The sequence below is a fragment of the Lepisosteus oculatus genome, chromosome 7 (genome assembly GCF_040954835.1).
Source record: "Lepisosteus oculatus isolate fLepOcu1 chromosome 7, fLepOcu1.hap2, whole genome shotgun sequence".
In the NCBI taxonomy this organism is placed as follows: domain Eukaryota; kingdom Metazoa; phylum Chordata; class Actinopteri; order Semionotiformes; family Lepisosteidae; genus Lepisosteus; species Lepisosteus oculatus.
This window is the reverse complement of record NC_090702.1, coordinates 40,174,509-40,462,866: the sequence shown is the minus strand read 5'-3', so window position 1 is coordinate 40,462,866 and position 288,358 is coordinate 40,174,509. Positions and strand designations below refer to the sequence as shown.

The 288,358-nt window shown below is 35.8% G+C and overlaps 2 protein-coding genes across 3 annotated transcripts; one reads left to right on the top strand and one right to left on the bottom strand.

Annotated features, from left to right (window-relative positions):
• Positions 1-100,489: 100,489 nt before the first annotated feature.
• On the top strand, positions 100,490-263,612 carry kcnd2 (potassium voltage-gated channel, Shal-related subfamily, member 2). Of its 2 annotated transcripts, XM_006633315.3 has the most exons (7): positions 100,490-101,026; positions 101,336-102,538; positions 255,433-255,595; positions 259,749-259,847; positions 260,700-260,795; positions 262,579-262,814; positions 263,400-263,612. In XM_006633315.3, the coding sequence occupies exons 2-7, from the start codon at positions 101,427-101,429 to the stop codon at positions 263,575-263,577; spliced, it is 1,884 nt and encodes a 627-aa protein (XP_006633378.1). In that variant the 5' UTR covers positions 100,490-101,026; positions 101,336-101,426; the 3' UTR covers positions 263,578-263,612. The 2 variants fall into 2 exon arrangements, with proteins under 2 accessions (XP_006633378.1, XP_015207757.1); XM_015352271.2 differs by lacking the exon at positions 259,749-259,847.
• Positions 263,613-272,941: 9,329 nt separating this feature from the next.
• On the bottom strand, positions 272,942-284,187 carry tspan12 (tetraspanin 12). Its single transcript, XM_006633316.3, has 8 exons — positions 283,344-284,187; positions 283,054-283,187; positions 282,580-282,662; positions 281,649-281,784; positions 278,168-278,242; positions 276,818-276,925; positions 275,959-276,102; positions 272,942-273,767 (listed from the first exon to the last, which is right to left on the bottom strand). Exons 2-8 carry the CDS (start codon positions 283,117-283,119, stop codon positions 273,462-273,464), a joined length of 918 nt encoding a protein of 305 aa, XP_006633379.2. The 5' UTR covers positions 283,120-283,187; positions 283,344-284,187; the 3' UTR covers positions 272,942-273,461.
• Positions 284,188-288,358: the final 4,171 nt, after the last annotated feature.

The following is a 288,358-nucleotide window of genomic DNA, read 5'->3' as shown; positions in this document are numbered from 1 at the left end:
TGCTTAAAATCGTTAGGGAGAAATGGAATACCAGTGTGTATTTTTCCTTTAAAGTACCGATTCCTGGAATCTGACTGGCTGACACCCTTCTGAAGTGGTTCCATAAAATCTGGTATACGGAAAAGAAAGCGTTGATAAAAAAGCCTGGATTCTCACGTATCTCATACAAGTATCTTTTAATACAGTCTTTGCTGTGCTCTTGAGGATCCTTGTGATATTTTGAGCTCTAGTTGAATGGTAAGTGTCGCATTTTAAATCATTTTCGTAGTTAGAAATTATGAAACGCCCTGTTAAAAGCAAGGGAGTTTTTATGCCCGTTGAAGTAAAACAAAATGCCTGACAAAGTATGGCCTGGACAGATTCCAAGTGCTTGTACAAATGTGCTAAAGAAATTATACAAGGTGACGCTACTGCGCTACTGATACTGCGTGATACCACGTGATACCGCGACACGCCCACCGGGGTATGCCACGAAATACCCCACCCATTTTGAATAGCTGCATCTGTATGTTCACCGAATGAAGAAGGCTCCACGGCCGAAACGTTGTGTTTTTTCTATCTTTTTTTTCAGCATGGAATAAACCTATTACGTGTTCCTATGTTCACTGAAGTTTACTGTTTTATAGAAACTAAACTAGACAATTGATTTAATTTCTATGGACCTAATTGCCAATTAAGAGAAAGTTTAAACATAAAACCAGCACATAGTAGTAGGGTCTAAGTGGCCATTCAGGTCCTAGGAATCAGACTTATTCTTTACTTCTGTTTAACAGTCACTAAATAAAAATGGTAGTACAATACTTTGAGCTGGCCTAATTGGACATATCTGAGTAAGGCTCTAAAAATCAGTATGGAAAGATCAATACCATCTGTTTTAATAAGCAATTTAACCTTTGTTTTATACATAAACTGTATAAAACACCTTCAAAATATTCTATTATGTTCAACACAGAGCAAGACAAGTTAACCCAGCCAGAATTAATTATTGTAAATGCCTTTATCTCAGGTTATTAGTATTTTAATAAGATTGACAAATCAAAAATTAAAACACAGAATTTTACATTTCATTAAGATATGACTCTTATATTGATCCTCCAAACTCAAAATTTACACTTTGTTTTTTATGTCTCCTTGTATTTTGGAGATGTGGCATATGATCATGATTAATGATACTCAGCATGACCATGAGCTCCCAGGAGGCCTTTTTAAATATTCTTTTTAAAAAAGGCACTGTAGGGATTTTTGGCAGTTTGTGGCTTTGTTAGAGCAGCCGTAAGAAGTTAATTTAATTTTCAAAATAGATAGATACTTTATTGATCCCGTGAGGGAAATTGCAGAAAAATTTGAACATATAAAGGTTTTAAACAATTACTTAGGTAACCACATGGAAATATTTAGAACTTTAAAACACAAAACTACTATGAAACATCTCTTTCCTTTCCAAAATACCAAAATTATATGTACCGTAGTATTTATATTCTTTTTATTTTTCACAGGTGCCACTAGGAATATAAATACACTTACAAATAATTTGTATTATGAACAATAACCGTGCCTGGTTTTGCATGCAGCTCCTTTTTCGGATAAAAATACATCAAGTTGTTTACAAACGTCTTCACTGCTGTTCACTTCATCTACTGGAAATGATTGTATTACAGCAGCACTTTCCAAAATATAATGACATTTATCTTATTTTAGGTCACAGATAGAAACTAGATCTTTAGTGTTCTGAATGTTAAGTGCTTGTCCCCTCTTCTCATATGCCTCAGTAAATGTTGCTGAGTAAATGTTGTTACTCAGTGAGGTAGTTTACAATGGATCCATATGTGAGGACTGCTGCATGAATATACTGTAATCTTGAAACAGGTGAAGAATGGTGATGAATTACAGAGTACATCCATACTTCAAGAGGATCATCTAGGGTGTCATACAATTCAGAAACACTTTTGTCAAGTGATGCTAGTGTTTCCTCTTGATGGTCTGAACCCGCAATGGGATTCTGGAACATTTTTCAGCAGAAGGAATGACACTTTTGTGACATGTGAAGATGTCTTGTAAGAGTCTAGTCATAGTCATATTTGTCCCTTCTCTCAAAGATTATCACAATCATGACATCCTAAAAATAGTTTGGTGTTACCTCTTTTGGGGAAGTTCAGATCTGTGTGATGAGAGTGTACATTATCTCCTATCTACTGATCTTAAAATGTCAGTGGAATATCCATCACTTGACCTTTTTCCTCCTGAAATCTACCACCAGTTCCTTTGTCTTTGTAACATTCAGTTCCAAGTGGTTCACCCCACACCACTCCACAAAGCTGCTGACCAGTCCTCTGTAATCCTCCTCCTGCTCACCCTTGATACATCCCACAATTGCAGAGTCATCTGAGAACTTTTGCAGGTGGCATGACTTTGAGTTGTACTTAAAGTCCGAAGTATAGAGGGTGAAGAGGAATGGAGAAAGAACTGTCCCTTGAGGTGCCCCTGTGTTACTCACTACCTGTTCAGACACACAGTTCTGAAGTCTCACAGACTGTGGTCTGCCCGTCAGGTAGTCAGTGATCCACGAGGTCGTGGAGGCATCGACTTGCATCTCCTCCAGCTTCCTCCTTAGAAGTTCTCTGTTGAACCTCTTCTAGGACGCAAGTAAATATTTGACAGTGTTGTTGACAGTGGATTCTTGAATGAATATATCTTCGAACTGCTACTGTTAAAAGGCATGGATTGTATCTGTTTCCTTGATTAGGTTTCTACTTCCTTGGGAAACCATAGATTTATGTCTGCAAGATGTTACATTTCCTGTGCCTTTTCTGTCCACCTCTTGATTCTCATTTCACAATTTCTCTGTTGAACCTCTGTCTTGTCTCCTTTGAACATCTGGCTTGTTAGTGGACTATTTCTTCCTTGTTTCTTCTATTTCTCACTTCGAATGTGATTCACTCCTCCGTGCACAGAAAGCCTTGCACTTAGGATGACCGAGATCATTGTAAACCTGGTCATAGTCATCAAACCCGACCCTTTGTAAAATACAAATTTCTGGATGACAACCTTTCATTACTCTGATAAAGGTACATGCACTTTTTCCTTAAGCTAAAAAATATTGTTACAACCTATATTTACATAATGGTGTTTGTGCAGGGAATCCATCTTTTCTAACAAAGTTTTTGCCAGATTAAGGTACCTAACTAAGTATATTTTTGGCCTCCCTCAAAAGCTTTTCTATTCCAGAAGACCAGTCCTAGGAATTCTGACATCAAATAGGGAACTAGAAGGTGGTGAAGAGAACAACGATGCCTTTATGTTTTCTATTCTTGTCTCCCAGATATGAAATTTGTTTCCCAAGCACAAAGAACCAGAGTAGTAGACAGCACCGTTTGTGCAACATCAATAAAGTCAAGGGCCCACTGATGCCAGGGAAGAGAATAAGGCAGCTGCCAGCAATGTGCAATCATCCTTTTGGTGGCAGTAATGCCAGTCAGCCTGACCTGTTCCTATAAGACAGTTAAGTTAATGGTTGTCATTAAGCAGTAATATCAAAAGGGAGGAAGGAATACTCTGCTTCTCTCAAAACTCTAAAACATCTGTACATTCACATACAGTACCATATTAACAAGATGGTGCCCATGGCTCCCTGGGAACACAGAGTACACATCAGAGAGTCAGTGATACAGTTTGTATTAAAAACCATCTCTGAAGGGTTATGTAGAAGGCTAAAATGGACTAGCTGGTGATCCGGATCAGTGCAAAATTCAGATTATTCCAAATAGTGTCCCATACAATATGTTGCAGTCATTGATGATTTTCAGACATTTATATGAAGTCTCAATAACAAAGAATGATAGCATGATATATGTGAAACATATATCTGATATATCCAAAGTTCAACCAAGTGTTTTAAAAATATTTTACACCAGTTGTAATATGTAGGTAGGTCCCTTTTCAGGCCCATAAAGGCCCATGGGGAATGGGGGGCAAGGGCCAACATTTTTCTTTGACCATCTGACACGGGAGGTGGAGGTGATGTCCAGTTGTAATCAATTATAACAATTAATTGTAGTTAATTAAATATTCCCCAAAGTCAGGAATGATTCTAATAGAGGTCACATGGTTTCTTTGTTTCTGTTCCAGTATGGCAGTGCAATAAACAGGAGACCACTTAAATAAAGATACTGGGAGGGATCCACTGACAGATATGTCTCCTTGGTCTCCCATGTGTTCATTCTGCCTTACAAACATCAATTACAATCACACCAACAAATCATGACCCGACCAGGGTACCTTCTTCCTTATACATGTCTCCAGACTAAAAGTCACTTAGTAGGTGGTCAATCTGTAATATCCATAGTTTTAAACTGTGCTCCTATTGTTTTACACATGCTTATAACTAGCATGTATTAGTTAAATGGTATCAGAATGTTAAATGGCTAATCCATATTGGAATATCTAGTGTACTCCTGACCTACAATAAATACAGTATACAGTATATTTATTTTAACAATTCTGCCTAATAACTGCTATTCATTATCTGGTGTTAGCTGGTGTTTGATTAAAATGACAACTCAGCGTTGTTTTTAGCTCAATTGCTCAGATTTTAAATATGAGATATTCCTAAATTTAATTAAATTAAATTAATTAGATTAAATATTTCCTACAGCTACTGCAATTAGCAGATAAATAATGTGCCCCATTACTGTCAGAGGCAGGTTGCAAAAGAAAAGTTTTGAAAAGTGAATTACAACATCATTTATTGATCTTTTTCTCTCTATAAAAAATATAAACTACCTTCACTGTCAACTACTACATAAATAAGCCCATTTCCTAAAGGCATATAATTATGCTCTCATGAGCCTCAAGAGAAACAAATATTATGCAAATAGCAGGAAAAACTGTGATACAGTATGTTTTTAATTCAATGTATTTTGTACTTATTCTAAAAGTTTGGAGACTTTAGATCTAAAATAAATAGAAGGTGGCAGTGTAAATAAGTAGGGGTCCAATGCTATTGCAAAAACCTAACCTAACCCCATGGCGCTTAGGCCCTTGAAGAGCCCTGGCCTCCTCCACGCATCTCGGTCTTCGCCATCTTCTCACTCTCAACTTTTTGAGCTCTTCTTCAACATCATCCAACCATCTCTTGCGGGAACACCCTTGAAAGAAGCCTTCCTTCCGGCTTTTGATGAAAGACTCTCCATACCCCTCTCTATCTGCTCTAGATGTCCAAGCCAGCATAGTCGTGCTACTCTTACCTACACGGTTACTGGGGGATCCTCTTACAGCTCGTAGAGCTCGATGTTGGTTCTTATTCTCCACTCTCCTCCTTCCTGAACTGGCCTATGGATCTTTCAGAGGGTCTTTCTCTCCCACGCATTAAGGAGTTCCACATCTCGCTTTGTCAGCACCCATGACTCCGCTGCGTAGGTAACCACAGGGCGGATAACGGACCCTGTTACCTTCAAGGAGGTAATCCTTGAAAGGCTAAGGGAGACAACCCTAACAGAAAAAAAAAGCTTGTGCGAAAGCGTTAAGGAGGCAGCCCCCCATCATTCTTGGGCATGGGGCTAACTACAGTACCTCATCCTGTAAAACGTAACAGTTATGAAACTGATGCTATTGCAAGCCACCAGAAAACTGACTTTACATGGAAATAATAAAAATAAACATAAAAAATGTACATTATATCAAAATACATCGGGATATGAAATGTAGTGTGAAATCTGCTTGTCATCAACTTTCAACCAAACTATAGCTATGACGCACCTTCCCCAATCTGTGTGCAAGTAGTGTCTTCCTAAACAACTTCTAGCTATACTCACAAATAATTAAAATGTAATATATTATCTGTGGCAATATCTGTGTAATAAGTATCTGTGGCATTTTCAGTGCTGAAAATTAAACAATATTTTAGACAGCAAAGTGTCTGATAATTCTGGTAGACTGTTTTTTTTTATCTGTCAGGCTTTTGAACACAAACCTTGTTAGCTTACTGGACATATCTGACTTGTTTCTGGCTTTCTTATCAGGACAGGCAGATGATGCAGTGAAAGAAAAGGGAGGACATTGTACTGCAGGTTTGGAACTTCCTCTGAGAACAACATTTTGGCGTTCAATGAAGGAGATTTTTCTTCACCTGCCACAAATGTCTGAGCAGTGTCCAAGTGTGCCCTGCAATTTATTCGATGTGGGGAGAGGTTTATTGGAGCATTGAGCAGTGCATTCTTAGCTGAGACACAGACTAAACAAAATAATCCTACCAGAACTAATAAAATTACATTGGAAAAAAATAAACTGAACTGCTTTAAAAAATATATTTTTACAGAACTGGGGCCCTTTGATAGGTTGCATTTTACCTCTGAGCTCAGTTTTTTTGTTTGTATGTGGTGATCTGGGATGTCATTTTGCTTTGTTTTCCAGAGAGCATAGAAATGCTAATGAGATCAGAAAACCTTGTAAACTACTGACCCCATGAGCTACCTGGTTCATTAGAAGGATCATTGATCTGCAATACATGAAGCACGCCAGCGACTTCAAAGCAATCTTATCGTAGATCTGCACAGCCTGTCAGTCCAGTGTCATAGTGGAGATATTACACATACATAACAGAAATATTAATCATAAAGCTGACAGTTACATAATGCACTGAGAAAGGCACCAGTGCCCAGTAGTGGACAGGGATGTGTCCACTACTCAGATAGGTCTGCAGGATTTTAGATTCTAATCCCAGAAGTTGTTGCTACTGTTGTTGTGCTCTTTAGCAAGGTATTTCACTCAACAGTGTACAGCAAATGCACACAGGATTCACACCTGAATGCACACCTAATTATTTCTCAGTCAAAATATGAACCGGCTCACAGAATACCATCCTTCAGCCGTTTTAATCAGTTATAACCACATTTAATTATGTTTATGTCCTCAATTTCATTACAATCAGACTCATAAATATATGATCAACCTTTTTTGGAACACTATTTGACAGTAGCTTGACAAGTACCACTCTGTAGTTATCTGACAACTCCATCATTTGTACTGTTTTAGAAAACTCTGAGATGTGTACCTCCTCCAAGTGTGAAAAATTCAATCACCTCTGTATTTTGTGTTTTGAGAAGAGTTGGACTGTGACATTCACACAACAAACCTATATTTTCCCTTGACAGTACATACTGTAGATTATGGAGTCAAATAATGAATCTCAAGGACAGGGAGACAAAACACATCACATCAGTCTCTGAGCTATGTAGACCAACTGAGCTCCAGAATAGAAGCTATTTTGATACTGCTTCTATTTGTGTACTGATACTGCTACAGCACTGTCACATGTGATGAACTGAAGGAATACAATGATAAAGTAAAATGATTTACTTAAGGAGAAAGACTCTTTACCATATCATAGCATGATAGCATGGTACATGTTAGACATGGAGACATGTAAATGAGCATTGACTTTGGTGTGGGGCTGCATAGGCAAAGCTATGACCAGACCTAGATTTAATTACTCAGAAAGATAAGAAGAATAATTTTTATTTTGCCTTAAATCCAGGAATGGGTCAACTCTTCTGAGCCAGCTATGTTTGTGAGTTAAAGCTCGAATAACCAAGATGTCCTGGTATTCTAATAGCCGAACTAGACCACTCTTGACCCCATTAGTGATATGATACCAAAATAGACATCTCTCAATCTGTAGTTCCAAAAGGAATATTCATGTGTACTCGCAGCGATAAATTTACCGACAGTACCACAATGACCCTGTTATGTCATTCGCGTCACACCCCCGGAGGACTCATCCCCCTCAATCAACTCCCTCACATTCCAATGCAGTCTCTAATTAAATCATCAGGCACACCCTCTCCCACCTGTCTACTTAAACCAGCCTGACACACCACTCCTTGCTCAGTATTAGGTTTTTCCTAGCCAGAACTTAATTGTTCCTGTGCTTTTCTGCAAGGCTCTTTGTTTAACGGATTCCGGCCTAGGCTTGTTTACTGACTACATCTCTTGGTTTTTGATTTGATTGTTGTGGGTTTTTCTGACTTTTGACCCTGGCCTGGACTTTGGGCTCACAAATTTGGATTTGCGTCTACAAGGAAAATTACGTTCAGAGGGTTTTGCATAGGGTCCTAAGACATCGTTAGACATCGTCCTAAGATCGTTACAGACCCACCACATTCTGTGCTTACTTTCCATGGTTTTTACTATCTTAAAACCAACTAATCACATGACTATGGTACAGTAATCACAATTCTTTTGTGAAGACAAAATAACTGAAAATAAACATTCTGGCCAAGAAAGGGAGAGACTGTATGTAAAACAGAATTCAGGAATTCATCAGAAACTAGATACAAATCAGTTTCACCTGATTATAAAAACTGTGGTACATACAGTATTTTGACATAACTGAATATCAAAGCATATTCAGCACAGCGGCTACTGACATAGTTTCTCTTTAACCAAGTTTATTTTAGCAGATGGTTCTCAATTTAAGAGACTACTTACATATTAAATTGTAGAACTGTGGACAACATCAAAACAGGCTTAAAAACAATTTGAGTTCCTCTTTCTTAGTGTACTTCAAGTAAGCCATATATAATGTACAGTACCATCCATCCATTTTCTAAATCGATTTGTCCTATGCATAGTCATGGGGAGCAGGAACCTATCCTGGAATGCATTGGGCACAAGGGAGAGCACCAGTCCATTGCAGGAAGCACAAACACCAGGACTAATTTTCCCAAAAGATAATTAACCTACCAGTATGTCTGTGGACTTTGGAAGGAAGCTGGACCACCTAGAAGTAGAATGCTCATATAAGGCAGTAATCAGCTGCTAGTGCAACAGCGATTCTTGTGACTTGCCAGATGCCTTTGGGCTGTCTGTGACACAACAGAGAGAAATGTTGCTACTCCATTCAGTGCTAACTCTCCTGTTAGGCACTGTGGAGCTTGCCTGGTCTTACATGATAAATGGCTCTGAAAGTGGGCATGTTAAAGGAGCACCTCAATGTGTCTCATTCCATCCGTTATAGCTTCAGGAGCCTTTGCTGGACATAAGAGGCTTAAAACAATAAGCAATTCCAAAAATTGTATAGGTTAATGATAAAACACTTTCTAGTAAACACATTCAACATTATAAATAAAGTAAGTTGTTGGACTAAAGTCAAATAACTTGTTTTAATAAATAGAGTTAGATACATTTTTTCTTTTTTTTTTCTTGCAAAGCACAAAAGAAAGCAGTTCTTAACTAAATTGGGGACCCACACAAACTACAAACATTATTAGATTTATTAGGGTGAATCCGCTGTGAAATACAGTACAAGAGGACTTAATAGAGATTCTCTTCATAGGTACCGTACAGGAATAAATATGTAGAGTATAACATATTACAGGTTTCGTATTAAACTGAAAATGTTTTACATTAACAATGCTGTTTCAAATATCTGTAACATACTGTATACAACCTTATGTTCTTATCTAGTCTGAATGAGGAGTGGAAATTACCCTAGAACTGAAAGGCCTCTTCGCTCAAAAAAGAAATTAAAACCTATATACAGTATAGAAAGAATAAATGCATTGAAAATACACATTATACCACAATTCTAAAATAAATTAAAAATGTAAGAATATAAAGATGTGCAATATATTAAGTCAAAGATTAGAAGAATATAAAAATCAGTTTAACTGGGAGCTTCAAATCCTAATATAATTGTATTTGTTTATTTTTCTTATAATAAAACCATGTTACTGAACACTGTTCTATTGTTGTTCCTACAGTACATACTATACTGTACCACTGCTCAGAACCTAGAGATGTTTTCAGTTTCCAGGATTGTACAAACTTTAAACTGACAATGCCATCTGTTGTTTTTTTTGCCTCTGGTGAAGTACCTTATTTAAAGAAAATCTCAAAGTATGAGATAAAGCTCTCTACCCCTACACTGTAACAGGGAGCTGATACTGAGTATGTTGAAACTACAGATGCATCACTACCCTTGCTGCTGAGAGGAGAAAAACAGACCGAATAAGTGATAAATTAAACTTATCAAAGCCCACAGAGGTTAACAGAGGAGATTGCTGGAAAAAGGTGCTTTGATTCAGTTTTACTTAAATGAAAGACTGATGAATAGAACATTTGACAAACAACAAGGAAAGCAGAAAACTATTTTTTTATGTATTGTTTATATGATTGTACCTGTTTAACAAACTGTTGCTATAATCCTGTTTATAAAAATATTAATAATACATGCTTTATTTAATAAAAACCCTAAATACCTATATTACTGACCATATTTACTCTCTTCCAAGTACGTTTCTCTACCGCTGAAATCAAAATAACAATTATTTTTTCCAGTACTTCAACTTGTGGAAATCATAATGATGAAGAGAAGAAGGATAGGGGCATGAGAAAGTAGTTTTTGCACTTTACTTACTCTGAAATTGTTAAATTAAAATTCAGAAATAAAGTGATTGTATGGTCATGAAATTTAAAAACATTTCACTTCAGTGGGCAAACGATCATACAGGAGTGCACATCAAGCCTCTTTGCCCACAAAAAATGGATACATGGCGTAATTCATTTTAAGACAGAAAATAGCATATACTGTATAAAGATACTTATCAGAGATAAAAGTCTATTGCCTATTTTCACTGACTATATCTATGTCATATACAACATGACAGATTGACAATAAAATAAGCTTAAGTGAGTTTACTCCAGCAGTTGCCTTATTATTTAGATTTCTTTGGAAAAGAAATAACTATTGAAATAAAAACACTAGAATGAGAATAAATATGTGGTTGTGTTGCAAAACAGTAGCCTTTTCCTGCAACTCAGATGTCAATCTAAAAATCTCTCAACCTGAGTTATGAAGTAGTTACACTTAATAGTAGTCAATTTGTACTGCCAAGAATCAAATGTTTAAGCTTTACACTCATACTTAATGCTTTGAGGTGACTTTTTAAAATTATTCTGCAAACAATAAAGTTGACAACAACACATAATTTACTTGATTGCATTGCATTTATGTCAGTGTTCTGACAGGAAAAATATAATAATGGAGTAATAAGAATGTTACATTCCATGTACTGTATTCTATAGCATTTACAGTATACAGTACATACTCTACTGTATATGAGATTTACACCATCCACAGTTGCAATAAAGCCCAATCCATCATACAGGATCCCAACTATCCCAGCCATAAACTCTTCTCCCCTCTGTGCTCTGGCAAGCAGTACCTCACTACCACTAGACTCAAGAACCCCTTCTACCCTACTACAGTACGCATCCACAACAGCTAACTGCCCAATGCCTCAGAGTTCAACACACCTCTGCACTCTTCACTTCAACTTTCTACCTTGTATTTATTGCTCTGTTTGTTTATTGTTTGTTCATGCTGTCGTTATTTTATTATGTACTGCTTTGTAATGTACTGTCTACATTGTGTGGTGTTGTCTGTGTTGTCTGCTGTAGTGTGCATGTCCTGAGAAAATGGTGCAAGTAAGAATTCCATTATACAGTACATGTACATTACACAATAAATTCATCTATCTAAGTATTATCAATAAAGTAGTTCAGGTGGGTAGTTGTGTCAGCATGCATAGGCTGCAAAGGAACAAGTTATAGGTTTATTCCATGCTGAAAAGAGAAGAAAGGAAACACAATGTTATGACCTTGGAGCCTTCTTCAGGTGTGTGTATACTTGCTTAGATTAAGTTTGTTTCTTATTCTTTGGGTGTAACATTATCACTAAAAATCTCTTTTCTTTGTTTTATAATAAATGACAGGTAAGATTTGCCTCATTAAAATGATTCTTTAATTAAGTTTCCCCTTCAGTAGAAATACAATGTTCACATTAACAATTTAAAAACATGGGAACATCTTAATTACTTTCAAAAATCAAGCTGCCAGATGTGTGATGTCAGATGATTAGACAAGTACTGTACAGTATAGCCTGAATAACAAGTAATAAAGTCCGCAAACAAGGGAATTAATGCATTTAATATACTCCAATAATTTTATATATATACAGTATACTATATACTGTATTTACAAGAGGATTTTCCAAGCTTTTTGCTCAAGACCTTATTTTGCAATGAATTTCCTGAAGGCTTTTGTAGAAACATGAAGATACTAATCAAGCTGTAGACATAACAAAAATTCTATCATAGAATTTAAATAATATTTTTATACAGTACAGACACTCTTTTGACATGCTTATCTGTCAGAGCAATGTGTATTTTAACATTCTGCAAGGTCCACAATGCTTTTACATGAGAGCTAGCACTGACAAACAGAGAGTATTTTCTACTGTTACTGTGGATATAACATGAAACACAGCAATTCCAAGGAGCTGCTGTCACATGGTAAAAGTGGCACCCAACCTGAGAAGGACTGGAGCAATTACAGTATGCCATAAGTGGTCATACTTTGAAAATAACAGCCTAGGTTTCATTTAGCTAACTGTAGACAATAGGTTTCATACTGCTCTCTGAGCCAATGCCTTTACTGGTTGATCCACTTGATAGCCATGGACAGGAGTATTTATTGAACTAATTGCCAAATGATTTAATTTCAAATCTACTATATTACCTTACCAAAATATTAGAGAACATACTTAACAACATGTCAATCCTCCACTTCCACCAGTTAACATATTGCAAGATCTAATATGGACTGGGACCTGGAGATCATTCCACAACCTTGAGGTAAGAAAAAATAAGGATTTTTCAAGGTTCAAAGTCTAGTTTTGGTAACTGCCAGGAAACTTACCAACTTTAGATGTTATCAATTTTAAATAAAAAAATGGATATAAGATACAAATATAAGAAACGATTATTTGTAATTCTAGTATTTCTTTCCATTTTTCATTATTCTAATAGCTTCCTGAAAAATGCAGAACTAACAGTAGTTATTGCATTACTGTAGGATTGTTAATGCTAGGGAAGATAGGATGAACCTATTGTTTCTTCTACATCTATGTTTAAACTCATGAGTTATGTCATACAATGTTACAACTGCAATGAAAATAAATAAAACTAGTATGCCTAGTCATCTGAAAATGAACCAATGTAATTGCTGTTCAACTCCTTATTGTAATAGATGTTGCACAGGGCCCCAGAGCATGTACAGTATTTGGGCCTGCAACCATCTTACTAAGAACAACATTAAGAAATTACATATATTTTACTTTGAAAACACAATACATTTGACTGATGTCTTAGAGACATTGCATACAGTAGTTAGAAAAAAAATTGTTCCAGTTCCAGCATCCTGCCACCAGAGGGCACCCCAACTTCTAATACCTACTTCATCTCTGCAGCAAAGGCGCAGATCAAGCAGATGGCAGTAGACAATCCCTGCTTGCCCAGTGTTCCTACCTCACCATGTCTCCCCTCCCCAAACCTATTTAAACCCTGCTCTTTGTTCTAGCTGTGTTCAGTATTGTTTTCAACACTTGGAACACTCTTGATCTAGCCTTTGCTGAATTCTTCCTGGACTCTTTGCCTGACCTTTGGATTTTGGCCTGTTTCCTGACCTTGGCTTTTGAATAGTGTTTCTGGTGCTTGGATACTACATTTGTCTTCTGGCGTTGGACTTTTGCTCGCCTCTTGACCCTGGCCTTCCCTTATTCACTGTCTAAGGATTTCTGGGACCTTGAAACCCGCATAGGGTCCATTCCTTGTTTTCTGAGCTGTGGACCAGCTTAACAATATGACTATAAATTTAAGAAGTACATGACTCCTATCAGCAGGAAGACACAAATTAACACAAATTAAGTACGCTGTGATTTTTTGAAAGCAGATGTGGTCTTTAGAGCCTAATCGCTTGCAAGGAATAGCAAAAGGTGAGGAGACAGGTTAGGGTGGTTAGTTGCACTTACTGTATATTGTGGTTAGCAGCAGAAAGCAGGACACATGGAATTCCCAGTCAACCACAGTTTAGCCACATAAGGCGGTGAGGAAAAATGTGATTTGAGCCAGAAGACTGCTGCAGTATCAGAATTACAAACAGTAATTGTAATACAAAGAGTCAGCAGCAGTGAGAAGACTAGAAGGCAAAATATTGTTTTAATCCTAGCAGACCAGATGTACCCACCCCAGACTTGCAGAAGTTAACATTGAATAAATACAATTGAAATGAACTGCAAAATAAAGCTGACTAAATGAACTGAAAAAATATCCTAGAACTAGGAATAAAAGAACACAATAAAGAGGGTAAAAAAGGTTTCCAGTTGATGAAGAACAGTCTTTTAAAAATAACAGTACTTTATAGATTACTATAAATTATAAAATTATTGATTAAAGTGACTTAAGAAGAGTATTTGTTTGGTAAATTGTGTTTAGAAATACACATACCTGTATATGCATATTTTTTGAATGACTAAGAAATGTTCATTGATACAATACTAGTTAACCAAATGAAAGTACAGTAAGTGGCTCAATCATTTTTGATGTGCTTGTGTGCAGAAATACTGTATTACATATGAGAGATGGTTTAAAAGAGACAGCACAATTTCTTCTTTTCCAATAAATCAGAGCTATTACAAGATCAAATATCACTTAACAGAAGGAATGCAGAAGGCTTTCAGTGGAAAAACAATGTAAATCTGCTTTTACGTCCAATATTAAGACAATACATCATTACATTAAGAAAAAATACATCACATACAGTATATGTGTGCTTACTAAGGAATAAACTAATAGAATACGTAATCGGGTGTCTGACTTAAACCCTGAATGAAGATTTAAGGCTTCAGATTTTTTAAATGAACTTTGGTTACTGCTTTTAACAGTGAAATAGGGAATTACGTTCATTTTAACATTGAATATTTAAATTTTAAAGAGAAAAAACAATTATTAAATTGTGAATAAAATATAATGAAAAGTTCTAGATGTCATTTTTCTAGTAAACATATAGACAGTTCACTGGAAAATAAGAGTGAGTTTAGGATCTTAAGAAAGAATATTAAATAAAAAAGGGAACAAACATGATTTGGCCTCTCTAGCCAGTTTGATAGAAACTAATTAATCCAAGGACTCATCCAAAAAACAGCACCCATGAAGTGTCTGGGTGACTTATTCCATATTCCTACAACCCTATAGTTAAGGAAATACCTCCTTTTCTTCCTTTACTGGTACTTCCATATTGTAATGGTACATATGGCCTCTAATTTGTGTTGCACTGTTTTCTTCTTTCTGAAGAAATCTGATAAATTGGCTTTGTCAATGCCTTTGAAGATTTACAGTAAATACTTGCATCAGGACACCTTGTAGACTTCTGAGTTCAAGGTCAAAACGGTTAATTTCCATCAGGCTATCAGTGTAAGGCGCTCCCCTCAGTCCCTGAATGTATCTTCTTGGATGGACTGCCTTAGCAGAATCCACATTGAGTGGCTCCGTTGTCACAAAACTAGGGCACAATTTAGTACCAGCATGTTGCAGACTGGTACAGTAAATATCAGTCTTGCCCAAATTGTAACTGCATGGCTGTTGTTGCTACCCAAGTGCTAGAACACCTTCTGCTACAGTAGGTAATTCTGTTCTTATACAGTAAGTGGCAAATACAGTACTTTAACACTCTTGCCTAGTCAATGGTCAGCACCCATTCCACTACCCAGCAGCCATATCACCCAGCAGCCATATCACCCTGCAACTCACAACTGGCAACCCACTGAAGCTAAGCAGGTGTGAGCCTGGTCAGTACCTGGATGGGAGACCTCCTGGGAAAAACAAAGGTTGCTGCTGGAAGAGGTGTTAGTGGGGCCAGCAGGGGGCGCCCACCCTGCGGTCCATGTGGCTCCTAATGCCCCAGTATAGTGACGGGGACACTATACTGTAAACAGGCGCCGTCCTTTGGATGAGACGTAAAACCGAGGTCCTGACTCTCTGTGGTCATTAAAAATCCCAGGGCGTTTCTCGAAAAGAGTAGGGGTGTAACCCCGGCGTCCTGGCCAAATTTCCCCATAGGCCTTTACCAATCATGGCCTCCTAATAATCCCCATCAATGAATTGGCTACATTACTCTGCTCTCCTCCCCACTGATAGCTGGTGTGTGGTGAGCGTTCTGGCGCACTATGGCTGCCGTCGCATCATCCAGGTGGATGCTGCACATTGGTGGTGGTGGAGAGTCCCCATTACCTGTAAAGCGCTTTGAGTGGAGTGTCCAGAAAAGCACTATATAAGTGTAAGCAATTATTATTATTATTACCCAACTGCAGTGATCCTGAAGTTTTTAAAGTCTCACTTGGATGAGGGATGGTCAGCCTCCATCTGGAATTTATAATTAGCCACTATTTTTGTATGCCATGTCAGAATTGATGGGAGACTCCTGGGAGACCCAGGTCCTTAAAGGCTATAAAGAAGGAATCTTTACCTTCTGAAGATATCTCCTCCTCCAGCATGTATCAAGCACTTCAATGTTGTGCTTCATAGCCTTGCTCCATTTCAGTTCCTGCAAAAAGACAGAACCATATGCTCAGTCAAGCGTTCATCTTACATATTTCACCTGAAAAACCTGTCAGCAATATCTGTGTCTACTCCATGCAGGATGGCTCCAGATTTGTGTAATACCCTAACCCAATACTTTTGTCCCAAAAGGCATTTGTCCTTTACATGAGAGTGAGGTTTCGTAGCTGATGGAATTCACATTCCTCCAATCAACTCAAAGTATTGATGTGATTTCAGCTGGTAACAAGAGCGCATGTCAACAAGCCCCAAAGAAGATAGTGGGACTGTCCACTAGAGTCATGATCATGTAAGGGGCCTTATTTCATTTCTTTTGGTTGCTTAGAAATCGTGATGCAGGGTTTTATTAAATTTTTACTGCAAGAGGACATGTAAGGAGATGATAGCCTTGCTCAGGAGATGGGGTGGAGAGTGTCATACTCTTAGTTATCCCATCAGTGATGTTGATATAAATTCTCTTCCAGGGGTGACAATATCCCATTAGCTGGTAGCTACTCTTTCAGTGAACCAGGAGTTCAAGAGTAACCTTTCAATCTCACACTGGAGTGGATACCTCCTATAAATATGCTATAATTATTTTTAAACCATGAATACTGCAGTTTATTACAATTAGATGACCGGGCAGTTGAATTTAAATATATTATAGTTTCTAGATGGGGCTGTACAGTTAAAAGATTCTAAATAAGCTACTGTATGTTTGGGTGCCGGTGCAGTAGTGTTACGACTTTTAACCAATCATTCAGTGATGCTCAAATTCAAGTGTTAAAGTACAACCTCCACCACCACAGAAGTGTTAGCAATATTCAAATTGAACCAGTTTAGTGCCAATGGATTTTATAAGAGACACTGAACTTCTAAAATTTCAAACTTTACTTTATTTTGAGGCAAAATGGCAATATTTGACCTTATAACAATTTTTGCTATAATATTATAATGTTGGGGAAAATAAAAAAAATGTTCACAAAACAAGTATTTGTGTGGGTTTTCTCAGAGGCATTACTTGAAAACTATTAAAATAAACAATAAAATCAATGATGCAAAGCATGAGTGATGATATAAATGAAAGAAGAAAATGTTATGTGGTGAGCATGAGATAATAAAGCTGTATTTTTCCATTGTCCCTATAGATGTTATGTAACGTAGAGATATACTTTAGAAAAAAAATATAGAATGAGATGAATGGCATTCTTGTTCTCAAATATTTGAACAAAATGTTTCAGTTTTCACAATACTTACAGTACAGACAGTATTCTTTCTTCATTGTGGTAAAGTGATTGCTTTTACTGTTTATGGTAAACACTATCTTTAGGGCTAAGGTTGCTTTGTTTACAGAACTTTGTTTAAACTCTTAAAACAGTAATGAAGCAGCCAGAAAATCTAGCCTCTCATTAGGCTATTTGGCAGAAGTCCTTGACCACTTATGAAGACAGATATTATTGTTATTCCAAACACACCCGCTCCATTGTTAACTGGTAAATCAAAAGAAAAAATAAGCGAACTCCAATTACAGCAATTCAGCAATGGCTATCATAGGTGATGACAAAGCCTTCAGTGCAGATCCATTTTACATGGCTGTTTCAGCAGCAATAAAAGCAATCAATGACACTTGGCTCCAGTTTTGGTTTATTTTAATTAAATAGTTTTAACTGCAAATGGAATGTTCTCTTTTTCATCCAATTTTGTCTGCTTTCGCTTGATTGAGTATTTATTGTGAAACATTAATTCCGACTAATTTGTAGATGAACTAACTTAATCACATTGTGATAAAATAAAGTAGTGTATTTCACTCATTTTTAATGTTTTTTTTTATCTTTAGCCATTTTTTCTCTAGTAGGCTTTTCAGAAAATGACAAATTGTTGTAATTTCTAAAGGATTTCTAAAACTTGCACAGGTGTGATTGTATGCTACATATTTTTCAGATGTACTGTATATGAACTAAATTGGAATGGACACCAGACTTTAGAACACCTAGTGAAAACTGTCTTATACCTCTAAAGTCAATACATTTCAGACTGCTAATTTTATTTCAAATGTCAGATGTATGAGAAAATTTGCATTTGTTGATTTATTTTGGCTAGAAATAGTTTTATTTTGGCATGGTTCACAAACAGTTTATGCACCACACATAGAGTCAGGTCAATATGTTGTTGGAATGAGGATTTAGAAAATAAATTCAATTTTCCCCAGAGAAGTCTATGCTGCAACATAGAATTAGGATTTTAATTCAACATGTATATTATAAGTCTGGACAGAGTGAATAAATCTTGCCAAGGTCACTTGCAAAAACAAAGGTATATGCCAGATGGATGTGATTAGGAGGGCAAACAAGTCTGAAATTACAAAACAGAGAATGGATATAAACCTCATTAGGTCTTTCTGAGACATGATGGATCTTTATGCATATAGTAATATTTGATCAAGGAGGTAACATATCAACAATAACCATAATTAGAACTTCTGTTACTGCAGGGAGACTGAGAAAGTTTATTTCTGCTGGCTTGTTAATTATAATAAAATTCTTGACTAGCAACTCATAATCAAAGTACTCAGAAGACACTTCTAGGATTGTTCTTCGTAAAGTTAACTTAGGCATTTTTGCCAACACCAGTGCTTTTTTCCACATTTATCTTTGGATGGAATGCCAAGAGGTTAGACTTCTCTTTTTATTATGCAACAAACAAGAAAACTATTAAAGAGATCAAACATTTCTCATAATAATGGCCCTGAACATACAGTAACTGCTTCGAAATTGATTGCAATGTAATTACCCCTACAGTATTTCAAATTTTATAGGGAATCTACTCTCTTGGTTCATCTCCATTTTCTTATTTTCTAAATCTGGCTAATTGTTTTGCAATTTGTAGTTGTCATTTATTTTTATTTTTTATATTCTTTCAATCAGGTAGTGTATAATAGACTGTGATAATTGTTCATGAACTTGACTTGCCCTTCTCTTGTATTGTACAGAAAGAATGGGGACATTGTGTTTGTATTTCTCTGACACTCTTGTCTGTCAGAGTAGTTTGTTATATGACAGGCTCTGAGCTCCATGGTGATTTACAGGCAACATTATATGATATCACTGCAAGCTCAGAGGTGCTCACTAATTCCAAGGGAACATTTTTGTTATACTTAATTTTTGTTGTGTAGCAAGCCGAGGAATCTGTCCAATTCATCCCCACTCAACAAATTGTACATTGCTGTTTGGAGTATCCTGTGCACAGTGAAAATGGCATTTAAACATGGCAGGAGCTACAAAGCTACAAAATTGCAATAAAGAAAAATTCCAAATGAATCTATAAGCAAATAGATTGGGGAATATACAGTAACAGAGCTGTCATTACATATATTTTTATTTTACATAAAGATTTAAATTTACTCAGATCATATAATTCCAAAAAATATTATATTTTATAAAAATATAAAAGAGCATAGACATGAAAATTTTTGATGATACAACTAACATCTACTTTGTTGTTGTTTTCAGTTCAAACCTCATCATATTATACTGTATATTACAAATGACCTCAATTTAAAACCCATTATATTAAAATCTCTCATCGTTCAGAATATAAGTAAAATTATAGATATTTAGGAAAAAGCAAATGGTAATGTTGATTTTCATTGTTTTTTTTTAGGATTTCTGTAAGTTGAAGGCTTCAGTTTATGTTTTAATGAAAAAATATGCAATTTACATGCTGGAGCTGCCAGCAGTAAAGCAATCATTTAACATGTACTTACAGTATGTTTGCAAGCTGGTTCATCAATTGTAAAACACCCAAGAGGAATTAAACTTCAAAATGGTTTCCAAGTGTGACAGGTTTATGTTGATCTAATACCAGCTGGGCTGGCATGAACAGGAATGATAGTTCATTACAAGAGGGGCATTTATTTTAAAAGACTTTATGTATGATAACAGCAATAATAAGCATCTCAATTTCAGATAGAAATTCAAAACTGTTTTTTTTTCTGAACAAATCAAAACTTCAAAATGTCCCTGAGCGATTGAGATCTTTTCCAGAGATAAGGATAACAAGGTAGGAATGAACTTGATGAGTTCATTAGCGTGCCTGTGCCTTATTCACGTTGGATAACATTTAGGTTAATTTAACATACAACCACAACTAAACCTAAAGTATACACATTGAAAACTGAACTTTCCATTGCCGTTCACATCAAGTGGGCTATGATTCTTGTTAGACTTTTCTGCCCACCCTCAGTTTGCTCAAAATAAATTTCAATGATCATTTAAAATGAGACCGTCAAAGTAATTTAACATACATTTGATAAAACATCGTTTTCCAAGTGGAAAAGAGCATTAGCCCTTGAGAAAATCAATTCTGAACATAACTTTCAAAACTCTTGTGATCGTTTTTGTTTAACATGGAAGAAATGTGCTTCCATGTCATGTCAAAATCCAAGATAGTTTTTTTTTGTATTAATTTAAATGCATATGTGTGTTTTGCATTCTGTATTAAAACTGTCATTGAACTAGAGGCCAGGAAAATTTATAGATTAATATCACTGTTCATTTTTAGCTTAATCTTTAAATTTTTAAACTTGAATCATATTAATTTGTGTCCTAAGGATATTCTAAATGAGATTTGAATATTTTACATCAGAAACATTCTTTAAACCCATTACTTCAGGAAGCCTTAAGATGTAAGCCTTAAGACTTAATTTAAAAATCTGATCCAATTTACAGAATGTGATACAATGTGATTTTGTTATATTTTGCATTTATTACTGTCTAGTTCAGAAGTTTGCATCCTAGCTTGACAAGTGGGCAAACTGAGCCTTCTTCCTCAAAAGAAAAACACCTTCATCGAATGCAATTGATAAAAGGTTATAAAGGGAATATATTTTGGACGAAGAACTTTGAGAAGTCTCTACAGTATCTGCTTAGGTTTGTTGTTTCCTGAGCCTTGTTCTAGATTCCAAACATTTCAGTTGGCAAACAGGATCATAGCTGGATTCCTGTGATGAAGCTCAGCTGTGAATAATTGACTTGGTATAAAAGGGTGTGGTAAGAACAGCATTTGGCTTTTTTTCAAGAAGGTTTCAGTCACAGACTGAATCTGCTTTTCTGGTTAATGAAAATGAGATGGCAATTGGTAACACATTTGAAAGTAAGTTAGAATTTTATAAAAGATGGAAGCTCATCCAATGCTGGAAGTATAAGGTGAAATAAAGTAATTAGTTTGAAGCATTTGTGAGGTTAGTTTATAGTAGCCGTGCTAGACTAGAAGACAACTGAAAGATCTGAGCGTTTGATGATATGGTGCTCCTGAAAAAGTTTTTTTTTTCCCCAGTGTGATAAGGTATTTAAAATATGAATGGTTTGAAAAGACCTACAGTACAGTATATACTGTATCTAGCACTATAAAATTGCAATTAAATATATTTTCCTTAAAAAACCCTTTTAATCTGAGTAATTGAGGCAAAGGGGTAGCTCTGCAAAGAAGGACAAGGTGTGAAAACTCTACAAGGTTAAAATGCTATATGCTGTAAGTGCAGTGCAATACAGTATAAGAACCCGAGTAAAATATCTGGTGAAGCTAGGCCTTCTGGGTCCGAGGACTCGGCTTATGTTTTAAATGAAAGGGTTCACTGTGTACTGAAGTGGCAAATTCTACTAGGTTTATTTCTTATAAAAAGTATAAGGTGTTGCATACAGGTAGAAAAAGACATTTTATATTTGTACACTATGAAACCCTGAGCTTGGAAAGGTTACTGATGAAAAAGATACAGTAGGTGTTTCGTAGGTACAGTATGTTGTCCTCTTGAGAGTATAAAAAATAGGGCAGTTTCCTATTCAGTGTTTGAAATAAGTTACCCCATTTTGTTGTTACATCACCAAGTATGAAATAGCCTCCAGGGCAAACCCCATCTGTAACTTTTTGATATTCTTTGAATCATCAATACTTATATCTCTCAATCATTTAGGTTCTATTTATATAGGACAACCCTCTGTGATTTATTTCTCTTCTCTGAACTTTTTTTTTCTGAGTCTGTAACATGTCCCTTTTGGGAAAAATTAAAAATTTTCCAAATGAGGCCTCACCATTGCATTGTAAATTTTTAGCATAACCTGGATTTAAATTCCGCACGGTCTGTTGTACACCCAAGCTTTTGGTTTATATACGTTTTTTTATGATTTCCCACATGGACTTGAATCTACAAAAAGCCCTGATCCCTTCTGTGTTTGCTACTCCCCCTATTTAATATCATATACAAGTTGTACTACTTTGCTAATTATATCAAATAAATCATAGTTATAGAGCCATCAGCCATATCACCCTGCAGCTCTCAATTGGCTACCCACTGAAGCTAAGCAGGGTTGGGCCTGGTCAGTACCTGGACGGGAGACCAGGGAAGCTCTGGTTGCTGCTGGAAGTGGTTTTAGTGGGACCAGCGGGGGGCGGTCTGTTTTGGTCCTAATGCCCCAGTATTGCGGTGGGCACACTATACTGTAGTGGGCGCAATCTTTTGGATGAGACTTTAAACCGAGGTCCTGGCTCTCAGGAGTCATTAAACATCCCCGGGCATTTCTCGATAAGAGTAGGGAGTTATCCCGGTGTCTGGACCAAATTTCCCCCTCTCGGCCTTCGCCGTGGCCTCTAAATTGTCCCCATGTATGATTGGCTTGCACTTGGCCTTCGATGGTCTGGCGCCCCATCCAGGGTGTACCCTGCCTTGCGCTCATTGCTTGCTGGGTAGGCTCCGGCTTCCCACGACACCCTATGGTAAATTGCAGTATAAAGCAGTTTAACAAATGACATGACATACTGTACTGTAGATACAGAACATGAAGAACATGAATCCTGTGGTTTACCCCTATTCATATCTGTCCATTTAGATGTCTTGCCCCTTCAAATTTTGTGCTACTTCCTGGTAACCTGTTCCATCATCTTTGTGCAGACATTACCCTGGATTCCTATGGCTTTTAAATTGAGAATCAACCTGTTACATGGAACATTATCAAAAGCTTAAAGAGGTTAAATATTACTTCATATCATATACTATATTTTTCTCTATTCATGTTGTAAAATATTGTTGTTTTCTAAGTATTCTTCTATGTAATTCTAATTCTGTAATTTTGACACAGGGCCAAAGTGGTTTTAGGCATTTTTCTGAATGTAGGTACTTCAGGAATCATTGGTTCAAGTCTCACCTTCCTTTCTGATACCATAAGTGGTCCAGTACTGTAGGTTAAATGGGCAGATTGGTTTCTTCACATTTGTAACTTCTGTAACAGTGTAACAGTGGAGCCCTATCCATAACACTGAGCATATTATTGATATCTCTTCTTCTAAAAACCTATTTGAAATATTTAACACATTTACTATATCTTTATCATCTTTCTTTAATCACAGGGACATTCCTGGGTTCAATGAAATGCAGTACATTGACAGGCATAAATACAAGAATACAAGTAGACCTGCTTCAACTATTCAAAGTCCACAAAGCTTTTGACAGTTTTAAAACTGACATTATTCTATACATTTAAGAGATTTTGTGTAAGTACATTTAAAATGGAGGACAGCAAGTAACTGGGTGGATGAAATCCTTTTATCTATTAGCTATTGCCACCATGAAGTCAACAGTGACTTTCAAAGACTTAGAGCTGGCTAAGAAGGAAGAAAGGGTCCAGAGGTCAACAATATCCTATTATTCCCAAAATGGGTCTTTAATGGAACTGGGGAAAAAAATATCTCAAATCCTGCCTGTGGTGTGTAAAAACTTCAAAGTAGCATTTACAAACCTGGGCAAGCAGGCTTTCTAAGCTTTTCTTTATTTTAGCCTCTAATTGAGGACATTCACAAGTTTTGAAATATCATTCACAATCCACTGGAAGGAGAAATAACACTAAGACAGAACTTTGTCCTTTCTATGCAAACAGAATTTGTTAATCTCTCCACAAAACACAGCCAGGTGTTCAACTTCAAATAGTTATACAGTCAACCCCACTTTAATAGACTTTGTTTTAATGGACAAAATCTGCTAAAAGAGATTTGTCTTTAAAATCAGAAGAGCATACATTCCCCACAACAAAGATGAAATGCACAAGTAATAAAAGAAGTAAAAATCATTCCTACTTAATTTTTAAATTCAAGGATATCGATGGTCCCCTATAGCGGTAATCAATTGCTTATGATGGGCCTTGTTTGTGTTTTTTTATAGGATTTTAGCAAATTTTAAACAGTGTATTTATAATGCATGAAATAAAGAGCTTGTGTATTTATGATAAAAGGTTCAGGAACAATTTTCATTTACTGTGATGATTGCAATTGTTAAAACTAATTTAAAAATACAGTATACATACAGTATATGTAAAAATTGTATACATATATAATGGTATGTTTTGGGGCTGAAATAGGTAATTCATGATTTAATGGACATTTGGCAATAATGGAAACCCCTTCCTACCTGTTAGTCCATCAAACTGAGGATTTACTGTAATTTCAGTGGTCACATTATGGCTCTTGAACACTAAATTACTATTGCCAAAAACATGTCTGATAAAGATTAAATAATTTATATTAGATAAAGATTAACAACAGCAATAATGTCATCTGTGTTTCGATTCCTAGTAGCCTCAATGTACTCTTGGATTTTACTTTTCCAGTTTCTAACCATCATCTCTGTATACCCTAATAACATTAATTACCACTACAGAATTTGTTTAAAGAATTTATTTTATAAGTGGTTTTTATTTTGTCAGTTCCTTCATTGTGCTTTTTTCTTTTCTTATTTACCTAAAGTGTATTATGTGTGTACTATTCTAAAGCACATTTATATTCAGTATAAGATTTATTAACTGCTTAGACCAATGCTATTAAATGTCAGTGTCATTTTTTTCAATTCACTTATAAAATATATTTATCTCTAATTCATTGCCTGCTCTTAACTTTAAAGTTCAGTTTAAGTTTATGAGTCTAAATATACCTGTGGCACTCAGTGCATCAGGGTCAATCATTTTATATGTAAAATATAATAGCTAAACATGTTTATCAGCAAGTTTTCTTCCTTGGTGGTAATCATTTTTGTAACACAAAGCCTGGTTTCATACTTCTCAGCAGCCTAGTCGCAATAATTACACTCTCCACTAACCGGAAATTCTGGACTGTGTAACAATAGTGTATTGGCTGTAAAAGACATTTGTCTATTTATGTAATTTTGAGAAATGTGCATTGCAGAATGCATTTAATTAATTGATGTTACTGCTTTGTTCACTTAGCAGTTATAGACTTCACTATATCTCCTATTTATTTTCTTTTTCTAGCACTGTAAATTACTTTACTGTAGATGACATTCTAAAGTTTTCATGACATTATAGATTCCAGAGAGATTTCACAATGTTATGATTTAAATCCACAGGGCCCTAAAACTTTCAGTTCCATTCAGTTTTTATATGGTGTATCACCATTTGTAAAGGCACTTTCAGACATCATTACTCAGTATAAGTACTGTACATCACAATGGACAGAACAACCATTAGGCATGGAGGAGAGAAAAAAACTTTAAGAGGAAAAAAATAAATTCCCGTAGGTTCAAAGTCTAATGGTACAGCTGCACTCCAGACAGTAAGAGCCAGAGGTGCTAAACTAGGATGGTGTTCATTTAGCGTGAATGGTGGTGTGCATCCTCAGATTTCAAGTGCAGGTTCCAAGCTGAGGTTTGAAGAGTTTGTCTACACACCTGGCAGCGTTCTGGTCTCCTGGATCCAGTATTCAAGGTCTGCCATCTAATGTCAAACAACGCCCTGGACCACCATCCTGGGTCCAGGTTCAGTTCCTGCCTCAGTTGGTACTGTAGGATTTCTCAATGGTAGTCAGAGAGGTTGAAGCAGGGTTTAAGGTATAATAGTGGAGATAGGAAAGAAAGGTGCATACTGTAGCTACAAGTAGGCTAGGATATATTGTGAACATTAAGCAGTGGTTGACATAGTTGCCTCACAGTGCTGGGGCCCTGGGTTCAATTACGGACTTGGGGTGCTATCTGCATGAAGTCTGTACAGTATGTTCTTCCCATGTTTGCATGGCTTTTCTCCAAGTGCTCCAGTTCCATTCAGAGTCCCAAAACATACTTGGTAGCTTAATTGGCTTCTGTGAAAATTGGCCCTAGTGTGCATTTGTGTCTGTGTGTCCTGTGATGGACTGGCATCCCATCCAGTGTGTATTCCTTGCACCCTTTGCTTGTCAAGATTCCATTCCATTCCAGCCCCCCTGTGACCTTGAATTGGATGAAGCATTTTTATTTATTTTATATATTTTATCATTTTATATTTTTCAAATCATTTTAGTAAGACATTGCTGCTGCTGTTTGTAGAAAGCTAAGTGGGTCACATGGTGATTTATTACCCTAGTACAGCACTTGTTGGAAATTTTGTTTTTCAAGGAGTAGGACATGTTAGAATACTCACTTTCTCATACACTAAAGGTCAAAACACCAAACATCAGCTTGTACAAATCAATTTTCTGTTCACAGTAGATCAGCCTCTAAAATAAATTAGTATAAAGTATACCAAAGCAAAACCTTGAAAGCAGATCTACCTTGAGGGTAATACCCATCACAAACGCAGTATTTGTCACAACTGCACAAAATAAAGTAATATTGCAAAAGACAGGGTTTGTTACAAATCCACAGATCAAGTGACAGTGGATTAATGTGCTTAATACCATTTATAACCATATTTATAAATATGTCCCTCCTTGACAGATTTTAAATTGCTCCTCCACTTTAATAGACTAGAGTAAGGGCTTTCTGACAGACAAGTCTAATGAATTTACCAGAAGTGGGTACACTACTGAAGGGACAATTGTCATTTCTTTTTGAGTTATTTTGTTTTCTTCTAGGATTATTAATATATTATTAATTGATCATAAATTAATAGTATTAATAATATATTTCCTCAACTATGTCATGTTGTTTGTTGCTGTGAATGTTTTGTTTGGCTGATTTAACTGCGATAATTATAACTATAGATCTGTGACACAAGTACAATAAGAAGACCAGGAAGTGTAAATGGTAGTATACAGTAGGTGAAAGTGGTGGACAAATATAACCTCTTCAATGTAGCTTTGAACAGGTTATGAAAAACAAACATCAAATTACTTGAAATACATTTTTAATAGGACTGGGGAGTGATATACATTTTAAAAGGAAGCAACTGCTCCACCTTGCTTATTTCATTGATTCTAATCGGACTGTAGCTCAAAAGTTAAAATTGAGCCACGTTTTTCTCTGTACCAAATATCATCTTAGAAATTTGAAAAAAACAATTCAGGTCAAAAACATAATATTCAATGGTAATAGAGATACAAAACAATAGACCCACAAGATCCAATGGATGAAGAGAGGGGCACAATGAATGAATCAATTATTAATGGTAATGAATAATCCCTTTTGTAAATTCTTCATGCAACCCAATAATTCTGTGCTATTCCATGCTATTCCACCTGTAATGAAATGAAAGTTTTCTTTATACAGTCCTTCTTGTTTGATTGTTTTTAACTTTTTTGGACATTTGTAAAGTTTCTGAACTTGTTTTTCAATTTGTAGATTTTAGTTGTGGAAATCAGAGTATGAGCATTGCAAGTTTTCAAAGATTGTTAGTCTTAGAATTCCAACACTTTGCTGTATTCTGGGCAAAGTTATAAATTGTGCCTGTAAGTAGGTTAAGGTTTTTATTGTTGCATTCTAATACCATTCTTTCTCCTTCAAATCTCTGAACTAGAATCTGCCTTTGGTCAAAAGTGAAATGAGTATGATGATCATAGCTAGGTCCCTTGTGAATTGCCTGCCTGCATAATTATTCCAAAGGAAAATATAGCACAGCTGACAGTCTTTACTCAGAAACAGTTCAGCACTGCTTAAGCAGGAATATTGGAATTGTCACTTACTAATTTATAGATTTACCAACACAAAGAAGGATAAGTCTTTTACTAGTAAATTCTTTCAGCACTATTTAAAAGCCAAAATGCAGTAGACTTCACAGCAAAGGAATTAATCTGAGGAATTCGGCTACTATTGTTCTTTGTGGGGTATCATTTTAGATAGTGTATGTTTAAACAACATTACCTTTAAAGAGGTTAACATATTTTTTTAAACGATTTCATTATTTTGTTTAATATGATGTATCTATGCCTAAGTGTCAGTGCCAGGATTGAAAAGATGCCTTTTTTAAGGAGGTTTTCCTTCACAGCATCCTCATAATAAGAATTGTTCAGTGGTGCTAAAAAGGAAGTTATCTCATGTACTGTACAGTATAAATAACTATTGTCATATCTGTCTTTATCTCTTTTACTCTAATCCATTTGAGAAGGTGATGTACCATTAGGTTACAGGGTAAACTCTTAAAACACTCACTGGTTGACCCTCTGCAGTCTGAGTTTGGCTCAGTACAAACTGAAACTTAGGTCATCTGTTACTGATTCACTTCAGTCACTTCATGATGTCAACCTTTCCTCTGCCCTAACCATTCTCAGTCTCTCTCATACCTTCATTCAGTTATGAACTACAGAAAACATGTGCAAATCAGATGACCATCATTTGACCATCTGCTAGTACTCATCTGTCCTAAAATACATTACACCGTTTGTCCTAGTACCTACTGTATACTTATACTGTAGCTCTCAAATTGGTAATGTGATTTGTTAGTCACTGCAAACATGGAATACAAACCATCTAGCTGTTTGCATGCACGCTCTGTACTGTCTGTACTGTTTAAATTCTCAATTAAATTTTGACTACCACAGCACTTGTACTGAACTTCCAGCTTCATGTTGTTGTGCCTACTGTACATGATTGTTCCTTGTATTCAAAGTTTACTCTAGGTAGAAACATACCCTTATCCAGGGAGAATATGTATAGTATCTAATATTGATGTATCTGCTAAGCAAGTAAATGACAGCAAATGGGCAGATGGAGTTATGTAATATTTTTCTTTCCTTTGTTTGCTGTTTTTTTCCTTTTTAAATTATACTACTACTGTTAAGAATGGTCATCTGTCTCCTTCCCCTCTACAGCGCCCAAGATGTTAGGCTGGAAGAGGAGAATTCCTAGGAATTCCCAGCAGTACTGTATAATCAGAATTTTCTCCTGGATCTTAAATACAGAGTCTCGTCATTTTCTCTTTTCATTCTGGGTGGGTTAGGTGATGTTCCTTCTCCCTAGTAAATATTTTTTTACAAGTAAATTACTCTAGTTTAACAAACCCCACTAGCTTTAATACTGCAGTAATAATGATGATGATAGTGGTGATCTCTGAAGTCTACCTCTAAATGTTAAAGAAGTTAAGATTAGAAATATATGTAGTATTTACATAGATACTGTACTCAGAATTTATCCAATTTCACTTTTAGAGTTTAGGAATTTAGTATTAGTACTTCTTAATGTATAATGTTTGTCCTGAATGAAGAGTAGTGTTCAGTTATCCAAAATGTCATGTGGAAATCACTGAAAAGGAACGTTTTTAGGTTGATCTCCCCAGTTGGGAAATTGCCTGTCTACTTCATTTATTACAGAGTGCAAAGTCTACACACAGGGAAAACATGGGTTCTTGACTGTTAACTCCATAAGAACATAGTTTGCAAAGAAGAGGAGGCCATTCAGCCCATCTAGCTCATTTCTCATCTACTGTAGCTCATCTGGCTCGAACTCATATGGTTTTTAGAAGATTCGTAATCCAAGGATCTCATCCAACCATTTCCAAAAGAAAGCAGGGTTTCGGTTCCTACCATATAACATGGCTATGTACGTAGGTTTTTCCACACTCTCATAACACTTTGTATAAAATATTGCTTTTACATGTTCTCCATTTTAAATGCTGAGTGGAATTAATTTTTCATACCCTTTGACCAAAGTTTTATGATTTACTTACTGTAAATATTGCAATATTACAATTATGCAAAGAGCAGTAAATCTGAGACCAGCACAGCTAAGGGTAGAGTTTTGTTCGGACCAAATCTTTAACAAGATTGTCCTTTCAGGTATCAAAATAAGTGAAACCTGAAAGGTGCAAGATCTAGGCTGTATGATGCACTACAGTATGTTGATATAGCTGAGGTTCAGTGTGTAATCCGTTTTAAGTGTCCATGTTTACTCAAGAACTATGTCATGCAGCAGCAGAACACACAACAAGATGACTGGTTTACATTTTTGGGGCTTCAGTCTAAAATAATATAGTTAATAACATTTTTTCTGGTACTCACTGTTGTTAATTTGCTCAGCAGGGCCACAACTGCACAATACCTTAATGCATACTGTAGATATGTATTTCAGAAACCTACAATTATTTATGTACGGAGAGATTTCCTGGTTTCTGTCCTATGTACAGAATATGAATCCCCTTTCAGTTTGCAAATAATGATATTATGATTCTCATGGTTCACAAATATAAACCTTGTTTCTCCACAGTCTGAAGTGTTCTCTTGGGTGTTGTCTCTACCTCTGTCTCTATCACTTAGAATTTTTACACATTTCAGTCAAATCTCTGCTTTCATTTGTTCAAGACTAGGGGGATTAGCTACTTTAAACTGCCCATATGTGACAGTCCCCTGAGATCAGGAATCATTCTTTTTTTATCTGCTTTGAACTTTAATACTGTATTCTAAATGAGGTTCTTCTGTATTGTAAAGCCCGAACATAACATCTCAATTTAAATTCCACAGATTGTCCTTAATTATTTTCTATTCTATGCATTATGAAGGATTCTATCTTTTATTGTTTCTATTGTTCTGTTGTTTTAGTTATACAGCATTGAATTCCTATGGCTTTTAAATGGAAAATTAACATTTTATAAAGGGAATTTTTGAAAGGTCAGGTTGTATGATGGGTTTTTTTCCACACATTAAACCCTGATTTCAATATTATTTTTATTTTTAGAAATACTATTTTATAAGCCAATGTATTACATTAGATTTTTTTATATGGTTTCCATATACTGTACTTCATATACTGTAAGAGACTGATAATAATTTAGAAGAGTATTACAACCTTTCAATATTTTAATGATTCTATGTTTTTTCCTTACCCAAAAGAAAGGCTATAACATAAAAATGACCTGAAATATCTTATACTGATGTTTACAGGAGACCACAATCGCCCCAGCACAACTGTCAAGTTTGATTCAGGATTAGAGTCTGTAAGGCAGGGGTTATCCATCATAGAGTCAGACATACAGTAAGCTCAGGGCAACATTTCTGATCTAAATCTGATAGTGTGTGAAATCGGAGGGTGGGAACAGTCACTCAAGGGAAACAAAATACATTTTCTATGGTGTCTATGTATAAATAGATTTGCTGATGGGCTTTGGCATGTAGGTGGAGCAGAACAAACATTTAACAGCATATAAAGATCTGTATTTGTTAGACAGGTGTATCAGAGGTTAAAGGTTGAACATGTATGACAGACTCATGGTTATACTGTATTCCTCTTTTTCAAATTCTTATAATATGTTTCTTATAATTTGCCATGGTCACACAGTGATTAGCATTGCTGCCTTGCGGTTCTGGAGTCTGGGTTTGGTGTGGGTTCAATTCTGGACCTGAGATGCTATGTGTGTGGAGTTTGTTCTCCCCATGTGAGTTTTCTCAGGGTGCTTTAGATTCCTCTCTCAGTCCAAAAACATACTGGCAGATTAATTGGCTTCAAGGAAAACTGGCCCTGAACTGGTGTGAATGTTTGTGTCTGTGTGTCTGCCCTCCGATGGACCGGTGTCCTGTCTAAGGTGTTTCACATGTTGAGCCTGTTGCTTGCTAGGATAGGCCCCTGCTCCCCTCTGACCCTAAATTGTGTGAATTGATTAGAAAACGGGAAAATATATTTCTTTATCTATGACAAAAACACTGTTTAAACTGGTCAATTTTTTAAAAAAACCCATATTTTTACTATATATATAGAAATAACATGGGTCTTTTCAATTAGGGAATTAGCAATAAGTCACCACACACGTCTGGTAAGTTTAGGCCAACCATGATCAAACCACCTTATTATAGATTCAATAATCTACCATCTGAGCCATCCATATAGCATGAAATTCCACATAGAAATATAGATGATCAATTACTGTGCAGAAATATGTGCTGTATAGAAACACCAAACAATTAAAATGTGGAAACATTTCATTACAGAACACACATTTGAATATGGTAATACTTTAAAAATGAAAAGAGGAAATAATATTTGTTACTAGTAGACAGCAACTTGGTGCAGTGGTTAGGACTCTGATTGAGCCACAGGGTTATTATTAGGTTGACCACAGATTAGAAGGCAAGGGATGGACTCTATGCAGGATACAAGGTAGCCAAAAACCAAAACCAGTAAAATAGGGAGGTCCAGGGTTGAAGCCTAAAGACTAGTGAGAGTCCAAAAAAAACAGGAGTTAGATTCAGTATAAAGCTCCAAAGACACTATCCAAAAATCAAGGTCAAGAGACAATAAGCAAGAAGTCCAGGGTGAATATAGCAGAAGACAAGAAGGTGTTGAAAACAATACTGAATAAAGTTTGGGCCAAGAGCGGGGTTTAAGTAGGTTTGGGGAGGGGAGACATAGTGATGTAAAGACACTAGGCAAACAGAGATTGGCCAATGCCGTCTGCTTGATCTACGCCTCTTCTGAATGCATAAAGTAAGCCAGCAGCCATATCACTCTGCAGGTCACAACTGGCAACCCACTGAAGCTCAGCAGGTGAGAGCCTGGTCAGTACCTGGATGGGAGACCTCCTGGGAAAAACTAAGGTTGCTCCTGGAAGAGGTGTTAGGGGGGCCAGCAGGGGGCACTCACCCTGTAGTCCATGTGTGTCCTAATGCCCCAGTATAGTGATGGGGACACTATATTAGCCGTAAAACCAAGGTCCTGACTCTCTGTGGTCATTAAAAATCCCAGAGCGTTTCTCGAAAAGTGTAGGGGTGTAATCCCTACACATCCTGGCCAAATTTCCCCATTGGCCCATACCAATCATGGCCTCCTAATAATCCCCATCTATGAATTCATTCATTACTCTGCTCTCCTCCCCACTATAAGCTGATGTGTGGTGAGCGTTCTGGTGCACTATGGCTGCTGTCGCATCATCTGCACATTGGTGGTGGTGGAAGGGAGTCCCCATTACTTGTAAAGCTCTTTGAGTGGAGTGTCCAGAAAAGCTCTATAAAAGTGTAAGCAATTAATTAATTAAGCACCAGAGGTTGAGAACTGGAACTGTGCTGGAACTGTAAGAGTCATGGTTTCCAGTACCAGGTGGCATGCTGCTATTGTACCATTAAGCAAAGTACTACACAAAACTGCTTTACTGCTGTATGAACTGGACTTTAGGTTGCCACTGGAAGACAGATTTTGTTAGATGATTTATCTGGTAAATCAATGTTGTACATCTCTGCATCATTCTGTTTCGCTAATTTTCAATTCACAAGCAATGTTTTGCCCATCTCACTTCTTACTACAGTACATTAATGGTGTTCAAATCTTCATCTAGTTATGTTTCTGTTGTTCTTGTTTTCAATTTCCCATTCTAGATTCAGCATGTAGACAAACACTATCCTACCATTTGTCCTTCATGCAGCAATTTCATCCACCAAAAGTTGCTAATATGGAGAAAGATAGTTATAAGTGTGCTTAGCTAGACTGTAAAAAAGCAAGCCAACGCCATGACTGCTATACCATGACAATAACGAGGTGTAATACAATATATTAAGTGGTAAGTGTAGCAGTAGTAAGAATCAGAACCTAATTAATAAGAATTAACATCAATTAATAAGAATAAGAACCAAAATTATTTATAGCTGCGGTCTTGAGATTACTTTGACAGCTTTCTGAGCAAGTCGACCAAGTTTATTTCCATCCATTCATCTAATTCAGCCTATATAATACAAACCATAGGTGCAAGGAGGGATATACCCCGGAAAATATGTCAGTCCATTGCGGGGCACACACAAATACAAACAAGCAGACACTCACAGCAGGGCCAATTTTCCCAGAAGCCAACTGACCTACTGTACCAATATGTTTTTAGGACTGTGGGAGGAAACCCAGAGCACCTGGCAAAAACCCACATGAACATGGGGAGAACATAAAAAACTCCAGAATTGGTCTAGAATAGAACACTGTGAGGAAGCAATGCTAACCTCTGTGCCACTGTGCTACTCTTATGATTTATTTTCCTACCTTCTTCTTCTACATACTTCTTACATACTATAATTTTGTATTTTGACTTTATATTTTTCTCTTGGTTTTCTCTTTCTCTTGGCTAAATATTTTATTTATTTAGCAATGGTCACTAGGTTGATTTTACAAGTATTTGTATATTATTTCCAATATTTTGCTTCAGAAGAACACATCGTATGTGTGTATGTTAATTAATATGGACAAAGACATTTGTCATAAAGGTACATTAATTGGTGGACTTGAATTGCACCATTTGGGATTTATAAACCCATCACTGTCTTAGAGAGAGACAGAAGACAATGCAAGACAAGACTGCATTAAGAGGGCATCAACTGCTAATCTTGTTGGAGACTCTTTGAGCATCTCTTCTGCTTTATGGGGGAAAAGGGTAGTATTTCTTGCTGTTGGCAACCAGGCCCTAAATGAGCTATTATAAGATCTTTTGTGTCATGTTGATTTTCCTATAGCCTCTAGGAATTAAAAGAAAATTGTATTTATTCTTAACCTTGTGATGGCTCTTCTTCTCCAAGACCAAATAGTTATTTTAAACATTGCTAACGTGAATATTTAACATCAAAGGCATCTCCAAGAAATGGTCTAATGTAATGGACGCACTGTAAACACACAAAAAAACACTCACAGATGTGTTTAATTGTAAAGGGTCTATTTCTCCTTTCAGTGTAATAGCAGTGAGCAGTGACCATTGTTTACTATTCAGCAATCTAAAATAGGCTTGATTATCCTCATACAAAAAATATTGTACAGCACCGCAGAACAGTTACAGTATACACTTCGCAATCATTACAGCAGTCTGTCAGGACTAGCAAGTCATGTAATGTTTCTCATTATAACAAGGAGCTTTTGCATCAACAAAAAGCTGCTATTAGATTTCAGCCCTTGATGTGCAGCAGTTCCTTTCTGTACATTGCTGTTTGCAATGTGTTTTGGGTGCTGCTTTTCATTTAGAAACTGTCTTTGCACCTGAAAGCTTGATAATACATACTTCTTAAAAATACTATATTGTGAAAAATGTTATGAGAAAGATAGCAATAATGTCATATTTTTGCTTTCTAAATATGCAAGCATCACTCTAACCATATTTGTAAAACATCTAGTTTCACATAGCAAATATATAGAGAATGTGAGAGCTTCTGAATTGTATATTATAGGAATCAGTTGTCTCTTCCTAAAGTGTATTTGTTGTCCCATGCTGTCTAAATATCCTTATTCTATTAAATTTACCCATAGAAAAAATTCAATGATAAATATCAGGGCTGATAAACAGTAATTGTGTAGTAAATGGTGTAACAGCAGTATTTTATTTTTAACATTTAAGACTTTCCTTTAAATGAAAGTCAGAATTTACATTGTAGGTCAGTAACAAGGTTGAAGTCTCTGCATTCCTAAATTAGAGTCAAATGACTGACACTGAGGTTTCCATATGTCTCAGAGGAGAGAGAACCTAAAAGCGATGAGGCTCCATGGTGAGACAGCAAATGCCATTAATTCACAGAGGGAGGAACAACAGAGATCTAGAAGGTGAAAGATGTGCCTTATTCTAAGATCAAACAGGGTTAAGTCAATTAAACCTGACAAATGAATTATTGCTTCTCTTCAAAATTCAGGATGCATCTCTAATTTAATATAAAAAAAGATTTTATTATTTTCGTATATTATTCCCTTTTCGTTTCCTGTTTCTGTTCCTTATCTCTTTAAGATTTAAACATAAATGAGATACTGTGCTTGAAGTCTTCATTTTAGTCACATAAATTCTGTAAGTAGTTGAACACTGTGTATTTATACAGACCAGTAAAGAAAATGAAAGATCTACAATAAATATAAAATCCAATGTATGCAACATAACTACAGTATCTAAATCTCTCTTATAAAATTGCTGTGAAATACTGAATTAAATTAAGTAGTTTGTTTATAAATAATGAAAAGTATTCTTCACAACACTTTAAATTGTGAAAAGTAAGCATTAAAATTAATCTAAAAATAAGTTATAGTTTATTTTTTAAGGAAAAAGATGATAGTTTAATAAGCATGTAGAATGTAGATTTAAAACCCTAATTGGCTGATAACATTATCCTTAGAAATCCTTCAACTCTTTTTTCTTGCCATGTAAAATCTTAATTTTGTTATTAGATCACTGTTTCTTTGAGCTCTACTAAAATGTGTGTTAAACCCTGGTTCTCCATTTGCTGTACAGTATGTACAGTACTTTACATACTTGTAACGAACAGTTCTTTCCGGACCCTATGCGGACGACACAGTTCGACGGAGTGGGGAACGTCATGCAGGAATACGGGGCAGAAGACAGGGGGGCGTGTCCAAGGTGCGCTGGTGCACGGGGGAGGCGTGGCCGAGGCGAACAATCCCAGAGAGTAATCCTTAGAGTATCCAAAAACACATGAGTAAGTCCAAAACCAGGAGATCCATCAAAAGAAGGGAATTAAAAACACGAAGACCGGACCGGAACCGGCAGACAAGGGACAGGGACAGGGACAGGGACAGGGACAGGGACAGGGACAGGGACAGGGACAGGGACAGGGACAGGGACAGGGACAGGGACAGGGACAGGGACAGGGGTTAAAACCTTAACGGGACCAGGCGCTTCCAGGTCCCGGACTCGCACGATATGGAAATCAGATGCAGAGCCCGGATGAGCGTCAGTGCCTGGCTTTTAAGGTGGGCTTGGAATAGGGAGCAGGTGCAGAGAATAAAGTCTTAAGTAAAAGGGCTGTAGCACCCTTAAGGAGGGGGAACTAATATCGTGACAATACTGTACCATATAAGTTCATTGTTGTAGTTTCTTTTTTCTTGTGCAAACAATTCTAGGTTTACAATACCATAACAATATAATATTTTAATTTAAATTGACTTTTTAAGGAGCATTATAGTGTCTTATAAAATGCAGCTGAGCAGATAACCACAGTACAACAGGCCTCATAAAAACCATGTTCCTCATGATTAAAACACTCAAGATAAATTTTACAAGACAAACTAAACACACAGCATTTCACAAATGATCACATACAAATATAATATTAATAACGAATATTGTTCATCTATTAGTCAGGGAATAAAAGGATTTCCTTGTGCTATATACTGTATTCTTATACACCATAACAGATGTTGAGCTGCACTTTATTATAAAATACCCAGCCCTTAACATCAATAAATTAAATACGTTTTGAAACAAAGATTTCCATGTTACTCTGTAAGAAACATCTTCAGATTTATGTTATTGCAAAAAATAGAAAGGAGTGCTAAATGAGACACATAATTAGAAATTAAACAAGTGATAATAAATATATATTGTTATATAATATTAATTATACTATATATTTTAAATAGATCGTATTTAGACTTAAAAGTATTTAAAACAGCCTTGAAGTGTGAATTACTTGAGGAATGAGAACTGAAAAAAAATTATTTCCCAATCTTACTCTGAACTGGGGATTATGGTGCACAATGTTTCTGAGCCATCATTTGCTTCATGGGGAAATTCCAGAGTGAATAATTAAGTCAAAATCGCAGACTCAAGAAAAGATCAACAGTAGACTTGCAAAGCAACTACAGTACACGGTTTTCTCTCCTTGGGATCCCCCTATGCCATCTCTTATTAGCATTTATCACTTTCATCTAGCATACTGAAATGGGTATTTTATCTAAATTAATCTCTACACATTAGAAAAAAAAAGTTCTTGGTGGTGTAAGAAATCTCCATTCTTTTATGTATATCTGGGAGAAGAGTTGATTTTAATTTGAATTACAGTAAATTAAAAATGTTAGAAAATAAGCAAGAAGAGAAAAATGGAAGATAATAAATAGTGATTGGGATTAAACAGTACTAGAAATTAATGTCAACACACGTTAGTATGGTCTAGGCAACAGATTTTATTTTTTTCATTAATATGTCCTGCTAAAGCCAACTGGATGATACTCTTTTAAAAGAACTAAGTTTCATTTTGGGATAAGCACGGTAGAGATTGGGCTGAGCCAGCAGTGCACACGGAAAGAAACTGGGTAGGGAGCAGTTCTCATAAATGGTGTGGTGTTGTAGCCAGCTCGTGACGCAGGAGGTCAGCGAAGGGATAATCCAGGAGTTGAAGTGAAGTTTCAATCCAGGTCCAAAGTTGGATAGGCACAAAGTGATAACGAGCCAAGGGGAATGTGGGAGAGTAGTTGAGGACACAAGCAAGGGTCAGAGCCAAGAAACACACTGTAGACAACAAAGCCAAGGAGTGATCCGAGAGACAAGGTACCAAGCAAGCAAAGGTCAATATGCTGAACAAAGCAGTGCCAGTGGGAAAAGCTAGGGAAATGCAAGATCAAGGCTTGAGGAGCTCCCAGTACTCCCAGCACTAAACTCGATGGCAGGTGCGAATATTTATTCTTGAAAACACCTCAACAGGCGTGGTTGTAAACTGTCTCCAGGTCCTACAAGTCTCTTGGTGATTGGTTTCTTCAATGGGTTGATGGGGAATAATTGGCTGCTTCTTCAAAACCTTCTCCCAAAACCAAAAACCAGCAGGGACAGGCAAAACAGAAGGACTGCAATGTTTTGACATCAAAAATGAAAAACCGTTTCTTTATTCTATTCTGTTTTGAATCTATTCAATTTTCATTTGTAACCCTGTGTCATTGTTATGCTACTCTATTTAAAATAGTGTGCTGGATTAACTTTATCAATACCTTTTTTATACATTCGGATCAAATCTCTGCTCAGTCTCTTTTGTTCTGAAATCTGAAAAGATTTATCTCCATTGACTTGTCCATACTGTATATCACAATACACTATGAACACTATTGTCTTTTTAGCCTTTACTGAACTCGTGTAAAGGTCATGCTATTCTTTTTATGATAAAACGGCAAAAACCAAACTACTTGTGCATTATGAAGCTTCAACACAAACTACCTTGGTTTTAAAACCAAGGCTTGTTTTAATTTTTTATTTAAAGATAACAAAGTATCTACTTAAGCCCAGATCCCTTTCATGAGTAACACACTGACCAGAATCACCTACAGTGGCTATCAAAAGTATTCTCCTCCTTTGAGATTTTCCACATTTAATTATGTTACAATATGGAATCAAAATGTATTTAATTGGCTTTTTTTTTACCTTGATTGATACAGCATACAAAATTCTATGGATTCTCCTATATTAATTATGAACATAAAACATACAGTATGTTATATACAGTACAGTGTTATATAAATATTCACGCCCCTAGACTCAATATTTTGTAGAGGCTTCTCTGGTAGAAATGATATCTATCACAGTTCTTGGATAAGACTCTGCTAGCTTTGCACAGCAATTCTAAACACAACAACTCTTGCCTATTCTTCTTTGCTCATACTCTCTCAAGTTGGATAGGAGCCATTGTTGAACAGAATTTTTCAACACCTGCCACAGATTCTTGATTAGAGAGGTCCAAGCTTTGACTGGGCCACTTCAGAAAATTAACTTGTTTTAAAGCCACTCCAATGTTGCTTAAACTGTATGTTTTGGGTTATTGTGTTGAAGATTAATCTTCCCCCAACTCCCAGGTCTCTTGCAGATTACAGTAGGGTTTCCTCTACTATTCCCCTGTACTTTGCTGCATTCTTTTTGCCTTCTATCTTCATAATTCTGCCAGATCCTGACACTGTGAAGCATCCCCAAAACATGATGTTGCCTCCACTATTCTTCTGGGTAGGTATGGCGTTCTCAGCTTGATGTGCAATGTTACTCTCGTGCCCAAGCCCAACAACACTTAGGATTTATAAAATGGTCAATTGTTAACTCATCAGACCATAGGATTTTCTTGCACTTGCTATCCAAGTTCCAACATGCCCTCTGGCTATCTCTAGTCAAAGATTTGGTGAGTGTTTTTTTAAACAATGTCTTTTTTGCCACTTTCCCATTAAGCCTAATGAATGATTGGTGCTTTCAATAACCTTATCCTGGATTTGCTTTGAATGTTCTTTTGTCTTTATGATAGAGGATTTTTTGAGAACTGTAGTATTCAACTTTGGGACCACCAAGAGATACAGTAGGTGTATTTATCCTAAGCTCATGTGGAATGCCTTAACTGCACACAGATAAACTCCATTCAACTAATGATGTGACCTCTAAAGGAAATTGGTTCCACTAGAGCTTATGTAGGTATTTTGCAATAAAGGGGGTGTTTTGTGTCTGTCAATGGCAAAAAAACAATTAAATACATTAGGGTTCCATATTCTCAAAATATAATGTCCAAGGGGACTGAATACTTTTGATAACCACTGTGTATGAAACCACACCGTATAGTTCTATTTCCTATGTAGTTCACTTTGCCCCAAGTGTCTTTTACTGTGCCGAACAACAGCACCTCTAGTTATTTTGTTGCCTTTTGTGTTTGACACGTCCTTCTATTTTGTGTCATCTGCAAATTTAACTGGTTTGCTAACTATATCAGAATCCAAATGTCAGTGAAATTTATCAGAAAGAGTAACAAAAGCAGAGCACCACTGCTTACTGTATATCTTCTCTTGTTAAGGTTATGTAGTTTAAGATGACACTCTGTTTCCTGTTTGTTAAGTGGTTCCTGATCCATGTTGTTCTGTTACTTGGCAGCTCCTGAAATGAAATCCTAAGTGAGTTGAAATATATTGGCTTGAAGCTCATGAATAAAATCTCTCACTTCCTTAAGTAGAGCTCAGAAAGTGCCATCAAGTACAAGTGATTTATTAAATTTAAGGTGTCCTAGCCCTTCTAGTACAAGATTCTTTAAAATGACCTTATACTGATGGTTCTCCTTCTGTCACAAAGGGCATGTTATTGACAACTTGTTTTGTAAAAAGCTTGTACTGTGTAAGTCATTTAGCATGTTTACTATTCCTTTTCATCTTCTGTTACTAATTGCCTATTATCATGCATGCAGTTATTTTACCATTGTAGTTCTGAGAAATTCCCTGAATTATGTTTTGCCTCTGTTTCAGTATTATTTTGTTTCTCTCCAGACAATTCTAATATCTATTCATAAGGACTCTTTATCCTTCTTGATGTGTTTTTCTTGATTTCTGGCTGGCTACATTTTCCTCGACATGGTTAGTGTTAAGAAAAAAATAATGATGAGCATTTTTACTACATTTTTTTAAGTGTACAGTACCTGTGTGCCCAACTACTGTTTGGAAGTGTAGCCTTATTCCTTCCTAGTCTTCTTTTCTAAAATTGTAAACCTGAAACAGATTGGAACTAGTTCCAATCAATCTGTCATGTGGGTTAGTTTCATTTTGGATTTGTCCAAAAGTAATTAAATGATTTTTTCTCTAAAATTTTCTGACCAGATCATTTTGTATGGATTCTGTCCTGAAGACTCTCAAATACAGATTCTCAGGTGGTGTCTTTCTGCGGAAGACCTCCTGTTTAACATCCACCAAATATTATCTTGGAGTTTTCAAAGGGTCCATCACTGTTTCCCAAGCTTTCTGTTCTGGTTAAAGATTTGGTCAGTTTTATTCTGTCATCTCTAGTACTGTTCCATGTATTTCTCTTTTAAGGTTTTATTCTTCTGCCTTTAACTTTAAATTAAAGAAACTAGGTTTGGCTCTCTTGGTGTACTATATCCGTTTATCCTTTTCTCCATCATCAGCAGTGCTGGATAAATGCCATAAGCTGACGGAGAGGCTCTGTACAATTGGAATACTTTATAAGGATCTTTTACTTCAGTGAGAAACATCTTAACAGTTCTTAACAGCTCTCTCCATTTCTTCATTACTATGAAGGTAGTGTGGAGTGCTTGTGCTGTGAACAAAGCCATAATCTGCTGTAAAGTCAGTAAATTCAAAAGGCAAACTGAGGTCCATTGTCTGTAATCAGTATTTCTAGCTAATCAAAAAACTTGAAGTGTCTTTTAAGCATTTCAGTTGAAATCCAAGGAAATTACTGTTTCTCTATTGACCAATATCAGCTGTAATTCATTGCAATGGCCTGATAGGTAATGCCGTCATCCTTAGAGTTGCAGGTCTGACTTGTGACTAAAGAATGCAGGTCTTGCACCTTTCTGCTAAACCTCACAGGTGCCATACAGAAGGATTCTATTACTCTTTATAAGTATTTGTTTGTTAGCTAATGCCTTTTTAAAGCTAATGAGTTTTAATGGTATCTCCTCCGAAGTTTTCAGAAATTTACAATTTTGTCTCCCTTTAACAGCAAATCAGCTGCAGTGTGTACATCTGCCCGCTCTGGATTACAGAGCCTTTTCTAGCCTTTGGATTACAATAACATCCTATGCAACTGGCCTTTTACCATTCCTTATACTGACCTGAAAATGTCCATATACTGTGCCTGCAGTGAGGTCTATTGTTTGAACCACTAAAGATTTTCAGTTGCACATAAATGATCCATTTCTTGGTTATATGGTATAGCTGTTATATGGTATATGGTATAGCTGTAACTGCCAGCTCTATATTCAATTGGAAGGATATTTGCTTTCTATTTATGATCATCTCCTGCTGCCAGACATCTGTCTCTGCTGTGATGTTTACAGTCCGAAGAAACACAGTTTATGTCTTTTGCTTGAACAATCATTTCTATTTTTGTCACAGATAAACACACTTCAGCAAAATTACCTACCTTATGGTTTTTCATTTAATGTACAGTATATCACAGGTTGTATTGGAACTTTTCCATGCTGTCTGCAACTGTCATCACAAGCTCAATGGTATTTTAAAATTATTTTTAACATGTGATGCCATGACATATGTTGATACATATGTGTTACTGGTCCTTTTTATTTTAATTTTTTGTTTGTAGCATCAACACATGATGAGAATCAAGTAAAGGACACAAAATGTTAGATGAAGATCAAGCTGTAATTATTTTAAAAAATGAGTCTTCAATGCCTGCTAAAGTTCTATCTCTAATAATGTGCTCCTGTAAAAACCAACACTTTTGCACAGACTTGCACAGACTACATCTGCACAGACTACATCACTGACAAAGCTTCACTGCTTTGTCCAGCTCCTGACAGTGTTTATTAAACTTGGCATATTCATATATAGCATTGTGTTTCAGAAAATGAATTCCAAAGTCGTTTAGCACATAATTGTTGTTTTTTCTTCAGTCAGTGTGACTCTGCTCTTGATATCATCAGCTTTTTCATGCATGATGTAAATGAATGAATTAACTTTATACACTTGCTCCCTGTCAAACAGGCCCAATGAGATTCTAAATCATTCAAAGGCTGTGAAACTTGGCTCTGTAAAAATTGGAAGCATTTTCTTTACTTTCCATTTATTTTCCATGTTATTGATCATAACATGGAAAACCTCATAACATAACATCATTCTCTAGTTTATTACAGTTATACTGAAATTCCATATGATTGTGTATGTTTTTTTTCCTTATTTACTTTAATATTTAGTATTTAAATTATTCAGCTTCAGTATCTCCATTTTCCAGGTTTTACTCAGCATTTTCTTCACTTCTCACACCATGATGTGTTTTTTGTTCCTGTAGTTATACTGACCACATTGAGTCTCTTTAAGGTAAAAACATATAACTACTGCTAAACTGTTAGTTTTTGTTTTGCCACATAACCCATGTACAGTAGATTACACACTGCTTGTACTGGACATTAGTCTTGTATTAGTTCCCTAGTGTAGAGTATTTTAAGCAAAGACAATTAATGGAAGTTGTAGAGGACCACTTTGTTTTCCAAGTTAGTTAAAAATGATAGTTTAAGCATAAACCAAGGAATTTTTAGATTTTGTGCCTCTGAACCATATAATTGGTGCAAGCATTTCTAAAACAATCTTTGACTGAGGTCCAGGCACTGATGGGATGAGAGCATTTTTCCTCCAGTTTAATCAAATCAGATCATGTAGAAAAGCCTGTTCATTAAAAATCTTAAAACATTTAAATTAAAAGGGAGAGGAAGGATTGTCTTTTAAGACACGTCTAACGCACTATAGAACAAAAATCAAAAGAAAGCATGAAATATTGGTCATTACATACATACCACTACATTTCTCTTTCCACAGAGACAAATACCTTTTTGAAATGTTTATTTATTTAATATTTTGACCTAATAGTGGAAGTCTTGAACTGTCAATTGCTATTAACATTTCAGCCCGCTGAATGTTACAGTATATTGATCTCAATGGACATGATCTGGAAAGGTGAAATAGTGCTATTGTACATATTGAATAGATCTGACATTGAAGTGGTATGTAGTAATAGAGCATAATACAGTATAAGACAAGACAATGTGATTCTGACGTATTACTCAACACAAAAAATAGCAATATTTTAATATGATGTTACACAAGATGAGTATACACAGGTGTGTGTGTATATATACAGTATATACTGTATACTGTATGTACTGTATATTTGACACCTGAAGAAGGCTCCACGGCTGAAACATTGTTTTCTTTCTTATTTTTTTCAGCATGGAATAAACCTATTACTTGTTCCTTTGCAGCCTACGCATGCTGACGCAGCTACCCACCTGAACTATATACTGTATATACAGTACCAGTCAAAAGTTTGAGTATACCTACATGAAACCAGGTTTTAAAAGAAGTTTAAAATTGTCTTTGTTAGATGTTCTCACAGTTAACTAGCATGTTACCTCATTTACCTTTTGTGTTAGATGTATCTTTTGTTACCAATTATCAAAGGTCAAAAAGTGTTTTTTGGCCCAGGCAAGGCTCTTCCTCTTATTTTGCACTCTTAACAATGGTTTCTTTGCAGCAATTCTTCCTCGTAGTATTCCAGCTTGTATTTCAAGGGAAGTTAGTCACCAGTTTCACAGACTTGTGACTGTAATGAAGGTATTCTCTGATTCTAATTTGGCTTGCCTGATCTTTTTCAGTCCTCATGAGTACCAGTTTCTTGATATCTATTGATAGTCTTGGCCACAGCAGTTACTGACACTTGCAAAGTTCTTGCACTTTGTCTTGAATTTGGTAATGTGCTTGTTAACTGTGAGAACATCTACCAAAGAATTTTAAACTTCTTTTGGTGTTCTAACACCATGCTATACATATTTCTGACTTTTAACTAACCTGGGCTTCAGACTGAAATCCTCTTGCTTTGGTTTTCATTTTATTGAAAATGAAAAATTAAATTTTTCAATGCAGTGCACTTAAGATGATAAGTACACATATCATTTAATTAGATATTAAGTGTTTATAGACAAGTTTATGCAGTTCAAAGCACAGATAATCATGAAAAACCTGGTTTCAAGGAGGTGTACTCAAACTTTTGACTGGTACTGTATATTATTATTATTATTATTATTATTATTATTATTATTATTATTATTATTATTTTATTTATTTATTTATTTATTTTTTTGTGGTGCTTCAGAGTTAAATAAACAGAAATTGCATACAGTAGTGCTTCTTTCAGGTTTATAACTATATTGAGATAATCTATATTGTGTCTTAATATAAATTTCAGCAATGAGTAATCGGGATAATTTAACTTTAAATTTCAATCATGAAAAATATTTCGCATACAGAAAGTAGATAATCCGGTATTCATTTTTCGTATAGAAATAGTGATGGAAAATGATAATTTAATTATGTATCTTATATATCAGTCATTGGTAGAAAAGAAGACAAAATACTTTGTTTTATGAGAGATCTTTTGTCCTCATTTGTAAAATATTATATATGTACACTGAGTTAATTGACTACTACTGTACTTTTACAGGTACAGTATGTTTTTATTATTACTACTACTACTCCTATTGTTGTATAGTGGTAGATGCAGTGCCATAGTTTTTTTTAATCTGAAAACATATCTAATTATAGATATTGCTATACCATTTATACAATATTCATAGAACCAAAATTGTAGTGATGTATGTATGTACTGTACATATAATGCAAGATCCCAGCATTTACAGTGCTAAGCTTTGTTAACTCAAAAAAACATTGATGTGGTGAAACACATTTGCTAAGTTCTCCATAACACAGCAACATCTCTGAACCATATTCATGTTTATCCATTTTAAAAGGGCATGAGATGTCTTACAGAAAGGATTAAAACTTGTTATCCAAAAGCTACTGAATTGGTATAGCTTGTCCTTGGCTGTCACAATGAGTACAATGAAGCTACTCTGGATCGTGACCTGACTCTCAAACTGGCAGCAACACATGGAATTCACATTTGTCTGGTCAGTCGTTTTAATTATCTGCATTGTCTAGAAACATAAAGTAATTAAAAACTTAATTCTATACATACAGTGCACAAATATCAAAGCAATGCAGTTTGTAAGAATTTATATATTTACAATAAATTTGTGTCAAAAATAGTGACACAAAAAAATCAAATTCAAATTTAAGGTTCACGGTAATGTATTATGTGAATATGTGGTGTCACCCTTAAGTAAATAAACAAACACAGTTTGTGTAGTCATAAAGTTTTGGATGGTCACTGGTGCCAAGGGAGTTGAGAAATGGCAGATGCTCATTGAAGAACAGAGACAGGCTTTATGCTGAGATACAGTTTACTTTTATTCAGGTCACTCTGTTAGTGTCTCATATACTGGCAAAAACATGTTCAAGGTTAGACATTGCTCAAGTACACAACTGCTCTGGATGTACTCACCATTTTCCTTTTTACTTGTCAAATGAGCTGGAAATGAATAGATCAAATTCAATATGTTGTCATCTTGCTCTAACTGATCAAATATTGTTTGATACATCAAGCTTGATGTTTCAGTACATTCATCAATATTTAACACATTTAATCAACATATTGTGGTTAGTGTTAGAATTTTCCAATCAATGTTAGACTGACAAGGTTTTATTTGCAAAATGTCAAAAATTACCATTTTTTCAAATGTCATTTAATCCACACAGTTAACTGTAGACTTTCTTTACAAACTGTCTGCTTTTGGGATGACTTTTCCTGCATGGTGAAATGGTGAAAGTTGACCTCATAGTTACATCATTCTTTAAGAAAACTGTTGCAAGGTGTTTCTACAGTACATTAGGATTTCCAAACATTTGCAGAATCAGATCATGTTGACCTTATGACCATAGACATACAGTAATAAATTGTTGTAAACAAGCAGAACTTTTTGATTCTATAATGAATGTGTGCAATTTGGTTGAATAAACAGCTGAATTAAGTCTGTGGTACTGCAACATTGGCACGAGCCTTAGACACATCCCCTTAGAGGTTCAGCTCTTTGTTGATGGAGGAACTAGATCTGTACTGCATTTCACCTCCAGGAAGACGTTTCTTGATCAGGAACAAAATCATATTTTTATCACAAATAAATTCATGTTTTCCCAGGCAACTTAGAAAGTGGTGTATTGACATCTGAAAGATCAAGCACGGATCTGACATGTATTCAGTAGCTAAATATTGCAATTAACCATATCAAGCATGACTTCTGGTTCTACACAGATTTGTGACCTTGATGACCATTTTCTTAGTCTCTCAAACTTTACCCAATCCACATAGCTGACCATGGCTTTCAATTGGGCTTGCGCAGATTCAGGAAGTTTTACTGTACGCATCTATAATCTGTATTTACCTAAACTCTGTACCTTTGCTTAAATGCTTTTCAAATCCACTTGGTGAGTTAATTGCAAGGACAAACTGGTCCCTGACAACCTGATGACTGATGCAGTCCTTAACCAGAAATATAAACTCAGTTGCAATTTTTAACTTCTGTTTTGAAATTTATATCCTACAAAAAATGAATTAACCAGAGGCACAACATGTAGTATGAATGTTTACATTTTTAGTACTTTGCAACCTCATTATTTTATATTAATTATTTTAATAGCACTTGTTTGCGCCAAGTTTGCAGATGCTTCTGTCATTTCATCAGCATAGGAGATGTTAATTTCAGATAAGATGTAGATAGACTCCATATTTCAACTTTTTTAATTGTAAATTATACAGTTTAGACACTCAGTAATGCAAGAATGTATTTTAATTTCTCCAATCTCTTCACACAACCTTTCTCCAGCATACTGTAGGCAACTGTAATAAATGCAACTACAGCTCAATCTGGGTTAAGACATACAGTACTTTGGGGCATGACAAAGTGTAAATCTCCTGGTATCGATGGTATTCCTACTAAATTTTAAAGAAGTGTTTTGTGATGTTTTGAGAGAAGAACAACCAGGTCCCTAGTGTTGCTTTGAATTCAGCCTTGCTGCATTTGTCCTTCACTGCTCACCACAAGATGGCTTACTCTAGACCTCTACTAGGATAGCTGCTCTTCTTAATGTAGATAAGTGATCCAGATTATGGTTTAGTTAATGAATGCTTGCAGATGATATCATATTAGGAGAATTAGCAAATACTTTAGAAGAAACAAATTAACAAATATTTAGGTAAATCAAGAGTAAAATAAGACAGAATTCCATTTACTGTATGTGTATTAGCCAGCTATCACTTTCTTGCTCTGTTTTCCTGCTTAGTGTTTTCATGATTTTACATGCAATATACATTAGTGCATATAACTAGTTTAAGTAAATACTAGTCAATATCACACAGAATGATCTCCATTTATGGGATCCTTATTGCTATTTAGATCAAACTTTGTGTTGTGATGCATACAATTTAAATATACAGATGTTCCCACTGTTTAGACTGTTGTAAATAATCACCCTATTTGTTGGATTTTGAGAGCTTATTTCACATTTCTAATTTATTCTAACTACAGTAGCTCTTTTATTTATAGATTGTGTTAGATTTTAAACAATGACTAACAAACATAAAAACTAAATGTATATCTTTGCATTGATTATTTAATTTAAATTCTGCTCGCCATTTAATTAGTCTGTTCAGATGTTTTGGTTATTTTTGTTGCTTTCTGGATGTAGGTCTGTACATATACAGTGTATATACTGTATATAGAACTACAGTAGGATCTTTTTTCTATGAAAAGTTAATCTGAGGAAGGCTGTAAGCAGATCTTAAATTAATATACTTAATATAAATTAATATAATACACATAAGGTTTAATATGTTTTTTCTGTCCAGAAGACATTTCCTTTTTCTAACAACTTATTGTAATGAGCGTCTTTCTAAAAATAGGAAGACTCTGAACCACAAATATCAGTTTTAGGACAGATTCTTCAGTTTTTCTCTTTAAAGGGTTTACCATTGCGGAGACTGTGATAAATACAATGCTGAATGTATTTTATCCAAGCATTATGTATTGTGTAGTTTGTGTCATTTTAAACCAAACTAACTGAATGTAAACAGTAATATTTCTGTGTTGATTGATAGTCCATCATCTTCACCATGATATATACTGATGGGAACAAAGAGGTCATTAAAAGCATATTATACAGCATATCATTTGGAAAAAAAGTGTTCAGAAGAACCAAATAAACAAGTACCAAGTTAATTTGTCAGGAAACCCATACAGTACACACCCTCCAACTGTACAGGTTTCTCATAAATAGAAGGTCATGTTAGGCTTGTATGCATGAAAACTGAAAAATGTTTCTTGTAAGTTTTATAGCATTTTAAAAAGGACACATAACCTCTTTCTGGGATGCTGATTTTAAATTGGAGGACAAATTAGCAATGAGTCATACAGGATGTCATTTTAAATACTATACTTTACAGAGGTTGGAAAAGTAACTTAAATTCTTTAAAGAGAGAAACCTAGAAGGCCACACAATAATGTAATAAAATATTTCATTCCCTTTTCATCTAAGAGCAGCTTGTCTTGGATCAGCTCAATCAATTGAGTATGCGCAGGTTGAAATTCAAAATCTCTAGTTGACATTTATCTGGTTCTTTTATGTAATACTGTACATTAATAAGACTATGTTATGGAGATAAAATAATGTATTATTAAACCCTCTTTGTTCACATGCATCACCTGGCACCTCAACATGAGGTATATGTGTTCTGGTCCTGCTCATGTTGTGATGGAAGACACTAATTTATCAGTCTGTGCATGACTACCATTTGGCAGCTTCTTAGTCTCAGAATGAGGGGTTGTGAATCAGATTGATGGCCATCAAAGGAGAAATCTATCTCTCTATAAAGGTACAGCTATTAAATCACAGGACATTTTGATAAGACTATACATCAGTGTAGGTATCTGACAGCGTGTGGATATTTGTAAACCGTATAGGGCTCACTTTCCTTATTTTCTAGAAGGTACAAAAATGCTCTTAATATTTGTATTGCCAGTGTTAAAGTAATACAAGATTTTTGGGGCTATCTTGTGTAAGTGGGTTTACAATAGCTTCACATAAAAATAAAAGTCTCCTGCATAGTAGTGCCCTGTAAACTGGTTGTATGAAATTCAGGCTTAAGCTGTCTTGAAAATAACCACTTTTAGTTTTGTTTCATGCTGAAAAGTGGACTAACAGGACAGAAACTAATGCTTACAACTAAATTCTGATATTTACAGAAAAACTTTAACATTTTGCTATCTTAGTCCTGACTAAACTGGAATGTTATTTCACTAAATGAGTCAGTTGTAAAAAGAAAATGAAACATGTAAGTAAACATTAATCATATATTGCCTGTAAATGTAGCTATGATAAAATATTTTGAACAGTGCAGAAAATAAAACAGTGTCATTTCAGGAACTGAAATAAATGTTTGAAAATTATCTTGCATCATCTTGAGTGTGCAACATTTGAGTCAGTAATTCATACAAGGTTTACATATAATGCTATGTGAATTAAAACATCTATTTTCCTTAATATAAACTGGAATATTTGATAACCAAACGTGCTTGATATTTATTGTAAATATCAGTACTTTTGGGTGAAGCCCATACTGTGTACAGTTTTTTTAATGTTCAGGCCATGTAGCAGATTAAGCCCAGGTGCAGGTCAATTGGGAATGAGGAAAATAATCCAGGAACAGTGTCACGATCGCTAACCCCTCCTCTTAAGGGAGCTCCAGCCCTTCCTCGTTCCTTCCCATTCTCTGCACCTGTTCCCTATTCCCGTTCCCCTTTAAAAGCCAGACGCTGACCTCACTCCTGGCTTCTCATTGATTTCCGTGTCGTGAGAGCCCGGGGGTCCTGCTGCGTCTGGCTCCGTTATGGTTTTAGTTTCATGTTCCTGATTCCTTGTCCCGCCGGTCCCGACCCGGTTCTGGTTTTTAACTACGGATGGATCCCCTGGTCTTGGACTAAACCTCCCGTCTTGGATTCCCCCTCTGGATTTAACCTTGGATTGTTCGCCCTGGATTCACTCCCCCCGGACACTAGCACTGCATGGACACGCCCCCCTGTCTCCTGACCGACTCCTGCATGATATTTTTCCCCTGGTGTCTTCACTATTCTGGATCGCGTCGTCCGCATAGGGCCCGGAAAGAACTGTTCGTGACAAACAGTCCAATAGCCAAACTTTCTGAATATTACTCAGTTCCATTTACAAAACCAAAACTTACATTTCTCTTTGTTCTTTTCCATATCCCTTCAAAATGAAGCAATAAGGAAAACTACAAACTTATTTAAGTTGAAATGTCCCACCATGATTCTCAGAAACTAAACCCTGAAGAAAAATGTAATGTGAACAAGTGTTCTCAACACAAGCTACTGTAGCACAGCTTTATTGTATACTGTTCCTGAAGTAGTATAGTACAAATATACAGTACACCTCTGTGTTTTTAAAGTTAAAAGAAAAAAAAATCTAGTACCTTAATAAGGTTGGATTTCTGTTATCCAAATTGTGTTTTGGTTATGATTTATAGTTTTATGGGTTTTTATTGTTTATCCTATTTGAGAGTAGGATTATTACACTCAGATACCTGGAAAACATAAATAAAGGAAAGAAGAATGTGTGAATGTGTGTTTTTGTAGAACTAAGTCAGCATTCACATTTGCCTATACTTTGTAAAAAAATATGTAATTTTGAAAGAGCTTTCTTAATGCTAATCTTAATGTGGAGACTAAGCTTTATTTCATCAAAGGGAAAGGTGCGTGGGCCTAATGAAAAGAAGGATTAAGTGTCCAGAATGTGTATCTCAGCGAGCAGAAGCTCTTTGGGGAAAAACTGCAGATTGTTTTAAGAAATGGGAGGAAGAAGGGAAAAAAAGTCATTTGTACTAGTATGAACTGTGATTGCCATTATTTTCAATTTGTTCAGTATGGCATGTCCTTTGAAAACATCTCTAGGTTTAATATTTCTTCTTTATGTGACTTGACACGTCAATAAAATATAAAAAGTGGTATGCATGTTATTCAAGAGGTGAAACCTGCGAATAAAAATGTTTATAATCCTTCAGAGTACAGAGAACTGAGTAATAAAATACTGAAGCATAATTCTGTGTTTATTTTGAGCTTGCTTAATCAAATTGAGGGGGAAATAATGTGTATGTAAAATAAAAAAGGTTTGAACAAAGTAATGCAATGTGCAGTCCTTCATATGGAACTTAAGTATTTGATTCCATCTAATTTTTAAATAGAAACAATTTTTATAATATAGCTCCCATACTGAGTTTAATTACTTTCTTATGGTTATGCATTCAATTATCTTGAAGTATTTAAGGATATCTGCCAATAAGTCTTGTATTTAAATATATGTGGTAATACAGTATGTGATCATTTGATATTTACAAACAAACTGCAAAATGTGTCAGTCATGTGTTGTTCCTAAAGATTTATGTGTAAAAAGTTTTAAGATAAATCTTAACTGAACAAGATCTGTCAATGAGAACAGGACCAGCATCTACAGTACAAATCTGATGCACTATACATTAATTGGTTTGACATGATGCCCTTCGTACAAGTCACAGTATGATAAGCAGTTACAGTAAATTTCCCAAACTTTCCTTCACATACAGTAATAAATGTTAATATTTGACTCTGTGATGGACTTTGTTCCAGTTGAATATAGAATTATTTGTCTTCATTGGAAAATGCCTCATGTGGATTTCTAGTAAAAATGTATACACAACACTAGAGTTTTTGTGAAATTAATTTTCCTTGAAGTACAGGAAATAAGGATACACATTTGTATTAGTTTCTATTTGGAAATATTTCTGAATCATTTAAACCATTTTACTTTTAATTGACATTTAGTACTTATTAACAGCTCATTCTGTTGTAAATACTTGACATGAACATTTTAATTGGCGAAATATATTAAACAGATTGATCTCGTGATCTTTGTGTCTGTGTGTGCTGTAAGGCACACATTCAAACCAGGGCTGTAGTTCCTATAGGCTAATTAGCCTACCAGTGTACCTGTATGTTTGCAGTGTGGGAGGGAACTGGAGAACCAGGAGAAAACCACCAAACACAAGAACAGATAGATGTCCCCATTCAAAATGTGTGCTGTGTCCATGGTAAGCTAGGTGTGCAGTACAGCAGTATGATTTGGCTTGCCAAATAAAAAACAGGGAACACAACGGTACTCCACCTTCTGTATAAACGGTTTTTGCATCAAATTCTTTAACTCAGTTATTTGTTGTAATTATTTTGGAAATGTTTTACCTGCTCATTTGAACTGCATTTCCCATGAAAATTTGCTGTCATTATTGTTGTAATGGAAAATGAAATGCGTCTAGAAAATAGAAAAGACAATGCCCGTAGTTTATAATTTAGCTTACCCAATGAGACTGAGACATTGGCCATTTAGTTGTAGCATTCTCCCCTGCAATGCAGGAGGCCAGTAATCGTTTCTCATGTTCTCATTTCAATATCATATCCAGGTGGATGCTGCACATTGGTGGTGGTGGAGGGGAGTCCCCATTACCTGTACAGCGCTTTGAGTGGAATGTCCAGAAAAGCGCTATATAAGTGTAAGCAATTAATTATTATTATTATTAATATGTAAGTTGTACTACTTTAACAAAAAGCCCCTTGGGCATAATAAAGACCATTTCTCTAATAAAAATAAATATTGAATACAATATTGATTTTTTAATTAATTTTATATATCGTAGTATTTTAAATAGTAAAATAATATTATGCCACATGATACCTCACACACACCTCGTGCATCTGTACAAGCTCCATACAGCTATCACCCTAGGAGCTGAACCCAGGGCTCTAGTGCTGTAAGGTACAGTAGCAATGCTGACCACTGCACCACCATGCTGCCACTATATTCTTTTTTAATTAACATTAAAAAAAGAAAGAAAGAAATAAGAATAATAAGGCCTTTCAAGATACTCTCGTGGTGCTTTACAGTAAAATAATCAATAAGAGTTAGGTGTACAAATATAGTTCATTTAATTTTAAATCTTGAACTAAAGTTGATAGTTAAAATATAAATAATAAGCATTATATATGCCCATGAATTTTAAATTTAATATTTGAGCAGCTGAGTTATGAATGTGCTGCAAATTGATTAATTAAGATTGGAAACATCAGCAAGCAATGCATTACAATAATACAAACTACAAACAATACAAATTTAGAAAGACAGACATGATTTAACTTTTCTGCACTGGATTGGTGAAATATGAATGGATACAAGCGATGTTGCAAAGATGAAAACAGGAAGGTCACACATATTCAAAGCAAAAAACAAAAAGAAATACCGTACATAGCTAATTAATTTGGATGAAAACTGCAAAAAATATGGTTGCATAAGTATTCAAATACTTTGTTGTGGCAAACCCACATTAATTTACCTTAATGAGCCATTCAGTTAGCTGAGTAGCCCATGTCTGTGTGCAATGAATATTGTTTAAATGATTTGAGAATGAATATACCTATCTCTGTAAAGTCCCTCAGTCAGATAGTGAACTTCAAGCAAAGATTCAACCATGAGGACCGAGAATATATTCTTATAAATGTGGTATTAGGAACTACTGAAACCAGCATCATGAAATCTGTAAATAATCCAGGTTTATGTGTTCATACTTTCTAGACCTTCTTAGGAATTAACTTCCAATGATATATATCTGCATAATAGTAATTATATCAACAACACAAAATATGAATAATAAACATGCATTTGTTTAATGGCTTTAAAATATAATTAAATACAACTGAACTATATGCGGCAGTGAAAACACCACATAATTCCTAAAATATATGGATTATATTAAAGATGCAGAAAAGCAGTCAGACAGCCTAAGTGCTTCCTCTAACATCTGTTCCTTCTTACAAAAGTGTGACGTAAATATGGCTGGCCTACAGCCAAAGACCATGGGGGTGAAAACTCCCAGTCATCCAATATCGTAAGTAGAAAATGGCCTGTATTTTACTTTACTTACTAATGCTTTAGATTTTATATGGGATTTCCCCTACCTTATGTCGTTAACAGAATCTCACTTTCTATAAAGCAAATTGTTGTTAAATGACAGAAGAGAGTTAATAACCCCAGATAAATAAATTCAGCCAGCTCATAAAAACACTGTCCTTCCTGTAGGGAATGACTACTTCATGTTCTGTCCATCAGTCACAGAACTCTGCTTATTAGTGGAACATAACAGGGAGGAACACTGTAGTTTTCTGATATAAGTGATGTCTGTTGCTCAGTTTCTGTTATAACAATGCAGAAAAATAGTCCCATTGTGTCAACCTAAAAATAAGCAGCCTTGACCAATGTAATGTCAAATGTATTATTTGAATCAAATTGGAAACAGGTATACTTTTCTAATCTACATAAAATAATTTATACTATATTTAAAAATTTTCTTAATTTTTAATTGGGCTTCAATTACTTGAACGAGTAATGAGAATATTGTTACATTATCTTTCTTGAGAGAAAGCCTGGAAATTGTTTTTCAAAGGATAACAGGATATCCAAATGTACAAATCTTACTGATGCAAACTCAAATGAAATATATAAACAATAGTTCTACTGTGAGCCACAGCATTGTGATGCCCTTAAAGATATAAAAATACAATGGCAGGGATGGAGGAAGAAGTGTATACTCACAGGAAAGCAGTTTACCAGTAGGAGACTGAGACTAATTGAGGAGACTAATTTAATGTGTCAAAATAACTTTTGTCCCCATCCATCCAGGTTCTCTAGGGCACTTTTATAATGTAAATAGTTGATTACTTTTTTTGTCCTCTTTACCTCTGGTATAATAGTTTGCAGCCAATATACAGTATATCCTTGTATATTTTTTTCTCATAATAACTCCACTTAATTAGAACAATTGTCACCTGTCAAGCTTACACACCATTAGATTATGAAACTATTATGTGAGTCATAATGTGATATGTTTACATTTTCCATTGTTCACAGGTTGGAAAGTCAATGCAGGCTGAAGCCCAACCTCTGGCTGTGTGTCAGCTTAGAGATTCTTAAAGTTGGCTTGAGCCAGGCAGTACCTGAGACAAGATCCGGAAAAATAACAGATTCTATTATTCTAATCAGCTATAAAAAACAGAATAGCCTGAAAGAAAGCCGCTTTGGCAAATGAAAAATAAGCATGACGCAGCAGAGTCTTTGCAATCTAGAAGGAACATCCACTACTTCAAAGTGAAAGATTCAACATTTAATCCATGATCTTATTTCCATATGATCTTCTAGTTCTAGTTCAGTTCTAATTTTTGTTTCTATAACTTTACATGTAATAGAAGAATGAATTATTGGTCTCTTATTCCTTCAGTTCAGTTGTGCTACCCTTTTTTACATTAGTAATTGTAGAAAGTGTTTAGTAACATGTGAACAGCATAATGTACTGTATATTGTTTCTTTAAAAACATCTAGTAGAATATCTGGATCTTTATTTTAACAGCATTTAATATCTGCAACACTTCTTCCTCTTCTATACCAAGATTATTTAAATACAGATTTTTTTCTTCCTCTTTGTCATTCCTGTAGCATGTTTTTTATCTCTTCCTTGGTAAACCCCTAAGTGAAATATGCAGTTAAATACACAAGCCACATTCCTCTAATTGTCTAGAAGTATTCTCTTAGTATCTTGGTATTTTCCCAAATCCTATTTTTTCTACCATTTTGTTTCATTATGCTGCAGTGATGTGAGGGGCTTAATTTACTGTTTCAATTAGAAATTCTAGCAGTAAATTGTGACAGTACATGACTACCTTAATACAATTACAATTGCATACTATCTGTTGTGATAATAAAGGCTGATTGTTTACACAGGAATTCAAAGTAGAAGGATGAATAACTTCAGAGTTAAAATACATACAGTAGAGTATAACATGTTACAGTCTAGCTTGTAGGTTTTATGAGTCTCATATAATCACATCATATTCTAATTCTCACATACAACTAAATATGCATTTACTATCATGAACTTAATATCAAAGTGTTTGGAATAATATTTAAACTATCAAGAATTATAATTTACATAAAGACGTTTTATACTCAAAGAACCATTGGCCAAATATCCTTGATGCGTTCAAACTTCTGAGAAGACAGAGCTGGCCAGGGTTGGTCCATGGTCTAACTTGGCAGCTGCTTGCTCTGTGCAGGAAGTGTCCCGATGCAGACAGAAGTGGGAGAGAGCTTTGCCTAGTGTTGGCCCTCAAACAGCTCTGCCAGAGGTTAGCATCTTGCTGAAATTCAGTCTTAAGAATAATCTGTGCACAGTTATCTTCTTGAGCCCAGCTGCAAGGTAGACTGTTGGAGAACATGGTAAGCTTGGTACTAAATACTGTATGCTCAGATATTCAGGATGTCAACAAAAAGAAAGAGTCCAACTATACAGTAGATTCGCAAACACAAGTTTTCTTCTTGTGAGATATTCTTTTTTCTTGTAGTAACTTTATCTTAGGCAGAATTTTGTACTTTACTGACTCACTCTCTCAGCCTTGTGTCTTGGAGAAAAGTTTAAGTCCTGATTCGGACTGCTTTTCCAACCAGCTCCGACAGTTAGTTGGAAAAGTCGGATTGCCAGTTTAGGTGGAGAGAGATGAGGAGACAGTGAGGTAACCAATGAAAATGAGTTGGGTGTTAGTTTTCTAAAGTGTGACATCACAGCTGGTTATTGGTTGAAGGTGCTAGTAGTATTTGTCCTAGTACTTACCCTGCGGGTCCCTCATTGGTGAATCTTCCTTTGGGTGATGAACAGTGACATTGTGTATTCCTCTTAATGGAATGACCAATAGTTTTTTCAGGTTAATAAGAATGAAAGTATATTTATTATTAAAAAATAAATTTGCAATAAAAATGCCTTGCAAAAGTACTCACACACCTTCTATGGTATCTCATTTTTTGAAAATACAAAATGATGCATAGTCATTTTTTAAACTTAAAATATATTGAAAAACTGAGTTTTCATTTCTTTCCTCAAATTACATATCAATTATCATATATTTATGCAAGACTAAACTATATCTCTTATATACATCAATATAGTTGTTACAGAACTAATATAGTATATTAATATAACATAGAACAATATAGTTGTAACAGAAAGAATAAGGTTCTGGAACCCGAGATGAAGTTAAACAGATGAGTTTATTGCATGCAAAGAACAATAAAGCCGAAGTCTTGTTTCCCACAAGAAACAACAAAACCAAAGTATTGTTCAAAGTGCCAGTACAAACTTTTAGTTCATATAGTATTTTCTTACTTGCTTCCAACGTCACTCGGTCTTATGGTAAAGAGGGGGTCATGGTATTTGGCCAGTTAAGAGACCCTGGCCAAATGGTCAATTTAAGTCCCCAGGGGGTTCCCTAGCCCCCCTAGCTCGCATCTGGAATCCTTATCAGTTAACCCCCTTCCTGCCATAAACTCCAGCCTTAGAAGTATAATCTTCATGCAGAAAGGACTTAAAATTAACCCCATCTTCACATCTTACTTCATTCCCCCCTTATAAAATATGGCATACATCAGTACTGCCTATTTTTTACACAAATAATGTCAGGGCAGATCTTTCCTTTCTAGATGTGCAGGCATGCATTACCATGACACTGTGCGTTCCATGGTTACAACAAGATGTGATTGATGTTTTTGTACAAGTGATAGTTACCATTCTACATATAAAGCAAAACTAATCCTACAAGTAAATAAAGTCCTACCCCAGGACCCAAACACAGACCTCAGCCATGTGGAGATCTATCGTCAGGATCATGGAATAGCACTATTGACCCAACTCTGATTATCATTTTTTGGCTGATACATATGCCAACACCTTTAAGAGGGAGTCCCTGTTCCGTCTCTATCACACTCGTACCAGGTGTCATCCCACTCAGACCCCCCATCTCCATATGGTCACTTTGTGAATTGATCCCAATTATTTTCATTTCCTGCCTGTCTGTTCCCCTATGGAAGAGCAGGATATAATTTAGTTGACGGTTGTAACACATTAACTAGTGCAGTGCGACCAGGAACTAATTCTTCCTTTAGTTTCTGATTCTCCTGCACTGCCTCTTTTCGCTTTTGTTCATACTCTTTCGTAGCAAGTAAAAGTATATTTTCTTTCATTTATTTCGTTTTTTTCCCCCGTAAACACACTTTTAAGTAATCACATCCCAATTTCTCTTTTTGTTTCTTCTCATGTATCTGCCACCACTGGTGCCGGCTGCCCACCAGGGTGGCAGCTACATCCTTGTGCTTTTGCCAATACTCATATGCTTTCTTTACAGGCGTCTTCACCTCAAACTCCCTCTGACAAACTCAGCTTTTCCCATATTTTTCCTTCTATTCCGTCAACTTGCACTTTTCCGATATATAAATGGACCCTTCCACCACTTTCTCAAACCTCCAGTTAACACACATGTTCGGTCTCTTTAAGAGTTACTTTTTCGTGTGTGAGGTAACAGCTCATACAGTAGGGGGATGCTTTCACTTGAAAAACCTTTGCATTCCTGCACTTATTCAACTATGGGCGTCTGTTACCTCCAGATCTAAATGCCTCTCAGAGCCTTTAGAGAGGACTTACACCGCACTGTTCACAGGCAAGGAACGAGACCTCGAAAACCCCCTTCCCTGATCAGTAATTCACCATCCCCAGAATGCCAGCATCATTGCTTTTGCCCAGGGGTGGACTTACAAACTAAGCTCAATCAGGGCGTTGCTTGGGTCTCAACGTCCTTTAAATCCTGCTACTTAGTGCTTTGCTCTTTTATTATGAGGTGTGTTTATGTATCGTGCATGTGTATATGTTCACAAACAAGAAATATAACAGAAACATACATCTATATCTACGTCTCTGCTGCTCCCTTTAAATGGAGGAAAACACGAAAAATATTGTAACGCAACAGGGGTTCAGACGGGCACCCTTGCCGCATTAGGTCGGCCCCCCACCGTCGGGGGCTCGAACCCGGGACTCCCGCGTCACTCAGCAGGGATCTTCCTACAGCCCAGTAGCTGTAGTCCTGCTATCACAGGGAAGGGCGGCGACGTCACCGGTCTGGTAAGCCGGCTCTTACACAGTGCCTGTTGGCCATTAGCATTACAATATATACATGTATCATCTACGTCTTTCCTGTTCCCTTTAAAACAAAACAAAACCACGCCACCCCTATCCATGCACGATCAAAGCATAGCTATTCTCAGGACCCAATCCTAAATTATACGTGCATTCAAAGCACCACTCAAGCCTCAGAACACCCGACACCAGTTTCATACGTGCAATTAAGGCATACACCCGACACCAGTTTCATACGTGCAATTAAGGCCTGTTTCAAACGCCTGTAAACAATGCCGCGAATCACCACCTGCCAGACCAAATTCTGGGCTTACAGCAAACCACCCATACACATACGGTGTCTTCCCCGAACTGGAGGTATCCAGGAACTCACGTTTACTCCGTCATCTTGGGCGATTCTCGCAGGGTACAGAGACTTCCCAATCGGTCAGAGAGAGTCGGGACTTTTTTTTTAAAAAGAGGAGTCCTTACCTCTTAGTAATGTGAGCGCTGACCGTCTCTCCTGCTGATGGGAAGTTTTGTGCCTTCTGGAGGATCCACCGACTATGCCAAAATTGTTGTAACAGAAAGACTAAGGTTCCAGATCCCAAGATGAAGTAAAACAGATTAGTTTATTTTTATTTTGTTGGTTAATTAGGCTTATAAAGAAGGTGAGAAAATCAACCTATCAACCTTTTCAAGTTGGACTTCAGTGCCTAGAGACTATGTTTGGAGGAAGACTCTGAGGAAGAATCTTGACTGAGCTACTGTACATTTAGTAGTGGTGAGTAACAAGACAGGAATGATTATTATTTGAAGTAGTTCAGGTGGGTATCTGCATCAGCATGCGTAGGCTGCAAAGGAACAAGTAATATTCCATGCTGAAATGAAAAGAAAGAAAACAACATTTCAGCTGTGGAGCCTTCTTCAGGTGCTCACACCTACAGTATAGGAAAACCTACATATCTAGCACCACACTCATTCAGGGTAACTACAACATCTTCTGTGCTTCACCCTAGTTTATAAGCAAACTGATATGGATCAGGTTTACCATTAACTGACTGGATGAGATCATGAAAGAAGATACTCTCCAATTATTTAATGAAAACTGACGTAAGTGAAACTGGCCTGAAATCATTGTGTTCTTTTGGACAGGTTTTTCTAGGAAGGGTATAATATGGGAGGTTTTCCTTACTACAGCAGTAGAATATGTATCTACAGACACCTAGAAAATTGGTTGCCACGTTGGAGTTAATTTTCTTGCAAAGAACTTCAAAATACATACATTTATTTTATCAAGACCAGTTGCCTTACGAACATTTCTATACTGATAGAAAATTCATGCCTTGGTCTACAAACATCATTACCCTGTCTGAACTGTTAAGTGAAATTGACTTTAGAATGTTAAAACAATCATTGTAGGTGGTTAGAAACATTTATCATTCCTGGTAAGAAACAAACCTAGTTCTTTTAAAAACTGAAGTTCATTATTAGTGTCACTATCAGTTGCCTGATTGAGGACATTCCATTCCCATTATCTTCTACATGCTGTACGAGAGTCTTTTTGGATTATTAGCTTTAAATGCATCCTCCAAAATCCTCTGTATGTGCATGTTTTTCCTCTTTGAATTTTATGTGCTGTAGTGTGCCTATAACACAGTCTGTCCGTGTCCCTAGCCTGCTGCTGCACTACATTTGCCTATACTATGTGCTTAACACTGCTCTGCCAGTGTCACAGCTCCGCAGTTTCCCTGTGTAATCTCTCTCTTACCTACTGTAGAGCATGGGTTCATCTCACATCTCAGTCACTGCCTTGTTCCAACTTAAGCAGTCGATATGATGAGCACAGTCCATGATAATGGGTATCACTGTCACTGCTTTGAAATCTGGGGGGACATATAGCTAGTGTAGCAAACTCTCTAGGCGAATAAAAAGGTCTTAAAATCATACGAAGATTTTCTGTCGAATATTCTATCTGTTACGCTATATTGGCCGCTTCGCTTATCATTAATATACGCACAGCTCCCTCCTTTTCTTGCTTTGTGAGAGTTATCATTTCTGTCCATCCACACAAGTGTAAATCTACAGTGTCTACAGTATTTCATAGAGCAAATCAAGGAAAAGTGCAGTGTGTAAGCTTGGATCTCATCCATTTTATTTTTGTATCGAGGGAGGTTGGTTAGGATGGTTAAGTTCTCTCCCACTTAACAACCATGTAAACGCGGGGCTTCTCTCTTGGTCTTGTTGTGTAGAGCTTAATTTTTTTTTACTCACTTAACTGTAGTCTGCTTGTGTGCATTAAATGTGTATGTGAGTTTGGACTTTTATTCGGCAACTACTGCTTATGTCCTCGTATAGTTGTCTTGTTTTTTTTCTGTCTTCATTTAAGACAGGTTAGTTAGATTACCTTCTGTTAATCAGTTTTGTGGTGTCCTTGTATTGTAATTTATGTTAGACAGTTTAGAGTAGGGTAGTGAGATAGGTTGCGGAAGACCTTTCTTTGGCTCTGCCATTTTTATTTTCCGGGCTTGAGTTAGTTAGGCCTTTTCTTTATGACAGTGTAGTTAGCTTCTTTTCTTGTTTTTTTTTCTTTACAGGAACTCACTATTAGATCTCGTACAACTCTTACTTATTCACCTTTAAATATTTGTGTTTGCTGTAATAATACTCGTGTCTAGGTGGGTAGCTGCATCGGCGTGCGAAGGTTGCAAAGGAATAAGTAATAGGTTTATTCCACGCTGAAAAGAGAAGAAAGAAAACACAACATTTCAACCTTGGAGCCTTCTTCAGGTGTGAGAAAGTGTTTATACTGTTTTGAAATAAATAATCGACAGAAACGAACCACTACCTGTGTCGCCCCCAGTGGTCTTGTCACCCTACTGTATATCCGCTCCTGGGGAACAGGCCCTGGTATTTAAATCAATTAACAATTTTATTTCTTAACATTTTATGTTCACGGCTCCTTCATCACCTAGTGACGGAGTGAGACAAATTAAGGGATCGTAAGTGTAATAACTGCAAAAGTCTAATACTTGTAACTTGGCTCTGTGGTGTTATATAACTGTATAAACTGTACCTTTAATACATTTTCTCACCTAACATCCTATAAAAGTCTTTAGAAATTAATTAGGTAAAGTGTTTAGTTGACAACTCAGGTTGAAATTTAAACCAGCTGACACAAGGCTCTCCAGGAAGTGACTCTGAAATCCCTGATTAATGTGGCTATGTTAAAAGGACAACTATTCTCTTAAAATTTCAAATCTTAATTTGGCACAGCAGTGTCTTAAACTCACTCGGCTCATTAAGCAGCAACTCATAGAAGCTAATGACTGCCACTTTGTATGCACTGTCTATTGAATTTGAGAACATTGTGTATTACTAGTACAGTCAAGCTGACATTCTAGATTTTTCTTCTACATAAAAACATAAGCTTCCCCTCCAGAGTGTACCCTGACGTGCGCCTGTTGATTGTCAGGTTAGGCTCCGGCTCCCCTGCAACTCTACAGGACTCTATGCAACACTATGCAGCCCTATGGATAAAGCAATTAGATAATGGGTGGATATTCCACTGTGTTGCCTTTAAATTAGAGATCACTGGTATGATTAGAGATCATATTAAGACAGTTCTTAATATCCTTCACCCTTCAGAGACCAGATTTCTTTTAATTGAACAATTTAAAATTAAAAATTAATTAAAATTAAAAAAACATTATTTCACTTAATAAATAAGTTAATAATCCCGTTTCCACAGTTGCCATTGTTCAGCAGCATTACATTTAATTGATTTAGAACATCAAAACCTGATAAAATAACAAAAAAATGATAAAATTGCTGTAGAAAAAGAAAATGTGTGGAATGTACCATATGGAAAATTAAACTGATTACCCTAACCCACACAATTATTTTTTTTTTTCAAAAACAACATACAGTATATGGGTCAGGGGTAGCAAATATTTGAAATTTTATTTTAAAAAATCCTTCCAGCCTGCTCCATCCCAAAAATAGGTAACATGGAAATTCCAGTACACTTTTAAGATGTTAGTTCTCTAAGAAGTTTTTTCTGAAGTATTGTTGTTTGCTTATTCCAACATCCCCTCATAACATAGACTCTCAGAGTCTAGCTTTATCTTTAAACATGTGCATGGTACTGTAGTTCTGTTTGCTCTGCTTTTATTTAACATTTACAGTTTTAATTGCAGCGTGTCTTTCATTTGTGTTATTAAATGTAAGGTCACAAAATGTATAGCTTTGTAAAAATAATCAAACATCCAATTAGCTGTATGTATTTTTAAAAATAAATGTGCACAGCAGTCTCCAAGTCATGTAACTGGTGTAGGAGGAAATTCTATTCAAATGTATAGTATGTTAACTAATCAAGCACATCAAAATTGCAGTACTAACCTTTTTAATTAACTGTTATCACTCCAAAAAAGTATAAAAGTATAATTAATAACAATGTTCTTTAAAACTATTTATATGTGTATTTATTATATACTATTATTATTATTATTATTTAATAGTGTTAATTAATAATAATACATCAATTTTCTAACCACTTTATTCAATATGGAGTGCCAGAGCCTATACCACCAAGCATTCTTATTTTTAAATATAGTTCTCAGAAGTCAGTTTTAGCTAATGTTAATTACTTTTAAGCTCATTTCACTTTTATCACAAAGCTTTGCTTTTACACAACAATATGGTAAAATAGCTCTCAAATCCTTCACAAAATACATGGTATTTTAACTCAATGCAATATTTTTATTCATGAATGCCTTTTGAAAAATTCTTGACAATGGTGAATGACAAATTCAAATGAAAATATAAAAGGTCCCTGTGACATTAAGGAAGAATTGGAATAAATAATTGGTTTGTAAGTAAGAAGATTTATAAATGTCAGATCTATACAGTACACTGACAGGCTGAATCATCTGGACCTTTTTAGTTTTTATCACTGAAGGTGACCTGATATAAGTTTTCCTCGTAGACATTTATAAAGTTAACCATGTGGAAATCTGCAAAGCTAACTAAAGACTATTCTTCATATGCTAAGCTTCTGACTACGTGAGATCTGAAGTCAGCCTCCAGTCTCTTGACTGACAAGTAAATATTCACTCTGTTAATGTTTTCTAAAGATTAACAAAGATAACATTCTTAGCAAATTTTCAAAATAATGTTTCAGTGTTACACAGCTTTAAATTTTTATGGTATGTTATTCTAAGTTGTGTATTATGCTGTGATTGGTGAATTGAAAAAAAAACTTAAGGATAATCTATACTAGGAGCACCTTTTAATTGTTTTTTTACATGTACAGCAGGCCAACGTCCACTCCTGTTAAAGAACAATACCTACTGTATAAAACAGTTACAACTATAAGGTTGTGCAGTTCTCATGAAATACACTATAGCCAGTATCCTATATTTTTAAAATATAATATAATTTTTTAAAATGGAAATATTTATTAGTTATGCATTCTCAGACCTATAGATTGCATTGAGTACTTTTATCACTTACTGTAAAGCTGTCCAATATTGCTACCCTCACTTTGTCTAGGCTACCCATTGCTTTTTCCCTGCCTGCACTGACTTTTGGATTTCTAGGTTTTACTTGGCTAAAAATCAAGTTTGTCACTGGCAAAAGGTATCTATTGTAAGGTTGTCTGTTCTGCTTCCTGCTTCTGTCTAGTCTGTCCTTACTAATTATCAGATTAAAGGTTTCTTTTACAAGGTTCTCTATTACCAGTAGATCTTGGCCACAACTTCGTATGGCAGGTCTTTAACTACACTCACAGACAGCAGATACTGCTGTCTTTGTACAGTAAAGTACACCTCTGCTGTAAGATAGGCTGTATACATGTCATCTGCATGTATAGATCAAGTGATAATTGCAAGACCCCTGGTTTTATTATAATTAATTATATCTGAGCAGACTAGTGTCTTGGAACTCCCTGTATCCACCAAAGCATAAATGTCCAGCAGTTTCCCATTCCCCTGAACAGCACACAGTTTATCTTTGATCTGCAGAATACTGTAGATAATGACTCCATCAGAACATAACACAGACGAGTAACTTCTGTCTCTTTTTCATCCTAGCTGCCACACACTGTTGTTCTTTATGTCGGGAATGTCAACGATTATGGCATTTGAGATATTTGTATTTAAATTTATATTCCTACTATATCCTTTAACTCTACTATCAGGGCATGGACAAGACATTTGTTTAATTTTCATTTCACCATCAAGCCTTCCCCACAAACTTACCTTGTGGCAACAATACATCAAGTTTTTGGCCTAGTGACAATTTTCATAGCTGTGGTCTCTAGTAGCATCAGGGGGGTTAATTTCCATCTTACCACTGCCAACACCTGTCACCAGGCGCCAACTGAGAAGCAGTGTTCTTGGGCCAGATGTGTAAATAATTCCACCGTTACACAGGTCTTCCATTGAAAACCAGGAGCTGTTTCATTACCGAGGACAGATGGTTATTACCAAAAAGCCTTTTAAAAAAGAGTTTTAGGACAGCAGGCACAATAAACTCAATCAAAACATAGCAATAATCTAAGTTTCCAGGAAAACTGTAGTGCAGACATAACAGATCATTCACTTTCTCACAGCTCTGCAAGAGAATTCCCTAGCTGGCCTTGGAGCCTGCCTTTTATTACAGAAGCTCCCCCATCATCTTTTAAAAAAGAACTATTTTTTATATTAGCCACATGACAACGAGAACAGTTCTTCCTCCTGTGCAGACACACAAAAGATTTTTTTTTTTGCTTTTTTTTCCCTAAAATAATTGTTTACACTAATATGTAAGATCACTTCATTGGCAATATACAATTTCTTGTATTAGGATTTTCTCTTTTCGCATAGGGGTCAGAGCTCAGGGTCAGCCATTTATTTGGCACCCCTGGACGTTAGGGTTAAGGTCCTTACCCAGGGGCCCAACAGAGTTGGATTCCTCTGCCAGCCACAGAATATTAACCAGCAACCTTCCAGCCACAGACGCAGACCCTCAGCCATTGTTTTTTTCCAAGCTACAATGAATCATGTAGATATTGCCTCAAGTTAGGAGCACAGCTTAATTTTATTTAAGCAAACACACCCCAGCAACCTAGCAGAATGTATTTTCAGGCCATGAGATGGCACCCCATCCCTGGCAACACTGGCAGTTATGGATATACAGTATGTCATTCATAGTGTATAGCAATCCATACAGGACAGCACTGGGGCCCTGAGTTCAATTCCAGGGTGCTATTTGTGTGGAGTTTTTTTAACTTCTTTCCTTGTTCACATGGTTTCCTCTAGTTTCTCTGATATTTTCCCAAAGTCCAAAGAAACGCTGGCAGGTTAATTGGCTTCTGGAAAAAACTGTCCATGATGTGCATGTTTGTGTCTGGGTATGTGCCCTGAGATGGACTGGTATCCCAAACAGTGTCTATGCTACCTGATGCCCATTTCTTGTTAGGTTAGGATTTTGCTACCCCATGACCTTGTATTGGATAAAGCTATGAGAAAATGAATGGATATTAATCCATACAGAAGCACATTATCTTTCAACCCACCATTTTCATTTTCTGAACTACATTGTTATGGAATGTTGCTTCACCAAACAGAGGTTACTTATACAGTCCAAATTGCATCCTTGGTTTTGAAATAAGATGAACATCATAATCTGCCTACAAGAGTGCTCTGTCCATGGAAATACCTTGTAAGAGTTTCAATGAGTCTAGCCTTGTATATTTGCATGGAAAGGGCACGACACTGCCTGAAAATCATAAGGGTAAATGGACTGATTAAAGTGGACAAGAGATGCAAGATTCAGTCTGGGTATAGTGCAATGCCTTTACTACAGCAGGATGTACAGAAAATATTGGCATCCTAGCACCTCACTTAAAAAAAGGTTTTGGTTTGTCGAATGCTGAAGGCATACTTAATAGATACATATCTGTGAAGCATGCCATCACAGCAAAGACACTCTACAGTATGTGCCAAAAAAGATCATACCTGCTTTGTACAGTACATCAATGCCCATGGTGTCACAAACAGTTCTTTCCGGGCACTATGCAGACGACACAATCCTGAATTGTGAGGAAACACAAGGGGAAAAGTCATGCAGGAGACAGGAATAGAGACAGGGAGCATGTCCTTGGTGTGCAGGTGTCCAGGGGAAGTGAGTCTGGGGCGAACAATCCAAGAGCAAGTGGATGGGGAATCCAAAACGCATAAGTCCAGGGCCAGGCGATCCATCCAGTAGAATAAAAACAGGAACCGGGTCGGGACCGGCGGGGGGGAACAGGAACAGAAAGTTAAAAACATGATGAAGCCAGACGCAGTAGGACCCGGGCTCACATGAAACGGGATTCAATGTAGACCCTCGTGTGACGTGAGCGCCTGGCTTTTAAGGCGGACTGAAAGGGGGTTAGAATAAGGAACATGTGTGGGGAATGAGGCTAAACAGATGAGCTGGAGCACCCTTAAGAGGAGGAGTAGCGATGGTGACACATGGATAGTTAGCCTGAGAACAAGTGTAGCTTCACAAATCTACATGGATCTTGATGTCTTTACAGCACATTAACAAGTCGGTCAAAATCAGCATTAAAGACACAGTAATACCTGGCATGCCCTCATGAAAAGAAATTAAAGCTCCAGCCCTCTCCAGAGATGAGATTTATTAAAACCAAGTGTATAAATTGTTTATGGAGGGCCCCATGAGCAACCCCTTCTTTGAGCCAGCACTAGGCCAGAAAAACCTACTGTATGTTTAACAACATACAACAGTTGGGTTAAATGTATTGATGCACAAATAGTTAAGATGGTGCCCAAAATGTGGATATCAGTACTGTATATCAGTTTTATTTGATTGCCTGTAGCTACTGTACATACTGTATGATGAATTCCTTATCCTGGTAATTCTTGTTACTTTACTTATTGAAAAACACTTGTATATAAACTGTGTGTTTGCATATGTAATCATGAAGGTGTAATATAAACACAAAAAATTCAAGAAGGTGGCTGTGATATTTTAATCTTTGTTAATGCATGATTATTTAATTCAGTTGCAATATGAGCAGATGGCATCTCTGACCACAGATGAACATAGTGCCAGCAAGTGGGATGAGAGCTTCTCATTACAGCTTCACAAGTGCAACTCAGTCTTGACCTCTGTACCACCCTATCATTAGTCCCAGGCCTCTGTCAAAGCAATGCCTCTAAATTGTGCCAAGTCATGCCAGATTGTATCATTGCTTTATGAGGAACAGTGAATGTACTCCTGCTGTAAACTGGCACTGATGATATAAGAAAAACATATTCTGAACACTTTGTATCAGTCTCCTGTGCTTTCAGAATAGAGATTTCAGCCCCCATCCCCCATCCGCAGAGGAGGACACTGTTGATTGAAATTGTAATGTTTCAACATATGAATGAAATCAAAAAAGAAAGAAAAAGTCTTCAGTGTAAGGTTCCGTCGAGACTACTCAATGAATGGGTTATTAGCTGCTGTACAGTATGTATTGTACTGTATGTGGTGAGGAAAAAAATCTTAAAATCTTAAATCTACATCAACTACAGCAAAAGGAAAATAAAGGCGCATACTTCAATTGTGCCACATAATCACTACTGTACTTAAAATTGATAGAAATCAAATTACTAAAGATATTTTTAACAATCCTTATTACAGATTTTGCTTTTAAAAATCATTTAATTCATACCTACTGTACATGACACACTTCAGATATTTCTGGATTGCTTGCTCTGAAAATTGGTTTTGACAGCTGCAGCCTTTCAGATCCTACATCCTGACATTTTCAGAAAAACTTCCTTGTTCTTTTAATGAGTATAAAAAGAAGCCATTACAGTGAGAGCAGAAAGCCAAAAAGATGAATACACTAATTGTTTTCCAACTAGAATGCTTCTTTTTCAAGTCACGGTAGCTCTTGTCTTTGCAATGTACTGTATTTGTTCTCAGTGTCTTTTTTTATTTTTGAATGCATATACAGTAATAAACTATGCCATGTTTCTGTTTTTATTTCAACATATCTGCCTTTGATTTGGGACTGATTTTTAACCAAATTCAAAACATACATTTAGATACCTCCTACCTTTGAATGGTGGTAAATAATGCTTTCTCTGTTCACACAGTACAACCAAGTCAGTCTGTGTTAAATTGTTTTTATTATTAACATTATTGTCCATACATTGTACAGTATATACAACAAAATTATCTAAAGCCTTATTATGCGTTTTCACTTTTGACTTAATTATTTCAACATGAAAATGCTCTGTTTATTCTCTAAATGCCATCATATACTGTAAGATTATCTTCATAGATGTTATATACTGATAACATACAGTATAATATAAATCAGTAATTCACAGTTAACTGTGTTCAAGTGTATTTTCTGTTTGTAATATTTCTGTGAATGTGCTTAGAATGCTGAGAATACAAATGCCAGTGTCAGTCTGAAATGCCTTATTTTTGTATACATACTGTAGTACATTAGTCCAGAGACCATCCTCTAAGAAACCTTCCTGAAGGTAATCCCTTCTATCCAATGAAAATCTTTATGGGCATAGCCTGCAGCAACAATAAATTTATTTTGTTTAACAATAAATCATTGTTATGATGTTTTCTTCTTACAACACGATTTCTACTTAAGCATTATCATAACCTACTGTATCATTCAAAACCCAGAACTAATGCACTGGTTCAAACTCTCTTATCTCTCATCTACTTTTGATAACTAAAATGAAAATGAACAAATTTCATGAGTATTTGTAAATAAATATAAATATGATATTTGTGGATTTTTTTCAGTTTATTGTTTATTTTAGTTTAAAATATCAAAATATTAGGATACCTTTAGTACCACATGCCACCCCAATTACTATTCAAAACCATTGAATATTTTGCCATAGCCATTAAAAATACATTTTATCCCTTTTTTTTATTTGAATTTTCAAAGAAACTGAACTGATTCAGACACAAATAGTGTGTCAGCTTTAGGTGACTGTGAAGTGTCTTTTAGATTCTAGATAAAGTTTTGTGACACTTGGAAGAGTAAACATTTCTAACTTCAAAGTAGATATGTTTGCTGAGGTCTGGGGGGTCCCTTGAGCAGAAATAATTGTTACAGTTGTGGATTAATGCTCCTCAAGGAGCAGTACAGACACAGCCAATATAAGCTCAGAAGGAGAAAGAAACAAGAAGCAGAGAAGAGAGAGGAGTCCAGTGGAGTTGGGACTTGAACCTTACACAAGGCGAGAGCCCCTACTCCATGATCGTCTGAACCAATCCTGACTGGAGCTAAGTATTTGAATCTTGTTAGAGAGAGCTAACCATTCTGTGTTTTTAGGGAACTTGGGTTTCCTGGGTAAAAATACCTTAGAAACATCTTTCCTGCTTAAGGTGCATTTTTATGGCTAGGGATATACAATAGGCTCCCATTTATTTTGTGGCATCCAGGGTGCAGAGAGAGAGATTTAACTGCAGGTTGCTTTGTATTTAGTAGTTAGGAGGCAGCTCATCTCTTGTGTGACCTCTGTAGACATTAAGAGTTATAATTAGTTGTAGTCTGGGGTTTTTGGGTGACCAGAATGTTAGGCCTCTGAAACGCCTTGTTTGTACATAGAGTAACGTGTGTGTTGTATGTTTTTGCTTTGAGTAGTGTAGTTTGTTTCTTGTCATTGTAATAAATATTTGTTTAACCAAGTGTGTCTGGATTATTATTCTTCTCACCAAAGCTGTGCCAGAGAACAATGAATTCACACACTTCCAATTATACCAACCGCTCAGGTCTCTCTGGAAAAAGCATTTACAAGTTGAGGGTTATGAATTATTGTTTTACTTATCAATTAAACCACTCAGTCAAATCCTGATTTTCACAACTTTAGTAACCCCCCAATTGCAACAATATTTATATCTAAAGGAGAGTATTATATTACTGTATAGCTCTATTAAGTATGTATTTTTTATTTTGTAGACATTTAAGCCTTTCTACAAGTTGACACAAACATTTTATAATCTGTTCAAATTTTTAGGCAGTAATAGATCAATGAAGTAGCTACGTGTTAGATGCTACCATTGTTTTATTTCAACCTGACGTTTGATCCTAAAAAGTAATTAAAAGGCCAATAATAACTAATAAGGCTAATAATAACTTTTGTAAAGTTTTATGTTATTTAACTCGTAGCTGCTGCTGCTTTTCTATGTTTATGTTTTTGGTGTTTTCTTAATGTCTTTGTTTTGCGGCATGCATGCAAATAAGCATTTCATTGGACTTGTGCATATGACAATAAACTGAACTGAACAAGATAAACTGAACTTATTACTACTATACTAATAATAGAATTTACAATAATAAACAACAATGTTTAGCCCAAAGCATTCAACAGTACATTGCATATAGGACTGACCATCTTCATTCATGACTGAAACAGCCATTATGCACCAGCTGCCCCACTACACAGCAGATCAGGTTTACAAGTGAGAAATTGCTTCAACAATCCTATTAACAAGAATTTGCCAGTTTGTACAAGTTTAGGATCTTATTTTGAAGTTAGAATTATTGTTTTTTACAAAGTTACACCCAACTGATTTTGGAATCTCCAATTGTGTGTCTTTTTGTCTTGGCTCAGGGCTACAATGCTGTGACTGCACACAGGAAAGGAAGAGGAGTTGAAGCAGACTGCTCTGATCCACCTACCTTCATGCCAATTTTCTTGTAACATGTCACAGCTACCATTAGCTCTGTATAGGAAATTGCACACCAATTGGAGGAGAGATGCATCCCTCACCAATAGCACAGCAAAACTTCAAGCACCCAGGAGGCTGGAGATGGTCACTGTGTTTGCAAGGACTGAAATAACCATGGATGATTATTCCCATACTCCCCACAGCATTGCTCTTCCCATTGTGCACTGCTCCTGGGAGAACCCCAGTCACAGTCAGCTAGTAACATGGCTCAGACTCAAACCTCTAGCAGCACCTCAATCAGAGCCTGATTGAGTGATTGAGTGAGAGTCTTTACAGGTTGCACCACATGAAAGGCCACCATGGAATCTTTTATGATCATATACTGTAGTCTAGATCTCTTTCTAATATCTTATCCATCTCTTATAGCATATCCTATATACAGTACATTGGGCCTGGTCGCTGTGCTTGGCCGATGATTTGAAAATTGTTTTCCAGAGAAAAAAGTGCCTCCTACTGCTCTACTTGCTCTATGAAAGGGAATAATATCAAGAAGTTAAGGAAAAGATAAAAGGGTTAAAACAAAATCAGGATATAGTAAAGCTATCCCAGATATAACTGTGCAACTATCAAACTTTAAAACAGGTGAATGTTGAAACACTTAGCCCGTCGCTTTGCCAATACCACAATAAAACAAAACAATCAGCGATAAATAACCAGGGAATCTCCATTTCTTCCATGGTATGCAAATCTCCTATCTCAGCCCCATGGTCCAATAATTCACTGCAGCTGACCTCAGGGCTAAGCTGCCTCAAATTCCTAATGCAGCCACAGTAAGGAAAATCTAAAATGTCTACTGGCAATATGCTGGTTATTGTAAGGTGTATGAAAAGCATGGTATGAAGATAAGACTGCAATTTACACAGAGACAAAGAAGGGGTTTTATATTATTATATGCATTATAGTACATATTCCTTTCTTTTGACAATATCGTATTATTTTTTTACCAATATCAAACTGGTATTTCCACTCTATAACATAGTTATTACAGGCAATAAACATTTTTAACAAAAATAACTCTGTTTAAGGAGTTCATAGTGTGAATGCAGAACAGAAAGACAAACAAATTCTTCAGCTGATCAGCAGTTTCCTAGGCTGTCTCATAATGTCCTTTAACCTTGTTACCACTCTGAAAGTTTTCTGCTGTTAGCTTCTGAATTTGCAGATCCAGTGGCTTAGACCTTTAACTTTGTTCAGATCCTTTCTACAGTGTCAGATCCAATTCAGTAACCACCTGGAAATCTGAATCTCATCCAAACATGTGTATACACTCGGCAATCAGGAGGAACTCCTGATTTTGCTGGAACTCCTGATTTTTAGCCTGCTCTTACATCAGTTTGGTACTGTCTGTTGTAAGCCGGATTATAATGTTTTTACTTTACATCTATCTATCATTTATCTAGATTATTAACTGTTCTCTTCTCATTGGACAATAACAGGGATACCAAATAATATAGACAAGGACTATTATTTGTTACATACAATATAATTAATGTTATAAGGAACAAGTAATAGGTTTATTCCATGCTGAAAAGAGAAGAAAGAAAACGCAACGTTTCGGCCGTGGAGCCTTCTTCAGGTGTGAGCACCTCATGGAAAGCGATTCAGTGATTAATAATGTGGTTACTGCAGTAAATGTGCTGGGACACCCATTGTTCAACAATGTTGATTACTCAACACAGTTGATTACTGTGTAATTCTCACAAACACTATATGTTTGATATAGTGTTTGTTGACAGTAATCAACAAACACTATATCAACAAGTAAATACAGTACATTGTACAAGCAAGCCCCTATTTCTTTTACAGTACTAATCTACTTGCTTAACACTTCTTTGTTAGGAGCAGTATGACACAACATTAATTTTAAATAAAACTTTCTGTTTATTCTAGTCTCCAGAAGTAATAATATCTAAAACACATCAAAGATTTATGTTACAAAGTAATTGCTTTTGCAATTGTTTATATCATGTACTTAGTCATCAACAATGGGATACCTTCGTATCAGAAGTGTAGCATTGTTTAACATTATACAATTTATTGTATTTCTCAGATGCTTCCAGTGCTTTCTGTAAATATTTTAATGCATGATAAGTCTTTAAAGTAGTTTATTAATTGACTGTATTAAGATTAAAGTAAAAGCTCAAGCTTCATACCGCACAGCAGACATTTTCAAAGCCATGTAAATATTTGTTAATTTCTAGAAAGTTTGTTTCTAAAAACATTAGGAAAATCCAACACATCATCCTGAAATTCTCTGGTTTTGCTTGTCTCTAAAGGAAAAGAATCAAACCCAGATAATCCCAGGTGCCAGTAGTACCTTGGCATATTGCCTAAGACCTTGGGATGACATCTTTGTACTAATATGATAGAAGAGCACCAGTTCAAATAGTGGATTTTAAAAAATGTAAATTACACTAGACATACATATTCTCACATTTTACAGCTGTCTTTTTTCCACAGGTGATATTTGTGTGCAAATGCCACAGATATAAAAGTTGGAATGCTATTAACATAGTCACACAGGTTGAGACTATAAGCATTGCTATTTTAAGCAACTGTACAAATCAGATGCCTTTTAGAAACTGCTGCCCATTTCAAATCAGTGGTTTTCCAGATAAGTTGCTGCTTTCTGTCATGATACTAAAGCAGATGGCTTATTTTAAACATGATAGTTATTCTGATGTGTACAATGCAAAACAGAGATGGTTTTTTTTCTCACAACAGGAGTGTTTTTCAATGAAATACAGAAGAGCATATTTTAATTTATATTCAGATTGAAATTGAATTTGCTCATACTGTAGGTCTCAGTATTCTTTAACTGATCCAAGGTTTTTCGCTCTTATAGGACATACATTTTCCCAAGCCTCTTAAATGTAGCGAGCATAAATAAAGAAATCTTTAGATTTTTAGAATACCATTATGACAATATTGTGGTAAAAAAAAAGTTGGTAAATGTAAATAACAACAACTTCATGTACAACTCCTGTTATATTTACTGAGTAGGAGCAGGTGTGTTTTTACGGTATCTGTTTCTTGTCAAGTGATGTGGTATACAGTACTGATCCATCATGACTCATTTGTGACTGGTGTGCTTTCTTGCTGTACTTTGTGCAGTAATTTCTATTCTAGGAATCAGTATTTTAGTGTTTGAGATAGGTGTTAAAACACGTCTACTGTGTTGCTGAAATCATGCAACTTTCAGAAAGCCATTTTGTCTGCATAAATATGGAAATTACACTTTGACTAATAAATGGACCCACAAACTAAATTATTTTTTTATGACAAATAAAAAATAATAGCTGAAATTAAAACAGTCACTCAGCAAAGCTTTTTTTTTTTCTTTCTTTGGTTTTAGAGAGAAACTTCTCTCTCAAGGAAGGCAGCTTGAAGAGGTATTATAAAAGTTAAAGTCCTTATGCGTTTGATGAGTTTCATACAAGTATGTTTATGTAAGACTATTTTTGCATATCATGATTGTTTTAATATTAATATATACTGTAAGTAGTGTTGTTGTTTTAATAAAATTAAATTGTGTGGAAATTTTCAAGAGCTAAAGAGTGGTGAACATTAGAAATACCTTAATGAAAGCAATATGGAGATGTGTTGTAATTATTGGTTTCAACTTAAGCTGACTCTGGGGTTATGAAGTGCTTAATTTGCCTCCTAGCATGTTGTATATCTACAGTACATCACTATTGAAAGGTTTGAAAACACTGCAGAAAGACAGAGAGAAAACAATATTGTTCATACTTCTCTTCTGTAGTACGAATGACTAATGTCTTTGTACTGTATCTCTTAAGAACTAACTGTCTCCTTTTTCATAAAACACTCTGGGCATTGGTTGGGAATTAGTGTACAGTAAGTGTAATGCCAGCCCAATTTTTCAATTTTCAATTTACTAGGAAAACTACACCTGGAGAGTTTGTTTTATGGTATTTGCATTTTAAATATGTAGATTTTTCTTTCCTGAACACAGTTTCTTTAATTCAGCTAATAATTGAAAAGGTCTGGAAATTATGCATGCATTGAGAGTAGGGTGTTTTTTTCTGTTATGAAACCTGGATTTCTAATATCTCTGCTATCCTGATGATTAGCATTACAAACACTGATGAAAAAGTTGTCATATAAATGTGATGACAACCACAATTATCTTCTTCATAAAAGGAAAGTTGTATAACTTGGAGGGTGTGTTTTGTCATATGTACGTAAGTAAGTCACCTAAGTGCTGTTTTAGCACACACATTTGAACTCATGCCAGTATTTAAAATATTACAGTTAAAAGCCTTTATGTGCGTTCAGATAGGATAAAATTAAATATGTATCTTAAATTAATTTACCAGGCAAAACTGGCCCTTGCTACAGTAGTTATAAGATTATTTGAAGAAAAATAATTATAAATTGAGCAACCATTACACTGCGATACCAGTGTCCATGCAATATTATAAAAGCAGGTACTTGATGAGAAATACCAGTTATTAGTGATACTAGGGATTTCATTGAAACAAAATAAAGAATTATTTTTTCCTCTATTTACAGTACCTAACCTTTTTCATACATGGTAATGGTGCACTGTTCACTGTTTTTAGATGAAACAATAGTATGGTATTGAATGGTATTATAGTGCCACGAGGTGAGTGAACTCAGAAGGTTGGAGCTTCTCTTTAGAGAACCACGCGTTGCTGTGTGACCATAGCATAAATGGAGTAAGTGTCATACCTATGTGCAGTCCTGTAACAGCAGGCTAGATAATTCCCTGTGAAGATAACAAGCCTGACTGTCAGTACTGGGCTGGCTTCGGGACTGAGAAGACTCAAGATGAGATATCCCATTTAAAAATGCATGATAGTGAGCAGTAGGCCCAGCACAACAGGTCAAGGTATAATAGCTAGCCAAGGCAAAGCATAGAGGGTGCAAGTATGAATGTTTGTGTTAGCCTGACTCATGGTGAGGTATGGCAGTGAGAGTGAGTGGACCAAAGCTGAAAGAGAAGTAAATCAGACTAGGAGAAACAGGACATTGTTTGTCTGCCTGTTAGCATGGACTTGAAATGCTGCTGTTGTCGGTGCTTGGAGAGAGCTAGTCTATGTTGTGTGAAAGCAGATGGCTATGTGGTTTGTGTGAGCTGATATGCAGTAAAGGAGAGCAGATGGCTGCATGTGCAGCAGCCCCAGATTCAGCAGAACTCTGGTGGCTGTGTACATGAGCTACTGTATGCTAGATAAGAGACTAGGGAGGCTGCAGTTCAACCCCACAAGAGGAAGAGTTAGTTTGACAGTCCCATAGGGGATTGGGAATTGGTTAATGAAAGGCATAAATGGAACTAACCCCCAGATGGGGAATGTGTAAGAGCAGCAATCCCAGAGGGGATTGGGAACCAGTAGAGAGGGATGTAAAAGATATCTTCTGGAAAGGGAATGAGTAAGAGCAAAAATCCTAAACAGGATTTTCAGATTTACTGGAGGGCGAGAAGGAACAGGGCTGTTTGAGAGATGCCTGCTGTATGCTTGATAATTTATCTTTGTGAGTTGAATATGAGTAGTGTGTGAAGATCAGAGTGCAGGGGTGTAGTAGAGGGGCCCTAACTCTACACATGGAGGACAGAGTGATAGGAAGGGGTCCTGTCCTAATACTGGCCTCTGATTTGACTCGAAAGTATATGTAGGTAGCACAATTAGGATTTAAAAAGGGAATGTCTTGCTTGACTAACTTGCTAGAGTACATAGAACAAGAAACAAAGACAGTTAAGTCATGTATGATATATTTAGATTTCTAGAAATCTTTTGATAAGGTCTCTTCTAGACCTTCGAGAAATTCTAGAAGTTGAATTATCAAATTGATTGCCATAGAAATCCCCCAAAATATATGCCTGGATTTAGATAAAGATATAGTTTAAAATAAGTTAAATTTGTGCTTGTGACAAAAAAAATGCTAAAAGACTTAAATGAAATACAGATATCATTACTCAAAGAAAGGAATGGATAGATGAAAAGGTTCCTTACCCATTTGGTTGAGGCCAAAATTCTGGGTTGTTTTAGAATGATCTTGATTCATTTAATGAAGCATTTAAGGCCCAATGGCCTTTTCTTGTTTGCAGCATTCCTGTGTTCTTATATGTTTATGATAATTCCAAAATATCAAATGGTATTATACAAGTACAGTCTGTGCACAAATACCAGCAGAAAAAAAAAATCACTGGCCCCTCTACTTTAAATAATTGACACAAATATGTTCAATTCCTGTCTGAACTTCTGAATTGTTAAGTAGCCCTTATTACTATTACTTTCTTTATTTAATCAGTGTTGAAAACGATTTGGAAAAACACAATAAATAAATGTATTTTGACATAATAATCTAATAAATAATACTAATTAGTGAAAATAATTTTAAAATATAGTACAGTCTGTGTTAATGTATTTATCTGCACCACTACTGTTTATACAGTACAATTACTGTATATTTCTTCTTTCTTATTAAACCACATAGATTCATTCTTGTCAATTAAATTAAAAGTATGATCTTATTATTTTTATTACTTCTGTCTTTATTTAGTACTCTGATTTTTTTTTTTACTAAGTATTTACCAAGAAGAATTAAGTTCTTTTATAAACAACTGTCAAGCAACCAGAGGTAGGAACAATTAGTTCAATCAATCCAAAACTAATTCACTCAAGTTGCGGAGGCTGTCTTCGAAAACTGAAATAAGGGGACTTAGTCATCCTCTATGTAATAAATACATTTATGTCAATATGGCTGTCTTTAAGAGGCTTTAAAGGTTTATCGGCTTGCAAAAGACTTGATAGAAAACTAATAGACATCCCTCTATTTATTCAGCCGTACTGTACTGTACAGTATATCTCTGTCTGCTTCACACAGAAATTATTGCTTGAAAGCAGCCCCCAGAGTGTATCATTTATAAGCCTCTGACTCATTATATAGATGCTTCTGATTGCAAGAAATGCACTTTGGCCTTTTGGAACAAGGTAGTTTGCAGACTTTTTAAAACATGATCAAAACCAAGTTGTTTTTTTAATTGCAATCTTTCTTTGGAACATTTGCCTTTTCTTCTAAATAACAGTTCTTCAGCTGTTCCTTACTTTTGCCTAACATGTCCAACACAAAATGTGTTTTATATTAACATATTGGAATACCACATTTGGAATTTTAATAATAATAATAATAATAATAATAATAATAATAATAATAATAATAATAATAATAATTCACATATTAAGTAATTTAACACAAGAAGTCTCATAGTGGAATACACATACTTAACATATTGAGAAGATAGGGTGTATGACATCTGCTGTTTACGTTTGGATTGCACTATTCAATACCTTACTTGGAAAACTTTAGATAATGAGTATTGTCTTTCTAAATGCAGGTGGGATTTAAGATAGGTAAACACAGGTAATCAGAGCAGGTTTCTGGATTTTTTCTCTGGTAAATTAATGGTAAATCACTAAAAGCATTTATCAATCATAGAACACCACATAAAAAGACAGAAACAGAGGAGAAGACAAAGAGATAAAGAAAACAATTATCTTCCTCTTCCTCTTAGCTTGGGCCATGTGGAAAGATTTTGTTCCAGTCAGTCTTGGAGACCAGATTCTGGCTAAGTAATCTAAGCACTATTCTAGAATTTTCTCTTCTAGTTTTAAAGATGCATGGTTAGAATAGGGGGATTAATTCCAATTCACCTTTCGGCATCCATGTTGCAGGTAGGGAGATGTAGTTCAGTTCTTAGTTGGATTCTTCTATTATTTTATTTTACTACTCTTTCACCAAAGCTGTGCCAGAAAAAAAAAACCTTACATGCCTCAGCATTACTTAGCTCTTGTGTATATTTTTACGTAACTGCTTATCCCTATTTTGTAACAATATATTTCTAAACAACATTTTTTTTTATTATTTAAATTTTACTGTCAAATGCTCTGCATCACAAGCATCAAGCTATAAGGTGGCAGAATGCAGAGGCTAAATAACACAATCTTGGGAGAGGAAAACTTTAATTACTGTATACGAGGTGCTGCTGTTAGTGTAAATGTTAGTGCTGTTAGTATTGTTGGTGAACTCTATCACCCATCTCTCTGGACCACAAAATCCAAATCAATGCACTCGTATGTTGACCAGGCACATTGTGCTATAGGAGGTGCCATCCTTTGGATGAGATATTAAACCAGGGTTTTGACTGTTTGATAGATATAGATCCCGTAGCACTGTTCTCAAGAGTTGAGGTCATGGCTGAAAAAAATATTAGAAAGCACATTTTCAAGCACATGAAAAATCAACAAACTATTATTCTTATCTTACTTCCTTAATATCAGTTATAATAATAATTGCTTACATTTATATAGCGCTTTTCTGGACACTCCACTCACAACACTTTACAGGTAATGGGGACTCCCCTCCACCACCACCAATGTGCAGCCCCACCTGGATGATGCGACGGCAGCCATAGTGCGCCAGAACGCTCACCACACATCAGCTATCAGTGGGGAGGAGAGCAGAGTAATGAAACCAATTCATAGATGGGGATTATTAGGAGGCCATGATTGGTAAGGGCCAATGGGAAATTTGGCCAGGACGCCAGGGTTACACCCCTACTCTTTATGAGAAACGCCCTGGGATTTTTAATGACCTCAGAGAGTCAGGACCTCGGTTTTACATTTCATCCAAAGGATGGCGCCTGCTTACAGTATAGTGTCCCCGTCATTATAATGGGACACTATACTGTAACACACTAACACCGCTTCCAGCAGCAACCTTAGTTTTTCCCAGGAGGTCTCCCATCCAGGTACTGACCAGGCTCACACTTGCTTAGCTTCAGTGGGCTGCCAGTTGTGAGTTGTAGGGTGATTTTGCTGCTGGCTGCTTTATCATGTAGAAAATCATGGAGCATTCTAGTGAAAATATAATTGATACATGACATGAATAACATTGCTAGAGGATTGTTATTATTTACTATTGTTAATCTGTGTTTGGAAAGTTTGAGAGGTCATAGAACTTCAAGAGTGGGAGAGTGTGGAGTCTTATTTATACTATAATGGAAGCCAGCATTTTCATCGAACCATGTCCAAATGGTTTCCTTATCGACCTCTCATGAATGGTCTGGTTAGAGGTTTCTAAACCTGTCTCCTAGCCTCAGGCCATAGTGGCTGCATCATTTCACTCTCACTCCCACATTTCTTGACATCCTGTCAGACACAGGCGAAATGCTCATCAGTAAATACAAAATGGCTTCAAATGTGTGATTAAGTACAGAGTTGTATTAGGTTTCTCAGTTGTGAAAATCCTCCCCCTTGTTCATTGTACTACAATAAAGAGGTATATCAGACATACAGTACAAATCATGAATGTCTGTTAATCCATTCATTATAACATTTTTGTTTCTGTTCTAAGGATAAAATACCTAATTTGTTAAAATTACTGAATACTTTAGTTATGAAAGTGTTCTACTTTTCTGGTCATATTAATCAAGCTGAACTTCCATTGGCCTTGAGAATTTCTTTCTCTCAGAAAAAAGTTCAGTAATATACAGTATATAATCTATAATTCATAATATGAACCACATCTAATGTACGCATTGCAGTGCAAATAAAGGAATAGAATGATGTGTGAGAATGAGCAAAGTCTATTCTCACTAGAATGTTAAATTATTTACAAGTAAAATTATTACATAAAAATGTATATCTCTTGTATATGTTTTTGTAGAAAGTGTAAATTGCCATATACTCCTTCAGCTCCTTTAAATACAGACTATCTAAAGACAAAGGGTGCCTGCTCACTTTATTCAGATCACATATCATAATTGTGATGTTTGGGAAAAATGCCATTTTAATCAAATATTTGTGCATTGCCAAATGTAAAGTGCATTTTGTCATTATCATTCCATTTTTACTAATGTAACTTACATTATGAGGCTCATCAAAATCCAGATATTAAGAGACAACATATACAATTATTTTCCAGATAATATGCCCCTTTGAGACCAGTCTTTCTATTAGTGGAAATTACTAAGCTAACTCATTTTAAAAGGGCGCAGGTGTTTAATTGTCAAATACTAGACCATAAAAATTAAAATATTTTTGTGTAACAGTCTCAGACGATTTCCTCACTCGTTTTGCATTATCTTCAGTGTATTCCATTACTGGTAGGTGAGGGTGATTTTGGAGAGCTGCAAGCAGGGCTGTTGACAAAGGCCCTCTGGTCAATAATAACCAACTTACTCTAACTAAGTTAGACCTTGTAGTATTGTTCCGCAAAGTGAAAAATATCAGTGTAACATGAATGTTTATCACACAGTTTCATTTTTATCCCTAAAATGACAGTCCTATGATAATGATAACTACAGCTGTTAAATATACACTATCATTACCTTTCACATAGTTAAGTGTTAAATATACAGTAGTTTGAGTTGAGAACTACTGTATTTCATTTTCTCTTGTCTGTGGAACATTTGAACATCTTTTTGGGATATATACTAAAGGGTGCATGACGCTTTTTGCACGTAGAGCTTTATTCAGATTCATACTGTATAATGGTGACTTTTGCACAAGTAGGAAAGATCACAAATTGAATGAAGATTCTTTCATGTTTATGTTAGTACAATTTCCCTTACAATCCACTTATCTCATTAGTATTGATCAGATCCTATAATATTTATGCAAACGAGCTGCATAATGATGAAGAAAAGCATGAGCGTTCAGATTCTCTACCATCTCTAAGGAACTTCTCAGCACTTGATATACTGTACACTTCCCAAATAATCAGTAGATGTGTCTAATTTGACAAAAAGGCTTGTAAGTCTCTGGGAGTTTATTAATATAAGAATCTCAGCCTATTACAATCTTCCTTTCTGAACATTAGCTCCGAACTCTACAGAAGCCCTTGGGAGTACAGAAGTGTTACTATAAACCCACCAGTTCAGTGTAGAGTTTTCCACAAGCTAGGATTTGATTACCATCTCACAGGTATTTTCTTGGCCCAAAACTTGCACACCAGAAGCAGAGACTTTCTCCATGCCAAAAGACCCAATTCTTTGTACAGCTGTGCAGATTGTAATCAAAACTAGAAGGCATGAGCATGTATAGCTTTCTAACAATGGATCCCTGTGGATTTCAGACTATAGTTCATAATACTACTACTCACCTTTAAGGCCTTGCACAGTTTGGCTCCTGAATACATTAGTGACCTTCTAATCCCCTGTACAGCTACACATCATTTATGCTTTACGAACTCTGACCTCTATCCCCGATACAATGCAATGAAAATTGAAAGATTGTGGTTGCTGTTCTGTTGCTCCAGGGCAATTGTTCTCTTAAAACTTACTTGAATGCTCTAGGTTTTAATTCTGTTGAATTTACTGTTTTAATGTTTTAATTTGTGTATGTCTATCACTTTGGTTGTTGTATCGTTCAGTGCCTTGACAAGATGTACTATGAAAGCTGTTATATGAAATAAGCATTATAAAGGTTAAGGCTCAAATGCCCACTCTAGCAGATATCATTTAATCATACTATGTAAATATACTGTATATATATCAAGTAGAAGTAACTCATTTCTGGCAGCATGACACACAGTAACTTAAACTAATTGAAACTAAACACAGTTTAGAAGTAGCAGTCTACTTAATAGTCCTATTGATCCACTGCCCAACTAGTCCAATATGACGTGAGCAGGCATGCTGTATGCAGACCACTTTCATAGTCATAGTCATAGCTTAAAATTTTCATATCTAATACATGCTGCCATTATACAATCAAAGCTGATAATATTAATTCTGGTGATATGTTATCCTTCACTCAACATTTGTAGAAATACTGTATCATTTATAGTGCCTTGCAAAAGTATTTTGCCTGAAGCTATACCAGGTAACAATTAATATAACAATGTATTACTGTATATACACAATCTACTCCACACATTCAAAGAAAAAACAAAACAAAAAAAAGAAGTAAAACCATAAACAATATAAAAGAAAACAATTGCATTAATTTAGGTGCATAAAACTTCCTTTACCAATCACACAACTAGTTAAGTAGCCACTAGTTCAGTAAATCATATCTGATTAGGAAGAGGGTACAATAGGAAAGCTGGAATATGCTTTGTGCTTTTTACAGTATACCTGTGGCTATAAACGACTATGTGAAATGTGCATGAAATAAATAACAGCACCTTTGTTAAACACTATGTTGCTAGTGTCAGACATCTTGCCTTGAAACAAGAAGAAACACAAAATGCGTGAAAGCATTGTTAAAAACATACACTAAACGTGAAATGTCAAATCTGATTCATGTGACATGCTTATAATCTTCAAAAAATCAAATGGCTTAATGACTTGCTTCAACAATGAAAAAAATGAAAAGGATGCTTCTTAATAAAAAGCTGTAAAACAGTATTTGATTTTAGTATATGCAATATGTTATATATCAAATTATAAATCCTGTGTTGCTAAGCATTCTTATTGCTGCATTTAATTTTTTACATTTTAGGAAACTTTTAATGTCTTGTGTGGTTTTATTTTTTTATTTTCCATTTGCCATGTGTTGATATGGATTTTCTTCAACTGTGATTTCAATTTCTCTTAAAGCAATCTTCAAAATGCCGGTAGATGTTTCACTAATCAAAGGTCTCATACTTTTATTATATGTATTTTTATTTTTGTTAGTCTCCATTTCACTTAAAATTCCATTAACACAGTGTAGCGGCGAGGCTTAATAATAAGAAAGAATTAAGTGTTCTGGGCTTTCCCAAATGAGGCCCCATTTCTCTGTTCATCTCTGTGGTGCAGCCACAGAGAAACTATTCATGCAGGCTGATTTAAGATGTTTTCTTTTGATAAAAAACAAGCTCCCAAAGGGGGATGCACTTAGCTAAGCCTGGCTATCATGATCAATGGTCACCCATTGGCGCCTATCTGTCTAGGGAGTGCCAGATGGACATCTGGACTGCATTCCTAAGTGTCAGGAGTAAGTGACTCATATCTCACCTTGATCAACCAATCAGGGACTGGTAGGGCCGAGTAACCCACGTGGGACTCTGATGCCCATGGAACTTTCAGCCAATCAATGAGCTGAAGTTCCTCCAGGTAAAAACAGGCAACACAGAGAGTCTGAGAGATCCAGATTCAGTGAGATTCAGTAAGATTCAGGAGAATTCTGTGTACTTTCATAAAGGGAATTCAAAGGAGAATTCCAGGGCAGGACGGCCCAGGAGCAGAAGGCTCCCAAGGGCAGGACATTCTCGCAGCGCGCCTCCTGACCATCCTGAGACTCAGCCCGGACAACCACGGAACGGCCAGTGTGTCCGAGTGCCAGAACTTTCCTTTGTTCTAAGAGTCTAGAGTGGAGGTTGCCAGAGAGTAACCAGCAGCAGGCCTCGTGAACAGGTCGGAACTGTGGACAGCTGAATCACTATTCAGAACTAGCTCTTCATCAGGAACGAACCGGTCCTCTTCCTGACTTGCTGGGACCCACAGTCATCTTTTCTCCTGTGCACAAACTTTGCTAGTTAAAGCCAACAGTGAGCATCAGCAGCGCACCATCGCAAGCCGCACAGCACAGCCTGGTACGGAGCCACAGAGCGCGGATTGGACAGCAACAGCCTGCAACTGTTTCTTTGTGCCCGCAGGAGATCTGAATCCCCAGAGATTGGATGAGTATTCAACTTCAATGCATTACAGCTCGAGAATTCAATTGTTATCCCAACCAGTTGATATCAATTTAATTCCTAAGGGTTATGTACTTGTTTTGAGTATCTAATGTAGAAGTTATAACCAAGTTCATTTACAAAACGGTCTTAATGAATGATATACTGAACGTATGTCCTCTTGATATGTGTAACACTTTGTAACTGACTGAATATATACCTTTTGTATTCTGATAACCCTCTCGATAAGATCTGTTAGGTTTACATGCATATTCTATGTATTAATAAATGTATCCTCGTGTATTAGTACCTGTGTGTGTGCGTTGTTTGAGTTATGTCGCATGGTTGGACTCTAAAGCCATCAAAAGAATCAACTTTGTGATTTACGGCTACAATTAATAATTGTCTCAGTAAATGCCCAAACCCTACAGAACTGGTGCCTTCAGAGAGCCACTACAGTTACATATTTGGCGTCCCTGAGCCGGTTTTCTCTTACAACAGCATTACATCTTTGAATGAACGCCTTAAGTTACTGTAGTATTCAGCATGTTAAAGTGGAACAGCAGTACAGAGAGTGAAAATATTAATTGCTGCCTCTTAGTCACTATATCTCCTCTAAGAAGCCTGAAGAAATAAGACAATAAGTTAAAATTTGGCTTTTTCTCATCACAAAAAAGTTTTAACTTTTTTATTAAAAAAAGGCCATTTTGAATAACAAACAGGAACATACAAGAGTACATTTTCCTGTAATGCTCTGAACCCATACAGAGAAGCTTTTATACAGTATTATAAAAATAATAATAATAATTATAATAATAATAATAATAATTGCTTACACTTATATAGCGCTTTTCTGGACACTCCACTCAAAGCGCTTTACAGGTAATGGGGACTCCCCTCCACCACCACCAATGTGCAGCATCCACCATTTAGGAGAGAGACTGTTGCATATGCATTAGAACTTATATAAAGTCAAACTTATATTTGTTAAAAATAGTTATTTTTGGCAACAGTTATCCCCATCTTCCAGTTACTTTGAAATGTCACTGATGTTGTTTGTAAGCACAAAGCACGGTGACAGTCTTCCAGAGCACAACAAATCAAATTCTACTAAAAGATGACCAGTGCATTATGAAACCAAACCAAAGACAAGGTCACGCATCCATGGTAGACAATGCTGTAATCTACACTGGCCATCATACCATCAAAATATGTGTCCCAACAATACCAGCTGACAGTGTACTTTACAGTACAGTATGTCTTCATGCTTCAGGTTGTGTAATAATACAGTAGCTATCTGGCAGTGCGAGCATGTAAGAGCCTGAATCACCTCCCGTTGGACGTTTGTGAGATGCCCTGAAATTACGTGTCATCCAAGGTTGAGAAAAAAGTAAAGAATAAAGACCACCACTTTCTACAGTGGAACAAGTGGAAAGAGTGCATCAGAGATGTTGACTTTGTTAACCAGTATAATTAATTTATTGATGTCACTTCTGTTCAATATAATGTCAGTGCATCTGCTACTAAATGGGTTTCCTTGGTTTTTTTAATTATATCTCTGTGAATGTGGTGGCTTTCTAAGTGATAATTTTTCTTTTAATGCTCAGTATGTTGGGTGATTTTCAGTTCACTACGCAATAGTTCTGATTCATTTGCTGGTGTAAATGTTATTTATTCTCTTACATCTGATCTAAATGTCCTTTACAAAGTGTGATAATTGACCATGACAAAAGTTTTCTATCTGGGAGCAGTACAGCAGACAACTAAATACTGGGATCTTATGAAGCTGTCCAACATGAACGTCAAGGGACTGATTGTGATTATATGCAGACCAAAATAATTGTCATTGAAAATAATTGTGATACCATGTTTTGTGTTTTCTAAATCAAATTTAACTGCAAAATGGTATTAACTATCTTTAACCCTTATTTGTTTTCCTGTCTGTTGATTGCCATCCACTGTATCCTTCAGGTGCTGTAGAATTTTTCATTTTGTTTTAAATAGTAAAAAAGATTATCCATATCTTCCATCGCAGCTCACAGCACAGACGTAATTGTTATAGAAACAATATGTAAGAGCATTTTTATTGGCAACTCCATCTTTTACTAACTTCCCTTAGCTTATCTTAACTTTAGGCACAGACTTTTATGATAGCACATGAAATGTAATTCATAAACCACACTTACAGTAGATGGAACAAGGCATAACATGATTTTATGGAGAATGCATTTATCCAACTAAATTTGATTTTCTTTGGTTAACTATAAATATATTTTAAATGTCTAATCTGACGACATGAATTTTAGTCCAGCAGGGAAAATTATATAAAACATGATGTGTGTAAGAACTTATAATTTTAAGTGAATATACTGTACCTAGTTAAATTTAAAATGAGTTGATTTCAGCCTGTAAAATAAATAAATTGGAAAACACATTTTTCAAATAAACTGAAAACAATCCTCTTTAATAGCATGAATCATAAAATATTTTCCCAGATCTTTTAATTTTATTCAGCTGTCGATGTACTGTACATATACTGCACGGCTATACCAGTACTAATATAGATTTACTCCAGTAACCATGGTGACATTATCTGCAGTAGCTTTTTCGGTCTGTGCCACAAGAATTAACTTATGGGCTAAAAATGAATTGAATAAATTACAAATATCTAGATAAGCAGGGCTATAAATATTTTATCTTTGAGATGCATGTTTTCAATAGTGAGAATATAATTTATGTCTGAAAGTAGGGATAGAAAAGTAGTGCTGTATATTGAATTTTGAAATCTTATTGCACAGTTTTTCTCAGAAATGAGCTTCAAAAATTCTTCAGGGTAAAAACAGACATTTTTCTTTTGTCAGATTTTTTAAATATATAATGTGCTAAATAAGCATGGAATTTAATTATTCTCCACAGTAGGTTGATGAAAGTAATCTGTTGTCAGAAGGTTTTCAAAATGTCTTTAATTTGGAATTTTTTACCCTATTTTCAGGAACAAAATTTTCCTGTTTGGTTTATTAAGAGCTCCGAGTAGTGATATGGATAATTATACTGTACATGTCTCCAGTCAAATAGTGAGATTTTGATTTCCTGCTGTTTTTTTTAGACTTGCACAAGAACCCATTTGGGAATATGTTTCAGGAAAAAATAAATAAACCTTATGTTTTAGAAATTAGTACACTTTAAAGTTTTAAAATTTTAAAGTGATGCTCATTTATACTGTAGGTGGCTTGTACATAAGTATGACTAAGCAGAATTAAATCCTCTCAGTAATTACCATTTAATTTAATGATTTAAATAGACAGAACCATCTCCTTCATTCGTACTACCAATGATATCACAATGTTGCAAAAGCCTTTGATCACATAGAATGACAATATGTCTGGCTGGTGTAAGAACATATTGGTTAAGGGACTGAATTCATTAAATTGACAAAAAATGAACTCGCAAAACCCCTGGGCGATGTTACTCTCAGACACTCAGTGTTCTCCAGTTTTTTATCTCCAGGATAAGGTATCAGTGGTGTCTTCTCTTCCAAGCAGCTGTTGGATCACCACCTGGGAGGGGTTTTAGAGATGCAGAGAAGACTACAAAGGGAAAAAACTGATGTTTTTGTTGTTATATTTTATATTCTTAATTTGTTTTCATTCCATAAAGAATGATGGTACCGTAATGTCATTTACAGTATATTTATTCATAATGTATTTTCATATAAACATTGGCTTTTTACCAGTATGATGAATTTAAAAGTAGCAGATTTTAAAAACCTCTCCTTTGAGCATTGCAACATGCATTCTGATTCCTGTTCCAGGATTAAACTATGAATGAAGATAGGAAAATCCTTTCAATATGCTGCATTCTGTTCAATTTCACACATACTTTATTTCCTTTTACTCAAATGAAGCTTGGTGGATGAACACTTACATTTTTCCCTGACTTTCTAATTTAACACAGTATTAAGTGTGAAGAGGAATTGTACAAGACACTAGATATCTAACACACAATATTATATTCTTGTGCAGCATTTCATAATTTTTAATTTATCAGTTTATTAACTGGAAATGAGTCCAAAGAGAGTGACATTTTATCACAGACTGTATGAAGTACAGGATTTTTTTAGATAAAAGCAATCTAAGTTGCAATATAAATTTAGCAGCGATGAGCTCAGCCAGCTTATATGCCTGACTGATTTTGCCTATTTTGAACTCAGCTGTTATAGATGTTAGTCACTCAGTTCCTTTTACAACTTTAGAATTGCCTGTATTTGCCATCAATTTTGTGAAAAGTTCTGTACAAATATATAGCCTTTATTGACAATATTTGTCAGTGTGAAATAAGTCCCTACATTTTGTTAAGTACAGTAATAAGTTATTTTTGGTGTCAATATGTTTCTCCCGTAAATATCTGTCCAGTATGATGAATATGCAACATATCTCACAGTTATCATGTACTGAAGACTTAATCAGGTTAGCAGCCTTGGTACAGTAGCACCATTGCAGCCTTATAGCCTGAACTCAGGGAACACTGTTCTGTAGGAGATACCATTAAATCAGAGTCCTGACTGTTTGAAGAGTAGCAATTTAAGATCACTTTACTGGCCATATACAATTTCTTGGATTAGGAATTTGTCTTTTCGCATACCCCCAACTTGCTTTCCATGAGACACACAGACAGGGAGAGAAGCTTGGGGTTAGAGTGCAGGGTCAATCATTTATACAGCACCCCTGGAGCAGTTGGGGTGAAGGGCCTTGCTCAGGGGCCCAATGGAGTAGGATTCCTCTGCCAGCCGTGGGATACGAACCGGCAACCTTCCAACCACAGGCGCAGATCCATAGCCACAGTGCCACAGCCCCGCCCATGTTGGCCCCAGTGTCAAAAGTTCACTCTTGGCTTATAAAATTTAACTTTCCTAAACTCACTACATTATTGAATTAGTAAAACAATGTTTCACTTCATTGATGTGTTGTGGGGCCAATGGTGCACTTTGGCTGCCACACATCACCTACTGTAGATGAGATGTATTTCAGAAATGGATAAAAAGGGTTCTTTCTTCTGTGGAGAGTGTTCCTCTCTATAGAAATCTTTGGTAAAAAAAATATTTAAAGAAATATTTTTACAATCGGAAGAGAAACCAAAGTAAAGTGGTTTGGTATTCTTTGAGATGAAGAGTGCCATTTAAAAGAATAAAAGCTTCCCATTGATAATACCAAGACAGGGAATGCATGTCCAGGGTGTATCCTGCCTTGCACTCGTTGCTTGCCAGGAGTCTGGCTCCCCCGCATCCCTGAATAGGAAGACTGATTAGAAAATGGATGGATGGAATATCAAGATGCAAAAGGTGCAAACATGTATCTAAAGTACACTTTGGTCAGAATGTATACACGGGTCTATAAAAAATCTTCTGAATGTACTGTCTACTAGGGTTGAAGTACACCCTGCGGAGGAAAGTCTACTGGATCATTGAATTAATGACCTCATCTATAACCCAATTCCAAATATGAATGACTGCTAACGGTTTATATGAAAGCTATAGTAGAAAGACATAAAAGAATCACCTGTCGTTGTTTTACTCCAGCACCAAGCAGACTGTGCATGTGTATACAGACAACCTCAACCCTAGGGGATGCCATAAGCACATATTTCAGAAAGAAGACCTACATTTAGAAAGAAGAGCACAGGAACTTGTATTGTTATTGCAACTCCTGGAACAAGAAAAGGCCACCCTCATGAAAAATATCAGCAAGAATCGTATTCCTTTGCCACTCCAATGTTAAAAAGAGAAATGGGAATGGTATGTACAGTATTTATAATTGTGAAATATATGAGAATAGACATGCCATATGTTCTGTAATTGTATACGTTTTTGTACTAAATCCAAGGTCTTAAGAAATAGTGAAACTGTATGTGTCCAAAATGCAGTCTAAGGGGTATGCAACCATGTACAGTACATATATCAGATCTTAAGTCAAGATTATCTTTATGTGAATGCCAGGATTCAACCATTCACACAATCAATGCAAAACAAAATCATAAAAATCAAATAAAAAAATTTATACCTCCTACAGATCTTCCACACTGTAGAGTCCCATTTCTTTCCTTATGAATTTCAGAATTTGAGAATACAATTTAATCAAGAGGCAAATTAGCAGAGAATTATCTTTAATGAACACTTCCGTTTCATAAAATATGTGAGTTGTGTATGGATTCAAATTCAAGACCTGATTTAGCTTGAAACAGAATGTTCAGAATGTCTCAATGTGTAGTATTAAGTATTAAGATTTTTCTGTTACAACAGTCTAAAGACACAGGTTATCCAATAGTGACATGGGTAGTTGTTCTACAGTATATTGTGTACCATAGGAAAAAAAATGGAAAGCAAACAATTTTTATATCTGGCTGCAAAATAAGTACATTATTTAGTTGAACCATTAAATGTTCACCTATATATGTCTGCCACTCCTACAGTATATCATACCTACAATTTATTAATATTGCAGGTACCAGTGGATGAATATTTGTTTCTTTCGTTTTTGATCAGTTGAGAATGTGATTCATGACATACTATGTGAATTGTGATCGGATTCCACAATCATATCGCAAGTCCAACATGGACTGGGACAAAAGGGCACACTGAATCACAAAGGCAGTTTTTTTCAGATTTTTTTATTTTATTTGCAAGTATCTCAAATTTCTCTTCCCCTGTTACCAGATTCTGATTTCAGAAATCAGAAAATGTCTTCACAATAAATTAAAACCCCTACTGTTTTGTTTACTTGGTGAGAGGGAGTTCTTCAATAAACAAAATATTTCATTTTTTTGTCATTTTTCATTGTCATTTCCCAGTAAAAAGTAGTTTTCCCCCCTTTATGTTTTTGCATGTATTGAGTGAAGCAAATTGAAAAAAAAATTTCAATACATTAAAAAGTCTAGTTGTAAACAATATTTGCAGTTGTTTTGGGGGGAGACTTCTTTATAAAGACATTGAAAGTGCTTATGTTGGCAAATCATTTGCATCTTTTTTACAATGTAGGTAAGCTGTAAACAATGAAACAATAAAACAGATTATATTTATATTTAAAAGAGTATAAATTAATTTAAAGGATACTGTACCATATTGAATATCTTGAGGTGAGTCCACTTCCTTTTGGTTTTCACCTGTGGCAAAGCTAGAACGTTTGGTTAAGTTAGTTCAGGAGTCAGTCCTGAAGTAAAGCACTGAGAAATACCTGTGCTTAACTGTTGATTTAGGTATAAAATGGTGATATTTTCCATAGATTAGGGAAATATGCGTCCATGTGGTTTAGCCATTCCCCAGTGAATTTACTCTTCAAGGAGCTTGGTCTCTGCTGGGAAAGGAGGTGGGAGGTCTCAGGTGAACAATACAACTTCTGACTCCAGTTCTGATTTAAGGAGCAGCATTAAGGTTTAGACATTAAAATGGGAAAACAAGCAGTCACTGGCTAGTTTAAGGACCATATTAGTGTGGGACAGTATCGTTCTCATATCAGGGTTGATTTGGCCTCAGCTTCAGCTTCAAAATCCCATGTAGTTCAGGTGATCAAAGTGAATAGATCTTTCCCACGAGCCATTTCAATGCACAGATCTCTTTGGGCTAGAGCTGGGAAACACTCAGAGGATGTTTTATTCAGAAAAACAATCAGGGGCTTATGGACTGATCCCTCTAGTAAGACCTTGTTGGTTTATCTTTATCTATCCTCATGCTCTATTACTTTGCTCGCCAGATATTTCAGCTTAACTCCATCTTTTTTCTCTGTTATTCACCTGGGGAGGAGTCTAATTTAGAACAATTTTGCTGAATAGTTATTGTCAACACGTTCTTCACCACTAATACAATCTGAGAAGTCCCTGATGCCTTCTCGACTCTCACATCTTCCATAGGCTGATCCAAAGCTTTCTGCTCCAGAACAGCTATTTTAGTCAGTTCTGGATGGTTAAACTCTTTCAGCATCTGCATGTTGGAGAAAAAGGAGATGAGTCCATTTTCTTCTGTGCCTTTACCATCCTTGATCACCATAAACAAACCTCCAAAAAGATATCTGGTGACTAGAAAATAGGGGAGTCTTTGTGTACCATGCTGAAACCTTGGTCACATGATCTCCCCAATGATTTATTTCTTATTGAAAGCATAATTGACCACAGTCTGTTGAGCAAAATACAGTATGTTAAAGAAAGGACAATTAAAGGTCTTTCTCCTAACCCTGGTGCAGTGGAATTAGCTATTGGTACAACAACTTCAAAACTACCTGACTGCAATGACGTACCAGTGTTTGCTAACACTTCAGAGGAGATTACAAACAACTTATGTTATATGTCTCACAACATGTCAGGATGTGAACTGTTGCTGGTAAGAACTGATCTTTATTTGACCAGGTTGCGTCATGTTTTCAGCCACGCAAAATAACCAAACAGGTAGAAAATCCAAAGATCTACAGGGAATTCAGTAAACAGAATGTGAGCAGGCACTACTGATAATCTAGTATTATTAAAAATATAAATATTAATATTTAATATTAATTATAATATAAATAATTAATAGGCAAATAATTCTCCTGAGAGCTGCCAACAGGGGCCTAAGAGAAAGCAAACTGTATAGCATATCTAACAATACTACATAGATCTGAGAGAACCACTATGAGAGTAGATTAATACATGACAGGTTGAAGGGGAAAAACGTATAATACAGTACATCTTCATCTGTGGAAGCCCAGGGCAAATAATATATCACATTAGTTTTCTTATATTAGCATAATATTAACACTGTTTAAATGAATATAATTCCATCCTGGAATATATACATATACAGTGCCTTGCGAAAGTATTCGGCCCCCTTGAACTTTTCAACCTTTTGCCACATTTCAGGCTTCAAACATAAAGATATAAATTTTTTATTTTATGTGAAGAATCACCAACAAGTGGGACACAATTGTGAAGTGGAACGAAATCTATTGGATTTTTGAAACTTTTTTAACTAATAAAAAAATGAAAAGTGGGGCGTGCAAAATTATTCGGCCCCCTTGCGTTAATACTTTGTAGAGCCACCTTTTGCTGCGATTACAGCTGCAAGTCGCTTGGAGTATGTCTCTATCAGTTTTGCACATCGAGAGACTGAAATTCTTGCCCATTCTTCCTTGCAAAACAGCTCGAGCTCAGTGAGGTTGGATGGAGAGCGTTTGTGAACAGCAGTTTTCAGCTCTTTCCACAGATTCTCGATTGGATTCAGGTCTGGACTTTGACTTGGCCATTCAAACACCTGGATACGTTTATTTGTGAACCATTCCTTTGTAGATTTTGCTGTATGTTTGGGATCATTGTCTTGTTGGAAGATAAATCTCCGTCCCAGTTTCAGGTCTTTTGCAGACTCCAACAGGTTTTCATCCAGAATGGTCCTGTATTTGGCTGCATCCATCTTCCCCTCAATTTTAACCATCTTCCCTGTCCCTGCTGAAGAAAAGCAGGCCCAAACCATGATGCTGCCACCACCATGTTTGACAGTGGGGATGGTGTGTTGAGGGTGATGAGCTGTGTTGCTTTTACGCCAAACATATCGTTTTGCATTGTGGCCAAAAAGTTCCATTTTGGTTTCATCTGACCAGAGCACCTTCTTCCACATGTTTGGGGTGTCTCCCAGGTGGCTTGTGGCAAACTTTAGACGAGACTTTTTATGGATATCTTTGAGAAATGGCTTTCTTCTTGCCACTCTTCCATAAAGGCCAGATTTGTGCAGTGTAAGACTGATTGTTGTCCTATGGACAGACTCTCCCACCTCAGCTGTAGTTCTCTGCAGTTCATCCAGAGTGATCATGGGCCTCTTGGCTGCATCTCTGATCAGTCTTCTCCTTGTCTGAGCTGAAAGTTTAGAGGGACGGCCAGGTCTTGGTAGATTTGCAGTGGTCTGATACTCCTTCCATTTCAAGATGATCGCTTGCACAGTGCTCCTTGGGATGTTTGAAGCTTGGGAAATCTTTTTGTATCCAAATCCGGCTTTAAACTTCTCCACAACAGTATTACGGACCTGCCTGGTGTGTTCCTTGGTCTTCATGATGCTCTCTGCGCTTTCAACAGAACCTTGAGACTATCACAGAGCAGGTGCATTTATACAGAGACTTGATTACACACAGGTGGATTCTATTTATCACCATCAGTCATTTAGGACAACATTGGATCATTCAGAGATCCTCGCTGAACTTCTGGAGTGAGTTTGCTGCAGTGAAAGTAAAGGGGCCGAATAATTTTGCACGCCCCACTTTTCATTTTTTTATTAGTTAAAAAAGTTTCAAAAATCCAATAGATTTCGTTCCACTTCGCAATTGTGTCCCACTTGTTGGTGATTCTTCACATAAAATAAAAAATTTATATCTTTATGTTTGAAGCCTGAAATGTGGCAAAAGGTTGAAAAGTTCAAGGGGGCCGAATACTTTCGCAAGGCACTGTATAATGTAATAACCATATACCGTATACATCACAGCAATTCATGGGCACTATACTAAATACAATTCAATTATTTATTCAAAACTTATTTATGTACTGTATGTTAAATATTATTATTTCTAGTAGCAGAGCATATGAAATAGGAATATTAGGAATAATTACAAGCTTCCAATTAAAAGGCACAATTAAAAAATAAATACACTAAATTTCCAATTTTATAATTAAAAGCTTAATAGAATTTCATTATTCAGATCTTTTCATGTGAAATATTAAAACAATAAATGCTCCCTTATATTAAAATAATCTAGTATTTTCCACCTTAGTCCTGAAAAGCCGAATTCTTCACTTAGTAGTTAATATGTTCTTCAGGAATAATTAACCCAGTAATTGTTACAATTAAAAATGTAATAAGCAAGAGTAGACACAAGCAAGAGGAGGCCATTCAGCCTAGCTGGTACATTTGGTAGTTAATTGATCAGAGGATCTCATCCAGTCATTTTTTTAAAGAAGCCTAAAACCTAAAACCTAAAACCTAAAGCCTAAAATGGTTTTCTAAACCATGGCTGGGTAGCTTGCTTTATTCTCCCATGACACTTTAGATAAAGACGTGTCTATTGTTCTTAGATATACTGTAAATAGTTGTAAATATTGTAAATTGACATAGTTTCCACTTGTGAACTCTGATTTGTGCTTCACTGTTAATACTTATAATGGATACCTACAATATAATAAAGAAACCAGTGCCAATGCATAAGGATTAATGGGCACTTGTTACTGGATTTTAAATATGTATTTTACAATATTGACAGTGATAAAATTAAAAAGCCCCAAACAGACATTCTGCTCACAACAATAAACAAACTACAGTATAGTTATCATTTTCAAATTAAGGAAGTCCAAACAGAATTTTCCATAATTCTCTTCAGCAGTTGCATAAAATCAACTTGCCCTACAGCCAAAATTGTACTGTATAACACAATTTGGGAAATGCTATATCTCAATTCCTCTGAAGGTTCACTTCAATCCAAAAGTCAAAAGTAAAGTTAAATACAATCATTTTGAATTAGAATTGGTAGCATTGGTAGATGTATTCATCATGAGTGCTTCTGGTGCTATACAGTAGGTACTTGTGCACTCTTCTATATTAAAATTATTAAAAACAGCACGTTGTCCTGCAACCTGAGGAAGAGAAGAAATCAGTTTGACATTTTTGTCTACGTTCAAAGATTCAGAAAGTCACAAAGATAAAATGGGTGTTTACTGCGCTATTACACTTCTCAGTAAATAGAAGAAGTAAATAGAATAGCAAATTGAAGTAAAAAAGTTAGCAGATGGAAGCATTGCTCCCTAAAATAACATATTTGTTATATTGTTCCTATGAATAATGCTTAATGAAAATATTGTCTAACTAATGATACCATGACATTTGGTTATCATAAGATAGATTTTTTATCATTATAAAAATCATTTTGCAATAATACTAATCTGCTAACATTTGGAATCCTACCACACCCAAGGGAAATATTTTTCATTAAAATCCTGCCACATACAGATGAGACCTATCTGTGCAAAGGTACTGCATAGAAGGAGATTTCTTAATCATTTTTGTCTGTATGTGCTGTGGTGTTTTAATTATAATTGCATATCGCCCATCCCATATTGTTGTTACTTTAACAACTGCTATTTGCAGTACTATTATGACCACTAAGAAGAAGAGGAAAAAAGAGATTTATTGGAAATTAAATGACTATCAAATAATTTAAAAATACTGTCTAATCAATGAAGGCAGTTCACGTGATGTGTATTTTGATTTTTCAGCTTACTTTTTGTAGCTGATATTGACATTATTATGGCAGGGGAAGGTCTTCACACACATGCACACATATTGCCAGAGGGAAGAGGGGCAAATAATAAAACATGAATACAAGCTGTCTTGAACTCTGTGGAGGCTGCGAATGTGGTCAATTGGCAAAACAGATGTCAATAATTTTCTTTTTATCAATGCAATTGGACTGAAGCAATTGCGCTAGAAACACAGAACAGCATTTTGTATCATTAAATTCTAACCTTTTCACTTTCTTAAAAATGATTAAACGATGCCTCCACAACCCCTCCTACTACTATTGTTATAATAATTATTAATTGCAGTGGCAACACAAACCATTAATGTTCTCAATCTATAACACAGATAAATTACTTGCTTAAGTGAGGATCCCTAAGGCAGTATTATGACAAGATCAATTATATATTATACGTTATAGGCGACTATTGAATCAATTCATGGACAGCTGGGAATTAATGCCCATTCCTTAATACAGTGTTTGAGCTTCATACGAATCTACAGTAGGTTCATACCTTCTTTTAGTGATTTAGTGTCTAAATTAATGGCTGTCTCCATCTAGTGGCATTTTATTTTATTAAGCATGTATTTGTATCTGAGATATAGATCAACAACTTGTGTGCATGAGAAATATTGTTGCCTGTAGAATACAACTGTAAAAAAAAGCAATCTCTGTCTATTTTATGTTTTGCTGCGTTGTTTTTAGCGCCCGGAGCGAATAGTTTCAATGTGTGCGTTTCCTATAACACGAGGAAATATTAAAGAAAAAAGCACCAAACCTGCTTGTTGTTTGCTCTCCTTGGTGCTGAATCACATTCTAAGTAATCTGCTTACTATTGAACATATTTTCTTAACAAATGAGAACAAAATATACTGTAGTATCCATAAGAGTTAATTGATGCTTGTAGCACATGACACGCCTCCGTTTTCTACAGAACACAGAGCAACTTGTGCACACTACTCTTGTTCGTGTAGACTGAACGGGCAAATAGAAGAAGCGACCGACTTAACTTGTTACATTTCTTCAATTCATTGTATCCGTGCATTGATTTCGCTTATTTCCATCTATTGGATTTTGTGACATTTCCAAAGCTACAAGCTTTAATAGCCTGCAGTTATTTTTTTTTTGCTTTTTTTCAGCCCACTGTGCAGGTTTATGAGAGGTGGTCCTTCAGCCGATGAGAGAAGCTGAGCACAATATACAAGCAAAAACTGAAAAAAACGTTATCGTGAAGAACACAAATAAGAAAATAATAAGGCACGTTCTGTGTTGAGAGCAAGGAATGATTTTAACATAATCAGACGTGATTGAATTTCTCCTGAACTTGTTGCTGCTGTGTTCACACCTTACCGTGCATATCCTGTAGTTCTGGTACTAAAATACAGGTTTTTTTTTTCATGTTAAATGAACAAAACGGATTTCGTAAGAACACGAGAAAGGAGAAAAGGAAACTCTATGCGTTTATTTTCAAATCCATCGACTTTCTGTGGAGGTACGTGTAATTATTATTATTATTATTATTATTATTATTATTATTATTATTATTATTATTATTATAAACGATCATATCAGAGTGTTTTAATTCCAACTGGACTGCAACTTACGTATCTTGATCGATATCAGTTATTACACTGCATGTGATTCACTGTTTGCTTTAGTGATGCTCAACCTGCTTGCTTGCTGACCATAAAAGTAATACAGAAAGGAACATGAAAAGTCCAGACGAAACAACAACAGCTGTATCTCTGTAACATTTTCGTTGTGATGCTTGTTCTTACTTTTTTTAACCCTGTTTTTGTAGATGACCTTTCGTCAACTCGCTGTAGTTTTTTAATCGCCGAGGGAGATCTGTAATCTGATTTAGCTGGTGTTCGTGTGACAAGCAGGTCAGAATGGCAGCGGGAGTAGCAGCCTGGCTTCCCTTTGCCCGAGCAGCGGCCATAGGATGGATGCCAGTGGCCAGTGCACCTATGCCACCACCCCCACGAGAAAAACGGAGACCACAGGATGGTCTTATCATCCTTAATGTCAGTGGAACGAAGTTTCAGACCTGGAGGAATACTTTGGAGAGGTACCCAGACACCTTACTAGGAAGCACGGAGCGGGACTTTTTTTTCCACGAGGAAAGTAATGAGTATTTTTTTGATAGAGACCCTGACATTTTTAGACACATACTTAATTTTTATCGCACTGGCAAACTGCACTACCCACGGCATGAATGCATATCTGCCTATGACGAGGAACTCGCGTTTTTCGGCATAATCCCTGAAATTATTGGTGACTGTTGCTATGAAGAATATAAAGACCGCCGGCGAGAGAATGCTGAAAGGCTTCAAGATGACGCTGACACGGAGAACAATAACGATGGAGTTGTGCCGGATATGACCTTGCGCCAGTCAATGTGGCGGGCTTTTGAAAATCCTCACACCAGCACTTTAGCGCTGGTATTTTACTATGTCACCGGATTTTTCATTGCTGTTTCCGTTATAGCCAACGTGGTGGAGACGGTGCCCTGTGGTTCTTTACCGAACAAAGTTAGGGATGAGCCTTGTGGAGAGCGCTATGCCTTGGCTTTCTTTTGCTTGGATACAGCCTGTGTCATGATCTTTACAGTCGAATACTTGCTGCGCCTATTCGCTGCACCTAGTCGATACAAGTTTGTTCGAAGCGTTATGAGCATCATTGATGTGGTTGCCATCATGCCCTATTATATTGGTTTAGTGATGACGGACAATGAAGATGTAAGCGGTGCCTTTGTAACCTTAAGGGTTTTCCGTGTATTTCGGATCTTCAAATTTTCCCGCCATTCACAGGGCCTGCGTATTTTGGGTTACACTTTGAAGAGCTGCGCATCTGAGCTAGGATTCTTGCTCTTCTCCCTGACAATGGCTATTATCATTTTTGCCACGGTGATGTTCTACGCAGAGAAAGGATCAACAGCCACCAAGTTCACCAGCATTCCTGCTGCTTTCTGGTACACCATTGTCACCATGACAACACTTGGGTAGGTGTTGGGTCTGGTAATGCTTTATTCTCTTCACTCCCATGGTAAAATGTATGTGAAGTTCATTTTTATATATCAAAAGGAGAACATACTCGCAGCTCCGCCTTGCCCCACCCAATCACTTCTAAAGTAGAAGTGACAAAGTTCTAACACAAAACATCCCCAGCCCATATAAAGGGTCACAATGCCTCTAGTGAAATATTGCATAATAATACCACTAACATGGGTTTTGACATCTGTTGTGACCTTGAAAGTTAATTTGTTTGTAACCATATGAAATAGACTCATCCTAGTTTTGACAATGATATGCTAAGAAGCCAATTTATGGATTATATTGTAGATCAAGTTAATTTCTGAAAGCATTTCTATTAAGTGCCATGCAGCAAGGAAATAGATTTTATTAAAAAGAAAATGTGACTTGTGGGTTTTTAAAATACATTTCCAAAGACCAAATACTAGTTGAATTGACTCCCTCTCAGCTTATGTACTCTAAACTGTATATTAGCCACATATTCATGTTGGTCTTTTCTTTATTAACGCTATTTTAAATTTTGAGAAAGCCAAAGTTGGAAGGCCAGTTAAGATCGCCCTGCTAATGTTATTCATGTAGTGTATTCTGCATAAAAGAAATGCAGAGAAAGATAAAAAAAGCCATCAAGAAAATGTCTAAATGTGGTTAGTGGTTTTTTGAGGTGCCGCAAAAGTGCTGTCAGTTCCAAGATATTCATTAGAACAAACAACACTCATTTATAAACCAGTCATATAGTGGACTTTGATGATAATTATGATGAGCTGAAGATTGTATGTATTTATACAATGTCCTGCAGAATACAGTAACAATAACTATAGTCCATCTGTGGGAAACATTGTGTGCTGTCCATGGTACTGAGTTTGTCTGTAGCATATTTTAAGTCCTGAAGATGAGAACTGAATGTGTAGCTAAGCTAACACATGAAATCAGTCATAAATCAGTATTATTGATGACAGACTCAAATAGTTATTCCAGATTGAATTTGATCATTCTAGTGTGCTATAATAAAATGTTTAGTTTTAAATATATGCATGCTTATGAACTAAGGAAAATGTCATAAATCAATATGTAGTCACACAAGAAAATAGATGCATTATCAGCAGAGCTCAATCACAGATTGTGTCTTGGGTTTCAGACTCAATAATATCAATATGAAAATGCAATTACTCCTCAACACTCAAAAAAGAACTAACAAATTTTGGGCTCTAGGGTAAATGCTGAGACAGTTCTGTAGAGCACGTTATTAATGAATTGTAGTATGCATCAATTTCCTTATTTATTAAAGAAAGGATAAATGAATAACTGTTTTTTGTGAAGTTATAAATAATATGTCAGAAGTGAAATGTGACTTACAACCTAAACAAATTTGTTTGTAGATGTTAATTTTTCTAACTCAATTTGCTGTAGTTAGTGCCTAATGTATCAAGTTTTATTTAATAAATACCTTATTTGACAAATGTATTCCAGACATTTTTAACAACAAAAAACATAGTGTTTGAAAGTAATGTACTATGGGGAATTGCTGTACAAATAAATCCTTAGAATCCAACATAGCATAAAAAGCTTTTGCGATAAGCATACACGCGTGAGGTACAACTCTTTATTCCTGAACAGAAAACACCAAGATAATGTACTGTATTTGAAGTTAAAATACAATGAGATGGGTCTTTGGTTCGAATTAGCTTTCAGAGATTGTACAGTCTTGGTTTATCTAGGTAGCTGGTTCCATCACTGTGGTGCAAGAGCGGAATGAGTGATGGACTGGAGGATGAAGAAAAGGAGCAATTCAAGTAGCCAGAAGAAGAATAGAGATGAGAAGGTGTTGTAAACATAGACAAAATCCTGGAGATAGGAGAGGAAGAGTGATGAAGAGTGCAGTAAGTAATTAACGTACTTGTTGAACCTACTCTGCACGCAGATCACGTTGGAAACTTTCTGTGGTGAAATATCTGCTGCACAACCAGTACGCATTCACTTGTACGTCACATTACACTAGTCTTGAAGAATGTGAAAAAGAGTGATTTTATAGGAGAGGTTGGGCAAACAAAATACCCTGTCAAGCTCTAGTGTTTTGGATGAATTGATGACTGTGGATGTCTGGAACAGGTATCCTAGTGAGAAGAGAGCTGCAATTGTTGTCTAGAGCAAACAAAACCAAAATCTGAGCAGAGTAATTTAAAAGATTAGATCATGTAGATATTCAAGAGAAATAGAAATATTGAATTTATAACAAAGAAATGAAAAAAAAATGGAGTACATGAAATTCTGATGGATTGCATTTTTCAGTGCTGAAATTATCATTTTTAAAAAGATAGAATTATCAGAATGATAATATTTTTAATATTTTAGAAAAAGCAATCAATGTCAGGTTAATAAGAATACCACAATGCAATATGGACTATAATTTGTGGAAATAAAATGCTTGTTAATGATATTAATTATTGCTACTACATTGTAATTGGTTTCAAGCTTTACAAATCTGTTAGTTAAACGTATAAATAATATATATTTATTGTACTTTCCGTTCAATTGTTAATACTACAAAGTGTATTATCAGCAAAAACATGCTCCATTTATTGCTATATTTAAATAGTGTAAATCTACTGTTTATTAGTAGTTTGTAACGTCTTTATTAACCATTTATTAGATATGTACAAAATATTAATACACCGGTTATAAACATCAAATAATTTCAATATAAAGGCATACAGTTTCAATTAATAAAATGAATAGTTATGATATTTTAGCTAATTTTACTTACAGTACATAACATTTTGTTGAAATTGCATTTAAGTGTAAAGACATGGGCACATCTGATCCCAAGTCTGTGACAGTGCAGTGCAGTATTAGAACCAAATTTAGCATACATCTTCAAAATAAACTGTGGAACAAAACCCAAAATACACAAGTGGAAAAATAAGAAATTACATAGAATTGAGAGACAAACAGTCCATGTTGGTGAAGATGATATTCTGGCTTCTGTCACGAAAATGATGGATGAGATCTTTTAGATCAATTAGCTATGAATTACTGTACCAAACATGCTATTATTTGCAGTCATTATTATGTTCAAATCATTCTATCCTAATTTGAATTGACGTATTAGATAGTACTTTTAGATATTACTTTGTATAATACTGAGTTTAAAACACAAGTTAAATCAAAACAAATTTGTCAGCTGTATAGCAGGTTTTATTCAGTGGATTCCATGCAGGTGTTAAAGCTAATTGTTGACAACACAATGCATTTAGAATTGAATACCTTTGGTGTACTTATGTTGCAATATTTGAAAGACCTGTGAGATTAATTTCTGTAAATCATTCAATTATTATGTTTACCTTTTTGGACTTCATTCATCCCAAACAAGAAAAATCTGTTGTTTTTTGAGGAAATAAATGCACTATAGTGCACCATGGAAAGAGTGCTTAAAAGCACAGGGAAGAATTAAAAAAGGTAGAGTACATTAAACTTCAGCATGTTTCAGCTCCCTTAGTTTTGTTTTTTTTGCTTTCTAGTGCTTTACAGTATGTGCAACTGGCAGGAATCTTACTACTGGCAGCTTTTCAGGCTAAGCAAAGGTTAGGATCAGTACTTTATACATGAGGCTGACAGGGCTGGAAGCCATGGGAAGCAATGACAAGAAGTTTCCACATATTCATTTATTATTCTAAGGATGTGATAATTGATATGCAATATGATACTACTGTAAACCTGTTTTGAACAAAAAGAGCTGATAGGGCTATTGAAGCTCATATAAGCAACAGATCTCTTACACTGAAACAAATCTCATGCAGAAATCTATTCTCCTTGGTATATTAGTTGTATTACAGGCTGTGTAAGCAATGCACATCTACTATATATCGTTGTGTGTATCCTATAGAATAGCTCTGGACACATGACTGTGACTTGTTAACTGCCTGATCCAAGAAAGCACTCTCCTAAATTGAATATTGCCATTTTTAAATGTACATATTATTTATTAATGTCCCATTACTTTCATGCCAGGACCCATGACAGGGATTTATCTGGCTTTAATGTCCATGGACGTAAACACAAAGAAAGCCAATTGAAGACACAGCTCAGAAGTATTATAGGATGTTAAAAAAGTATTGCATTTCACAGAGGTTGTACAGGATTCCTACGATCCAAGCGCACAACTTTCCAAAGCACCTAATCCCATTTATTGTCTACACACATATCTAAAAAATCTAACAAATAGTTACAGACTGATCGTTCAGAAATGCGGTTAACATATAAATTAATGTGGATATATGCAGCATATTTTTGCATAATTGTTTATAGTTTTAGTATGTTTATACTTCCTATTAAGAGTTTAGTACTGGGAAATTATTCGAATATTATTCTAAAAGTTTCTAAGGTATCAGGGGGTGACACTGCTCAGATGATTTTTGTTAAACCCAGGAAATACTTGTGAAAACAAAGAGGATATTTACTTTGAATAATTTTATGGAACGTCTTTACTCTGAAAAACAATAAAAGACAGATTGCTGTACAAAATCTTAACCCTGGATATACTGTACTCGGGGCTAGCTTAATTGCCTAGTTTCTCAACTTCTGAAGTATTCAGGCCAAATTAAAGTGGCCTTTAATTGTCTTATCAGCATTCAAATTGAAACTAATGACCAATGATCGTAATATACAGACATACTGTAATGGAAGTTATATAACACAGGATAATGTGGTCACCTAAGGTGACCTTGGTTACTTGATCTTAGATTATATACATTTGTGTAAAACAAAGGGGCAATCTTTGAAAATGAGTTGTTCAATGCTTGTAAAAAGTTGTAGTCCTTTGCATCAAACACTTAAGTTACAAACTAAGGACATTATTTTTCACTGATCTAAAATGGATTAGGGGTCTCGAACAGTACTTTTTGCTTCAAGGACAATCTGAGCCTAAGTAGTTACTACTTGTCCTACTTTCCATTTTAGAGTGCTGCTTAAAAATTGTATTCTCCTGAGGTGTTGTCTTCACCTTGAGAGCATATATGAATTTGTTTTGAATTTAGTTTTTACTTAATTTGTCTCACTAAATATAATTTGTAACCTCCAGAATGATTGAAAACTTCCATTTTCTATTCACATGCAAATGATTTAAGAACATCAGAACTTCATCCAGCTTAATTTTGAAAATTGGCAAAGCTACCTCGTGTTATTTATTTTTATTTGCATGTTGACTTGAGATGTTGTATTCTAACCAATCTGCTCCTGCTGACAAGGGTGTCTAATATGCAACAAGTACACATTCTTGTATTATTGTATTGTATTATTGAAGTGGAAGAAGAAATAGGAAATAAGAAAGTTCAGAAATGAGAGGAGGCAATTTGGCCCACTAAGCCTTTTTGTTTCCTTTTCTTATGTTTCTGACATGTATATTGTAGTTGGTCTTAATACTCAGATGTGTTTTCTATAATAGTCAAGATATTCTAAACAAAAAGGAGGAATTGTATGGATGCATTTTTTTAAACCTGTATTTTTATGTATTAATGTAGTTTTTTGATTTCCTGTATCTGTTTCATACAGTAGTACCAGTGACAATATCTGCACTCCCTAATGCAATGCAATAAAGTTTTTTTTTTTATTGCACCATTAGAAGCGGTCTGAAATCATGGCAATTGAAATTTATTTGCCAAAGTATTTCTTCGTAACATAGTAGGTATTTTCTTAGCAACTTAGTAATTTTATTGGTAACACTCTTTAAGATGCTGTGCAACAACTGAAATTTCCATTGAGTTTTGAAATATGCTACTGTATATACAGTACAGTACAATATGGAAGTTTCTTCATGTCTTCTAGAGTAACCATGACCACATTCTTCACAAACCTTTACAGTATATCTGAACATTAGGGGAGGTGAGCTCATGATCATAATTCTAGAAGGTTTTATAAACATTTTGCATTTTCCCTGTAAATGATAAATTAAAGTTCACATGCAAGGATATTCTGTGAACTTTCTGTGGACTTCCTGTTAGACGTCTCATACCCTGGCTTGTTTCAAGAAATTGTTTATTTGTTTCAAAGAAAAGAGTTTCTGTTATCCAAAAGGTAAGATGTTCTGAATTGCTTCCTTTCCTTTATAAAGGAGCTACAAGAAGATTTTGCACATAACCCTTATGACAGTTCAGAGGTCATGTGCAAGGTCATATTTTACCACAGTAAATAAGGCTTCCCATTTGTGTTCTATAGGAACCATGATGATACCTGCACTCATAATGGAATTATATACTAATCTTGCATTTGACTAGAAGGAGCAGTCAGGTCTTAGGTCTTAAAGGACCACCTTTATTCAGTTTTTCAACAAATAACAATATGGTAGTAAAAACCTTGTGACCAATCAGACTGTCCCAAATAAGTACTTTATTTAATTTTAGAGAAGATTTATGTGAAAAAAACACATACAGTACAATTGTGAAAAGTCCAGTATAGCCACCAAACCACTCAAACACAGCTTCCCGTAAGTCTCTAAATTCTTTTAAAATTCTGTGATATTTCATGAATCTTTGTCAGATGGTATTCATTTTATAGATTGTTGGAAAATTCACATACAGTAATAGAAAAACAAATACAACTGTGTGTAATTATCATAGGTGGTCAAGCTAAGATATTTTTCATTTTCATAAGTATTGAAGTGTTTTTTAGGGAGCATATACAGTATGGTTTCCTATAAATAACCATGGCTCTTGTTCAATATTAACCTACTAACCACACTCTGTAAGATGTTGACAGACAACAAAGAGAGCCTTAAAATATCCCACTCTACCCCCACTGATGCTTAACCACTTCTTCGTTACCACTTAGGAACTCTTTATCACAACTGTATTACATGTTTTGTTTTATTTGCTTCTGTTTATTAGAATACAAATACTATAAAACTATGAATTTGAGCATTTAATGTTTAGATCTAAAATTAGTGATTTTAGAAAAATCATCTGAATTGCCTTTATTACCTGCTTAATATCACTGACCCACTGTTGATAAATCCAGTGGTCATGACCAGGTGATCTTTTGTTTAATGGTGGAGCTCGTAACTAATAAGCAAGTAAGAGAACATCAGTGTATTTGTCTGTCAATACAAAGACCAAAACTGAATGCATGCATCTCATGCTGTCAGATTCAGAAAACTTTTTCTTACAATGGCCATATTCAGAGGTCCTGCAGGGCAACCTGTGTCGGTGGTGAAGTATGAGGGGAAAGTTAATATCAAGAAGACTGTGATAACAAAGAAAAGGCTGTTTGATATGAGGGGCAGGGGTCAGAATGTGCAGAGAACCTTTTAACTGTATTTTTGGCTTGAAAAGTATTGGAGTAATCAGATCTATCTCTTACACCAAATGCAGTCCACAATGGGGGAGGATAATTAATCTGATGCTCTTACACTTACCAGTATCGTCCATTAAAATTCTGAAAGAGTGCACATTTATTTTAACATTCTGTAGTTTCCAAGGGCTAAATGTAACTCTCAAAAGTCTCTGCTGTTTTAAGAATTTTAAAATCATCCCACATAGTGTAAAAATGATAGAAAAAACATTGCTCATGGTCTGTTACTGCACTTGTAATCACAGTGATTTTATTATACTTCAGTTAGTTTGGGCAATTAACTAATCTTGAAGGCATTAAATGCAATTAATATACTGGTCACATTGAAACTAATTTCCTTTTCTTGAAAATCTTCAGATGTGAATCACTGCACTGCGCAACACGTTAAATTATTCAGATCATGTAGAAATTACATTTGTATTTATTTAAGCATTTTGGAAACATAAAACTTGAGAATTAAATTACAGAGATTTTTAAACTGATATTTACTAAATTTAACTGTAATGGATAAAGATTCAGATGAATGTGATGCATGTTCCTCAAGATGGCTTTATTTTATGCAATGTAATAGCACTAAAATACATAAACATTCAGACTCATGGCTATATAATCTTCTTCAATGCCTGAATTCTTATTTCAACAATAATGATAGGCATAACATAATCAAAATGTAACCAATATAATTTACAGTATTATGTATATTATTTTAAAATAACTGTATAACCCCACCATGAAAAGTGGATTTCCTTAAAATCTGTTTGTCGTTCCTTTTTTATGAAAAGCAGTTTTGCAGTAAAAAGATTTACTGATCTTTTCTTGATCATATCTGTAGACTCCCCCTTTAATTCTAATACAACTATAACCAACAAAGATAAAGGAAACCAATGAAACCAAGGAAGCCCAAGAAAGAAAGAACAAAAGAAATCTGTTAAAATAGGTAATAGAATCTAAAAAAAAATACTGTTGTTTGTTAATATTATATCTTATAGTAGAAATAGCAGCAGTAGTGTAAGTTATAGTATGAGCTGTAGCAATACTGCAGTAGTTGTAATGTTAGTGGTACTTTTTGGTATTTTATAATGGTTTAATTTATTTGTTTAATTTTAATACAGTTCACTTAAGGTTTTTTTTTAAAACAATACACTTTATTAGAATAATGTCTTTTGAGCAAAAAAATAAATGTTTTAGTTTACTTTGAAAAAGGTTCTTCACTAAAGGAACGTTATTAACTTATCCTGCTTCTTCCAGTGGGAAATGAATTTCTTTCCAAAATAAGCTCTTTACAAATCTAACTGGGAAAGGCTTTGGGATACATTTTAAAAAGCTGAGAGAGACTCTAAAAGCAAGGGATGTGAATTTAGATTACTGACTGGATTTATAAATATGTAGATTTTCTTTATTTTCTGTATGCTCTCTGGTAATGTAAGTAGTAATTACACAGAAACTTAAGAGGTTGACTTGAAAGGGCTGTAGGGATATTGGATTGATCAAAGCAAATTAATACTCCCCATTGGTGCTTGTTTGAATATAAGATGAATTATGTTGCCAAAAAAAAAGAGTTTTTTCCATTAAAACAGAGTCAGAACAATCAAAGTCAGTTTGTACAATCATAACCAGAATCTTTCATTTGAAGGAAAATGCCCCATTACACTGTAATATTTATTAGTTTATTATTTGCTTCACATATATATTTAATAATATTTCATTATAAATAAAAATATGAAAAGTTACTGAAGTCCATTTTTAGTTTTAGTTTTATTTAGCTGTTTTGCTATTTTCATAGGTTAAAAATGACTGTTATTTTCTATAATATGCCAGCAAGTGGAATGTATTTATACATCATTTAGTTAAAATAATCTGTTTTGTGAGAATTGATAAGTATGATAGAGTTTTCAATACAGTAAATTGCCCTTTAAAATTATATTTCTTGAGTGGGAACTGGAAAACTAATAGATGATATTTATCAACACCACACATTTAAGCCATTTATGCCAAGTCATATAAAGTTTGTGTAAAACTCACTGAGTGGCCTGAATGGTACTGCATTATTTTGTTAATGCAGTATTGATTTGAATAGAACAGCATTTATTTTCTATGTATACATTAATATGCAAATTGCATCATGATATAATATATTTTAATTGATTATTAGTGTCAGTTTTTATGTGTGAAACATATACCGTATTGTTACATCATTTACCTGAATTATGTACTGCTACAGTACCACAGAATGTGATCAGATATATGAAATAAAAATGGGCATATCCTTTTTTATTTTTTTAATCTTTCCTCATTTTTTTAATTTAAGTTAGGGAGACTGGTGGAATGCGAATGGGAGTCTTTTTGGAAAACAAAATCAATAGAGGAAAAGAAAACAAAAATGAGTTTTAATATCCAAAATAACATGCATATAATGTTGTACTTAGCATTTAGATTAATGTCGTAATGACCAATACAAACTGTATGGCATTAAAGCAAAACTAAAATTGGACTTTGTTGTCTCAGTAGTTTTGGAGGGCACTGCCATTTCTCCCTGCAGAAAACCATTACTATTACCATACTATTAAACACATTCTCACAGTGACTGTACAGAAAAGACATCATTTAGATAACTGAAGGAAAAAATAAACCTGATGAACCGCCAAGAGAGCATGCTTGTTTATAAAATTTTACATCTGTTCCACCCCCAGTTGCTGTGGAACAGTAACTGGCAGGTTTCAATATTGAATAAATAATAAGGGATCAACACTTTTTTAGAGGAGTAGAAATTCACAGTATTGCTACAGATTATAACCTAGGATGGTTCAACTCTACTCCTGGTAGACTGTGGTACTGTACCTGCAGTTTTTCTAGATCCCCTTAAAGCAGCTTACAGGACCTGAGGAGCTGGGAGGAGTTAGTAAATTGTTCCGATAAAGGCAATAATAAGCTGACTGAGGTTATAAGGATGAATTGGAAGAAAATCTGCAGGCACACCAGACTGCCAGGACCAGAGCTGGACCACCCGGATATAAACTGTACAACATTGTTCTTTAGCCTGTACTATTGAAGACATACTGTACTGCAGTTATCCCCAGTTTACAGACTCATGTTTCTAAATAGACAATGTATTTCAATCAGAAATAGCCCTTAGAGATTCATTAAGAGTGATCTGTGATCTCTTATGTTGTAGACCAACAGTTTAAGGCTCTGGACTTGGAAGTCCATGGATTTTGGGTTCTAATCCCAGGTGAGACACTTCTTTTTTATCAGTGAACAAACTGCTTCACCAAAATTGGTCTTTGTAAAATTACCAGTTAAAATATTGCTTTGGATAAAAACATTGGCCAAACAAATCAGTAATAGTATTGGTAATCCCATTTAAAATGGAAAAACAGTTCTGTTCATTGCATTTGTTTAGGCATACTGTATAAACACAGAGCTTGGTCTCATTCAATTAATGTTTATACCAGCAGTATGCTGGACATTATTTTCAAATGAACAAGACAGGCTACAACCAAGAGGGAGCTATCCAACCTTTCTTATGCTTTCAAGATTTTATCATCATTAGTAAATGTTGATTTATATTACTGTTATATTTTTAGAATTTGGAGAATATTGCAAATTTGAGTCAGTTTATAAAAGGTTATAAGTGTCAAATAATATTAATTGGTTAAGAAAGAGCTCAATAGCTTAGAAATTCCACGGCCTTACTAACCATAAAGAAAATAGATTTTTTCTCTGTAACTGCTCAATAGCATCAGCCCCTTTTCAGGTGTGCATATCTTGTTATTATTGATTCAGGAGACAGGCTTATGTCTTTTCTTGGATCATCCACTAAGTCAGTGTATGTTGACAGATATTTTAGTGGAAAACTATTTTACGATTCTACTTTTTTACTATAGTACTGTGGAGAACAAATGAATATGTTGAATATGAGTGAATCTGTTAAATTGTTTTTTTCTCACAAAGTAAATGTAATGCTGTGATATCATGAATGCTTGACCAACGTTACTGAAACATCTTTAAAAGGATTATTATTACTTTTTTTAAACCGACAGTATTTCCAGGGTAATTTATCCTTGTTAATCCAATAATGTTGGGCACTGAAATACTATCTGGGTACAGTCTTTGGCTTTACTGGCAGAGTGTGCTACCATTAGGAAGCCATCTCATATTTAATGCATAAAAGGTGCAGAAATGATCCTAAAGTCTGGCACTCAGAAAATCCTATCTAGTTTTACCTTGACAGGAAATGTGTGTCCAGAGTAATGTCTATAGACACTAATTAAAAATGAACTTTTCATCAGCAAAAAACAAATATGAGATGGACATGAACCGAACAAAACATAATTAAACAGAAGTAATATTAAAGGACCTGAACAACCCCAAGGGAAGATTTGCACAGAAGGCAACAGTCTACAGTATGGGTCACAGTAGAATCAGTAATGTCCTGAATTTATTCAATTAATGCATATTAAAGGGGACCCTCCAACCCTATTTTTACATTTTGGGGTTAGACAGATTTGGCATTGATGAGTGCATTTCAAAACATAATGATAGTAAAATGTACACAATTGTAACGAACAGTTCTTTCCGGACCCTATGCGGACGACACAGTCCAACGGAGTGGGGAAACACTGGGGAAACGTCATGCAGGAAAACGGGGCTGAAGACAGGGGGGCGTGTCCAAGGTGCGCTGGTGCACGGGGGAGGTGTGGCCGAGGCGAACAATCCAAGAGAGTAGTCCTAAGAGTATCCAAAACACATGAGTAAGTCCAAAACCAGGAGATCCATCAGAAGAAGGATTAAAAACGACGAAGGCCAGGTCGGAACCGGCGGACGGGGAACAGGAACGGGAACAGAGGTTAAAACCTTAACGGGACCAGGCGCTTCCTGGTCCCGGACTCGCACGATATGGAAATCAGCTGCAGAGCCCGGAAGAGCGTCAGCGCCTGGCTTTTAAGGTGGGCTGGGAATAGGGAGCAGGTGCATAGAATAAAGTCTTGAGTGATAGGGCTGGAGCACCCTTAAGGAGGGGGAACTAATATCGTGACAACAATAATGTGTTCAATTTACATCATAATAAAATAGGCTAAATTTCAAGGTACAGTATGTGCAGCGGCATATTGAATTCATTGTCTGCAATTCTGAATGAAGCATTAAAACTTCTGGTGATGTGAAGTGGCTCTATTATATTGAAAACAAGGAGGTTTGTGAATACATCTCTTTTAATCCAATAGAAATATTGTGCTCAACTTTGAGGTCGTTCCTTAATTCCATATTTGTAAAATGTTGCGATACTGTTGTTTGGTTGTTGGTCTGAGAAATTGGGAATGCAGATCCCCTTTAACTGTTTAAGATACCTTACTCAGAATGATCATCTGGGGAGCTTAGCACATAACTTATACCATCACATCATCAACGGGTTCAAGAGCAACAACTGGCTTTAATAGGAAGCAACAAAATAATACAGCACAAGTACAGTAGTTTCTCTGGTTGTCTCCTTGCACAACAGAACCCCGCAAACACTTACAAACACACTACTACTGCAACTCTATATATAGACTTTATATTACAATACTCATGTTCTATACAATTATTCAATTATACAATTAATGAACTGTTTACAACAGGTGGAGAATTAACAGCACAAAGTCTTTCAGTCTCTGCTGACCAGCCTCTGTCTTTTGCACTCTTAATGGCAGCTTCATTGTAATTAAACCCCCTCTGCGCACATCACCGATGCTAAGCAACAGTCTACCCATTATCAGAAAGTCTTGCCAAGGGTTGCAAGGTGGGACTAAACACTAAATGGGACAGCATATGATTACATTCTACCATAAAATACATACAGAACAGTATGTGTATTCCAAATTGAGATATTTTGCAAGTTTTTCATATCATTGCTTCATTTTGTTCATGTTAATGAATGTTATTTGTAAGCAACCAGGATCTGGAAAAATATTGACCTAGTTAGTATATGTTGATTACTTAAGAAAAAGAGGACATATGTTTTTGCTTTCAAGGTACTTTACATAATGTAGAAGAAAAACTACATGAAGTGTTGTGTTTCATCTACTTCAAAGTTACAGGGAAGTCAGAAACAATGATACATTAGTGAAGTGTGACACCTAGGAGATTAAAGCATATGTATTTTTTTTCTTCCAAGGGAAAAGCTCTTTCTGTCCACAAAAAGGGGTTCCAAGTATAGCATGATTTGGAATAGAAGAGTTTAGTGGCCTCATTTTGAATGCTGACCTACTGTGATATAGGTTCTCACACTTTTGAGGAATTGTTCTGTTACAGATAGATGAAGGGCTATAAAGCAGGTCATGGTCATAGAATGTGGAGCACTGAGAGCTAAATTCAATTTGGGACTACTCTCTAATCACCTTAGTCCTAGTGGGGAAATAATTCTTCTCCCAGTGCCAATATGCTGCCACTAAAGCTCATCATTCATGGCTGATGAATAACCCTAGCATGCATTTTGTTCAGCATAATGCAGACATCTTGGCATTTTACCGAAAAGAACACCAAATGCCTGTAAATCATTACACATAGAAAATTAAATGTCTGTGACAGATCTTGTCTATCACAGTGAAAGAAAGTGATGAAGAAACTAGTAAACTAAGTATGCCACTAAAGGTCACAAGATTTTCCACCTAATAAATGGCTTCATTTTCTGAGATTTGTGAAAAACTGCAGCCTAAAATGAATATACATTTTATGTTTTTTTTTCTTTTGGAATAAAATGGCTTTAAATCTTAAAATAAAGTTGTCCATTTTGGCAATAGTATTCTCAGATTCAAACAAAGGAATATGCACTCTCTTAATGAAAATTATTGCTTTTTCCTGTTTAATACTGTCTGCTTTCCATGCCCTTCAAGATGTTCATAATCATGTTTTAAAGGTCTTAAAATGTCACTGTTCAATTAAAAATATTAAATGTCAGCGCTAAACCACATTTCTAAACATAACAATTATAAGTGAAGTTATCTAAAAATCAAAGCTTTACACAGTAAATATTTTGATGAAGCAGGCAGCAAATCATGGACTTTCCATACTGTAACTGTTGGCTACATACTGTAACTCTTTTTTTTTTATTTACTTTTCAAATTTTGCTAGTTTTCTTGTTGAACTATCAAATAACAAAATATATTTATTTCTGTCATATCATTCTAAAAATGTGAATACGAGTTTCTAAATTATTGCAATAATACGAATTACAAGTGGTGGACAACATAATGGAAACACCTAAAGAAAAAGGACTCCTATCTCCTATTTTGAAGTAAATCGCAATTAAAAATGATGTGTTTCATATTTATTTCCGTACAAATTACCAATATGTTTCTTCTACAAAAGTAATCTTAAAATCAACACTGTAAGGGTGAGTTTCTAAAGCTACAGGAAAGAATCTAACAGATTTTGAAAAAGGTCAAATATTTAGGGCCTACATTGCAGGTGCCACAGTCACAGAATTGGTCAAATTATTGGATCTCTTATGGTAAGGACAGCCATTGAAACCATTTTAGGGGACCAAGTGCAAGCATTGTTTCCTCAAGATGTTCCTAAATTCCCAGACGATAACATCCCCGAACACTGCTAAACAGATTCAAGAGTGGTTTCTTGAACAGCGGCATGAAGTCAAAAACCTTCCATGGCCTTTCCAACCATCATTGAGCCTTTATGTTTAATACTTACAGTAAAGTAAAGTACAGTAAAGTGCAGAGCAGATTTCCACCTCCTTCTTCTCTCAGAAAACTGGAGGCTTTCCTTCTTGAAGAATGGTCTAATATCTCACTAGTTCAAAACTTGTTTAACAGTTTGCAAGAAGGATTGAAGTTGTTCCAAAGTTAAAGGGTAGCTCAGATCCTTATTTGATATATTTCTTGGGGTTGGCATTATTCTGTTCGCCCCCTGTATATTGCAGTTCTTCAGATCATCTATTGTAGAGGCGCTGCACTTTGAGAACTCAAAACAGTTTTAAACTGTAGAAGCTATAGTAATCAGCAATAGGACTTTCTCAGTGTTCATTCTACACCTCTGCTAAGAGCTGCTTCAAGGTTGCAGACTTAACATGTTATCTTTGTCTAAGACACATGATGGGGGTCATACTTATAGACTTATGGTACTGTCCTTTAAATATTAAAAAATACAAAAAATACATCTGTGGGTGAAGCTTGTTGTCTTCCATGAAGCCAAAGGTGACTTACAAGACCATTACTACCCAAACTAGTTCAATGTTTTCATGTGCTTGGGAGGGAACATTGATGTTGGTTTTCTGTTCTCCCACTTTGTTGTCCATGTTCCTGCCCTGAGAGTAAAGCTACACAGTAGACCATCAACTTAGTTTCAGTTTCGATCACCTACCTCCTTAGGAAACCAAGTGCTGCATTTGTAGATTACAAGAGAAGCTTAAATTCTTCATCAGTGTTCTTTGAAAGGCATCTTTGTGTTTGCTCTCCACAAACTTGTGAAACCAAGTCAATGACACCAGTGCTTGTGCATTTGAAGCTTTTTTTACACAGTTTATATATTAATATTGATATTTTGTTATATGTGTTATTTTCTCATATGCCTCTGGAGATCCTTTTATTTCAAGAGGCATACTATAAGTGTACCGGGGTTGGATGACTGAAGACAGTGTGGTTTTAGTTTTGGACCAGAGTCATTAGACTAAATAATTTACCATCCATTTGGGAAATTAGCTGTACTTCGTCAGGGAACTCATACAATATGTAATTAAGTGGAGCATTTGATTATTTTAATTTATTTAATTTAAAAAAGTTATCTAGTGGAGATGAAATTTATGTGAAAATTCTACTTTGCAAAGTGAAGCAAGCTAACCAGTTTAAATGTCCTTCAGAGCACACATTTGTAATATTTTAATATATCACTGAATATGTAATTCCTCAATGCTTTTACAATACTAAATTCTGGGAGTATGGAACTAGCTAGCCAGCCATGTTGTTGAAGTTGGATGAGATTCTTGGATCGGTTAATCACTTTCAGACGAACTCATCAGCCTTGGCCTCCTCTCATTAACAGTTTATCCTTTCTCATGAAGCCATTGTTTTTAAAATGTCTCATTTTGAGTTAGTATAGAGAACTCATCAGTACTTGCCATTTACATCAGCAAAACAGGAAGAAGACTCGTCGACAGTAAGACAGAACACAGTCGCAGTTAACATGTCAGATCAGTGTGGATCAAAGATCTGTCTGAACCAATCTGTTTCCCCATTTCACTTCTCCTGGCTATTATTTCATAAACCTTCCTTTCTGCACCCTTTTAGAGGGATTTCAGAGCTGTTACTCCGGAAGAACATTAGAAACCAAACTTACCCTTAAACGTGGTTCACACATTCCCTGTATATTAATGATTGACTGATTTATTTTTAGATCATTTGTGTTCATTTACAGATGTCAGTTTTTCACACCTATCTTCAGATGTTCTTTAGTTTGGACACTGTTTCTCACCTTGAACTGTCTCCATTCTCCCAGAATGGTTTATAAGGAACTTTATCGTAAACATTTTGAAGATCTAAACCCAGTGTAACCATTACTGTTGCTGCTTATTCAAAGAACTCGAATTAGTTGGTTAAAGAAAGACCTACTGTACCTTTTCTAATTCCACATTGACTATTCCTTAGCATCCTTCATATAGGTCATCATCTAGTATATTTCTAATTACTTTTTTCATAACCTTACATGAAACAGAGGTCACACAATCTGGAATTATTAGGTAGTTTTGTCACCTTTTTTGTGAATATGCAGTGAATTAGGAACTCTACAGTCCCTGCATACTTTCCTTGATTAGAACATCTGGTGAAAGAGTTGGGACAGGGACTTCTGAATAAAATTTCTTATTCCAGTGAGTTCTCGAGCTTTAGGAATCTCAAGGTTTTATTATTGTTCTTATTGTTTTTTTCATTATTTTAGAAAGTGCATTCTTTTCCCTTAAATTTTTTTCTAGTTAATTTTTAAACCATTTAAGATATTGTTTTTTTTTAGCATTTGCTTTACTCAATCTGTTCTTTACTGCATCTTTTTAAACTGTTGCCATGCATTCTCCATTGATTCCATATCTATCTTGTCCCATTCTGGATCTTTTCAAAGAACACTTCAAAAGCACATATTACAGTATATTCACAGTTCCCTAATGGTTCTCTTACCTCTGTTAGCTTCACTTTGTCTTCGTTGTTTGAAAAGGTACAATCAATATAAGCTTTTCCTCTTGTAAGTACTACAACAAACTGGGTAATAAATCAGTAATAGATTTTGTCTACCATTTCTATTCTTTTGCATATAATTTAATAATTTCATTCTTAATCACTACTTCAGTACTGTATTTGAAGCTGCAATCATTTTTGGTTACATTACTATCAACTTTGCACACCACATTGGTGTAATTGGTGGCCACTTTTTCTGACAAATTTGTTCAAGCTCTTTTTTAATCTACTTGGATATCGCCTTTGGACAGTAGTTTTCAAGTCTTTTCATATGTTATCCATTGGATTCAAGTCAGGACTTTGTTAAGGTTACTAAAGAACATTCACTTCTTATTCTTAAGCTCCTGCAATGAAGCCTTAAAATTGTAGCATCTATATCACCTTCAGTCTTGACATACTTCTTAGTCCCTGCTGATGAGAAGCAGAGCTATAACATAATGCTACCACCATCATGCTTAACAGTAGGGATTAGTTATCAACAGTAGGGTGGTTGACTGAGTGATGCACTATGTTGAGTTTGCATAAGATGTACGATAGCTCTGCATTAAAACCAAAATGTTCCAGTGTTAACTTTATCTTGTCTGAACACACAAAACCTTCTGCCACATGTCTGCAGTATCAATAGGGTGTTTTACTGCAAATCCCTAGTAGGATTGTAGATGTTGTTTTCAGTTCCATACAAACCTGCTTTGTGGAGTGGGATATTGTTGATCCATTGGCATTTTCTCCCATTTCAGTCATCAAACTCTTTCAAAGTCACAGTTGGTCCCATGGTGTTATCCCTAACCTGTTTCACCCTTCCCCAGCTACTCCGTTTGGAGGGTTAGCCTAATCTAGGCAGTGTCTGACTGGTATGATATACAGTAATTTCCACTTCTTAATGACTGGCTTCACCATGCTCAAAGAGATGTGCCTTTATACAACTTTATCCCTGTCTTATGGGTCTTTATGTTTGAATCTTTTAAAATCCACTGCCTGACATAGGCATTACATACTATAGACCTGTTAATTCTGAAATCATATTAACCACTATTAGTGTACTCAACTAAAATCACTAATAACACTATTGTACTCAACTAATAATGTGGTTCATTAGGGTAATTTTGTGCACCTGAATTAATTTAGATTTGCCAAACAGTTTAAATACTTCATGTTTTTCCATTTTGTTTCATATTGATGATCTGTTTGCTTCTTTTTCTGTTTTATATTTTTCTATTTGTTTCTTGCTTTGAATGTGTAGAGTAGGTATTCAGTAATAGGTGTTAATTGTTATTATTGGTATTACAAAAATACTGTACAGATCTACCAAGATTAACTGTCAACTTAAAACAAAATGGTGAAAAAATCATTAGAATGTCATGACATAATTGTGTTTTTGCATAAAAAGTAAAAACATAATTACAGAAATAGTAAAATTATGAGTGACTAAGACTTTCTGAAGCACCATTTATCACATGTTTTTGGTGTAAGTTATTTTTAATTGTTTAATATTTGTTTATGTTTAGTGATTAATTAGAAAACACCAGAAATTTGCTTGGATTTTTGTTTTCTTTCTTACTGGTTCAATACAAATAACTGGAAACACCCCCAAAGAGCTGATTGAGCTGAGAAGAAACAGCAAAGAGGTGTTGCTTACAATTGTATATACTACAGTACATGATGCTTTACAATATTATAATTTGTATCACTTGTATACTGGCTGACAAATTTATTTTTCTGAAATATGCTGATACACATTGAAAATCCAAGTCTAAGTTTAATATTTATATCTCAAATGAGCACATAATGTTTTAAAGGTTAAAAATAGTGAGCAGATAATTTTGTTGTTTGTAGTGAAATTTATTGGGATAAACAAATACTACACTCATGATATCATAAAAACACCAAGTTCTCAGGTTTGGTTTGAAGTTCAACTAATATTGCATACATGAGCTGACTAATAATTTTTATACAGTCATTCAAAAGACATTATTTTAAGATATGACAGTGCCTTCCGTAAGTAATGAAAATCACCTAGTCACCACCAGCATGATTAGAGGAGGCCTGTCAATGAGAGAAGTTGCCTGAAGAATGAAAAGCTCTATTTTAAGAATCAGCAGAGCTGCCAAGAGGATCTAACAAACTGAAATTCTGGAGGATGTACTGCAACTGCTTGAGCCCAAGATTGTCATTGCTCTCTTGTTGTGTAGTGTACTATTCACCGATGAATGCCATTTTGGCGTGATGGAAGAGTTTTTTGGATGCTTGTTTGTAGTCATTACACTGCCTGTTGGGTTATTCAAGGCAATCAGTAGGGTAGTGGAAAAGTGGTAATGTGAGGGGTGAATTACCTTTAACACAAGAAAGCTTTGTAAGATAAATCGTAGTCTTCTATTGGTGAAGTCCTACAATTTTCTGTTCCTGAAATCAAATGTAAATGTAACTGCTGTGGGTACAATTTAATACTACACAGGACTATGTAGTAAATAGCATCAAGAAAACAGTGTTGAGATCCCATGGTGTAGATTTTCTCCTACAGTAAAACCTACTGTATGTGTGACCAATTATCCTATTGCATCCATTGGAGATATCATTGACTGGACATCTTTTACAAGATGGCAAAAGCTGGAAAAAGGACAAGAAATAGATCAGATTTATAACAATCATAGAGATTCTTGTATAGCTAGCAAACTAGTCAGTAAGTTCACAGATGATGCCAAATACTATGAAAGCTGCAAAGAAATTCCAAAAGTTGGAGCACACACCTGAAAGATGACATTTAACATACTGTACTGTACAAAAGCACATGATGATGCACAAAAAGCACAAAAGCACAAGTAAAATTTTCATTTCGTGCTGAAAAGATATGAAAGGAAACACAATGTTTCGGCCGTGGAGCCTTCTTCGGGTGTGAAGAAGGGTGTGAAGAAGGTCCTTCCCACACCCAAAGAAGGCTCCATAGCCGAAACATTGTGTTTCCTTTCTTCTCTTTTCAGCATGGAATAAACCTCTTACTTGTTCCTTGCACAGTATGTATTTTTGTCCTTGTTTCCTTAAAATATTTGATTAAACACATTTGATCTGAGTTGGGGGTTTTTTGTGCAACAATATAGCAAATGCTTAAAATGGCAAAGGTGTGTCATCAGAATTAGAAACATTAAATGCTGCAGAACAAGTCACACATCAATGAATTACTTAGGGAAATATATTTTAAGATATCCAAAAGCATTTAATTTCCTAAGTCTTTGATTATTTTTTCAATTCAAGCAATACTCTGATATTGTCTTGAAAGCTTTAGAAAAAATGTATACAAAAGCTATATTTCAGAGATGATTTAAGATAAATAAAATGAGATCATACAGATCATTGGCTTTAATCTTGAATTGTGAATATCAATTGTGTGTCATTAAACAAAATAAATATGCTGAACTTGAAGATTCTTCTGAGTCATATAATTGAAAACCAGTGGATAAGAAACCTTGAACAAAATTATCCATACAAGGAGTTCATTGAAAATTCATAGCTTGGAATTACAAAATATGATTGTTGATGTAAAAGCTATTAACATTCTACATTCCTTCTTATTGTGCATTCAATGTAGTACTTTGCTGATTTTAGCTAGTCTTCTGGGATGCTTTCCAGTTTCCATGTGTAATCAAAATAGTACAGTTGCAAAACCATTGAGATAAGACTTCAGAGGTTAATAAACATTTCAGAACATTTGATTTAAGGCAAAGAAAATGGCCATTACAGTACATTTGCTGGAGTTTGGGCATTTGATCTTCATCAAATCACTGCTTTAAATTAAAACCTGTTTGCAGTGTACAAATGCTAAGCACATAACAGCTTCACTCTCACAAATAGAGCTTTTGTGTCTAAATTAAAATTTACTTCTGTAAAGTTGATCAGATCTTTCAAAAAAGATCAGATCTTTTATTTTTTTCTGAAAAAAAAAACGTTTTTTTCAATAAATAATTTGAAATAAAGCATCCAGGTGGTTGCAAACAAATGCATTGAGCTAAGTAAAGTTATTTCCAATTTACAAATACCTGTTTATTTTTGTTAAACACGCCTCAAGAGATATGTACATACCAATCTTGATTTAGGATGCAACAAGTTTACAAATTTAATGTGATTCAAAGCCACGTGCTGAGTGTTTATGACAATAGACTGTATGCTATATAGAGTTTATACAGAAGTATGGTAGGAGGGTTAGATAATAATAATTGCTTACACTTATATAGCGGTTTTCTTGACACTCCACTCAAAGCGCTTTACAGGTAATGGGGACTCCCCTCCACCACCTCTAATATGCAGCATCCACCTGGATGATGCGACGGCAGCCATAGTGCGCCAGAACGCTCAAAGCACACCAGCTCTCGGTGGGGAGGAGAATGAAGTGATGAAGCCAATTCATAGAGGGAGATTATTAGGAGGCCATGATTGGTAAAGGCCAATGAGAAATTTGGCCAGGATGCCGGGGTTACACCCCTACTCTTTTCGAAAAACGCCCCTAGGATTCTTAATGACCACAGAGAGTCAGGACCTCAGTTTTTCATCTCATCAGAAGGACAGCTCCTTTTTACAGTATAGTGTCCCCGACACTATACTGGGGCATTAGGACCCACATAGATCGCAGTGTGAGCGCCCCCTGCTGGCCCCACTAACACGTCTTCCAGCATCCAGGTCCTGGTCTCCATCCAGGTACTGACCAGACTCACAGCTGTTTAGCTTCAGTGGAAGACACACTAGGGTTTATTCAGTGATGACAGACAGTGAACGAAAAGCAAAGGCAACCAAGTCCAGGCAAGTCCAAAAGGGGTAGTCAGGGCACAGCCTGTATTCCATGAGCCTGGAGATCCATCTGAGACAATGACAATTTAAATCCCTGGGAAGGGGACTGGGAATACAGGGAGATAAAAGCATAACGGGACCAGACACTCTGAGTCCCAGGCTCAGAAGTCAGGACGTCTGGGATGAAGGCCTTTCCTCTCAGGCTTCCTCCCAGCCTTGTGGTAGGTGGGTCTTTAGATGTCCGTCTTCCAAAGCTAAGCCACGAACTGCGGAGTCGTTAGGCTTTTAAACCAAAATACAAACGAGACACACCTGGAAATAACAGAACCTAATCGGTAACAGAAAAGGGTAGGAGCGCCCTCTAGAGGAGGGATGTGACAGATGGCAGATCACCTTTCTAAATGGGACACCTGGATCAAGGCAAGCAAGGCAGCAAGGCAGCTGGGTCAAAAGCAGCTCAGAGGCTTATCAACAAAAAAGAGATTTCCAAAGGAAGATCATCATGTAGTGCCCCTTTGGACCTTATACAGTATACAGGATATCCTCTGGGTTGACTACTTCCCATCTGGTTGCATGTGACTTTTGGCTGTGACTTACACTACACTGCAGTGATTTCTGTGCCATTGAGTTTCGGCAAAACAGAAGTAATTGCTGTTACCACTCTACATAATTATATAACCAGCTGTCTAGCACAATCAAATTACAATAGCTTATTCTGTTTGCCAGCACATTATTTTGGGACTAGAGAACCACATATGCAATATCAGAGTTGTATTACCCTTCTTTGTTTGATGTCTAAATTTTAAAAATAATAGAAATATCTGTCATCAACATCATGCACCTTGCGGTTATGCTGCTATGACACATCTTTTGGTAGATGGATTTATACTTAATAATCTATAGTGGCAAACCCAGATGCAAAAGGAATTTACTCTGACAAAGTGTGGAATGGATTTCACAATATTAATATCTCAGGCTGGATGCTATACATTCTACGACACAAATTGCACATTGCTTTTTCTTTCTCCACAATCTAATATACTATAAGATCACATCACTCTCAATAACTTCTTATCAGGGTCACACCAGTCTACCAGAGGGCACACACAGAAACATGCACACATTCACACCAGGGCCAATTTTACAGGAGCTAATTAACCTGCCAGTATGTCTTTGGACTGCAGGAGGGAACTGGTGCACCCAGAGGAAACCTACAGTATGCCAACAAGGGGGAAACATGCAAACCCGATGCATATAGCACTCTAGGAATTGAACCCAGTGCTACAGTGCTCCCCAAAATCTTATATAAAAAAATAAATTGAATTACTGTAATAAACCAAAGCCAAATAATTCTCTCCAGAGAGTTTTCTTTGCAAAGCAGTGTATTTGTTTATCCGTAATAATAAAAAAGTTATTTTTAGTTAAAAAATTGTTAGTAATAATGTGCACCCTTAAATAGCTGGATCAAAATCTGAAGCTGATAGAGATCAAAATGCACTTAAGCATGCTTAAAGTAGGAAATACTCACTGGGAGAAGGACAGAAGTTTCAAATGTCAAGTGTTCGATGCTTTCCTGTAATGAAAATTTGCACAAAAAAGGAAATTTGAACAGACATAAAAATATTGCACAGAGTGCATCACACTTAGAAAGGAAGGGAAGGAGGATGATAATACAGGAACTTGCCGTAGGGTTTGCATGCTGCTGAGGCTTTCATTTTACAAGATAGCTGCATAACAATTGGAAGCTCCACATTATAATAGTGCCTGTTAAGGCAATCAGTGACATGAGAACACTGCCATGTGTAATGCTTTCATAGGAGCAAAATGGGTTCCTTCAATAAATGCTCCGTGTGTGACCAGCAACTGATATGTCAGACCTAATTCATAAGCATTAGAATTCAGTACCCTATTCCCTGAGAAATACTCAGTAAACTTGCTATTTTAAATCACATTTCCATGTTATTTTCTTACCTTTTATGATTAATGTAATTTTACAATTTTCTGGCCTAGTGTTATGAAATACAATTTTGGTAGCAGTAAATTGTGAGGTCCCAGGTTGTCAATTTTAATTAAATTCCACTAGTACTTAGATATACAAATATACAGTTTTTAATCTTCAGCAAATGATTAAAAAACTTTATTGACTTTTGACATTTTTCTCCTTTTTATGCTGCATTAAATCTTTATGTTATCACAAATTAATGATACATTGTTTACAGAAAATACAAAGTTGCCATTATGTGCTGTAGTTCATGGCAACAAAAAAAACATGGAAAAAAAATAAGTAATACTGTTTTTAATTTTTTTCAGAGTACTGCAAGCCATGTTAAAAAGTTCAGAGACGGCACAGTGCTGCAGAAAAAGTCTTTGATAGAAATGTTTGTAGCTCGGTACAAAACTTCAATATGTTTTTTTTATGGAAATAGTTTGTTTGTTGGGAAAAAAATGATGTTATCGAAGGTTTTTTTTTTTAATTCTACAGCCCTAGGTTCTCTAAGCTTCCATGTTTTGGATTAAGTGGTTAGAGATGCTGCCTCATATTTGTTGGGTCCTGGATTCAATTCCATTCTGGTGCACATTCTGTCTGTCATTTGCATGCACTGCTTTGCCTGCTTGGATTGTTGCCAGGAGCTGCTTGTCTTAATTTACAAAGACATGTTCCCTAGGTTTATTGGTACCTCCAAATTATGCCTGTTATTTTTGAATAGGCTCTGGGTTGTTTTGCCCTTACCACAATCTTCATTCTTTTTCTGGTGAGGAATTGCTGGGGCATCTAACAACAGGCAGACAAAATTACCCGAGAAAGAGAAAACATGAACTGGGTAATTAAACATGCACCATGAGAAATAATAATATGTGGATTATATTCCCCATGGCAAATCTTGCTTTTCTGTAAATGAAGACATATTGCATTAATTCATGAATGTCCTTTAAATATGACCATCTGCCACTGAGCACAGTATTTGGCATGTATTTAATATGCTGGGGTTCTAATTTTTTCCTGTTTTTTACTTCTCCGTGATCATTCACTTTCAACAGATTTTTGCTAATTTCTTCTGCAGAATCCTATGAGAAAATATGGATTATTCTACTCTTCAAGGAAGAGTATTTTTTCCTTTTGTTTAAACTATATTTTCATGCTCTTTTGAAGAAATTGAGATAGTCAGTAAAAATGAGGTACTCATTATTTATGCAAACGTCTGAGTGATGACATAGAAATGACTCTTTAAAAGTAAAATTGGCTGATACAGCTGACAAAAGCAAAGCAGTACAGGAGTATATAATTTGGCATTTTTCTTTTCACTTATTTAGTATATTTAAACCATTCACGTAAAGATTAATTAAATCAACTGAGCCAGAATTAAAGTCTTTCCATGAATGTGATAGATGTCATCTTGTAAAGGCATATGTAATGTCTCCAGTTTGTAGTCAGTTAAATACAGTATGATTGTCAATTGTAATTTAACAGGCATGAAAAATGACCTTGCTTGACTTCCTGTCTTTGTGATTCAGAATCTTAAACGTGTTTTATCTCCCTACACACACAACTCCTCTTTGAGTTTGAGAGATTTGGGCTGCAAAACAAGTAATTTATTCCTGGACATCCTTTGATCAGAGACAACAATAAACCCATTTTAAGTATTTATTCAGGGAGGTTGACAGGACCTTGCTTGTAGTAAAACTGTACCATTCCTAATAGCTCTGCAAATAAACTACATAGATAGGATTTAAAAGTGTGTGGATGGGGGTATAGATATATGATTATTCATGAACAAATCAATTTTTCAATATTTTTAATATGTAGTATCTATACTCCATATTTGCATTTTTCAATACGTTATATTTGATTTGACTTCAACACTACAACATCTTCAGCATACTGTATATTGAATTGGAATAAGGGTTAGTTAGGAATTAGTGTGCTGTGGAATACAGACATGTTGGAGGTCAATATCATGCTATCTGTCTCTCTTTCCTGAATCCAGCCACACTTAATGGTGTATCAAGCCATGATGTCTGCATTGCCAAAGGTTTCAACAGTTATGGAGAAGGGTGGAGCAATAGGTTCATCACCAGACAGGAATCAAGCCACAGAATGCTCAGACTAACTTTCCAATTTCAATAGTGATTGGTTTAGCTGCATTCAGCCCAGAGAAAAAAATCTGGAATGATCATGAAAGAGGAGCAGTCTGAAATAGGGGGGCAGAGAAAATAGGGACTGAATCTGATGTATCCATCAAATGACAGGATACATCCAAAGCAAAGAGGATTTGAAGTTATTGTTTATCCAAGACCTCCTTGAAGGATAGCATAAGATTTGTGTATTTGTTTACTGTGAAATAATCGATTAGTGCTTTTAAAGGTAGAATATCTTCCCAATTCTACTTATGTCTTATACTCAGTCTGCTTTATTTTCTGTCACATGTTTGTATTTTTTTAATCATAGCACGAATATTTTATTTTCTCTTTTGCACTCTTTCTCATATGGGTGAGGTTACAGTAAATGTGAATTAATCAGTCCCTCAATTTCACCTGTTATTCCTTCCCAAGCTTAATTTTTATTTTTCTTCCTTTACTGAAATGGAACAATACCATTTAAATATTTTATTCAGAAGAATCCTTAAGTGCTTTTCCTATAGGAATTCATCCTGCATTGAAGTACAGCTCCATATGGGAGTTGCATCCAGGAGAGATTTTACACTAGCAGCTTAATTGCAGGGAAAAGAGAGGAATCTCTTAGCCAGTCAAACTAGAATGGTGGAATTTAGGTGAGCTAGTTTTCAAAGACCTGAATAATATTTTATCCAGCAATCTAGGTTTAACATCCCAATTTCTTTGAACACTACAATCCCTGATAGCTACAACAATCTATATCTTGTTTTAGTATTTCAGCTGAAACATGGCAACACCTACAACACATATCCTGTCACCATATTCTGACATGTTATTCCATTGGTATAACATTCCTGGACCAACAGGAAAAAATGGCACTTGTTCAATGACAAACCTCCAGTGGGAACAGTTTTCCTTAGTGATCTCCCACACAGATTCTGACAAACCACAATCTTGGTTGCTCAATTCTGAGATCTGACAGTTCCAGGTTTCAAAGTGATATAGCAGCTAACAGCTATCCCACCTTGATTCGCTAGACTGAGTTTTTTAGTCTTGCTGAGTTTTAGCCTTATCTTGATCTCAATTTCAAAATGCTCTCCATAGGCCCAGGGCACAGAAAAAGACATGTCAGAAGGCTGTAATTTAAAATATGGCTGTAAAAACATTTTCATTTAAATACCATTCTGTTATAAGATCTATTTCTTCATATCTATTCCTTCAAACAAAACCCCTGTTTCTTAGTACAATGTACAGGACAGTTTTCCTCATCCTCATGCAATATAAAATGCACTAATCTAATAAAATGACATTAATCCCATAGTTTCTGCTGCCATTAGTCATCACCTCTTTCAGTTTGCAGTAACCAGTCACTGAATTGATGTAGTATTAGATTATTTTCTGTGAATGTTTTTAATCATAGCATTGACTCTGTGCTGAATATGTACTGATTTTTACATGCTAGCTCTAGGTTTACATGTTTTAATTATACTGTAATTTGACCCAAGCCAGGAACACTGAGGGGCAGTGCTTCTCTACAGAAAACGTGTTTCTTTAAGAGACGACACCTGTAGGGAGTCAATGATTTGATAGTTTATAGCTGTAGTCGGCATTGCTAATACATTCTACTTCACTGCAGACAGAGAGACAGAAGGCTGGCTGTTTGTCCCAGAACCGAGACAGAGAAGGAAGCAAGAGTGTTTCTCTTGAGCAGTATGCTGTATAGCCTTGTTGTTAGTAGTTCACCTGGCACATGTGAGGCACGGCAGTAGTTCTTGCCTGGCCTGAGTAATTGAGGTACTGCTGTTGTAGAGAATTCATGCATTCCCTTTCAAAGTCCACACGTGCGGTAGAAATATGGCTCATGATTTGTCTGTCTGATCATGCACAGACTTGGTATTGTCTGTATTGAATGTGTAATGTTGTTTTTCAGGTTTACTGTCTATGCTTAAATTCAACAAACAAGAAAAAGATACCCACACAAGCTGTGCCTGCACTCTTTTGGGTTCCCCTATCATTTTTTAAAGATAACTTAAGCCTTAACTCATGTGGTAGACTTAAATACATTGAGAGACAGTTTTTAAAACTCAAAAACAATGTTTTATTATTCTCATCTGCAGCGAAGAATGAAACAAGCGTGCAGTTGCTGCCTGTGTGATTCCGTATCCCTGTTATTATTCTGTTTTTGTTATTGAGGAAAGAATTGTTTATCAGCAATTATGTGCTTCTATCAACTTTGTCTGAATGCAAATTATGCAATCTAACCGACAGAAAGAAACCCTGCACATTTCACAAAATATACACAGACAGTTTGCTTGGTTTTGTCTTTTCATGAAATCATTTATCTGTAAGCATTAAAATTAATCTAAGCTGTTATCTGCACACATTAGTATCCCCTTCAGATTTAAATAGAGCTTGTTCCAACAAAAGTCAAGCGCACACACCATGGAGAGCTCTGCCTACCTGTCCCCAGAAACCCAGGGGATACGCTTTTACACAGATAGTGTCCGCCCGTAGAATTTAGGAATGGGGTATGCCCTACATATTTCATGGCAGCTATCGCCCACAAAAACCCAACTCAGAATTCGGTATCCCCTGCACATATCACATTATTAATTTTAAAACAATTTTAAAAATACACAAGATCTGTAATGGTCCTGTCCACATTGCAATGTACACTACATGTTAGAAACCAAAAATAATCACACTTTGTGAAATGTTTTATTTTTACATACACAACAAAGCACAAGTGACCGCACATGATTTCATGCCCAAACAGCGATGTGGAACCAGCAACTGCAAGCATCACATGCAATCTACTGTATAGAAGAATAATGGAAAAAGAGGAAAATGAGTTTTGTGCAAGTAGTGTTTCATCTCAATTCAAGTTCTGATCTTGACAAACTGACAGATGCTGTTACCAGTCACATTACATTTCGTGAAAATACTGTTATATGTTTGCAATCTTGCACTGTATTCCCTAATAACAAGCCTAGGGTGACAAAATCTCTCAAGTCAGCTCCGAATAGAAAAAAAAAATACTTTTCACCAAAGGGGCACAGCTCAGAGTACAGTGGCTCAAACGAATATTAATAGAGAGATTAAGATAGCTACATTAAGATATAAAGATAATGTTGAGGGTGATGTGAGTAAAGGTGACTCATGCCCCACATGGGGAATTTGTACACTCTCCCCATGTTCTCTTGGGTTTCCTCCCATAGTCCCAAGACATCCTCGGATGTTAACAGGTAACTAGGAAAAAGTGGCCCTGGCATGTGTGTGTAAATGTTTGTGTCTCTGTGTGATGGAATGGCATCCAAGAGTACAAACTGCAAAGTCCATGGACACTGAATGAGGGCAGGCCAAGAACGAGAAACCCCAAGTTATTGTAGTTATCTTAATAGTAGTCAAACATATTGCTAAACCAACCCTTTGGGTTGTAAGGAATGTTTTGTGGTGTATTATTTAAAATGACAGAGATTTTGGTGCACAATACTCCCCCTTCTGTCTGAAATATAATGATATCCTTATGCAAAGTTGCCAATACATACAGTACTTTTATATCAGTGTTGGGTTAAAGGACTAAACAGAATCAAGATAGGTGCTCTTCCAAAACTGCTTTGTTCTAGATTTGATATATTTTAACCTTCTTTCTGAGGGAAGAGGATCAAGCTGATGAGCTGATATTATGATGATGCACAATTTGATTTGCATTTTTATAATTTGTGCAGTCTCAGTTAATTTAGCTGCTGTTGCGGGCACAGCCGGACCTTGTTAATTACTAATTAACATTCCGTACATGACTCTCTATTTAAACCCTCTTCAACCTGTATTTCACTGCTTGGTATTGAACAGTGTTACGAAGCATTTTTTAGGACCCGATGCAGACAGCACAATCTGGAAGGGAGTGAACAGACACGGAGAGGAGACAAGAAATTGGGCTGGTAGACTAACAGGGGGGCGTGACGAAGGTGCGCAAGGTGTTTGGGGGGCGTGGTCCAGGCAAAAAGTCCAAGGGTAGTCCAAAGGGAAATCCCGTGCAGGCAAAAGTCCAGAGCCAGGTGATCGAATCCAAGAGACATGACGAAGTTAAAAACCGGAGCGGGATCCGGCATAGGGTTGGGGAGATAAAAAAGGGGTAACGGAACCAGGTACTCCAGGTCCCGGACTCGGCTGGTTCAGGATGCCGATAGGAGGCCTATGTTCACGAGCTATGTAGGGCGACTCGGTGGTAGGCGGGCCTCCAGGCGTCCGTGTTCCAATGCAGAGCCCGGAACAGAGTGAGCGTCTGGCTTTTGTAGGGAGGCTGGAACAGGGAGCAGGTGCACAAAATCAGCTAAAATGTGAAAGGGGGAGGGATTACAAACCTGACAAACAGCCTGCTGTTTTCCCGAGCTCTTCTTCTTCCTGAGGCCTTCAGCGGATAACCCCTTCTACTGCACTGGATCCTGATACTGCTTGCCTCGCCGACTTTTACTCCGTTTAGCCCCTTCGGATTTGTTTGCTCTCATCTATGGAACTGACCTGCACAGGGTTCTTCCTGATGCTCCATAACAGAATAGCGAGCAGTGAAGTGCAGATTGAAGAGGGTTTAAATAAAGAGTGATGTGGGGTATATTCATTGGTAATTAACGAGGTCTGGCTGTGCCCGTAACAGCTGCTTTACCCGAGCTATGATAAAATGTATTATATTCACATATAATAATCACTGACTGTGATACTGTAGATCATGTTGCTTCAGACACACTTGCCTTGGAAATCCATAACATACTGTATAATTGTTCAGGTATTTTCTTTTTGCAGGCAATCCACATCATTGATTTGATAACTCTGTGTACACCTAGAGTACAGAACATGCCATTTGTGTTCCTTACACTCTGGGTTCCAAAATGAAGCCAAGCCCCTAAAACCACAGGAGACCCTGGTTTCCCTCCTGTTTTTGCTCCAAGCACGTCTTCCATCCCTTGGTATTTTAGATCTTGCAATTCAGACAGAACTTTCAAATTCTGTCTTTCAGCTTTACATAGTCATATACTCTGTCTGTATAAAGAGTATTAACAACTTAAATACTCTTTTATGTTTAATGCATTGTATTGATTTATATATTTCTACATTTTTTGCCTTAATCGTGTTTAATTGTATTGCCCCTTAAAACAATGTATAATGAAAAGAGATATAATAATATAAAATGTGACCACCATTTTACATTGTTGCGTTATACCTGTAACCCTGTTTCCCTGGAAAACTAGAATAGCCACCAACCAGTGGGATATTGCCACTCTTAGTGGCAAAAATATTTATATCAGAACTGCAAATTGTCCACCATGGAACATAACACACTAACACTACCCCTTCTCCTGAGGGAATATCAGGACAGTTCAGTCCTTACAATTTCTGAATAAACCTCTCATCAATGCTGTAAATGGTTTAAGAAATTTGTTGAATGCTCCTTTTCTACAAGGAATCAGAAGTACAGAAGTAGCTTGACATGCAGTTAATTTCATAGAGTAACTACCAACCCATGGAACAACAAACTCCGCAGTTGCATGTTATGTGTGGCACTACTGTTTTTGTAAGTGTGAGCAGAGCTAAATGCTTAAGCACGGTGTCTAGAATGCTGCACTGTCTATTAGACAACACTAGTCACCAAATGACTCAAGGAGCCTGCCACATCCATTTCTAGGAAGTGGGGTGACCTGGAGCTAGGCGGGTTTCAGGACATCCGTACCCTCAATGCTGAGCAAGGAGCAAAGCAGACACAGGCTTAAATAGGCTACACAACAAGACACACCAGAAAGACAAGAATAATCACAGGGAACTAGGAACAGGACAGAAGAGCAGCGCCCTCTAGGTGTACAGGGCTTGACACTCACACCTGCTGGGTTCTGTTCTTGCCAAGCTCTCAGTTACACAATTGAACCATAATTTACTTAATAACAAGATTATTTGTAACTACTTGGCTGTTTTCAGCACTTCGACATGTTGGAGGTTTCCTTTTATCTTTTTCATTTAATAAGTAATGTAATATTCCAAACTTCTGAGTAGTAATTCCAAACCAGCAAGTGATTTGACCTTCAGTACAAGGACTGTGAACCCCTTTCCTAGATAATCCTCTAGATTAGTTCTCTTTATTGGTTCTATAATCTTACTTGTAAAAGACTTAAGACTTGCTGAATTATAATTACTTGATTCAGTTTTGTCACCATTTTTATGAATGGGCACCACATTAGCAATTTTACCGGCTACCAATCCCTACAGTATGAATAGCATCTCTTATTTCTATAAGTGTCATTAGTAAAATACCATCAGGCCCAGGAGATTAATTTATTTTAAATGCTTCTCATACCTGTAATACTTCTGACTCTTTTATGCTAATATTTAATACAGACCTTTTTTTTCCTTCTGCTGCCTGAGGTATGCTGATGTTTTCTTCCTGGGTAAACATCTGAGTGAAATAATTGTTTAATATATTCGCTATTTCACCTAGATGTTTCCCAGTGTTGTCACAGATACATTTTACTTTTTCTTGCAGTGTTCTTTTGTTTCTATAATAATGACCGAACCTTTTATTATTAATTTTAGCCTCCATTACAATATTCCTTTCTTTCTCTCTTAGCCATTCAAATGCACTTTTTCATCTGTGCTTGCTATTCATAATATTTCTTCCCTTTAACTGTATCCTGTTCAGTTTTGCTCTTTTTCAGATATTTCATTGGTTGGTGGTAGCTATTTGAAATGAATCTGAACTTCTGCTTCTCAGGATAGTAATAAAAATCTGTGGTCATTAACTTAGATCACTTAAACTCCATTCCTGGAGAGCCTAGTTTCTTCTGTTTTTGTGTTCCAAGCTGAGAAGATATTTAAATAATTAACCTAATTATTTTCTAAATTAGACATATATAGGATTTTTCTTAAGGTCTCTTAGAGTTGATTACACAAGTCATTTATTCCATTAAAGGTCCGCTTACCTATAAATCACTTCAGAGCCTGGTTAGAGCTATTACATTTATGCAGATAATTAATTACATTAGCTATGTAACTATGAATGTGGGTTGAACAAAAACCAGCTTAAAGCATGTATCTATAGCCCTACTAGTCAGGTTGCTTCCACTATTGCAGCAGTACTGGATTAGTGTACTTGGAGCTACATTCTTGATATCTCCCATGGACACTGAGGCACAACTTCATGACAAAAACTGGATATCCTACAGTTTAACACTCAACATGGATCAATAATTTGTACTTTAAAAGTTGTGAGATATACAATCAAAGGAAATCTGGACAGCACTTTACAGGTAATGGGGACTCCCCTCCACCACCACCAATGTGCAGCATCCACCTGGATGATGCGACGGCAGCCATAGTGTGCCAGAACACTCACCACACATCAGCTTTCAGTGGGGAGGAGAGCAGAGTAATGAAGCCAATTTATAGATGTGGATTATTAGGAGGCCATGATTGATAAGGGCCAATAGTGATAGCCATTCATACTGAAGGTATCTTGCTGTACCTGAAAACACTATACTTATTTTGATTGTATAAATGTAATTAAAGGCACAGCTACAATAAAATTCAGGAGATCACTACTTTCACAAGTATATTTGTTTGGACATGAAGTTAAAATTATAAGGGGTAAGGCCTGATATACATTTACAGATCCAGCCATTCAAAAAGCTCAAGGTACGCTGCGTTAAAAAGCGGTGGGCATGGCGCAGTATACCGTATCATACCGCATGTTAGTTGAAATATAATAATAGTATCCGGAAGCACCTTGTAAAACCGCTAGGTGGAGCTAATAAAGCTTAACGTCTCATGTACGGCATTTGAGCTGTCGCCAGAAAACGCTTGATTTTCGAATCCCAATCACTGCTGAGGAACAGTCTTTTTCCAATTGAGAATTTAAGTTGTATACTCTTTAGACTTTTAATAATTTTAAACTGTGTTTTACAGCATGTTAATCATTAAACATTAAAAAGTCGGTATATTTTATAAAAGCAAGATTGCTCAGTTGGACAAAAGTACACAACCTTCCACCTTCATCGTACTGTAAATATTTTACTTATGCATAAATATTTTATGCATCAAAGTCTTTAACTTGGTAATTTACATGGGTTCTGATTTTAACGTGCTTGTTCTAACATTATTAAGATGATATTCTGTACTTCATAAAAAGTTAGAACATCCTTTATCCTTTTCTAAGAATACGTAGTAAGAACGCCACTTGCTGTTATTGTAAAAAGATAAATGTTGTAGTGATTTAACACCACTTAATAGTTCGATTTATATGGAATCATGTAACAAAGCAGCTAACTGCTGGACGTTTTGGAAACACCTTGACATTCATTTCTTTTTTTAAAAAAAGCTTATATTGTCCTTGAAGTGGTAATGAGCACTGTAATGCAGCGAGCTGCACCCAGGCAGTTCAAAGTGCAATCAGAGCATTACTTTCCATCTTTCTCATAGAGCCGAATGCATAAAATAGTCCACTATTATAGCTTATTGTGAACATGATGGGTCTCTTTCAGGTTTACATCCGAATTGAGAAAATCTAGATTTTGTCTTAATCCAAATGTCACCAGCCAGTAATCAGCCAACACTTTAACATTTTTAAAAAATTGGAATTTAAAAAAAAAGTTTAAACTGTACTATATAGTACTCTGCCTGAAATTGAACCTGGTCCCTCAGTGTCATTCAACAGGGAACCAGCTGGATGAGTTATTGTAATGGATACAGCTGACGTTACAGGTTGTGCGAGCCAGTTGCCAGTGCGGTGACGTCACCACCCTTCCCTGCGAATAGCAGGGACCTCAGCGCCCGTGCTGAGGGGAGCTCTCCCTTTAGCTAACCTGGCTAGTTTCTTGTTAAGTGACACCGGAGGCCTGCGTTCAAGCCCCAGTGGTGGACGGCACAAACCCAGGAGAACCAAAAACGTTACATTATTATACGTGATGGTTTTGTGTTTAAGGATTTCTTCACGGAAATCTTTAAATTAAACGAGGGAGGGGGAAAGGATTATTTTTTACAATTGTCAGTAATCAGGGAACATCTTATCAACACAATGGGCAAACATTTTTTTTTTAATGAAATAAAAAATAAGATACAATGACGTGTTCCTGCCTAACTCAAACATTACATGACTTTAAAAGCTGTAAAAAATGGTTTACATAGTTAAAAAACACTTTTTAATTAAATGTTTAAAATACTTGAATTTCATAAAAGTTGTACTGATTTAATACCTCTTGATAGCAATATTAATATGGAGTTGTGTAACTAAGCAGCTAAAATATCACAAGGGGACATTTTGGAAATATTTGATATTTGTTTTTTAAAAAAATATATATATATTATTGTCCTTATAGTGGTAATAGGCAATGGACTGTCATGTAGTGCACTGCACCTAGGCGGCTCAAAGTCCGATCAGAGAATTACTTTGTTTCTTACATAGCCGAATATATAAAAATAGTCCACTATTATAGCTTGTTGTTGGCTATGGTGCGAGTGTGTGTATCTGGATGAATTATTATAAGTTATTATTTGGTTTTGTGATTTAGGATTTCTTCACGCAATTCTTTAAGTTAAAGGAGGGAAAAGGGTGATATATTTACATGTTGTTTATCGCCTCTTCTTATATTTGTAAAAACATTCCAATTTAAATGCAATATGGAATATATTATTAATAACACGGTAACGAATTCAGATTCTTGGGCTTGTGCCCTCGCTGCTCCTGCCCCAGTTTGCCCTTCACCGCATGGGCTCAAAGCTGGGACTTCTGTGTTGCTCAACAGAGGTTTTTCCAGCTGAGCTACAGAAGACCTCCTTTAGCCCCAGCACTTCATCACTTCAGCAGCCCTGTTATGCGCAGGGGAGCAGAGGGCTGTACTGTCACCACGCTGCAACCGGCTTGTACCATCTGTATGCCTGCCGTTTGTTAGAGTTAGAGAAGACCGTTAAGTCTTGTCTTTTCAGCTTGGAATATAACCTTTACAGCAATCCTTTCGGCTATATTTTTTATATAGCCGGATGAGTAAAAATAGATTGGATTAATAACTGGGGTAAGGAAAGTTAGTTCACACATACTTTGAAACAATACGGCTCTGGAACAGTGGGTGTTGAGACCTGGCTTGGAGGGAGAACGGTATTTTGATTTTTTTTTTGCTAACCGTATTCGCTACAATACTATAATGAGTCCCTGAGGCATACCGTTCAAATTCAGAATTATAAAAAATAAACCTCTGTTAAGTTTGCACGAGAGACGAAAGGTTGTGTACTGCTTGCAAGTAGCCTATTTAAACAAACAGCTAATTTTGCTTGAATAATTTAAAATGTGTCTGTACTGTAGCTTTATTTAATTGAGCAGAAGGTAACTTTGCTCTTACAAGCGGCTCTGTTAAGCAGAGTTTGTGTTAACACACCACACCCTTTGAATGAGTTTTAAGCAACTTTGTCAGTGAAAAAAATGACTGCGGGCACTTTTCCTTCCCCCCTGGTGCAAGGTACCAATGCGGAAAATGTTTTTATTTTATTTAACTGGGAGTGTGAAAATTGGGTGAGCACTGGGGCATACAGTGAGATGTGTACTAACACAGTGAGATTACTGAGATGGATAGTTTTAGTAAATATGTTTTATAGACAAATATCTGAATTTTTGCTTTCACAAGGCAAGATAAAATTGTATCCAGCTGTGAATCAGCTACGTGACCTTACCTCAGTGAAATTTTGGGAAAGAGATTTGGTGGGCAGCGTTACTCACAGAGTAGTAACCATAGAGTGTTTTAATACACTGTACAGTATAAAGCAAGTACGTTTTATTTTTTGTAATCGCTATTCTTGCAAGTACATTTTGTATTTAGTTTGTTTCTGTGTGTTGGCTGGTAGGCAAACGTTCGAGGTGAAAAGTTTTCCACAAGGAGTAACTGTGGTAAAGTTAGCTTGAAGTTCGAAAATGATTTTGGCACGCCAATAGCATTTTTACAAAATCCTCCTAGAGTTACGAAAACACTTGCTTTGTGTATACATCGTGAATGTTTTTACAGCCTTCACTTTGTTGTTTTTACACCATTGTTTTGACCACGTACAAATATTCTTATGTCCATATCTTCGCAAGGGAAACACATAAAGCCTTCAAACCACACGCATTTTAAAGACCATGATTTGTGAATATTTTCACAGCCTCTACATAAAACTATCAGTGAGCTAATTCTCTTTTTGTAAACCTCAGGTTTTTCATCGATCCATAATTACGCACAAACTGCTGGACCGCTGTGTATATACGTTCACAATGCAAGAAATACTACTCAATACGGGTTCGTGAGTACAACCCGCATATGGCCATAGGAACGCAGAACAACACCTAAAAAAACTAAAAGTACTCTCCAATTATCCAGCCTGTAAGCAGGGAATAAAGCTTTGTTTGATTTCTAAAGCCCTTTCTGAAGCTTTTTCAAAGCACATGCTTAAGCCATTACACCAATGTGTCGCTTGACAACCTAAGCTATAACTGAACAGGGCAGGCAAAAAGTTTCCAAGTAATCACGGATGAATGAGAAATTGATGCAGATGTTTACAAAGAAAGTGTACTACTGTGACAATTTGAGCTATATGAATATAATTATATCATTATTAATTTAATTAGATACGCGATTCCATATTATATTCCCTATTAATCAAATTCTTTAAAGTATGCGTTTTTAACGGCGATAACGAGCGCAAATATTCATAGAAAAGGTTAAAACGTTATAACTTTTTATGAAGTATAGAAACTTAATATAGTCAGAAGGAGCACGTAAAAACTTTTCCAAAATAACCACAGTATGTAACCGAATGAAAGACTTTGATGCTTAAAATGTTTATGAAGAAAGTGGAATACTGGTGTGTATTTTTTATTTAAACTACCAATACCAGCCATATACAGTTTACATAATATGTTTATGTTCCTAAATTAATATCGTTTATGACCTTTAGACATGTAATGCTCAGCTACTAAAATATCCCTTTAGTTGTAAAAGTTGTAAACTTTAGTTGTAAAATATTCAATATTAAGAGGATTTAAATATGCACAATAAAGAGATTAAATTAAACAATTGTTTCACTAACAACCAATGCACCACGAGTGCCGCCTGTCGGTCATTTTAGCCAGCCAATCACCTACTGCGGTATAACGCACTAAACTGTAGATAATTTTGTGTGGTACGGGGTTTTACTGTGCATTTTGAATGGCTGCATCTGTAAACAAAAATGAGAGGAGAAAAAAAGTCAATTTGCTTGCTTTCGGTTTCAGATTCTGGGCTTTAGTTCTAGAGAGGATTTATACTTTTTTCAGAATTTTAAAGAGGATTAATTTTAAAAACTATATTTATGAATGTAGATTCAAGTATAAGTATTATATACAGTAGATGAACATACTCAGGACATACTGTACAGTATTGTTTGGCAATATGCAATATGCAATATGCAATATGAGTGTTTTATCACTCATGCATATTGTCACGGACGTCCAAAGGGACTAACCGTGGGGAGTAGGAGAGTGGAAAAAGACCCATATGCATAGCGGCGAGACGGGAAAAAGGCCCGGGCTCATTAGTGCAAAGAGTTCAGGAATGCCGTATAGAAACCTATGCCCTCAGGGAGCGGACGTGGGGCGCCCTGGTGCTAGGCGGGTCTCAGGACATCCGAACATCAATGCTGAGCGAGGACAGAGTGCAAGACCCGGGAATATATAGCCCAAGGGAAAGAGAGGGACAGGAAGGATAGCAGACTGGAAACTAGGTACAGGACAGAGAAGGAGCGCCCTCTGGCTACAGAGGGCGTGACACATATCTGTTGAAACTAGATATCAGAGGAAAAATACCCAAATAATTAGTAGACATTCCAAGTTCTAAATTATACTTAAATTATTTTAATTTTAAAATGCCTAATTTACTTTTTATTTTCTGTTGCCAAGCTAACAGTCTACAAGCTCTACTTTTTTTCTCTCACCTAAGTGATTTTATCTCTTCATTGATCGCCTGCTGGTACAACTGGCTTTATTGAAGCACCTTGAGATCCTAGATTATTAGATAAGAGCTTTATATGTGACTTCTACAATCTATTTTTATTAGAGTGGGGAACTGTAGTAGTGTGGAAGCTGCAAAACAACAAGTAAAGGTTTATTCCATACTGAAAAGTAAAAAAAAAAAGAATAAAACAATTCAGCTGTGAAGTATTCTTCAGGTGTGTCCTATATTTTATGATACTTCTTAAATATTCACAATCTAAAAGGGTTAAATGTATTGCTGTAAATGTCAGAAAGCAAAATCAAACACTTGTATACTGCTTTCTTGTCAACAGGAAACAAAGATTAATGGCACATATTTAATTGGAAAACAAGGTTGTTGTATTAGAAAAGATAAGCATGTCACTTTTGGATGATAAAATATTTGAAATTTATCTTTCATCACAATTAATTAGTTCTGGCTGTATCCAAGTTTTAAGTCCCTGGTGTTACTGTGGAAACACAGTTTACCTGATAATCTTGACTAAAAATGGCATAATGGCAAAAAAGAATGATGCACTGGAGTATCAACCACGAACAAGGACTGAGGATCACAAAGTGTTTTTACTGTTCATTGTTCATCTGAGCACTTTCCATTCTCTTCCCCATCTGGAAGAGAGTCCCCTTCCATTTGTCTAAATCAAAATTTAACATGAACACGGCAGGATGAAGGACTACTCTCTGAACACCGAAAACACTTTTAAATTTTGCCAAGAAAATGTTTACCTCCATAAACACATGATGAGCTGCCTGGGGCCCAAGGTACTGTACCAATAAGGATAGATATATTTAGAGAGCTCAGTAACAGCTGGGCTTCATAACCCAAACCTCAGACTCTTTTGGCACCTCCAAAGCATGCAGCACAATATTAATAAAGGTATTCTGTTGTGTCCATTGTTAAGGCCAATACAATGTTAATGTTATCATAATGCAGCCCTTCTCATGCATTAACAATCAACGCGGGCTATTTCATTTACAGTGCCCTTCAAAACATCTGTCGTTGTATTTTTAGCAACTATTGTTTAAAGTGCGCCTCTATTAATTCTGGTAAACAACAGCAATTGAAAAAGGACAGGATAATGATGAGAGACTGCCTGGCTTTCATGCCATGTTTATTTTTTAGCATTTACCCCCACCCTTCCTTCAGGAGATTGTTTGAACCTTGCAGTTGGTGCAGACATTTATTATCAGTGGGTGTTTACAGACTGCTCTGTTGAGCAGCGCAGATAGTTGTTGTAAGATGTGCTCTACCATAAACTAAGGTTGAAGCGTTCTAGTTTGATATGGAGATGTTGTCCATCATGGTAGTATGGCAACTTAGCCCTTTTTTAAAATTCATTGGAAGATCTAAGCATTTTACTACTGCTGAAGTCCTCCTTGTTCTGTACAGTTAACACAAGACTGATGTAAAAAGACTTCGTAATGTTACTTTAATAATTGACTAAGGAACTGACAAAAATTCTGTTGTTTAAAAGCTGTACCATTTTTGCAAGTAAGACATTTAGATTTTAAAGCAGTTCCTTTGGAGGAAAACAAGTGATGAATGATTAATGTTTTTTTATGTCCTTGGTTTTATTCTTATTCTTATTTGTATTTGCAGTTTAATTATGATATTTGTTATTAAATAAATTATTAATAATGGATATACAGTATACAGACACTAGCTAAAAATGTTTTTAATATATACAAAGGCAGTACTAGATAACTTTTGTGTGAAGGACGAGTAATATCATCATGTAATGTTATACAGGATGATTTAGAAATATTGCCTTTTATGGATTTTTGGGCACAATTTTGTAGCATTAATTATTTATGAAAATATAATTAATAATATTTAGACTTAAGACAGCATTGCTGTTCCAAACAGAATAAAACAAGCTAAACTGTGATTGTGTCTTTACGTACTAGTTTTACAAGGGAGGTTAAAAACACCCCACACAAGCAAATTAGTATGCACAGTGAACTCTGCGTTTTCTTTTAACTTTAGTCTAAAACATAATCATAATCTGGATCCTAACCATACCTGAAAAAATGTTTTCATGTAATTATTAGTCTTGAAGTTAAAAAACAATTAAAAAAACTAGTTTATAAGCTCAAAAATAGCTTTCGTTAGCACAAGACCTTTCATTAAATGGCTTTGAGACATAGATCATGTAAGTTTTATTTAACATGCATGAATGATGTAAAGATATGATGAAATAACATTGGACAGTAACCTTAAATTAGTCTGGCATTATGAAATAGAGAATGTATTGGTCTAAATGGGAAGGTGCAGTCATCCAAGCATGCATTTTTTTATCATCAACTTTTCAAGGTAAATTAAAATAGGAGCCTTTGTGGAACTCAACAGATATTCTGGTGTTAAAATGGTGTGTCTCTCAAAGTACTGAAAAGACAAAAATAGAATGGCTAATAGAAGTACACTATGACCTCAAATATAATTGATTTTACACTCAATCTGCTTTTTCAAAAGTGGTTCTTGTCAACAGAAACTGTGCTCAAGAGAGAAGTACTCTCTATGCACTGCACTGCTTTACACAAAAAAAGAAAACAAAAATACTACAAACACCCACAGTTATATTTTCTTTTGCAATAAAAAAACGCAAATCATTTTTATTTTACACATTAAATTAAATGTTAACTGTAGCAATTTGTGCACAACACATTATAAACTATAAGCATTTGAAATGCAAATGACTAGCATGAAATCAAACTGAGAAATGAGAAAAAGTAATTACTTTTTATTTCCAACATGTGTGTTTCTAAGGTGAACTGTTTCAGAATATAACTTTGATATACAGTATATATATTATCATAAACTAATGAGTCAGATTAGAGATTCATTGGTTTCAAACCTAACCTGTAACCTAACTTGTATTACTTGCCTGTATGTGATAGAAACCTGGAGACTTGCAAAGCAAACATGACCCTGGGTAATCTATTACTGTGTAAAAAAAGCAACAAGTATTTTTCTATTTGGGTATGAGGAATTTGAAACAGTTTAACACTATGCACCTCAGGAAGAATTAACACAACCATAGATCATGCAGGGGATCAGCTGTTACCATGGTAATATCTACTAAATGCCTAGATCTATCTTTTAAGCCCTGGAGGAGCAAATGAAAAAATCTCATTTAAAAAATAAGATTTGTTCCTTAAACATATTGGCAACATGGCTCCAGGGGAAACGCAAAATAAAATTGCCCTTTTTCACACTGCCAAATTATCTGAAATCTTTGTAAATTATTTGAAATTTTCATTGCTGAGACATCATTGAGAAAAATATTATCTGCTGACAACCATTGTTTTCAGTGGGATTCGTCAGGAAAATCTAAGCTTCTGTTGTATAAATTTTATTTGTGAGAGACAGTTTCTCTGACTTAAGTGTATCCCTGTTCAAATAATTTCCAAACTGAAAATGTATTAAAGGAAATGTTGAATGGAGATCACTGCAAGTGGTTATACAGTATGCAATGTATAATTACTTACTTTACTTAATTAAAGTATTATTAATGGATCTACTTTCATATTATACATAAAAGCTAGAATATATACAGTATATACTAGTTATAAACAGTACTGTTATGTTCGGTGTGTACAGTATATACAAGACACTTTACAGTAAATTCACATATTTACATACTGTGCAAGAAACTGTTTTAGTAAGTAAAGAAAGTTTTATTATTTTATCCATATATATTTAGTTCATTTTATCCCCATAAAATTAGATTGCTACTTTTTACACCTGATGACATTGACATGACTCTCAAATGGAGGTTGCTGGCTAAGCTTCAAACATGGTAGTATTTCAAGGAAACTGTAAAATGATGAAACAACAACAGGTTGGTCCCATGAGTGCTCACCAAAGACCAAGACGCAAATAGACTGAGGACATGCACTGATTCGTGCAATAGATTTCAAATTCAGGGAGATACATTTTCAGCATGCATTGTGTCAAGTGAGGAAACATTGGTTGACCACAACAAACTGAAGAGCAACCAGCAAAGTATTGTGTGAAAGGAAATCACCAATAACGCTGATCATTTAGTTTAGGTGGTAATGAAGCTGAAAGGGAATCCACACTATCATAGCAGGAATACAAACGTCTGTAGCTGGATGGAGGAAGAGTATTTCTTGTGTCATGTTGTGACTAAAAAATGACAAAGGAATGTCATGCTCAGACAGCTTAATATAATGTTTTTTAATCCAGGACAGAGAAAATTACAAAGGAACGTGATTCAGGTATTCAAAATCCAGAAAGTAACAAACCAAGTCAATTTAGAAGATATCTTCACATACGTCAGCAGCACAAAGGACCAGGTTTACCAAGTATGAATTCGATTTAGAAGCTAATTAATTAAAGGCAACAGGCAAAAGATATGTCTTCACATAGATAATTGAATTGTGGGAATTCTGAACCCCAATCCTTAAAGAAATTAAAGAATCTGATTTTATTTAACACTGAAATAAAGAAAGGAATTCTGGAATCTTCATACTTCCCCCACTTCCTTTCCATTTTCCTGCCAGTTCACAATCTTGACAGTAAACTTTGAGATATGTCTGACACACTCCAAATAATGTTGCTGACCCCTGCTGTAAGGTATAATGAAAATAAGACAAAGATATGCCCCCTGGTAAGGCATTGTTGACAGCTGTATAGTGCGAAATACAGGATTATATTGGCTGCACTCTTTCTAATTTGGTTCTATTTGTTCTCTAAACCAGTGTTTAGTAGTCTGTATTTTGGTTTTACACAGTAAGGACTTGTCAAGTATTTGTAAATAGCTTATGAATATGTACAGAGTCATTAATGGTGTTTAGCATCTTCCTTTATGCATATAATTAATTCAGCGCAAATTACTATAGTTGGCAGCAGTATTTATGACTCTGCCGACTTTTTCTGAAGGGTGATGCAAATGGATGACAAAATGGTACAGAATAGTAAAGCAGGTACTCACTACAAACTTTAGTATCTTGTCTACATTAACCAAATACATAAAGAATTACTTGATGTGACCAAGTTTAAATAATTCGTTCTGCATGTATCGCATCTTAGTTATGGCTATTAGTTAGGGGCTTTTTATTTTATTCCTGTGCTAATGTTTCCTTCTGCTTCTTGTCTCAAAAATATTGTTTTCCACTTTGAACTACAGTCAAATTCAAATTAGTCTCACCAAAATTTAGGTTTCATCTTAAAATGTACATCTTGCATGTCAAAACTAATTCAGACAGAAAATTACAGTAACTTAACAGATGTGAGTGTTGCCACTGTCAGGAGACTTTCAAGAAAACATGAAAGTGGTTACCTGTTAATGGGTGAAAAATTGCTGGTACTTTAGGGCATTGATTCGAATGGAAGGCACCATGTAATGCTGTAGAAGCACAATTAAGCACCTCACATTAATTAACATACCTGCTATGCAATTCTCACATGAGGTTTCTTCGTACCTGGCTGGGCAGATAAATTATGTACAGCACCAGTGATACAAGCATTTCAGTTCTTAAAGTTATGAAACTATTTGAGAATTATGGCATAACTTTTTGCATCTTACATGTAGGGCTATATTAAGTGCAGCATCCTAAAGCAGGTGGAAGTAAATGCTTCACCTTTACTTAACTGGTACAAAGAGATATTTGCGACTAGAGTTGATTTTAATTGGAAAAAATAAATTGATGTTTATAAGTTCTAATTTCTAAACTTCTGCATTTTTCATAAACGCAAAACAAGACACCATGTTCTATTCACTATGCTCAGCTGGTAGCTGAGACAGTTAACCATTAGTATGAATGCTCTTGATACGTACCACTTCATTAGGTCTGGCAGATAAGGGCTTAAAATATTGATATGTGACACTTTATTTTGGGATGGATTTTTTTTGCCTCATACGCATTAGAAAAAAACATTTATCCTGTTTGAAAATATCTACTTCAAATGTAATGTAAACATGTCCAACAATCAAATTTAATGATCTACTTTTAGACCGTGTGTGCCTGACTGAAATATGGACATCCATGACGAAAGGCAATGAAAGGACATCCATGATGAAAGGCAATTCTAAAGGTTTAGTAACGGTATTAATACTTCTTCCCAAGCAAATATTTTGGTTTCTTAAATCTAAATTAAATTGCTGTGCCATGTGAACACTTAATGTTGCCTTTTTGTCCTATATGATTAAACCTTTTATAGAGCAAGCATGTCAGAAAGATGTACTACTCAGTTCAGGATCTGTAGAAAGTCAGACTTTAGGCAAGAATATACTGTAAATAAGTTTGATTCACAACTGTAGTTGACTTTCTTATTTGCATTTTGACAAAGCAGGGGTTAAAAAAATAAGTGTGAAGCTGGGGCCACAGAAGATTAATAACATGAAGCTTTGAAATATAATTCTGGACTCAGGACATTTACGTTCTTTAATTTTTCTATTTTTTCAGTACAGATGATAGGGGGTCATTAAATCCTCTCTTTTTTCTTGCCTTAGAAATCATGGAGAGAAAATAACAGAAGTACTGTGTTGTTGTGCATTGTGGCTGTAGCCTTTAATGTTTGAAACCTGAAATTACCATAATACATATAAATATCGTCTTATGTAGGCCATTGGGTCGTACCTGAGTAGAATAATGAATCTGAAGAATTTAGGCCATTATTTAAATTATTTTTCACTGAATTTGACATCTTGTGAATGTAAAATTCATATTAAAATTTAATAAACTGCCTACCAAATTGCATAATTGTGGTTTCCCATTACAAACATAATAGGTGCAATCTTAGTAAAATCACTGTAGCATAACAAATGCAATAGCACTACTGCATTAGTTTTTTTGTAGACTCTATAATTATGGTTTAAAGATGAAGCCTAGAAATATATATGACAAATACCTCAATCTGTATAGGCGATCTGTATAGTATTGAATAAATATTTTCTATGGATGCAGGTTTCAGAGAATATATATATATACTACATTAAGTATTTCATAATAATGCTAAGAAAAGTAATGTTACATTAATTTGCATGTTTTATATCATTAGGTAGTGAGACAGAATAGAATAGTCTCAGACGTTGAAGAGGTTCTAAAGATTGTACGGTATTTCATTACTTCGTGTAATTCCTTTTTTTGAAAATTTGTAATGGTCTTTAATTTGGAATTTCAAAGTAATACACTACTCCTTTAAATAATAAGTGAAAAGAGTACATTGGTCAGTTATAAATTTATCCAGACAGTATCTGATAAGTTCAGGTGGGTAGCTGCGTCAGCATGCGTAGGCTGCAAAGGAACAAGTAATAGGTTTATTCCATGCTGAAAAAAAGAAGAAGAAAGAGAACACAACGTTTCGGCCGTGGAGCCTTCTTCAGGTGTGAACACCTGAAGAAGGCTCCACGGCCGAAACGTTGTGTTCTCTTTCTTCTTCTTTTTTTCAGCATGGAATAAACCTATTATCTGATAAGTTGTTTGACATGGCTCTGATTCATTGATCTATAGTAACAGATCGAAAGTGGTCCCTCTTGTCTTTGTGTGACTGATTTGCCTTTCTATAAGGCAAAATTGTGACAGATATTAAATATAAAATACAGTTGGGATATTGAATACTCAATCCACAATGTCTTTTACATCTCAAAAAAACTTTTAATGTGCTAATGCAATGTGTTAAGCAAATTAATATACTAAGGGACATCTGTTACTGTTGCAGCCACTTCATTCTCAGAGGATGACAGAAGTATTATTCATACCTGTAGGGGAGCACACTGAAGCCACTTAATTTTTTTAAATTTTTAACACACAATTTGCAAACAGACCTAACCATTTGGTGTTTTAAGCCATCTGTATTGTTCAGTCTGTTTTATAAACTATATAAATTTAACCTTGTATAAACTACATGTTTCTGGGTAGTTTTGAAAGGAAAGTGTACCAGCCATGTATACAGTAACTGTAATTCATATAGTTTTATGCTGTTTACAATTGAGGTTTCAAAGCATAGATTAACACCAAATATCACAATATATATTATTGTTGTTTCTTTTGTCATAGAAATCTTTCTGCAGAACTAAAATGTTCTGAAAACAGATGCATTATACATACTTTATATCTAATTGATTAAATATTGAAATCTTAATATCACAGTCATCGTAGTGAAGTATACACAGTATTCAGAATCTGTGACAAAACGGTTAACTTTTTTATTTTGCTTATAATTCTGAAAATGTCATTAATGAATATCACACAAAGGAAATGTTTGCATTATAGAGAATCCATAAAAAGTGTTAAAAGCATTATAGGCACTTTCACTTGGCACACTTTTCAAAATCCACCAGCTCTGGATATGGGACTAAATGGACCACTTATGTTTGTAATTTTCATCCCAGTTTAAATAAAACTGTTTAGTATACAAAACAGTGAGGGTACTATATGTAAATGTTATAAAATGGTATGTGTAAAAATTTCATAAGTTCAGGTTTGTAATCTTGAAAAAACTGTAATGTTCTATAGGTTTGTCTGCTCTTAAGCGTTATGTGTATAAAACATTTTTTTTTAAAGTGCAATCTTAGGAACTGCATCTGCAGAAAGTTTGTACAGTATGTTCTTCCAGTGTTCACAAGGATTTCCTCCAGGTGCTCCAGTTTCCTTCCACAGTCCAAACACATACATGTACTAGTAAGTTAATTGGCTTCTGGGAAAATTGCCCCTGGTAAGTGTGTTTGTGTCTTTGTGTACTATGCAATGGACTGGTGTCCCATTCAGAGTGTACCCCACCTTGCACCCTTGCAGAATAGGCTCCAGCTCCTCTATTACCAATTTTATTCACTGTACGATATTTTAGGTAGAGGCTTTCAACTCTAGTCCTTTAAGAGCCCTTGCACTTTCAAACTGAGCTTTCAGTTATTAAATTGACACCTTAACGACAGTACCAGTAAAAATATTTTTCAGTTGAAAATGAAAAGGCTGTGCTTATGCACATTATTAGACCAGCTGTTAGAAAGGTATTTCAAATAAACAGTTTCCGGAGTACTACAGGTCACCAGGTGAACAGGGCTGCATATCGTAGGACTAGACCACTGACGTAGATTGGAATTAGATTGGAAAATGTGGGCCTGAGGAACTCTATTAACTACACATCCACCCACTGTGTGATTTTTTCTCCCATTTTTACTTCCTTAAAAACATTGATCAAATTTGCTAGACAAAATACTCCTTTTCTAAACCCACACAGTCAAATGTCACATTTCTTCAAAGTTTTAGATCTTTTTAAAGACTCTTTTAAGTACTGTAACTGATCCATTCACTTAAAATATTTTGTTTACATAAATAAATTCCTAAATCAAATCTATTAAATCATGTGTAATAAATTAGGTTCAAACAAGTATGATGCCCTGTAACAGGGCAAACAGATGGCATAAATTTTGATGTCATCGAAATAGCAACTAAGGTGATTGTATCAGTGACTGCTGGCCCATTTTCTGTAACATTCATCAAATATACTGCCAGTCTGACAACTTGTCAAGGTTTCACAGCTACACAGAAGAGGTGGCCATTGTGTCACATGGTTGTACAAATTGTCAGTATTATAGATCAAGTATAACAAGTATTTACTTAATTGCAATATCATTTTAAATCAAAAGACGTTTTATATTACAGGAAGTTATAGGGCAATATTCCAAATACTGTATATTAATGTAATGGCAATTTGACACCTTTATCCTTGTATTTTGCATTTAATATTCATTTGCATGTGTTTGAAAAATAGATAGCTATAAACTATCAACCAGAATTATGTTTGTTTTATATTTTAAGTGGACATTTCACTATTTACTATTGTGTTTTCAAATTTAATAAATTCCCATTTATCTTGAAAATACATTCAGAAACATTTATTTTTCAATCATGCTGCAAATCCATCCATCCATTCTCTAACCACTTTATCCAATTCAGGCTCACAGGGAGCCGGAACCTATCCGTGCTAGCTACAGGGGCAAGATAGGATCCAACCAGAATATCAATCCGTTCCATCTCAGGGTAGACACACAGACACACACACTCATACCAAGGCCAATTTTCCCAGAAGCCAACTAACCTATCAGTATGTCTCTGGACTGTGGGAGGAAACCAGAGTACCTGGAGGAACCCCATGCAAATATGGGCAAATCATACAAACTCCATGCTGATGGCTGCCCAGGAATTGAACCCACCCAGCCTACCAGAACTGCCAGGCAGTAATACTTACCACAGCCTTACCATGCTGCCCCTATTGCAAATCATCTCCACCAACAATTACAGAAAAATAAGACTGTCCAACAATCAATCTATTACTTCTTAACTCTCAAAAACAAAACTAAGAACAAAAAATGCTCACTCTTTCTATTTAATTATAATTAGATTGATGATCAGGCAACAGATTGTAATTACCTTATGTGGAAAGCATAAAATAACCATCTAATAGCAAAATAGATATTTTAAACTCCAAAGAAAAGGCACAGTAGCTGATTAAAGACAAGTGTAATTTTGTTGTGTCCTAGTGTAATGACAAGAAGACAATTTTATTAACACATTTATTTATTTGAACATGCACCTGTTATATTACATGTTTAAATTATCAGTACACTCTGTGTAAAAAATGTTGGATGATTCTTGCATCGTTATATTCAACAACAGAACATATTTGTTTTGTGGAAAAGCTCTCTATTTCCAAGTAATACACAGGCTAATGAAATCAAATCAGTGAAGAACATTATTCAAATTATTACCGCAAAGAAATCAGTGTCTTAACATGAGTTCCAATAGAGACTTATTATTCAAGTGAATTCTCCAGGGGAATTTTTTATTTTGTGTCATGAAATGTTGACAAATCTTTTTTTTAATATTTCATTTTACTTTTGTAATACAAGGTCCAAAAGAATATAATTCTTATTTTTAATTGTTTTCATTCTTAGTACACTAATATGTATGAGAATGCTTAATCTGTTTCAAATACAGAAGTTGTATTTAACTGCTTATAAAGAACTTTTCTGGTTTGGCATGGCATTAAATTTGAGGGTGCAGTTAAGATTTGCATAGCCTTATGAACAAAACAAACTTAGGCTTTCTTCACACATGAAAGAATAATTACTTAGGTAGTTTTACCATGGAATAACATCACTTTTTTCCTCACTGAAATTGTAGATTTCTATATTGAATGAAATGTAACTTTTTTATGTTTAAAGCTAGTTTCTATAGAATTCTGTGAAATCTTTTGACAGATTTCTTATTTACAGCCAATTTCATATTTTACAGCATTCACACTTAAAAGTCAAATATAATATTCAGTTCTGTACATTCAATTCTATGCACCAGTATGAAAACCGTTTTCTGTGGAAGCTGAATGTGACAGTTAACGACCATCGCCTACTAGTTTCAGTATACTATAAAAACACAATGAAGCAAAGTAACTCCTTTTAAACCAATTCATTTTACAATACGCTAAAGATCTACTTATCATTCATAACACACCCTTTGTTTTTATGTGTTCTGCCAACAGAGGAAGCAGTAGTGATGATCAAAGGCATGGAAAAAGACATCCTTGCAAAATCGCAATTCTCAACAAGAGTTTAAGAAACTCTTCTTAGACTAGAGACATATAAAACCTGATATAAACCTTCATAGCTAAAAGGCATTCTCAGGTTTAGTGGAGGTGCCTTTTATTTTTTATATAAGGCAATTTAAAATGCTGTTTACCATGCAATTTGGTGTTTATGGTTGATTCAGTGAACCAGAAAATCTCCTTTCTTTAGAGCTAAATATATTTACAATGCTTTTCAACAGCCTTTGTTATACAGTATTAACAGGTAAATGTTCATAGATGAGATATACTTCTTATAAATTCCATATTTGTTCTGCCATAAGTACTGTATAGTGACTCTGAAGGAGGCCAATGAGGCTACTAATATTCTCTAAAGCATTGTTCCATTACCTAATGTTTGCTTGATTCCCTAGTGTTCTCATAGTGTAGGAAAATGTCATAAGAACGTTACAAATTCACAATAATAGTTAATATAGTAGTAGTAACATAAATTACTACATTAGTCTTTAGCACTGTTTTTGTTTTGTCTTTTATATAGCTACTACTTTTCCTGAATGTACTGTACATACCCTGTCTTGCACATTTAATAGATGAGGTTTCTAAAACATACAGTACAGGATGTAATGCTTCTGTATTATATAAATGTAGACATGCACTAGATCTAAATAGTTGTAATCTACTAGTTTTAAATTTAAAAACCAAATAGCTTTAAGTTACTAAGAAAGTAAAATACCGAGTACCATTAACCAATACTACCCACTTTTACACAAATGTAAGATATCTGAACACATCGTCAGAGAAGCAGAGCAACTTTTATGACAAGAAAACAAATCATTCACATTACCTGAATTTAAGCTAGTGCCACACAAGGATTATATATTTTTTATTTTTAAATTAAAAATTCCAGTCAGTTTAATTATTTTAAATGAAGACAGTTTGACAGTTAAGTTTGGGAATTTGAAACAAAAATGATTTTTAAAGGTATTTTAAAAAACCCTTGTAGTGTTTTATCTACATACAAAGTTACTGTTGTCAAGTAAATTATGTATTATGAAAACAGTTTTCTTCATATGAAGACAATATTAATATTTCATTCAGTATGTTCTACTAGTTTTTCATTCAGTATGTTCTACTCTTTGTTTATGTTACAAAGAGAAGATATGTTTTTTTGTTCACAGTTTGGTTTATTGTCTAAATTGGGTTGTTTTAGTTCAGTGCAGCCATTGACCAGCTATATCCTAGAGCATCTACCCACCCAGCAGGCTCAAAGAGAAAACTGGACAAAAGAACTCCAAAGAGCTTGTAAGCTACCCTGATAAATGATTGCATCAATAATCATTTGTTTTTCCTTTCAGTTACATACATTAGGGCTACAGGGATTTATCTTGCAGCATGAGAGGATGGGTTACTAGCTTGATGCCTTATGTGAAACCCTTTTATGACACTAAGGCTTAAAGCCCAGAAAACAACAAATAGTATCTTTGATGTATGAGCAGAGAGATATGTTTAATACTGCAGAACAAGTAAAATGTTACAGTTTGTTCAAAGGAGGGAGCTTTCTCCTAATATCTGTATAAGTTTAATTGTGTATGTTCTCAAGAAAAACCTTCTAAAACTGAACTTTTAGAGTACGTTTTTAAACGCCTTTCAATTTTGATGTATCCATACAACTAATCAGCTTAAATATCTACCTTGACTTTATTATTGATCTTAACAGTGCTAAGATTTTATATTTTAAGAAAAAATCTTCTATGCTTACTTTGAAAATAAATTACTTTAATCCTATTACTTTTGGGAGCCTTTTAATGAGAAATTAAACAAACACAAAAAAATAAATATGCCTGGATGCGAACAACTATAGATAGTGTTGGAAAAACTATTTATAAACTTTATATTATTATATGAAATATTTTGTATTTGGTGTCATTCTTAGCTCACAACAATACTGTAGTTATAATGGAGAATGTGCTGTCTAAACTGGCTACAAAATGTTTTATTTATTCATCTATGGTATTTATTTACACTTTACAAATAAATTATTAATTTGCCCTGTAGGTAAAGGCAGCTATACAGTATTTAACAATGAAGAGTGGGGAAACCAAGACTGTTTTCCACCCTTCATTATTATTTATGTGGACACATGGAGCTACAGTATACTGTACAGCAAAAAAAAATGTTAACACGATATTAATCTAGAAAACACAAGGGTCTCAGAATCTACATGGGCCAGACTCATGAAAAACTGTTTAAAGGGCATTGCATCAGGAGTATTATACAGGCTACCTAATTCAGATAGTAATTATAATATTTTATGTGAGGTGTTAAAACTGAGTGGCTTAAAGGTGGCTGGTTGAGAGATGTATTCCTACATGTCCTCATGTTCTGAAACATTAAAAGCACACACAATTGTCTATTCCCTGTGGAGGGGGTATAACAAAAATTCAAATACAGTATATATAATATTGATAATCATGTACAATATCAATAATATTGCCAGTCGCTGAAACAATTCTAGAAAACACTATACAAACTAGTGTTTTCAAACAGAGTTAGAGAAGAGAACCATTAGTGAACTGTGATCATACAGTACTTCAAAGCATGACATATACTGTATTTCAAATCTGTACAGGTTTCCAAAACAAAGGTTTTACGATTTCAGGGAAGCAGAGTATTAAAAAACGGAGAACATGAAAAATGGGTTAGGATAGGACTGTAATGATTAATGAATGGATGGCAGGATTGCAACAGTTTAAAGATATTCTGATGTAAAATCAGAACAGATTTCCAAGGAATCCAAGGATAAAAAGTCCTGGACAAAATGGCTTAATTAGTGAATTATGAAAAGCATAGGAAGAAAAAAGGAAAAAAATGATCTAGGTACAGAAAAGTAGTTTAAGGAACTGCAAACACAGGTAAAAAAGAATACCAGAATACTAAGAGACATAGAGAAGAATATTGTAATTGGGCCTAAAATAAAAAATAATAGTAAAAATAATTTTCAAGTATTACAATTTTAAAACTGTGTAGATAGATTTAAAAAGTTACCATTCCAAGAAAGTTGACAGTGAAGGCTTATGAGATGTAGAATGGGACAGGGTAAATCTGAAATCATAGAGAATGAAAAACAAAAGTTTTAAGATATTCTGCTTCAAGAACAAAACAGATTTATCCCATTTGTAAGTAAAATAGTCAGGAAAGACATTGCCCAAATGGTTGAATTCATTTTAAAGACTGTAAGGTGAAAGAAAGGTGAAAGAATCACTTTATGAAGCGTTCAAATCAGAGAAAGATTCAGTTAATGAACACGAATATAATGAACTGCTTATCTCTCAGCTCAGCTTCGGCACCTCTTAATTTAAGACTGTGTCTGTGCTCAGGGACCTTTAAGATCAGTATTAGAACCTCCTTGTGACGTGAAGAATTTAACATGCGCATTTACAGCTTGAAAGTATCTCAAAAATAAACTTGAAGCATTAAAAACAGAATGCAGGAACAATGGAGGAACTGTGATTTGCTGCACAGCTGGTGCATGGAGCACACAGCCAGTGAAGATTGCAATTACAACAATGGGAACATAAGAGGAGCAGTAGATAGATCTAGTATTTTGGAGAAAGCTATAAAGAAAATGTTAGCGCAGACCATTGTCAATTGGCAAAGTCTAAACAAATATCCATCAGAGCCACTGCCAGGTTTACTGCACCACTTACAAAGAGACTAAACGTTATAAACCCATTTCAGAAGATAGTACAGCGCACTCCTAAAATCTGGCTAATGCTAAATAGGACAACTGGTCTGAACAAAGTGTTACGTCCCAGTGTGGTCTGTGTGTGTTTTGTTTCTATGTTCCACAATTTGGTTGTTCTCCCTCCCCATTGGTTCATTAATTCATTCACTTTGCTGTAATACGTAATTTGTAATCAGCTTCTCGACCTTCTCAACCTTCTCGAACTTCTCAGCTTTTGCTTCTTGTAGAACTCAACTTCTTCAGTATTTAACTTGGAGGCTTTCAGAATGAAATATATCATTCGGCTTCGGCTTCGTGTCTCTTAGTTTTTGTTCGTTTCGCTTTGTGTGTGTTTCCGTATAGCTTTGGCTTTGTTGGTTTGTGTTCGTCTCCTCCTTGTACTTACGCTTGTTTGTATTATCCTTTATTTCGCCATTACCTTGCCCAGACATGTTGTATCAATATCTGTGCTCTTTGTACCCTATTCCTTTTGTCTACAGTCGTTTTCCCTTATTTGTATTCGTAGTTCACTTGTGAATTTGTGTGAACTTTTGTGTAAAGGGTTAGTTAAGGTTGTCGGGTAATATTGTGCACATGTAGTTGGTCTTTGTATTAGAAATACTAGTTTAGTACGAGTGAGTGCCCTTTGTCTTGTATGGTTTTGGGTAGTCAGTGAAGGTTAGCTGCTGTAGGGTGTTAGGAGGCACCAAAGACCGGGTGTTTCGGGTTTTGTTTTCTAATTAGGTCAGCTTCCCCTTACTTAATTAGACAGCTCCATTTTATTTTTTCCTTCTAAACTAGCAGGATTATACATTGTCTAGATTTTGAAGGTTTGATGTCACTTCTGTAACGTGTTCACTGTGTCCTGTTACATATACAGTATAGGCTAGCAGGAGATCTTACAGTCTGAAACCCCATGGACTCCACAACAGCTCCATCAGAGTGGAAATGTTTTGAGAACAGGGTAGGCCTAATAGGATATGACTAGGTTTTATTAATAATTAAAAAGTTTAAGTTACCTTGTTAGCAGCTGTTATGTTAAAATTTCACAATGACATTTCTCAATCTCATTTAGAATATTATGTTCAGTTTTTCTTCCCATGATCTAAAATATATTGCTGTTCTGGATATATTTAGGAGAAAATCATCCAGGTAAATTCTTAGGTTCAAAGGCATGTCTTATCTTGTCATGCTAAAAGAAAACACTTAAGTCAAGTGTTTGAAACCTGTAAAGGAATAGAGTTATACCTATGGATTCTTTAGAAGTAAAAATGAAACACAGATCAGAGTACGCCAATGGAAACTAAGGGAAAGTGCCTTTAAAACTGAGAATAGATGGACTTTCTGTATACTTCTTTACACACAGGGTACGTCCACACTATGGGTTTGCACATACTGTAGACATGTTTCAGAGTCACTTTGGAGAAGACTAATTTTCAGATTGGCATTATGGCATTACAGAGATGTTTGGGAGGTTAGGTTCTACTATCAGATAACGCATTGTGAACAACAATCTACGATAGTTAGGTTGTTTCGATATTTGATTTTTTTTGCACCTAATGTCTCCTTGAAGTCTCTTAAATTGGCTTTAGCCAAACTGGAGGTATTATGTTTAAATATTTTGTGTATGCAGGTACACAGCTAAATATCTCAAAGTAACTAAAGAGTTACCTCTGTTTCAGAAGATTTGCCACCTAAATCAATAACTATAGATTTTTCTGGCCGGAAAGCACTGTGTTTTCCTCACAGGAAAACATTTTTTCGAACTATTTTTTTATTAAACTGACCGGACACTACAAACACAAGCACAAAACAGACAGTTGCTCCCCTTTTTAAGATTCAGTGTTTAACAGTGTCACGATTATAGTCCCCCCTCCTTAAGGGTGCTCCAGCCCTTTCACTTAAGACTTTATTTTGCGCACCTGATTCCCATTCCCAGCCCACCTTAAAAGCCAGGCGCTGACGCTCATCCCGGCTCTGCATCTGATTTCCATATCGTGCGAGTCCGGGACCTGGAATGCGCCTGGTCCCGTTAAGGTTTTAACCCCTGTTCCTGTTCCTGTTCCTTGTCTGCCGGTTCCGACCCGGCCTTCGTGTTTTTAATTTCTTGTTGTGATGGATCTTCTGGTTTTGGACTTACCCTTGTGTTTTGGATATTCCCTAAGGACTACTCTTTTGGATTGTTCGCCTCGGCCACACCTCCCCCGTGCACCAGCGCACCTTGGACACGCCCCCCTGTCTTCAGCCCCGTTTTCCTGCATGACGTTTCCCTAGTGTTTCCCCACTCCGTCGGATTGTGTCGTCCGCATAGGGTCCGGAAAGAACTGTTTGTTACAAACAGCCTTTCATTGCAGAGGTCAAGGGATATTCACCTTGATCAGCCAGTGGAGTAGCATTCCTAAATGTTTCACAGTGAAACTCATAAATCTACCAAACTATTACTTTGCTATTGGCAGTATTTCAGTGGACAATGTAGCAATAGGGATGGTGTTAAATAATACCAATTATGTTTTAAAAGCATAGATCTCATTTTCATATTTGTGTTTTAGTTTCACAGGCTCAGTTTCAGTGAAATAATGTGATCTGTCAAATTATATCATTTAAATTTCTCTAAATTCAGTTGCAGGTTAAAAATAATATGTTAGAAGAAACATGTTGTAATCCATGTCATGATAATGAGAGCTGTTTCTGGTACTACCTTTGGATATGTTGTTTTCTTTGACATCTTTTGATGGAGATGGTTTTGACTTTTTAGGAATTTTGTAAACAAGTGCTGTTGAATCAGGCTATAAAAGCCTGTTGTTTTTTTCTTTTTGTAAAATTTGTGTTATTTTTTGCATTATACAGTATTAGAGTTTCCAATATGTGAGTACATGCATGCATTGTTCTAGTCCATTGTTCTTTGTTTTGTGGATGTGTTTTGTGTTAAAGTCAAGTATTTCCTCCACAAATAACATCTATTATGAATAATATACTACTGCATGGATTTACAACATTCCTGAAAGGTCATCTCCACCTTTGATACAAATGTAGTTCAACTGCACAGCACAAATTGTGTTCCACTATAGTACTAAGGAGTCTGACATAACCAGAAACTAGTTAATTTTTTTTGACAGAAATACATTCTGCTTAAGGATTATGCGGTCTAGCCTTTGTATGTATGCAATACACACAAGCCTACATTGTAAACCAGTGCAGGTATCTGCACCTCCAGTACCTCATTATCAGGCTATATAGTAAGAACCTGGGTTAACCTAATTGACAGGCATGAGATTTTAAGGATTTTTACGGTCAGTCGATCAGCCAATTGTTCATTCTGGTGCAGTCATAACATTTAAAGGAGGATGAACTCTTTGTTTTAGTTCTGCTCAGAGATCCAGCTTGTAAAGATTCCTTGCACTGTAATAGTATTTTGTTTGTACTCTTGTTTGTTGCCACAGGACCAACTTTAATTCAAATATAAATCATCATCTAATGTCTGTCTATAGTAAGTCATCATTTCTCTTTGTCACAGAAGTTCACTATATATTTTATTTCCTGCATTGTCTTATTTTAACAGGACAATGTGTTACCCAAGGTCCTATTAGGTCCTAATATCCCACCTGTACATCAATATCATTTTTAAACAGAGTTCTACTTTTTAATAGATGTCAATACAGCATCCTGGTGCAGAACGTAAACCTGAGATAGCTGACTGATGTTCTATGAAATAGTCCTTTGGGTAATAGTGCACTCAATACAATTACTGTAGCTCTCTATTTTAGCATTTAGAACTATATAACAAGAATGTGACTGGGAGTAAAATTTTGTCATTTTCAGTTTTTAATCTGTTGCTATTTTATCACCAGCATTCTTGACTTTTACAATAACACCTTTGTGTGATGCTAATTAAATCATGCATTCTGTAATTCTATTTTTTATATCAGCTGTTTTAAAAGAAATGTATATGCTGTCTGTGTTAAGTATTTTATTTATATACTGAGAGCCTTTAGAGAGTGTTTTTGTTTCTACAACTAATATAAAGCAGAAAACATGTTTATTAAATTAGAACATACAGTACTGTATATCTAGAATGACAACTCCCTGATGCTTTGTTCCATATGTTTATTTTTTTCACTCCTGTCTTTAAAGCTTGCATGGTGAGATTCTAAATTGTCACCCCAGTCCTTCATCCATCTTCCATCATCATGAAATACCAAGCTACCTGTATGTATTAGAACTCTGCTCATTAACCCATGGAGCACTGGCACTGGCCATACTGTATATGACCACTATACAGTAAATGGAGTATAATACTTTAAAAATAGTTTCAGTCTCAATAGAACACAAATTCAAAAAGCAGGGGTGTAAATGATCATCATTACTTTAGCAACCTGCCCAGCATGAGGAGTGTTTATTTTGTGTTCTTTGTCTCTGTGTGTTACTTTTCAGTGAACCATGCTCTGTCTCTTTGTTGTGTATATTTGGATTTTTTTCTTTCATTTTCTACACATGTAAAAGGCCTTGATTTATCACCCCAGGGATCCTGTTGTAATTGTACCAAGGACAACAATTAGAGCAAAGAGCTCTATTTTGTTTCAAAAAGCATCAGTGCATTTCTTCATGAAGTCAGTAACCATATCACCATCAGCTGATGCTTCCGTAATAATATAAATTAAGGGCACCTCAGCTGACTGCTTGTGTGTAAGTATTGTACTTTAAGAATTGAGCAGTTTATGACTTACTGAACAACATGTAGTTTATTTGACGTTAGAAAAAAAAAGTACTGTAGCCATATGGATTTAATTAGCATTTCCTTTCAACGTCTTCAACTAATACAGCTAGAACCTAACAAGTAGCAGTGCAGTGCTAATGTATAATCTTTAGGTTTTAGATTATAATGACTTGTTAGGGTTTACTATGTTGCATGTCACAGAGAGGGCAGGAGGGGTGCCCAAGTGAGTTCTTTTAAAACAGAACGATGGCTCAGCCCCAATATCACTTAGGTGCAAAAGTGATGATTTATTAGGACAGTGCTCCCCACAAACCAACAATTAAATATAGTGGAAAATAACAAAATGGAACAAATGTACACAAAAAAAATCATAGACCCTTCCTCCAAGAATTACGAACCAGGAGTCCCACTTCACTTAGGTCCTATCAGCTCTCCTTTGGCCTAGCGAAGACGCCTCCTAAATAGGTACAGTATAGCCCTGTAGGTTGTAGGTTTAGGTTTAGCTGTAGGTTTCATTTCACACCTCTCATCACCTGTCCTGACTTCACACTACCTGATTGGCCTCTCTTTCTGTCCCCTGCTCCCGCCTCTCGCTCCTCCTCTCCCCCAGCTTTTGTTCTCCCACTATATTGCCTTTGCTTACTCTCCTGTCTTTCTCACACCTGAAGAAGGCTCCACGGCCAAAACAGCGTGTTTTCTTTCTTCTCTTTTCAGCACGGAATAAACCTATTACTTGTTCCTTTGCAGCCTACGCATGCTGACGCAGCTACCCACCTGAACTATTACAGCTTATGCATGCTGCAACCCACTATACCTTCCTCCAAATCTTTTTCTAGATCTCTTTGTCATTCCTTCTCTTCCTCCCTGGGCCACTTGCCCCCTTCTCTCACTAAACCAGCATTCCATCTCTTCACAGCTATCTGTTCCAAGACCAGGGTTTCTAACCACCTTCTGTTCCTTTACAGATGTTGTCGACATAATGTTGTCACACCTTCCCCCTTCTCTTAACGACAGACTACTTTTCTTCTAAATTCTCTATTCATTGTAGGTTTCATTTCACACCTCTCTTTACCTATCCTGACTTCACACCTCTTGATTGGCCTCTCTTTCTGTCCCCTAACTGCTCCCACCCCTTGCTGCTCCTCTCCCCCAGCTTTTGTTCTCCCGCCACATTACCTTTGCATACTGCCCTGTCTTTCTCACCTGAAGAAGGCTACATGGCAGAAACGTTGTTTTCTTTATTCTCTTTTCAGCAGGAATAAACCTATTCCTTTTTTAATTATTATTATTATTTTATTTTTTAATAAACCTATTACTTGTTCTTTTGCATGCTGACGCAGCTATCAACCTGAGCTAGTATAGCCCTGCCCCCTCGGACCGTACCACTGTTACATAAAAATAATTGAGCTGCATTTCTCACAATAAACTTATTACCAGCCATAGCGATCTATTAATTCCTTTAAACAATAGAATATACAGAATGTACAGAAAAAACAACCATGAAGAAAAAAATTAACTCATTTTAGCTGTATCTGTAAAAATGGTACTTCCTATACCGGAAGATGTGCGCATGCACCATTTAGCATTGACACTACAAAGCCAAGCTGAAAACAGGTATTGGGTTTGGACCAATGAGGCCACCACACCCGGAAGTCAGACTGCAACAATACAGAAAATGAAGACAGACAGACAGAAAGAGCTAAGTACAAATAAACAGAAAACATGGCGTTAGCCCTTCAGAGTTTGTGTTTGTGTCTGATTTTCTACAGATAACAGGACTCATTTCGAAATAAAATGTGTTTATGTTCTGCATATATGGAATGCAAAATGGTCCATGCTATTGTGTTCCCTATATCAATGGAGGATGGATGCTTTCAACCTATGGTGCTGGAGAATACTGTAAAGGATACCATGGACAGCAAGGGTCACCAATAAAGAGGTTCTGGAGCGCATCAAGCCAGAAATTTCGCTTGAGGGAAAGTTCACCTGACTCCGGCTCACTTATTTTGGTCACGTGATGCGATCAGATTCATTGGAGAAAGCAATGATGCTTGGAATGGTCAGTGGAACTTGAAGACGAGGCCGCCAAAGAACGTGGTGGCTCGACGCCATCAAAACGGACACTGGCTTAGGCATAGAATAGCTGAAAGAGAAAGTCCAAGACCGGAAAGCGTGGCGAGAGATGGCCTATAGAATCGCAGAGAGTCGGATCCGACTGACCGGATAACATCATCATCATATAGAATGGGAAACTGCTAGCCGAGCCCCGAGTGTGCACCCTCATGAACTAGCTACAGTATGTGACAGGAAAGTGGATGCATGAGCATGTGTAACTTAAGTGGAATAATGTGAGTCGTGTCCTGTACCGTGCATGGACTGCAACAGAAATCCCAGTCACATTTCACTTAAATTACACTTTTTGTTGCATTAATCATTGATAAGATTAAAATATTTTATTCTGTGACCTGTTACAGAAAATACTTTGAAATTAAATCCTTGTTTAACTTTATTTTCTCGCAGAATCTAAGTCATTTCTGTTGTTTAAATTGGACATAAGTATAAACCTGTTCTTTTCAAACTTTTAAAATTAATAATTCTTGCAATTCTGCCTTTGCAAGGGATACAGTGTGTTGTCAGTGTCCCTCAGTGTGTGAACAAACTAGATAAATCACACCTGTGATATCAGTACTGGTGTATGTGTAAACTGTGTAGCACAGAGAAGACAGCTTTGGTTGGCAGCCTAGGTGCAGGTGTCATCTGGTGCTGTCAGCAAGACTAATGATATTGAAACCAAGAGAATTTTGAAGCGTGGGGATAGGTATTAGACAGCTACTTTAACTGAAAGTTCTTCAAAATATACCCAACATACCCAGAAAAGTAACAAAGTTTTTTTATAAATGTAACAGTCATTTATTTATTTCAGGAATAATAATTCTCTGTCGGGAATTCATCTACACTAGAGATAAACTAAGAGTTTGTTTGTTAGAATTTTAAAATGAATAATTACAGTTATAACTAGTTATAATTGCTACAGCTAATTAGTGCAGGAATATTCTTGAAACTTACAGTACACAATCAATAATGTACAAGTATATATTATATGGTTTATTAAATATAGCTAATAGTAATTTATTTTAATGTTTATTTTTACCCAGTTGTTCTCCAATGTGATAAGTACTGCAATCTCCAAATGTATATACTGTATATCATGCATGATGTAAGTCAATTTTGTTGATGGGTCAAAAAGTTGATACAGTTGGTATACCTCAGAGTATTTCAACATTTAGGAATTAAATTATAAAAAGGTGGACAGTAAAAGTAGCTCTGAATACAATGGTATAGCATAGCTATACTTTTTCAGCATAGCTGGAAAAACTACTGTTCTAAATCACAATGTTTAAATTTATTTGAGCTATAACTGCACCAGGAAGAGAACATAAAGTTTAATCCAAATTTGTGGTCAAAGAATGTGCATGAACAACCAAAGAAAAAGCCAACCTTAATCAATAAACTATAGAGCAGATATATTCACAGCAGCTGAGCTGTGAGTATGTCTCTATTATTAAACTAATATGTACTCTACAGGATGTTCCTTGCCTATGTTTGATATATTTACAGTAAACCGTGACTTTAATGTACAAAAGTACTTCCTTCCTTGAACAAATAGTGAGGTTCATATCATATTATGCCAGGAAGATTCAGAGACACTGCTGCGGCCTATTGTGCTCAGATAACTAAATGTATTTTTTCAGACTGTCCAGGAAATTGTCAATGTATCTTTAACTGCTGCTCACAATACTTTGACGGATAAGTCAGAATAAAAACTACAGTACATTTGTGGTGTACACAGCCTTGATATCAGAACTTTCATCCCTTCTGTCATCAATGGAACAACCATGCAAAAGTAGAAGCAGGTCAAGTCCGGAACCTTCAAATGCAAATGAGTTTTGGACAAATGGTGGACACTGCAGCATTCTGAGTGTGAAATCACACAAGATTGCATAAAAATGTTTGTAGGAAAAGATCAGGCACTCAACTTCAAACTGCTGAGCCCTCCAGATGTGTATTTTCAATAGCCCTGTATTAGGATTCCAAATGTCTTTTCACATTTTTAAGACATGCAAGTGATGGAGTTTTTCTTTATGTACAGGTTGTTAAATAAATAATTTACATTTTCCTGCTCTCACCAGTTGGGGCAGAGAAGAACCATGAGTATTTAGCTTTGAAAGAAACACAAAACAATGGCAAAAGCATAAAAGTAAGTTTTCCACAGAGTAATAGACTGAAGCATACAGTACATACTTACGGGAACTCAGTGGAAACTAGGCTTGTGTGAGTTGTGCATACTGAATGGTTGGGCAACATGAATGTAGTGGTGTAATTCACTCTGTGCTTTTCTGGATTTAAAATAAAACACGTATTAAACATACAGTAGTTTGATTTATCATGTTATAATTATAGATTTGTTGTAGTTTAAGACTGTTTCTGATTGTCAGGGGATACTTGGTTGTTCTCCTCTGTTTACCAATACAAGAGTCCTGCACTGATAAATGGATTTTGAAAACAGCAGTTCTAGTTTGCCTTAGGATTTTAATAGTTTGAAAGACTCCGGGTGAGTTTATGGTGAAAATTAGAACAATGCTAGATACAGTAACTGTGGATCTGGGATTGCTAAGTAAAAACTAATTTTTCACTAAACTTTAACAAAAATAACCTTTCACACAATGGAAAGATTGTTGGCATTTATTGTTTCTTTGTTGTGGAGATGATGGCAAAAACAATTATCTGATTGAGAGTTGTGTAAAAGCTGATATGGTGTCTTACGGTTTATTTTTCTAAAATACATTTTCAGAATGTTGCTTTCATTTTACTAAGTTTGAAAATTATTATTTTAAGCCAAATGTCTGCATAATATTCTGAAATATTTTTTTTCATCTAGTGGAACAATTTGCCTCACTATTCAGGTGATCACACTCTTTTTAGTTAATCATCTAGTTACTTAAAACTCTGGAGTGAATGCATTTTTACGAGTTAAAGGTTTAATTTTCTTAGATTTGTTGTTATTCTCTCATAAATGATTTACATCACTCAGCTATGTGTAATTACTTTCATAACTAGAAGATACTCTTTTAGTTTTCCTTGTTAAATTAGAGCAGAGAATATATTGCAGAAGTGGAAGCTGGAATTGCATGAAAATAATTAAATTCTAACAAATTATTTATTTTTGACTACAAATGCCATCCACCACCTTCTTTTCTGACAGAATAGTAGTTAAATTCTCAAGTGAAGCATGCTTTAAAAAAATTAATTACCCTTTTTAAAAGTATCATAACAAAAGCCAATCAGCTTTCAACTGGTTCATGGTTCTGTTAACTCTGACGATAATCAGCTGCCTACTGCTGATTCATCCTCTTCTCTTCCCCTGAATTATTTTCCTTTTCTGTAATTAGTCTCATTTGGAGATTAACAAGGGGCCTGAGTTCATTACCACTTGTCAGCCACCTGTCGGCTCACTTGAGGAGCACATTTATTTCTTCTCTAAGCACCTGCTTTACAAGATACTGCATTGTGATATCAGTGGTAGTACAGATAAATCTGAATTAGCTGATTTCTGCATATGATGACTTATAGATTGGCGCTAAGCATTAGGCATTAAGGATTTGGAAATGTATTACCTTAGGCAAAAGCCCTTTTTGTCTTTAAGGCAACTGGAAATTGTTAGACTTGAAGGTGTCCATTTTTTATCAGAAAAAAAAGTACAACAAGTTGCCTTTTCGTCTGTAGCTTGCCAGGATAGGCTCCGGCTTCCCTGCAACCCTATATTGGATTATTGCTTAGAAAATAAATGGAAAAAAGTACAATATCAGTTTCATTTGCCAGTGACATCAACCAGAAATTCAGTCCCCATGGAAACACAGTTCCACACACTGGCTGGCTGCTGCTCACGTTTGACTACCTACTGTTTGTGCACATGCCCAGCAGTCGCCCACAGGAAGCAGATGTTTTGCTGGCAGATGGATAGTAAGTTCCATTTATTAATGTTCTTTGTGTCCTGAGGCCTACAGCTCGTGTGCAGTTTTACAGTTCGTCACAAATTAATTTTGTTCTTCAACTTTTTCATTATGTTGAAATTTAATTTTGATATATTTTTGTTTTGAAGCAATAAATAAATGCTCAAACTAATTTTACAGTGTAAGAAAACAGTAATTTTATATCAAGTGCACAGATGTTCTCATTCCTTATAAGAGAAATACTGTGAGAACATAATAGAAAATGTCCAGTGATTAAAATAATTTTAAAAAGCTTAAGGCTTAGCTGGGTTGTCTACAATTTTGGTGCAATATTATTACTTTTAGGAAAAATAATTCCTTGCTGATTCATTTATAGACATAACATGACGACTACGCTGCATATCATTACGCTCTCATTTTCATAAAATACATTTCATGTATATTTTTCTAACAAAGGTTGATTTTGTATAGATTGGAGGGTGATTTTGAAGTTTTCAGAAAGCAAGAGGTTAATTGTTTTCCCTCAGTTATTTGTTGTTTTATCTCAGTGAGGTGCTGTGTAAGAAGTTTATTAATCCACTATTCTTTTACATAACTGGTTGCTAAAATAGGAGTTATTGTCATGATTTATTTAATTCTGGGTGCCTGTAAAACAGTGCACTGTGATTCATTTAAAATACCTATATCCACAATGCTTTTGGCTATATTGTTTCATAAGTTATAGTTGAATTGGAAAATCATAATGATTTTAAAAACTGCTATATACAAAATGAGTAATGGAAACAAGATTTTGAAATGTACTGTATTAATAACGCCTGGATAAAGTGTGTATTTAGAATAAAATAAACATGCAGCACTTAATTGTGTAAAGCCTGTACTTAAATGTCGACCAAAATTGTCCACAGATTACAAAATATGACCTTAATAGAACATTTCTAAAGCAACATTATTTTATTTAATTCTGCACCATTAACTGTGTATCTGAACTTTCCATTTGCCGGATTTATTTTTTGTTGCCATCCTTTGATCTACAATAACACATGTATCCCATGTTTTGTGTGGCTTTAGGGAAGGCATTTAAAATGTTTAATAACACACATGAAATAGGTACTTATATAGTGAACTACATAGTTTCACAAAATGAATCGCACATCAAATTACAATGTTTCCTTGCAAATACTATGGCCATTGTTGGGCTGTTTTGTGTGAGTTTTCCACAACACAGGCATGTGCATTGCTGATTCACAAGTGGAAAAACAAATGTAAACTGGCCTGTGTCACACTCGGGCTGGAGCTCGTCCTTGCCAGTGTCCAATAACAACACACAGTTCCAATGGGTGTTGTATTTTTCCATGATACTCATAAAGTTAATATTTACCTTTTACAGAGTTATTTGTTACTGTTTACAAGTAGACTTAATTTTGCTTATTTGATAGCTTCATTTCCCAGAATGTTATTTCAGAATGTCAATTTAGTGATGTTTATTTTTCGTCTTATTATTTTTAGCACAAACAAAAGCCACATACTATATGTGGATCAAAAGATAGGAAAACTACTAGTAATATTAAAACAACCAAAAAAATGTGTTTTTTTTAATCATACAGATATATGGAACTCTACACTTTTACATACTCACTATGCTCTTAATATAATTTACATTTAGTCTATTGCATAAACAACATACGTACTGTATCTAAAAAAAACAGGTCCAAGCACAAACGGGAAACATACTGTGCTTAATTCCATATGGTGCTATAACTCCATGTCATGGCTATTTCTGAAAAGAAATAACTGAGTTTAAGAATAACAGCAGAAGAAACTCCAAACTTTAATAATCCTCAACAAAGTGAGCGATAAAGCCATTCTAGGACAAGGTGCAGACCAAATAAATCCTTATCTGGAATAGCATGTTGCCATAAATACAACTACAGCCAAATGCAAACCAATGTCCTTTGGATAATCAAGACAGAATGGCAAAACACCAGGTACTGATAAGAGTAGCTATTTTAGTACAGGAAAGTAAAGTTAATCTTTACTACAGATTGCAGCATCCTTTAAATGCATTTTGCAATTAATATATCCTCTTCATTTTTTTATTTTCAAGAATGAAGAAGAAGTTAAACAAATGTAATTTTGTATAGTAAATATAAGATCTAAGATATGGTGTTGAGATAATAGTTGCACAGCCCTGACATCTGTCAGCCGAATGAAACCTGACTATGAACAAATAAGATACACAGTCCACTGTTCTTATATGGTAAATACTGTGACATGCATATCAGTGCATATGTTACAAAATAGGCAGGTGATATTAATTTTAAATGGGGAACAGAAAGAAATTGTGTTGTATAAACAGATTATAAATAGTCAAGGGACATGATATTACTTTTGTCTGTATTTCGGTTCAAATAATGAAACTGAAAGCTTACTTGTTAATTTTAATATCTGTTAATGTAAGTGTTAAAGGTCAAGATGTGTTTTCCATACATGATTTATTTCACATGCCTTTTTTCACAGGAATGCCACAGTATGTTTGTTCTTGTTTTTGTGAACAAGAGATTGGAATTTGCAGATACTGTATGTTTTAACAAGATTCACATAAACTGAGTTTTAAATGGTTTTTATTGAACTCAAAGGTTTGAAACTTAAAATTAAAATTCAGTAATTATTTATCCATTTGTAAAGGGAGGGCTGCTAAAACATTTTCAAAGATGCTTTAAAGTAAATTCTATTAGATAACACCAGGACATCTATCTTTATTTTCGGTAGTGTAGTACACTTTGGCTCTTTTTAATTGGCTAATAAATGTTTATATCTTTCAATATATTCCTGTCACCAGTTGCCAAGTAATATTAAATCTTGTTGTTTGTACAATTTTGAGTTTTGCTTTTTGCAAGTAAGTGCTATCTACAGAGTACTCATTCATGTTTCATTGGAGTGGTTTAAAATGTATGATATATTTTTTATTAATTATACAGCACAAATCTGTTCTAGGCACAATCCAAATGGTAGACTGTCTTGCCATGTAATTTACTAAAACAGTTTCTAGGCATCGTGCCGGAGAAAGGAATATGTATACTCAATTGTCATTGAAAAAAGGGGAATGAGCCAACATTTTTCCCCTCAAGGAGCAGTAACTCCAAAAAATTGAATGATCTTTCATAAAACAACCAGCGGAACAAATGCACTAACCAATTTAAAAGGTACTGTATGGAAGAAACAATTGTCTTTCATCACTGAGTTCTGACTTTGATGCGTGTTTCCTTGCTGGCAGTAAGTACTGAGAATCATGAATATTTATGTGATTCTTTTCTGTATCATGTCGGTGTGTAAACACCTCCGATGCACTCACTGTGCAAGTGAACATACTGGAAAATGATGGTCATGAGACAAACTATGATACCTTTTAAATAAAAGGTGAATCCCTAGTGGAATCTTTTGGGAAGAAAACCACTTCAGTGTACATACAATCGATTGTGCTTTTAGGATTTGCAATCAGTACCAGCTTACATAGAATGTTTAGACAGAATACCAGCTTAGTAGACTCCAAAAACAATCTCTTTGGGAATTTCATTGCAAAACAAATTGCGTATCTTAATTATGAAAAAACTTTATGCGAAACTGATGAGCAATGGTGGCCATTGGTGAAAAACAATAAAGTAGTTGTTCTATACAATGCAGCAAACAACTTGAAATTCAAACTTATTGCGCCTTTCTTCCAGTTTAAAATGCATCCTCTTTCAACCGCTATGACCAGTCATTGTGAGGCTTTTGGGCTGAATTCAATTTGTCCAGCCTAGGAAATCTAGGAAAAAGTCGTTATATAGGAAATGACTTAATGATCTTCCAGAAAGCAGATAGAATGTAATATGCTTAGTCTTGATTAATGATCAAGCAAGCCAGAATTCAATTCTGTTTAATAGACTAGTCATTGTCTTTTTGTGAATGCAATGAAATATAAATTATCAAAAGACTGTTTCCCGATCAGGTCTTCAAAAAAAATTAACAAAAGTAAGTAAAACATCTTCACTTCACAACTTCACAAGTTGATTAAGAACACATGATCTAATTCATTTCATTTTTCCAAAGATTTTTATTTTTCGACTATTCAACGAATTAATCCAGTGGTTCAGCACAGGATATTATCTGAGTACCAACAATCAAAATACACAATTTCATTGAAACTACCGCAAAAACTAACAATGGACGTTACAGGTGTTACAACAGTGGAACTATCCAGTTTTCCCATAACAGTTTCCTGTCCGTGGTACCATTCTTATTCATTATCTATAAACCCTAGTTTCCAGATCAGAGAATCCCAATTCTGTGTTTTGTGGTTTTCATTTCATTCCCTTTACTTAATTTAACATTTATGGAGTTTATAACAGAAGTTTGGGGGAAAGGTTAAATCCTAATCTACACAATTTTGTTCACATGTGTAAATACCCAGGACATTCGTATTCCCCTCGCCACCCTACACCCTTGCAGCAAACTCTGTCACTCACTCCTTGCAGTAGGAAAGCTTATCCCCTCAAACAGGCTGCCATTCCTTCTGGTAGGTCAATCAAGCCAAATACTTTAAACATATTTCATCATTTTATCACAGTCATTAGGATCTAACACAGCTACTGAAATCTAAACTACAGTCTCTCCACCAAAAAGAAAGTTGAAAGTTGAAAACAATTGAAAAGCCAACTGTTTGTTCAATTACTGCATGTATTTTCAACTTAAAAAAAAAACTGTACCCCTGCATATCAGTGGAACATGGAGCACTAAAAATGTGGGAGTTTCAAAATTCAAAATTTTTACAGTGGAATGTAAAACATCGTTCAAAAGGGGGGGATCAATTCCTTCAATGGCAATGCTTTTCTATATAAAATGTAATGAGTCAAAACTGTTTTTGTTGCTACCTGCTTTATGTATTATAACAGTCAACACACGCTTACTAACAGCCATAGTCCTGTTCCTGTGGGCAAATACTAATAAAGCTATTCCACAAAAGACCTTTAATGGTTATATACCATTTAGGTATTTCAAACGATTCTACTCCTGTTATTGGTTCAGGCACTGTAAAATCATAAAAATAACCTTGACTTCATTTCCCAGATGTAGAAAATAAATATTAACAGATGAGCTTGATTTCCCACGTCTGTGGATTCATAAACCAGAAATTCATAAAGATTACAGAAACTATTTTCAATCTTTGTACTACCTGCATGTGTGTTAAGTACTATTTACTGTAATAGTTCAGGTGGGTAGCTGCGTCAGCATGGCTGAAAGGAACAAGTAATAGGTTTATTCCATGCTGAAAAAACGAAGACAGATAACACAAAGTTTCGGCCATGGAGCCTTCTTCAGGTGTGAGAGAGACAGGGCAGTAGGCAAAGGTAAAGTAGCGGGGGAACAAAGGTTGGGAGGGAGGAGGAGTGAGAGGCGGGAGCAGGGGACAGAAAGAGAGGCCAATCAAGAAGTGTGAAGTCAGAATGGGTGCAGAGAGGTGTAAAATGAAACTTCCAATGAATGGAGAAAATTTAAAAGAACAGTAGTCTGTTGTTAAGAGAAGGGAGAATGTGTGATCCTACAGTAGCTGCAGAATAATTTTGGTTTCGGTGGTCTTTCTGATGTATGAGTTTGGAAAACCGTCTTTGAGAACACAGATGGAGAGATTAGAGTGGTCGTGGCCGTCAGAGGTGAAATGAGAAACAATGGGTTTGAAGAGATCTTTAATCTTCACAGCCCTGACGTGTTCTCTGAAGCGGTCTCCGAGTCTCGCATACAATACAGTCTATTTACTGTAAGACATTCTTCCAAATTCATTGTTATCTGAATGTGGTATCTTTTTGACATGACTTGCTTGTGAACTGCCAAACATTGCTTTTCAAATTAAAGATTCACTGATCATATGTGCATTTTTATATTTAATAATCCAGTACAATATTAAACAGGGGGCTATCAGAGCACTCTTCTTCCAAAGTATTCAGTTGAATCTCCACCTACTGTAAGTCTCAATGTCTACAGGTGCCTTTTTCAAGATGGTTCCATGCATTCATTGAAGAAATCCTCTGAATAAAGCATGCACTTCAGTGTCACTTTTTCACAGTTCATGAATTAGCAAACACGTTAATTAAATCTGCAAGTAATCACTGTGTTAATGAACGTTTTGTCACTTTGAACTTACACTAAACTTTTTGTAATTCCTTCTTGTGCTTTTCTTTTGCAATTAAGAAATATGTCAATTTTTACTTAATAATGGTAAGAAGCTTCATCTGAAAAATGTGTACCCTACCAATAAAATACTTTTCAACCTAAAACTTTACTGTTGCATCTGTTTAAAATAGTGCATCTGTGAATTATTTTATCACAGTCAGTTGACACATGCATAGTTGTAAGCCCATGCAACTAAAATTATGCATTCCTGAATTGAAATGTAAAGTCTCAGTAGATAACAAAGAGGTTCTACCTGTATTTCTTATAGAGATACTGTAGCTACTTAAGTCCAATTACTATCTTTTCTTTTCACTTTTGTACTTTTGAGTCCTCTTGTGATACCCTTAAGTACCTCTAGGGTACACATACCCCTAGTTGAAACCAGCTGAATTATAAATTTAATTAAGTAATTTAAAGCTCAGCTGAAATGAAAACCAGAAGACAGTGTTCCTTCAGGACTGAATGCGGATCTATTGTTCTAGGTCAGAGTGGTCCAACTCCAGCCCTAGAGGGATGGAATGTCTGCAGAATTTCAAAGCAATTCAGCTCTTAATGATCCATGTCAGGCTACAATTGCCTGAACTGAACCAGTTTGCTACAGTAACTTCATTGGGCTATTGTGTACTTGAAGGAGACCTATAAAGCACTACCAGGCATCCAGAGTTGGAGTTAAATCACTATGACCTGATAGTCATGTATTTTGATGTAATGTAATCTGTTTTCATTGTTTATTGTTACCAGAGGACGTTCATTCATTCATTTATTTATTTATTTTTACAAATTGTGCGCTATTTCTACAGTATTACTTATCATGCATTAATTCAATGTATGCCTATTTTGTGTGTTTAATTTATAATGGTGCGATAAGATACATATTTGTTATGGATGAGTCATTATCAGCACTTATAGATTATTAAATTTCAAATACAATTGAATATATTTATTTTTCTAATAATAAAGAACTAAACTGATTTATATTGTTTTTACTAAACTAAAACTTTAAATAGGTACAACAGTACAGATAATCATTACTTTGATGATCAGATGGCTTCATAATTACCATGACAGAAACTCTTCAGGTTTTATATCCCTGTGCTATATGTGTTTTGAGTCTTCAAACACATTTGAATGCATCTTGAAAACCCAACAATTAAAAATACAGATGAGTAAATGTAGAGGCATCCGCCAACAACACAAAAATTATATTTTTGTTGGTTTTTAAATTTGTATTAATATATAAAGAAAGAGCCCCTTTAGACTATGTAAATGTTCTGTTTGCTTTGTTAATTCATTCAGACCTTCATGTTTTCCTTGTGATTGCTAAATTATTAGTATATCTAACCTTAAGTATATTTAGTGGTCAATTTACCAGATAATGTTACAAAAATGGTTCAGATATAAAATGGAAACAATGTGCACTGTAATAAGCAAAAGTCACGAATTTTTAAAACAGCTCTGAATTGGAAATAAATGTCATTTTCACTCATTACCAGTAAGGATTTAAAAATAGTAATGATGCGCATGATGTCTTCTACAATCACAATTTTGCTTATAAATCCTGTTCCCAGCACTGCCGTGGAACTGGCCTCTTGTTTTAAATACCATAATGCAAGTTTTCACCAAACTACAAATCAAACATATAATTGTTCACATAGTAGTTCAGGTGGGGAGCTGCGTCAGCATGCATAGGCTACAAAGGAACAAGTGATAGGTTTATTCCATGCTGATAGAGAAGGAAGAAAACGCAATGTTTCGGCCGTGGAGCCTTCTGCAGGTGTGAGAAAGGTTCCACAACTGAAACGTTGTCTTTTCTTTCTTCTCTTTTCAGCATGGAATAAGCCTATTAATTGTTTACATATGCAGTAGCTAGTAATACACACTGAAATTAGATTACATTTAAATTGATTTAAATTGATGACTGGAAATCAAACAAATCAAGTCAAGCATATCAAGCAACAATCTCCTTGTCAAACAACATGTTTCTGCTCAAAGGCAGAGTTTATTCTTAATTTGCCAAAAACTGTTGCAAAGGTTTGAAGATTTGTTGAAGACGATATGTGGTATGTGAGAAACAAAAGGAAATCAATAAGCTTTTCACTTAATTCTTAAATTCACTTAATTTCACTTAAACATACAATAATTACAGTGGCAATAGTTGCATTTCAACAGCACCAATCATCCCAGAGGATACTAGTCCACCCACACCACCTCTTTAGAGGTCTCTCATTCCAATAATGACCAGGTGCAGCCTTGCTTAGCTTCTGAGATCTGATCAAATCAAGTTAGAATAAAACTATTTTGAGATTAACTGTATATTTGTATATAATACTTTGAGAGGAAGAAATGCAGCAAATTTAAGTTTATGCAATTGCAGCATTTCTTTATTTGTGGTACAGAAATAGACGATAATGCCATCCACCAGTTTTCTAAACCACTTTATCTAGAGAATCTAGAGCCGAGCCTGGAAAGCATGATTAGAAGGATAGAGGATAATCCCATGTACAGTAAACCAAAATGTCTCCTAAAAAAATATTGATGAAATCCTGGTTGTGTTTTCAAAGATGTCATCTCTGTGTTCGTGTCAGCAATAGCTGGCTAATTCTGGAAAGCCAAAGTTATTTCAAAGCTATGAATGCAAGAGCATGCTGATAAAGCAAAACCACTTTTCAATATCAAACTCAATTTTCTAGTGACTGCTAGCAACCTACCCTGTAAACGGAGGGAGCAGGGCAAGATCTAATCCCAGTCTATCACAAGACACACACACAGGGACAATTAAGAAACACCAACCTAGCCAGTGTAACTCAGGGAGATGGAAGAACCTGGCACGCATAATGATTATCACTTGTATTAGTTTAACTAATCCGATACAAGTTTGATGTTCAGATATACTGCACATAACTTTATATCGCAATTGTTTCTTTATAATCTCTCTTGCCAATAGCTTTATGCACAAGTGTTTTTTTATACAATATATTTAGAAAGGATCCTGAAAGCAAAGTTTGCTGAGATTATTGTTGTCTTGGTTTCGATTGTGTAGAAGCAAAACTGGAAACTACTGTAGGTATATGTAGCGCCAATACATTTAGCTGCTTACAACCCTGACCTGTGTCTCTACGTTCTTCTGAAAAGCATTTTTTTGTTTTGTTTTTTGCTTTTTATACTGAGATTATAGCATAAATGGGATTATTGTTGTTGACATCTCAGACTAGACACTGGAAATTAAATAACCAATTTAGCTTTTGTACTCTGGACATTGTAACTACTGTATGTTATTTTCTATAACTCATTAAGCCAGTATTGTGTTCAGGTTGTGTATCTGTTGTTCTTTAGTTGCTGTATTGCAGCATTCCTGCGTCAGTGATGATGTCACTGAGATAGATTGTGAGAGGCTGGGGAGAGAGAAACACTTTTGCCTTTAAATATGTTATATTTTTAATAAATAATCCTGTGCTGCACATCTCTTTGGATATATAAACTATAACATGTAAAAACATACATCAAAATTTTACATAATGATCCAATTTTTCCAATTTTGAGTCACAGGGAAGCTGCAGCTGAAGCTGCAGCCTATCCCCCCTGGCAAGCGACACACGTAGGACAGGGTACACACCAGTCCATCGCAGGGCAGACAGACACAAACACAGACACACACATTCACACCAGATGCAAGTTAACTTACCAGTACGTTTTTGGACTGTGATAGGAAGCCAGAGCACCTAGGGGAAACCCAGCAAACAGAGTAAGAACATATCAAATCCGTGCAGATAGCATCCCAGGTCCAGAAATAAATTCAGGGCCCCAGCGCTGCGAGGCAGCAATGCTAACCACTCCACTGCCACGCCGCTGCTATAAATATCAATAAGTAAAAAATTGTTGTCATTCGTCTTATTTAATTGGCAATTTAAAGTCAGCATTTCTTATGCTTCAAATGTGTTATATCCAGAATTGTTTCTAAGTACATCAGAGAATATGGTAAAGCAAGCAATAATGGAAGTGTTTTTTCTCCCAACGAGATTTTCATAATATATATATTTAATAATTGTCTTTGAAAATGTTTCCAATTGAAAGAGTAGAATTGCATTTTCTGTATATTCCATTAGAATGATTTATCAGGTTGTAAATGTACTGAAATACAATTCGCCACTAAATATTAATTACAGTTTGCAGTGCTATCATTACTGGGTATGAGTACGGTATTGTGAAACATTGTGATGTGCCTGTAGAAAATGTAATGAGTTCATATCCCCTTGCACACTTCATTAACTCCCGAGTATAACACAAACTACCTTGCCAGTGCCTCTCGGCATCAAACCTGTTAGAAAATTATCTGAACGACTGCTTACTTTAAGCTACTTTTATTGTATTATTGAAATTAATATACTGTATAAGATAACGGTTAAAGCATTTAACTCCAGTGCAAAATGTGCTAATTTGTTCGTTCTCAGAATTGAGACCATTTTATATCCCAATATTAAGGAAAGAACATATACAGAACATTTTACGTTTTGCACATTTGTTTTGTCTCTACCTTGATGCCTCTATTAATTTTTGAGTCTTCTTGCATTTGAATGTTAATTAGAAATTAAACATAAATATTTTTAAAATTTCAAAATAAAATGCAGTAAACCATCAGTTTAAAGGACTAGGAAGGAAGAGGTGACCGTTATTGCAGAATGTCTGGTGAATCATGAATGACAGTTTTTTCAGCCCCAAAACACATTGTGTGAGAATTACATACAGTATATAGTATGCTTTGACTAGTTTTTGTGACATTTGAAGTAAACATAGTCAGTGAAAATTGTCCCTGTGCATATTTTATCATAAATATGCAAGCTGTTTATTTCCTGTCAAATACTATATACTGTACAATTCTCTAAAGCATACAAAACGCAAACACCCATTTGCAGTATCCCTGTAGGGCACCATTGATATTTGTGAATTTTAAACCTTTGTCACATTTACTTTTACTGGGTTTTATTTCTTGTGCATTTCATCTTTATTGCAGGCAATAAATCCGGCATTTCTGATTTTAGAGACAAAATTCACCTTTAGCAGATTTTGTCCATTAAATCCAAAGTCCATTAAAATTATGTCTGTTAAACCAAGGGTTTACTGTAATGTGAAAATCTTATTCTGAAAAGTTTTCAAACACAGCACAGTTGCAGCTTTCAGTTCACTGAGTCAGTTCTGTTTTTAAAGGTTTATTAAAAGAGCAGTACACTTACAATGCAAGTCACAAGAAAATTATCGATCAAGTTCACAACACCATTAAGAGATGTCTCACAAGTATCAGTTGCAATGAGATCTGTGGTCATGTCTGAAGATCTCTTCCACTGCTTCTCTACCTCTTCTGCAGCAATTATGCCAGTTCTTAAAGTACGAATTAACTAAGCTTAGAAGCAGAATTCATTTAGTTTAGGGGAATACAGAATACAGACATTATTTAAATGCAAAGAGTTCCCCCTGTAATATTATTCAGGGATTTTAAAATCACAACTTTGATCCTGATTAATGAAAACAGTAATTAAAATTAAATACAGTTCATCTCCAGCTGATCTTTGCAATTCTACATGCATCAAAGTGGTGAAGTACTGGGTATTTTTCTGTATTTACAGCAGGATGGAGGGTGGTGGTGGGGGGTGCTGCCCCTCCTCTGCTAGGAGTGAAAATAAACTGCTACTTTACCATTTCAGTGCGCATGCAATTGAGAGGCTTGAATGTTTGGGCTTGGCAATAAATTCCACCCACACATACAGTACATACTCTTTGCTTGTCGATCTTTGTATCTTACCCATTGGCCTTGGGGCCAATTGACAACTGTTAGAAGAATTGCTGCTTAAACTGTAAATGTGATTCAGTTGTTTCCATTTATATAAATTAAGTTCTTGTGGGGTTTTTGATCTTTTAATGCTTTCTAATGCTCAGATCAGTATTACTTTGGAAATTGTGTTTTAAAACTCTGTATGGAGCACTCTATGAAATAATTGTATGGTGAATTTCCTTATTAAATTTAAGAAATATATTTTAAAAATAAATGCAGTTGCTACAATAACTCTACTAACTAGCCTAGTATTGTGGAGATTGTTTTTAACCAGTGTATGTGAATATCTCTATTTTTTTACCTCAGCTATAAATATAGAAAAAAAGGGTTTCACAGCTGAGAACTAAAATGAATTCCGTGAATACTCAGACCATAAAATACCCATCTTGAAATATTCTAATGATTCTTGCAAGAGAAACCAGGGAACTATTAAATAATAGATTAGAACTGTTTTCCAGAGCTTGGTAAATAAGCTCACTTTGTAATTAAAAATACTCATAAGGCCTGTATAGTGAAATACTGTACAAATGTATGTGTATCATTGAAAACATTTGGAAAAAAAACTTTCCACACTTCATTAAATTCAAGAAAAATGTAGAAGCATTAAAATAACTTATATTATTTTCTATTTTACACAGGCTGGACAAAACTTGCCATTTCGATCAGTAAGATGACTATTTGTTAAACTGGGTAGTAACCACATCCAATGAGTTTGTGATATAGTCTCAATAATGATACTGTACCTGTTCCTTTCTCTGATGAGCAGTATTTATTAAATTGTTGGAGGGTGTGTGTACAGCAGAAGTAGATACTGTGTCTTTGAGTTAAAGCCCATAATTGAAAAGAGCTGTACTCCTCAGTGACCCAAGAATCATTTTTCAATGTCCCAGGCAGTTAGTAATGATATATACAATGCCTTCAAGGCACCATGTCATAAAGAAAGTGCATAGTCATACCAACCACCATCACAAAAGCACAATGTTAAAGTCCAAATATTTTTGAAGATCGTTTCATGTTTCTCTCCTGCACATTTCCATGCTGAGACAGTGTCATGAAGTACTGATGTGCTCACTGTTGGTGTTCTCAGCCACCTGAAAATTAAGGTCATCCTGTGGTATATTTTCAGTTCTAGCTATGTAGAACACATTCAATAAATATTCTTATCAGTCATTGCCCAGTCACTTCTATGTGTTATGAAAGATTTCAAAAGCAGAGGAGGGTATTATGTGGGAGTCATGTCATGAGTCTAAGAAAAATTGCTAAGGTAAGTGTGATGTGACATATCAAATCAAAAGTGACTCACACATTCATATACACTGAATGTGCCTTCAGTTTCAGAAAGCCTGGGAGCACATTTCCAAAGCTGCATCAGTTACCATATGGGTGTTATCTGAGACTGCGAGGAGTTTGGGAAACCCAGCAGTTTCACAGATGCCCTGCTTGCCTTAAATGTGCTGCTGGTTAGTCCTTGGGATTCATGTGCTCTTACTTTCCCGTTCACTGTCATGATGCATTTCTTTGTTTTCTAATGAGACATCTTGTAAGGCAAGTTGATTTATGCAAGACTGTCCCTTATGGCAAGAGTATACAACTTTGTTTTCCGCCATAGATTGTAAAATAGTTTTTATTAAATTTGGACTTGGAAAGAAGAACAAAATAATGCAACACACCCACTTCAAAGATTATAAATATTTTTACGTATTTTTATGGAAGAAGTGTGTTTTAAACCATTTCTTAGCTCAACTGATTTTCAAACCATCCTGTTCCTTAAAGCTTTAAGTTCATTGTATCTGTAGTGTCAGAAAGAGGTTTCATTATAGTTGTATTTTGTTTAAATTGTAATGTTTTTGGTGACTTTATAAAAGCTATTCTAGATTGAAAACAAAAGTTTCTGTGTTATGAGTCCCCTCAATCTAAATTAAATCAACCACAGGGCTGAAGCTAGGATGACTAAATAGTATATCCACACAGCTAACATAAATTGAAGGTGACTCTAATTTTGATTTAATTCACATTGTAATCTTAGCTCATAACCCTGTGAAGGTTTCTCTGCCTTTTAACGATCTAATGACATTCTCTAGTACCGCAATGAGAGGAGTACTGTGTGTGCAAACCTGCAAATGGGTACACATAAAAATGAGGTAAATGTGTGTTTCACTTGATGTGCACTAAGGGCAGAGCCTACGAAATCAGATTCTAACAGTGGGGGAAAATACAAAGTTAAAGTACTGTAGATTCTGATCAAGGCTTGCGGTGTGTGTCAGAGACTTGTATTGCACAGTTCCACTAGGACAAAGCAAACACAAAAAAAAGGTCCTTGCATGGGAAAGGATATATGCTTGTTAGTAGTGAATGTTTCTGTAGTTCAGTTAAACCCTCATTAAGATGGAGTAGAGTCATGATTTGAATTAGTTTGCTTTATTGGCTTTATGAGTCTGGATGAGAGAACTTTCATTTAAAACTCTATTTCAGTCATGATTCTAGACAATAAAAACACAAAAGCTGATTTTATTGGACAGCTGAGGTAATTTTTTCTTGTTCATCCATGCCTTTCAGTTAATTATTTTCTAAAGCTGTACAGTATGTTGAACACATTGGAAAAATCTTTTTCCGCCTGTGCTGGTAAATACTCAGCATAAAGATTTTATTTAGGTTGCTTTTGAGAGGATAGATACATAATGAAAGCTCATTATTCTGGGCAGTAAAAATGCTAACAATTAACCAGATGTGAATATAAATTGATAATTAACATAATTTGTGAAGTGTCCCCTGTTTGTACTGCTCTATACTCAGAATATTTTCATTTGAAACATTCTTTCATTACTTTGTATTGTTCCCGTCTGTCCATTCTGTGAAACCTGCTAAGCTAACTTTGGACACAAAACAATTTTTTTTTTAATTCTTGGTTAAATTCAAAAGGCAAAGAGGAAAGGTTTTGGACAACCATTCTTTTTCCACACATCTTGAATTTTAAATAGAATTAAATACACAACATCTGGTTAGTCTACTGACATAAACAATTACATAGCATTATGATACTTTTATATAAACCCTTTGTCTTCTGGTTTAGACTCTGGCTTGCAGCGTCCCTTTGGACTGAACAGTTATTAAAATGGATGGTACGTTCATTTTCAATTAACAAAGTTCCTTACATATTTACCATAAAATCTCCAAACCACAGTACTTGAAATATAGCAATAGTACAGATGACAAAGTTATCTTCTGTAACTTTAAAAATTGATTTCGAACCTGTTTTATATACAGTAGAGTGGCTTCTTTTTGAGAAACAACTGGATGAGATACTTGGATGAATCGGCCGTGTAAAGGGTTACGGTATGCTTCATGGTTAATTCACACCTAATTCACCTAATTCATGCTAAATTAACCGAATTCATGGTTAATTCACACCTGAAGAAGGTTGCACGGCCGAAACATTGTGTTTTCTTTCTTCTCTTTTCAGCATGGAATAGACCTATTACTTGTTCCCTCTATTCTAATATGTTAGTTTTGTGTATTTCTTCTTAATATCATGCTTCAGCAAAAAATGTATGACCCCCCTTCCACATGTGAAGAGGTTACTATATGTTCATAAAGAAAAGTGTCAAACCTCTTCCTTTTTGCCTTCTATATTTAAGTGTTTACTTTAAGGTCCTTTATCAAGCACGTTGCTATGGCTTAATTATTCTTGGTTTTCAGATTGTGTTCTGAGCTCAATATGATTGCAGTTTATACAATAGTTTTTTTTTCCATTAGATGCGTTCATTTATTTATATATTTCAAAGGTTTCTGCTTTGTAAAATTGGAAATTAAAAGTCTGAACTTATTTTCTCTAAAATACACTTAGTTGGTACCTGTGGCCAGTGACTATTGTATATAACACAAACTTTTACATTCATTCAACGCTCTACTTAAGTACAGTCATTTATCATTTTATTATGAGCTGCATTAGTCAACTGTTCTGCTTTTATACATTTCTTTCTCTTTTGAAGATTTATGGCATTCTGTTTTCTCTCTCTGTATTTTAAATGAATACATTATTTTCTTTGATGTCTTCAATGTGAAGAAAGAACATTGATAACAACTAGTAATTAAGCAGCTAGAGGAACATTTCACTCAACCTTAAACAGTCGTGTTGAAAATCTTATCATCATCTAATTATCAAAGACTTAGAAGCACGAATGTTAGTCTTCCAATAATATCTTTATAACAATAGATTTAATCAAAACCTTTCCAACCTTTTGTTAAACAGAGCTCAATTTAAGCTATTTAACAGTTAATGGAAAATTACTTTTTCAAAGTAGCAATTCAATTTTAGATTTATCAAAACTATTACTAAAACATTATTGACAGGAAAAACATCATTTTAATGAAAGTGCAGATGTGAAACACAGATGTCAAAATACAAGAAACTTAACCTAACCTGAAAAGAAATTGGTACATACTTTACATTAGAGCAATACCGGGTAATTTAGTTTATCAGTGGCAATTCCCTAAAAGAGCAAACCCATCTATCTGGACAGTTTCTCTATCTCTTTTTGTAACTTGGAGTCAAGACTACTGTCCGTCTTGATTATGTGTGTATCTTTCACCAAGTCAGTATGCTGCTGCCTCATTTATACCAGTAGTACCACATTTCTGTGCTGTCCTGATTGAAATTCATTGATTGAATAATGTTGCGTACAAACAAGAAATATTACAGGGATGGATATTAAGATGACTGTTGTATACTGTAAAGAATTTCCTAACATCTTATTCTTGTGCCCTTTGCTTGCCAGGATAGGCTCCTGCTCCCCTGTGACGATGATTTGGGAGAAGTGGTTAGAATATAAATGGATGGAAGAAAGACTGAGTCAGTAGTTGAAAATATTAGTTATTTGACTAGGACATTTTTAATTTTCTTTTCTACTCAGAATTTGAGGATCTTAAATTACTTAATACTTAAAAGGCAGCTTCCAATAAGTTAAAGACCTGAAAACAATTAAAACGTTCTGGTTAATCCTATTATTTGATCAATGAACAATTCAATTCTGTTGCTGAGAGCTCAACTGGAGTGAAAACCAACAGGAGTGCTTAAGGATTAGGGTTGGGAACCCATGCTGATGAGCTTTCAGTTGCTGTCCGTAAGAATTTTTGTTTTGGTTTTCTAGCTCTCTGCAGCAATTTTAATAATTGCCATACAACAATTAAACAGACTCAATATTATTTTTATAAATTCTTCTAAAACATTACGATTCTAATTTATATTCAGATCAGAAGAATAATATATTTAAGGCTTTTATATTTCTAGACAGAAAAGTTACTGTTTATCCATTCTTTAGTCTATTTTGTCTGCCTGTTCTTTGCCTATTTCATCTGCTCTATATTGGGCTTTATCAATTAGAGCAGGGTGTCAGACTCAGTTTTGAGGGCCTAGTGCCCTCTGAGTTGTGTTTCAACCTGAGCTCACAGTTACTGTAGGATACACAGTAGGTCTAATTTTTTTTATCAACCCCATATGTGTAATACTTATAACTAGATTCTAAAGTAACTACCTTTAATGAAGTGAGGTTTTGGGATAATCAGTTATGAAAGAACATAAATAATACCCTGTACATGTCTAATAACATTATTTGGTTGTTTTATTGAGGTTGGAAAAAAAATAGTACAAGACAGGCCCTCCAGAAAGTGAGTTGGATATGGAGTGCATCTTCTTTCAAATGATCGACGTTTGATCACTGGATATCACTTTTGATTTTGAAGAGCAAATTCTTGGACCCTCAGACAACCAGTACTGACTGAGAAACTATTGTTGAATAAAAACAGAGAGGTTAATTATCAGAATAAAAATGAATACATCATATAAATGTTTTCAAAAATACTTACAATATTAAAACACAAGAGTGAAAAAACAAATTTATCAATTGTTTTCTTTTCTATTTTACTTGTATTTTTAGATGAGGATAATGGGTTTTAAAACAAGGTAACAGAAGCGTACTGTATGTTTTTGTAATCTTACATTACATCTTATATTACAAATTACAACGACTCTTCTCTTTAATCAGATGACATCTAAAAAGATATTCTAAAGAGACAAAAACCTGTAATCACTATTCATGACAGGGTTGTTTGTAATGAATGACCCTGCTTCATCAATCAAAGATTTTATATGCTTACATTTACTCAAAAATAAATTATATTAAATAATTACACATAACACAAATATAGGCTCTGGCTACCCTGTGACCTTAAATTGAATGAAGTGGTTAGAAATTGGATGGATGGAATTACTTGTAAAATTGCTTGCAAAAAGCAAAAGAAGGTCAATAATTCATTGTGCTTACAGGGAGTGAACAAAATAACGGAAACACCAAACAACATATGAATATATATAAACGAATAAGGAGTGTTTGTAGTGGGATATCAGACCATTCTTCAAAAAGGAAAGCCTCCAATTCATTCAAAGAGGAATGAGGTAGAAATCTACTTCACACTTTATTTAAGAGCTTCCCGCATAACTGATGTTTATGTCTGGTGATTGAGGACAGTGTGGATGGAAACCTTCTTTTTGCTTAAACTTGCTTATAAACTTGTGCAGCTATAGGAAAAGATGGTTCATCGGACCATATAACTTTCTTCCACTACTCAGAAGATCAAGTATTGTGACATTACATCAGGTTCTGTATTGCTGCACATTGGCTTTGGTTACAAGCAGTTACAGAATGGCAGCCCTACCATAAATATCAGCTTTTAGAAGGTCAAGGTGTATAGTTTTTGTTGAGTCTTGGCCACAGAGATGTAGATTGTGTTTCATGATAATTATGGGGGCTGTTATTTTGTGGTTTTTGGCAACTGTCCTGTTAAATGTCTATCTATCTCTGTCAGTAAACTTTGACTTGCGACCTGTTACTCTTTTCTGACGCTGTTTCCCCTTGTATGGTGTATGCGGTCATGATTTCTAACACTGTTCCTCTTTACATATAAAATAAGTTCTAAATGCATTTCTGTGACTAGCACACCTGCAATTCGAGCACCAACCTCTTTCAAAATCTGTTAGATTTCTCATGTTGCTTTATAAACTCACAAAAGTGTTGATTTTAAGATATTTTTGGTAGAGAGAAGAACCTGGTAATTAGTATTGAAATTAATAAAAAACATGTAAAATAATTTTTAATTGCAGTTTATTTACTTCAAAATACATATAATTTTTCATTAGGTGTTTCCAATATTTGTACTTGTACAAATTCACCACAGAGAGGTTCTACAGTATAACAGTATAATAGTAGTTTCATGATTTACTAGCAATATTCTCTAGTTAATTTATATTTATTTTGCTCCATTGCCTTCTGTTGATTTGTACAGTAATATCTTGCTTATGGTTCCTCAAGGTAAAAAGATTACTCAATTTAAGGAAAAAAAGAAGTGCTAGTAAAAAGACACATACAGTAGAAGCTCAACCATATAACCATGGTGTGTCATGTAAGCAGCTATAATTTAAACAAGTTTCAAGCTATCCTGTTTATATTTTTAACAATTCTAACAGCTCTAGCATGAGAGTTTGTACCACATCAAAAACTATGTCCTATTAATACATGTGAGTCGTGTTTTCTGTACTTTAAAGCAAATTGTTCACATGATGTCACTTACAGAAATTAAGTGCTGTGGTGTGCAAATATTCCTGTTTAAAATAAATCTGTCATTGCAGAAAATTCCTCCTGGTTATACATGGTAAAGAACAATATTTCTAATAATAATAATAATTAATCAATAATAAAGTTTTTGTCATCTAGTAATAATTAACATATTGTAATCAGCTCCTTACGCATCCACTTATCTATTTAGTTGATATCATTTCAATTTTTGGTAAAAATATTTATTGAAAATGCCACAGAATTTGTAGTTGTTGCATGACGATATAGATGTAATATATGCTCTGAAGAGGTACTTAAATAATGAACTGTACAAAGTTACCTATTGTTTACCAACAAAGATTTCACCTTTATGCTCTATGGTTAGGCTAAGCAATGGTTGAACGTAACCAATGTTACCAAATGTAACATGAAATTGGTAACATTGTTTATCTCCAGTAATGGTGCATATATGGTACATTCAAGTGAAAATTGTGGTTACAGTACTTTATTTATGTCATAGTTTTCAAATGGATAATAGGATAGAAATTGTAGGTTTTATCAACTGTTTCTCATGTTGTATTTGAGCATCTTCTACCGAGAAAAAATCTGGAATAAAAATCTTGACATTGTGCTGTTTAGGTAAATTGCAATCAGGACCAATCAAATATATTTAACATCCTATCTTCCTTTCTTTTGATAGATTTCAAGAAGGAAAAAAGACTTGACAATCCCAGACCTTTCAATGAATCCTGATAGCTAAACCAGTTGTATGCATAAACACTAATATGTTAAAAATTAATCTGTAAATACTAGAATACACTTCACAAAATGTTATGAGAGTAAAAAATATCCAATAACCAATAAGGTTCTTTGTAAACCACTGTAACTCATTTTATTTTTCAAAGAATATTCTTTGTGAAGTCTTACAAAACGTTCAACACAGCTTAAGATCAAATAACACCTTGAACTTTGTTGCTTCATGTGCTTCATGGGTGATTTGGGATGGCAGTCCCCTGCTTGCCTCTCTGGATGTATTTAACTAGGGATTGTATTTCAACATATGGTATAACCTGGAAAACAAAATATTTCCAAATAATATCAGGATATAATGGTTAAGGCACTGGACTCCTGACTGTTTCAAACTCTGGGTGGGATGCTGCCTTTGTGCCCTTGAGCAAGGTACTTCACTTAAATCACTACAGAAAATGGTGCATGAATGGGTCCTCAGGTTGTCACTGTATATGTGAATTTGTTCTCAATTGACTTACCTCATAAAAGAGAAGAGGAAACAGCAAAATGTTTAGAAGGAGAATTGTGTGGCAGCTAAGGTTTTGGTATAGATGCTGAGATGACTGGCCATGTAGGCTTCTTAGATTCTGACTAAAAAGGATAGCACTAGCTGACACTTTCCAAACTAAAGAGTAAACCTGATTTTTGAATAGGGTGAAATTTTGAACATCCTCCACAAGCAGTAGTTGAAATCTCATTATTTATATATATATATCCAGGAAAAGCCCTTGCAGCTCATGAATGGCATTATTCTTGGCAGAGTGGTAGTGCAAATATTCTCCAAGCATTGGGCCTGCTGAACAAGCTAATGCATGAATGCAGAAAATGCTACTTCCTCTCTTTCGTAGGCTCCAGTTGAAATTGACATACTGTATGTCAGCACATTTACTTGAAATGTAATAAAGTCCACTCTAGGCTTGCACAATCAGGTCTACCTAAAGGCCCCTATTGATTGAATTGATGAAGCAGTTTCTCATGTCTACTTCATCTGTTGTGTAGTAGAATGCTCTATTATAATGGCTGCTACACATGAATTAGGTGGTTGCAGCACTTCGGTGGTGGATGAAGGAGGTGCCCACCTTTAGGTGAAGCTCTTCAAAATCTTTTGGGAAGAAAAGTGCTATATTAATACAAGTTATTATTGATCATAAAGCCTCTTAGCTATAGAGTACGGTATGGTTGCCCATTCCAGGAAGTGGTCATAAATGTTAATTGAATCTTCAATTGAATTTGATGGTCACTGTCTTAGTTTCTTTGGTGATTGCTGTTAAGGAATGGAAACCAGTCACAAAGCTGTTTCTTTGGTTGGTCAGGACCACACTGTCAAGAACATTTGGATGATCTTATGATTTAGTTGCAGTGTTGAGTGTCTCGTTTGGAGGTGAAAAACTATCATCAAAGTCCCCCACAGAAGTAGAGAGCTGTCAGCCAGCCACTTGCCTCTTTCACAGAACTTACTATACTTGAATACTAGGAGATGTTTCCTAATTTCCTAATACTGTAGGTGTGTCCCATTGACATCTCAAGTGTGCCCTATACTCCCAGAGTCTCTTTTCCTCCTTATTTTGTTATAAGATTTGGGAGAGCACAGATACAGTATGGGATTTGTGGGCAGGTATCTTCAACTCCATATAGTATTTTGACAATCAATATCCCTTCTTATTCTCCAGGATTTGTTTTGTTGAACTGGGTTTATTTATGTAGCAGAGGCAGGCTTGGCTTTGCTGCTGCTAAGAGAATGGTTGCTCAGCCCTGGAGACTTCCAATTCCATTCCCTGGTTTTACTGGCTTTCTCCCTTCTAGTTACAAATTAAGTTCTCCGATGGTTTGGCCCTCAGGTCCAGGCCAGGGAGAGGGTGTCACGGTCGACATCCCCTCCTCCAGAGGGCGCTCTAATCATCTCTAGATAGTTCTTTTAATTATTACTTCCTGGTCTGTGTAGTTAAATCGTTTATATAAGTTTTCTTCCCCCAGCCTTCGGGGCTCAGCTTTGTAAAATGGTTGTCTCATGGCCTGACCACCACCAGGCTTCACAAGGAAGTCTGAGGGCATAGGCCAGCATTAGTTACCCTGACCTTCTGAGCCCGGGGCCTGGGACGAAGCCCCGTATTCCTGGTGTCTGTTCCTGTTTTGTCTCTGGATGGATCTCTTGATAATGGACATACTGTATGTACTGTTTCCTGATTCTCCTGTGGACCTCCCTGGATTTGTTGCAATGTATACCCACCCCCTTCATTTTTGCACGGACTTCCCTATCATCACTGTGAGCACCAATAAACCTTGTGTGTCTTCCTTCAACTCCGTTCCCTATTCCTTTCTGGATTTGCCGCCTCGCATAGGGTCTTAAAATACTCTTTCTATGGGAGCCCTACCTGACAACTGTTACAGAGCAGACAAAGGGATTGTTGTGCTCTGCTTCAGTTTGTAGAAAGCTTTTAATTTGACTTTTAAATAATTTTTTACACAAATTAAAAATTATCCAAGGATTGATTTAAAAAAATATTAACTCGATTTTTGGATAGGTAACTAGTGCTAGATTTCAAGGCTTAAAGCCCAAAATCAATCAATTAACCACCAACAGAAGAACAATTAACTTACTTTGGCAATAAACTTTGCTGGACATCTATGATGAGATCATAGTGATTTTGTGAGTCAATTTTGAAACGGACCACAACATTTATTTTATTCTCATAACTTTCAAGTTTTTTTTATTTTCTTTTCAACATGCTAAAAGGAAAGGTTGTAATCCAGCATAACTGTAATTTTAATATTCAGTAAGGTTAAACTTTTATTAACTGTGTATTAACCTTTAAATGGAAAATTGATTAAAAAAGTAATTAGCAGAATGCACATTTACAGAGCCAATAAGTCATTCTATTCAGTATGTGTCTTAAAGACATCAACAAATATTTGGAAAAAAAACACAGGGAAACAGATCACACAGACTTCAATGTTTGATTTTGTGTAAAAGTATAGTTCCATGTAGACAGTAAATGGCAGGTCTGCTTTAATCAGGCTGTCTATACTTACCCCATTACCCAATTCAATAATCTGGCTCCTTAGATCTTCTAAAAATAATAATGTACTGTATATGGCAAACAGTATTAGAGAAGAGACACATCCCTGATTGAGCCATGCAGAGGGAAATGGTAATCCCTTTAAATACAGCCAAGCTTAAGAGAGGCTAAAGCATTAACCTAACTGAGAAAATGAATATACTAGCTTAATTGGATGCATTAACTATACAACTAAAGGAAATATATCCCTTAGTGCTTCATAGGAACCATTTCAGAGGATGGAATTGAGGAAATATAAAGGTTTATATTTGCATTTACAATATAAAGGGCTGCAAATGTCAGCTGCTTCATATCAACATAATGTGCCTCACGTCAGTGTGTTCTGTGAATGGCACTGGGATCAGTAGGATCCTCTTAAACCTTTTAAAAGAAAAAGACTGCTACCTAAATATTTTTTGAAAGATAACGTTTTCTGCTCTGCCATATGAAGTTCATAACAAACGTTGGGTAAAACGTTTAGATCCTAATCTCTCACACTTATATACATACTGTATATGTCTTACACCCGAGTCTACCCCTCGCATATCTTTCTTGCATCCACCACCTCCCCATCTGCAGGAAACTCCCTAGCCCCCTCTTTGTAATAGTGAGGGGGTTTGGGCTGCCTGTCCTCACGCCTAGGCTGCCTTTTCCTCAGCTATGCTAGTCATGCCAAATTCTTCACATATATTTAGTCCCTCTATCACATTGATCAGTATCTCACCTAACTACTGAATACTGCTTTGAATTTAGTGTTTCAGTTATCTGAGCCTTTTTTACCCTCTACACTTCTTTATTCTCTGTTCTATTTTTTCCTGTGTTTTGTTTACCTGTTAGCACTCTTCACAATCTTTTCTTTCTTCAGATGTGTTCTCTGGTGGTCTGTTACACTCCATTTTAACTGTTTTTTCAAAACTCTATTTCTCTTACCTCAACACTTTGGGAGCGTGGCACTGGGTGCTCTTGATGACGTACAGTACATTAGAACTTTTAGATTCTAGCAAATATGACCACAACTACTGTATAATACTGATCTTGGCTCTTTTGTACTGTCTCAGAAGTCTATGTGGTAAAACGGTATTGTTTGAAATGAAAGCGTGTGAATGAATCAAGCGAGGCATCATAGGGTTTTGTGAAATGTGGCACAATAAAGAAGTTAGATAAAACCAAACAGCCAGCATCTTTTCTGTTGCCATGGAAACACCAATGGATGCAAGGAGATTTTGGGTCCTGAAGAAGCACGTAATTGAGATTAAAAATACTACAAAGTGAATTTAAAAAACTGTCATTAGTTTAAGAGATACAAAGACAATAATGTTTATGTGACATAACAGCTTAAATGAAGTGGAAAAGTTCTTTGAAGACTTTTTAAAAAACCTATAGGAACATAAAATTGCCAATACAAGATTATTATGGAGGACTTCAATGTCAAAATAGGAATCAAGCAAGAAGATTAGCGGTGTGTCAGTAAAATTAGTCACAGCACAAGGAATGAGAAGGACAGCTGACTTTCTAGGTTTTAGGTTTTCTAGGAGTCCATGAACCCATTAGTCATGAGCTTTTTCTTCAAGAAAAATAGTAAGAGGAAGCTCCCATTGGAGGATACTATTAAAGTGAAAGTCAAGTACAAGAAATACAAATAAGAAGTCACCAATCACCAACTGGTCTGAAGCACATTACATTTAAATAAGGAGCTAGAAATAGAGCACAACTAGTGAATATGCAGTTCAGGTCAGTAATACAAATAAGGGACACATCTATAGCATTTACAAATCAAGAAGATATCAAGTGTTTTCCATGATCTATGATAGGAAAAGAAACATAACACATAATCAAGAAAGTATGTACAGTAACACATTAATTAAAACTTTCTGAGAAATGGCAAGCTGCATTGTTAGGCATGAGATAATACACCTGACAACCAAAAACTTTACCTCACTGTGTACCAGGGTCAGTAATGAATGATTAATAAATCAAAATAATTATTTAATATCTAGAATCTGCTGTGAGTGAAAAGTCTTTTTGATGCACAGGATATCCTGTTGTTTGGATTTGTCATTTTTTAGTAGTCATTGTCATCAGACTTCAGTGTAAATTAGTGTAACTCATCAATGCCAAGGTCTATTAGTGAAAAAAATATTTTATTGCAAACAGATATTGAGCTTTAAACCCTGAGGAATATATTTTTCTTGTTTCTGTCAGCATGATGGGACTGACATCTGTCCGAATGCATTTGAACCAGTACTGTAATACACATATTGTCAGATAATAGGTTTTATAACATTCTCTGATAGCTGCATCCCTTCTTTTAAAAAATATTCATGAACTATGGTTGTCACAATTCAGCCATGCATGTTTTATGATGCCTTAAGAAAAATGTGGGATTGGGTCAGATGTCAATACAATCTTTATAGACCGAAAGAACCATGACTATGAGCAGTATTAGGCAAAGTGGAAATGTAATAATTGTAATAACAAAAAAAGATGCAAATTGGACTGTTTCCTTAAAAGTACTTTGGTTCTTGAAGTTAAATAGTCATATGCAAAATTGTGCGGCTGTAGAACACACCACAAGTGGCCATGTGAATAAACCATTGGACACTTCCTTTCTCTGTCCTGCACTATTGTATTTTGCTCTGTCCATTATCAGACTACCAGAGAACACATCTTATCCTCATGAGGTTCATGGTAAGCCCAAGCATAGAGAGAAAGGTAAGACTTAATGTACTCAAATCTCGCTCTCTCTCAGGGCAACAGTCCATCATAAGGCCTAAGAGGAAGGGACAATGTAGACATTTAGAATAGTCAATCAGACCTTGCCAGCATGTCTTTGGGATATGAGAGGAAATGCCCCATATTCACTGTAATTTTCTATGAACTACAGTAGTAATGGATCTCTATAGATTTTGAGTAAACAATTCTGATAAATTCTTCCTTGCTGTAATTTTACCGGAAGGGAGGAAATAAATGTTCTACGTTGTTAAGAAATTTATTTATTTTGACCATACTCTTCTTACCAGTTTTGATATATAATTATTTTTTATTAAATTATTAAACATTCCAGGGCACTTATTCATTTGAGATAAAAGAAGAGAGAGAACAAGAAGAAATGTACAGCATGATTTGGTTGTTTTACATGTACAAACCTATATGTCATTAAAAGTATGTGCGTAACTGTCATTATATCCTTTATGATGTGAGTTCTACCTTGTAGACAATATTTCCAGTACAAATATTTTTGTATTAAATCCAGCAAATGTTGTATATCATATACATACAGTATGACCTAAAAATTATGATACCCTTTCACTCTTCTCATAATTCTATGGAAATGCTCTGAACATACAGTAGCACTTATTTTTTTCATAGACCAACGAGGTTAATGAAATTAACACTTCTTCAAAAGCATTATACTGATATTTTTTTTATTTGAATTGTTGATAATTTATTCATTTAACATTCAATACAAATACATTTACAGTACAAAAATGGGATGGGAAAGCTTGGAAATAATTTATCTAATAAGAAAGCATATAGAATTGGATTGTTCATGTTGAAAATTGACATACTGTAGATAGCACTTAAATTGACTTTTTTGCATTGACTTTTGGTTGAATTCTGTTTGGATTGGGTGTCACGTACTGTATGTGTGATAATCTCAATCCTGAGCATCATATAAAATGAGAGACTTTTCCAAAGCAAGTGCTGAGACCCAGAATTGCTTGTTGGTTTTACAATCTTATTTTATCATACTGTAATAAATATATTTATTATTTATCAGCGCTCTGTGCTCATTTAACACCACTGAATACAATTTTGGTGGTTTGCATAAGAATAATTAACTCTAAACCTAAACTTCTAATTTAGGAACGGTTTAAAGGGATAAGAAATACCAATGCATGCAAATCTCTGTTATGTTATGTAGTTTTAAATACTGTGTAAAAGTGATTAAGACTGCATAAATACCCAGCATTGCAGAACTAAAAAGCACTGTGGTCTTTCATTCCATTAAGATGTCCTATTAAACTCATCTTACAGTATATAGTTATTTATCTTTTCACATGCGAAGAGCAAAGTTGCTAAGCACACATTTGTCCACCTTCTGCCAGTTGTGTACAGTGTTTAATTGGAAGGTTTTACAATTAGCCTGTGTAATGCTCTTGCTTCTTTACAGAAGTGGGACATATAAGAAATAATTTGTAAATCGCTTTAAACATTTTTGTGAAGTTTTTTTCCAATTTTTGAAAGCTGTATTTTAAGGGCTAAAAAAGTAGTTTATCAATTTGTTTTTCCTTAGGGAATTCTGTGAATTGTTATGATACAGTGAAAGGTTCATATTCAGACTCAATACAGAAACTGTGCAGTTCTTCGGAAAGAAGATAACAAGTCTTTTCCACCACATTACACTTGTGAAAAGGCATGTTTTGTCATCAGTGCTGCCCTCTCAGCCTTCAAACATACCTTTTGGTGTACCTCAAAATGAAAAAAAGAACCATAACACAGAAGGCAGATGTCAGAATATTTATAATATTTCCTTCAGGTGTGGAAGTACACATACAGTATCTTAAGAACACTCCACAGCCAAAACAATTTTTTACAGCTTGCATGCAGATGCAGCTCTCCTATAATTTCCTACAATTATTTTAATAATGCCATTAGGTTTGTGTATGATAACATAGAAAGGCTTATTAGAATTTAAAATGGCTATTATAATAATAACCAGATTCAACAGAGTGAGTAATTTTTGCACTCATATTACCATTACAAACTATCTTGTTAAATCACAAGACAAACATTGCATCCTGGGATACTGGTGATGATGTCTTTCGGGAAAAGTTGTCAATTTTTTTAGAATTAATCGTCTCCTTCACATTTTATGTGGCATTAAGAGAAAGTAATACATTATGAATAAGTGGTTTACAAAATACATCACTATTGAATGCCTTTTTGCTGTTTTGTGTTTTACAATGATGGTCGCATATGAACACCTCATTCCAAATGTCAGGATGCGCAGCTCTCCACTGGCTGTTATGGCTCTACATAACACCCTACCGTACATTGCTACGGAAACACAAGCTGCTATCAAGAACAAAATATATTTATCACATATTCATATGATAGTACATTTTATTTCAATTTGGATTGTGGTCTGCCTGCTCATTGACATTAACCTTCAATCTTTACACTCCCCAAAACATTGACTTCACATTGTAATCAATTGCTTCCCTAAAGAATGTCTTTATTTGTGCAGTCCTCTTCGAATGTCAATGAATTTTATTGCGTGGTGATAAAATCACCTTCATTGACATCAATGGGCTTAATTGAATTTTACGCTAATTAAAGATATTCTTCCTTCTGGATGAATTCCAGGCTTTTGATGGGTTGAACCTGTGGAACTTTTGAAAAGCCCATTGATTTTCAAATGATTTACAAGCTTCATTCCTTAATGATGAATAATTTTAAATTGGCTTTTTTTTAGAAGACTGCTGGCGTTGTAAATTGAAGAAACAAATCTCTGGCTCTGTAAAAAAGAAAATAGCAACTAGCAGCAGTTTTACAGTTAAACTCGACAGGGCGACTTCAGACCCTTTGACATTTAGGGCCTCCGTTAACAAACAACTTGTCTGCAAAAGTTACATGTAAAATGTGTGTATTATCCATCAGTGAGTTTGTATTCACAAAGTGATTGTCCCTCATATAGTAGTTGACTCTACAGGGACCATTAGAAATTGCAACAGCATCTTATGGGTATTAGAAATCAATCAGGCAAAATAAAAAGCAATGTTTGCACACCAATTAGGAGAATACAATACTGTGCAATCTATTAATATAATAGCAAAATAAACAATAGCATAACAAACCAGCAAGAGTAATAGTATTTATATATGAATCCATCTGCTATTATACAACTGGCTGATAATTTCTCAGGTAGTACAGAGATAGGAGTTAATACCATCAGGGTTAAACATACATCAACTATAAAAGGAAGTTCCTTATTGAAATTGGTTAACTGGGATAGTTAACAAAGTCAATCACACCCAGTTGTTTGAATAATGATTATTACTGATTTTTGCTATATATTTCTTGCACATCTACTGTATTGTTTCTCATTTTTGTTGCATTCATTACACCTGAACCCCACTTCCACCATTGTAGCTAGCTCTCATTTCACTTCTCTCTCTGAATGGAATTTTCCTCCATTCTTATGAATCGTTGTCTTTTACTTAAATACTCAATAAACATTCAGAAAGCATCTTGGATTCTTGGATGTCCTTATTCTTAGTGAACATTTATTATTGTCAAACTCAGAAGTTTCATCAGTCCTGTGTAATTAAACACATTCATAATCTCGAAGTAAATGTTGATTTATTATTGTGAACTAAATGTTGTCAAATGGTTTGGAATAATAGTTTAACTCTCAAGATTATTATGTGAACATTGTAATTTATACCCATCATAACTTCAAACATCAAGCAGTTTAAAGGTCCATCACAGATAGAGCACGTCAGATTGGACCCAGTTAGCTGCTTCCTCTTGCACAGTGTTAGAACACTACTGCTCTGTGTCAGGAAACAGCTGAAAGTTTGTGCTGAAAACTGCTTCCAGGAGAGGTAGCACTGCATTGAACTTGGCTTTTTGAAACAGTCTGAGCACAGCATCTAACTCAGGTCTACTGCAAATTAGACAAGTGGGGAGAACACGGTTTGTCTCAGAGTGTAGCACTGTTACTTAATATACTCTGAAATTCAGGCTGTGAATAAAAAGGGTCCAACTGTATTATTTTAATCAGACAGAATTTACAATTTTCAAATTACAGTTCGCAAGACACACAATTTCCCTTGGGTAGAATTCTGTTTATGTACAAAATCCTTTTCTCTTGGCATAGTGCTTTGATCTAAAGCTCACTTTCCTGCCTCAGACATTGGCTGTAGTCATGTGGTCCCGAACATGATGTCAGAGAGACTGGAGCAAAAAAAAATGAGCTACTGTATACAGTACAGTAACCATCAAACCTGGAAATCATGGTAAATTGGTTTTGAGCTCATCAGGAGTAGTGTATCTCTCCACCTTGTAGGATCTGCAGGCTTTGACCCCTGACCCAGTATCAGTTTAGATGGTCTCCCATGAGTGTGTTTCAGACTGAGAGATACCGATGCTGGACATTTATCATTACCACTGACAGTCATTACCACTGACATATCATTACCATAGACAGTCACTCTATTCATGATGTTCTAGTTTTTGTTAAAGTCCCTGGATATGCTGCATATTAGGGAGGCTTATTTCAGCTGCATTCTTAGTGCTTTCCACAGATGCCTAAAATGCTTGGGTTATTGTCTAATCAAGTCAAAAGAAAGATTATAAATCTTAAACAAAATTTAATTCTTAATGAAATCAATACCTTGCTACTTTAGAAGAATACTTCAATGAAATTAATTAGCCAGTCATGAGATGTGATCAATATTCTAGATATTATATTCTAGAAATCTCTGTCCTTCCAGTATTGGATCTTACTTCTTCCTCTCTTCTTTGTTAGTCGTACCTTTTCTCTGTGCACAGAGTAAACCCCCTCCTATGTTTAGATAGGTTATGTTGTGTTGTCTCCCATGTTGTGTTGTAAGATCAGTTTTAAAAAGAAGAATCACAGCTCACTACACCTTTCACCACTGCAGACATGCACACACGTTAGGTACTTTACAGTTAGAAATGTTTTTGTGAACATAAATCCATTATGATTATTATAATACATTAGCATGCATTTAGCATTTTGTTAATGTGAAATCATGCACATCGTTAAATACACATCTTGTAGGGCTTCCAGACATTTCTCTTCATGATTTGTGAACACAGCCTTTCATTATGTGCCATTCATCTTTGGATTGCAAACTTCTAATCGCATTAGAACCTTTTGTAATTGAGGCCTTTAATATCTAATTTCCTCCTCTTATAGGGCTTCAGAGACTTTATAAGACACTCTAATAGAGCAAAAGATATATCATGCTGCTATTTTACTTTAATATTTATTTACATTTCTCTCCACTAACTAGCAACCTTAGCTGTAGGGACTCAAGGTGTTCTGTCACACATTCTCAGATTGTTGCTATCAGCCAGGTAATGGACTGGCTTCCCATTCACGATGTATCTTGCCTTGTACCTGTTGCTTGTCAAGATAGGCTCTGGCAACCCTGTAACGCTGTATTGGATAAAGTGGTTAGAAAATGGATGGATGATGTCATTTGGGCTGAATGTTTAAAACAGATTACAATCGACTGCTAAAAGTATATGACAAAATGCTGAAAGGTTATATTGCCATGCTGTGTTGTGCTTGCTGGCAGGGGTGTGTTGCTGAGGGGAGTATTCTGAACTTCTGTGCACCTTCCAGTATGGCAACACACATTCTCCTGGAGTGTGCTTGCAATGACTATAGTTCTCTGACCAGCCTTGTTGACACGACACCAGCTGGAACTTGAACTTGAACTTGAACTTTATTGCCATATGTAACCGGTACTGGTACAATGGAATTCTTATTTACAGAAAGTCTCTCGATTGTAAAACAAGTGTAAAAAACAAAACAAAGTGCAAACAGTGCATCAAGACAATATACAAACAAACAGTAGACAATGTGCAAGTAAACATGTAGACAGTTTGAATGTAAACAATACAGACATGTAAACAATGACTGGAGATGTGTTATAGATAAGAAATCATAAAGAGGTAGATGGTGATGGTGTAGGTGTGGTCCAAGGGGGATGGCTAAATATGTTCGCTAATCTCACTGCATGTGGATAGAAGCTATAGAAGAATCTAGTGGTAAGTGTCCGTATGCTCTTATATCTCTTGCCTGAGGGCAGTGGGATGAAGAACTCGTGCCCGGGGTGGTGACTGTCCTCTGTGATGGCCAGAATTCTACCACGGCAGTGGTCCTCATAGAGCTGTTTAATCTCAGTGAGACCGCAGCTGATGATCTTCTGGGCCATATTGACCATTCTCTGCAGTGCCTTTCTTTCTCGCGAAGAGGTGTTGCCATACCACACGGTGATCCCGTTGGTGAGGATGCTCTCGATGGTGCAGCGGTAGAAGTTCACCAACACATGTATTGGCATCCCCCATTGCTTGAGGCACCTCAAGAAATAAAGGCGCTGCTGAGCCTTCTTCATGATAGAGTCAGTGTTCACAGTCCAGGTTAGATCTTTAGAGATGTGAATTCCCAAAAACCTAAAGCTGGTGACTGTTTCCACTTCCGTTCCATCAATACTGAGTGGGCTGTGAGTGTGTGGCCTGTGTCTCCGAAAGTCCACTATTAGCTCTGACAAAATAGTTTCTGACAAATCTGGCCATTTTCAGTTTTCTTTTGTATTGACTAAAATTTACTCATAACATTTGCATTATTTGTTGTCATGTATTGCGTTTTTTTAAGATGTCTAGTTATATTTAATGTACTACTTGAAATGATCATCAGTTTATATATTTTAATAAATATTGAGAAGGTATTGTTATGATATATTACACTGATTGGCATTCTACATTTCCTACCTTACCTAGCTTTCTATTCTACCTTTGCGAATAGGAACAGTTGTGTGTAAAATCAGTCTTGGTATTGAATCAATTGAGCATGAGGACGAGACATGAAACGGAGAGGGAGCTGGAGGGAATGCAGACCTGCATGGCTGTAATCCAGCAGGTCTCACATTTTTGTTTACATCTCCAACTCTTATAGGGCCAGTGAAAGGTGTTAAACTGTTCCAATTAAGAAATAATTAGAACAACTAAGTAAGTAAGAGCTCCAATGGACTGCATACTTGCAGACACAGCAACCCTCTAAAACTGCGTGCTTCTGCTTTTAAAAATATACAAACCTGTATTAATAAAGCCGTTTTAAAATTCGTGGAGCTGATTTTGTCAGTGCATTATATACATCTGTTTTGAATAATGTTTCCTGTGTTGACTACACTTCAGTATCAAAGGAGATAAATGATAAGAACTTCAATATTCCACAACTGGATTACACACAGTAAAACAAAATGAACGTTTTCATATGATCTATTTTTCAATATTAAATTATAATATATTTCCATTTTATGTGTGTGAAGTACAATAAATTATTTTACTCATCGTGCATTTTTATTTTTTTCTGAAAACCTCAAATTAATTTAGTGAAAAAGCTATTTTTCTTCTGTGTCAATTTCACAGTCTGTTTTCTTAGGGGGTGTACATAATATAGAAATCAAGAGCAACTGCTGTCTGGCAGATGCATACCACTTTTCTAGCTACACAAAGGCGTATGTCGCAGTAGCATACAGGTCAGTTTCCTTTAATACTGCCAAATGCCTCCCATTGAGAAAGCTGATTTTAATTTAAGAAGCAGAATAATTTAAAACAGCAATAAAGCATAAAACCAAGATAAAGTAACAGCAACACTTATAATAAGACTAAAAGTATCAGCTTCCTTGACAACTTCCCTTTGCATACTTGTAAATGAAAGTATATTTATATAACCCAAGGAACAAGTAATAGGTTTATTCCATGCTGAAAAGAGAAGAAAGAAAACACAATGTTTCGGCTGTGGAGCCTTCTTCAGGTGCTTTCGGCATGGAATTAACCTATTACGTGTTCTTCTGCAGCCTACGCATGCTGACACAGCTACCCACCTGAACTACTTTTATATAACCCATATTTGTTCAACATATAGTATTTAAGTATTATGCACTCATTTAAAATACTGTGTTTAACTGTAGTTTATGTAACCAAACTGAAGCTTAGGTACTTTGATAATATTTTTTTACAAAATACACTGGCCAATAAATTTAATTACAGCAATTATAATGAGTGCAGTTAATTATATGAGTGTTTTGGAGTTTTAAACCTTACTACAGTGGTTTTGGATGCAAATTATTTTTAATAGAAAATAAGTTTCATGTGTAAAAGATATATTTTTTCATCAAGTAGACAGCATTTTCATTCTTTCCAGTGGATTAAAAAAAACGTTTAGAAGTTTCACTGTTTCTCTCCATTTGCGTAAAACTGAGTCCATTCTTTTCTTTAATTTCTAGTATGGAATTGTTGCTGTATTAGTTTCAGTGTCCTCATATAGAGCAAGGTTATCACATGGGTAATGTTTTAAAGCTGCGGTTGAAAAACCATTACTGGTACCTGACATGCTCTTCTTTTAATGAGTGTCAGAGCACTGTAATCACAATAAAATGATTAAATGGTTAGAGCAGCATTTCTCACCCTTTCACAAAGATGAATAACTCACACATCTCCCAAGTGTCATATTACGGAAATGAGAGGGAAAGAGAGACTACCAACTCCCAGGCAGGAGTCCAGATCTCTGTGGTAAACATAACGCAAATATAGCACTTGTAATTGAAGTCAGAAATGTCAATGACATGTACAGTATTGGCTTGGTAGAATCCATTGTTAAAAGTCCCTCCTCATTCGACAGATTTATAAAAGATGGAAAACTATTTTAGTAATGCAGGCACACAATTTATGTGCAATGAGCTTCAATCATTTTCTCATGTGTATATGGAGAATATTTTTTGCCAATATTAATTTAGAAATATAACTCGCTTCTCATTACTTTTACATAGATAATTCATGTTTATTTTTGTTTTTTAAAACAATTCCATCTTCTCCCTACAAAATGTTATTAGGGAGATAAAGCAACCCTATAAATATGTCAAGTCACGTAGCAGTACCTCAGGTGTTTGATAGCTCATAAATTAGTAATTATGATTTAAATGCACCATATAATTATCGCTGTACTTTCAAAACTAGCATGTTTTATATGATGATAGGTGCTTTTCTCCTGCATTAGATAGATTGTTTTCAAATCCCAATGCAATTTCCAGACTATTCAACATGGTAACATCAATTACTGCCAAAGGTGAAACAAATGTCTTGCCTGTTTATCACAGAATGCCTATTATTCCATTATGAATGTTTACATTAGTATTGTGAGTTATTAATGTTAATGATGTGCTATTAGAAGTAATATATTACTCTAAAATTAAGGCATTTAGTTTTTGGTCTGCAATAGTTCACACTCTAGAGGAAAGGTAAAAGAGGTACATTATAATTTGCTATCAAAATTAGATTGTTCTTGTTAAGCCTATTTTGTATTGATAGTTTTTCTTTTCCATTTCTAAATCAATTTGATAAAATATCCATATTAATTGATTTCCCTTTTAAAATAATGAAAAGGCACAAAGTGACTTCTAGGTTGTACTAATTGAGTAGGGGAGGACTAAGGTATTGTTTCAGAAGTCGATTTCATGAAGACCCTATAATTACATCCCAGCAGGGGTCATATATAAAGTTTCACACATTGCTTTCTCTGCTCAATGTCTGTATAAGCAATAAAGTATAGTAGGTTTGCTCTGGGTGGATCAATACCAAAATCACTCTTGCATTACTTAAAAAAGCCAATATTAAAAGCTTTAAACACAGATTCCCTCAAAATTAACAACAGGATGTTAGAACTGAACAAAATACCATATTTCTGGTAAACATAATGGAAAGATTTAGATGACTGTAAACCACAGTACAGCATATATTACAGGTATGTAATATACAGAGCTTTATAACTACAGTGAACTACAATTTCCATTAATCTAATACATACTCAGCCACATACACACAAGCATGTAAAAATAACAAGAAATGTTTGTTTAATCTTGTTGTAATACTTATTTACTAATCCATGGGTCATCATACAAAAATTTTAGATGAATAATTTGTAAAGGCTTTCAGTATTTTAACCAAGAGAAAAAAGGGAGTAAAAACTGAATAAATTAGACAGGGGCCTTATTCTACCATCATACAAGTGTTATTTATCATTATTTTCTAGATTACAGAGGGATTTCATGTTTTTTTCAATACAATAATATAAAGAGTGATCTAGAAGAGGCTCCCTATTGAAAAAATACCTAGGCTATAATATTTCACATTCATGTTGATTACATTCCTGTCTTGCATCAGTGAGTGGAATAACAGCAGCCAACAGAACCCTGCCTCAGCAGCATACAAATTTCAGCTGCGCAGAGTGCCATAGCCAATGAATATGCTCCTTGACAAGGAGTCCTCAACTGTTTTAACAAATAAGGACTGTTTTTTTCAGATGCAATATGAAAATCGTCATCCATTTATGTGACAACAATAATTACCCATGATGACTGCTGCTTTGGAAATTTAATTGAAAGCAAATGCAAAGATTAATTACTGATGTAGCACATTGTGTACAGATACAAGCTGAATAAATGAACATCAGAATATCCCTGTTAACATTTCTTTAGACCTTTAATGAGAACCCTCTTTAAACTTTTGTTTTGCATTTTTGTCTGGTTACCACAAAATCACTTTGTGTATGTTCAGTTTTAAAACTGCTGTAGTAGCAAAATGTATGAATACTTCAAAATATAGAATACTACACCATATGAATGCTAATAATATCACAATAACAACAGGAGAAACTGTATCTGTAATTTGGCAGCCTGATTTTAAATATAGCATTTGGGTCCAATTCTCTTTGTTCTATCATTATCAGCAGAAATTACATTCAATATGTTCTGTGACATTTATGGCACTGATATCAACGTTTCCTTGATTTATTAATTCTAACTAGCAGTTTCTAAGGTCACTACACAGATTTAAAGTAACACAGCTTGAAAGTAGGCGGTTCGGAGGAGTCTGCCTACTCTTCTTCGTTGTCCCCTGTGTGTAGTCGCGGGGTTTGTAGCCGCAAGCCGAGATAAGAAAAAATACACAATCGGTGATTCCAAGTCGAATGTGTATAACAAAAAAAATACTGGTGATTCTAAATTTAAAGCACAGCACAGAAAAAGACAATTAAGTCTGGCCAATTGAATACGTGCATACTTTCAGTTTTTACATTAACTATGAGGAGAAGATGATAAATTTCACCTTACCATATTTGTAATAACAGCATACTATTTTAGGTGATTTCAGTTCTGGAAAAAATAAAAAGCATTGATCCATTCAAATTGTTTTTAAAAATACTGCTACATTTGAACAACATGTAATTTACCTCTTTAGCTGTTTGTTACAGCTAAGCAGGTAACATACTGTATATAGTAATAATAAACCAGACATAGTCACCAAATTTGTATTTGTCTGATGTAGAAGTATTGCAAATTCAACATTAACCTTTTTTTGTGGTATGAAATCTCATACTGAGTAATGTAAAAAAAGGCTTTTAATGTTGAAACCCTCTAAAGTGCTGATTATATTATACATTATTGTTGACACCATGCTATTTGAGCTACTTGGTATGTTAAGTGCCACTTCATTGGGTAGCTTGAAAGTCACAAAGCTTGGTGATTTATTGGGCTAATCAGTCAAGCCATGGAAATATAAAATACCAGTGTGTTAAGGAAATACAAGAGCAAGGAATTAAGAACCTAAAATATAAAAGGTGTAACTTTATTGATCCCAATGGCCATTTTAAAAAATGCAGAATAACATTCAAGACCATATACTTTGACAAAAGATTGGCATTCCTATGATAATGTATAGTAAGCTCCATTATTCTTGATCTTCTACCTTCTCTGTGATGTTGTTTTGTTTTTCTATGGGGAATTTCTGGTTTTTAACATAAAAAATATAAATTACATTGATAAAAATGACCAAACATAGCAGGTGTTAATGTTGAAGGTGGTGATATATGCCATTGTTTGGATCATGAAATTAAATTCATGTGTCTGGAGCATTCATTGGGCACTTGATCAATCTCCTGAAGTGATCAACAGCAGCAGCAGATTTTACCAATTAGGAAAGAGACTCATATGTCTAAGAAAGAACAATGCAAAGAATATTATAACAAACTTTACAAAGTTAAGGATATAACAACATTAAAAATGTTAGAGTGAAAAAGGTACTACTTGTTCCATCATATTCATCCAATTCTTAGTTGCTGTATTTGTAAAAACATCATCAAAACAATTTTTGAAATACTCTTTCGAAATTATTCCCACAAAATTTGCTGTTTGTTACATGGGAACACATCAATCATCTGGTTAACCTTAATTAAGTTCTGGGTAAATGATTAAAAGTGTAAAAATGTAGGATAGAAAAGGACAGACCACAAGAGATGGAGAAGACAGAGACAGAAGAGGGAAAGACAGGAGGACAGAACTTAAAGCATGCCAAGCAAGGGATCCTTGTTCAAGATGATATTAAAAGACCGGATTGGAGCTGAGTATTTGAACCTTGCTGAGAGAAGTTGCTATTCTGTGTTTTTTAGGATTTTCTGAGTGAAGAATTCCTCGTTTTAAACAGCGTTTCCTGCTTAATGCATTTTAGAATAAGGTAATAGGTTTGCCTTTTTTATGGCATCTGGGTCTACAGAGAGAACTTTAACCACGGGTTGTATCTTATTTAGTTTAAAAGGTAACTAATTTCTTCTTTGGGCCTTTGAAGGTGTCCTTTCTCTTTTCTGCTTTTTTAAGTAATGCAAGAGTGATTTTGGTATTGATCCACCCAGAGCTATTACTTTTTTGATGCTTAGAAATGCAAAATGATTGGCAAACATATAAAGTTAAAACTCAAGGTAATTGCTTTGATGTTACTGCTTTCTGTGAACTCCCTGGCGCAGCCTGATAATGGCTGGAATGTGTTGCATGATGGTTATGATGATCTGAAATATAGCCAAGAATTCCTCTTATCCTTAAGGTTAGACCATCTCCAGTCTTCAGAAACCTTCCCTGCCAAACTTCCTCAAGATATTCCGTGTTATACACAGAATACAGATTTCTTAGGTCACGAATTAAAGTGTAAATGCGGCAAGAAGGTTAGGGTTAGAGTTAAACTCCCGTTACTCACGCATATGATTCTGTCTAATGTTATGTCCTTGAAAGGCGCCATCTTGGGAGAGCTGCATGCCAGTGTGCATGTCTTGCACAAATTTCGTGATGCCGGCATTCTTGCTTTTACGGAGACATGGCTTGATAAGATGGTAAAGGACAATGGGGCTTTTGATGAGGTAGAGGCAGACGAGGTAGAGGGGTTTTCTCTACACTGACAGGACAGAGACGCTGTAATGATAGGATAAACATCTGATGATAAATAACCACTGGTATCGAAATATTACCATCCGTGAGAGTGTGTTCACGCCTGACTTTGACTGCCTGAGCATCTCTCTGCACCACTTCTATCTCCCTCAAGAGTTTCTGCAGCTTTTTATAAGCAGTTGTTTATATCCACCCCAAAGTGAATGTGGAAAAGGCATTTGAAATCATTTTTGATGAAAAGTATAACAACAGAAAATATCATGGCTATGGGAGATGCCACGTTGGCATAGCAGGGGATTAAATCCATGGCCACTGTCACCCAGAAGGGTAAGGGTAATACTCTTCCTGTGTTAAATGACATGAATGGACAACAGCTGTAAAATTATTAAATGTGTTTTACACCCCTTTGAAATCCATACAGTAATACTGACTTCCCAGTATCTGGTGAGTCTATTAAAATTGATTCAGCAGAGGTGCCTAAACAGTTTAGGAAAATCAATGTGAGAAAGAGCACAGGTCCAGATAATGTGTGCAGAAGAGTTCTGCAATCTTGTGCAGATCAGCTGTGCAAAGTTTCAGTTTGTTTTTTCAAATGTCCTTAAACCTTTCTCTCTGTGGAAGAAATCCATCACCATCCCTACTCCAGTAAATGCCAAGTCATCTGAGCTTTACAGCTACAGTCCGGTTGCTCTTACATCCCTCCCAATGAAAAGTCTGGAGAGAATTTTAAAGCAATGCATTACAAAAAACACACAAGACCTCATTGACCCCCTGCAGTTTTATGAGAAAGGAGAGGGGTAGGTGATGCAATAATCACATTGACCTTGCTTGATCAGCATCTTGATCAAGCAAGGTCATTTCTAAGGATATGATTTGTTGACTGTTCCTCTGCTTTTAACACAATACAACTATTGTAAAGAGTAGCTTGATAAGATGTGTCCCAAAAGTTTTCAACAAATAGGACTCAACAAGTCAGATTGGGGAACTTGACTACAAGTACGTGGGACTAGATGTAGACAAGAACCTGAGTTGGGATAAATGCTGCAACACCATTTATAAAAAAAGAACAACTAAACTATTTCAAGTTAGATAGAACCATCCAAACACTTTTCTACAACCGTTTTATTGAAAGTGTTGTCGCATACTGCCTAATTTCCTGGTTTGGTAATATCATTACCATTGATTATAATAGGCTGGGAAATATCAAAATTAAGTAGCAAATTATTTTAGACAAATCAAATTTCTTTAAATATCCCCTACAAAGAGATGTTACCAAAGAAAGCAAAGTGTATTATGGGTTTAAGTCTCTCACCCCTTCCACTGTGAGTTCCCAACTCTCCCATCTGGGAGACTTCTGTGTTCCCAGTTGTAATACTAATAGACACAGGAAATCATTCATCCGCACTGCAATATCTCTTTCAAACAATGTATCGTAACTATCTTCTCCTGTTGCACTGACTTCTTGGATAGTCTGTCATGGTGTTGTTTCAGTATGTTGGGAGTGTTCTGTAAAGTGAATTTCCTCAAATGGGATAATAAAGCTTGAATTTAATTATGAGTTTGAATACCTGATAGAAATCTGGGGTTTTCTGGGTGGTTTAGACATAGGTCTCTGGAACACCTTGTCTGTAAACTTGTAAATGGAGTAACGTGTGTGTAGTGTGTGCCAAAGAGAAAATAATTCACGTTTCTAAATATACCAACTGCTCTGGTATATTCTGTCAGAAATCACAAGTTGGGGGTTATGAATAATTATTTTACTTATTGACTAAACCTCTTGGTCAGTTCCTGATTTTCACCATTTCCATAACCATTCATTTGTAACACTATGAATTTGGAATTCTTACTCAATATATAAATAAAATGATTTGATGGTACATTTCCCATGTAATATATCTGTCCATGTTGTCATTTTTACCACCTAGGTTTTTTTTCTTGTTTTCTGGTGTTCATCTTAAGAGAAATTGGGATTAATGTCTGTAAACTATTACCACCCAAGTGACTCCGTTATACCATTTTAATGATGCACAACCATGCTTTGTGAACAGCTGGAGATTTATGCCATTGATCTTTCCAGATTAGTGTATCATTGACCATCAAGAAGATCACTTTTGAACTTTCAGTGTGGTGTTAAAAATCTTGAGATCAACATGGGTATTCTTTTCTCTGAAGGACAAACAGTGTAATGGGAAAATACCGTTCTCTGCCTAATCAATGAAAACCCGCAAACCAGAAAAATCTATAACGAAAACATTTGAAAACTGACAACCCAAATGTGTTCTGTAAGTGAAATCAGGTTTCAGCTGAAGACATTCATTTTGTAATTCTGTTCTTGGTAGGAATAAAATATAAATATACCTAGTACTCCACTTCTTAACAAAGTTCACTCTAGCAGAAATGTAACTTGATAAAAGGAAATAAGTAGCATATTGATTTTCAGAAAAAACATCCATCGAGTTTTAAAACCATTTTAAAATCCCATTAGTCTGATATTTCATTAAACCCAATAATGATGGGAGTATGGAACATGCCACTCAACCATGTTGTTCAAAACAATTCCCTGGCTTCTTTCTAGTAATGTTCAAATGAGATCCTTGTGTCAATTAGCTATTACTAAATGGGCTAGAGAGGGCAATGGCTTCTTCTGTTTTTAAACATTCTTATGTTCTTCACAAAGACAAAACCCTAAAATAATGCATTTCTTTTTTAAAATCTTTTATTTAACCAATAAGTAAATAATTTATCATTTTCCATGACAAAAAGACCAAGTGACTGGCACCACCACTGCACAGAAAACAAAACAGTGAAAGAAACAAATGAACAATAAATGAAATACAGTGCTGAGAACATTTTGTGAGCAAAATTATGTATTAATTTCACACACAATTAGTAATGAAGGTAAAGGGGATGTGAAAAAATAAGTAAATCCATAGTTTCATTCGCCCAGTTAAGAGAATAATTAAAATCAGTTATTTAAATAATTAGGCTGATCCTGTTGGGAGTTGTTGCTCATCAGTCTGGAAAGGGTTACAAAAAATGTTCTAAGGTTGTGATGATCCACCAATCCATAGTCTACATATGGAGAAAGTTCAAGACCACAGTCATTCCATCCAAGAGCAGTCATCCTACCAAAATCTCTGCAAAAACTAACCAAAACATTGCCACATCAAGGAACTGCAAACCTCTCTCATTGCGGCTAATGTAATCGTTTAAGACTCAACTATCAAAAAATGATAGAACAAGAACGCACTCCAAAAAGAACATAACTGCTCACTTGAAGTTCATCAAAGATCACATAGATTCTCAAAGATTCTGAAACAATGTTCTCTGGAGAGACAAATCAAAGGTAGATCTTTTTAGCCTGAATGAAAAATATTACAAACAGAAGAATCTGATCCCAGCTGTCAGGAATGGTGGCAGGAGAGTAATGGTTTGATGTCTTGCCATGGCTGGCACAAACATGAATTCTGATTTGTATCAGAAGATTCTAGAGGAGAATGCCATCTGTGACCTGAAGCTGCACAAAAAAGGGGGTCTTGCAGCAAGACAATGATCTACAGAATACTGCAAAATAAAAAACACATTTTACAATGGCCTAATCAAATTCTGGACCTAACTCCCATTGAAAAGTTGTGGTAGGACCCAAAACAAGATGGCCATTCAAGGCAGCCCTCAAATCTCACTGATCTTAAAGAGTTCTCTTAAGGAGGAATGAGCCAAAATTCCTCAACACAGATATGAGAGATTGATCGATGGTTACAGGAAACGTTTGGTTGCAGTAATTGTTGCTCAAAGGGGTGCCACCAGTTACTGAATGTAAAGGTTCATATAGTTTGTCACATATAGATATTGAATGTTGCATCATTGGAGGATAAATAAATGTTGAATGAATATTATGCTTTGCATCCTCGGGTTTACTTTATAAGGACTTAGATCTAAATATATTGTATGTTTCAAATATGTGAAATGAGGAAAATCCAAAGGGATTCACAAAAACCTTTCTCAGCACTGTATGAATAACATCATGGCATAACATCCTAGGATGTGGTAACATTAACAAATACATATATTAGGCAGAAACCCTTAAATACAAAGGTGCATGCTGTACTGTAGTTTCAGTTATTTCCAGGCATTAGGTGTGGTTTGTCATCTAAAGCAGCAGCTCCTCTTGGGGGTTTCTGTTTGCTAAAATTAGTACATCTTAAATTATAAACTAGTACATAGAACTGCAATAAATTATGAAGACAGTAAGGTGTTTTCCCATATAAAGGTTTGTACAGTAAATGATCTTAAACCAGTAAGATATTTCTCTAATATGCAGAGAGGGCCAATCAATCAAAGAGTAAAGATCACAATTATAAGTGCAATAGGAGGCACCAGTGATAAATCTTATGGGAAAATAGTATACAACCTCAAGTTTCCCAAGAACAGTTTTAGAGATCATTTTGTAAATGAAGTCACCATAATCCAGAATGTGGAGTATGGACATTATACACCTGCAGATCTGCTGATAGGTAGATCAGATGGAGAAGGGTGAAATTCACCAACTGAATTAAGGGAATCTTGAGAAAAGCTGGACTGTGCACACCCATGGTGGAGATTATCCAGGACACCTGCATAAACACCTCTATCTCCCAAACAGTGCCATAGAATAATAAATAAGCAGTCAGAACTTTCGCTTGACATCTCATCAGTAGAATAGGACTTCCTGTAGCACAGTGTGTAGTGCAAAGTATGCCGCCTACATCACTTACTGTACCTGAAACCTGGGTTTCCTTTCAAATCTCCTGCCACAGTACTTTCCATGCCCAGATGTGTCCAGCTTCTAAAACCTGGTGACAAAGACAGTTGCCCAAATGTGATTTTTGTTGAGAGCCATTAAGAATATTAAGGCTCATTAAATGTATGGCAGATGCAAAAAATACATCAAGTGCTTTTTAATCATGCTTTCCATGGTCTTAAAATGGCTACGAAAATTGCTATAGGTTTATTACAATTGGGGTCTGTATTATCACATCGTTTGGAAAGAGGCAGATTATGGGTGAATTTCCAGTTTGCTGTGATTAAACTGTTTTAAAAGAGAGATCAAATAAGTACGTTTGTGGAGCAAATATTAGATGAGCCGCAGGTTAAAAACTGTTTGATACCATCATGGCCAAAACTTAATTAGTCAGTTTTACTAAGGTCAGCTGGTTTGATTCAGTACTGAACTATATCATAAAACTGAAGGGACTCTGGAACTTGACCACAGCAGCCCTTCCTTTCCCTGAGGCCTTGTAGTAATGGAAACCTATCACCTCCTTTGCAAATGAAACCCTTGCATTGTACCCTACAGAGAACCCACCACCAAGAATCTCCTATTTCAAAGTCACACAGATAAGTTGCAGATAATGAGAAACTTTAGATTGTTTATTATGTTCCCTAAATGCTTTCACTGGTCTATCTCCTCTATTCTGCATTTATAATGTTCCCTGTAGCTATTTCAGAACCCCTGAAGAAATCTGTCAGAAGTGTAAAAACAATACTAGTATTCTCAAATTATGTTTTCACACACATTTTAAAATTCAGTGCATTTTAAAATGGTGCTTTTGGGTTGACAGGTATTTAAAGCAGCCACAGTCGCATTCTCTCAACTGAGATGCATGTTTTCCTTGTTGTGTTTTCTGAAAATATGGCAAAAATCAAGATAAAATATATATTTTAGCTTTCACAAAGGTTTTAAGTCTTGCTTTGATGTCTGTAAGCAAGTCAAATGTTAGACTCTGGACTTAAGTGTTTAATAGCTTTATACTGTATGTGAATACAAAATGACAACTATCTAAAAAACAGTACAATCTACAGTAGGATGTGAATCATATAAAACAGGTGTAATACAATACAATAAAAGAAAATAAAGTTAAATAAATACCTTTTAGTATAGAGCAGCATATACTGTAGAATGGCAGACAGCCATAAAGACAATAAAAACTCTATAAAAAACAATATCATTCAGAAAAAAATGTCTTTAGTTTAGTTTTGACAACCACCACAGTTAGAATCTAACGGTTTAGGGCAATATAGCACAATACTCTACTCCCATTTTTGAAGACTGATATTGGAATAGTCTCTTTAATAGGCTATAAGACTTATAAGGCTTCGTAAGTTTCAAACAAGACAAATTGCTTTATCATATTTTTAGCCATATTTTAATATCTGGAGTAGTAAGGCTAAGTTTACATTTAAAAGTGCCTGGTGTCATGGATATATACAGTTGTGTGTCATCAGCAGTGAAAATGTATACTTTGCCTACACATGGCATCATCTCACATGCCTGCCATTTGGTTGAGAAGCAATTTAAGGAAGTCTTGCCTGTAAAGGCTTCATAATCTGGCACAATTTGTTTGCCTTTTGATGCAATATCAAGATTTTCTTGAAAATCTCAAATACACTGAATCTTGTATCATTTCTATCAGCATCAGTACTAAATGTAACTATTTGATCATGGATTCCTGCCAAATCATTCAATGGTCTCAATATCAGAAACTATAACTCCTAGAAAGTCTTTTACTGGATTTTTGTGAGTTCTTAAGTGTTAGGTTGACATTTCTAAAAATAGCATAGCCCATTATGAGCACCTTGCTATCAGAAGTGTTACAATTGTTAGGATGGCTAGGGAGCTGAAATCTATTTTAAATCTGCACTTTTGGGGACAGTTATATAAAAGTTGCTAGTCCTTGGAAAAACACATCTTTAGTTCCTTTTGTTAAACATGTAATTTATTAATATTATTATACATTATATAGTGATTTTTCATTCCCTTTTACACCTATAATTACATTAAGTTAACATGCATTTGGTCATTTTCAGCAGCATATTATGTCTTCACCTCTTTAGTACAAAGAGTTGTAATTTTTACCTTGTGTGTTGTTCAAAATGGACATAAAAATGTTGGTGCATTTTCTTCCAAATGCTAAACCCTATTATGGTCTTTTTTTGCCACAATGAAAAATTGTCATGTCTTTAAACACCAATACATTATTTTTGTTTATTGAAATTAATTTTACACAGATCTGTGAAAGAAGTGCTTGTTCCAGAATTATAATTAAACAAAATCACATCAATTGTGTAAGGATGTGGACTCATTAACTTGACATACTGTATATTTGAAACATATTCAGAGGTCCATACTTCAGATACTCTGTATCTCTTGGATAGAAAACAAATCAATGTAGAATGTGGGAAATGTAGAGAAGAAAATATGTTACTGCATGATATGGTGAACCTTTTGAATTATAGTTTCCTTGAGGCAAAGACAGACACTGCCCTTTATGAGAAGCCTAAGTGCCCCCAAATCTCTTAAGATTTAGTTTAACTTTTAATTTTACAGTTCTCAAAAAATGACTCTGCCTATATTGTTTCTTAAATAAGACAACCATTAATTTTTCTCACCTCTGAATTAAAATACATTTTGCCATGGTAAAGATGTTTGCATGAAAGCACTGGGAATAAGTTTAGTACTAATTTTCTTTACTGTGGGATATGCAGAACAGGTAATAAGTGTCAGTAGTTAACCTTGGTCTCCCTAACCTGAGCTCCGTAATGTTATATTTTTGTAACTGGCAATTTCTAATATAGAGCTTCTTGTTTCGTTCCTCTCAGCTCCTCCTGCTTCTAATGCCATCTTCTCAGCCCTGGTTCTGTCCTATGTCCTACCTCTAACTCAATCAGCAGTGATCCTACAGCTTACACTATCCCCAGAGTCCAATATGGACCTGGGGTCCCCCACTCTTGGCTCCAGCTGCTCCTGAAGCCAGGTTCTTGACCCCCAGTCTATCTGGTTTCCTACCCCTAGCTCAGGGAGCAGGCGTCCCACAGCCTTCTCATTCTTTTTAACATAAAGTCTGTTGTTCCAGGTTTCTTCTGTTTGTTTCTGCATTGGTGGTTCACTTGTTTCTTTTGGGTTTGAGCGGCCCCAGGGGCCTTCCTTAGCCCCTGCTGCTCTTGATGCCATCTCCTAAGCCCTGGGTCCGTCCGGCGTCCTACTGTACTGTATCTCCAGCTCAATCAGCAGGTGTCCTACAGCTTTCAATGTCTGTCTTCTCTTTTTATTGGAAAGTCTGTTTTTTCATGTACAGAACGTGCTTGTATGTTCCCTTCGCATCAATTGAATATTATTATGCTGCACTGGTGGTTTTGGAGTCAGTTTTTTCTTTCTGGGGTTTGACCCTCCTCGTCCTATGGCCAGGAGGCTAATTAACCAAGTAAGTTAAGCCAAAACGTATTACACTTAAATACTCAATAAATATTCACAAAGCACCCGATTCTTGGATGTCATTATTTAATGTGAAATGGAAGTTCTTAACTGAAGTTTGAGAGAGATAACAATAGACAAGCCAATCTCACCTAGTTGTTTTAAATCACAGTCATTAATGACTTTCACTATATTCTGTATATAGAACTCTTTCATACACCTGTTCTTGCTTTTTTCACCTTCATTCCACCTCCAGCTCATCTCCACCTTTGCGACTACCCCTTGATTAACTCCTCTCTCTGAATGGGGGCTCGAGCCTCCTCATCCTATGGCCAAGAGGCTATCTCTTAACCAAGCAGATTAACCCAAAACTATTTAAATATTCAAACATCTGCAAAAAATCTGATACTTGGATTTCATTATTCCTTGTGAATTATAATTTAGCAGTCAAAGGTAAAACATGGGTGGTACGGTGGCTAAGTGGTTAATATTGCTGCTTTGCAGTTGTGGGGCACCTGGATTCAATTCTGGACCTTGGGTGTGATCTGTGTGTTTTTGTATGTTCTGCCCATGTTTGTGTGGGTTTCCTTTGGGTGCTCTGGTTTCTTCCCACAGTCCAAAAACATACAAGTAGGTTAATGGGCTGATTTTTCCACAAGCCGTACAGTAGGTGTGAGTGTGTACGTGTTTGCCCTGCAATGGGCTGGGGTCCAGTCCAGGTTGTACACTGCTGTGTGCTTGCTGCTTGCCAGGATAGACTTCCACTTCCCTGTAACCCTGAATTGGAGAAGCGGATAGAAGATGGAGGGATATACTGTACAAATCTATCTTGTTTCTTATAATACGTGACCTACATATTTAGAATATATCTACTTATACAGTATAGAGTGTGCTGTTCACCCTGATTTATAGATGGCCATGTAATCATGAAGTGAGCTGTATTTAAACCTTTTTGGAATCTAAAGTATCAGATTACCTTACCACTGTGCTGCTTATGATCATATAATATCTTTGTTTTATGCTTATTGTATGGTTCTAATCACTTGACATGTCCGGTTTGTTTTTACTTCTATCAGAAATACAATGAAAATGTTACCTGAGAATGATGAATATGTAACTTAAGAGGTTGAATACTGACTTGAGCGCCTTAAAGCTATGATACAGTCCATAAGCACAAGGCAGCGGACAATAGCAGTATTCATGGATGATACAACCTTTTCACATGAGAGCTATCTTTTTACAGAAAGGGTAAACCGGAGATCCATATAGAGTTTAGGAAGAAGCTGTGATGTTTTTACCTGGTGCAAGACAGGTATAAACATATAGTATTTTTGCTATATAATGTTTCTTCATTTCAAAACTTCACAGACTACCACAAAAGCTTTCATTTTCCCAGTGCTTGGCAACCACCTCTATTTGACTGCAAGCCCAGCTGGGGTTAATTTAACAGCTGCCTGCTCTTTGTAACTATTGCCTGAAGATAAACACTGAGCAACTAGCTACTTCCAAGCTGCCCTGTAATTGACAGCTTTAATCCTCACAAGAGTTTAAAAAAAGATAAAGCAACCAACATCAAGTAACTTTGACTTTGAAGTGCTAGGCAAGGGTCAACAATGAAATTAATGTGTTGTCATCGGTTCTTTTATATTATTGATTTAGTTGAGACACAAAGTTTTTCAATGAAAAGAAAATTAGCTCAAAATAACCCTAAATGTTAAGATGAATGGCAAAACAAGGGTTATATAAAAATATGTGGTGTTTACTAAAAAAAACTGTGAATCTGTTTTCTTTCTTGTGGTGTGATGTGGGACAATTTGCTACATAACCATTTTGGGCAAACATGATCTTGATTTGCTCTTTTAAGGTATATTCTATTGTGTATTTTTTAATGATAAAATTAAATCACACATTATTTTTCTGTGTTTTACAAACGCTTTATAAAAAATGAATCATTTGCGATATGCAGGTGCTCAGAGTGGTGTTTTACAGACACTTTCTTCCAACAGTCACACCCTTTACTTACACACAGCTTCAAATTTCTCAATCTCATGGCTGGAAATAGGAGCTTCCCTGTTGATATTATGGGAATATTTTCTGTTTCGCACTTTATTTTTCTGATGATTTGGCAATGTTTCTGTTATGATTGATGTTCACAACTGTGGATTTAAAGCTTAATGATAAACAGAAAGTCAACTAAAACCTGATTAACCACGGTGAAACATTTCATATTGCATATTGCAATTATTGATGGTTACTTCACCATCAAGCAATTCTATTTCATACTGTGGGAGTCCAGATAAAGCTTTTCCATCAATAAGACAGGTTTCCTTGCTGGGACTTAGAAGGAAACAGGGTAACAAATATGATTTTCACACGTCTAAAGAGGTTATTTCTTTTCCATCATGGAGTTTATTTTCTTAGAATTTATTAACTGTGTCAGTGGCTTTAAGGATTTTCAATGCTTGCATTAAAGTATCAAGGTCCTCGAAGTTGTCTCTGTTTAAGACTAAAAAGTCTCTGTGTCTCTGTTTAAAACAAAATCTTAAGAAAGTTAAGTTCTTTTGGAATTTGAGTTAGACATTTCCTTAAGGCCTGCAATATACCTAGTTGCTCTTCTGTGGACTGATTGCATACCAATAGTAAATTTTCCATAACACGGTTATCAGAATTACACATTTTGAATGAGAAATCATTTTAATGATTTATATATGATCATTATAATTATAATTATAATGAATTATAATTATAATGAATTGTTCATTATACAATTTTAACATAATGTTCCCTGATTTAAGTTCTACACTTTGAAATATATATTGTATCCAAACATTTTATTTTCTTAATTGGTTCCTCACATTTTGAAAAAGATGTAAGTGATATGCCAACTTAGCCTCTAACATAGCCTCTTCTATCTCATTTTGTATTTATAGTTTGCATTCTATATTAAATTTCATCTGCCAGGTATTTGCCCTGTCTTGAAGTTTTCTAAATCTTTGATAATTTTTGCTTCTACAGTGTTTGCTAATCCTCATACTTCAGTATCCTCTGTAAGTTTGGCTATTATAGCTACTTTGATATAATTAAAACAGGGCTTATTTTAGACCTAGAACTAGAGATCCTAGTTTTTTTTTTTCCACTGTGGTACTCAACTAATTACAATACTGCAGTTTAAATATTCATCCCTTACCTTTAGCATTTGTTTCCTATTGAGTAACAAATTCTCAGTCTAAACACTAATTTCCCCCGAATGTCTACAAACTGCAATTTGAGAATGAATCATTTATGAGGAACTATAAAAAGACTTCTGAAAAAATTAAAAGTACATATCATGTGTTCCACTTGCATTTGTTACTGTTCGGAGAACATGTTGGTCAGGCAGACCTGTCTTTTCTAAACCTTGAGCATTTTCTAGGAGTATTTTCGTATAGGTGATCCTCTAACATAGTACTTATAATTGTTTCCATTACCTTACATGTAATAGAAGTCAAGACTTTTATAAAGACTTAAAGTATTTCATTTTAATTCAAGCTTTATTATCTTCAGAGGGAAACTTGTTTTATGGCACAGTCCAGTACAACAATACAACAAGGAAAATATCCATTACCAACAGAGAAGACAGCTCAGTAGTGATTTGCCCCAATTATTTTACTACTTGTTTTCACTAATTTTGGGTAATACAATAAGCAATTCTATGGTTCTATCTTAAATGACTGTTGGAAAAGTTCTGTTAATGGCTTCCTAATGAAATCTATTGTTTCCTTCAGTACTAAGATACACCATCAGACCCTGGGGAAACACACATAATGTAACAACATCCATAAAAATCTCAACAGACCCCCCGCCCCCCCTTCCCCAAGCCCCTAAAAAGAGCAAATAACTCTTACAGGAATACAATAAATAAATTTAAAACACCAACCATACCAACATTACCTGCCATTTTTGACAGTGCACATCACTTCCATACATAGGCAGATAGACAGAAATAACTGGCCATTTGCCAGTACTTACCTAGGCAATTTCCTCTGAAACAAATGTACATTCAAGCCTTCTGACTGTGATTCTTTAGCAGTGATAATCCAATTTAACATTTACCAAAGTCTTGATTGAGACCACAGCTTTAATCTCATCCTGACTGCCAATGACTTTCTCAGAGCCACAGGCTACAGTAAGTCATTACAACCCAATCTGAGACACTCTAAAATGTTGCTTACGTTCAACAGTTTTTAGGTAAATCTTATTTAATGAACTTGCAGAAACTTTCTTAGTCTGGTAGTATAAGCCCCGAAATACTGTATCACAATTTATGATTGTGCAAGCTTGGGCAAGCTTCAGACATTCTTAAACTATTGGAACAGATTCATGAAGCCTTTTTCTGTGGTGTTAGAACTTTGTTTGGAAAATTAAATAAAAGCTCCTGTTTTCACAAAGTCAAAAGGAATCTTTTAAATTGCCAATAGATACCTGATAATGATTGAATCTTCTAGGAATTATAGATAGAAATATGAAATCCCTGCATAAAATTTTTTGATCAGATTCAAAATGTTTCAGTATTTAAGAAGAGTGACATCAAGAGTAGTGGAAAGATATATGAAGAGATTTATTATACCTATTATATATCAGCAATAAAATGTATTTTGACTTGTGGCCTTGTCCATTGAATACATTGCAGCATGTTTTGTAGAAAAAAAGGCTGAAAGAGAAGAATAAAAGAGAGGACGAAAACTAAAAGTCAGCAGGCAGGACAATTGATACTCAAGGCCTTTTTCCACCTGAGCAAGGCCTGATGCAAGAAACAGGGACCCTGCAGGACTTACAAAAGAATCATAACAGTGGTGCTCAGAATTGAAGGCTATACAGGTACAATTTTATTCTCCATGACTGATTAGTTGGAGTCTTTCAGAAACACACTGGGTTTTTCCAAACATTGTGAATGTGAATACATGTTAAAGTAATAAATAGGCCATTTGTGCTGTGTGCTAATTAAATTTGTCCTTCAGCTTACTTGATATCAGGCAAAGATAAAGAATTTCAGCTTTTGTTTCTGGGTATTAGTTTGTATGCACGTTTAGCTATGTTAGGACCATGTCATTTGTCGTGTCCAATTCCCCCATTTCAGGTGAGCACAATTATTGGGACAAATGATGGACAGGTGTTTCTAACTCTAATGTGTTCCATAATACAATAATTGTGAAAACATAAAAGAGCTGTGAAAGTGTAGCTTTGGCCATAGTCTTAGGAGTTTAATTTTGGGTCCGTTTGAACCATAAATCTGTTAATCAAAAGTTAGTAATGTAAATGAAGATTATAGGACTGTCTGTGATGGAAAAGCAAGCAATTGTGGAGAGAAGAGCAAAGAAAATTGCAGATATAACCAGTGCAGAGAGATTGAGCAGTGCAAAATCAAAAATATGGAATGTCTTGAAAAAGAAAGAAACTCTGGAGCAGTAAGCAATAGACAAAGACCGGGTCATCCAAGAAATACAACAGGAGTTCATGGCAAAATAATTCTGAAGAACTGTGAAGAAGTACAAAGATGAGGCAAAATAGTTCTGAACCAAGGCTTTATGGTCAGACGTGATTAAGATAAACCTCAAAGTGACAGAAAGGCAAGTGTGGCAAAAGAGTAATCTCAAACAATATTATGCATATAACCTCATCTGTAAAGCATGATGGAAGCAGTGTCATGGCTTGGACATGTATGGTTGCCACTGGAACATTGGTCTTTATTGATGATGTAACTGATAATGGCAGCAGCAGAATGAATTCTGTAGTGCAGAGTATTGTCTGTCCATGTCCAAAAATGGCTACAAACTCATTTCATTAAACAAAACTCATGGAAATATATCCTGCAGCAAGACAATGAAACCTAAATAAACTAAAGTCAGAGAACCCCACAGACAAGCCTGCATTTAATGCTCAACAAAGCTTCTGAAAAGAACATATCAAGAGTCTGGTGATGCCAATGGGTCAAAGACCTGAAGCAGTCATTTAATTTAAGGGTATGCAACTAAATATTAATTTTACAATAGTTCAATTGACTTTAAGTCTTGACTTAAATTTGACTTAAATACACTGACTTGATATTGGGGGAAATCAAACACAAAAACATATCCAAAAATAAAAGCTGACATTCTGAATTTTTGCTTCATATTTAGCTTTTGATCTGAAATTCACATTTCAATAATACACATAAATGAAAAATGTTACTTCACTATCAAAATATGTACAGTTTTTACTGAAGTAAAAAGAGTGATGGGAAATATTTGTCATGGATTTGTTAATTGTTTGTGCTGCATTAGTTTTACTGTTTACATGACTGAACGTAAGAGATGAGCTATATAAAACCTTTGAGGAAAAGCATTAAGTACAGTATTACAAATGCAATAGTTTTTCATGTGTGGGATTTCACATATATGCTATTTTAAGTCCAAATATCTGTATAAATGCTAAGAAAAAACTCTCAGTGCACACCAGGACATAAATGACACTAAATGTTACTCACATCTGTCAAGAGCACAACTGATGATCGTATTTCTTGAGACACGGATTTGTGCATTTATAAATCAATCTAAACTGTACTCCTAGAACACAATATTTTGCTAGAGAAACACAGAATGTGGAGAATGACATTATTTTTTTTCATTTTTGTGGGCAAGGTGTGCTGTAAAAGCATTAACATGAAACCTAGCCTTTTGTGAATCAGTTTAATCATCTTTTCCACTTGTTACTTGATGGGCTGAATAACCTTCTTATGTTTAAAATATTTCTTATGACCTCATGTATCAGTGCCAGACAAGAATATTACAATAGAATAATTGCATGTTAATTTACACGGAGTGAATTTTCTTTTATAATCAATTTCTCTCTTAATTATGAAGAGGTTTACCTCTCCTGAGGTACACGTAATGAATGATTAAAAGCTCTACTAATTGAAATGTTTTAAATAGGGAATTTAATTATTAAAATGTAATTGTAGTTATGAAATAATAAAGATTATGAAAAATTATGAAAAACTATTTGGGTGTATTTAATTAAATATGTGATTCCTACTCCTGTAGGATTTAAGGTGTAATTGCTTATCTTTTCGAAGTACAGACCCTGTGTTTTGTTTGTCAAAGTGGATAAGATGTCATACAAAGGTAACTAAAAGAAAACTAAGTGTACATTAATTGAAATGGACACGTGCCATTAAGTGTGGAATTATTTGGCCATTCAAGATAAAAGTTGAGTTCTAAAGGTTGCAGTTCTTTTCACAACATCCAAATGTGTAACTGTTCAGAAAAAGCACTTAAAGAACATGAATTAAAAGCAAACCTTTTTCATCTCAATTTATGGTTGCAAGATCAGAATTTTGCAAGCACTGGGGAAAATTAAAGAAATACTGGGGAAATAAAAGAAAATACAATGGAAAGAAAAGAATAACCTGCTTTCGAAACACGTCTAGTAGATCATGTGTTAAAAGGCCCAATATGGATATGCCATATCCACCAGAGATTGCCTCACTGAATACATCTTGTGGCACTGACCTGCACTCAGACCTTCCAGTGTTGGCGTGCATCTAGGTATTTGCTGGTTGGGTCAGCAGTGTAATGTGATTGGGAAATCCTATATCCATCTTATATACAGTATTCACACTTGATAAATTGCATTGGGTAAAGCACAGTAAGATAGGTGATCACAATGAAAAATACACTCTGAGGTTACTGCAAAACAGGACAGAGGTTTGTGGGACTGGTACTTTGCAGGAGATCAATTTTCAGCTATCTATCCTACACTTGCTCAATAGTGAGGTGCAAGTTCAAAGCTTGCAGCACTGTAGGTCTTTAGCATTAGCCGTAATAGCACCTATTGTGCTCCAGGATTGGATGTTACTGTGTTTCTCATTTATTTGATCATTTTTTTTTTGTTTCATTGTCTTTGTATCAAAGGTATTGAAAACATGAAAGGTTATGCTGGTAAGTAATTAAGAACTCCCGAATTCAGATCCTTTCATTTTTAAGAATAGATTTGCAACATACTGTAGCAGTTGTCTCTATGTTTAACTCCCTCAGCTAAACAGAACGTAATGCTGTATATAAAAGTTCCCTTTTTTTCCCAATTACAGTGTACAATGCAATTAACACAAATCATGGAATGTGAGATTGAAATATTTGCTACTTTTCTTGCCGCTATAAGAAACTGCTTTATTAGGAGTACAGGATTACTAATAATTGGCTTATTTGCATAAAAGTAGTTGTTAATACTTAAGAGCAAAACCTTGGTGAAACATGTATTTGTGTATTTCAATATTCAAAAATATATCTCTATATAAAATATATCAGGTGGGATTACATTAGATGTTTTTTTAAAACATTGACAGTCTTATTTATAACTTTTTAAGACTGACATTATTCATGTACATGTTCATTTTGTTTAGTCTAGCAAAAATGTTTGGCAGGTAATAGCTTGTATAAATATTGAGTCTGACATTCGTGATAAAGGCTTTTTTGCCCCTTCAGTTCACAGTACTTCTGAAGTACATCTTTATTAGGTATCTCAGCATCTTCCATATGCAAACTGAAGTGTCTTTGTGGTTAAATATTCACCAGCTTCTCTCAGTGAGAACCTAGCACAATAGAGCGTTTTTTGACGATGACAAACCTTGGCTATTTTTACTGCAATAACAGGTTTTGATGAGGTGAAGTATAGAGTACACTCATACATAAATTAAGATGAAGCACGCATATTCTTATGACACTGAACACGCTCCTCATCCATGCCATGGCAGAGAATTACAAATGTAACTATGGTTTAGCTCCTCTGTAGGTGTTTGAATAAATATCTTTTCATTTGTACCAGTTGCTCCCATGGGTCCTCAGTGGTTCTTTCTAACACAGGTTCTTTAGCAGGAACATTAAATATACTGTCTCACTTACAGAGATAATGAGAGTGACATTGAAATAAACTACTTTGTTGATGTGTTTTATTAAATTAAAATAAATGTATAATCCCACCATGAGATCTTGTTATTGTTTTCAAGCTTTGCAGAAGTACATTGACAGTAATAATAAATGAATTACCGAAGGCCTATCCAGGGTGTGCCCAGTCCTGCCGGGCTAGGCTCCAGCTCACCCACCACCGTGGATAGATAAGGCAACAACACAAGACTACAAAATTTGTAGTGCTGTCATGTATATATTATTTCCCTCATCATTATTCACATTGTAAACGATGGAAACACAAAAGCAATGTACAATAATTTTGGTGCAAACATCAACTGAGTTTTAATTGTAATATATAAAATTAGCATTTTAGTGACAACCTTTTGAAGGATGATGAAGGAACGAACAAAGGTGATAGAATATACAACAAATCTGTGTATATTTGGCACAGTGTAGAAGGAGAATCTGTTCTGTAGCTATTTCAAGTGCTTATTAATGCATGACATGACAGCACTGAATAAATTTGCATTCAATTCATTTTTCTCTCAGGTTGAGAAGAACCAGTCCTCACGTTTCTAATAGTGGCAGAGCTGAGCATTTTCATCTTTGAGTGTATCTTTTTTGCATCAGCTCAAAGCAGAAGCATCAGAACTCACGTTTGTATTATTCATTTGGTTTTCGATGCAAGGTAGATTTGGAGAGCATCATTAATCTGAAACGTATAATCCTGTGGTGATGAAGTTCATCATTCCAGGGTGTTCTAACGACAGGGCTGAGAACAATAAGGTGTGTGTACGACCTTTATGAATACAATAGTTAATGTAAAATGAAATACTACAATAAAGAAAAGCGCCACCTAATGCATTCCACCCCAGCAGCAGTAATCTCCCAGAGATAATAATAATTGTTTACACTTATATAGCGCTTTTCTGGACACTCCACTCAAAGCGCTTTACAGGTAATGGGGACTCCCCTCCACCACCACCAATGTGCAGCATCCACCTGGATGATGGAGATTACTGGAGCTCCCCTCTATGTATATTTCTCAACTGTGGACTGTGATGCCTGGTAACAGAGAGCTTTTTAGAAGTGGGATAGGACCATATTCGTTAAATGTTCTTCATACCACATTGGATTTGAGGGGTGGGGCCACTCTTTTCTCAATGTATGATGCATGATCACCACTTTACACTTCTAAGCCTTTGTTACACGTGACATGCCTGTGAAGTGGCAGTGCTGATACAAGTGCGACATTGGTGTCTTTTTTCTGATTGAATGTTCTTTGAAGTAAATTATATGAAAACTAACAAGCTGCCATTTTGTCACATTTTTGCAAAAGGAGACCCAAAGTGCCTTATATAGCGAATTGAATATTATTAAAGGTGACAGGACAAGGATAAGAAAGATCTTATAAAAAAAAAACATACATTATTCAGTGAGATATAAAATTTGTAAAGTTGCTAATTCTGCCTCTCAACATCCAATTTGGTGAGACATCTGTATAATGAAACAGAAAGATTTCAAAGACAAAGTTGAGCAGAATAGACCAAACTGAAAGAGAAACTGCATCATTAATGGCTAAGTCTTGGGAACAGGGTAGGAACCCAGAACTCATCATCTCTAATCTTTGGAAGCTAGATCTGGAAATCCTGTATGGCATCTCAGAGTGCAAGAACTCTGCAGGCACAGAAAACATCCAAAGGTAGAATATGAGACAAGAGTACAGAGAACTCCTAGGTATCAAAAAATGAAAAACCACACCACTGAAATAAAAAGTAGGGAATTAATACACTGTACGACAAAAGGGAACTACATAGCTGAAAACCTCTTTATTAAAACGTGAGTGTCCACTTCATACAGGTCTCTGTGTTGAGAAATGGTTGTTTCAAAGATCTATGTCCTAACACTAAAACACTGATATCTACGTTTTAAGGAATAAAATGTAAATAAGGGTGGAACAGTGATAAGAATTGCTGCTTCGCAGTGCTGAGGCCCTGGGCTCACCTCATGAGGTGTTGTCTGTGTGGAGTTTGTCTGCTTTTCCCATGTTTGCATGGATTTCCTCCTGGTGCTCTGGTTTTGTCCAATAGTCCAAGACATAACATTAGGTTAACTGGCTCCTGGGAACATTGGCCCTGGTGTGAGTTTGTGCATGTTGGTGGCATCCCTTCCAGGGTCTATCCTCTCCTGCACCTGTTGCTTGCCTGCATGGGCTTCAGCTCCTCAGTGACCCTGTATTGGATGAGGCTGTTTGAAAATTGAAATCACAGAATTTATTAAGTTATTATTCTCTTTTGTCTTGACCGATAAACAAGCAATCAGTATATATTCAAATAGGAGGCATAGGATCTGGCAGTAGTTTATTGAAGTTAGAATTAAACTGCTAGAAAAACTGAAGAGCACATTATCTTCAGAAAATAAATAAAAGTGAAGTGTAGAAGGTTTTTAAGGAGAAGAATCAAAGGAATACATTTAAAACACACCCGGAATTAGAAAGACATGGGTCAAATGTTAGTATGAATTAAATATTCACAGTATTTGCATATGCTTGAAATTGTTTTAGACCTTACTCATTTTTTTGTGCTGCATTTCCAGCTTGATTGTGTTAGATTTATTGTTATTTTTTCAATTTAATTTGTTTTCATTTTTGGTACTTTCATGATATCATACAGTATACACGGTACTTTTTCCCATGTGTCTACAGCTAATGTACTGTAAGATTCACATACTGTACATTCACCCTGAATTCCTGGATGTACAACAAAGAACAGACTTGTACATTTTCATCTTAACTTGACCTACAACTTGGAATACAAGGTGTTCCTCATTGAATCTTGTTGTTAACCTTTCATATTTTCATTATCCAATGTCAAATGGAAATTTTGCACCAAAAACTAGGGAAAATAATACTGCATTAAGATTTTTAGTAGGTTTCATTTTTAGTGTTTTAGTTTAAAAAAACAAAGCAGAACACTTAAGCTCTCAACTGAGAACACTTCTTTGTGGTAGAGCCCCCTCTAGTGGGCATTTCTATATATCTCCTCATATGATGAAATCCTTACTAGAACATAAGACTACATGAAAGGTTACAAAAAGGTGGTGGCCTTTTAGCTCACATCTAGCTATTTTATTTGCCAGCGGCTAACTCATCCATCTATTCTTTTTTAAAGAATCCAGGGTATTAGATTTGCTGTGTAGCTTGTTCCAGACAACCAAATGTGCAAAAACATGCTCTTTGAATGCATTTTCCCAGTACATCCACTCTGAGAACTAGGGTTCAACAGTGCAGCCTAAACTGGAATTAGAACTCGCAACCTTCTGGTCTTGCGTGATCTTTCTATATTAATATTTCAAGAATTGCCATTTAAAATGAATAATTTGTAAGTAATGTAGACCCGAAGTAGCTGAAATGTCATTTTCTGTTCTAATTGGTTTGAAAGAAAAACAAGGAAAAGGTCTATTCACCCTTTGAATTATGTTGGACTGTTTGTTTGGACTAACTCAATATTTTGCTCTCAGGTGGAAAAGACACAATCACATTCATACAATGACATGACCCATGAGTAATTCTATTATTAATTACTCATAAAATAAGGAAAATAATCTATTTTATCATATAATACGCACACAGCTCAAATACACAATCTTTTGAAACTAAAGTGTATTGCTTTGTAACACTCTTGAAACTTTGGATGAAACAAAAACAGTCAAAAAGATTTTTCGATCTAAAAAGGTAATGTATACATATTTATTTATTCTCCACAGTATTGAACATGTATTTTTGCAACACCTGCATTTTTAAATCTAAATCAATAAGTAAAGTCATGTTTATTATAATTGAGAAGCAGTAGAAACTAATTGTATGAAGCCCTAAGGCATACTCAGACACCCTTAGACCACACTCATTCAAGGCCCCTCAGGACAATTCCGGATCACCCAGACAGCATCTTGTACCTCCAGCAACCTTATTTACTGTATCTCTTGCAGTAAATGCCCAGCCATCTACATTGGTGAAACAGGAAGGAGACTCGGAGACCGCTTCAGAGAACACGTCAGGGCTGTGAAGATTAAAGATCTCTCCAAGCCCATTGTTTCTCATTTCACCTCTGACGGCCACGACCACACTAATCTCTCCGTCTGTGTTCTCAAAGACGGTTTTCCGAACTCATACATCAGAAAGACCACCGAAACTAAAATTATTCTGCAGTTAGGATCACACATTCTCCCTTCCCTTAACGACAGATTACTGTTCTTTTAAATTTTCTCCATTCATTGGAAGTTTCATTTCACACCTCTCTGCACCCATTCTGACTTCACACCTCTTGATTGGCCTCTCTTTCTGTCCCCTGCTCCCGCCTCTCACTCCTCCTCCCTCCCAACCTTTGTTCTCCAGCTACTTTACCTTTGCCTACTGCCCTGTCTCTCTCACACCTGAAGAAGGCTCCACGGCCGAAACGTTGTGTTCTCTTTCTTCTTTTTTTCAGCATGGAATAAACCTATTACTTGTTCCTTTGCACCCTTAGACTTATGAGATACGTGTCTAGTGGTGTGAACTTCGCACTTCCTAGGACCAGACCCTAAGGCATCTCAATGTGGTTTGTGCCAGAGATGTGTCAAGTCTCATTAGGCAAACATGACCAGGAAGGGCCAATGTGCGGTACTTTGGGCTCACTTTACTGTATTGTACAAAAAATGTGAAATCCCCCGAAGACTACTGTACTCAGGAAATGATAATGAATTAAGATTCTGGCTACACACTGCATGCATTTCAAAACTAAAAATAAAAAGCATTTCCTGTTTTGTTATGCTGACATACAGTAGGCTAAACATGACTAATACACATTCTTAAACATTATTTTTTCACAACAAATTAATGCAGAAATTAATTAATTGAAGGTTGCGAGAATCGTGTACAGTATATAACATATATCCATCCATCCATTTATCTAGAACAGGGCTGTGGGAGGAGCTGGAGCCTAACCTGGCAAGCAACAGGCATAAGGCTGATCTAACAAGGGTGGGACGCATGTCCGTCACAGGGCACACACGTACGAACACATACACCAGCACACCAGGGTCAATTTTCCCAGAGGTCAGTTAACCTGCCATTTTGTCTTTGGACTGTGGGAGGACACCAGGAGGAAACCCACGCAAACACGGGGAGAATATGTCAACTTCACACACATACAGTAGGACCTCTGGAATTCAAGCCAGGGTCCCACAACCTGCCTGTCATGCCAACCTTAATATAAACAGTATATAGCATATCAATTTTAAAGTATTGTATGAGCAATGTCAATAACTAAGAATCAGACCCTTCATGAGTGTCTTTTGAGATTTTTAATTCTAATAGTTTTGGTTTAACCCACTTGGTTAAGGAGTTGGTTAAGGCCTTAGGAGAAATAGTCCCAGACCCCTATTTAGAGATTGGAGCTAACCAAGCTGCAGAGGTAGATGTGGGGTGGAGGAGGGATATGTGAGACAAAATCTGAAAAAGAGGTATTTGGATGATATACCTGTATATACTGTATAGCTGACATCAGTAATGATTCACAGCAACAGGATAAAATCTGTTGGTTTGTCTTTATCCCTCACAAACATCAGTATTATAATTATATATTAACTATATTACTTATATATTATACTGTGTATCAATGTAATGCCTTTTATTCTCAGTGCTATGATTGAGCGTTGTACTTGAGGAACTGTATAGTAAGGGGTACTATGGCAGTGTAGAGTTTTGCACTACTGCTTCACAGCTTTTTGGTCCCACGTTTGATTCCACTGATTCCACAACTTTTTACACACTTTTAAAACATATCGAAGAGCAAACTCCTATAAGAAATGTTGCATGTCTGTACTGTAACTGGTTGCGATGAACAATAGAATAATAACCTTGAGATGCATTAAAACATGAGAAAGTACTTGGCAGCAGCTACAACATGAGTTCTGTCAGAAAATCTAGGATTTTCTTAATCACAAATAATGTGGCATTATTTACACCACAACAGCATTCTGAAGAGGAAATCTCTTATATATAATAGACATGTTCTTCCTCTTTCCATTACATCACATAAAGCTCTGGATTAACACAATGAAATTGCCTATTTGTAATCAATAATCTCCCATTTGGGGAATTCTTATGTGTTTGGCATTTGTTTTTACTCAATTAAATCACATGAAGTTATGTACAGTATGTTAATGATATATTGCAAAAATGTCCATTGATACATACTATAAGAATAATAAGTATGCGTTCATAATGTCATACATCATCCAAAGCTGTTTCACATAATATCCATCCATTTTGTAACTGCTTCATCCAGTTCAAGATCGCCAGGGGAGCTAGAACCTGGCAAAGGCAGGCTACACCATGGATGGGATACCAGTCCATCACAGGGCACACAGACACACACACACTCACACCAGGGTCAGTTTTCCCAGAAGCTGATTAATGTACTGTACTGTACCGGTATGTTTTTGAATTGTGGGCGGAAACAGGAGCTCCCACAGAAAACCCATGGAAAAACAAGGAGAACACACACAGATAGAATCCCAGAGGTGAGATATAACCCAGGGCCCTAGTGCTGTGAGGCAGCAACAGTAACCACTGTGCCACCATGCCACACATTACACTAACATAATGTTTCAGAACAATGGGGCACAAGCATTAAAAACATTTTGAAGCTTATTGCTTGAGTCTTTTCCTGACACATTAAGGAACACTTCACTACAGGAGACCATTTTCTACTCTTCTTATATATGACACACATTTCACTTGTAGGGACATCAAATTTCTTGGTTCCACATACACAGTTCAAATAATTACACATGAAGCACAGCTGGTTATCTGACAAAAACTGACCATAACATGAAGAAAAAGCTGAATGAACTGCGAGATGTGCTTACAACGTCTAATTTTTAATTTTAATGTGAAGGTTTGTAAGAAAGTACATTATTCTCTTCTTCCTATTTTGTTTATTGCATGAACTCAAAATATTTCTTCTATCCATGGGGAGCTTATTGAATCTGTACCAGACAGCCTAAAAACACATTACTGTCAGATGTATCGGTCAAAAACATCATGGGATTTTGTTTTTTAATACTTTGTGGGGCTGTAATAAATACAAGATTTATACAGAAGTGCAGATAGCCTTGGGATCTGTATACTGTGATATACTGTGCCCCTGGGAGCGGCTCTGTGTTAGACTGAGATATCAATTTTTTAAAATAAGATTTTTCAAACGCTCCTCTTCAATGGAAGCCACCTGGAATGCAATGTGACTGGAAATATTAAATAATGCATAATTTTACAAATCTCTAAGCTAATCAATAATCATAGTAGTTTAATCAATTTTTAATCTTTAGCCCTGCCACAGAATATAATCATTAATATGCTAACCATTCATACTTTTTGCAGAGATGTCAGCTGAATTGATGGCTTCTGTGAATTGAGGCTCACAATGAGCCAGAGCTCCATTTACAAAATGGCTCTTATCTTATAGACACACATTCTCCGTGTCAGCATGCTATATTTAACTCTTCTTTTCAATTCTTGCATATTAGACTGTTATAAATGTCTGACCTAAAACTGAACACTACTGAGTGGCAATGACACTGGCAAGTGAATAAGGACGTCTTTATTCATTCTGGGGTGAAAATGAACATTGTGGCAATTCTGTTTAATGGAGACTCAAATTACTGACCCTTGTGACTCCAATCTTTATCATTATTCTTTCTGTTCTTATGGTGCTTGATGCTTTGAGGCCTTTACACCAACTAATCTCATACATGATAATGTTATCACAAACATTACAAAGGCTGTTCTTGTACATTTAAAGGAGAATATGTCTACATGGTACAGTAATAGACATAGCCTAACACTTCATTTTCAACAGAAATGAGAATGCAGGGAACCAAAAAGGCAAAAAAGTGCTAGGATAAGTAGTTAAAAGTATAGAGTTTAAATCAAGGGATATACTGTAATGTTAAATTGTACAATGCTCTAGAAAAAAACATATTTAGAATACTGTATACAATTGTGGTCACCCCATTACAATAAAATACATGATGCTTTCGAATCAGTTCAATAAAAAGCAACCACCTACATTTCTGGAATTAAGGGAATCTCCTTAACAAATGTGATGGATAAATAAAAATTTGAAGTAGGGAGGTTAGAAGCAAAATATTATTTTTTAACCTCAACACCAGTATAGCCAAGTATAAAAGTATTGTATCAAATATCAAAATACATTTCAGTCCCTATGGATGGCCTGTTTTCAGTTACAATTGGTCAATTTTATAATTATTTGTGCTGATATTGGTGTCTTGGAGCCAAATGCTCCAAAAGATTGTCTCAGAAAATCTTAAATATGAATATGAAATTCTATAGTTGCCTGATATTGACATGCTACAAAAAAAGTCTACAGTGTTCAGCCAATATTAGGCTGATGAGCAAAATTACACTGGACTAATGAAGAAACCAATGAACAAAAGGTAGTTTAAAATGTATTTAATCATAGCACAATAGAACATAGTTGACAAATCAAACTCATATTCTGCATGTTAGCCTTTCTTTTTTCCATTTTATTGCATATCTATCATTTCCTCTTCAGCCCTTTGTCTGTTCCAAGTAAGGCAAATGTTAATGAATCAAGACCATATAAATCTAAATTGTGAATTATCTGTTTTGGTTTTTTTCCTGGGACATTTGCTTTCCTGCATTTTTCATTTGAGAGCCACATAAACATACCTTTTTGCCTCATTGAAACATGGCATTTATCTTCACATGGCATCTGTTGATATGATTCAGTATATATTAAAAATAAACATCTGTTTGGGGTTGTGGTTCCTAAAAATTGACATGTCACCATGTTGAGGATAAGTTATTCAAGTGAACATATTTAAATACTTTAATGCATCTAAACAGAAACCTGTAACTAACAGGCTTTTAAAATTCACTGCATATATATGCCAGATACAAAATGGAAAATGGAGAATACTTTCTCCAGGGAGCAGTTAAACTGTGGTCTTTATTAAGTGTTCAGAAATCTTTAACAAAGCAGTAAAAGCAAATAATCATAAGAGTGTTGTTGCATCGATCTGTTCCAAATGTTGTACTTAATGGTATTAGATGCTGCAAGTAATAACTGCAGTTTCTGTGTTTTTTGTAATAAAATCTTCTAAAATAAATTCTTGTTATAGGAATACCTCCATTAGCAAAACATTTTTTGTGTGTGTGTGTGCGCTTCATGATTTATTCATTCTCTTCAATATAAAGCCAGTATACACTTAATTACATCAAATAGGATTGCACCAGTAGTCCAAAGAAATTGCAAAGTATTTTAAAAAATATAAAAATTACTATGTGCACGTGCTAAGAAGCATCATCAAATAGAGATGCATTTTTATTCTAAATTATTGTACATTCGGGCAGCAGTGTGGATCTCGACCCATAACTGGGTGGGACACTTGTTATGCCCTTGAGCATGGTACTTCCTGTAAATGTCAAAGCTGTGTACTGTAAGTGGGAGCAAATGTACCAGTAAGTCATTTTGGAAAAATGTGTCAGACAAAGAAATGAATAATAATTATTCTGTAAGTTATGTCTGACTTTGTGCACTAAGTAACTGCCAATTTCCCAAGAAAGCAGGACATGGAAAGGAAGAGAGAGAAAGAGCTCTACCTTTTCTACCAAGAGATTTGTGTCTTAAAATATGGCTGAACCACATACTGGGTTAGCGATTGCTCTCTTTCCAGATGAGAGAAACATTAAATCTCATCCGTCATCAGCAACCACATGTGGATTTGTTTAAAGCCCATTGCTGTAAATCACGTCGTGAAAATAATTTGTTTTCTTGTATCATATCGCTTTAAATAAGAAGCATTGTTTACACTATTGACTCACTGTATTGTCAAAGTCAAAACATTGTTGTTGAACATAATTTGTATTACTGTGTATCTCTGTTCTGTGATTCGTATATGTGTCACAAATATAAAAGCTTACTTTTTATTTTTATTTTGGGGTAACATGATTATAGCACCAGAAATACTTAACTGTGATATCTGTACACATCATCTGCAGTATATTTGAATTTTATCACTGTATTACTCTTAAATTCTCTATAAACATATGTGTCTACATTTCATTGTATTTATTTGATAAAAATTGATTCTTCCCTTCACCCAACATAATGTCTGCTGCACATGAGGAGGTAATAAATATAGATCTAGATAGAAAGAATTGAGTGTGTGTTTATGCTGGCATGTGATATTCTTGCAGCGTTCCATCATTGAAATGGAATGGATTTTGTATACAAATATGGAAAACACATCAACAGATTAAGTAAATAGCAAACCCAGGCACACGCCAAGCAGGCTTAAACTTTAAAACATTAATCTGGCTGCAATAAACAAGAAGAGATTTTGGAATCTGTACGAAGTCATATCTCAGTGAGAACAAACTAGCTTGTTTAGTTCTGTAACCAACTGAAGAATATAGCACAAAATGGAGATATTTATTCATTGGAGCAATTGAGATTAATAGTTAAAAATTAGAGCATTTTTAAGAAGACAATAACCATATCAAACTCGTGCTTTGTTGTAATTGTTTGCATACTCATAAATGCTAATGGAAGGATTGCCTTGGAAACTGAAGTTGTTTGTGAAGCAGATCTTGAAATTGTATGTGCACAAAGAACAATGCCACTTTCTGTGCTGCCCTGATAATGTGCCTCAGCTGTTTCTCAGATAAACCAGTCGGGTTTCATGTCTGTCTAATTTCCAGTTTTGGTACACTCTGCCACTTGAAAATGCATCTCGCTGCGTGGCACATCTGTTACTGAATGTAGACACTGAGTCTTCATTTCCCATTCCAAACAATGTTGTGACATCAGACCACCATAACTGCATGTTTTCCTTTAGAAACCCTTCAGTATTCCTTCAGTGTGAGTTCTTTGCAACCTTGTTACAGTCCAGCCCTAGAGTCCAGTCTTGATGTTAGGGATTGCAGTAATGGAAAACCGTGGGAATGATGTGGGAACAGGGGGAAGATGAAACAGCAGTCTGATTATGAGAAGCCAGACATTCTTGTTTGAGCCCAATTTTTGTTTTTTAGGTAGATCTTGGTAGTCCAAAGTGAAGAGGAATATTTTTTTAAAAGAACATGGATGAGTTTTCCTTCTTTCTTAGGTTTATTTTCTTGTTCTGATTAAAAAGATACATTGAGACAAGCATAGAAGCTTTATTTTACTTATTTAAACATTTTTTATTTTATTCAATCGTACAGCACGGACAAAATGTTGAATTATGCATGAGACAAAATGAGAGATGAGTAGAATATATTCCTTTCTGTTTTTTTGTACTTTGGAGTACAGTATATCAACAAATAATGCATGAAGCAAATGCAAAACGATTCGCATATTTTTCTCTTTTACTTTGGCTTTCCTTATTTGTTGTTCTGAGCACAGTCTATTTATACATTGAATCCAACAAAAATGCAAGAAGAGGTAGGTGCAAGAGAGACACATATAGTGAAAGTCAATAATGATTGTGATATAATCCAGCTGAGTCAAATTGGCTTTCTCTGTCATTCCTCCCCAATGTCCATCCCCAATTAAAAACTTGTTTTAATTTAATTACTCTTCTGTCACGGACGTCCAAAGGGACTAACCGTGGGGAGCAGGAGAGCAGAAAAAGACCCATATGCGTAGCGGCGAGACGGGAAAAAGGCCCCGGCTCATTAGTGCAAAGAGTTCAGGAATGCCGTATAGAAACCTATGCCCCCAGGGAGCGGATGTGGGGCGCCCTGGTGCTAGGCGGGTCTCAGGACATCCGAACGTCAATGCTGAGCGAGGACAGAGTGCAAGACCCGGAAATATATAGCCCAAGGGAAAGAGAGGGACAGGAAGGACAGCAGACCGGAAACTAGGGACAGGACAGAGAAGGAGCGCCCTCTGGCTGCAGAGGGCGTGACATCTTCACAAACAGTCCAATTAAACCAGTTAAATATGGTAAGAAATAAAGAGAAATAAATAAAATGCATTGTATAGGCTTCTTTTTCTAAGAAAGAGTGGACCTAATGAGTAGAGCAGTCATGGAACAAACAAAAATTACATAAGAACCATAAGTACATCCTTGTTGCCCAGGAACTTCAAGTGGAAGTAGTAATGAGGGAAACAGCAAAACAGATTTCATCCCCCAGAGTAGTATGAGCCAAACTAGTATGAGAACTTTCAAAGTACTAAATAGTACTAGAGTGCTTCTTGCCTTAATAAAAAGAGTTTTCTGAAATAATCAGAACCAAAATTGTATTCAGTCTAAAATCAATGCAGAATGTGTATAGAGGAGAGAGCTTCAGGATTACAAATATCCATTGTTTAATAGTGACTTACCAGGTTTGTTACCTTTGAATTGAAATAACATGCATAGTTCTTGCTATTTTATTTCTTACTTCATGCTTCCTGTACAAACATCCAATTTGTTTTGTTTTTGTACATAACACAGATTAAAATTAATTTCTGTAAGAAGTGCAGGAGATCCTTTGTAAAAATTCAGCATATTATCAATGTTCACTTTATATTACCATACAAAACTACCATATTATAATACCAGAAGTAAAACTATGATAAATTGTCAAATATTGAGGTATTTTTAGCTTTTTTCCACCCTTACTTTAACAAATTGGTAGGTTGCAGCTAGGCTGATATACCTAAGTATTTAAATTAGGTAACTTGTGACCTACATATCTCCATGTGACATCACACTGAAGGGTTTCTAAACATATAGCCTTCTAAGATTCTTGGCTTCACAACAGGCCTGGAGATTAAATTTAGCAAATGCTTATTAAAATCAGAATTGTCTGTCTTCAGCTGAGACTATATGATATAAAGCCAGAATTTTCACAATGTTAAAATTCAAAGCAACCATTAAAAATGTCAGATATCACTAGAGAGGAACTGGAATAAAACTAGATGAAAAATAGTTTCACATCAAATAGTTAATTGTGATAATGATTTATTTTAAGAAAATTTGAAAATATAGGACACTCTATTTTTAAAAGAATTTGTATTTGTTCTATTCACAAAAATATTGTCATGGTTCTTGTCAAATAGAATTAGGCAGCACTTCCCAACAGCTTTGAAATGAGGTTCATTAATTTCAAGCGTTGGTCACCTAAAACAATTATATGAAATGCACTGAACTGAAAAGTTATGCTTTTATATCAATACAATTATATTTGAGTGTGAGCAGATAAAAAAAATATATTCATTTCAATATATATTTAAGTAGTAAATTTGCTTTAAAAGTTTTTAATGCATTTATTCAGTTTTAATTAATAAAAACCAAGACATTGTTGGTTTTCAGTCTATTGTAGTATATAAAATATAATTAATTGCAATAGCAATAAGAAATAATATATTTTATTTAATTTTATTGATAAAGAGAAGATTGGGAGGTGGTCAAATTGTAATCTCATACTTCTGTTCTCTTATGCATAACTATTTCAACTGTTGAACCCCTTTGCATTCATCAATTCTCATATTCAGAATATTGGTCTTGCTAGGGATAGATATCTCTCATATCCATCATTGCTAGAATCTAGATTTATTTATTTTATTTATTTCTTCATTGTTCCTGCATATATCCTACAATCTTCATTCGTCTTCCACTATACTTTCTGTCACTTTTTAGCCTTCCAAGCACAACCTGACGTGGTGATCGTTCACCACCATCAAGCCAGGTCAAACAATCTGTTCTTCAGCCTCTGCTGCTCCATTTTTCCAGACAACAACTAGCTTCCTGGAGCTTAGAAACAACCACAGCCACTTCTAGTCTCTCCCCTCTTCCCTCTCACTCTACCCCTCCTATGTTCATTTCTTTCCACCATCTCCACTATCCCTCTGTTCCCCCTTTCTGATCCATTTGTTGTCAGGTGTCCAACCCACGTCACCTACACCCCCAGGCAATCTTCATTGTTTTCTCTCTTCCCTTTCCACAATCCTTCTTTCTGGTTTCCCAGTAGGAGCCTCACCACTCCCTGAGGCTCACTCTTGGACATCGGTGTAATCAATCAGAGTTAGTCTGCACCAGGCTTGGGCTCCTAATTCACGGTTCTCATGCCCTAGTTCCTGCACCCCATTCCAGGTCCTCAACTCTACCCTCCCCATCTCACAAGCTTCCACCTACAACCTCTCAAGCACACCGGACATCTATAAGCTGCAGTTTTCCTTAAAAAATTTTACTTTAAGACCAGATCTGGGAGTTCACATTCAGGTCATCATGCATGATTCCATTATTAGCAATCTGTCTCTCTTTATTCTTATTAATCTTCTTACTTTTCTTTGACAGTCATTCTGCCTTCGTACCCACAAGCATCAACAAGTGGTTACTCACTATTGGATTCCTACTCTGCTTCTGTGACTAGGTATTCTTTCCACAGACAAGCACAGAATAACAATCTCTACTATCAACCGGTCGATCACGTAGTGCTTGCCAGACGATCGCAAGAATGTTTGGCAAAAAATAAATTGCCAATTTGACTATTTACTTTTTTTGATAGCCTAAAAATTCATTCAGATCTTAATGTCAGACATTTTACTGCCATTTTACTGGGTTGCAAAAGTCTCTTCCCTGAGTGCTGGCTGATACTGAACAAATGGCTAAAGGAGTTTCATAAATAAAGAGTGCTGTGTGTGCTACCCAAGAACGTTATTGCTGCACGAACCCCACATTCGAAGCCAAAGTTTCCATTTCTGATTTCATCTGAGATACAGGGGTCATATATAAATTTGCAAACTGACCCTCTCTCCCAGTCAAGCGCAAGCAATTTTTCTAGCAATAAATTAGTATAAATTAGAATAAAAACAATTATTAAGTCAAGTATTGCTAGAAATTATGACCAAGTGTAAAAGCATTGTAAGAGCTATATTCAGATGTGATGAAAAGCCATTGGCAATTTCTAGGAAAGGATAATTGAATAATTAGCGTGCCTGTGGTGTGACATGATAATAACAGGCTTTTTCATTTTGCTTCTTAATATCTAAGTCATAATGATTTCCTCAATATCTACCTTGCATACAACGGCATTTTCTGACAGTGTTTCTTTTTTAAGACCCGCATCAATTCTGTGAAATCACTCCTTATTTCTCTGCTCATTGTTTGCTTAAAAGTTAGAGGTCATCTGCTCACCACATGGAGATCTAAGGTCCAGATCATTTTTAAAAATGCAAGAAAGGTTACAAATGCAACCTTTTATAGCTCAGCCCATCTTTCTTGTTTTCTAGTAGCTAGATTATCTGAGATTTTCTTGGAAAAGTGAATGAATATTTCCATACACACTGTGAAAAGGGTTTTGATACTATGGAACAATCCATCCAGACATATTGTTGAAGCCAATACCCCGGTTTCTTTCAAGAAACAAAGAATGAAATATTTGGATCATTTAGCTACTCATTACCAAACATGCTAGACTGGACCAGACAGCCTCCTCTAATTTGTAACATTTCTTTTGTTCTGATTTCTTTTGTTTTGTTCTTCGACAAAATGGCTGATTAGCTTGTTTCAGACTCCCACAAACCTTTGTGTGGTTAGTGTTATTATTATGATGTGTTGTTACAACTTTGTGTTACAGATTTGTGTAACAAGTGCCCCCTGTTCTTTGTTTTAAATTAATTCCCCTGTAATTTCTAATTCTGTCTTCTGGTTTCACTTCTCTGATTTTGAAGAAGTCCATTGAGTTGACTTTGTCAAAGCCCTTGAGCATTTTAAATACTTAAATCAGGTCCCCTTGTAGTCTTCTTCATGCAAGACTTAAAAGATTAATCTCTTTTAGCCTGTCAGTGCAAGGCATTCAATTAAGCCTCGGAAAGTATCTGGTTTCTTCACACCCATTCCAGAGCAGTAATATCTTATTTTACCAATATTAACAGAAGATCTTTTGATTTAAATTCTACACTTTGAAGTTTATATCCTGTAACGGTGAAGTCACATACACAAGACAAACACACATGCAAAAACAAACTAAGCCTATTTCGTATGGTAAGACTGTCATCCTGACAGGATATTTGGAGGAATGAAAGGGACATTATTGCAAACATTTCATTACCTACACATACACACAGACATAAAACGGTGGTAAGAAGCACTTACCTGTAAATAATGGTACACCATCTATAATTATTTAAATGTTAGTGTATTATTATAATTTTCTTTGTGGTCTCTGCATGTTGTATCTGCACACAGCTCTGGATCTGTTACTGAGGTTCCCCCAGTAAGATCCTGTGTATCGTTTTGTTTGATGTTTAAATGACTGGGTATTGCTCTTGATTGTAAAAGAGTATGCAGATGTGTTTTTAGTGTTGGTGTTGGAGTAGAAATAAGGAGAACAAAAGCTGTGTCAGTAAAACTACCACGTGAGTGTTTGGTTTTGAGGAGTATTGTGCGAGTCTAGCTTTTAGTTTTGGAGGAAGGTGTGAATTTTTTAACTACGTCTTTTGGCTTACTGTTTACCCACATTCCCATCTCTTACCTCAGATTACAAAACTGCTGTGTTTTTGTTACGTTATGTATTTCTGGACCCTATGCAGACGGTATAATTCGGAAGTAAGTGGAGTAGGACAACGGGGAGGAGACAACGAGGATCAGGAGGGGTTGACAGACTGGGGGGCGTGATGAAGGTGAACTGGTGCTCGGTGTGTGGCCATGGCAAACAAGTCCAAGGAGTCCAGGGGGAAAATCCGGGGCGAAGTCCAAATGTCCAAAACCGGGTGATCCAAACGAGACGTGACAAAACAGAGTTAAAAACCGGAACGGGATCCGGTACATGGACAGGGAAAAAAAACAGGATAACAAGGCCAGGCGCTCCGAACCCTGTACTCAGCAGGGTCAGTAACATTCTTTATCTTTTTTGTTTCATAGCAATGCCTAGAATGTGTCAACATAATACCAATCATTTTTATGAAAAGCTCATTCTTAATTTTTCCCATCTTATGTTTACTTTTTTTTTTACTTGCATGTAACATTCTGCACTTATCTACATTAAATATAATGTGCCCTGTGTTTTCTTAGTCTTAAATTATATCTGTGTTTTTGAAATTCCTTCTTTGAAATTCATTTCCCATTTCAGTGTTGCTAATTATGCTAGAATCTAGGTCAATTGCTGTATATACAATAGGAATAGCAATGGTCCTAAAGCATATTCCTGTTTTACACCACTAATTACATTACCTCAATTTTAGCATTCACTTCTTATCTGTATCTTTTATTATATTTTAATGTATTTTTCATGAATACAGATAGAATATTTTCATGAACGTGCATGGATGTACAAAATTGATATGGTAGTGAATATCCATGAAAAGAGTGAGAAAATAAGGATTACAGGAGGATCGTCTGTATAAAAATATGATTCAAAGGGATCATTAACATGGAATTAGTTTTGCCAAATTAACTACAATACACTGAACAGCATTGATGGCTACAAACAGGGTGTATGATTGCATAGTTCTTTTAAATTATTTTTGTGTTTCACAGTAGGTTATTTCTCAAATTGCAGACAAAAGACTATCAATTTACTGCATATTTTGGATTGAGAAGTGGTTAAACTGTCTTGTTAATTGCATGAGTCTTGTTGATGACCTATTAATAACATGTATTGTTTCCTATACAAGTACAATTCAGTGGTTTGATCAAATTCTAACTGATGTGACATGGCAACAAAGGTTTTTTTAGGATTATTTTGCAGAACTTTCCTGACTGAGGAAACAACCTGACCATAAAGATGAGACTGACAGTACCCAATCACTCCACAAAGAATAAGCCAGTGAACTGCTGCATGATTAATGATGCCAATCCTCTTTGCAAATAAGTTTTAGATCTTCTCTTTTCCTACTTCTGATACCCTAGTCTACTTCCATAGTAATGTCTGTCTCTCAGCCATCTCCTTCAGCATTCAGTCTCATCATCTCACATTGAACCTGACCTCCTTCACTTTTCTTCATCTTCTTCCACCTCTGTTGACTTCTGCATCTCTATTCACCTGGACTGCACTACACTCTCACCCTACTCCACTGCCAAGTATCTTGGCTTTATTCTTGACGCCTTCCTCCTAGGATCCACCTCTTCCTTAAAAATGCTGGTGCTCTCCTAGCTAGACTCTTCCAAATCCTTCACAGCTGCCCATCAGGCCAGTACTAGTCCAGCTAAAACTCTCCAGCCCTTTCAAACACATTCAGAATCCTGTCATTGGTCTGGTCTTTTCTTGACCTTTTTTTTATCTCATGCCATGGTGTTTCTGCGGTCTCTTCATTGGCAACTTGGACTTGTGTAAAGTCCAAAACAAATGTCAAAACATTCAGTTTTACTGGTGTCTCATTTTTTTCAACCCAGTCTCCAGTCTCTCCCTATACACTCACCTGACTTCTCTTCTCCCCTTCCTCAGCCAGACTGTCCCTGCTCTTCATTTTAACACCTCTAAGGCCCCGTTCATTCTTGTTCTTGGCTCCATAATGATGGAGTTAATTACCCATTGCAATACAAATTACTCAATCCCCAGTGTCTCTTCAGGACTCTTCTGTTTAGAAAGTACACGTGATCTCTCTCACACTGTCATGAACATTTCCCACTGATTAATACTACTCTTTTCGGTGGTATTCCTTCTTTACTGTAATCAATGACTATACCTACATGCTTCTTACTGCTCTGTAAGCACCTGTCCATATTGTTTTCACTCTGCTCTGCACTGTGGCATTGGAATTGAATTAATACGTATTATGTAAATCACTCTAGATAAGAAAATGTACTCAGCAAATAAAATATTGCTGAATCCTTATTTATCCTGTACCATTTTACTTCTCATAATCTCTTTTTCCTTCAAGGTCTGCTTTCCTGAAAATATGAACCTTTGTTCTGGACTCCATCTTTTACACTTTAAAAACATAGGTGATGGTGAGGTGATCCTGTCCAGAGAGGGGCACGGTATTCTGCTGCTGAGAAAGGTAGTGCAAGGGCTGAGGTCTGGGGGTGGTAGTGGCAGGGCCCCATGTTGTACCAGCAAGTTTGAGGACCAGATTGTTCCTTGTTCTGACCATGGCTGCAGTTGCCTTTCAGTACTCCTACAAGGTTAACGTCCTGTCTAGGGTCACTCCAAGGTACAGTATGCTGGAGTAGGACGGTGCTGCAATTTCTGATTATTCATCTGAATGTTGAGATTTATTGTAGTTTTTACATTGTGGACGTGGAATAGACTGAATACTGTTTTTGTGGGGCTTGGTTAGAGTCGCCATTGCAGTACTGTTCATGTTTTCATATGTCCTCATTTAGGACCTGAACAAGGTGTCAAAACTGGGTACTTATTGATTCTGGAAATAGATTAAGCTCCTGTGCCTGAATGCTCTTGCTGATATAGCATTCTACATCTCCAACTCTGACATCTTTTCTGTATCCATTAGTATTGTATTCCTAACCTTCACTATCTATTGAACATGTTTCAGTGATTTCAATTACATCACAATGACATGCTAATCTTTATGTTATTAAAGACATTACACCAGTTAAGTAAATCATCACTTTGAATTAAATAACTGAGCTCTTAGGTTGTGGGAAACCAGTAGACCTTCGATGTAAAGAAAGCAAGGAATTCTTAAACAAAGACATCTTCCTCTCCTTTTGCAATTCTCTAGTCAGTGGAGCAGAAAAAACAGTATGCCATTTAAATAAAGAAAATTTGATGTTTGCAAATAGGTGTGGGAGACAACTGCCATCTGTTCCTGATCAAAACCAGAAAAACTGTTACTTCTTTTTTACTTCATTTAATGATTCAGATCATGGTAAATACTGTCATCTTCCATTGCTGTTTGTTCGCAAGAACAAGAAAATGTAAGCTACTGCCTATCCAAAAAATACTCAGAATTGTTATCTATTGCATTTTGCAAAAACAAGTTGCAGTGTACCACAGAGATTTTCATGTAATAAATCTTTCACATAGCTACAACACTAAATAAACATAAGTCCAGAAAAAAAGTCTGCTGTAACTAATTCATTAGGTGAAAACAAACAAAAGAAATGAAGCAAAGACTGAAAAGAAAAATAGAATTCTGGATGAAAGGTTCCCCAGATATGTCTGATATTATGGTACTTCAATAATGAGAACTGCAGCCTGATTTAGTATTAAACCAAACATGCACTGGTAGAAGTTGGATTTATTCCCTTGAATAAATGTGTCTTTGCTGTGACCCAAAACAAACAACAATCTGTGAAATCATTCACTGTATTTTAGAGAAGGTATAATAATCAGTTTGTATTTCTCCAAGCAGACCCTAAAAATAATTACTGTAGACAGGGAGCAGGAATGCCCAATTTAGATATAAGAAAGCAGCTAAGACAAAGCGATACCTGTTGTAAATGTTTTATTGCCCATATTCTCAAGATATTTATGTGCTCACTGCTTGACCAGCATCACTGTAGAAAGAATCCTAGCTATTACAAAGTGATGAAGAGCAGCTGTGTGAAGAGCAACATTGAAGATGTACACATTTTTCACTATAAAGAGGATTTTATATGACACTATGAAGTAGATATCTATTATTAAACTGTGTACAATGTTTATCATTTTTAATGAGCTTTCTTTTGCAAATTAATTTCAACAGAGTGAAAGATAAATTCAGCACTGGCTTATATTCTGGACCTTCTTTTTATTAGCAAGAGAAATAGAAAATAAACCTTTTGTCATGCTCACCCCCACTGGAGCCACTGGGGCGCTACAGAGCAAGCCAGCTTTACCACAGCGGCCGGCAACTCCTCTACTCCTCTACCTGTCAGTCAGCCAGGTGCCATGGTTACATGATCAGACCGGAAACTTGTTCCACCTGCGCGCTATTTACTACCACTTCCATCTCAGATTAGGATATTTGATATCTGCTTTGGCTTTACTCGGAGCTCTGTTACAGTTTGCTCTAGAGTCTAAGCTTAGTTCTCAACTTTACATTGAGAGAAAACTGTGTGTTTCTCTCTGGACTCTCGAACCTGCTTCGTTCCCACCTTGCTTTGTGGATTTATCCCAACTACCAACCTCTTGGCCCATTGACCCAGCTTGTTCCAGCTTCAGCTTTTGTATGTGCCTTGTGCTCTACTTTTGGCTACAGGATCAAAATGCTTACTCAACTTCTTCTTTGGATTCCTCTGGTGCTTTACTACAGTGTCTACTGAGAACCTGTCCTATTAATTTCCATGTTTGAGAGTGAATTGCCTTTTAAATGATTTGTTGTGAGCCTCAATCTGATGAGCTGTAGTCGCCTTTGACTAAGAATCACAAGTTTTGTGAGAACTATGGCATCGAGTGAATGCAGAGTAACAACAGACCTAAGGGGTGGCTGATCGTTGGAAAGTCAGTTTAATTAAGATGCAGACTTCAGTCTTTATTCCTTTATTTTAATTTAGCAAGGGAAATTAGGCCAGTATGTAAAGCCATTTTGCCGCTAAATAATTTCTATTTCATTTAACAACTAGATGTGCTGATCTGGATGATCGCTGTCTCCTTCTTGGATAGTGACCAAGATAGCAGATGAATCTCATGTATACAGTAATTGATGTGCTTGTACTTAAGCCTACAGTGTTACCAAAACTAATAATTTAAAAAAAAACAGACACCTGTTGTACTTTTTTTTTACACCAAAGCATGATTGGAACAATAATAATTTCAACTTGTTAATTTAATATTTGATAATTTGTTATGTATTTGTCATATCAAAAAGGAGTCATGTCTGCCCTTCTCTGAAGTCTCACAGCTTAAATACAGAATAAAAATGCACATTGTTTTTCCCTCTGGAGCTAGATGTTCTCTAATTACTAGGACTATAACATATGAACATGTAGTATAGTGATGAAATAATTTTGATCAAGTCCTTCTAGCAAGGATATGCAGCAATTAATGAAAGACTTAGGAACTTAAAAAAAAGATATTATAATGTGTAGGCTTAACAAACACAATATTAATGGCCTGAATCTGCACTGTATAATCTGCACTGCACTCATAATGAGCATATTTAGCAAAAACATCAGATCAGAACTACCCATAGTTTACATTTTAGTTTAAATCCATCTTTTAGAGTGAATAGTCTTATTGAAATGTTGAAATTGAATAGAGCCTAAAATAGAGCATAGACAAGTAACTCCTCAAGTACAACTGCTTTTGATGATTTTCCTGATGTTTTTGAATTTGTGTTAAAGAAAAAGAAAAGGTAAATTTGAAAAACTGATCTCTGTGACCACTAAGCACATTTGGGCATCTCATTCCTTAGAACTAGCTTTGATGCTTAAATGATTCATAAAATAACATAGGTGTTGAAACAGTGCAGGTGTCACTGAGTGGTGCTTGTTGGTTTAGGTGTCCAGAGAACAGCCTTAAGATTACGGAATGAAAAATTTAGAGAGAAATAGGTGCACACATTTGAATGGGAGGTAAATGCATGTATTTGCACACGAGTGCAACAGAGCTTGCACAGAGGGTATTTTGTTTTTCATTTATATGTTGTGTATACAGTCCACACTAGATATATTTTGTCACCAGGTATTTCTGCAAGTTTGTTGTTTTTGTTTACGGAAGTGGGAATTATTAAACGTCATTGCGCTCAAGTGCTTCTGGAGGCTTGTTGATCAATTGCCGTAAACAAAGAAATTTTCCAGGTTCTTTCCGAGTAACCACCACTAACGTCTCTCCGCTCCCAACAGTGAGGTGCTTCAGTTGCTCAATGGAGCAATGTACTTTCCTCTCATAGGCAAGAGAGAGTAGTCTAGATGACACAGGGCGACTCCTGAATACTCCCTGTGTCTGAACATCAGCAGATAGACTGACAGTTTCAGAATGTGTGATGGGAGAAAAAACAACAAATAGGTAGCTGCTGTGTCAGGGGTGCAGGTTTAGATTATAGAGTGGTGCCAAACAAGATCAGCCAGAAGTTAGGAAAAATTCATGTTTGTAGTGAAGAGCTGGTGCTTGGTGAAGAGTCAGATAGAAGAGTTGTGTAGCAGTATTTAACAAAGAGAAGATTGAAAACTGGGCGTTAAGGGTTAAGCAATGCTCCACTGTCCAATTGTATAAAGTGATGAATCATAAGTTAAATGAAAAGTAAAAACTGGGTATGAAAAGTTAAAATGAGTATAAGTCTCCAGTGTCTCCTAAAAGTGGTGATTGTTTTAGTGAATATTGCAAAATGAACTAATTGTGTTGAATCCTCCAGTGCCTGCTGATTAAGAAAGATATATTATTAAAGAGTTAAGATAAAATAAGAAGTCAGGTGTAACTGAACAACCACAAAGGCACAAGTACTGTTTGTGTGTCCGCAGAACTGAAAAAAAAGCAACTGAGACGAAAGATGACCGTGTAGTCTTTCCCATGAATGAATCAACAGGTTAGATCTAGGATCTCAGACGGGTTCTGAAAAACAAGGACAGACCACTTGAACTGCAAAAAACAAAAAGTCACTCGCTGGAGTTGTCACACCCTGGTACTGCGTGAAAGTTAAAATTAACAACAAAATCATCACTGGTATCATAATCATTCAGTACAATGCCAAGACTTATGTTTCTTCATATTTCAGATCATGTACTTTACAAATACCTTTATAAAAAGTTTTAAATTTTGGAACTAGTATTGTTACAAATTCAGCGTCTTTAAATGTGGACAATTTAAAACACAATATTTATTACTGTCATGGAGCAATACAATCTCATGGAGTTTTTTTTTTATTAGGTTACTTAGTAATCCAAGTTATTATTAACAAGCAACGGTTAAAAGCAAAACAGGTTTAATTGAAACTATGATTTCCCATTTACCTTATTATTTGTTGCAGTTCAATTCACTCTACATTCTGTATGCATGACACAATAGTACAATTATGAAAGCAAATGGGCTTTGTACAGTAAAGCACTTCAATTTCTATCCTGAAAATAGCCTATTCTTGAATACAGCCTGCAGCAACTGCATAGGTTCTGAGGTAAATTAGATTGCTGTCATATTTAATCGCAAATGACAAAGACCAGTGTAAAAATTACAAAGAGCAAAACAAATTATGACATAGCTAAAAGGTATTTTTACTTACCAGCCTTAGAAAAGAAAATACAATATCGTGAGAGTGTCCAATAGCGTTTGGGACTGACCTGTATCATAAAAATGTGCAATCTGTGTTATAATATAACATTCTAATTTGAATTTTAAGCAAATAAGCTTTTAATAGTTTTATCTAACAGTAAACAAGAGTTAAAAAAAATTCAAAATCATGTTTCAGGAATCATGGAATCATGCTTCAGGAAAATTCTGAAGTTGGAAAATTAACAATAGGTTGGGAACTAATAGCAACACTATGATCTCAGCATGCAGAATTATTTCAAATGTTAACCTTAGAAATTTCTGAAATTTCTTGAACTAATGTACCCTACAAAAGGTACCACTCCATCACTAACAAAATTACATTAAAATATCTTGGAGAGTGTTTTCTCTGTGCCCTTTAATAATAAACTAGGCTTCTTTATCAAAATAAATCTAAAATAACATCATAACTAAAACCTAACAATAAAGTGAAGTAATGGTTAGGGCTTGAGACTCACAACTGCAAAAATGTGGGTTCAAATCCCAGGTGTGACACTACTGTTAAAAGTTCACCAAGGTGCTTCACTTATTATATACTATTCCAGTAAACAAAAAGCCTGCATCAACTACCAAATACCCTAATGATATTTATAATGAAGCAATCTTTATATTTTAAATGAAAAGGCTATTTGTACTCTGAAGAATAACATCCCAACATGTTCTATGAAAAACATTTCTCAGAGGTTAAGTAATGAGGGAAGCACCACAGGGATCTGTATTAGAACCACTGCTCTTCCTGTTTTATATTGATGACGTAACTGTCACAGAAAAATTGCCAAGCTTGAAAACATAATAGTGGGATTAGCAAATTGTAGAAGCAACAAATGAAATTCAAAATGATTGAGAGAAAATTCAAAAACCCAGCAGATGATGTTGCAGGGTATTGCATGCACGTTACTGAAACATGAACTGTAAAGACAAAACGGAAAATGCCAAGCATTTAAAAAAAAACATTAGGTGCTTATGTTGGTATATCATTTCCATATGCTAGACAATGTGGTGGAAACAAAGAAGCCAAACAAAATGTTGGGGCACATAGGCAAAAGTGTAGAATTCAAATTTAATTTAAATCTTACAGTACAGGGATATAACTGTATGTTGAAATGTTGAAGTTTTATAATGAATAACTAGTAAGACCCCATTTAAGAATACTATATACTGTTTTGGTCACCACCTTATCATATATTTCTGTTCTGTTTGCAGTGTTACCATTTCAGTCAGGCTGAAAAGCACTCTAGTAATGTGAAAGATCCTATTGCTGCACAAAAATGCCATACAATTACTCTGCAAGAATACAGTTTCCTTATTAAAGTACTATACAGTACACAATAATAATACTATTTTAACAGTGTCAATAATATTATCTATCCATCCATTTTCTAACCACTTTATCAAATTCAGGGTTGCTGAAGAGCCTATCTTAGCAAGCAGGGTACACCCTGGATGGGACGCCAGTCCATCACAGGGCAACAATAATACTAATGATAATGATACCAGCTGTAAGTGTTAGCATATCATATTTGAGTGCGTTCTGACTTTAAATGTAGGCTTACATCAGGCTGTGTATCACATAACCCTTAAAATAGACAGATTTTAAAATTTGAGTCTTTTGTTAAATGTAGTTAAGTCAATATGTCACCAATGAAAAGAGGCTGCAACAGAATTTATATTGATTTACTGTACAAGGTTGCAGAACTTGCAATTGTCCCTCTTAAGACCATTAGTCTTCTTAGTACTACTTAAGTATTCTTAGGGGTTTATGATCCAGGGTCCTGTGCCACAATGTACTGTAACTCAGATAATTTTAGAGTTGGGCATTCAAGCTCCCAATATTATAGGGTATTTACATCAAAAACATTTTAACCTCTTCAGTGACCACGCATAATAGATACATAATTAGTCAGGTGATTATTTTGTAAAACTCTACAGGGCCTGAGATTTTAGGTCTTTCCAGGCAAAATGGAAAATGCGAAGGTACTTTATAAGGAAATAGGCAGTAGTTGAGTTGCTTCTCAAACAATGTCTGCAATACCACCCAGTTCCTTTTTATTTTGGTCTGCTGTCAGTATTTGAGCTTTTTTAGTAAGTAAAGAAATATACATAGTTTGATCTGCTTTATTGATCTCTCTGAAGTTCAGGCAATGCCTGCTAATGCTGTGCTAAAGAATACTGTATACAAGTCACGTGTGCCCCTCCATGCGTGGGATTATATTTGGTAGTTGGATTATTTGATAACACAAAATTTGCAGTTTTATTTTTTGTAATACAAACCTTTCAGAAAATTTTCAAGCATGAACAGATGTCCTTTTGTCCTCATCTTCTACTTAATCCTGCTAAATTCATGAGCACAGACATGGCTTCACCTTTGGATACAGGTTGTATAGGCTCTGTTAATTGATGCTGTCAATCTATATAACAGCACTCTCGATTAAAAAAAGCAGAAGCTCAGATCTGTACTCATTCACTCCTTAATATACAGCACTCTCCAAGGTTTACAGATCCTCAGAAAGTTATCAAGCTCGAAGGACACTAGAGCTGTCCAGAAATTATGGACACATTGAACAAACTGAAACATTGACGAGAACACTTAACTTTCAATTAAATTTTAAAGTGTAAAGGTAAGGTCACATCTGCCTTAGCTATGTCTGAAGTATGCCTTCGACAAGATTTAAGATGAGAATTTTTCAGTAAAGGCTACTTTACTGAAAAACCCATACAGGCCAGCTTTGTGTAGGAAATAGGATATTTGTGTATGAACAGTAACTCACATCTCAGACATAGAACTTGCCAAATCTTTCAAAGTCACTGTTGGGCTTCACAGTTGCTTCTCTAACCGGTTCCCTGTTTATCCATCTGTTCAGTTTGGAAGGGGTGGCCTGATATAGGTAGAGTGGTATGATAAGTTTCCCTTTTCTCAATATTGGACCTCACTGTACTCAAAGGGATATGTAACCTTCTCTTGATCTATGCCTCCCTACTATTTAATCCTTGAATTGTTTCAGAAGCTCCTCGGTCTTCATGGTTGATTTGTTGTATCACTTTGTGAATTGAGTCATGAAATTCAATATCTGAGGGGACTTGCAGAGAGAGATGTATTTACTCTGAAGTCAAGTTAAACCACTTTGATTACACACAGACAGAGATCATTACACTAATTTGGTGGCCTTTCAAACTATTGTTCTGCACCTAAACAGAGTTAGGGTTGCCTACTTATGCAATTGAGAATCCTTTAATTTAAAAAATATATAGTATTTATTTGCACACCACTTAAAGCCCCATCAGATTGATAACTCAGTGGTTAGCCTTGCAGCACCAGGCCCTGGACTCTGGGGTGCTATCTCCATGGAGTTTGTATGTTCTCCCCTTTGTTTGGGTGGGTTTTCGCCAGGTCATCCCACAGTCTAAAGATATACTGGTAGGTAATTTGGCTTCTGAGAAAATACGCCATGGTGTGAGTGTGTGCTTGTCTGTGTTTTTGTTTGCCTGCCTTGCAATGGAGTGGTGTCCTGAGCAAGGTGTACCCTGCCTTGCGCCCATTGCTTGTTGGGATAGGCTTCGGCTCACCCACAGCCCTGAATTGGATGAAGTGATTAGAACATGGGTGGATAAAGTCTGACTACAAGTTTGGACGGCAACAAAATGTTGCAATTACCAAAACTTTGCAGGGGGTGAATACTTTTTCAAGATTTTCAAGGCGTTGTATATTGAAGTGCCACGAATATTCAACATTTCATGTTTTACTTCAATAGCACACTCAGTATATGTATAATATAACATTTTAAATAATAAGCAGGTATGTTTTTTGATTGTTTGGGTAGTATTGTTTCCTTAAATAGCAAAATACTGAGACTAGGTCATTTCATTAAAGGTTCCATGTGCTCAGTTTATGGTTTATGAGTTGAACTAGAATTCCCAAAAAGTTCATTAAGAATTTAAAAATGCATATCAAAAGGATATGATTTAAAAAAATGCGCAAACAGCAAGTGATAGCTCAGCAGTTATCCACATGTTTGAAGGTGGCCTTTCTGATATTGCTGGAAGAATGAGATGTTCGCTTCATCAATCATCGGGCTAATCCTTATAAACCAGGAAACCAGTTCTGTGTGCAACAGGGCACGTCCTGGAATGTAAGACATCTCCACCACCACAGAAATCATTATCAGACTTCAGCAAAAAAAGAATGATCTGTGCATCAGCAGGTCAAAATGACTGTAGTTCACTGTTTGCATTAAAATGGTTTGCATGCTTGGAGGCTGTTCAGTGGTACGTAGCTGACAGCAAAGAGATGACATCACTATCTTCTGTGAACCAGAGATCATCTAAGGCAGTTGCAGAAAGATGTTCTGTATGTTGTATTTTATTCACTGATGAATGTCATTCTGCTTGACAGACTTAATAGAAGGCAGTGTGTTTTTACATGTCATGAGCATTATGTTAACGGTTGCATTGGTCAGACCAACCAGTAAGGTGGTGAAACTGTAAAATAAAAACACCTTTGCAGATTGAGGGTAAAATTACTTCTCTGTGCTACACTGAGCTCTGTTATTTTTCTTTTTCTTTTTTTCATTTTGTGTTCCAGTAAGCTTATCAGGAAGTGTTGACATTTTGAGAAGATCACACAGTGTTTGAATTACAATGATGCAACATCAAGAAAAAATACTAAAACAACCTGATGGCCATGACTGGCCATCCTTCACCAACTGGCTACAGATACACAGGAAGAGTATCAGAACATCCCATAGTAGTCTTACCACACAGTAGCAATCCTGACACCTTCCGATAACAAAGGGATCACTATCTGCTGTGATAAACATTACCTCAAACATAAGCATACAAATTGTGTGGAATGAACGAGATAAATGTTGGGTGTGTACTACAGGGATCTTCTTCCACCAGGTCTGCAAGGCGGGTGCCAAATCACTGATTTTATTTGATAGTAATTGATGTTCACACATGCATTGGCCTAACTCATCCCACAGGTGCTTGGCTGGCTTCAGGACTGGTAATACTACAGGCCACTTTCAACATTGGGAATGATGGAAAGTGTAGCTCTTGAGAGAGTGCTACTATAAATGGCAAATGCCCTGCATGCTCTCAGAGCACATTCCTTCTCTCTTTCACTAAGTCATTGTATCACAGCAGTGATTAAAACTTCAACAGACATTAAGATATAAGATATTTACAGTGAAAAGTATAGATGCAACAGAACTTGCAGATGTACTGTGATAAGACTGAGGTTATGCTCATAGGATTCCAACATCAGCTTTGTAAAGTGGTTAACAATTGGTAACAACAATGATGTTGCTGTAGGTGACTGTACTAAAATTCAGCCTTTGGTGGGTGTTAGAAGCTTTTGATGTTAATTTTGCCAGTGTGATATCATTTGAAGTACAGCATATGCTAGGAACATGACAATGGCATATTTTTTCCTCCTGCATAACATTACCTTACTCTGGCTTTTGAGTTAGTTTGCTATACATCTTTCTACTTTCTTTTTGTTTGTGTTGTATATTATATGTGCGAGATTGTACAGTTCTTTGCGCTTCTTGAAAAACAGTGCTAAACCTGTGATACTTTTTTGCATTTCTTAAGTAATAACTTGGTGTAAAAGTGTTAGGTGTTAAAAACTCAAAATGAAGGAGTGAAACGGTTAGTCTGTGAAGATTATTGCATTTAGATTTGAAATTAAAATATGTCATGTGAAAAAATAATCATCATAATTAATTGTGAACGTATACCCTGAGCACCCTAAGCATATTTTGTAAAGATCTATTGACACATTTTGAAACAGCTGGGGTGTTATTCCCGCTGTCCTGACTAAATTCCACTGTGGGTTTCCACAATCTGGCCTTTCTAAATTTCCCCCTTAATTCAATTGCTGAAGCGGTTTCTCACTCCTCCACCCAATCTGTGGAGTAGTGGGGCTGTTTGAAAAGGGTAGCCGCCACATGTCACCCAAGTGAGTGTTGGACACCTACATGCGCTTTAAGGTCCTTTGGGATATATGAAATATCAATTCACCTGTGGTGGAGTGATTTCAGCTGAATTTTGCTTTCATTCAGTTATGATTAGTTTGCAGTGTATGTTTTTAAAATGAATAGTCAGTTGATCATACCTGAAAAAAAAAGCCTGATATTTCTAACACTGATGGCAGAAAAGACCATCATCAGGAAAGTGGCCTCCTGGTGTCCCCTAGTGAGGAAATCCGGAACTACATTTCATTTAGATTGAACTTCCTCTGTAAGTCACGATAAAAGCATCTCATTTAACAGTATGACATTTTAGAGGATAATGAAGTGTACAGGGTCTATGTCTATCTGACATAGAACATAGACATAGACATCCAGTAGAAGACAGAATGAAAAATTATGACAGAGATTCTAAAACCTCAAAATCGAGAGTATACAAAAAGCAAAGGAACCCCAAATTTATACAAATCAATAAAACTCTACATGTAAACAGTCCATTGTCACAAAAACACAAAGGAGACATGTGGGTGGGCAGTCTCATAAACACTGTGTTTTACATAGTAGAGTGTTGAATAGAGGCTGCCATTGCCACTCACCTGAACTAAACTATTTCTCCCCTTTTTTTCAGCTATGGTGACATGGTTCCAAAGACCATCGCAGGCAAGATTTTTGGCTCAATCTGCTCTTTGAGTGGAGTCTTGGTCATCGCACTGCCTGTTCCCGTAATCGTCTCGAACTTCAGCCGGATCTATCATCAGAATCAAAGAGCTGACAAGCGCAAGGCTCAGAAGGTACATTAATGCTTTATTACAGTTATTACATTTTCTTGGCCTTCATGTATTATTTTACCAAGCCACAGAAAATGTAGCACTAAATGCTTAATTGGTCATATGAGGAAGCTATCACATTATAACAATAATAAAAAACCTTTTCTTAATTAACAAAGTCCTTTGTCAATTCCTGACAGTTAACATATCTTTTTAGCCGATACCACTGTGCGTATTTCTGTTCAGGAAGTCAAACGTTCTTCCAAAATAAACAGACAAATTAAACTTCTCATATGGAAAATCATTCAATCTGTCATAACAATTTCAGCAGCCATGAAGACTGGACAAACACAGACAAGTGCAACCCTGTACTCACAATAAGCTCTGAAAGTGCCTAAAAGTTTTGATGAATTAGAAAAGCTTGTGAATGTCTTGGTAATTGCTTGCAAAATATTGCAACTATTGTCTTCAGCTGAGCCACAGACTTCATTTAGAATTTATGATTTTTTAATAACTTTAACAGAAATTAAATGTATGTTGTTATATAAATATATGTATATTCTGTCCAATTCTTGAACATGGACTTATGTCTTAAGGAATCCAGAAACTTTTTTTGCAATAATATAGAAATTCTGCAAAAAATGTGATATTAAAACTAAAAAGAAAACGAACATTCAATATTTTGCAGGCTTTCCATTTGCCTCAAGATTGTGAGTGTTGGTGGTCGCAGTTCCATTCTTGATTCATTCCCCAAACAACTTCACTGCTATTGGAAAAAGTAGAGGTTTTCCATCGTGAAAAGTAGAATGAAAAAACATAACATTTCTGTGGAGGCAACTTCAGTGTCAGTCAAAACGGAGGATTTTAAGGTGGTCTTATAAACCATTCCCTGGTGGTGTGCAATGTACAATTTGAAAAACACTTTCCCCCAACCTGATTGTAAAGATTTTGAGAATTGATTTGGACCTTCTCACAAAAATGGCTTTCTGAACACTGTTGACAACAACTCTATACAACAATGCTTCCACCACCAAATGTGTCGTTTCTGCGATTCTCTGCTCTAGATGTTGTATAGGAATAGCAGGCTTGAATAAAAATTGAGCGATGTCACTGTACATTAGTAACAATTTACCAGTTACCAAACTTATACAAATTCAATCAAACCACAGTATGGGCACTTGGACTGAGTAGACAAGTAAGAATAAGCAAAGGTGTGGTAGCAGTGGAATGCCCAGCAAAATGTTTTAAGTATTAATTTCAATAAAGACCAGTGTGACACAATTTATATTACCTGTACTGAGGCTAATGTGGGCATATCTGGGAGCTTTAACTATCGATCAATAAACCAGGTCAGCCTAACAAACAGTAAAAGTCACATTTAATATAAATAATTTTCACATGACCATCCTGTGATTGCAAGAAACACATAGTCTAGAAGTGTGAGTAACCAATATCGGAAACTGCTGTGGCACTGTACAGGAAAGGTCCTCTGGCCTCGACAGGCGAAGTGGTAAACCAAACTCTTCCTCACTACTTAATACTAAATGTCTGTAATGTCAACAAGGAGACAGTCAGTGGCTTATTCATGCCAATTTTAATATGTGACCTGTGCACAATCTCAAGACAATATTATCAATCATGTATTGTCTAACATGTAAAATGTATTTTATCTTACTGTTTGTAAACAAGAAGCATGAAAAGGCTGGATTTATAAATAAGGTGTATAGAGATAAAATAAAACTGCACTAGTTATTCCATTATCATGAAAGTAAATCAGATCTCAATGTACCAAAATTAATTATTATTAAGGCAGTGTTTCTGGTTTTGAAAACTTCCACCAACATCAATGGGAGTCTAAACCTGTGGCTATAGAACTGCACATTTGTTCAGTGCAACTTTTTGCTAAACTATTTCCAATCATTAGTGTTCTTAACTATGTATTCTTACTGATATTATTTTGAGTACTGCTTAAGTGATGGCTTATCTGAGCAACATAGGCTTACTAAGCATATATACATCTCTACACTTGAAATCTTTGAATATACAGTAGGGCCTACTGTTTCCATTTGAAGATATTATTTGTATCTGTCTTATACAACTATCAGTGTAATTTTAAAACACTAAATCCCTAATTGGGAAATTTGCTGGTATGTATCATTGAATAATAGTAAGCATTTACATGTCTCAGACCAAATGGCAGTAAAACTAAAAATATGACACAGGAAGTTCCTTTTGCACTCCTTGGATATGGAGTGCTGCCATGTGAATGTATCATTGATTGATGTGCACATTTGATAAACACAAGAGAGTCAAAGGTGGGTTTGTCTAACCCAGAAGTTCTGTTCTGCGTTACTTTCCCCTTGGTTTTTAAGGACACGCATCACTGTCATCATCTAGACAATGTGCTCGAGCAATAAAAAAGGAAAATATGGTTCATGGGTGCATAGCAAAGAGAATAGGATACAAGACTGCTTGTCTTAAAAGTGTGCAGCACTCTCATTAGACCACATCTGGAACAGTTCTGCTCTCTAAATTTAAAAACAGTATGAATACCTGATACTATTACTCAAGGACATATGTTGTGAGGTAAGGCTGAGAGAGCCTTCTCTCATCAGACTTCAACAATAGCATATTCTGCATGAATAATAAAAAATGATGTTTTATGCAGAGCAAAAATAGTTAAAGACTAAAATAAATCACCAGACAATGCTTTGGAGCCTCATACATGGTTTCAAAAGGCTAAACTACATTTGAAAATCATCAACCGCCTAAGACATTTTTAAATTGTCGAAATTCAGTCATGTAACCTGAGCAAGGAATGAAACACTGTATGCAAACAAAACATTTCTGGTTCCATTTAGTTACCTGTAACAGACATAGACACAAAGACAGTTGCTTTCTGATAGAATTATAGAATTTATAGAATTAAATATATTAATAAAGATTTCCATTTTCCTTTTTCTTTACCAGAAATGCATCCAGGAAGCTAAGTCCATTCCTAAGAGGCCTTTAAGAATTTATTTTTGAACTATACAATATCACATGATAATTCACTGTATGCTCCCAGCTCTTAATTTAGAACAGTTAGTCCATACTTTACACAAGAGGCCCTTGAGAAAAAAATTAGTTTATTCCTTCCAGTGTCCAAAGACATAACTGCAAAACCAGTGGCAAAGCATTCCCAAAAACAACAGTCTGGTTTTCAAGTTAGCTAGAATCTCAGAAGGAATTGGATTGCTTAAGTAATGAAAGGTTAAAACGTGGAAACATTACCGTGAATGCATGAAAACTCCTGAAACAAATGCAAGAGAAATGTTGTTAAAAACTTAATTTACAGCAGCATTTCTTTCATTCATCAGCAGCAAACGGGATCAACTTGGATAAATCACAAGACTATAACACTGCAGGAAAAAGGGTTTAGGAAGGGAATAGCAAGAAAATAATTGGACATATAATTATAGACATATAAGAGAAAAATAGTATTTAATAAATATGTATAGAAAAGGAGAAAAGGATTTTGACAGAAAGGGGCATTTTAAGTATATTATGAATGGATCTTCAATACGTTAGTGAAATTTATAGATTTGTTATTTATTAATTGTTAATTGGTATTTATCTGTTCTATGTTCCAGTTGCTATTTAATGTTATCCAAACATTTTCTAATAATATGCTTAGACAAGTAAAGGTCATTACTGTATAAATTTTGTTCTGATAGTAATTACCATGTAATTAGTTGTTATCACCATTCTTGCAAGACAGCTGCATGAGTTTTCATATGCTTTGTTTGTTAAACATTTTATTAAATCAGTCTGTGGCAAATCAATTCTAGAAGCACATATTAATTCAAAATCACCAGAGCACAAAAATGAATACTAATAAGAACAACTAACAAAGGCTTGCAAACAAACAGACACATCTATTTCTATCCCCAAGTCTTCGGTTTCAGATTCGGTTTGATTAGCTTCAGGTGTAATTTCAGGTTCTTCAAATGTGCGTGTTTTGGTTGTGAACATAGGAGGTGTCAAAAGGGGTGAGGTGAACACTTTTTCAATCTCTTCAGTGTGACAGACCTCCATTCCCACTTGCTGCAGTTTCATGCTGGAAGTTTAAAAAGCTCCCCTGATTTAAAAAAAGAACAGAACATAGAAAGCTAAATGGCATATGTTTTCCAAACAGAAAGCGAGACTTGCTAGAATTCGGGTGGCGAAGAGTGGCAGCGCTAATGCATATATGCAGAGCAAACGCAATGGCTTGCTGACTGATTCACTTGAGCAGGTAATGGTCACAACTGACAGAGCAGCATCCCTCTGGTTATGGATATAATGAGCTGGTGCATGCAACTTTCAGAGTGGTAAAGGGTGTATCTGCAGAGCTGTAACATAAGTGCTTCAGTCGTGTTCTCTAATGTTTCACTCACCAGTGCCAGCAGCAATGTAACTCAGAATAAAACCTGATGGGTTTCCAGGTCTTCATTGCACTGGCCCAGGGGGTTATGGGACCCATTATTACTAAATAAAGGCAATGCATGCTGCTGAACCAGGAGCAGACACTGACAGGCAGTGGTTGTGGGGGAACCCACAACCACACCAATCTCGTCTCTTCCACAACGTTTTCCTGCAACTGCCATCAGCTCTTTTGTTTTCTTCCTCATGCATTTTTAACACACATTTGAGACACACCATTTAAGACACAGCTGAAGACTGGTCTTATACTGGGCGATTGCCCCCATGGCATCATCTTACAGCATTTGGATTTCATCGTGTAAAGGAATGAGATTTTTAATCTGCATGACTTTGGAAAGCGTTTGAAGTGTCTGGAAGGGTCGTGTATTTTCATGGTTTAAATAAGGCTGCCGATTATATACCTATCCATATATGGTTACTCTCAAAATGTGTTCTTATGCAGACTGCAGAACATTTAACAAAGAATTTCGAATTTCTCACCTGCACCATATAAGCCAAGTTTCAACCATGAACGATCCAGTCTAAAAAACAGACATTTATAAAAGTCCATGTTGAGTGGAGGAGAAATGGTGAAATAAACCATTAGCTCCTTAACTTTAATATGGCTAGAGTATGTACCTATTTTCAGATTATGTTTGAAGGATTTTGCGTTATGTATTTTAAGGCCTCAAAAGAAGCAGGACAGGCCCTGGTTACCAAAGTAAGCTCATCCTTTGAAAGGCAACATCACCACTTACTGCATTGTCTGGAGAAAACAACGGTAAGGAGTTTTTGAAACATGCATAACTGCGTCAATACTTGTCATTTCAATAATGTTGGGTACTGTATCTGTTTCATGTTTTTATTTCCGATCGTGGATTGCTCAGTCCACATAAACCAGTAGTGAAGGTGGACCAATTACCTGATTATGATGCAGGTATCTGAATTTACTGTTCCTTTATTTCTCAGAGGGGGTAGCACTTAACACTGAGATTACTGTGTCAAGATATCCTGTCACTTTCTATATTGAGTTTGCTCTTGAAAAAGATACCATGCACAATAAACCATTCTTATAGCTAAAGGTGGATGTTTTGACAATTATTGTTCTGATGGTGATTTCAAAATGTTTTTACACGCCTAATGTTCAAAGCAAACCTTGTATTTTTATATTGAGACACTTCTATTCTCAATGAGAATTAGAGTGATTTCTCAAAGGGCATGATTTGAATCTGCACTCTGCTGAATCTTAATGTACAGTAAAGTACTTTAGGAAAAAGCACTTGGGTAAATGGAAATGAACAAAGAAAATTACTTACCTCTTACCACTCTCTCGCTCCCCTGTGTCAGATGGATACAAGGTATCTGAGAGTTCGCTGGACTCAATGGAAACTATTACAGTACATTGGCTTGCTTAAGCATATTGTTTTGATATCCCCTCTAACCAACGGCAGATCCTGAGCACTAGAACTCCCCAAAGCCAAATTATGTTATGAAGTTCTCCTGCGGTTTTTTACAAGATGGTTGTAGGGGATCTAAAATAATGTTTTGCTTGTGGAAGCAAGCCTGCTGGGAAGCAGGGTAAGTTTATTACTGCAATGATTATAGAAAATCTATAATAAGAGGGAAACAGTATGTCCTACTTAGCCACATACAGTAAGTTAATGTTATTGAAAGCTGTGCAGTGTAAGGCCTTCTGTAAGTGCCTGAGGTATTAGCTCTCAAAGATGCTATTAGAATGTAATCCTTGTCATACAGTGAATCTTTAAAAAAAAAAAACCTCTTGTGAATTACTTTTCAAACTGACATGTTTCCTTGGATTTACAATTGTTTCACAACACAGTTTGACCTTAGCTAAATGTGAGTAATGCAAAACTCATATTCTCTCCAAAGAAAGTTCCACTTTTAAAGCTCATGTCTTCACTCCATTGCATTACAATTACATTTACACAATGGCTGATTTGCACATTGTCACCATTCCACCTGAGCTGCTGTTCGAAATCCACATAAGTAGTGTAAAATTTATAGTAAAAACAATAGAACATATTTTACCCAGTTCTAGTATAAGAACAAGTGAAAATTTAGGTAAAACATGCCAGCATAACAGAGGTTTGCATTGTAATTATTCACTGCCCAAATGAAACTGTCCTCCTTTCTTACAGATGTCCCAGAATCCCATGACACACAAACAACCACTCATTGTTTCTAACTAAGATAATAAAATTTAACTTGAAACTGCTTGAAAATGAACAAAAATGCTTTACATTTTCCCTGGGGAATCAATATCTCTGTCTTACCCTTTAATTTTTTTATTTAGATTTTTCCTCATCAAAGCACTTTGTTAGAGATTCCATCCTGTTTTCTAGTTAAAAATATTTTAAAAAATCTAAATTTTATATTATTTAAAAAGATAAAATTAAAAACATGTAGCCCCTAAACCTAGATTGATGTTTTTCTTGTTCTTCATATTAAATGCCCGCCATTCCGTTCCATGCCAGTTTTTTGTTTATGCTGTGTGTTGTGTGTTGTGTGTTATGCTATGTGTTGCTGTTCAATTTCTTTGCAAGAATCATGAGTTTGTGGACGAGCAGACCTATGAGACCAGCTGCATGGAGGTTTCCACAGCGAAACAGCCGAGATCTCGCTCCTCCTCAGTCTCCTCACAACATGGCCTGACGACGTGCTGCACTCGACGGAGCAAGAAGTCCTTCCGCCTCCCCAACTCAAATATGTTGGTTAGCCGCCCTGGAAGTGTGCAGGAACTCAGTACGATCCAGATCCAGGAGAGGCCGATGTCAAACAGGTACTCCAACCTGGGCAGACATCAGGTTTGCCTTGGCTGTTAGCATTTTAAGGTAGTGCTCAGTAAAGGCCAATCTTTGCACTTCACCAAATTCATTTATAGCTCTCTTTTTTTTAATTAGGTGAGCCATGCAATGTTAAAAACAAGCTTAAGTTTTCTTTATACATTATACAGTCTATTTTGGTTTATTGTCAATGCGTACGACACAATGCCTTTTTCAGTTTACTCGTCCCTTAGTTGAATCCTGCTTTACAGTTTGTGCATTATCTTTTTTTCAAACTAGTGTGAAATGGTTGAGTAAGGTCTGCAGCAGGAACAGTCAGCCTTAAGGAATTTGTGGTTGGATTATGTCTGATATTAAATACCAAAACACTGAAAGTCCATTAGGCCGCTTTGCAACACAATGTGCAGTTGAAATCATGTCTCATCTTGTTGGAATTTGCCTGTCTTGGCTTCTTAGCCCTTTAGATTTTTAAAGTGATTCGACTACAGGCAACTGCAGAAATCTTTTTGTGAGATGTACTGTGTAAACTCTCGTATTTCTGTCTGTGCTCAATTTTGTGTGTGCATTGATTTTTTTTAAAGTCGATCCAGTTTGAATGCAAAGATTGAGGAGACTGTCCATCTGAACTGTGACCAGCCATACATCACTGCAGCAATAATAAGCATGCCAACCCCTCCTGTGACAACGCCTGAAGGGGACGACACTACAGGGTCTCCAGACTACTTGCAGAGCAACATAGTGAAAGTGTCAGCATTATAAACCGCGCCTTTCTCTAAGTAAACGGTCTTAAAGAAGATCTACTGTCTGATGTGCTTATTTTCATGAGTATTTGAAGGATTGCAAAGACTGGAGGAAGAGTTTTATTTTCCAGGGTGACAGTCTTACGTTGGCTATAGGTTTTCGAAATCAAACATAGCTCTTTATGCATTGAATTTTGTGTAAAGTTAAGAGCTTGGACCTTGCAAAATAAAAGATGCAAACATTCTCTGAATATTTAAATATAGTGATCACACTGAAGCTTTTAGCAGTGGTGCACACACTATTAAAGGAAATTATTTTTTAAAACATCGTGAGTCCAAAACCTGGAAGACAGTTTCATGGAGACAGCAATTAGGCCTAATTCTGGACTGGATTAAGACATAATGTTTACTTTTGAAGCAGTAAAGTACGAATAAAGAATTTTGTTATTCAGAACTGGAAAAAATGCTATATTAGATTTGTGTATATTATGCAAATGGATGCCCTTGTGCATGTTGTATGTACAGTATCTGCAACTGCAATACTGCAGCAAACTTTTTTCCAATACACCAAGTGAAAAATCAGTTTTTGTAAGGCTGGTTTGTGCAGCTGTTACTGCCTGACACAACCTATGCTTACAGAAATTGTTATTGAGATAATTGCATTAGATACTGTACTTTTTTACTTCCGATACTCATGTACTGTATATATGTAATTTGTTTTTGTTTTGTGTGGTCTTTTGTATACAAAGGCAAAGGTGGTGTAGCTTACAGTGTTGAACCATTGTGAATATCTTTGATGCCAATTTGGACACAGTTTGTGAATTGTACTTCTTATTTGCTGTTTGGTTTGTTGTTTGAAAGAGCTTTAAGCTCTTGCATGAATCTCCCCATTTAAAATTAGATTTCTTGGTTATTTTCCAAGCATTTCATTTTAAATACCTTTTTAATAGAAACATGTTCTGCCCAATCCTCCATCCATCCTTTATCTAAAAGCTGCTTTTGAGTGTTTGCTTGTTGAGTGTTTTGTTCCTTATCATGTTGTAAGAATTTTGAGCAGAATATTAATTACGGGATAATGTTTGCTTTCTTTCTATCAGAGGGATTAGGGTGCATGCATATATTTTTATATATTTTTGACACACAATATTCCATGTTCTATGAAGATTAACTTTGTCAGAAATTCTAACCCAGATACTTATATTTATTCATGAAACATAAACATTCAAATAATATAGGCAGCCTACCAAGTATATGACAATGTCTACTTTTTTAAAGTAATTTTTAAAACATTCAATAATATTGGATTTACTCTATGTGCATTGAAAAAATACTACCACACATTTAATATCAAACCAAAGCTTTAGATTACCTTACCAGTTATGAACCATTCAAATATTTTAACATAGTTCGACAGTAGTTTAAAAAAAAGTCTGAAAACAATTGTTTTTCATAGAAACAATCCAAAGTAGCAACCAATTTTTCATTTGTTCTTGTTAGTAGATTTATAATTGAAAGCAGATTAAATTTAATAAGATGTGCAGCAGCTTTGAACACACTGATTCTGCTGCAATTCTCTTCTTGGCATAAAATATAGTTTTAGAAAAATAAAATAAAAATCTGCAATTAATTTTAGATAGATAGATAATACTTTATTAATCCCGTAGGTAAATTGATGTGTTACAGCAGTCCAGCCCAAGACAAGAAAAAACAGACATCAGAATAGTTATAAAACAAAAGACAACAAAATAAATAAAAATAAATAAAAAATAAATAAATACATAGGTGTGTGTAAAATGTGATGATCATAGTCACTGTAAAAACAATAAAATATGTGCAAAATGTGCATAGGTTTATACAGACTGCTTGTCCAAAAAGTACAATGGAGCAAACATGCTGTCCATAGACGAGCAAATGAAGGGCTAACAGTCCTAGCCTAGGGCAGCGTTATACACCCTGACAGCCGCCGGAAGGAAAGACCTGCGGAAACGTTCCCTTGATCACCATAGCTTGAGCAGTCTGTTGCTAAAAGTGCTCCTCTGCCCAGTAACAGTCCCATGAAGCGGATGAGAGGCGTTGTTCATGATGGCTGTGAGCTTGGTCAGCATTCTCCTCTCAGCCACCACCTCCAGGGGGTCAAGGCTCATCCCCAACACAGTGCCAGCCTTCTTGCTAAGTTTATTGAGCCTATTTGCATCTTTTGTCATGATGCTGCTGCCCCAGCACACAACAGCGTAGAAGATGGCCACCGCCACCACTGATTCATAAAAAATGTATAACAGTGTTCCACACACACCAAAGGACCTGAGTCTCCTAAGAAAATAGAGTTGGCTCTGACCTTTCTTGTACAGGGCATCAGTGTTACCAGACCACTCCAGCTTATCATCCAGGTGTACCCCTAAGTACTTGTAGGAATGTACGCCCTCTATGTCCTAATCCTGGATGGAAACAGGGTTCAGCGGAGACTTATTCCTTCGAAAGTCGAAGATCATTTCTTTGGTCTTGCTGGTGTTAAGCTGGAGATGGTTAAGATGACACCACTCCACAAAGTAGGTAATCAAGCTCCTATATTCCTCCTCCCTCCCCTCTCTAATACACCCCACAATTGCAGAATCATCTGAAAACTTCTGCAGATGACATGTCTCAGAGTTGTGTTATGATATACATGAATCATATAGGAATGACATCATTAAGTAAATAAGTAAATTTGTGAACTACGTATATATACACATAGGCCTCTTTCACATACACATCTAACACTGCTTCAAAAGGCTATGGGTGTCCCCAACATAAAATATGGATGCTTGGCCCCCAAATCCTGCAATGCAACTTTGACCTCAATGTCATCACTCTGATGTTCAAATTACAACCTCAGAGAACAAGAACTGTTTACTTATTAATTTGTTCTAGTATGTATCATACTAATATTACAAATATTTTGTAAACCATCACTCTGTATACTGTACCTGCCAATATAGTGCCCATCTCTATGAAGGATGACATAACTGAACCTAGTAATTATAGAACATTAAGTCTGACTTCTATTGCATGGAAGATCATGGAAACCATTAGTAGTGCTAAATTAGAGAATAACCCATATAAAGATCAAATTATAGGGTACAACCAAAACTGATTTATAAAAGATAGGCCTTATCTTACCATCTTGTTAGAGTTCTTCAAACAAGCAACATCAGTTTTGGGTGTACACATGGGGCATGTGATATGGTGTATTTAGGCATTTTGCTCAAACTGGGGTAATGTAATAGGTGGAGTTTCACATGGATCTGTACAAGGACCACTGGTCTTACCAGTTTATATCAATGATCTAGATTCTATAAATGCAAAATTGGAAACACTGAAAGGGAAAACTTCTCACTGTTCAGGCTCACAAACTCATGTTTTATTAATTATAAACCAGAAGGTATTTGACCTTAGATACATATTTAGTCAAAGTTTTTACTCCAAATTACATCACGTGCAGACAACCCAGTTGTGTGGCTGTTAGCACTGCTGCCACTCAGCTCCTGGGCCCTGGGTTTAATTCTGTACTGTGGCATTTTCTGTTTGTACTATATGTTCTCCGCTCAGTTGTATGGCTTTCATAAGGTGCTCTAATTTCCTTCTACCTTCAGAAGGCATGTGTGTGTTATGTCCAATCCAGGGTGTGTTCTCACCCTTTGCCCTGTGCTTCAGGGACTCCAGGTTGCCAATACCCTTATTAGGAATAAGCAGCTTTCTGATCAAGGATGTGTAACAGGGCTCAGTGTCTCTGAGCCTTGTTACAGATGGATGGACTACTCATATTACATAACCAAGAAAGAATATAATATGACGTAAAAGAGAGGTGTATCGAAGAGGACAAACTCATGGTATCCATATGCTAAACTATCTTAATTATCATTGCTAAACATTAAAGTACACACCAAAACCACTACCAAATGAATTCTGAAAATATGTTTACAAAAACTACAGAAAGCATAATAGAATGATTTTTAGAAACTCGTCTAAACACATTTCAGCCCCCTTGTCTGACATTATTTTGCTTTTCATCAAAATACTTTGTCATACATAGACTAACTCTAGACAGTGTACTGTATTTAATTGGTTTGTCAATGTTTTTTCATGGATTTGAATTACTGTACATTTAGTCATATTTACTTGAAAAATAATCTATAATGCTTTTATTTGCCTGACGTACTGTATTCATACAATAGCTTTTATTATAGAATACTGTATTTTGATGAAAGCATTTGATTTCTAACTCACCTTGTAAAACTACAAGACTAAATGTAATCTAGGGATTGCACACTTTTCATTGTACAGTGAAAACATTAATATACAGTACTGAAGTTGTACAGTATGTAGAGTATCATTTGCATTTCAAAGTAGAAGACAAAGATACTTTCTCAAGCATATAAAGTTATTTGATTTTTAAAGCAAATGGTAAACCTTAAAAGCAATACAGAAAGAGTTTTAATTGATGAAGTCAGTAAACTTATGATCAACAAATATTTCCATTAGGTTTGATTTAATCACAATTTGAACATAATGAATAGTACATCTACCAGCATTTAAAACATAATATTCACAGGATATGACAAGTTTAGCAGTCACCATTTCTCAAGAGTTTATTATAATTGCTGATGATTTCCAATTAATACAATAAATATGTCCTTTTATTAAAATAAACTGTACCTGAAGACACTTTCACTGGTTCAACTATAGTGATTAAATGTTACAGACAAAACATTTTAGTCACAAAGGATTGAATAACAAGTGTAGGATAAGAAATTTCTTTTGTATGTTTAGGAAGAAAAATATTTAAAACATTTACTTTTATTCTGTCATAAGTGGTGTGCAGTAACACAGTTGAGGCATTCCTTTTTCATCATTATGTAATGCCTAGAAACATTAATGTTTTAATGTATTCATACAGGAAAATATAGAGTGACCAGAATCTGAAATATTTTATAGCCTCATAGTATTCTGATATATTACAAAGTAAAATGAAGTATGTTTTTACAGATTTTTGGAAATCTATGTGACAACAGCAATATGTACAGTAAGCATCTCAGTACATTGCACTCTAACACTATGGCCCAAGCATTTTACATATTTCAATAGAAGTAACATTTCCACAATGGCCTAATATGACTTATGCAAGAATAGTTTTTGTAAAGATTTTCTTTATATTAAAACAATAAAACTACAGACCTATTTTTAAAACACAAATGATTGTGTTTAGGTGATAATATTAAAAATATTTGTTTTTGGTTGTGAATTGACTGTTGCTGATTGTGTATAGTGCGTTATGTACTGTAACAGAACTGTTATTCTTCTGTGTAATATATATATATATGAGTTAGCTGTTTTCAATCCTTTTGATTGAGATGTATTGCATTTTTAGTTAGCATCCTACTCCACAACATTTTACCAGTTCTATAGTTTTTTTTGGAGAAATAAAAAACTGCATGCTCTCATTGAAGAATCTAGATCTGTTGTAACAACAATGGAACTGAAATACTTTTTGTTTAGGGTGTTTGTTGAGACCTGAAAGGCAGTGTTTTTAGAAAAGCTTAGCTAATGTAAAATGAAATAATACAAATGCGAAATTGAATTTGTTACAGATTGTGCTATGGACAAAATATCTATAAAAATTATACATGACCAAAAAGTGTGCAGTCAGGTGCAGAGTCTATTAACCAATGAAATTACTGTCCTATTAAACTGCTGATGACATAAATACTGACCTCCTTTGTCTTTTATAACTTTAATGGATGAAGACATTTCTTAATGCTCTGAATAGAGGCTTTGGGTGTCCAACACAAGAACAGCACTAGCTAGTTTTTAGCAGTCCCCTTTCTTTCTTGGGTTTTTTGTTCATTATTTTTTGTAATTACAGAATCATTTTTGTCCAAGCAAAGATGCTAGACATTAAATAAGATACATTTGTTGGACTTACATTGTAATAAAAAAGAAACAGTAATACAGACGTTAGCCTTGTAAAGGTACATAGTTGCTATGTAGCAAGCCTACACATGCTTGGGTAAACTGAACTGGGAATTATACAACCACTATGTGATCTATTTCTGCTTTAGCTATTTTTACACAAGTGTTAGAGGTTAATAGTTTTATTTCCTGCACTGGGTCATTTTACCATATGCTGCAATGTGTATGAAGAACATTCAGCATCACCAAACACTGGGTGCATTATCTACTGTACACCACAACACAGGAAACTGCATGGTTTGTTTTTACTAATTGGCATCAGACTGGCATGTGGCAAATAAAGACAACTAACAACGGGGATGGTCATGTCTTTTTAATTAATGAGTTTAAAATCAAATTTTATTTTTCCTGGACTAAAGCCAATATAACCCAATAATGCAACCACTCTAAATTAATGTTAAGCCACTTTAAGGTATAGTTTATAGTTAAGTCCTCATGAAATTCCCTAAACCAATTCCATGGTAACTGTTACAGAGCAACAGCTCAAACACCACTATATGACAAGTAAATGAACAGATACAAACTTTAAAACAAACAAAATGTCTTTTGACAGTACTAGAAGTACATTCTATTTAGAAATTGTTATTTTGTATTTAATATCCTTTTCTTTGCTGTGGTGTGGAGGGGTGATTCAGGCGCTGGTGTTGGAAATGAAAGCTTGTGGACCAAAACCAGGAAAGATTAAAAAAAACATCCAAGCTTAAAAATACACCTTTCAGATTTCACTGTTAGGCGCTGCATACATCTGTTCTCTGAACATTATATGCTGTCCTAAAACCAGCCTTTAGAAAATGTTTAACCTAATTTTCCTTTACAACTTACATTAAGGAGATCTACCTAGTGGATTCTTCTGATGTGTTTGAGGTTTATGTACAGGGTCCATCGAATCACCTGAGTGCTGCGTGACCCCTGCACTGTCCACACCTGAAGTCCTCCTGTGCCTACCTGTAGCCATGCCGACACACAGGGGTGACAACAACCAGGAACCCACACTAAGGTCCAGTGTCATGTTCTTCAGGGCTCCATTTCCATTACACAGGTCCAATTTACAGAAAATACAAAAATATGGGGAGCTGACAAACATCGGAAAGGAAGTGATGGGATTAGAAAAAAGACTTATACAAAGTGCTGGACTGGGAGATATTTACACTCAGCAAATTAAATTGGACATTGATAAGTGGAAAGTTACTTCCACAGGAAGTATCCAAGGGAGTGCATGGGCGATTGTGAGCAGCAGAATGTTATTGCATTAAACTGATCTCAGTGTTGAAATAGATCATCAAGATGCCAAGGAAAAGCAATTAAAAAAAACAACAGAAAGTTGTATATAGCAGCACGTGTTGAATTAACAGGTAAATACACTTAACCCAGATGTCCATTTCACTCTCTGTTGTGACAGAAGGAAATAGTGTCAGAGGTGGAATTAAGGAGGAATTAATTTAGAATGTAGAACAAAAAACACATCTTTACACAAATAGGTATCTGGAAAAAAGGCATTCTAGCCAACTGGTTGAGGCCCAAACTCTAGGATCCTTCACAAACTGGCTAGACAAAAAATTAGATTCACTTAAATTATTGTAAGCACACAGCCAGTTCAGACAATATGTCAGCCTTGTCTGGTCCATATTACTCAAACTCCTCTGGGGAATGGGCAGCTGTTCTCAGTCACCTGACCAGTTGTAGGAAAAAAACATTGCTCAGGTGAGTGCTTGAAAAGCAGGAAGTGGAGGCTTTCTGTGTCAATCAGTCTGTTGTGTGGGAACGGAGGGCAGACCCACTTGCCAGATCGAGAGCTAAAGGAAGCTTTTTAAACACACACCTGACGGGTTGTCTTCCCTGAGCTGGGCAGGTGAATGAGAGCAGGTGCTCGTTACCCCAGAGGTTTTTTTGGAGAATGTGATCCCAACAAGGCTGCCATATTGTCTGAAAAGGTTGTGCCCTTACATTATCTATTTCTTAGAACTATCTGAATGAAACTTGTATGTGATATTAGAACCACATTTTAAAATAATTTTTAAAAGTCATTGTTGTGTTTTTCAGAACTTATTTTAAACAACAATAAACAATACATTTTCTGTGTTTTGAACATTGAACAGCACAGATTAAAAAAAAACATCACTGGTTCCATGTGTTTCACATTGTATTTCACATTTTCACAGTGACACATTCCAGCTGGCTACTTGACTTTCTTCCCTGGTTTGTGATGTGTAGCCTTTGAAAAAAAATATAATGTCTTGATGCAAAAGTGAAAGCTTTTATTATCGCTTTGGACATTTGAAGAAACCTCCTTAAAGTACTTCTTCACACAAATTATTATTTGCTATTTCTCTTCAAACATGCCTTTGTCCTGGCAAACTAAACATGAACTGGAGATGACAAAATAAAACTACCAACATGTCATCTAATTTTTATAATAATCGACAGAAATACATTCTGTGTCTACACTGTGCCACAGTGGTGAACATCTATATATGTCTTCTGTGTTACTTCATGACTTTCCATATTACTAACCTCAAGGTTTTCACTTGATATAGGACACTTCATGTTTAAAATGCAACTCAATCTGACTATGCTGGAATGCTGTTTACTAATCTAATCACTCCTTACTTTTTCTTATATCCACATAGCTGTTCTAAGTGGAAAGTAACAAAGAAAAATTGAAGAATTAAAGAAACTGAAGAATTACTTCAGTTTTTTGGAAAGTACTTTCGGGTCAGCCAGAAATTACTCAATCATAAGACGCAAAGGGTAAAAAAATAGCTTAATTTGTGCCAATGCCCAACAGCAAATGCACTGGATTAAAAAGGACAACCAAAACATGGTTTCTAACGTGCGAAGGCCATTTGGCAGATCTCAACTGCTGGGTAGGGAGAAGCTAACTGATCCTAGGATCTCATCCCATCATTCCTTGAAAGACGCCAATGTACTGGCTTCCACAACATGGCTGGATGCACAGTTATATATGTACCGTTTCATGTTTTTGCCATTTATATTTTTAATCAACACACATTGCATTTTTGCAGGATGCCAATGTAACAAAACTTATTCACTGCCCTCTTGTGTATAGGATTTCTTATCCTTATTAGTGCTGAAAAAATGTGATTATCGTACACTATATAAATCTCTATTCTCTTTAAAAGAACATGGAAGGACATATTAAACTCCTGGCAAAAATAAATGCACATCCATATGTTAATTAGTGAACTGTAGGACTGAAATTTAAGTTAAATTCAAGTCTGAGATTAGGGATCACCTATAAACTCTGTTTAAATGATTGTTAGGACTAACAGTTAGAAAGTGAGATGTTAAGTGAGAAGCAGTCTTGTTTTATAATTAACACTTTTTGTGTTGTTTACAAGGAAAAAAACAGGACAAAGTCAAGTTTAAAGGGATATCACATGATGAAAAATAAACACCCAAAACACAGAACACCACGTGTATTGAGAAAAAGAACTCCTCATATTGCTTTTTTACTTAATGTACCATTTAGCAAATTACAGTCTAATGATCATTTTTCTGAACTTCAAAAACAACTCTCTTTAATTACATAAAATTCACATTATAAGAAAATAAAGGTCATTAACATTAAGACTGCAAGTACATTTTGCTGTTGTTACAGCACTATTAACTTAAGACAATTTTCATGGAGTTGTGTAAAATAATTGTACTGTCCAGATATCATAACACTGCAACTACAGAAATGCCCCAAGCTCAAAAAAATAATGTGCTGATGTTTTGAATATTCCATGCTTTTCAGCCCTTACATGGAAAAAAATCAAAATGAAGAGCTGGATTTGCTTCATAGTAGCTTGATGGTAAATTTCACCAAGCACATTAACAAAATGCCTCAAGAGAAATTTCTTTTTAAACAGGCTATAGAAAATTATTCTGCTAAGGTTAGAGCTGCCTCATCTCAAACTGTATGCTGCCGGTGTTAGCTGGGATCCTGAGATGTGCGGTCCTTTCAGGGCTGGGCTTCTGCAGCTCCTCTGAATGACAGGCCAGGTGCTGTGAGGTGTCATTGCTCAAGGTCAACATCTGATCAGTCCCGGGAGCTCTTCTATCATAGTAAAGAGCCCACAGCAGAGTGACAGTGAGGATCATGGCCAGGATCTGGGACACCCCTATCGACACACCCAGGAACCTCAGAACCTGCAGCTGCTTCGTGCCTCTTATGAAACCGTATATTTTTGGACCGCAACCCTACACAGAAAAAAAAGGCTGTGTTAAACGGATAGCAGCTTACGACACACATCCCTTGAAGAGACATTTACCATATTTTCTTCAAAAACCTCTTGGATGCTACTTTTCTCAAATGGCTTCTTGGTCTCGTGCCTGGACGACAAATTTCTCACGGCTACATTTTCTTCCACAACTGGATTGCTAGAGCAGTCACATCTCCTCCCGGTTCTGGAGGGCCACTGTCCAAATGGTATTAGAGGTCACTTATTCTACAGCAGGTATCTTCTGGTATCTATAGGTAACTTCTTTACTCCATGAGAAAAGACATGGAATCAGTTGAAATAAATAGATCTTGAAAGTATACAATTGTTTCATAAAAAAGCCCAGGCTGGTGTGAAATCAAGATCGCCCTTCCAGGCCAGCAGGGAATATCACTGTGTTAAGAGTGTGCTTTGCCCCCTTCAGTTCATAGTTGTGATTTTTTATTTACTCAGACTGCACGCCCCTCTCTCTGCACCTCTCTCTTCTTCACACTTTGGAGTGAAGCAGCTACTGACCTTTACCATCTGGACAACTGCACAAGTGCAAAATTGTCCGCTGGCTCGCAGCTGTCTGTGCGTCCTCTGTGGACTCTCTGCTCTTTTATTTTTTATACTCCCATCCCTGAAACGTCTCTAGAATCCATGTGAATATCTTGCTGTACACAAATGTCCTCATCTTGGCATGAATGTGTAAGTAAATGGACACCATGATCTAGCTCAGGAAATTTTACGGAGCAGAAATAAAGATGTAAAAGGGCAGTTCATTATTTTCTGGCAGGCAGCTCTTTACTGTCAAGTGTGACATGCCTGAGAAACCTATTTTGGCTCCAACAGCTGCCCCATCTTTAAAAAAAAAAGAAAACAGAAACAAAATTTTGTCTCGCTCCAGACATTGCCTTAATTGGCCTTTTCTTAATGAATTACATCTTTTTCCTAATAGGCATGTTTCAAAAAGACAATATTAACATAAGTATGACATGATTAACTTCTGAGCAAGTCAGAGGCTTCTGACACTGTTTTGAGCAAGCAGTGCTAGCATGCCAGTTTTTCATTTTTAGCATATCATTGCTGTAAGCAGCCTTCAATGGTAAATATTTATTAAAACTTAGAAAAAGATTGTATAATGTAATGTATTTGTTTACTGTAAAGAGATAAGAAAAAGGATTTTTACAAAGGCCTAAAGTCTGCCTCCACTCCAGGGTAAAGTCACTCCACTCCAGCACACTGCCTGTGCTGTACTCTTTGTGAAAGGCATAGGAGGATTTTAGTCTCTTGTGCTGTGATTATCCACCACCTTTGACAAGGAATACATTTATCACAAATTTCCATTTCCACACTAACAGCTTCCTCTGAGGCTGATCTGCATTTTGCTAGGGCAAACTAGGGTCAAGAAAGACAGACTTGACACTGGGGCTGTATGATTCGCTGAGAGAATGATAGCTAGTCAGACTGGAACGAAAAACCTCGCCTAAGGATGTGGATGATTAATTACAAACAGTGCCAAATTCCAGCTTTATTATTATGGCTGCTTATTAGTCAGTGCACCAAAGTAAAGTTCAAATTACTTAAACTAGAGATATACTGTTATACTACTGTATAAATATTAACTTGTTTTTTCTGTTTAGAGAAGTAGATTTGTGACGTAATTCTTCGTAATAGTGGTAGCAACACAACTTTAAAAATAAAAAAATAAAGGTGACATTTGCACTGTATTTAAGATTCCTGTACTACTGTACATGTTTTCTTTGTAATTGCTTTTACAAAGCACTTTACCTAATTGTTGATGGATGTATACCAAACACTTAACTTTTAAGCACTTAAAAAGTTAGAAAAAAAACGAATTTACATTTTCAAACTTAAAGTACTTCTTTCACATTATACTAGAAGTTAAAAGTCACTAGTTAAGCTTTCCTATTGACATCATAATTCATAACAACAAATACATATTAAACACTTTTAAGAAACCTTTATTACTATTTTTGTCAAATAAGTATTAGTTTATAAGCTCTATGAAACCGCACAGTCAAGTCTTTTGTATGTTACTGAACTATGACATAGAAAAGTGTATTTTTATTTTCATGCGAGAATTTCTAAAGAATCACACAGCATGTCACATTTCTGTAAAACAAGAAGTTACACAACCACATTAACCCTGTCTTTCACTGGCTTACCTCTTGGTGGAGCTCACTCAGGTCCTCGTAGTGGGCTTGTCTTGCACAGCCTGGGAATTCTTTATTACAGCAAGAGTCTGGAGGCCACTCCATCTCCGTCATCTCCAGCCAATCGGTGAAGTACATTACTCCACAGCACTTGAACTGAACAAGGAGCACAAGCTTGAACTACAGTATATGTGTGCAATCATTGTCTACCTATTGTCTACGGGGAAGAGTGGTGGCACTGTGGCTAGGGATCTGTGCCTGTGGCTGGAAGGTTGCCGGTTCAAATCCTGAGGTTGGCAGAGGAATCCTACTCTGTTGGGCCCCTAAGCAAGGCCCTTCACCCCAGCTGCTCCATGGGTGCTGTATATAAAAAAATGGCCAACCCTGTGCTCTGACAACAACCTTCTCTCTGTCTGTGTGTCTCATGGAGAGCAAGTTGTGGTATGTGAAAAGACAAATTCCTAATGCAAGAAATTGTATATGTCTAATAAAGTGATCTTATCTTATTTCCCTTTACATACTGTAAGTCTCTTTGAGCTGTACCAAAATCCAGTGAAAGGCGGTATTTGGCTGGTTCCTGACGATGAGACAACTACCATTACATGGAGAAAATAAAATTTTTTGAAGCAACAAAACCTTCTTACAATTAGTTTTTTTCAGATCCCAACTGTCTTTTACAAGTAGTTAAAAGACAAAAAGGAATTGTTCGAGACTCACAATAACTTTAATCAGATTCTGTACATATTGTACTTTTTAGAACAAGCTAATTCGAAATAAACCAAAACAAATACACATTAATGAAGGAACAATATGGCATAAAATATTAAAATGGTCTTAAGTGAATCATCACATTTTAACTGTCCAGACTCACCTCTTTCTGAAAGAAATTCCATGCATGGGTTAACCACTGATAGCGAGATAAGCCATAATTGGGCATTCTTGATTTTAAACTGATCATGTCAGACCTCTGTAGAGGGACCTGTGATTTAAAAAACAAATAAACACTTTTCTTTTTATTTTGCATACAATTCTGAAAAGACAGTCTGTCATTGTTCGTGCTGAATGTCTTAAAAATTAGTTACCTCTGCCCTTTTTAAAAGCCCATTTCAGACCCATGTATTTGAAGTTTACAGACTTTGTCTGCCACAGCTAATTTCACAACAAATCTTAATTTGCACAGCAGATGCTTTTAGTTCAGTGTTGTAGGTTATGTCTGTTCTTTCAGTTTTTAACTTCACGTCATTCAATATTCCAATATATCCTAGTTGAGATAATCGCTATTCTTAAAAACTATTCATAATATTAGAGAATAGCAGAGATGCAAATACCATATTATTCTCGCACAATGGAAATCCACCTTGCTGCATTTGATCTTCTTAAAGCAGATACAGAACAGTATACAAACATGTCCAGTACACATACTACATCTGAACTACCAAGATATCAGAGATAGTCCTTTAAGGAAACACTGCTGTGCTAATAGGACGTGTGATAAGTACATTGCAATGTAGTCTATCCTGAATACACCAGGCGAATGGTCAAATAGCTGGAGATCAAAGACTGTAAACTAGTGTGCAAACCTCTCTCTTACCATTCAGATAAGCTCCTCCTGTAACAGAGATCTTTGTAGAAATGCAAACATATCAGTGTTCACAAGAGAGCACCTTCCTAACCCAGCGACAGGCTGAAGATAAGTTACCTTCAGCTCTGGTCGCATTTACATTTCTCTCTGTTCTTACCAACAATGCTAAAGACCACTGTGCAATACAACATTGTGATCTTTAATTGAGAAGGGCTTGGAAAGGGCTTTTAATTTGGTTTGACACTGTTTAAAATTCTAAAAACTGTTACCAATAACACAGTAGTAACATTTTCAACACTAACAAACTGTTTGTAAATGATCTACAACTATTAATGAGCTAACAAAAGACTATCAATCCATTTTTATTTGTTTTATATTTTGAAAAACATAATGTAAATCCTATCCCATTCAATATTGCTGAAGCATGACACATGAATTCTAATTTGTCCTATATTGAAAACAAAATGTAAATTACTGATTAATTAATCACTTTAATTCATTAATTAAAACTAAAACGTAATCACTGAAGCTTTTGTTTTTAATATAATCCAACTATGTCCTATAAGACAGGATCAGGGCCCTTTATAAAGCAAACACATAATTAGTTTGACTATTTCAATTACTCAAAAGAGAACTCACCAGGTGGTCTTGTTCATATGTCCATACACCACTGGCCAGCTCAATGCAGAATATCACCAGAAGACTTCCAAAGTACTGTAGAAGCAAGAAGCACAGCAACTTTGGTGGATTACAAAATATGTTTATGTTTATAACAAAGCATTGAGTCTTAATGTTCCCTTTCATTACGTAAGGGAAAATGATCGATCAAGAAATGTATTTTATAATAGTTTTCCTTGTACAATTATTTAAATTATTGCAATCTGTAATACTGTTGGTCCAATTTGGGTCATAGTAACTTCTAGACTTCACGCCAAAATAACTTCAGTATCTAATTTAGTTATTCAAGGTCCATAATAAAATATTGTGTGAAATTCTTTGACTGTGACTGTTATTAGCTAATCAGTAATATAGTCATGGTTTTCGTATAAAACTACAACTGCAGTTGTAGCTGAATGAACAACATTTTTTCATGAGTATGATATTAAACAGTAGTTAGAACATGTTGACTAATATTTTTCAACATCAATCTAAAGCATCAACTTATTAAGATTAACGTCCAGCCAGACTACCCCTTAGATTAGCTTCTGTCTGTATTAAAAAGCTATGGTTTAGGATGTTTATTTGAAGAATCCAAATATTTGTAGAAGACAAATGACACAGCTGCTTCTTTGTTAATATTTCAGTCCATTTAGAGTGCTGAAATCCAAACAAAATAGAATGCCATTCTAAAAGTCTTCTGACATTACTGCCCAATCTATTCTTTGTCTGTTAAGGTGGTGAAGCTCTACTTTCCTGTGCCTTTAGACAACTGCTATTATTAGCTTTGAAAAAGACCTCCGAGACAAAACAAAACCAATGAGAGGTTAAGGAAAGTATAAAATATTGTTGGAAACCAAAGTAAAAATCACAATTAGTACAGACTCTTCATAATTTGTCACAGTTAAGCAAAATAATTGAATCGCACTTTTCAGCAAATTTTTCATAGCGTTGAAGTGAAAATTATGGGGCTACTAGTATCTGCTGTAAAGACTTCAGGCTCTGTGCCTGATTGAAGCTAATGTCCTTCACCTTCACATTTAATGAGCAGTGTTTTTTACAATCACCAAAGTGAAGGATAAAAAGATCTCGTTGATTCTGTGACTGTTTCCATTTAATATTTAAATTAATTTGTGATTTGTGAGCTATGATTAATTTTTGCAGTGCAGATTCATTATCGCCTTTCTCGCTGCAGATACCCTTGAATGTTCAGTAATCTTTCTTTGTGTCCAATGACATGGGCTCTGTTGGTGCAGAACATACTGCACTTAAAGGGATCCTATGAATAGTCTTCAGAAATCTGAGCATGACTGCCTTTCATTTTTGTGTACATGATTTAAAAGGAAAGGCACGATGCATTGTTCTCTAGACTAGAAGACAACATTGTTCTTCCCATGCATCACTAGTAACACAAGAATACGAACTTTCTACAAAGAATGAATGACTTTTTCCAAAAGCATACTGAATACAAGAAGATGGTTTTCGGAAAGGGGGGGGGGGGTGTTCTTTGTGTAAGGTTATATGCAGGACCACACCACTCCCTCTAAAACAGGGCTTTTGCATTTACTATTACATTTTCTGTTTTACAAATATCAGTATCACATTATGAAATGCATTGAAGACATTTCAAAGAAGAGGCACTAAAGTTTGATTTCTTTAAAACACTGATCCCAAATACCCTTTTATTCTGTATTTGTATATGCTGCCTTCTAAATTTGAGGTTATATAGCAGAAGGCTTAATATTAATTTAATCAATATTAATAGATATTAATTACATTTATATTTCGGTCAAGACGGAACAGGCCAATGATAACATTGGTAAAAAGACAGGACATACAGTACAGTATAATTTGACACAAAATGTATATTTTACATAGAAAACAACAATCCAAACATCTCTTAAACTCATGGAATTCCCCTCTAAGCTGGAGAAAAAAACTTTTGGCAATCTGTCCCTACCCCTGAAGACAAAGACAGTAACAGGTTTAACTACGAGCATCAATCTCTTTCATTATGTAAATACCAGTCTAAGCATTTTTAACTGGGAACACTGAGCTCATCCTACATTCCGTGTAACTGTGTCTGCAAATGCTAATCGACTCTGTATCTGTTGGCTTACTTTATCTACCTTTTTGTTATCGTAAATGATTGAACAGACTAATTCCACATGTCTCCACTGATTAATGCGTGGGAGGTCCCTTGTTTGTGTTCTTGTCCTGTCAGCCTCTTAAGTCTGACAAATGTGTTGACTCAAGTTTGTAATTCATAGTGTTTCAGCAACACATCATTTTCCCTGCAATTATTCACATAGTGTGGCAGGCCACAGAATGAATTGTTTTACAGCGGAACTCATCTGGAAACACACAGAATGACTTTTTCACTGATACACACAGCACATTTTTTTAAAAACAGTACTTCTGCCCAGTGACTCTGAATAAAAATTATTTACACGTCAGTGTAAATGCACAATAAAACACTGCAGCATGAAATACTTGTGATTACAAAGTATGTATGTAAAGTAAAGTATGTGGTAGCACATATATCTACAGTTTGTGAATTAGTACCCTTCTTAATTCTGCTACAGTACCTCACACTCTTCAGTCATTTTTTATTACTAATTCAAAATTCAAAATTAGATTTAAAGCAACGACCTTTTTTCAACTTTAACTGCCACTTATGTAAGCAAAAACACTTATTTAAAACAGCAACATAAATAAAAAATGTACCAATATCCGGCAGTGAGATTCAAATAGTAAAGACAGGAAAGAAACTGTTACCTCGTTTTTATTAGGGCTATGTTTTTATTTTTTTGCTCCAGCAATTGTCATCTCAGTGCTGACAGGCATTTTTTGTCTAATACATCCAGGTCCCTATCAGCAGCTGGGCCAGTGACACTATTTTGTTGACTTGGGTCAAAAAGAAAGCAACAAACTACTAGAGTTTGCCCAGATGGATTTCAGTTTCTCCTGTATACATGAAGACATAAGTCTTCTGAGTCTTATGGTTTATTGTAAACAACTGTTGCATTATACATACAGTAGGAACTGTGACGATTTTGCATTACCTAGTAAAATACCCATTTTCTAGCAAGGTGACTGATTCATTTAATGTTCTAATTTCATGTTTCAAATATGATTTATATTACATAGCTTTTTATCAAACACTTTATTTGGCTCATCATATAGGAAAAGAAAAAAAATGCACAGGCCGATACAGAGGCTCTGTGTTACATGTTTTCCTTTTGGCACTGCCTTGAAACTGGAGTTCTTACAAACCATACAGGTATGCAATGTGTAATGCGGCTTTATGTTACATATTAAGTAGTTTGTTTTGAAATGAGAAAAAAAACGCACAGGAAGGAGAACTTGTGTGACTCCAGATTCCCTTTCTGGAAACAAGACGAGCTCCTAAGAATTCTGTTAATATTGTGCTCTGTGGAAAATTAATCAATGGAACACATACCCATGAAAGAAGCAGCAGATTGTTTTTTACTGTTCCACAATAACCCAGCATCCCTACTATGATTAGAAAACAGCACACAGCAATCATCACTGGATGGACCACCGGGGAATACGTCAGAATCACTGCTTCCTCCAGCCTGCAAAGAAACAGCAATTCCTGAAGGCAGCTTGGCAACACTGCTGTTTATTTATCTACCCAGCCTGCTCTCAGCACTTGTTATTAATACTTGTGCTATAAGTGATTTCTGATTGTACTCAGCTGGAATGCTACCATTTTTGCACTCTCCCAAGCACCTACTGTAAAACGACTTAAGGCCTGCAAAGTTATACTTTAAACGTAAAAGGCCAGACATGACTCTAGTATTAATTTGTTGTTTACAAAAAATACAGCTTGTTTTTTAGTAATACATTAAGTCTCTCTCTCTCTTACTTTGACTAAGGAGCGAGATCTCCCGATTTAATAATGACTATATTCATTCTACGAAACGTTAAAAGAAAAGTCCAATGTAAATGTATTGCTCTTGGGTGATTCTGAGCTAGCCTTCATGCATTTTAAACAGCAACAATTACTCAAAATGTTCGTTCTGATTACAGCACATGCTAGCTGTGTACTTCTGTAGAAAGGGGGGAGATGTTTGAATGTCTGAATGAGCATTAGATACATTAGATAATTCTTCATGGCTGTGTTGGAATTTCTTCTCAAAAAATGTATATTGCATATATTTCAATTCATAGTAACATTTTGCCATCAACATTATTAGGTTTCTTCTAAGGCAGACCTATTTTATACTGTAATTAGTATGACAGGCATTCAAACAGTGTAGTTTGAGTTCTTCGCTTAGGTAAACAATGAATTAATAAGTAGACACTGCATTTCTATATTTCAGTACAGTTCAGTTCACTATATACTAACATAAGTCTCCAAATCTTACCTGGTGTCAGCAGTTAAAGTAATAACATTGTTCAGGTAGTCTCTGAGCCAGGCAGCCACACCCAACACACAGATGGACATCAGCTGAATAGAGGAACAGATCGCAACCTCATAAATACAGACTTAAGATTTTACTCTTGCTGGTTACTGCATAAAATATAAACTGCACATTAACTGCATTTTTGACTGTGCAAATATGTACATGCTGTTTTAACTTCCAATGACAGCTGGAAACGGTTCAGGTTATATTTATATGAACGAGGATGTACAATTTGTGTTTTTTTCTTACATTTTGCTCACAGCGTTCATATGCAAGACACAGGGTTATCACTGGGGGGGAGAATTACGTGTGTTCTGGGTGAGAGTATTATCATCATTCTAGTCTGGCTCCAAGAACACGAGTGGTCGTCGTAATCTTTAATCGGTAATGTGAGCACTGTCTCTGCCACCTGCTTCGGCATTCGACTTCTCTTACCCAGAAAAGTAAATTGAGAGCGTAGAGCAAGCAGCGCAGGCACTTCACCGAGTCCTCCCTGGCCATTCTGAAAGCTGCAACCGCTGGACAAATCTCATCATCTTAATTCTCCCGACCATAGCAGCCCCAAAAGACTGCAAAATAAGACCGAAAACAATTAACGAGCTACTTCAGCACGCGAGAAATTACATACAGTACGATTGCAATGCAATGAAACTTTCGAGAGCAGTATTCAAAAAATTGGTAAGGGGTGCATTTCATTTTAATTAGGTTATTAATTTTAAACATACCGTTAAAGGGTTGTCAACTGTCGCTTAAATGTGATTTTCCTTCAACGTCTTCTTAAAAGCAAATTGCCTTCGTGGGAAGATACGATCATTCACAACAACAGGTGTTTTCTTCATAGTTTTGTGACCTACAAAACGTGGGATTCACGGAAGACTGGACACTTCTGATGAAATTCCGGAATCGTTAACTTTGGTTAATTTACTTTAAAAAAAAAACACTGGCTTGCAAAAGTCAAAAAGATATTAACTGCTCACTCCAGAAAGCCATGAATACATATTTATCGAGTTTTGTTTTCGGTTACGCATAGAAAGATATTCGTGAAAAGCATTTAAACGTTATATTTTTGTCTCCAAACGTACAAAACGAGATAACATGACAGCATTCCATCTGTATACTTAGAAAAAAAAACACTAGCAGAAGACGGGAGAGAGCTGTTCGAAACTGTCACTGAAGGCTATCGTTCACTCAGATCCTTTAATTTTACTTGAGAGGCGTGAAGCAGGTCATCTGTCATGTTCTGAGAGAAATCAACCTTCCCCTAAAACACCTATCTTCCCTTCAAGGAGCTCCGTAGACACACCACTGAAAATATTTTTGCGTGCTGTCAATAGGACTTGTGCTTGTAAGGAGTTTCAGTGACTGAACGCGCACACTCTTCACCCTGACAGACTTGTCTCGGTGTTCTTCTGGGTCCTAGAGACACAAGATAGCTAATTGAGGCGACTCATACGCACATCAAGTCGAAAAGCATCCAAGACCGTTGGAGAAAAAGAATGTGGGCGGTAAATCCGCCTCCGAAAGATAGCATTTGTCGGTCAAGGGGTCATATCTGAGAGAGCATTATTGTCTCAACTGAAAGCAAGACGCAAGCTCTTCCACCCCCTTCTTGACAGGAACAGTTTGTAAAATAAAGGACTTTTGGTAGTTAAGGGGGTGCAAAACTAACCTTTTCACCTTTTGTAACCCTCCTCCCTTCCCCGCTTGTATTCCTAATATTGGAGATGTATTTGTCAGCTGGGGTCTGCAACACCGAAAATAACATTTAAAAACTAGCGCACTCGTGATGTAAACGTAACGGATAACACTTTGCGTTTTCTTGTTAGGGGATCTGATATTTGTACTCTGTGTTGTTTTGCTTACTCTGTAATCTATAAGATTTTAATTTCTGAACGTTTTTTAAAACCACTCTGTACATTTTCCAGAGTAGTGTTTCTGAAACCGAAGGATTAAATTGATTGAATGGATACCTTTGATATCAGATTAATGCATTCATAACAGACCTAATCTCAGCGATCATCGGCAAATTACTTCTTTTGCATAAAATGTTTAATCTTGCATGTATTTTCCCTATAAAACATTTCATCGATTTTCTCATAGAAGCACGCCGTTTCTTTAAAAAAGTTGTATTCCTTGTCTATTGGACCAGCTGTCCCCACCTGACCATCTCAGATGTTGCTGAAAAAATGACCATTGCTATGTTATTGAAATATGAACAAATTCCAAACGTGGACTGAATATACATTTCTTTAAAGTCAATGTTTTCCATCCGGTTGGTGCAATAGTTTTTGCTACGTGGAATCTATATTAATTTGCCAAATGTATTCAGAATTTGGTTTTCACAGTGACAGATATATTAAATAATAAAATAATAAGACAATAGATTATTTTATTATTCCAAACATTAAAGACACACAAGAAAAGACGGACATTTTTAGATGAAGCTTATTGTTTTAGAAGGCTTTAGAATTGCCCCCTTCACATTACATATTTCAAAATATATGCATTCTAAAATGCTTGCAGACAAAAACAGACCTAAATTCCTCAGATTACCTATACATTCAACATCACATGGATGAGTGAAGCAAAACAAAGAACAAAATATACTACAATGTCCTTAAAATGAATGCAAAGTTTACATATATTACAAATTCTTTAATTTCTTTTTACAATCAAGATTTTCATTTTCACAAGAGCCATGAGGCTGCTTTATCACATACAGAAGAACTAATTAATTAGCAATGAGCTTGTCAGGAGCATTTTTCTGTCCAACTGATATAAATACTAGCTCCTCCTAAAAAAAAAGTTAATTTTCCCGAGTGAATAACAATGGAGTTTCATGCATCACAGGCCACTGTTTCATAAGAGAGCTGTATGCAGCTACACCATATGTTACATTAGATCGCACACCTCAAAACAATTAAAATTGTGTATACACTGTACAGTAGATATCTGTCACGCCTTCTGGCTGATCCTACTCTGTCATGTCCCTAGTTTCCTGTGCTTTGCTGTCCTTCCGGTATCTCTCTCTCTCTGGGGCTATATATTTCCGGGTCACTCATTCACCTTCGCTCAGCATTGACATTCAGATGTCCTGAGACCCACCTACAGCACCAGGTCACCCCACGTCCACTGCCTGAGGGCATAGGTTTCTATACGACTCCTGAACTGCTAATCCCCTGTTCCGCCGCTAAGCATAAGGGTCTTTTTCCGCTCTCCTGCCTCTCCACAGTTCGTTCCTTACGACATCCGTGACAATATCAGCTTATAGAAATACACATTTGAAGAAGGCCACTCAAATTGAGTGTCATGTTTTTGTGCCCTTGATAAAATAAAGAAAACATTTTAATCACCAGCAAGAAGGGGGTGGTATGCCAATTTACCTTTATATACTCTCCTGTAGTGATTAGCCAGTTTAATGAGGTATTTATGTAGCATCTTTTATCCCAAAGAATCAGAGTGCTTTACACACAGGAGGGAAATCTAATTATCCACCAATGGGTGATGATGGCAGTCATTATGGATCAGCAGAGAAAGTGGAGAATAATAATAAATCCTTACACTTCTATACAGTTTTTCTGGACACTCCACTCAAACAACTTTACAGGTAATGGGGACTCCTCTCCACCACCACCAATGTGCAGCATCCACCTGGATGATGCGACGGCAGCCGTAGTGCTCCAGTACACTCACCACACACCAGCTATTAGTGGGGAGGAGAGCAGAATGATGAAGCCAGTTCATAAATGAGAATTATAAGGAGGCCATGATTGGTAAAGGCCAGGGGGAAATTTAATGATAAATGTCTTGGGGAGAAATAGAAAAAGTTGTAAAAGAACAATTTAACTTTCTAAAACTTTTTTTTTAATCTGTAACAAAAATAATATGGAGAAGTGCCCTTAAGGCTGAGACTGTTATTTTTTAATGCATTAAATGCTTAAAAATGTGGTAATTTTTCTACATGAGCAAAGAAGCACCTGAGAACAGATGCCTGTTTTTCCCTGTCACCATCTGAAACTCAGAGCTTTTGGCAATCATGTAGGATACTTTCAGAAGGTCTTCTCGAACTGACCTTCTTCATGAAAAAAAATCTTAATTTTTTATTAAGGTACCTATTCTTTTGGAATAGGAACAGGCATGAATAATGTTAACACAATTCTGTATTTTTTGTCAGTTTTATTAATTTAATTTCCTTTTTAGTGTAACAGAAGAAGTCATGTCAAAAACAGTTTCCCAACTCTACATGCTTATGAAACACTTGAATGGTGGTTTAAAAAGTTACATCTTGGGCCAAGTACAAAAACAGAGTAAGAGTTAGCACAGGGACCTGAAAGTATGTAACTCGGGGTTTTCCTCCGGACAAAAGTAAAATGATCAGGTGTGGCTGAGGGGTCCAGAAAAACAAAGTTCACACAGAATGAAGTTGATTTCGCTGCTTAAGTATTCTTCCGCGAAAACATGTTTCTTATTTTTTCCTTGTTAGGAGACTGTGTTAGAAGGGCTGTAGCATGTATATTGGCGGGGAGGCTTGAAGTCATAATATAACCCTTGATATAATATCTATAGTATCTGTAACTAATAAAATTGTACAACATTGGGTTGTGGGGGTTCCACGCTTTGCCACCAGAGGGCAGAAGACCGCATGAAATTTCTAGTTAAAAGCACAAAATACTAAATCCTGAAAGACTATTTTTACAGCCTTTAGTTTTTAAACTGACACATTCGGTTCAGAGAAATAATTGTTAAGAGAAAGAAATTAAGTTGTGCTACACTATGTATTGTTTTAGCATTACTGTCACAAACCAAAATATTTTACAGGAATGTTTCGGTTGTTTCGGTTTTCTCGGATATGAGCAAATTATCGTGTTTCTTCTTTCTACTGTTCATTTAGAAATTAACCTTTACTTCTTCCTTTGAGCTTAACGCACACTGACTGTTCCCCCTTCGAACATATGCATGATAACAATACAGATATTCCCCCTAGTTTTCCCTTCTAGCGGCGGCAGTATAGGAAGAGATGCAGGAGAAGGTAACTGCACCTCAGTGATTTAATTTCGCCTTCTGACCGACGAAGGCGTGCTAATCACTGAGAGGAGGTTTAGGAAGCAGGGCATGGAGAGGAGTAACGGCTGCCGCTGCTTATTTTGGAGTAAGGCGAAAGAGGGAGAGAGGGAGAGAGGGGGGCGTTTTTGTAAAGGCAGGGAGAGGGGAAAGGAGGACTCAAGGTCAGGGTTCAGTGGCTCCTAGACACAGCGATAGCAGGGTGTTACACTGCCCCCTACCCAGCTCCCTCGCACCTGGTAAAGTGTGTGGGGGCGGGCTGGGTGCTGGGATATTGCAGCTGTGGACCGGGCCCAGACGATTGGGAAAACGGTAGAAGGCGAGGCGTCTCCTCCTGCGATAGGGCTTTGGGCTGAAGGCAACGGTGCACCTCTCTTGGCGGCTGGAAAGGTTGTTCCTCAAGGCCGCTTGCCACAGCTCTGCGGATACCCCTCGGCCCAGATGGATAGCGTTCTCTGGGCCCGCTGTCATCTCAGGGTCGTCTGGGCTGCAGGCAGTGGGCCGCTGTAGGCTGACACGACTGCTTTTAAAGAAGCGCAGCGCATCGTAAGGCTCTGCTTCCTGTCTTTTCACAGCACTGTACTCCTGGAGCTCGTCCGCCCACCGGGCAGCTTGTCCCTCTGGGTCACTGAAGGACGTAAACCGGCGCAGCGCAGGTTGCTCAGTGCGGATGGTGAAC

What these genes read in the sequence shown, in the direction of transcription:
- kcnd2 (XM_006633315.3), top strand. Translation starts at nt 101,427, where the DNA reads ATGGCAGCGGGAGTAGCAGCCTGGCTTCCCTTTGCCCGAGCAGCGGCC. An exon ending in ACAAGCGCAAGGCTCAGAAG is followed by an intron (nt 255,596 to 259,748) that starts GTACATTAATGC and finishes TTTTCCAAACAG; the next exon opens with AAAGCGAGACTTGCTAGAAT. An exon ending in ATTGTCTGGAGAAAACAACG is followed by an intron (nt 260,796 to 262,578) that starts GTAAGGAGTTTT and finishes TTTCTTTGCAAG; the next exon opens with AATCATGAGTTTGTGGACGA.
- tspan12 (XM_006633316.3), bottom strand. Translation starts at nt 283,119, where the DNA reads ATGGCCAGGGAGGACTCGGTGAAGTGCCTGCGCTGCTTGCTCTACGCT. An exon ending in CTCTCAATTTACTTTTCTGG is followed by an intron (nt 282,663 to 283,053) that starts GTAAGAGAAGTC and finishes TCCTCTATTCAG; the next exon opens with CTGATGTCCATCTGTGTGTT. An exon ending in ACTTTAACTGCTGACACCAG is followed by an intron (nt 281,785 to 282,579) that starts GTAAGATTTGGA and finishes GTTTCTTTGCAG; the next exon opens with GCTGGAGGAAGCAGTGATTC.